Here is a 221,657-nt window from a genome sequence, read left to right as displayed (position 1 = left end):
TCCTCCTCCTCCTCCTCCTCCTCCTCCTCCTCCTCCTTCTCCTTCTTGTTTTTCAAGGAGATGCCCTTGAAGTGGACACTGGAACTCAGCCCTTCCCACTCTCATTTCTTGGCCCCAAGGTGAACAATTTTGATCCAACTTGTCCTCCGGCTCATGATAAACTGCCTGCCACAGTCCCCACAAATGGTGTGGACAGCCAATCTCAGACTGAAACCTCTAAGGACGGGAGCTAGACCAGCTTTCTCTTTACAGATGACAGAAGGGACTGCTGCTTTCTTCTTTATGGCAGTGGGAAGTTGAGTGACACACCGTGTCTCCGCTGACAGACATTTTGGGTTGTTTGCACTGTGAAAGTTTCTATGAATATGTTGGCAGGAACTTCATTGTACCAGTTTTTATGTGAAGATGTGTTTTCATTCTCTTGGCTAAATACCTAGGTGTGGCCTTCTTGGAGCTATTTCACAGGAAGAAAACCATGCCTGACTGTGCTGTGGGATGTCCCTGTCTTTGGCTATCCAGAAATGAGCTAATTGCCCTACATAAAACCATAACATGGGTCCTGCTCCTCATCGGCTGGAAGGTACCCAAACTGCAAGCACAGGGACTTCATTCAGTACTATGGACAAAGGAATAGTATTCAGCCATTAGAAAAGAAAGAAGCCCATTTTCGGACAAGGATATAATGTGGAGGATGTGACGCTAAGCAATCAGAGTACTTACAAATTCATGTATATGTCTGAAGGAGCTAGGAAAGGAAGGAGCCACAGGTCAAAGGTTAGGGGTGATTGCCAGAGATGGCAAGGTTATAAGGATATGCTGAATACAAACTTTGGTTGTAAAGTCAGTTCAGGAACTCTAACGAACAGCAAGAACTGTGACGGGCACACTGCACTGCGCTGGCTTTTGTTCTGGTTGTGATGAAGTCTCACCAGCTTATGGCCAGGCTGGCCTTAAACTCTCAATTCTCTTGTCTCAGTCTCCAGAGGCATGGAGATTACAGGAGTGTTGTCAGCTATCTTGTTGATTAATTTGATTGAGGTGACCACTACATAAAGCATATACACACAAAATCACCACACTGGACACAGTGAATGCTTTCAGTTTTCATTTGACAAATTCTTTTTGGAGCCACAGTCCCCTTCCAGAACCATTTCTGAGGTTGTCACACTCACTACTGGGACTATTTACAAAGATATCAGGAGGTAGGGAAGCCAGAAACTATTGCTTTCCAAAGTGGGGGTGGGCAGAGTATGTGCCTCACTTTAGGGAAGCACTAGAGTAAAAATATGATGGTTTGGATAGTGTTTAGCACTATGTAATGATACACAATCTTTAGCACTAACTTGTGTGCTAACTAACTGGGGGAAATGGGGGCAAAAAGACAGCAAGGAGTGTAACGTCTAGACTACAAGCTCTTCCCATTAACCATGCAGGACAGTTCATGTAATCAGCAAGTTTAAAGAACTGAGACTCTATTTGCCTGTTTGTGGGTTCTCCTTCTATTTGTCCTTGTGCTGATCTCAAACTTGGGATCTGTGCCTCCACCTCTAAAATCTCTGGGTCTACAGACATGTACCACTCTACCCAGAGTGTCAAAAAATATTTAACGGGCTGGCAAGACGGTTCGTTGGATTAAGATGCTTGCTGCCAGGCCTGAAGACCTGAGTTTGATCCCCAGGAGTCACGGGGTAGAAGGAGGGAGCTACTCCTGAAAGTTGCCATCTGACCTTCAAGGATGGGTTGAGTGTGTGCATGCACACGTGCACCCACACAGCCACATGAATAAATAAATAAAATTTGATTTCAATATTTGATGCTGTGAAATAATCTTGTACACTGTGAAAATGTGTTGCTCTTATTGTTAATAGAAAGCTGATTGGCTGGTAGCCAGGCAGGAATTATAGGTGGGACAACCAGACTAGGAGAATGATGGGAGGAAGAAGGGGAGGAGTCAGAGGGACACCGGAGTGTCCATGACAGTCAGAGGAGCGCCGAGGAAGCAGGGTGTGTAGGAAACAAGGTAACATGTTATGAACCACGTGACAAAACATAGATAAGAAATATGGGTTAATTGAAATGTAAGAGTTGGGTAGTAACAAGCCTGAGCTCTCTGTCAAGCACTTATAATCAATGTTAAGCCACTGTATCAGTTATTTGGGAAGCAGCTGCTGGAACACAGAAAAACTCTGCCAATAATTTGATCCTTTCCCTATCACATGATAAGTGAATAGCATTTAAATTATTCCTTTAAAAACACGTACTAGGGTCAGGCAGTGGTGGCACATGCGTGACACCCACACTCAGGAGGCAGAGGTGGATCTCTATGAGTTCAAGGCCAGCCTGGTCTACTGAGAGAGTTTTAGAACAGCCAAGGCTACCCAAAGAAACTCTGTGTCAAACCAAACCAAAACAAACAAAACCCTCCCAAAACCAATCCACCAATCAATCAAATAAACAAACAAAAAAATTACCAATACTAGGTGGTGGCACATGCCTTTAATCTCGGCCCTCAGGTGGCAGAGGAAGGTGGATCTCTATGAGTCTGAAGCCAGCCTGGTGTTCCAGGACAACCAGGGCTACCCAGGGAAACCCTATCTCACAAAAAGAGGAAAACAGAAAAGACAATCTGGCCTCTATGGGCTCCTGCGCTCATATGGTGCACACACTTATGCTGTCTCACACACATCCAAGTAAATAAACAGTAAGATTTTAAGGTAAGTACTGGATTGTGCATCTCCGTACATACTGTTATCCATGCCCTTTGAGATTTAATGACCAAAATCAAGCAGAGCATTTTAGGACTAGACTTTAAGCAGAGAGTAAGAATGGAGGACCTTGGTCTGCTCTGAACACCAGGAAGTTGTGATGGGTACTCTTGCTATCCCTTCTCTTTTGCTCTTCTGGAAGGTTCTATTGAAGCCCTCCCACCCCACGACACATGCACAGGCACACACATCACACGCACACATAACTGGAGCTACTTTGAGCTTTGCTGACTCCCGAGAAAAAAACACATTTACCAAGAGATCTCTGCAGATGGCAGCCAGAATTGGATTGCTGTGGGTAAGGTCTATGTCACATCAGGATGCCACAGCACCGAAAACACATCAGGAAGTTGCTTCTTTTAAGAATGCAAGCATGGGACTGGGGATATAGCGACTGTCCTGAATGCCTGAAGTCCTGGGTTCTGTGCGCAGTGTCAGAGAAATAATAAGACTGTGGTGGCCGAAGTGTTCAAATGTGTGGTTCAAAAGAGAGACTGAGGCTGCTGTTCTAATGGTCAATGAGGAAGAGCTAAAGAGAAAATGTACCTGAGGAGGAGAGCCAAGATGTTTTTTGTTTTTTGCTTTTTTTTCTCCCTGAGGACATTTGCGAGCAGACTAGGTTTTCCACTGCCTGGACAGCAGGCCAGGTGGGCTGTGATAGCGATCACTTGAGCCCCAAGGGAAGCCAGCCAGGGCTGGGGCCCACAGAGACCCAGGGCTCATCATCTTTGTCTACACAGGCCTGGGAGACAAACCCCTCCACATCATAAAAGAAAGTCGGTTTTCATGAGCTACACGATGTGAAAAAGATTGGAAAGCTCGTATTTACATCGGGCTTGACAGAGACGGCACCTAGGTGCGGTTTCGTTCAATGAGGACGGAGAACTCGAAAAATTCACAAAGACTGACATTGCAAGACATTCCTTTTTTTTTTTTAATTTAGCTTCAGCATCTAGGTTAGTTTTCAGATTAATTGGGACATCCCCAATAGCTTAAGGGAATGATCGCAGGAGGCGGTCAGCCCAGTACTAGGGCGCTGCATCAAGCAGCTCTGCCTCTCATTTCAATGTGTTTCTTGGATTTTCCTAAGAGGGGCTCTTCCCAGGCCATCTTCCTGAGTTCTGCTTTGAATGATGTCCCAGCTCCCTAGATTGGAGGCCCTGTCTTGTTCTTAGGACCCTTTCCTCTGAAGAAATGAACCGCTCTGCTCCTAATACAGACTCTAGGACTTTCGGGGAAAACAAATCAAAATACGTGACTTGTGGAGAGATGCTGCTACAAGAACAAACACGTCATGTCTGGGACTTCAGGGGACTGAAAGGAAACGGGAAAACTCCCAGAAGAGCAAATGATACAACTCAAAAGCTAAACGAGAAATACATCACAAATGGCCTGCGTGTCACCAGAAGGGTGTAGGGTGTGCTTTTGCCTGGCTAAGGAAACAAACAATACAAACAGTATAAAAATAAACAAGCTGGGAGTGGTGGTGGACACCTTTATCCTTTATTCCCAGCACTCCAGAGGCAGAGGCATCAGATTTCTGTGAGTTTGATGCCTGGTCTACACACAGGGAGAATCCTAGGCCAGCCAGAGCCACACAATGAAATCCTGTCTATAAGTAAACAAGCAAACAGATGGTGCATGCTTAATATGTAATAATTTAAGCAGGAAAAGAAATTTATCTATTTATTTTCTAATTGGTCTGGTGGCAGGGGGAGGTCCCAGGACCTCAGACATACTAGGCAAGCCAACTACCACAGAGCCATGTCACACCAGTCCCAGAGGTTGTTCAGTGCCTGGCAGATCATTAGTTAACATGAGGATCTGCTCTGACCACTGAGCTTTCCCATCACACATTCTTCTCATGCTCAGACAATTCTTCCAGAACAGCGTTAACACTGCAGAGCATCCAGGCCCCAGTTGCACAATGTCTGTAAGTAATTCCTTTGGTACAGTGACGTTAGGTTCTTTGAAGTTTTCACATTCTAGAAGAACGATGCATGTTCTCATATCTCTTACCTACATTCTGCTCTGAGTGTCCCTTACGGATAGTTTCCTGACAGTAGACTGTAAGCTCGAGAGGTGAAGCACTCTATCTTCTCACGTTCCCTTCTGGAGAGGCGCTTCGGCCTTACATGGGAGTCGAGCACTGTGTCTTCTTCAGCGTTTAGAATCCATCTCCCTTTACCTCTGCCACTCTGTCAAACATTTTTTTTTGTTTTATTTTATTTAACTTTTCACTGAAAAATAATTGTTTTTAGAGTACAATACAAACTTTTAGTTGGTTATGGAGTATAGGAAGAACAAATCAAGCCAATTAACATGTACTCCACCTCAAAACTTCCTTTTTTATTTTATCCTTTTTTTAAATTATTTTATGACTTTTTTTCTTTTTTTATTGAGAAAAGGAGAAAAAAAAACAAGTTTCCACCTCCTTCCAGCCTCCCATTTCCCTCCCCCTCCTCCCCTCCTACGCCCCCTCCTCCCCCCTTCTCCCCCTCCCCCCATTCCTTTCCCCCTCCCTCTCCAGTCCAAAGAGCAGTCAGGGTTTTCTGCCCTGTGGTAAGACCTAGGACCTCCCACCTCCGTCCATATCTAGGAAGGTGAACATCCAAACTGGCTAGGCTCCCACAAAGCCATCACAATACGTAGGATCAAACCCCCGTGCCATTGTCCTTGGCGTCTCATCAGCCCTCATTGTTCGCCATGTTCAGAGAGTCCAGTTTTATCCCATGCTTTTTCAGTCACAGTCCAGCTGGTCTTGGTGAGCTCTCAATAGATCAGCTCCACTGTCTCAGTGGGTGGGTGCAACTCTCGTGGTCCCGACTTCTTTGCTCAATCTCACTGTGTAGCTTGGGCTGCTCCCGGAGCTCACTATGTAGGCCAGGCTGCTCCTGGAACTTATTATGTAGACCAGGCTGCTCCCAGAGCTCACTGTGTAGACCAGGCTGCTCCTGGAATTCACAGACATCTATCTGCCTCTGGCCCCAAGTGTTGGGATTAAAGGTGTGTGCCACCACACCGTGTGTGTGTGTGTGTGTGTGTGTGTGTGTGTGTGTGTGTGAAGAGGACTAAAGACAATTACCAATTTCAAAGCTCACAACACACCAACCACAGTCACCATGCAGTGCAGCAGGACACTAACTTAAGCCCTTTCATCTGGAATCCTTCACCAGCATCTACTCCCTCAAACTCTCCCGCAGCCCATGGAAACCGCTACTCTGCATTTTCATGTCTGCTAGTTGACTATTTTAGGTTCTATGCACAAGTGAGATCATGCTGAATGGTTTGTCTGGTTCCTCACTCCCTAGCTCCCAGGGTATTTCTCAGTATACTAGATTCATCATCAAAACGGTAGGATTCCTTCTTTGTAAGGAATGTATAGTAGTCCAAGGTATACATATGCCACATTTCCTTCACCCATGCGTGCACATCAGCCTGCTTCTTACCTCGCCATTGCAGACATGCGCATGCACATGTGTCTTAGACATACTGATTTCAAATCCTTTGAACACAGACTGGAAGCTGGATCATATGGAGCTCAACTGTTAGTTCCCTGGGAATCTGTATATCTTCCATAAACTGCACAATCTCACGTGGTGTGTGGATGTCCCTATTTCTCCACGTTTGTCCTTTTTTGTCGTAGCAGCTACTCCAACTGGGATGAGGGGATGTGATGATCTTGACTTGCATTTCTCTGGTGATTTGTGACACTGAGCATTTTTCTCATGAACCTGATGGTTGTTTGCACATCTTCGTTGGGTCTTTTACTTGCTTTTCAGTCAGATGATATTTGTTTGTGTTTTGCTAAGGAGTGGTACTAGTTTCCTAGCATGTTCTGGATAGTAGGCCCTCCTCAGAGCTATAATTTTCAAATATTGCCTCCTGTTTCATAGGCTGTCTCTTCTGTCTATTGAGTATTTCTGCCTCTGCTGGGTGGAGCTTTCTGACTCCACATAAATTTTGTCGAATGCTTCTATCACTATTGATAAATGAGCTGTTAGCTTTCATTTTGCTAATCTGGCTTGTCACATTCAATGATTAGCATCTGTTGAAACATCCTTGAATTCCAGCAACACACTTTCAAAGTTGTGTTTGCTTTTATTTTAGTGTTTGACTATTTGCCTACATGTGTGGCATACAGTGTACCACAGGAGGTCAGAAAGGACATCAGATTCTCCTGAACTGGAATCATTGATGGTTGTAAGCTACCCCTGTGGGTGCTGGGAACTGAACCTGGGTTCTCTACTAGAGCGATATGTACTCTTAGCCACAGAGCCATCTCTCTAGCTCCTGAGGGTAAGTATTAATTGATCATGGATGGAAGCTATCAGGCACGTTTCCTATCGCAGAACTGTGATTTCCAGTAGAGCTGAATTTCTCTGCTGGTATTTTCTGAGCGATTTGTACATCTCTTTCCTCCTCTCTGTTTATGCTCTGTTTATTGCTGTGTAAGTCAATTGCAAATGGGCAGATCTCCTTTAATACAGTGCTTCTCACGAACCTAAGCAGCAACTCCTTGCCTTGGGAGTTGAATATTACACCAAGGCCCATAAACCCTGGGAAGGAATTGTCATAGGCACCATCATTTCTACCTTGGTGGATGTATGCACTCAGATTTAGTTAAGCTTTCCTGGAGTACCAGGTGATAAATGGCTTCTCCCTGCGGCCATTTGGTGAGTCATGCAATGGACCTGCCCTTTGTTGCTTGGCTTCATCCACTAGAAAAATCAAACACAACTAAGTCCTTGGCTGTGATTTCATACAAATCAGTCAACGTTTACAAATCTGCCATTATTTCTGTCAAATTGTGGAGTTTCTAGTAAGTGATGGAATCATAAAGCAGGCTCCTAGGTTATATTTTATGACCTAACTCTCATGTCCTGCGAGGCAAGTCGCAGGGAGTTTACTCTTCTTAATTGCTCCACAACCTAGGGCCACACAGGGACTTGGGTTTGTCTGGCTCCTGTCAAGCACTAGTTTCCTCTTGCTGCAGATGTTAATGGTAACCTAAGCAAGACCAGCCCAGGAAATGAGCTGCTAGCTCCCATCAAATAGAAAAGGCACCCAGTGCACGGTCAATAGCTGCTTTTCTGGTGGAATTTCCTACCAGGCCTCTCCCTATGTTCCAGTTTTGCATTATTTGGGGGTGTTATATGTATGTCTGCTTATACATGTACCCAATGAAGGTCAGAGGTTGGGGTTGATACTTCCCTCTGTGGTATTCTACCTTATTATTTTTTTTTAAAAAAAAACTTTGAACATTTACTTATTTAGCCTGTACCATGGAACCCGTGTGAAGTTCAGAAAACAAATTTGTGGGAGTTGGTTCTCTCCTTCTACCATGTGGGTTCTGGGGATCAAACTCCGGTTGTCAGACTTGGCAACAAACTTCCCTACCTGTTGAGCCATCTATCTGCCCCCTACCTTATTTTTTTTGAGACAGATCCTGAATACTTGGGTACTCATGTGTGTTCAGCAAAGCAGCCCCTGATTTTTGTTGTAAAGGGTGACATGTTAATCATCTGTCTAACACTGACATGAGGCCCTCATGTCCTGGGTCTTCTAAAGTTGCTCTGTTTTTCTCTTTCTGTCTTGCAAAGCTGTATGGAGCGGTATAGATGAGAAATGTGTGTGTACTTGTGCATGCGCACACGTGCACAAGCTGGTGCAACAGGGGAATAGAATATACCTTACATCCTTCCCTGAGCAGCTGCATCACACCACACCCCAAATGGGACTTTTAGGGCCGTGTCTTTCCTTAAGACCACAACACAAACTTAACAACACTGAAGCTCAGGTGCTGTTCTGAGAGGAGTGTACGAGGCCGCCATCCCTGACAGTAACTTTATACTTTGCTTCCTTTGTCTGGAGGCAGGTGTGCATCCATGTTCCAGAGAAACACAGTGGGTCAAACACATTCCTTTCCCTCTGTTCCCCCTTGAAACACCATCAGGGTGACCGAATAAGAGTATCAGGTGGCCTTGGGAAGGCGAGCGTGCTGGTTGGCTATAGCTTAGGGTTACCTGGGAAGAGAGTTTTGATGGGGAATTATTTAGGTCAGGTTGGCCTGCAGGCATGTCTTTATGTGTGGGGGCAGGGCAGTCTTGGTTGCCAAGTGATATAGGGAGACTCAGGCAAGGAGCAACACCATTCCCTACCCAGGGGTACTGAGCAGCATAAGAGCGGAGAGGTCAAGCCGAGAGCAAGGCAGTAGGGACGTGTTTGCTCCCTCTTTGCTCTGGCTTGTGGATGTCATATGACTAACTTCTTGAGTTCCTGCCTTGACTTCACCAAAACGATGGACTATGACTCGGAATTGTAAGCCAAACAAATCTTTCCTCCTCTATGTTGCTGTTTTGTCAGAGTGGGGTTTTTTTTATGATTTTTTTTTCCCCTCACGGCAACAGAAGTGAAACCAGAGCAGGAGAATTTAAGACTGGTTAAACTCTGTTTCCAGAACACTTAATTTCTCTGACTCTTCCAGTAGTCTGCCCAGCTCAACAGTGTTTTTCTCTGCCCTATAGAAGAAAGGAGACTTATTCTTGGGAAGGACAGGAAGAGACAGAGGTTTGGGGTACATGACTGTAGGCATGATGGAGGGTGTACTTGAGCAGGAGAGAAAAGCCCTGCCTTTGGGTCCAGCATCCCAGTTCATTTCCCTTAACTATTTGTCCAACCCTTTTTCTTCCCCTCCCCCACTCTTCCCAAGTATAGGATCAGATGATTCTCCCCAGAGAACCACCATGTGACAAACATCTAAACATCCTGTTCTCCAAAGAAGCCTACAGATCCTGCCCATCCCTCTTCTGAGACATACTCTGCCAAAGACCACTGGCCCCCTGTGAGAAACATTGCCAATGTGAAGGTCACACAAAGGAGACAAACAGAAGACTGAGAGAGACAGAGAGAGACAGAGAGAGAGAGAGAGAGAGAGAGAGAGAGAGAGAGAGATTGGAAGACTGAAAAAATAGAGGGCCAATAATATCTGAGAGAGAAAAAACTCACTGCATCCACAAAGCAATATGGATAAAAACAAGAGCTCTTAAAATTTACAACGATCATAGCTAAAGATGAAATGGTTGACACAAGGATTAGAACTTACAGAAAGAACTAGAAGACCCAGGTGCAAAAAGAGGAAGAAAAGATAAGAAGATAAAAGACTTGTTTAAGTGTTTGGAAAACAAGAATTCTAAAGGTAAAGAAGGTTTTCAAATTAATTAGAAACCACTGAAGAAAAAAAAAATCTAAGAATCCATACCAAGGATGCACGCTATGTAGAGGGTGGTGACAACATGGACGAATGAGAGGAAGGAAAGGGAGGTGCCAGCTTTCTGGCCCTGTAACAAAATGCCCCAGACAATCCTTTTATATAGATAAATGGTTCGTTAGGGCTCCTACTTTAGACATTTGAGTCCACAGTTGGCTAGAGTTCCTGCCTTTAGGGTTTTGATGTGGGCTAATTTCACCATGACAGGGGAGGATAGCTGAGCAACACTGTTCATTTGGTGGTAGCAAAGGGAAAGAGAACAAAAGCCCAGGGCCCACCGTCCCTCTAATGACTTAAAACACCTAGGAGGCCCTACTGTGATGTGTTAGGAGTGGCGAGGCTCCACTCTGTTGAAGGAGCTGCGGAGGGCTGTGTTCCCGCCCAGCTCTGCATGGCGCTAGCTTTACCCAAAATAATTACACGGAATCTGTATTCTTTTAAACACTGCCTGGCCCATTGGCTAGCTCTTACATATCCATCTAACCCATTTCTAATAATCTGTGTAGCTCCACGAGCTGGCTTACCAGGAAAGATCTTAACCTGCGTCTGTCTGGAGTGGGAGAATCATGGCGACTGCCTGACTCAGCTTCTTTCTCCCAGCATTCTGTTCTGTTTACTCCGCCTACCTAATTTTCTGTTCTATTAAAGCGCTAAGGCAGTCTCTTTATTTAACCAATAAAATCAACACAAAACAGAAGACTCCCACATCACCACTGCTTAAAGGTTGGGGTACCAGGCTGGGTGCTAATGTAGCACATTGGCCTTTGGAGATGCCTTTGAGGCAGGCTGCAGGGTGCTTGCTTTGACAGCATGTGGAGGATTTGCTGACCAGGTGAAAGGAGGGCAACCATAAATCACTTACTGTATCAGTAAATATTGATTCTGGCAGGAATCATTACTGGATGCAAAGGCAGGAGAAACTTTAATGGTTAAGAGGATATCAGCATGGTTTTGAAGGGCCTTCCCATACCACTTGGTACAGGAAGAAACAAATAACTACACAAAACAAAAATAAACAGCATCTTAACCAGGTTACCAAACTCAACATCACTAATGCAGGGCAGATGGGTCTTGAGAGACACTCAAATCTGATGTCCTGAGGAGAACACAGGATCACTGATATGGTGTTTTGAGCAGGAATGTATTACCTGGATCTAACTACTAGAAAGTGTGAAGACATCAAAAGGAGGAGAATTCTAATAAGTATAAGGACAGGGTTGTTTTGGTTATTTTAAGTTCATAAAAGACTAAGTTAGGCTGTGGCAATATTTCAAATAAAAGGAGATGAAGATTCAGGATAGCTAAATGCAACATGGAAACCTAGACTGGATTCTAAGAAATATACATAAAACATTTCTGTTGTGGGATATTTATACACCATGTGAAGATGTACTTGATGTGATTGATGTAATAAAAAAGCTAAATGGCCAATAGATAGGCAGAGGGTATAGGTGGAATTTCCAGGGAAAGGGAAAAAAGGAAAATGTAGGCATACAGAAGAAGCCAGGAGAAAATCAGAGAGAAAATAAGAGGTGCAAGATGGAAGAGAGGTAACACCATGTGATAGAACATAGAGTAATATAAATGGGTTAATTTCAGGTATAAGAGCTACTTAGGAATAAACCTTTACTATAGGTCATGCTTTCCTAATTACTAATAAGTCTCTGTGTCATTTTTTGTAAACTGGTGTCCCAAAGAAAAATCTGTCTACATATGGTGTCCAATGTAGAGGCCCAAATATCCAAACATAGGGTCTGAGACAGCTAAGAAACATTCTGGGCAAGGAGCTGATGTGGGATTTCCCTCTGTATGCTGTAAATACCATTGATTAATAAAGAAGCTGCTTTGGGCATATTGCAGCACAGAGTAGGCCAAGGTGGGAGTTCTGAGCAGAGAGAGGATGAGAGAGTAGGTGGAGTCCATGAGAAGCCATGTAGCTGACATGGGAGACAGATGCCAGACACCAGACAGAACCTTACCGGTAGGCCACAACTACATGGCAATACACAGATTAATAGAAATGGGTTAATTTAAGATATAAGAGCTAGCTAAGAAGAAGCATGAGCTAATGGGCCAAGCATGGTTGTAATAATACAATTTCTGTGTGATTATTTCAGGCCTGGGTGCCTGGGAAATGAATGAGCAGCCCCTGACTACAAGGAGCCAACGTCCTATAGTCTCTCAAGTGGGCCCATGTTCATTGGCATACAGAGACAAGGCTCTTGGCCACTGTGGACATGCAAAAAAGAAGTCAAGAAAAGCTACAGGACAGGTGAAATATATGCTGATACTTCTACTATGGGAGCAGCTCTGAGACTAGATGAAACATGATAAATCTTGTTGGTTACAGAGTCCTCATGAATTATTACATGCCATCCTTTCATATGGCATGGATAGTGGTTTGGTTATACAGTCAAAACAAACTTTAGCAGATGCCTTTTACCTGCTAAAACATAAAGCAAAAAATCATCTTTAACTGACTTGTGCACACTGCATATTCCATACTTCTGTTAATACAGATATATGTTACCTTTAAAAGTTTGCGTTTTCAGAAAATAAAGACCAGACACAAATAAAGACAAGTCACCTAGGTGATCCAGCCTCTCAAAATGTTTCTGTTACAATTTCTTCAAAATTTCAAAACTTCTGGCGGAGATGGCTCAGCCTCACAGACTACTCCAGCCACAACTTCAGATAAGCCCTGTACTTTTCTATTTCATAGAGACTGGATAACAAATAATAACAGCAATCTCTTCTAGGACTTGACTATTATATCAATTTTCTCAGGGTCCTCTAAAAATGCCATCACCCTCAGACAACAAAAAAACAGTTTGGAGAACATGAAACCCATATTCCCAATAAGTAAAATGGGTAGTTTTTGGTTATTCCGTGGGTTTTAGATGTTTTTCATCATTGTGGGGTGGTTACAAATTGTTATTGGTAACAGTCAGGAAAAATATGAATGAAGGAAACTAGATTCAGTGATTTCTTTCTGAAGGGGGAAGGGGATACAGTATAGAAATGATGGGATAAAAGGGTAGATTGTTGAATCTACTTTTGAATAACCAACCACTAGTTTCAAATATATTACATTAGTATTGAATTTCATATGTTGATGCAAATTTAAGGTTATTTTGTTATACTGTATATGTTTCCATTCTTGTGTAAGGTAATGTACTTTTGTAGCTCATTTAAAAATGTAATATAAAGTTCTAGTCCTTGAAATGATTTATAATAATTAAGAAATACAGGTTAGTAGCTATTTGTTTATAATAATCAAACTTGAAGTCATGTTAGATATGTTTTCAAGGTTAAACAGAGATAGATAGGTGGTCTTCAAACACTTCAGAGACCTGTAGAATATGGCATTTAAATATTCTAATAACAAAGTTTTTCATGACAATGAGACATCTGTTGCTGGCAGCAACAATTTACTTAAAAAAATGGTGGACATTGAAGAACCTCCATATGGAGTTTGCTTTCAATGTGGCACAATTAACCACTGCGCAAGAAACGTCTCTTGCCTCAACTGCTGACAGTGCTGTCCAAACTTGCCAAGCAGGGCACAAAAGAAGGCAACTGCTGAAGATAAGACATGACAGTTCTTCAAAGTTCCTACATCACAGAAAAGTCTATCAGTTATTCTAGGCCAAAGATGGATGCCATACCATTGCAGAAGAACCTTATGTGATTGTCTAGGCAGTCAGCTGTTCCTGTCATTTCTGTAGTGTTGGAAGTTGCTTGCTCTGCACTTCTTGTTTACTCAGGTAATATTATCTCCTCAGGTCTTTTATGTGATTGAAGACTAGATAGCAAAAGTTACAGTCTTTGTTATTACCATTTTTTTAAAAAATACATAAGAGATATAAAGTGTTTAAGATTAAGAGATATAAAATCTTAAATTGTTTATCTAAGAAAATATTTTGAGGTCTGAAAAGATAGTTTTGAGTTGGTTAATACAAGTTAGGGTAGAAAGTGAATTAGACACAAAACTTTGGACTCACTAAGATAAGATAGATAATACAGTATTTTCTCTGAATTTGCCAAATATGAATACAATGGACATTGTGAAAGCAATTCTATTCTTACCTGATAAATTATTCTTATTGTATATAGTAAGACTATATAATTTATATAATAATAATTTCCCTTTTATTTAGACAAAAAGGGGGAAATGTTGTGGGATATTTGTACATTGATTGAAGATGTATTGCTGTGATTGGTGTAATAAAAAGTTGAATGGCCAATAGCTAGGCATGAGTACAAGCAGAATTTCCAGGGAGAGAAAGGAAGAGGAGGAGAATCTAGGTGCAGAGGAGACACCAGGAGACATGGAGAGGAAACAGAAGGTACAAGATGGAAGAGAGGTAATGCCATGTGATTGAACATAGACTAATGCAAATGTGTTATTTAAGTTATAAGAGCTAGTTAGAAACAAGCCTAAGCTATAGGCCAATCTTTATAATTAATAAGAAGTCTCTGTCATTATTTATGAGGTGAATGGGGGGACAGAGAGAGACTCATTGCACAATTCTGATCAGTTTAGGTTAGAATGAGGAGGAGAAAATATGATAAAATTATTACATCAATATTATATTTACCAAAGTTGCTGATATATAAAATGATACTTTTAGTCATGTGGACGATGTTGACAATTAGGGATAAAGAGCCATCTGCACAGATGCTAGCTCCATAAAGTTCAGAATTTTTTTACTTAATACAAATGTACTTTCTCCCCCTACTCTCTCAACCTCTCTCCTTCCCCCTTCCCTCTCCTTCTCTTCTGATTGTATGTACAAAAACAAATGACAACAAAGTGGGAAAAGTGTTTGGAACAGAAGGGAGATGAATATTTGATGTACTATTCTTGTAGGTTTTCTGCAAAATTAAAGGTATTTACAAAGAGTTTTTTAAATTGCCTTCCACTCACCTTTTCTGAAGATGCTACTGGAGGATGTGCTCTAACAAAAGAATGGAGTACAAGAATCCGGGAAACAGAAGAATCAACCCTGGAGAAAGGAAGAGACATTCTCAGGATGACTAAAGGACAGGCTGACACTGTACAGCCAGCCAGCAAGAACGGTTAATCCTGCCTGGGGTGGTGTTGGAGGAACTGCCAGAGAGATGTCTCTCCAACATTCTGAAAGATACCTTCAGATCAATTGCCTGATGTGTTTGTGCTGGAAGGAGTTTCTTTTGGAGAAGGTGGGAAGTACAATTAGTACCCAAGACAAACTAAAGGAGGAGGCGGTGATCAACCCTAGGGAAAGGCAAACCTGTAAGAAAGGGGTGGGCCATACTCATGGTTGACTCACTTGGCTCAACTGTGACGTATTTACACAGCAATAATAATGCAAATAAATGTTCACACACACCCCCAAATTATGATAACATTACATTTAGAGAATGAAAGAAAGGAGAGGGCTGTGCAGGGAGGGAAAAAGAACAAGGGAGTAAGAGTGTTGATTCACTCCTTCCACAATTTCAACCTGGACCACGCCCAAGTTGATAGTTAAAGAAAAAGCTTCCTGAGCAGATAGGCTAGAAATATCAAGGGAAAATCAGGAAAGAAGGTGGGTGAAGCAAGAAAGGGCGAAGGTCTAGAACAAGTGACTGAAACACAGAATTTTGGGTTAGGGGTGTAGGGAAGTGAATTATGGTTTCTTTTAAAAACTTTATTAATTCCTTGAGAATTTTCTATATTTTGATTGTACTCAACCCTAATTCCCCCAGATCCACCCCCACCTCCCCATCTCAATTTGTGCTGTCCATATATCCCTGGAGCATGTTTGATTTACCAGGGGTTACACCCTTAACAAAAATTGGCTTCCCTCTCCAGAAGCCATCAACTGTCTACAGCTATTCCTAAGGGTGGGAGCTCGTGAGCCTCTCCTCCCTCCATGTTGGAATATTGACTGGCTAGATCTTATTTGAGCCTTGTGTAGGCAGCTACAATGCTGTGAGCTCATGGGTGTCTTGGTCCTGTTATGCTTAGGAGACAGTTTTGCCCAGGTCTTCACTGGATCCCTGGATCTTTACAACCCCTCTGTGTCCTCTTGAATCATGATTCCTTAAGGGTTATTTTGTTTACTTTGTAGACATGTGTACAGTGTTTGGATAAACATTTTAAAACTCCCAAATCTGCTTGCTATGATTACTACCAACACAATATTTTGTATTTCAGTTATTTTTAGTGGTATATTAGGGTGCAGAGAATAGAACCTGGGGCCTCATGCATGCTGGACAAACACCTACCTCTGAGCTCTGTATACCTCTTTGCTGTGTTTCCATTCTTTTAGATGCTACCAAAATACAACCTAAGCAAAGATGAGAGCTCCATAGAAAATATTTAAGATAAAGCTTAGTTTATTGTGGTTTTCACATGACCCAAGAAATCCCTGTGTTGAAAAACTTACTCCCCAGTGCAAAATGGGGCCTTTACAAAGTGATTAGGTCTTGAGGATTACACTACACCCTGCTAAGTCTTTATTCTGCAATTATCTAGCCTCAGTATTCTACAGAAGTAGAACCAAACAGACTAATTACCCTAAATTTCCAAAAGGTCTATGTGCCTGCAAATGGTGAGTATATGTAAATTGGTTTTGAGAGTGTGGGGGGGGGGGTTGAGGGAGGCTTTGGGGTTGGATACGGCTGTTGCTTACAGAGCTAAAGTATAAAATCTATATCCAGAAAAGCTCCAAAGTCAACTCATGTGCAAGAATGCCAAGGCTCCTGCATAGTGGGGTGTCTGAAAAGAAGAAGATGTATGGGGGAAGAACAAAGACAAGTGTTCAAATTAAAACAAAAAGTTGGTCTTTGAACAAAGGGTGTAAAGGGGGAAACACAGCAGCAGGGCAGGTACCACCAAGCAAGATACACTCTTTCCGTTCTCTTTTGGACTGAAATTTCCTGGAGAGTTGAGTAGAGTGTGGGTGATATACAGTCATCCCGTTACCCCAACCCCCTCCCAGCCCCCATTGGTCGAAATATGAAAGCCAAGAAGAAATGTGCTGACTTTTCTTGGTCAAGAAAACAGAACAAAAACAGCCACCTGTAAGGGAACCAGTGATGTCTCAGCCCAGCTGTGCAAGTACAGGGACTGAGCGGGATCAACACAGGCTGTCCAGCTTCAGCCTTCTTCATCTTTCCAATAAGTCGAAGAACAAGTTTTAATGTTTAAAAAGTGGGGGGGGGGGGAGAAAAGACAGAAAACAGGCAACGAGGAAGAATATTCTAAAAACAACAAACAAAGCTTCAGGCTTTTCATGCCTGCAAATGGAAAATGAACACCCAACTCCACACAACTGGGCCATCCTTTCCTCTCTCATGTCCACTTGAAGAAAACTGAGGCGGGTGCTTTCTTGAAGATTATTAGTGTCAATTATCAATTGGGAATATTTCTTTGTTATATTGGGAAATGTCACATCAAACAAAACCCCTCAAGTCTGTCATCTGGGTGTTCTGTGGCATGTAGACAAAACATGCACACAGCAGCCCTCAACACGGAGCCTTGCAGCTATTTCTGCATGCTCAAGATGGTTTGGCAGGACGCTCACACAACTTATCTCAGGTCTCGAGAAATGGGCCGTGTGGAGCTCGGGGCTTTGTTTTAATCTGTCTCAAGTTGTTAGGTTGGGCTCTTTGCTGACGGCAGTTATGACCGGGACTCTTTATTTTATGGTCATATGCACATATCAGTTTGTTGTGTTTTGCACAGTCAAAAACCAGAAAGATTTGCAGACCAGGACTTCCCAGCCAGACCAGGGACTTGTCCAGTTCAGTAGTCAGCTTTGACTCGAGTGGACAGCTAGAGGAAGTTTTTGTTTGCTTTTAGTGTGGTAGAAAGCAGCCAGTCAGGGTGCCCTAATTGTCATTAAAAATGAAAATAGAAACCCAAGGCCAATACAAAATTGAATATTTTGGGAGCTTCAGCACTGTTCTGAAAAGGCAACAGCCAAAGGCAACTTTGTTAAGATGGGAGAGCCATTCTCCTAACTCACCTATTTGCCCATGTGTAAGAATCAGGAGGGGAGAGGGGGAGGAAGGAAAGGAAGAATGGAGGGTAAAGGAAAGGGAAGAACAAGGAAGGGAAAGGAAAAGGGGAGAGGAGAAGGGGGAGAGGGAAGGAGGAGGGGGAAGGGAGATAGGAAAGATGAGGGAAGGGGTAGGAAGGAAGGAGGAGGAAGTGAGTCTCTACAGCTTTATTAACATGTATGTTTACATACCTATGAGTGCCCTAGAGTCCAACAGCAAAGGCTTTACCTCTCACAGTTCTAACACATGTGACCAGAGTCAAGAAGTTGCCAGGACTGAAACAGTCCTTCCTGTTCTCAGGCTGCTGAGGCTCCCTCGGGAAGCTTGTTCATTCTCCCATTCTTCCTGGTTCTCTTTCAGGAACTGCCGGGCTTTTCTGTGCTGGAGGAATAGACAGAGAGCAAAGTAGATCAGGGTAGGAGACTGCAGCAGGATCTGCAGAGGAAGCCGTCATGGAGGGCTGATGTGACCAGCCTGTGGTCCGACAGCCAGAGCCATTCTGCAGGCCTGCTGGCCCCTGTGCCCAGTTCCCTGATCTCTGCAGATGTGGTGACTTCTCCCTGGAGGAGGGCAGCCTGCCCTCACTCCCTCATCTTCGGCTTATCTTTCTCTCAGTCTTATTTTTCCCTTGTCTCTTGTTTTTAACCTTTGTCTTCTTAAATAACATTTTTTGTTTGTTTTTGTTTTTATTTTTCAAGACAGGGTTTCTGTATGTGGCCTTGGCTGTGCTGGAACTCACTCTGTAGACCAGGTTGGCCCTCTAACTCAGAGATCTACCTGCCTCTGCCTGGAATTAAAGGCATGTGCCTGCCACCCCTGCCACCACCACCACCCACTTTAAACAAATCTTTCAATTGCTAACTTTAAGAAAAGTTTGGATCTTGGCTGAGAGAGCATCTATATACAACTCTGACTGTGTTTAGAAAGCACGAAGGCAAAACAGAGTGGTGGGTGGAACATTCTGTTCAGAACTAGGAGAGCCAGTCTGTACCCCGGGGATGTCCAGTTTTCTGTAGCTGCTGTAATCTTTATCTGCCCATTGTCACTCTTCTGAACTATAAAATCAGAGGGTTAGCCTGGGCCTACTCTGCTTTATAGTTCCACGGTTGCTTTTCTTGTTTTTAGGTTTTTGTTATTGTTTTAGGCAGGGCTTCACTGTGTAGCACTGGCTAGCCAGGAATTCCCTATGTAGACCAGGCTGGGGGCTGAACTCACAGAGATCTTTTTGCTTCTGCCTCCTGAATGCTGGGAATAAAGGCGCGGCCACCTGGCCCACCCGATTCTTCTCTTTGTAAAGAAATTCATTTATGAAAACAAACAAGAAACACCCCAATTTCTTTTCTCTTTGGTGCTAGTAACTGAGCCCTCGCTAGGCTAAGTGCCCACTGTACCACTGAAGGACTCTCCCGCACCCCTCCCCCCTTCTTCTTCAACTCCTAATGCCCTCTCCCTGGAGCACGCCTGCATCTCTCGGGTTGCCTCTGCATCAGCTTCCTCTCGTGCCCACCAAAATGGGAATTGCCTCCGTGTACTTCTCCCTTCACACTGCTTACCACAGCACCGCGGAGGCACACTGGCTTAATAAGGACTTTTCAGGGCGATGATGGCAACAGTAATCAAATGTGCTGCAGACGCAAACACCCTGGCACCTGACCTGCAGAGATGCTTCTTCCTTCTTCTCTGGGCATCGTGCTTAAAAACGACAGATCTGGCCAAAGCAGAAGTATTAATTGAGGTTTAAGGGAATCCTAGAAAAACCTCCTTCCCCTCGCCGCCTCTAATGTTTAGGTTATGCTCAGTCTCCCCAACTGCACCGAAATTCAAGTTAAGGGGGACTTGAAATAGAGGCTAAGGTTTTAGCCCCCAGGAAAAATGAATATATTACTTATTTTAGTATGTTTAAAAGAAACAACAACAAAACCCAATAAAACAATGGGCCAGCAAGATGGCTCCCTGGGCAAAAGTACTTGCTTCGACAGCCTGATGACCCAAGTTTGATCCCCAGAACCCACATAAAGTAGGAGAGAACCAGTTTTATAAAGCTGTCCTCTGACTTCTTCATGGACACCACAGCAAGTGTATCTCTCCCCCCCCACACACACACACAAATAAAAAGTTTTAAAGGAATAGAAGGACATTTGTTTATAAATTTCCCTAAGGTTGAAGTTGGCATGGTGATGCATGGTTGTAATCCCAACAATTTGGGAGGCAGAGGCAGGAGAATTGCTTTCATTCCAGACCAGCCTGAACAATAGCAAGACCTTGTTTCAGAAACCCAAAAATGAATCTTATTTAGGTGTATGGCTCTGGGACTTGCCATGACGAGTTCACTAGTATTCAAGATGTGCAGTGCACTTTATGTTTTAAAACGAAAGTTGCAAGGCTCAAGGTGACTTACTCAGCCAACGTGAATCACTAGTACAATGACAAAGGACAAAAAGGATGCCTAAGAATAGAGAAGAAAACAGAACAGCTGGACATTGCTGGACTCCTTGGGAGTGCTGGTTCGGCTCTGCCTGCTATAAGGTTGGGTTTGTGGTTTGCAGGAGCTCCGGTGTCTATCACCCAGAGAGCTGGTGCGGCCGGATAGGCCATTGTTTTATTAGTTGTTTGCATTGCTCTTACTTGCTGATTGTAGTCTGCGATTTCTCTGTGTTGTTTTTCCTAGGACAACACATTCACATTTTCAACTTTCTCCTGCTACATGTCAGCGCTTCAGCTGGGGCGGCTTTAAGTACGCGAGAGGAAAGAGTCTTGCTTTCCTTGGCTTGACACTTCAAGAAAAGAGCAATAAGGAGAAAGATGGGGGTTGGCAGATCCCTTAGGCCAAGTGCAATTAAAAACAACGTATTAAAGAGATCTGATCTTTTCTTCACATAATTCAAGGTGCGGGAGAACAGAAAGCCATTCATTCGGCTGAAGACTGACACTGGGCTCTGAGTGTCTCACTCCAAAACAATAGCTGAGCTATCATTAAAAAGGCTTATGTGGAGATGGCATGTTTATATTCCCGTATCCAGAGCGGCTACTAAATCTCCTCAGCTCTAATGCCAGCCGGGAGCTAACCCCAGGGCTTGAACTCTGGCAATATTGAAAGATCTATGCGCCATTGATGGAAATGCTTTTTGGTGGAGAACTGACTTCCAAAGGTTCCCCTCCAGGATTTCATATTAGCAATGCAAGGGGTTGTTTTAAAAGGAAGGTTTTGCTAATTCACTTTCAGTAAAATAGTCATTTAGCACTCCCAGTAAAATAGGTGTGTGTGTGTGTGTGTGTGTGTGTGTGTGTAAATGGTTTCAGAGTTGGCACATGGAGGAACAGCCATTTTGAGCTCAGCATATCTGTAAATAGGGACTATAAACTATAAAAGTATGGACTTTGTCACTTGAACTCTGACATGAAGCCAAACATCAGAACATCTCAAGAGTTCTCTCCTGCTCCTGCTATTCTACCACAGAGACTGAGGCCACCACCATCAGGGAGGTTCGGTCAGGGATGCTCAGACTACAGACTCATCTGTGGACCTGGCTTGGAAGTGGAGAAATAAGGAAGAGGCAGAATTGTGTCTTTAGGGCAGGGACTTTGCAGCCCTGTATTATTCTGGAGTCACTCACTTTCTCCAGGCCTGCCCTCCCCTCCGCCCCACCCTGCGGCTAAGATTTCAAAGATTCTCCAAGTGGGGGGGGGCACAACATTCCCACCCCTAGAGTAGGACTTCTGTCTGCTGGTTCTATGTTTTAGCATGGCAGTTGCCTGAGAGCAAATTTGAACAGCACGTGTGAGAGACAGTGACACACGTAGGAAAGGAGGGATGGCACACGGATGGTGGGCAACAGATGCCGGTGCAGAGACCAAGCAGAGGATGTTCTGCAAGCGAAGGCTGAGGCCCGGACAGATGGAGTCTCTGCTTCCAATCCAGTGAGTGTCTTTGGCCTATCAGAGCTCTGCCAGGATGCCTACAGCAAGCAAGGGGAAGAAACCTCCTGCAAGAAACTTCATCTTCCTATTATTCTGCACTTCTGGTTAACGCGTTACAAAACCGAAACTCCGTCCCGATGAAATCGTAACTTCCTCTCTTTCCTAGCCCCGGTCCTCAGCCCAGTGTGCCTCTAGAAACCCGACTTGACGATTCTAGGAGCCTCATGTGAGCGGAGCCGGCCAGGACCTGCCCTCTGGTGACATTACCACCTGTTCTCCAGGTTCACCCGCGGTGCATCATGCGTCAGAAGCGCACTCCTTTTTATGGCCGGTGTTTAATGAACACAGAATCTCAGCTGGAGCAGTAAGGAGGCTCTAGAGCTGGCTGGTGAGGACAATTACTGCCACAGAGATGCACATCTGAGAAGGATTAAAATGGTGGCTTTTATATAAATTTTATACAACAAAGAGGAAAGAAAAAGAAACGGGCTTGCTTACGGAGTCCTTGGGAGATGACACAGTGTGTGAGGGTTAAGTGGGTGTGAGATTAAAAAAAAAAAGCCACTGAGCTAGAAACAAAGGAGGCAAGGCGCTCCTTCCCATGTGCCTGAGCAGCTATGTGTCATGTGACCGCCCCTGGAGGAACAAGCAAATTCGTGAGCTGCTGTCCTAACCCACGGTACTCAGAATGTGATGGGTTTGACAGTTTTTATGAAAATGATTCGATTAAATTGGCTTAAATGGCTGCATGCGTGTGAGCACACACACACACACACACACGCATACACAGGGCATATACTCACAGACCTCTATATGTAGAGAGAGACGGAAATAAACCTTAAAAAAATAAAAAGAGGCCATTAGGGCCAACTCGAATCCAGTATTTCTGGTGTCCTTACATAAAGAGGAACTTTGGACACGGACACAGATGGAAAAGCCTTGTGGTGGATAGAGAAGGGGCCATCTGCGGGCATTGAAAGGAATCTTTAGGTGGACCGCATCTTGCCCTTATCTCCCTCTCACACTGCTGCTGTTTGAGCCTGTAGCGTTTTTGTTACAGCAACTGTCACACACTGATACATCGCATTGCATAACTTCCGCTTACTCAACAATGGTTGTGGGGTGGGGGTGCCTGTATCCACACAGACACTGTGGAAGCCAGAGGTCAGCACAGAGTGTTTTCCTCCATCGTGTCTCTACCGTATTTCTTGAGACAGGGTCTTTCACTGAGCCTGGAGCTCAGGTTAGATGGTCTGGGTAGCAAGCTCCCAGGATCTGCCTGTCTCTGCTTCTCAGTATTGGGCTCACAGAAAACCACGCCATGCCTGGCTTTTCACAAGAGTGCTGGGGATCTGAACTCAAGCCCTGGAGCTCACACAGCCAGCGCTCTACCCACTGACCTCTCTCCCCAGCCCCTCAACACACACTTTATGATGTACTTTTCTTGAAACATTTTACAAATATTTAATCCTTACAATGGCCCTGCAAAGCAGGGGTTGTGGTCATTCCCATTGAATAGGAGTGGGGTCTGCTCAAGAGGAGCTCAAGTAGCTTGCCCGTGGGCTCATACTTAATCATTGACCGAGTTGGGATTTGTACCGGGGCAGGCCTGCTTAGCACTTTCTCTCTGTCCCCTGGGATGTAATAGGGGTTCTTAGATGCAGAAACAGGCTGAGACCTGTCCCCCACAGTGTGGTGTGTGTGTGCTTTTACAACCAAATACCATGCTGTCCCCTATGCCAGGAAGATAGAAATCAGATTTCATAATGTTTCTCTGGATATTTAAGCTTCACATTGAGGGTGACAATCCAAGATTCTTGCAAAGTATCTCCTGGTCCATGAGGGGACACGGGAGACTCGAGGTCTGGGATGGAGTCTTCATCTCTAACCTAGCAGCATTCCGTGAGGTGTGAGAAGGCTAACATAGTCTTGGGCAGATATAGACAGCTTCTAGTCGCACAGAACTTGAATGGCACTGAAGGCTGGAACTTCAAGGCCACAAACACACCTTTGACATGGGTCAGAGAAACTTGGTGTATCCTTGGCTGTAAGGGAGACTCCACTGTGCTAGTTCAGCTGCTTCCGCTCAAAAACTACCTCCGGCGAAACCAACCGGAGCAGGCAAACGTAAAGGATCCATGTTCAAGACCACAAGTGACTAAGGACCAAAAATGAGACTTTGCTGCAGGGAAGAAAGAGATCCGACCTCTGGCTAGGACCAGCGTTTTGACGCCTGGCATTGCCTCGGTGGCATTTTCCACAAGAACCATCAGAAGCTGGCCCGCACTTCAGTGGGGACTTAATTCCTTCCTAATTATTAAACGGAAAGCAAGCACACATGCCCGACCTGCTGAACACGCCGCTTCAATCTTGCTTGCTCCTCACTGTAAAACTTCCCACACCCTTGGGTTTCAGCTCGAAGCCTTTGTTTGTAGCCCTCGCTCGCTCAGAGTCATGTGTGCGAGAGCCAGAAACACACCTCTTTCCTTTTCTCTCAGACTGCTGACTCACCCAGAGCTTTTATGGAGGTGACCATGAGAGACCAAGGCAGGGCATGGGAGGCCCAGATGGTGCCAGCAAAAGTTTGGACTTTAATGAATCAACATTCTTAGCGATTGAAAAGATAGAGTGGAGGGAGGGGCTTCTCATGCTGCAGGCATTCGAGGGCCTTTCCACGTGCCTCTGGTGGCTGGACCCCAGCTATGTAGTGGATATCCTAAGAAGGTCAGAGATAACCTGCTTCAGCCAGGACAACAGACACAGAACAAAATACCCTCACCAAGAAGGGGCACCTGCCACCCCCTTACGCCTGGCATCTTTATAAGGATCGATGTGGTTTTCTGGCTTGTTCGGATAGGAGGCGTTGGCATTTCTTTTCCCACATTATCTCTGGTATTTCTAAACAGGCCCCAGTCCCAAGATTGCTCCTGCAGGGACATCCTAGGCAAGTTTGCTGGCAAGTCTCTTCCCTTGTTCTGGGAGCCAGCTCTGGCCCAGGTGTGCTAACAGGGACACGAGCTGCAAGGAGCCATCCGAGAACAAAAGGAGAGAGACATTATGAAACGTGATTTCTGCCTGGGATGTGCCAGATAGGAAGGAAACACCTTTGTCAGGAAGCAGGTCTCAGCCTGAGTGCTGGTGCCCAAGAGGAGGATGCCAGGGGGTTAGCATCTGTGGTGGCGATGCTGGGGTGGGTGGGAGGTTGGCATACGAAGATGCTCAAGGATTTCTCAATGAGACTGCCTGATTTCAGGGAAGCAGTATGATACTGACATGTCTGAGTGACAGCTGTCAGCACCTGGCAAGTCCAGGATGGGGACATGGTCATTCCTGGAGTAGGCTACCCACTTCAGGTAGACAAAAGAAGCAGAGTGGGGTTTGCCTACTTAAAGCATAAGAGCATTCGTTAAGAAGCCAGCCGAAGAGATTTCATAAGAAGCCAGGGAGACATTGCTGCAATTCAGATCTTTGTGGTCTAAGGTATCTTTGGCGATGTGGCTAGAGACTGAAGCTAGAAGTCAGGTCAAGGCAAGATTTGGGTTTCTCTGAATAGGTTAACCCAAATGGTGAGCTGTGGAGAATTCTAGCCTTCGGTGTCATGCTAGAATTCAAAGGAAACATTGCCCCCCCTCACCCCTCCCCCTCTCCAGGACACCAGGGTTCTTTATCGCCTTCCTGGGAAGATATCAAGACCACACAGCAGGTAACTTTGCGTTCCCTCAGGTCCCATGGAACTTGTATAACAACATTGCTAGATTATCACTTGCAGCAAAGTCAAGCCATACCCGTCCTGCCGGATTTCTAGGCAAAAATGATTTGCTCAGAGAAGCTGTCCATTTCTTGTCAGCCTGGTGACTCCAGAGAGATTGACAAAGAGTAGAGATAGGAAAGGAAAATATTTGCAAAAGCAAATCAGGGCCCCTGCTCCCTCTCCTCGGCACCACCCTGGTCTTCCTTGAGAAATTCTAAGATTCGTTTAAGTTGAGAGCTCACCCCATGCCTTCCCATGGTCACTCTCTATATTTCTCTCTTTCTCCATTAATGAATCGATTTATTCAGATGGAGCCTATTTCATGGGAAGTGTATCCGATTGCACTTACTTTTGATCAGAAGGCGTTTCAGCCCACCACAGGCCACAGGCCATCACAGAAGAAATGTGTTACAAAGTTCCTTCTGAAAGGAACATGCACACGTTCTGATCATCAGTCTAGCACACGCCATTGGAGCTCATAAAAACGCCTTAGCAGGCTATTAGAAAAAAGCTGATATTGATGAAAGTGTCTACATAGTTTCTCACCCCCGCTAACTCGTGTTGGTTAAATTATGCTGAGGGCTTGCATAACTGAATTAGGAACTAAGAATGCCAGAAACCCACTTGAGGTTGAAAAGGCAACAAAGTTAGAATAACTGTGGTCACCAAAGAATGGAGTCAAGAAAACACTCCGGGTTCACAGAGAGACTTGAAGAGAAAGGAGAAGGAATTCCGCGCTTCCGTGGTAAAAGAGTCTATTGAGATCCGATGGTGCATTCCAGCTCTCGTGACTATCGTACCCACCCCATGTGTGTGATCTCCTAGGGAGCTCACTATCTGGGCTCTGCACCGTAGAATGATCTGTTGGGTTGGCTGGTGTCCAAGCCCCCTTCCGTGGCTGCTAATCTGGGAAACAGGTCATAGTAGTCTATGGCGGGTTGATTAGGGGCAGTGATACACTTTTTTTTGTTTATAAATGATTTAACTAAATTAAATTTTGCACTGCATTAGAATGCTTGGGATTTTTCTTCAGTGGCTTTTCTAATCCCTATATTCAACATGGTTAACCAGACTACTTAAATAGTTTTGAACTAGAAACCTCTAGTTGAAATCAATGCCAGAGGGAGGTTATCAGAGCCAACTGTCAAAATAGTGGGGGCAGATATTGGAATAAAAAAAATAGTGAACATATAAGGCTCAACCTAGCTAGAGAATTCCAAGACCAAGAAAGGAGATAATATAGATTCATAATTTAAAAGCAAATCTTTGGTTTAAAAGAATAAAAAAAAACCAGGATAATGAAAAGGAACATTTCTAATACTGTAGCAACAAGGCTATATAACATAAAAATACCCTTGATACTTCATGGTCATAAGCAGGCAGAACCCAGTCAGGGATGGTGCCTCTTTGTACAAACCTTAGCTGACACAGTGATCTGATTTATCCATGGTTTGATTTCCAGACACCTGTCGTGCCAACTGTGGCTCCCAAATATTAAATGTGGCCAGGTGTGGAGGTGACACCTGTAATCTTAGCACACGGGAACTTAGGAAGAAGAATATGGAGTCCAAGGGGCCAATGTGAGTTACATAGGAAGTCATTTTCTGGAAACAGAAAGTTCCAGAGGTTAAGTAATTATTCAGTTTTAAGTTGTACTTTTAAATCTCCCTGTTCCACCCTGTCCCACCCCAGACGTGAGTCACCTCTTTGTCTATCATATCCATGCTGCGAACGCTACCTGCCCATGTGCCACTTGGTAGTCATCTCAGTTATTAGCCTGAATGTTGTACACGATCGCAGGAAAGCTGTCAAGTGTGTCCACTGAGGGCTGGAGAGTTGGCTCAACAGTTAAGAGCACTGGGGTTCAATTCCCAGCACCTACATGGCAGCTAGTAACTGTCTGTAACTGCAAGATCTGACGCCTTCACACAGACAGACATGCAGACAAAACACCAATGCACATAAAATAAAAGTAAATTATTTTAAAAAGAGGTGCTTCCATTGAGTAAAATGGTACAAGTGTTATAAGGGCCATGTATGGTGATGCTCCCCCTTAAACCCAGCATTTGGGAGGCTGATGCAGGAGGATTGAAAGTTTGAGATTGTTGTCAGCTACAAATTAGTTTGAGGTTAGCCTGTGTTACATGAGGCCCTATGTCAAAGAAAGAATAGAAAGACAGAAAGGGAGGGACTAAGGAAGGAGGAAGAGAGATACTCCATTCATGTAACTTTTGTCACCGTATATAATTTTCTATTTTATTATTCATCATTGTTAGTCTCTTTTTGTGTTAATATCTTTATATTAATTTATAAACTAGGCTTTGCTGGGAGAGGGTAGAAGGGGAGGGAAGAGGAAAGGAGGGAGGTGGGTATATAGCTCAATAAAAACAATTTTAAAAAAGAAAAACAGAGTTAAGCAGACAATGGGTGTCTTGAAGTCTGTGCTCCCAACCTAATGAACTTTATTTTTATAAAAGCCGTACATAAAATCTGATAATAATAGTTTCTATGCCACATTCAGTTGAAGTTAGATTTTTTATTTAAAGTTAGTTCAATTTGATATCTTCTTCCTAACAAGAAGATGTGACCACTCCCAGTGTATCTGCGAGAAAAGGACCAGAGAGAATGGCACTCGGGAGGAAAACATAAGTACGGGGAATAGAAGTCTAGAACTGTTCAGGGCTGGGAAAGACGTCTAAGTGCCTTGCTCTGCTTAAGGGTCCTGCTGCACTGTGGTTCATTGCAACCGATAATTTAGAGTATGTCTTCAAGAAAATGGTGCTTTTTATTTTATTTATAAGGGAGAAAAAAAACAATGTCAGGAGGATTTCCTTCCTGGAATGTTTATGTTATGGTGCTGGGGATGGAACTCTGGGCCTCCAGAAGGCTAAACACACGCTCTCCCATGAGCCACACCCCAGCCAAGGATCCTATTTTATAAGTTTGGCTGCTTCTTCATGACCAGGAAACCAGGCTACCTAGACTGCACTCCTCCTCTGAGGGTTGTGAGGGGCCAGTTTTTCTCTGTGTGTGGACAGAAGGCAGAGGTTAATGGGCACAGCTTCAGCAAAGTCTGGGACTGTTGGCAGGGTGTCCTGGTACCATGCCTCTGTATCCTATTTCCTTCCTTCCTAATCAGGCCCCCTACGGAGCATGACAGATAAGCATAGGACCAGGTACACAATCTCCCGGGTGAAGTAGACGTTTTTAAAAACATTTATTTATTTACTTACTTATTTCATGTGAGAGAGTATGTACATGTCTACGCATACCACATATGCATATAGAGGTCAGAGGAACTTCGGGGAGTCAGTGCTCTCCTTCCACCATGTGGGTTCTGGGAAATGAACTCAGGTTGTCAAAGCTTGGCAGCAAGTAAGTGCCTTAGTTTAATGACAAGGAGTTTGAGGCAGCTCTTTGCCTCTACAGCCATCCTGTCTCCTCTCCCTAGGTGAGCTCGGAACTTAACTGCCAGAAGAGAGAATTCTGTCTTGGCCAAGTCATCATCTCTGGTCAAAAGTGAATAGCCAAAAAAAAGTGGATAAAGGGAACCCTGGTAGAGGCGGATCTCTGGGCAGCCTTGGCTACTGCGGCTGTGTGCATCTGTGCCTCCCCAGTGACTCACCTACATGTGAGGAGAAATGATTCCTCAGAATGTATGGAGCTGGACCGCCAATGGAGTTGAGCTTTTCGTGAAACGCTGACTCATTGTGATGCATGGAGCCAGAAGTTTATGCAATTGCTCTTTTATCTCCGGAAGATCTTTAGTAATTGTGGACACTCCCCTTACTTCAATAACTTCAGAGAGGGATTGTTGACACCTTAGATTAAGCCAGTGGATACATGCCACCTTTTCCATTCATAAAGTCAAAGCAGTAGGAGGCACTGAAGTTAAAGGACTGGACTTAAATTTTTAAAGCCTAAAATGTTTTTAGTCTTCTTTAAGAAAAATCCATTTTCTAACGTTTTGTGTGTGTGTGTGTGTGTGTGTGTGTGTGTGTGTTGTATGGCATGTGGGTGTGTGAGACATCCCACCCCCCTGATGCTGCAGTTATAGGCAGTGAGTTGCTTGATCCCATACCTGGACAACCTCCGCTAACTAAATCCTTCTAAGAGCTGCAGCAACAATGATTCCTCCGAGGCTGAGGAACGCTGAGGGCAGATGAACGTGAAAATACAGGGTCTCCCTCACCTGCTTCAGCCTCTTCCTGGGTACTCAGCAGACATAGTATAGGCGAATCCAAAAAAGTCAGTTGCATGGTTAATTTTTTTCCCTCAGATATAGCATAAAATGCATGACAGACCCCAGAGAGAAAGCCATCTACCAGAAAACATGGAGACACAAAACAATAACCACATCTCTACGTGTGCTGATTGTAAGTCAAGAGAGGCAGGTGGCCGTAATCCCCAAAGCAGAATCTTAGATTTTTGTGAAGAAATTGTGTAATTTCTCCCCTCTATAAAATGATAATAAAAAAAAAACCGAACGTGCCTGTCCTGGACAGCACAGACTGATTCCTGTTATTACCGAGCAAACTTGGAACTCTGTGTTTGTTCTGTAGTAGAGCAGGCAGTATTGGAACTTACTCCACACCTGTCACCTTTTAAGAGCTGGAGCGAATATGACAGTGCCATTGGAGGCAGCATTCTGGTGGTGCTAATGATTAATTAAAAGCCCATCATGAAAGGACAATTTCTGAAGTGTGCCTGGCCTCGGGGATGAAGGGATCTTACCCTGGCTGTCAGGAACTGCTGCCTGGGAAGCGGGGCGGGTAGAACATGTGTGGAGAGTGTGCACGTCTTATTGAACAAGGAGACGGAGGTTAGAGTTCCAGGAGACTGGTGAGGTAGAGCTTTTCATGAGGAAGGAAAGTTTCAGAACTATTGTCTGAGTCCTTTAGTTTGTGGCTGAATAGTAAATCAAACGTCCATAGGATGACCCTACCACAGGCAAACCCCCTGGAAAGAGCACAGCTCTCAGACGTTCTAAGACAGTTCAAGGAGCTAAAATACGATAGGAGACGTCTCTGTTTTTTGAAATGGGTTGAATGGGTAGCTAAGGCTGGTCTTGAGCTCAGTATGTAGCTGAAGCTGGCTCTGAATCCTGATCCCTTCTGCCTCTGCTTCCCAGAATTTTAGAATTACAGGCATGTATCACCAAGCCTGACTAAATATAGTCCTCTTCAAATATCCAGGGTATTCAGTCAGAGACTTCAGAAAAGCTAAGCCTTAAAACCAGGGCTAACTTGGAGCTGGCCAGATGGCTCTGTGGGTAATGGTGCTTGCTGGTAAGAATGACCCCCTGGGTTTGAGGCCCAGCATGCACAAACTGAAGGAGAAGAACCAATTCCCAAAAGTTGTGTTCTGGCCTCCATACCTGGCAGTGGCATGACTGAGCATGCACACACACACACACACACACACACACATACACACATACACACACACACATACACACACACACACACATACACACACACACATACACACACACATACATACACACACACATACACACACACACATACACACACATACACACACACACACATACACACACACACACATACACACACACACACACATACACACACACACACACACATACACACACACACACATACACACACACACACACATACACACACACACACACACACACACATACACACACACATACACACACACACACATACACACACACACATACACACACACACACACACAGAGAGAGAGAGAGAGAGAGAGAGAGAGAGAGAGAATTAAATTATCCATAAATTAAGATTGTTCTATGGTAAAGCCTGGTGTTGGTGGTGCATGCCTTTAATCCCAGCACTTGGGAGGCAGAGGCAGGTAGATCTCTGTGAGTTTGAGGCCATTTTGGTCTACAAAGAGAGTTCTAGGACAGCCAGGACTGTCTGAAAAACAAACAAACAAAAAAGATTGTTCTGTGGCTACATAAGAAAAAAAATCTTAACGTCCTAGAAAGGATCAAGCTGATCATAAAATATTTTAATAGCTCCTGCTAACCTTCACAACACTCTTTGAAGGAAGATACACAATCTATATACACTTAGGACAAACGTCATGATATCCACTATCCCATAAAACATTACTAGACTCGAAGAATCAGGAAGTATGACCTAAAAGTACAATAAAAGTCAACAGAGACAGCCCTACAAGTGGCGGAGGTGATGGAATCGCCAGACAAGAACTTGAAGTTTCTGTAAACATACGCAAGGCTTTCAGATGAAGCGGAAGATGTGTTAAAGAGCTAAAAGAGCATCTTCGAGTTGAAAAACACAACACATGATATGGAAAATCCACTGGATAGGTCTAATAACACTTTAGATGATACAATATCAGACCAGGAAAATCAAAGCTGTAACTGTAGAAGTTATGGACAGCAAAGAGGGCTAGAGATACCTGTCTAGCACGCACGAGCCCCTCTCTTCCAAATCACACATAAACAAACGAATAAAGGGAAACACGCATGAAAAACATGAGAAAATAGGGAAAGTCTTTGGGGCTTGTGTGACAATATGAAGTGGCCTCACATGGATATTAAGTACTCTTAACACAAATATGAAGTATTCTAACATGAATGTTAAGTAACCAAACATTAATATTAAGTAGTCTAATGTAAATATTAGCATCTCTAATGTCATAGAAAAAAAGGACAGAAACACTATGAATAAAGGATCCCAGGTACAGGTGTAAACCTGCAAAATCGTAGCACTGAGGAGGTAGAGGCAGGAGGATCTCAAACACAAAACAAAAAATAACCAAACAAAAATAAATAAAAAAAGGAAAGACAAGCCAATTTACTGCAAAAGTTGGAGGAAGGGGGGAAACAACCCAAGCTCTTGCACTGGTTAGTTTTATTATTGTCAGTGATACAAATAGAGTCACCTGAGAAGAGGGGACATCAACTGAGGAACCGCCTCCATCAGATTGGCCTATGGGAATGCCTGTGGGGAACTGTCTTGATTGGTGATTGATGTGGAGTGGCTCTGTCCACTTTGGGAGGCACTAGCCCTAGGCAGGAAGACGTAGGACTACTTAAGAAAGCAGGCTGAGCTTGCCAGAGAAAGCAAGGCTGGGCAGCAGCATTTCTCTGTGACTTTCTTCAGCGATGCCCCGGGACCTGGAAGCATAAGATGAAATAAACCCTTTCTCTTCCTAAGTTGTTTTCGTTTAGTGTATTTCATTGTAGCATCACAGAGCAAATTAAAAAAACACCTTTACAACCTGAAAACCCAGAAGGCTCCCTGAATCCCCACTAAGAGAAACATCAAGGAAGCGACATCAAGATATAATGTAATCATTTAGCCAAAATGTATAAAGAGAATATTTCAAAGCAGCCAGGGAAGAGAGACACAGTGACTTCTGACTTGTCTTCAGAAACCACACAAGCCGGATGAGTTTTAATGCTGAAAGAAAAAGATACGTAGCAAAAATATCTCTGAAATATAAAGATACAATAGTGACCAGGAGAAAGACAAGGGGACATCCATCCCCAACAGATCAGTGTGTTTACAGGAACATGAGCTGGGGTTAGTTACTGGAGCATGGGAAATTTGCCAGCGGCTAAACTGCTCAAGAAAATGGTTCCTGCTCCTCTAGCAGCCCTTAGCTGACAACAGCCATCCATGCAGGCGTGAGCCCCTCCCTCCCTCATGCAGGGAACCGTAGCCACTGTGAATCAGGCCCTTTCTTTGTCTAGGAGTTTTTTTTAATTAGTGATTCAACCCTGCGTATTATATGTCTGTTTAGATTGTTGATCTCTTCTTGAATCACTTTTGGTAGTTTACCTAGGTTACTACTCGGTTTGTGTGAAAATATTTCTCATATTCTCTTACAATCCCCCCCCGCCACACACACACACACACACACACACACACACACACACACACACACACTTTTTCCCCATAAAGTCATCAATAATGGCTTCGGATTAACCTATTTCATGTTTTTCATGTCACCTTACTAATGGTCTTGCCAACCTTTTTCCAGCGCTGTCTTTAGGTTTTGCTAATGTTTCCTATGGTTTTTATCACTCCTCATTCTGTTTCTATTTATTTTGACGTTTAGCATTCTCTTCCTCCTGTTAGCTCGGGTTCTCTTTGTTCTTCTTGTCCTAAACCCTTAGGTTATTCGGTTAGGTTACTGACTGAAGGCTTTCCTCTTTTTCGGGGTGGGTTTTACCTATAATTTCCCATCTCGGTACAGCTTCTATCACATCCATAAACTTCAATGTCCCCGCTTTGGCCCTCTGGCTATGGAGTTCCACCTATTTCCCTGCTTCCCTTTTAGATTTATTGAGACTTGTTTTCTAGTGTTGGACATGTTCTACCCTTGAGAGTGTTTCTTATTTCACAGTCATTAGATGGAGTGCTATATGCCTGTCTGTTAGGGTTAATTGGTTTATTAGGGCTGTTCAAGTCCCCCATTTCCTTATTGGTTCTATCTTGTTTTACTGTTATTGAAAGTGTGTTGCTCACGTTTCCAAGGGCTACCACAGTTGTCCGTTTGTCGCCTTTCATTCTGTCCATTTTTGCTTTATATATTTTGGGTCTCCATACATACATACATACACACACACACACACACACACACACACACACACAATTGTTATTTCTTCTTGGGTTGAGCCTTTATCAAAATGCACTGGCATGTGCTCTGTAAACTTTGATTTAAGCAAAATCTACATTATCTGGTAATAACGAAGCCATCCAGTTCTCCCTAGCTACTCTCCGCACGGCACAAGCTTTTTCGGTCCATTTACCCTGAAAGCCTCGGTGTTTTCAATTATGATTTCCTGCACACACTGTGGAGATGATCATGTTTTAAAGTCACTCTGCCAATCTCTGCCTTTTGACGTTGAGTTTCCCTTACTTACTCAATTCAATCACAGACAAGGGAAGACTTCTCTTTCTTCCTGTGCTCTGTCTTGTGCCTTCTGTCCCTCACAGCACTGTCTGAATCCCTCGTCTTTCATTTCTGTGCATTTTCCAGCTACTCTCTCCTGTGACTGATCTGGAGTTTGCTATTAACATCGAATGCTTGCGACAACCTTGCTCACACACGGCCAGCTTGGTTTTCCAACTAGACACACACCTGGCCCCTAGACATTTTCATTTCCCATCCCGTCTGATAGTGATTGCCACACATTATGTCTTTAGAGCTGGTGCGTCCGTCCACAGATCTAAACAGTGGCTTCACGTATTTGCTTGATGAACTACGTAGAAGAAAAGATTACACAACAAAAGTACGATCACCCAGGATGTTATCTTCGTCTGTGAAGTTACCTTTATCCCATTTTCCATGTTGCTTTGGGTTGTGTCTGGTGTCATTTCCTCCCTACCTGAAGGAGGCTCTTGGACATAGTTTAGGGACCCACCAACTTCTAGTTATTCAAGAGGGTGCTATTTTCTCTTCTAAAAGGATGGTTTTATAGAAATGGGACTTGGGGTTGGGTTTTTTTCTTTTAATTTTTTTTCTTTCAGGACTTTACATCTGTCTGTCTTCACCATGCCTCCTGGGCTCTGGAGTTTCTGAGGAGAGACCAGGTGACCTACTGGAGGTTTCTGGACATCAACTGCTCCTTTCTCATGGCCTTCCTGTGGCTTTGAGTTTGTTCTGCCTAGGGTTTGCTAATCAGGTTTGGTTCATGTCTTTCATCAAACTGAGGAGTTTGGGCCACTCTTGGTTAATATTTTTCCCTTTTCTCTTTTCCTATGTGTTGACACATTTGATGTTATTCCCACTGTGCCTCTGCTTCTCTAATTTTTTTCCTCCTCCTTGTTTTTATTTCCATTCTACACACGGGGCTATTGGAGTTTCTCATCTTCTTGGCCATTGGCTGCTTGCAAATGGTTGGTAGTTTGTGTCTTCTCTCTGTGTGTGGTTTTTGTTGTTGTTATTGTTGCTGTTTTGGGTATTGGACTTAGTTCTAGAATTTTATTATTTTTACAAATTTTGTGCCATTATTCATTTTTATTCACTTATTATATGCCATCAAATGTCTGCTAGTGTTTGGTTGATGAAGTGTATTTACACAGATGACTTCATGTGTTCCAGTACGCAGTGTCTAGTGTTTTTATTTAGATCAAGTTGTTTTGAATATCATAATGTGGTTACTTGGAAGCTAGACCCACCCTCTCCTTAGGGACTGATGGCTGCAGATGACTGTCATTTCTCTTCTGATATCTACGAGCTGAGCCTGGGACCTAATGTAGAGGCGCCCAACCTTTTGACAGTGCAACATGACATTGAGATCTACAAACTGTTCCTAGCTATCCTGGCACACATATAGTCCCTGCACCATAGGTTGAGAGGGAGGAAGGTTCTGTCTCCTTAAACTTTCTGATAGACATCAGGAATACAATATAGCCTAAGGGAGCTGAAACAGAGTGTCTATATCCAGTCCTTCAGAGAACTACCATGTCAGCCAAAATGTACCACCAGATACTTGGGGACATAAAGTCCTTACCATTTACACTGTCTCCAAGAAGGTGTCCTAGAGGTATGGATGCCAACCCTACAGCAGTGTGGAGTAGAAGCATAGGAGAGGGTAGCTGAATCTACACCAATTCTCTTCCTAAGATCCATTAACCTCCTTCCTTACTGAGTTTCTTGTGGCTAATATGAAGGTCAGATCAGGTTCCAGAGTTCTGAAAGGGTCCATTCTGATCACTGTGGTTTGCAGTTTAATCTATGTGGCCGGCTGAGTCCTGGGGCTACCTACCCCACTTCTATTACCAGAACACACATCTTGTTCAGACACCACACTGTGCATGGAAGGTAGACTATCACTGGGCTGTGCTAACAAAAAGATGCATACTGCAGACTCAGAAAGCAACACACAGAGCGGCAGGCCAGATGCCAATCAGGTTGTGATAAAAGCTAGCGTTCTAAAAATGTTAGGTTAACTCAAAGAGAGGCAGGAAAAGAACCAAAAAAGGAACAGAGAGCAGTTGGGAGAAATGAAAACAAGAAGCTGGGTACAGCGATGTATGACTAATTCAGCTACTCAGGAACCCGAGGCAGGGGGATTAAGAGTTCAAGCTCCCTAGGCAGCGTAGTAAAACCCCCATTTCTAACTCATTCATTCATTCATTCATTACAACAGCAATTCATTGCAACAGCAACGAAGAAACAGGTAGCAAGACAACAGTCTAAATTTGACCATACCCAATTACAAAAAATGTAAATATAAATATAATGTAAATGGTTTGAACATTCTAATCAAAGGGCGATGTTCCTTTTAAAATCCAGGAAGCAGACAGAGGCGGAGCAGCGGCGGCCAGACGCGGCGGAGCGGCGGCGGCCAGACGCGGCGGAGCAACACCGCATACAGGAAGAGGCTTTCGGGGACCGGCGCAGAGGCAGACCCAAGTGGCGGGAACAGGCGTGCAATAAGGAGAGCAGATCGCCCTACTACAATCGAATCAAAGAGGTAGGCCTTTGGTTGGCCAGGTCACTGGCACAAGGGGAGCCTGGTCCTGTCCTGAAGATCCTTCAGAGGGGTGAGAGGGTTCTTGGCCTGCAGCAGGAACCACGAAAGAGAGTGAGGGCATTTTGTAAGCGGAGCCCTTGGCCAGCAGGGAAACCTGATTCGGTTTTTAAAGGACCCATTGGATAGGATCAATAGGAGGAGATGGGCAGGCGCCAAGGCAAGAATTCTCCCAATAATCCGAAAAACAACATGAAAACATCAGAACCCAATGATCTTACAACAGAAGTATTTGAACAACCTAACACAGAAGAAATGGAAAAAATCGACTTTATGAAGATAATAGAGTCCCTTAAACAACATGTAAAAAATGCCCTTATAGAAATGGATGAGAAGTATAACAAAAAGTTTGAAGAAATGAGTAAATACGTACATGATACCCTGGGAAACCAAGAAAAAACCATCAAACAGGTAATGGAAACAGTTCAAGAATTGAAAACTGAAATGAAGGCAAAGAAGAAAATACAAACTGAGGACCAGCTGGATATGGAAAATCTAGGCCAACGAGCAGAGTCTACAGAAACAAGCATAATCAATAGAATACAAGAGCTAGAAGAAAGACTCTCAGATGCTGAGGACACCATAGAGAAAATAAACGAACAGATCAAAGAAAACAGCAAAGCCAACAAATTCTCAACACAAAACATTCAGGAACTATGGGACACAATAAAAAAACCAAACCTAAGAATAATAGGAATAGAAGAAGGAGAAGAGTCACAGCTCAAAGGCCCAGAAAATATTTTCAACAAAATTATGGAAGAAAACTTTCCCAACTTAAAGAAAGATATTCACTTAAATATTCAAGAAGCATACAGAACACCAAACAGACTGGATCAAAGAAAAACATCTCCTCGCCATATAATAATCAAAACACAAAATATACAGGTTAAAGAAAAAATATTAAGAGCTGCAAAAGAAAAAGGGCAAGTAACTTATAAAGGTAAACCGATCAGACTTACACCTGACTTCTCGATGGAAACTATGAAAGCCAGAAGGTCCTGGATAGAGGTTCTGCAGAAGCTAAGAGACCATGGATGCAAACCCAAACTACTATACCCAGCCAAGCTATCATTCATTATCAATGGAGAAAACAAAACATTCCAGGATAAGAACAAATTTAAACAATACGTAGCCACAAATCCAGCCCTACAGAAAGTAATAGAAGGAAAATCGCAACCCAAGAAATCCAACACTGCCAACACTGCCTACAATAACCCAGGCATCTAATGACCCTTCACGAGCACATCTCAAAGAAGGGAGACAATCTCTACTACCAAAAGCAATAAGAATAACCGGAGTAAACAACCACTGGTCATTAATATCACTTAATATTAATGGGCTCAATTCACCTATAAAAAGGCACAGGCTAAAAGATTGGATACGAAAACAGGATCCAACATTCTGCTGTTTGCAAGAAACACATCTCAACCACAAAGACAGGCACCTACTCAGAGTAAAGGGTTGGGAAAAGGTGTTTCAAGCAAATGGTCCTAAGAAAAAAGCAGGTGTGGCCATACTAATTTCTAACAAAACTGACTTCAAACTAAAATCAATCAGAAGAGACCGAGACGGTCACTTTATACTCATAACAGGAACAATTCATCAGGAGGAGGTCTCAATCCTGAATATATACGCCCCCAATATAAAAGCACCTACTTATGTAAAAGAAATATTACTAGAACTCAAGGCAGACATCAAACCACACACACTAGTAGTAGGAGACTTCAACACACCTCTCTCTCCAAGGGACAGGTCAATCAGACAGAAACCTAATAGAGAATTAAGAGAATTATTGGAGGTAATGAAGCAAATGGACTTAACAGACATCTATAGAACATTCCACCCAAATAGGAAAGAATATACCTTCTTCTCTGCAGCTCATGGAACCTTCTCAAAAATTGACCACATACTCGGAAACAAAGGAAACCTCCACAGATACAAAAAAATATCAGTGTCCACCTGTGTCTTATCAGATCATCACGGATTAAAATTAGAAGGCAACAACCACGCTGCCCCCAAAAAACCGACAAACTCATGGAAACTGAACAGTCAACTACTGAACCACACCTGGGTCAAGGAAGAAATCAAGAAAGAAATTAAAGTCTTCCTTGAATTTAATGAAAATAAAGGGACAACATACTCAAACCTATGGGACACAATGAAAGCAGTGCTAAGAGGAAAGTTCATAGCACTAAGTGCCCACTTAAAGAAAACGGAGAATGCATACATTGGGGACTTAACAACACACCTGAAAGCTCTAGAAAAAAAAGAAGCAGACGCGCCTAGGAGAAGTAGAAGACTGGAAATAATAAAACTGAGGGCTGAAATCAACAAAATAGAAACACAGAAAACAGTCCAAAGAATCAATGAAACAAAAAGCTGGTTCTTGGAGAAAATCAACAAGATCGACAAACCCCTATCCAAACTAATTAAACGACAGAGAGAGAACACGCAAATAAATAAGATCAGAAATGAAAAGGGGGACATAACCACAGACACAGAGGAAATTCAGAGAATCATTAGATCTTACTACAAAAGCCTGTATGCCACAAAACTGGAAAATACAAAAGAAATGGACATTTTTTTAAATAAGTACCACATACCAAAGCTAAACCAAGACCAGGTGAATGATCTAAATAGACCGGTTTCTCGCGAAGAATTAGAAATGGTTATCAAAAATCTCCCTTCGAAAAAAAGCCCAGGACCAGATGGTTTCAATGCAGAATTCTACCAGAACTTCCAAGAAGAACTAATACCTATACTCCTTAATGTATTTCACAATATAGAATCAGAAGAGTCATTGCCAAATTCCTTTTATGAAGCTACAGTTACCCTGATACCAAAACCACAAAAAGACCCAACCAAGAAAGAGAATTACAGACCGATCTCACTCATGAACATCGACGCAAAAATTTTCAATAAAATACTGGCAAACCGAATCCAAGAACACATAAGAAAAATTATCCATTATGATCAAGTAGGCTTCATCCCAGAGATGCAGGGCTGGTTCAACATACGCAAATCTATCAATGTAATCCACCATATAAATAAACTGAAAGAAAAAAACCATATGATCATTTCACTAGATGCTGAAAAAGCATTCGACAAAATTCAACACCCCTTTATGATAAAGGTCTTGGAGAGAATAGGGATACAAGGGTCCTACCTAAATATAATAAAAGCTATTTACAGCAAGCCAACAGCTAACATTAAATTAAACGGAGAAAAACTCAAAGCCATCCCACTTAAATCAGGAACACGACAAGGATGTCCACTCTCTCCATACCTCTTCAATATAGTGCTTGAAATTCTAGCAATAGCAATAAGACAACATAAGGAGATCAAGGGGATTCGTATTGGAAAGGAAGAAGTTAAGCTTTCGTTATTTGCAGATGATATGATAGTGTACATAAGCGACCCCAAAAATTCTACCAAAGAACTCCTACAGCTGATAGACAGCTTTAGTAATGTGGCAGGATACAAGATCAACTCCAAAAAATCAGTTGCCTTCCTATACACTAAGGATAAGGAAGCAGAGAGGGAAATCAGAGAAGCATCACCTTTCACGATAGCCACAAATAGCATAAAATACCTTGGGGTAACCCTGACCAAGGAAGTGAAAGATCTACTTGACAAGAACTATAAGTCTTTGAAGAAAGAAATTGAAGAAGACACCAGAAAATGGAAAGACCTCCCTTGCTCTTGGATTGGGAGGATCAACATAGTAAAAATGGCAATTCTACCAAAAGCAATCTATAGATTCAATGCAATCCCCATCAAAATCCCATCAAAATTCTTCACAGATCTGGAGAAGACAATAATCAACTTTATATGGAAAAACAAAAAACCCAGGATAGCCAAAACAATCTTATACAATAAAGGATTGTCTGGAGGCATTACCATCCCTGACTTCAAACTCTATTACAGAGCTACAGTATTGAAAACAGCTTGGTATTGGCATAAAAACAGAGAAGTCGACCAATGGAATCGAATAGAAGACCCTGACATTAACCCACAAACCTATGAACACCTGATCTTCGATAAAGGAGCTAAAAGTATACAATGGAAAAAAGAGAGCATCTTCAACAAATGGTGCTGGCAAAACTGGATGTCAATCTGTAGAAGAATGAAAATAGATCCATATCTATCACCATGCACAAAACTCAAATCCAAATGGATTAAAGACCTCAATATCAGTCCGAACACACTGAACCTGATAGAAGAGAAAGTGGGAAGTACTCTACAGCACATGGGCACAGGAGACCACTTCCTATGTATAACCCCAGCAGCACAGACACTAAGGGCATCATTGAATAAATGGGACTCCCTGAGGCTGAGAAGCTTCTGTAAAGCAAAGGACACTGTCACTAAGACAAAAAGACAACCCACTGACTGGGAGAAGATCTTCACCAACCCTGCTACTGACAAAGGTTTGATCTCCAAAATATATAAAGAACTCAAGAAACTAGACCGTAAAAGGCTAATCAACCCAATTATAAAGTGGGGCACTGATCTGAACAGAGAATTCTCAACAGAAGAACTTCAAATGGCCAAAAGACACTTAAGGTCATGCTCAACTTCCTTAGCGATCAGGGAAATGCAAATCAAGACAACTTTAAGATACCACCTTACACCTGTCAGAATGGCGAAAATAAAAAACACCAATGATAGCCTTTGCTGGAGAGGTTGTGGAGAAAGGGGTACACTCACCCATTGCTGGTGGGAATGCAAACTTGTGCAACCACTCTGGAAAGCAGTGTTTCGGTTTCTCAGGAAATTCGGGATCAACCTACCCCTGGATCCAGCAATACCACTCTTGGGAATATACCCAAGAGAGGCCCTATCATACAACAAAAGTATATGCTCAACTATGTTCATGGCAGCATTGTTTGTAATAGCCAGAACCTGGAAACAACCTAGATGCCCTTCAACGGAAGAATGGATGAAGAAAGTATGGAATATATACATATTAGAGTATTACTCAGCAGTAAAAAACAAGGACTTCTTGAATTTTGCATACAAATGGATGGAAATAGAAAACACTATCCTGAGTGAGGTAAGCCAGACCCAAAAAGAGGAACATGGGATGTACTCACTCATATTTGGTTTCTAGCCATAAACAAAGGACATTGAGCTTATAATTCATGTTCCTAGAGAAGCTAAATAAGAAGGTGAATCCAAAGACAAACACATAGGCATCCTCAGGAATATTAACCTTCATCAGGCGATGAAAGGAGACAGAGACAGAGACCCACACGGGAGCACCGGACAGAAATCTCAAGGTCCAAATCAGGAGCAGAAGGAGACGGAGCACGAGCAAGGAACTCAGGACCACGAGGGGTGCACCCACACACTAAGACAATGGGGATGTTCTATTGGGATCTCACCAAGGCCAGCTGGCCTAGGTCTGAAAAAACATGGGATAAATCCGGACTAGCTGAACATAGCGGACAATGAGGAATACTGAGAATTCAAGAACAATTGCAGTGGGTTTTTGATCCTACTGCACGTACTGGCTTTGTGGGAGCCTAGGCAGTTTGGATGCTCACCTTACGAGACCTGGATAGAGGTGGGCAGTCCTTGGGCTTCCCACAGGTCAGGGAACCCTGATTGCTCTTCGAGCAGATGAGGGAGGGGGAATTGATCGGGGGAGGGGGAGGGAAATGGGAAGCGGTTGTGGGGACGAGGCAGAAATCCTTAATAAATAAATAAATTTAAAAAAAAAAAATAAAATCCAGGAAGCAGGGAGGAGGGATAAAAAGGTATTGAAACATCTATCGACTGGAACAGTGGTGGGGAAAGGGGTTCTAGGGGGGGCATCAGGGTAGGGGAATGAAGGAGAAAGAGTGACTGGCTGATGGATATATGTGTGGAAACATTACACCAAATCCCACTAATCTGTGAAATCAACTGCAGTGCCCAGTTGGAGGAGGAAGTACATCCATGAAGTGTGCCCTGTGAAGTGAGGATATATTGGGACTCAAGCCTCTTCCTCTTTGCTTCTCAGTAGCCCCACTGTGTGCCCCTCACTGTGTGTCTCCCACCGTGATGCAGAAGCCCAAAGGGATGGGCCAATTGACCATAAACGGATAGCTCTCAAACCAAACCAAAGCTTTCCTCCTCTTGTGTGTCTTGGTTATTTTGCTTCAGTCACAGACAACTGATTGACATTGTCAGGAAGGACGTAAAGAGATGCTTAGCATCTCCAGCCACCTGTGAAGTGTGTAGTCACTGGGATGGCAATAAACAAGACGGAGAATACCAAGTGACGGCGAGAACGGGGTAGCAGCGAGCCCCTCAGACACCCCAAAGTGACATAAGCAAGTTAAGACAGTATTCAAGTAGTAAGTGTATCAGAGCAACGAGGCAGTCAGACAAATGCCAGCCTGAGACCGCTGGTTGCAAACGTACAGCAAAAAGCAGAGCACATGTGGGAACTCCTGTCCCGAGAGGGTGCTGAGTAATTCCGGCCTTCAGCATTAACGACAACCCATGGTGAAGACCCAGTGGTCTTCTGCATTCTTCACCTCCGTACATCCCATTTTGGAGAGGAACTGACAAGATGGAACAAACGTGCAGCTAAACCTAATAATTCTAATAATAACAGCAACCACTGGTGCTTATGAGGGCCAATGCAGGCTCCTGGCAGCAGACACTAACCACTCTTCTCCCTTACGTCGCTGACCCTTCCCATGGGAGTCAGTGAAACGGGACCAGCTTCTCTTATCACCCGCGACAGAGTGGGCAATGGAAGACTTGGAAGGGTGAGCATCTTCGACCATGCTTATACAGGAACTTAAAAAAAAAAATACAGGAATTCAGCTTGAGTACTGATGCTGGAGCCCTGCTTCTAAACTGTTTTCCTGCTTCAAATTACAGTTCAGAATTTTTCAGCTGCATGTCCCTGGGCAAGTAGCAAGATCTCAGAGCCTCTATCAAGACTCAGAGGCAAGACTAATTTAAAGAGGGCTGTAATAAAGATGAAATGAGATAATTCAAGCAAAAACAACTTAGCATGGCATTTGGAAATAATAAGATAAATACTAGGTTTCTTTCTCCTTTTTATTTTAGACTTACCTAATAACATATACATACTATAGAACTTTGTGGAGATCAAATGAGGGAATTACATCCAAGTTCCTCCAAACAAGAAAGCTTAATTCTGATGACCATGATAAATGTATGCAAACATGAGGTAGAAGCTAGGGTTGGGTTTATATAAAATTGCTTGGAGCTGGGGATGTAGCTAAGAGGGTACCATGTCTCCCTAGCACACAGGCAGCCTGGCTTCAATCCTCAGTACAGCAGTAAATAAAGAAATTAATTGATTAATGAAAAAACAAACAAACAAACGGTTAGGAACGTTTAAAATACTAGTGTGGTGGTATACGCCTTTAATACCAATATTTAGGAGACAGAGGCAGGCACATCTCTGAGTTTGAGGCCAACCTGGTTTATAAAGTGAGTTCCAGGTCAGCCAAGGTTACATAGTAGGAGCCTCTATCAAACAAAAAAAGAAAGAAAGAAAAAAAGAAAGAAAAAAAGAAAGAAAGAAAGAAAGAAGAAAAGAAAGGAAGAAAGAAAGAAAAAGGAAAAGAAAGAAAGGGGGGAAAAGCCCTAGTTTCCAGACACATGTCTGCTCAGTAGAGTTACCTGTGTAACACAAATAAAGGTTTCTGGGTCAGACAGACTTTTCCGTTTCTAATATCTCTAGCTACATAGCCCTGGGATTTAGATCATTCTAGAGCGCCACAAAGTCTGGGGATGACTTCCTTGTAGACACGTCTTTGCTTTTATCAATCCTTCAGCAGCCATTTAAGGTATTTCACTTAGGTCCAAGCACCAGGTCCTAAGATGGATGCTTTGCTGTCAGAAATATCAATTATTTATAGCTAGAGATTAACCTATATGATGGCATTCCCTGTAGTACTTTAAATCATTTCTTGCTGATACCCTTTCTTAATAAATGTCCATTTTCTGATTTTAAGTAAAGAAAATCATGTTTCTTTATTCACTGGGCTCCTCTCCAGAAATCAGGACACACACCACCACCCTCAACACTTACAGATATGCATCCTTATATTTAGCTGTTGGTGGACCAAAAAGCATTTCAAACAATTCTCAGTATTGGACCCACAGACGTTTTTCCTTGCCATTGTTCCCTAAACAATATAGCATAATCAAGTCTTTATATAAGACTTATGGTGAGTTGGGTAATGGATCTCGCAAGAATTTAATACACAGAAGGATGTGTGTAGGGTATGTTCCATTGCTATACCATTTTGTGTAAGGGAATGGAGCTCTGCCGGTTTGGGTATCTGTACAGATTCCTGGAACCCAGTCCCCCCAAGAATAACTGAGTGCATCAGACAAGAAGGGAAGGAAGGAAAGATCAATGTGTGTGTCATTGGGGGAAGATAGGAAGAGAGTCCTAAACTAGATTAGGCCAAAGAGAATAAAGTCAAGTCTACAACATAGATGGATTTTGAAAAATATGATGAATCAAAGAATTGAATGACAAAAGAAGACCTATTTTGGTGCCTGGTACGGTGACACACACTTGTGATCTCAGCACCTAAGAGGTGACGGCGGGAGGATCAGGAGTTCAAGACTGGCTTAGGCTACAAAGCAAGAGCCTGTCTTCAACAAAACAAAACAGCAAAGCAAAACCTAACAAATTTTTGAAAAGAAAGAAAAGCAACATACCGTGGTTGAAGAGGTAGAACGGTTGGTGAGGTGCTTGCTCTGTAAGCATTGAGACCTGAGTTCAAATCCTTAGCACCCAGACATAAAGCCAGGGAAGAGTGAACCCCAAAGAGTGCACCCCAAAAAGAGTGCAGTTACAATCCCAGCTCCAGAAGGCAGAGACAAGAGGTTTGTCCACCCAGCCAATCTAGGCAGCAAGGGTCCTCCAAGTCCAATAAAAGCCCCTGGCTTCAAAGAATGAAGAGGGGCCAGGCTTGGTGGAACATGCCTATAATTCCAGCACTTGGAAGGCAGAGGCAGGTGGATCTCTGTGACTTTGAAGCCAGCCTGGTCTACAGAGTGAGTTCCAGGATAGCCAGAGTTACACGGAGAAACCCTATTTTTTGGGGGGGGGGGGTGTGGGGGGAAAGAATGAAGAGGATAACAATTGGGGAAGACACCCAACGTCACCTCCTGATCTCCACACTCACATACACTCACATGCGCACACACATGCACACACATGTCCAAGCACACCCACAAAGAAAATGCCTCTTGTCTGACTCCGCTATGGAGAATGCCCAGCACGGGCAAGTCTATAAAGACATATGGTAGATTACGGCCCTCTGAAGCTGAGGAGGAGCAGGGAGCAATTGCCAGCAGCTACACGCTTTCCTTCTAAGTGACGGGAATGTGATAAGCTTCGATTTCAATTGTGCATAAACCTGTGAACATACTGAAAAGTACTGAATCAGACACCTAAAGCAAAAGCAGGTGACTTGTACAGAACTTGTATATGTCAATAAAGCTGGTTATGAACACATCCTTAAGTAGTACATGAGAATACAAATTAAAAATACAAGATAGAGAAAACAAGAGGACAATAAGCAATTTCTGAGTGGCTCAAAAGAAAACATGAAGAGGGGGGAATGGCCTATTTGACAAATAAGAAAAAGGTGATCGATGGAGCCCAAATACTGTGCGATTAGTTCAATCACAAGGAGCATCTCTGTTTGAAGGGAGGCTGCTGTCCAGCTGGTGGCTCAGTGGGAGAAAGGCACTGCTGACTAAGAGGATGGGTGGCTTCCATTATGGGGGTTCACACAGTGGAAGGAAAGCATGGACCCCTCAAGTTGTCCTATGATATTCACATTGCGTCATAGCACAAAGGCCCTCTCCCAGAAGGGAAAAGAGAGATTACCAAAGTAAATGAATATTATATCCAACTATTAGAGGCTTCTAAGATACCTTTCTAGGGTCACAGAAAAGTAGAGATGAGATCTCAGAAATTCTAATAGAAGGGAACTGTTGTAGCTATCAACAACACCATAGAGAGTAACATCACCAATGACAAAGACTGACACAGATGGTATCTGAGGCCAGCCATTGTGGAAAATCTCTATCCTAAAAAACAATTGAAGTCTTAAAAAAATGGAAAATTTTCTTCTAAAACACATCCTTCCAGTATCAACATAAGAAAGCATAGAAAAATGAATTTTGTTATATTGACTAAAAACTGATTGTGATGAACTACCTTTCCGTAAAGAAGATTCCAGGCTCAGACTGCTTCAGCAGTCAACTTCCCAGATATTTAAGGGAAAAACTTACACTCCTGAAAATCTTTCTCAGAGAAAAGAAATGAAGAGATCCTGTCCCAGCTGGTTTCATCCACCCAGTGCAGTGATGATACTAAAAGTCAGTAAGGAAGCCACGCTTCACATAGGAAGCAAACAGAACATTGGCCAACAAAATCCAGTGTGAAATTAAAAGAATAACACATTATAACCAACTCTTGGTTTTTTATTTGTTTGTTTTTGGTTTTGAGGGTTTTGTTGTTGTAGCTGCTGTTGCTGTTTTTTGTTTTGCATTGTTTTTTTGAGACAGGGTTTCGCGGTATAGCTTTGGAGCCTGTCCTGGAACTCACTCTGTAGACCAGATTGGCCTCAGACTCAGAGATCCACCTGCCTCTGCTTCCTGAGTGCTGGGATTAAAGGGGTACACCACCACTGGCCGGCTCAAGTCTTTTTTAAAAAAAGATTTATATATTTTTATTTTATGTGGGTGAGTGTTTTAACCGCATGTGTGTGTGGGCACCACATACATGCAGGCCAGAAGAGGGCATCTGATATACATAACCGGAGTCACAGACAGTTGTGAGCCACCATATGGGTGCTGGGAACTGAACCTGGACCTCTGCAAGCACAATGTTCTTAATCACTAAGCCATCTTTCCAGCTCCCGCCACCCCCAATTCCTGTCTTGTTAATCCCAGGAATTAGAAGTCGATTTACAACTTGAAAACCAAATAATCTAATTTACAAATGAACAGTGTGAAGATGAAAACCCTGGTGACGGCCTGCCAAAGGGGCAAACATCACTGGATAAAATCCATTCACAGTTTAAAATACAGGGACACTTCCTTAATCTGATAAAGGTGTGTTGAAGAAAAGAAAAAAATCACCAGGTTGTCTTTGATGGGGAAATACGAAAAAATTTCAACTTACACAGTAACTGCTATATCAACATCAGGCATACAAGAAGTTCAAGACCAGAGAGAAAAAAAAAAATAAGCATACAGACAAGAAAAAAAGGAAATGGAAAAGTCATGGTCCACAAATATTAAGACTGCAATATGTAGAATCCAAGATAATCCAACTGCTAAAGTATATGAGTTGGGATTACTGGGTACCAGGTTAAGCTACAAAAACATCTGTTGTATTCTATACGCTAGACATAAGTAAGTGAACATGATTCATTGCTATCAGCACTAGAGACCGACCTAAGGTGTCATGTGTGTTAGACAAGTCTCCGAGCCCTGAGCTGTACCCTAGGCCTCTTCTTCCTTTCAGGTTTCAGACAAGACTCTCACTAAGTTGCCCAGACTGGCCTTCAAATCTCTATAGCCAGAAAGGCCATAAAGTTGCAATCCTCCTGTTTCAGCCTCCCAAACAGCTGAGATTACAGGCCTGCAACACCAGGCTCTGCTAAGAGAATACAAATTTTAGAATTGTACCTGCACAATAGGAAAAAGATGAAACTCAAAGAAGAGATCCGCCAGAGGTATGAGAGAGCTGCACAGAGAAAACCACAGGCAGTCACTTAGGAAATTAAACACCTGGATAGATGGGACATAGCATACTCGTGGACTACTGTGCTAGCATTGTAAAGGTACCAGTTCTTTCCAAACTGATATCAAGAGTTAACTAACTTCCTAATCAATATGATAAATTATTTTTTGAATTGTTTTTATAGAGCTATATTTTTTTCCTGCTCCCCTCCCTTCCTCTCCCCTTCTCTTCTACCCCCTCCTATGGTCCCCACACTCCCAATTTACTCAGGAGATCTTGTCTTTTTCCATGTCTCATGTACATTAGATTCATATATGTCTCTCTTAGGGTCCTCTTTGTTGTCTAGCTTCTCTGGGATTGTGAATTGTAGGCTGTTGTTCTTTTGTTGTTGCTGTTGTTGTTGTTTGCTTTATGTTTAAAATCCAGTTATGAGTGAGTACATATGGTATTTGTCTGTCTGGGTCTGGGTTACCTCACTCAATATGATGTTTTCTAGATCCATCCATTTGCCTGCAAATTTCAAGATGTCATTATATTTTTCTGCTGTATAGTATTCCATTGTGAAAATGTACCACATTTTCCTTATCTATTATTCTTCAGTCGAGAGGCATTTAGGTTGTTTCCAGGTTCTGGCTATGACAAATAATGCTGCTATGAACATAGTTGAGCACATGTTTTTGTGGTACCATTGAATATCCTTTGGGTATATACCCAACAGTGGTATTGCTGGGTCTTGAGTTAGGTTGTTTTCTAACTTTCTGAGAAATCACCATATTGATGTCCAAAGGGGCTGTACCAGTTTACACTCACACCAGCAATGGAGAAGTGTTCCCTTTACCCCACATCCTCTCCAGCATAGTTGTCATCAGTGTTTTTGATCTTGGCCATTCTTACAGGTGTAAGATGGAATCTCGGAGTTGTTTTGATTTGCATTTCTGTGACTGCTAAGGATGTCCAGCATTTCCTTAAGTGTCTTTCAACCATTTTAGATTCCTCTGTTGAGAGTTCTCTGTTTAGGTCTGTACCTAATAAATGACTTTTAATTTTTCAGTTTATTATTGTTCATGGTAAATACTCATGAATACAACTGACACAACGAATTAAAAAAAATAAGTTAGCTAATTCTTTCAACTGAACCAGTTTTTTAAATTTCATTTCAGTTTTAATTTTATCTTCTGCCTTTATCCTTACTGATTTTCCCTTTATTTCTTTCCCACTGATGATTCTACCTCTTCGTTACATACTTAATTTATTTCAATATTCATTAACACCGGTATTTACTTTATCAATTTCTTTTTGGCACTGCTTAACCATACTGCTGAGATTCTAAAATACCTGTTTTCTAGAAAATTTAAGGAATCATTTCATGTTTCTCCTTTGATCCCAGAGCTCTTTGATAATATATTTTCAAGAATAGAAGCTTTCCCATTTCTTTTATCTTTTTCCATGCCTTTTGCAATATTGCAAAATTGGAAATAACAGGATTTGAAAGCATGAAGTTTTGCTGCTGATCTGTGGCTACTTGCAAACCTGATTTGCACAGCTCCGTGCCAAGTTTGCGATGGGTACGTTGGGGCTTGATGGCCTCTGACATCCCTTCCAGTTCTCAGAGTCTATTATCTTCATGCACATGCAGATCAGGGGAAAAATCTGATTTTAATGACTGCTTCTCTCTTTAGAAAAATTTTCTGCTTGCTGAGGAAACCAGTGTCTTCATACCCTGACTCACGCCTAGCCTGACTGCGGGGCGGAGTGGAGTGACTTCAACTGGGTATAAAACTTCTTCAAGGAGGTGAGCTTAGGACAAAGCATGGGTGGTAAACATGGGAGATTCCAAGCCCAATCTGGCCACCACCAAGCAGAGATCTCGGGTTGCAGGGCTCCTAACTTGTGGCACTTCATCCCACCACAGGCTGGTCATGCTGTGGTCTCTTCGGAGTGACTCTCGCACACTATTTCTACCTGACCTATGCAGCCAAGACGGTCTGTCAGTCCCAATCCACGCTGGTGCTGTGCTGGTACCTTGGCCTGTGCCTCGTTGGTCTGTAGCCCAATGCTGCTACTGTTTTCAGTAGGAACCATGAAGTTCATTTGATGTAGAAAGGTGTACTTCCTGCTGCCACATGACCACTTGAACTCTATGTTCGGAAGATTTGCAAACTTTTTTCCTCTCGGAAACGTTTTTTGTGCATGGTTTTTTGATATCGGTGTTCCCATCTGGCGCTTAGAGGTGTTTGACCCATGGACTAGAACGTACGTACAGAAATCTAACCTTGGCCATCTTGCTTTTTCCTAATTTGGCTTCAGTGGCCATGACCTTACTTACCAGGCTTTCAGGCTGTCTTTAAAACACAGTATTATCTAAAGATTGGCTCCAGGATTCCTGTGTTGCTGAAACCCCACAGACTCTCAAGTCCCCTCTACAACATGGTGCGATGTTTGCATACATCTGGCCCATCCTCCTAACTTCCCATCAGGCCCAGCGCCATGGGAACACCACAGGAATAGGTGTTTTGTATTTTCTAGGAAATAATGACATACAAGTGGTCTGTGTGTCTTCAGTACTGTTGCCACCATCCCAGGCTAACAGTGTATGCCAGCCTGAGCCATTGATGTGGAACCCAGAATAAGGATAAGGAGAGCCATTTAGATTTTTTTGAACAAGTCACTTCCTTCATAATAAAGTTACGCCTTTTCTTTCCCTCTGTCTCTGAGCCCTCAGGTCTTTGAGAGCCCAGGGCTCCTCCGAAGGCAATAACACCTACGTCAGGGCTGACGGGGTTCTGGTTTTGCCCTGCCTGGGGTTACACTGAAAGGTTCTGGAAAACCACTAGTAGGGAGCTTAGTTCCCCACGTTGCTCCTACACATATGTCAAAGCATACTTGTACCCAGTTCCGGCACAGGGAACTCGGTACAAAGATGCTCTCTTCCCATAATGCCTTTCACATGACATCTCTGTTCCATCCCTTCTTTTCTTTCTTCTTATTTTTCTTTTCTTTCTTTCTTTTATTCTTTTTTTTTTTTTTTTTGAGATAGTGTTTCTTTGCATAGCCCTGGCTATCCTGGAACTTACTCTGTAGTTCATGCTGGCCTCAGATTCAGTGAGATCTGTCTGCCTCTGCCTCCTGAGTATTGGGAACCATGCCCAGCTGTCTAAACCCCATCTTCTTAGCAATTAATGTATATTCGGATCATAGCTAGCTAATCTGTTTTTTATCTTTTTAGATTAATGTGTATTGGTGTTTATGTATGTGTGTTCATATATGTGCACCACATGCATTCAGGTGCCCATGGAGGCCAGACAGGGTGTCAGATCCCCTAGAACTGAAGTTACAGGCAGTTGTGACCTGTCTTGTGGGTTCTGGGAATCAAACCTGGGTCCTTTGCAAGAGCAACCAGTGTTGCTAACCACTGGCCCCCCTCCTCATCTACTGAGATCTTGGCTTTCCTCACGGAAGGGAGGCTCGTGAGTGCTGTTGTGACAGAATTGCAGGGTACGGACACAGTTTTAATCCTGGGCTTAGTCTTGGTAATCTCTCATTAAACTGCTCCTGTCACTTCAGGTAAATGTTTTAATTAAAATGATACTTCAATCAGCCAGCAGCCCCAGGCTCGAAGCGGTGGTAAAGATAAAATACTGCCAGAGAACCCAATCCTATTTTCCAAGGTGCTTGCTGTCTGCGGAGCACCTCCTGCTGATGGCCCTCCTCCTCTGAATTGGAGGCTGTGGGCACCAATCCAGATGCAATTCGGGCTCTCCCACCACTGCAGATGCTGCATTGGGTACACACACACACACACGCATGCACGCACGCACACACACACACACACATGCACACATAGGCACATGCACACATGCATGCATGAGCGCGCGCACACACACCTTTTATTCTCTGTTGAAGCATCAAGCCCTTTGCATCCAGGAGGAGTTTGAATTGAGCCACATCTGCCTCTTTCTGTTGGTAACGATACTCTGCTTAGCTGCAGCTGAGCTGGGATGCCTACCTGGGATTTGGAGATGGGCTGGGAACAACCACCTGTCACATACACTGGGTAGCAGCGCTGGCTCTAGTGGGGACTACAGCAGTAATAAACTGTGTTTGAAGATCCAGAGAACAAGGATCACCTTAGGACATAGTATGGGAACTACGGAGAGACTAACGCCACCAGGGGTGTGTCTGACTCCCATCCCTGAATAATCAGAAGAAATTCATTACAGTTCTGCACATTTAAATTCTGCATCAAAACCTTTTTAAGAAATAGTATTCAAAGCCAGGCAGTGGTGGTTCACACCTTTAATCCCAGCACTCTGGGGGCGGAGGCAGGTGGATCTCTGAGTTCAAGGCCAGTCTGGTGTAGAGAGTGAGTTCCAGGATTGCCAGTGCTACACAGAGAAATCCTGCTTCAAACAATCAAATAAATAAAACAAAACAAACAAACAAAAAGAAGTAGTATTCAAGAACCAAAGAAAGAAAGCTTAAAAGTGACTGGATTAAAAATGGCATTATGGTTTATGGATTTCCTAGCATACACCCTGTCTTACAGGGCTGTCTCTCCATGTGTCCTGAGGACCCAGAACTTTGAATGGGTCTCCAGATTCTCAAAGGATTTTGAGCAGATGTTCAATGCTTTAAAGAGGTGCTTTGGGTGTTTGGATTTATCTCTAATTCTAAATAAATGAATAGCTTCTTAGTGAGCACTTAGGGGCTGAATCCGGACCTACAGAAGAGGCTGGAAAGCTATGAGCAGTCTTTACATTTAGCTCAAGCTCCAGCCCCTAAGGGAACAAAACCCACAAATTATAGGGTGTTTTTTCTTTTTCTTTATTTTTTAACTTCCTTTTTGGTTGTGAGTCTAGCCCTTAGCAGCTGGACCATCTCTCCAGCTCCTCTTTGACTTCTTTCAGGCAGACAATGGGTTCTCAGCAGCCTCATGTCAGGTACAGCAGAGATAGGCCGGGACCCCTGCTCACTGGGTCATCAGAGATAGTTTCATGGCGAACTGTGAGAGGGGGCTCTAACGGTGGGGAGTATGTGGACAAGGAACCCCGAGGAGCAGATGTGAGCCGGCAGGAGAGCTCAGGTTGTAGCGAGGGACAGTTTGGAGGGCACTAATGTGGAGCACGGGACTTTGGGGGCAGCAGTTCAGGGTGGATTTGGCTTCTGTTTGCTGGGGGCCTTGATGATAAGCGGTAGAGTGGTGTTTGTGCCCTAGGCTGTGGGGAATTATTCTGGGTATGAGTCAGGGATGCGCGATGACGAAAGCGCTGCTCCGGGCTCTTTATCTGGGCTAACATTTGAGAAAGGATGGGGGAAGCCGATTCTCGGAGTCGCAAGCGCACTATGGGGCTAGAGTGTGGGGTCTTGAACAAAGGCAGTGTTTGCTTTTGAAAACTGCAACATCAAAGTCCAAAATGGTGGCCTAATTAATGAGTAGCTGGAGATGCAGGTTGGCTGGTTTGGCAAGAAAATACTCATTCCATCCCTTGTGCCGGTCCATCCCCTCAAGGTTCGGGAGATGGTGCAGAAGGCCTGGTTAAGTTGGACTGCCCTTCCAGATGCGAAGTTTCTCTAGATTTGCTCCGTGACCAATTTTATCACAAGAAGATCTAGTATTGTGTTTTCAGAAACAAACCAAGAAAGCCTGGGTTGGGGTGTAGCTCGGTGGTAGAGCATGCCCTGAGCATGTCAGAGCTCTGGGTTGGACCAGAGCACGAACCAATCAAAACGAACCCAACAAGAAAGCCTGTTGGCGTCTGTGGCACCGGGCAGCTCTTTGAGGGGGTTTATTTGGGGGGGTAGAGTGCTTGAAAGAGCATCAAATACTAAAAACAATCCCCTCTCAGTAATTCTGTTATTTCAAAGGGCCACCATTCTTCTGGGAGAATGAGCTCCAAGGGTAAGATGAAGACAAAAACTAACACAAATATGTGAAATTTCCATAAATGCGTTGCCCTGGGTGTCTGCCTCACACCTTGAATGCTACCCACTTACTCAAGCCCATCTCCTTTCATGTCCAAGCCACCTGCTTGCAACGTCATGTTGCAATGACCAGCTCAAAAAGTAGCTTTTTGAGAAATCTCACCCACCTGAGGCAAAACTCCAGGGGAGGCCTATTCTTAATACATTCTTGTTGATATTTATCACTCAGCTGTGGTATGAAATGCTGATTTCTTACAACATAGGCATGCATTTATCAGCCAGATGCCGGCAGCTGCAAGCTGGCTGTGGCTGGGTTGCACCTGCCCATCCATTCTGAGGCCCAGTGGGCTGTTTCTGTGGTCCTGGAAGAACGCAGTGAGTTGCTCCAAGTGTAGAGTAATTGCGCTGTCTCCCAAGGCCCTGGCGGAGAAGGTCCTAGCACACAGTCTCATGCCAGGGAGAGGAAGGCAGAATCACTTGGCAGTGGTGGGACCATATCAACAACTTAACAGGAAAGGACAGTGAAGAATCCAAGACACTGCTCACATCTAATCGCTAGGCAAAATCTGAGGACTGTCTATTACTAGTGTATTTAGTAAATGTGAAATAAATAAAAAAAGAAGGAACCCAGGAAATCTTGTCTGTCTGGATATGCAGGCACCTTTGGAAATGATCCCACTGAGGATGTGTTTGGCCAGCCCTTTCGTTGTGTTTCCTGGTTAAACGGTGACATCAGAAGTATAAAGACTGTCTTTATTGATGGGACACTTCTCTAGCTTCCTCTCGCCTTTCTGGTGCCGAGGGGAGGGGTCGAACCCAGGGCCTCACACACGCCAGACAAGTGCTCTGCCACTGAGCTACAGCCCTGGCTCTGATTTCCTTCACATCAGATATGCATCCATTTCTTTACCTTCCAGGCGTCAGAGAGAACCCAGTCACACACACTTGAAGGAAACACCCCAAAGTGCCAAACAATTCAGCAGGAGTGAAACCCGTGACCGTTCTAAGGAAGAGCCACGTTTCCTTCATATGTTCTCAGTAATGTTGGGAAAGTAAGGCCTAGCTCTGGGACCCCTCATAGTTAAATCGTTTCCTCCGTGATCCTTTGCTCTTACCCTAGCCATACTCCCAGAATCTAAATTCTTTTGCCTGAGAGTTCCTAGCCCTCCTGGGATCTCCTCTCGGCCTCCCCTTCCTAGCTCCCCACAGGCTCATGGTCTCTGCTTTAGCTGCGGAGCCAGGAGGACAGCCCCACGGCTTCCTGCCCAGGCTGCACCTTGCTGTCTGCCTCTGAGCACGTGCTCTCCTCTGCAGGGTCGTGGGAGGCATGTGCTGCCATTACAACAATTTCGCGGTCTCGCCACCAGGTCTCACGGGAGATAAAGAGATGATTGACACATGAAAGCATTTGGAGATCAGCGTTAAAGGCCTGGCACTTACCTTTTGGGATGTCTTTGCATTCTTGAACAACTCATTGCTAGAGTTCCTCTCTAACCCCAAACCCGGCTGGATCCGTCACTACTACTTTCCTCTTTATAGTGTCCAGCCAACACCAGTCTTCCTCGCTAAACTGCACAGTCCACAAGCGCAGAGCCTTTGTTTGTTTTGTTTCTGGGACCTGGCAGAAGAGTTGACGATCAGTTTGTAGTCTTTGGTTAAACAACGTTAAACTAATCGCTTGATATCTTAGGATGTTAGTTTTTTTTTAAATGTGTATAGGTGGATGAATCGGGTCCTCTTCAAAGTTTTTAGCAGATAGATCTGCTTTGTATGAGTGATTCCTGAGGCTGACTGATAACCGCAACTGGCTACAGAGCGTACACGAATAAACAGCCTCTCCGAGGCCATGCGAAGCATGCACGTGGGAGAATCAGAACAGGGACATTTTAGTTGTACATAGAGGTGGTGGGTACAAGATGTTTGTTGTTTGGTGAGACTCTCTGAAAATCTTTGTAATAAAAATCTGTGGAAAACAAGGGGTTCAGATACAAACGAGGCCTTTAAAGAAAAGCTGAAGAAACAATTAATGTTAAAAATTACCAAGAGAGTTGGGGCTCAGGGGGTAAAGTGTCTATGTGGGGCAAGCATAAGGACCTGAACTTGATTCCCAGTATTTTTTTCTCAAAAACAAGGTGGACAATACCTGAGGAACAATGCCCAAGGCTGACCTCTGGTCTGTAGGCTCACTGGCACAAACACACACATGTACCCTCACTCAAATAAACACACACACACACACACACTTGCACGTGTGCATACATAACACTAAAAATGAATAATAATGGGCTGGGGAGTGGATCAGTGAGTGAAGTGCTTGCTACACATGGTGGTTTGAAAAGAATATCCCCCCCAGGCCCATAGGGTGTGGCCTTGTGGGAGTAGGTGTGGCTTTGTTGGAGGTGTGTCACTGTGGGGTGGACTTTGATGTTTTAGAAACACAAGCCTGGCCAGTGTGTCACTGTTGCTCCCTGCTGCCTGTGGATCCAGATAAAGAACTCTCAGCTACCTCTCCAGCACCATGTCTGTCTGCATGCCACCATGCTTCCTGCCAAGACGAGAATGCACTAAACTACTGACCTGTAGGCCAGTGCAAATTAAATGTTTTCCTTTGTAAGTGTTTCCATGGTCATGGTGTCTCTTCATAGCAATAGAAACCCGCAGGCTCTACACCAGCACGAGGACCCAAACTCAGATCCTTGAGAAATCCGGGCACCGGGGTGTGCATTAGCAACTGTGCAGGAGGAGATGGGTGGATCCCTCGCTGAAAGGGTAAACTCGAGACTCAGTGAAGGACACCCCCCCCCCAAAAAAAAGCAAAAGCATAAGGTCATTTTGATCAGTTCAGCAGGTAAAGGTGCTTGCCACCGAGTCTGACAACTTCAGTTCAATCCTCCAGACCCACATGGTACACGGCGAGAACTGACTCCCAAAAGTTGTCCTCTGACCCTAACAGGTGCACACACAAGTGAGCACACTTGTCACAAAGCATGTACACACTAAAAAAATCAGCAAGCGTGGTTAAAATAATGAAAGATGAGCTAAAATAGATGGTACATTTTTAACAAAATGGTATGAGCATTCAAATAGATCATTATATAACTATCAGAGGTGATGGGTATATCTGAAAAGATCAGAGGAAGGGGAACCTTCGTGGGAGACTAGTTAATGGGGCAGAAAGTATTTCATGAGATAGGTGTTATTACAGCTGGGCCTTGAAGGATGTATATAGTTTTGAGGCAATGAACACAAGAAAAGCAATTTGGGGTTTGGCAAAGACAGCTCCATGGATCAAGGCACTTGCCACCAGGCCTTCCCAGTCTGATCCCCAGAACTACCATGGCGGAAGGAGAGAAAGGACTTCTGTAAATTACCCTCTGGCCTGCACATGCATTCTGTGATGCATGCACATACATGCATGCACACGCACAAACACACACACACACACACACACACACACACACACACACACACACACGCGCACTCAGCTTCAAGGAGCTGACAAGAGGGCAGAGTGGTGGCCTGAGCCTGTGGGTGGAGCACGAAGGCAGGAACAAGGATCTTGAAGTTTCTATCAATGTAGTTGCGACTTAAGTGGGAGATAAAGTTGGAAAGCCGCACTGAGGAGAGTCAGACAGCTCGAAGCTCTTCCTCTTTTGCGGCAGGGGCCAGCCGGGAAGCTTGGAATATGCTATCACATTGAATCTTTACAACAACCACAGGAGGTAGGTGCTATTCCTACCACAGTCGTGGCTAATGAGGAAAGTTTCCCAGGAGGTGAGTGGGAGACCACGTACCAACACCACCCCACGGCCTGTAGATGTGTGTGCTATCTCCCTGGGAAATAAAGATTACTCTCCCTCCACAGGGCCTTCAACGCCAAGTTCAGGAGTTTGAACTCTGCTTCCTAAGCCTGGGGATTCACTGAGAAGATTCTGATCAGGAAGTGACAAGGTCAGATATTTTAGACAGAGTGTGTCTGGTAGAAATGGGTAGGAGAGTACAGCAGGAAGCCCCGTGAAGAAGCTATAATAGTGGGGGTGTGGACTGAAGCCCTAATACAGAAGACCAGCCGAGCAAAAGAATGGTCTCAAGAAGAAATAACCGACTGTCTTTCTCACAATATGTGGACTATATTGAACAGTTATTTGCTGTGATATTGATTCATTTGTTTTAGAGACAGGGCCTCATGGAACCCAGGATGCTCTCAATCTATGCAGCCAAAGATGGCCTGGAGCTTTGACTCAGCCCACCTTCACCTACCAGATGCTGAGGATTTGAGCTTGCACCACCATTTCTTTTCTTTTTTTTTTCTTTTTTTTTTCTTTTGCTGATACAAAGCAATTTCTTAACAGAAAATAACTTGAGAAGTCCTGTTCACAGACGGCGACCACGACGACCCCCTTCCTTCGGGTGCCGTCAGAGGGAATGGGGGTGACATCCACAATCCGCCCAATCTTCATCCCTGAGCAAGCAAGAGCTCTGAGGGCTGATTGGGCTCCAGGTCCAGGGGTCTTGGTCCTGTTTCCTCCTGTGGCACGGAGTTTGATATGCAGGGCAGTGATGCCCAGCTCCTTGCACCTCTGGCCCACATCCTGGGCAGAAAATAGGGCTGCATACGGAGAGGAATCGTCTCTGTCAGCCTTGACCTTCATTCCACCCATCACCCAGCAGATGGTTTCCTTGCCAGAAAGATCGGTGACATGGACAAAGGTGTTATTGAAGGACACAAAAATGTTGCAGATACCAAATACATTCTCTCCTTCAGCCACGTGAGGCCCAAGGCTGATGACTTGTTCTTCCTTCTTTTCCTTCCCCTTGCGAGGTGCCATCTCTGAACGTCGTCTCCGCACCGCCATTTCTATATACAGTGCTGGGAATTGAATCCAGGGCCGTGTTCACACTAGGTAAGCACCCTACCAGCTGAGCCCTTGGTATTAATGCTAAGTACTCAAACCCAAAAAGACTCTCTAGATTAGGGTTATGGAATGTCAGCCCTAGTGAAACTTCCAAGGCAAAAGGAGCAGCCTAAATTTATTCCAGTCCTCTGCCCCAGCTAATCAGGGGCCAGGGTGGTTGAGATCTCCTCTTTGGTAGTTCATCCTTTTTGGACTTGTCGATGGACATAATCTTGTGACTTCCTGTCATTACAGTGGATCTCCAGGAGTCAAGAACCCAAACCATGGCTGTCCCAGGATTGATCCAACAGAGCCAACCTTCCCCTGAAAAGTAGATTTAGAACTAGAAGTTTCTTTCTTGCCTTTTTTTAAAAAACAAACAAACAAACAAACAAAAAAAAAAAAAAAACCAGGGTCACAGAACTTAACCTGATCTGCCAGAGGAGCTTTCTGCCTGGAGGATTTAGCTGACGGGTGGAAACTCTTATCACAAGAGATGGGTGTGGATATAGAAGTGGCTGGAAAGGACCAGAGGAGTGTTCCTTGGGGAGCATTCATCTACAAATGGGGTGAAGCCCTGTACCAGGTCTCCGATGGCCCCTCCCACTGTCCATCAGGTTATCACCCCGACAAAAGCAGAGGGGGAATAGGGTCCACAAAGTCAGAGTAGAAGAGGCCTGAAAACATAGCCCAGTGGACTAGTGGATAAAGTGTGTGCGACTGTGAGAGAAACAGCAAATTCTCAAACTGCTGGCGTGTTGAGTAAGAGGCTAAACCAGAAGGGATGATTAAGTGAATTGTTTTTCTACATATTCACAGTCGACAGGCTGAGTGGAAACAGAGCATTCAATTATGAGACCCTGTCTTTAAAAAAAAAGTTCTCACCCGTTTATAGTCCCATCATGCTTTGGACTTCACAACCTTTCGATTTGATTCCCAGAGGGAGTGTTTCCTTTAAGTCCCAATTTATTCCTAAAACAACAATTCTCAATTATTCTCTGGGTGTCAAAACTCTGCTAAAACACACAGAGAACGCACAGAGCAGTTTATGAAGGAAATCTCTGGATTCCTAGGTTTCAAATTCCCGATCTTCTGAAAAGTCACAGAAATTCAAATAATGTACTTACAACAGGTTTGAAGGCAATTATCCTTTGCGTCTAAGCAGCAGTCTGGCTAGAATACATGTTTTTGTCTCCCAGAGGGGTTGCTTTGGAGGAATCCAAACCATGGCGGGAGTGACGGTGTAGGAGGTGTGTTTAGACCACCGTAGGATGGAGAGACGGCTTGGATGCAAAGCACCTGCATCGCTCTCCCAGCGAACCTGAGTACAATTCCCATTTCAGCTAGGAGTTTGGCTCACAACTGCCTGGAACTCCAGTTCCAGGGCCATCTCAGGTTTCTGTCTTCTTTGGGCACCAGTATTCACATATGGCACACCCCTCACACACATACACACACGTTAAAAAAATAAAAATAAAATATAAATATAAAAAATATATACTGAAAAACTATAAGCCAGGCATAGTGTTACCTGCTCTTTCCTCCCAGGTATTGGGAGGCAGAGGCAGATCAATTTCTGTGAGTTAAGACTAACCTGGTAGTAGTGAGTTCTAGGTCAAACAAGGCTACATAATGAGACCTTCTCTTTTAAAAAATAAAATCTAATTTAATATCCCACGAACATTTAATGGGATTTTCATTTTTATACCTGCAAAGGTTACTGGTGTGTGTGTATGTGTGTGTTTGTGTGTCTGTGTGTGTTTGTGTGTCTGTGTGTGTTTGTGTGTGTGTGTCTGCATCTGTGCACTCACGATATATCATTGCCAGTGGGAAACCTGGCAGCTGCATCTGTTTCTCCAGGTGTCCACCCTCAACTCTAATTCTTCAACAGCTACAGCCTCGGGGCACTTCAGCTGGGCTTAAATTGCCCTAGAAGCCCACCAATCTGGGAGCTGGAGAAAAGTACTTGGCTGCCTTGGGAGGAGTCATAGGAAAGGGGACGGGGTGCTGACAAGGGTGTTCTTTGAGATAGACAGAGGTGGAATTTATTACGATAGTCTCAGAAACAGCCACTGTTAGGAGCAGCTATTTAGCTAATTTAATCCTTAAACTCACCCAGGAAAGGGAAACTTGAGACAGAAAAGCTAATCACTTGTAAGGTCAAATCAATTAACCAATAATTACCAGAGCCTGGGTACAGACTCAGATTGACTCAGGCTCTTCCCACCAGCTAAAATTGCCTTCCCACTTCCTCCTGGCCTGTCACCTGCCTTGCTACACCTCTCCTTGGGAATGAAACCCATTCCATTTGTCTCAGGAAGGACCCGTTCTGAACGACCCTGGTGACAGTACTAAAACTCATTTACTTGTCTGTCACTACTCCCTTCAGGACTGTAGTAAATGTCCTCATCCGTAAAGAGGCGATAAGACAAGCGGCTGCTTTCGACTATAAAACCCAGTGAATTTTTTTACATCCATTCCCCTCCCAGCAGACAGGCCTCCTGATCTTGTGGCCTCTTCCCAGCTCTCCCCTACCTTCCGCGTAGTCTTTTCTGACCTGGAGCTAGACATATGCTCCGCTGAGACACGTACTGCTTGCTGTCCATCTTCCGCTGGCGTAGCTCATCTTACTCATTCTCTTTCTATATTTTATCAGAACCTATCTGAATTCCTCACATATTTTAAGCCATAAAGTATTCTTGTTTATGAAGGAGTACAATATATGATTTAATTCTTCCGTGGGGGACAGCTGTTTGTTCCCATGTTTGGCTTTTGTTTTTGTTTTTTTCATGTTGCAACAAACACTCTTTTGTTTGCTTCCTTGTGTATATGAAGTCTTTAGAAGAGTTCAGAAGTGAGACTCCTGAAGCATAGTTGGGCACTGACTGGATGTAGGAAATGATCCCCCACAGTGGTAGTGCCCCACATGCTCCCACCAGCAGTGTGTAAGGGTAGGGTTTCCCACATTCTCATCGATAACCAGCAAGTTTTAGCATTTTCCAAGCTGACACCATGACTGCATTCCTTGAAGACAGCACACTTTCCGTTCCTTCTACATCATCTCCCCTGACAGTTGTGGAGTTCATGAATGCAGAAACCTTGTGTAGCTCAGTTTTATATTCTTCCCATGAAATTTGTTGAGCCCAGTAAGTACACAACAAAGAAATACCAACAAATACATAACAAACAGAATTTATTCACCTTGATCGGGGAGCTGGGGTGCCCCACGAGGGTAGGGATGAAGATTGCTGTTTCCTCATCTGGGCAGAGGACGTCAGAAGGAATTCCAATAAGCTACAGAGAGGCAATCTAATCTACAGGGCAGCAGTTGGCCTATGGACCAAACGCCTACAAATCTACAGCAGACTAGGGGCAACCATTTGACCCAACTTTTGACCGTTTTGCCTGCACTTCTCACGGGCTGTTTGATTATTAGGAGGCACTGTTTCCCAAGGCTCTGGAACCATCTTTTGTAAATACCAAGAGGTCTGTCTCTCAATGGAACACTCCCACCCCTGGTTCAGATCTACTAGTAGGCTCTGGGTAGAACCCCTGTGTCCCTTAGACTAGGGTGCTGCATGACTCTGGTATATAACACCCCCTTCTGTTGCCCCAACAGTCCCTCCAGGGTGACTCATTTTCTAAATAAGCTCCTTGTGGTTTTGGTTTTGACATCACATGTGGAAGAATGAGTAATTTTTAAAGAACAAGAATTATATTTGATCAGAATAAGACACACAGTGCATATTACTCATGGTTTTAGGTCAATGGGTCAACTCTGGTGACAAGCCCACCAACCTCTCACCCTCTTTCCCCTTGGCTAGGTTGTGTATACCTTATTATGTGGTTACCCTATGAAAATTTGATAAAATTCTTTCTTCTTCTTCTTTTTTTTTTGGCAGGGTTTCTCTGTGTAACAGTCCTGGCTGTCCTGGAACTCATTTTATAGATCAGGCTGCCCTTGAACTCACTGAGATCCACCTGCCTCTGCCTCCCAAGTGCTGTAACTAAAGGTGTGCGACACCGCCACCCAGAAAAACTATTTCTTATCGACCCTACAAGATTAAATAAAATACAGTTAAGTGATTAAGGCCATATGCCCTACTGTGCTATTGCTTGGCTTTCTCTTTGTAGTGTGCATGTGTGTATGCTTCTGCATGTGTGAACACATATATGCAGGTGTGCATACATATGTGTGAACACATGTGGATGCCTGAGGTTGACTCTGGATGTCTTTCTTCTTTGTTCTCCATGTTATATATTGAGAGAAGGTCTCTGGCTGAATCTAGAACTGTCTGAGCTAGTCAGGATAGTCAGTTTGCTCTGGGGACTTCCTGTCTCTGACTCCCACACTTTGGGATTATAGGCAGGCTACCATGCCTACCTGGATTTTCTTTCCCCTCATGAAATCTGAGGATCCAAACATTGGTCTTCATACTCGTGTAGCAGGTGCTGTACCCGAGGAGCCACATTCAGAGCCCCCATTGTTTGGGTTTAGATCTTAGTTCCACCGCACGGCCAACTGGACAACCTTCAACAAGTTATTGGATTTTGGAGCACTGTCATTTCTTCAAACAAAGCCTAAGATGTGTGGCCCTTCCCCTTCACTATCTCCCTGTATGTATCCAAATTCCTTTCCCATAGCTCATGGCTTTATACCAGACCCCTTTGTATGTTTACATCCTCAAGTTATCATTTCCATTGGTATATATGTATGTTTTGGATCTAATAACTTCTTTGGATCTTCATTTGTCTTATGAAGACACACAAGTAGGTATAAAAACAGAATGCATATGCTGACCTAGGATGCAGGCAGAGAGACAGTGCTTGCCTAGCGTGAGGCAGGCCCTGAGGCCCTAGGTTCCATCGGGGGGGGGGGGTGTAGGGAGAGAGATTGATTCCGATTCTCCTTGTCATTTGTTTGGCTGTCTGTACCCTAAGTGTCTAAGTATTTGTACTGTGCAAGGAGGGATGCCATTTTTGTCTTACCTGCTTCAGTCCTTAGACTCTACAACACAGGATAGATGTGGCGCAGAAAGGGGACCTGGTACCACTGAAATTCATTCTCCAACCTCCTGGAACCCCTGCTTGTGAGCAGGGGTTCGACAGTGGCATTTTAAGGAACGTTAACATGTTGAATTCATATCACATACAGGGAATTGTATAGCTAAAATGCTAACACATTGATTCTTCTTAAACATGTGTACATGTGAAATTTATCTCCAGAGCATTGTCTTTGGAAACTTCCTCAGGGAATTGTGAGGACGTCGGATAAAATCCCCCAGAGCCCATCCCAGCAGCAGCCTTCAGGCCCCCTGAGCTACAGCTGGGGGACCACATCCACCAGAGTCAGTTGCTTCTGTCTTGTTGGCCCTGCCCTGGGGACTGTAGCTGAGGATACTGATGAAAGACAGGGAGTGGGCCCGACTTGGCCTGTGTGATGCACAGCAGAGTCTGAGCTGACTCAAATGGGTGGAAATGCCAAGCTGTTGGTGGAAAGCCGGTGGTTCTAGGATAGACAGATCCACTGGGGAGCTGTCAGGAGTGCCAGTATGTGATTTAAGGTACAGACAGTCTCAGCACAGACATAGACACCTGCCATCTCACACACACACACGCACACACGCATGCACACACACACACACACACACACACACACACACGCACACAGTTTCACCCTCCTACACTTTTTCACTCCCTACTCACAAACGCACCATCATGCTCCACGTATGTGCTTAACCTAGACGGGGCAGGGTTGGGGGACCTCAGGGCTGAATCAGATGCCGGTTAACGCTTTTATTACACCACAGTCTTGACATCACAAGGTGAGGAACACAGAGGTGGGTGTACTGCTGTTACAGCGGCATGCATTCTCTTCCACAGCAAAGTTTTGGGAGGTCACACAACAAAACTGCTCTCTGGAGGGGAGAAAGGCGATACTGCAGTCCTCATCCTCTTGTTTCAACAGACAGAAGGACCCTCACCACCACAGCATTCTAGAGAGGGTGGGGTCAGGCGAGTGTGCTTTCAAAAGGTGCTGCAGGACACCCGGCTCTGGGGGGAACTCCTAAAACTCAGAGCCAATAGTACTTCTAAGTATATACTTCCCACAGGTAGCACTGACTACATGGACATGCTGAGTTCTGTGTCTGAGCTGGGTTCAGCTGCCAGGTGTCCTCCATTATGGAGATCCTGGCTTCACAGGGAAGGGTAAGACACAATGGCTCTGTCACAATAAGGCCACTAAATTCACAGCAACGATGACTTCAGAATAAAGCTCTTAAGACTACAGGGGAACAGCCCTTCCCTCTCCTGTCAGTACCTTTCAGGGTAGGCACCTGCCCTGAGACTGTCACCTGGTCATCTCTGGGCTGCACAAATTTACTGAGCACAAGGGACAGAGGAAGGGGCCACACATGTCAAGTCATGGGACATCGCCACCAAACATGGCAGACTGTTGTTGTTGGTGAATGTCTTAGATGCCTCTCCTGGTTGGGCCGGGTGCCCTCGTGTACCTGAAGAGCTAATCTGAAAAGAGGCTGGCAAAGGACTTCCTCAAGCTCCGGATGGTCTCCGCTTTGGCTTCATCCTCATTGGCTGAAGACCGGAAGAAGGAGGACTCAGAGAAGCTGAACGCATTTGTCAGGGACTGCGACTTGCTTGAAGATAAAAACCAGAGAGAACATGAGGAGGGTGTTCCTGGTGAGACTGCGAAGGGCTGTCACAGGAAGGTGGACAACAAGAACTCCCCACTCCCGCCCCAGGGAGGATTGGGTAGCTAGAGACGGGCCGGGAGAGCTGCGCAAGGTGCTAGGAAGCCCTTCGCTACTTCCTCACCTTCAGAGCGACTGAAACAGGAAGAGGTGGGAGCAGTGTGGGACCAGAGAGGAGGGCAAAAGTGAGAGGGGAAACAGGAAGAATGGGTGACTCAAAGGCTGGGTCTTTTATTTGAGGCTAAAAGTTCTCAGCTTCTAAGTATGGATCTAGGCATCTCACACCCCTTTCCTCTGATAAAAGCACACACCAGCACTTTTGGGCATCTGGCCTCTATTTTTCATCAACTGTCAAGATGGACTCAACTTCAGAGACTTGATTCTGCCACCAAGTGACCTCAGGCAAGCCATGTGTCACTCTGACCCTGGGCTTTTTGTGTGTGGCATGAAGATTCTGGTAGAATGAGGACCTCTGAGTTCTCTTGGTTTCTCCTATTTCTCTCTTATTTCAAAGGAACCTTCAGCCTGATCCACAAAGTCTAATGGCTCCATTTCCCTGGTCTTGCATTTATTATTTTTTTTAGAGACAGGCTCTCCTGTAGCTCAGGCTAACCTAGAACTCCCTGTGCAGTGAGTATACCCTTGGGCCTCTATCTCCTAAGTGCTGGATGACAGGCATGTCCCACCACCCCATGTTTTATGCAGGGATGGGAGGTGTCAACCCCAGGGCTCTGTGCATGCTAGGCAAGCATTGTACATCCTGCTAAATCTCTAGCCCATGTCCTTGTCCTTTCTGTGATCACAGTCACCCCCGTAGCCTTCCTCAGAGGAACCTTGATATGAGCTTTGTTGGATTCAGGGTATAAAGGAGCAAAAGAGGCACCTTAATGGGCCATGATTATTAAGCAATACTATAATGAAAACAAAACCCAACCACCCCTACACACACACACACACACACACACACACACACACACACTTTAGGAACTTATCCTTTCATAACAAGTGATTCAGAAAGAAAAACTGTGAAGGCTTGCATCTGGGGGGAAGCCAACACCACAATACAGGAGGAAACATGAGGTTTGGCTTCCCTGGCGGCCTGGCTTGTCTCTTGACTCCCACTGGGTCTTTCTGGCTCTAGGACCTGCTTTGGGCCCTCCGTCCTTCTCTAAATGCTGGGTGCATCCAGGAAAGTCCCACCTGTGTGTCATTCTCTCCTCCCACAGGGACTGCGGACAGGTGTCCTGCCTTTCACTGAAGCTGGTGACAAGCCCTAGCATGTGGGCCTCTGGGGAAGGAGCCTTCTGCCTGCACAAGCAGAGGGCACCGGGTACGAGCCTCTAGCTCATCAGAGGCTGCCTCTGCTCGTCAGCTTCAGCCCAGAGGCGATGACAACCCAAAGGCTCGCTTTTATACTGCGGCCAGGGCAGCTGGGATGATCCCAATCAGCAAGGACAAACTGCTGAACTGAGGAGGTGATGCAGAGTCGGCTATAAGAAGGACTACTGGTTTGAGCTGGAGAACAAGAGTAGCCATGCCACTTAGAGAAGTGCCCATCTGGACACTCAGGCACCAATCCTGACATTGCCACTGATGTCGATGGGGGCTCTGAGCAAAGTTTTCTTCTGTGTGTGAAATCCACAGGCTCTCCCTGGACTCTGAAAGTTCACAGCCTCTCTCTAGTGTCCAGCACTTGGAGCAAGGTTCTCAACCTTCCTAATGCTGCGACTCTTTAATACAGTTCCTCATGTTGTAGTGACCACAAACATAAAATTATCTTCATTGCTACTTCCTAACTGTAATGATTTTGCTACTATTATGAATCATAACGTAAATATCTTAGGCGGTGCCTGTGAAAGGGTCATTTAACCCCCCAAAGGGTCATGTCCCACAGGTTGAGAACCGCTTTTGACCTACAAGCAGGTCACTCCGATGTCCCCAGAGCTGTTGCTATCTCTGCCAGGAGTGGTGACGTAGTTTGCAGAGAGATATTAAGACTAGCGTGTGTGGCTCTGGGGAGTGGGTGGGGCAGACTGTACTGGGGCTGCCCTCCCAAGGACAGAGCTACTGCTTCCTAAGGGCTCTCGACGGCTCTCTGTGCAGCAGCAGAACAGCGCGGAGGGGCCTCCGGGTTGACTGTTGAGAATGAGGGCACCAGAGAGGATGGACCTCTTTTGAACTTCTACTGGTGCCGTCTTCGGTACCTTACCTACACTTTCTCCAGACAGCGGAAGGCCAGCGTTGGGAGGGCGTTACCCTTTCCTTTGGGTAGCCTTTCTGATTGTGTACCCTTGGGTCAGGAGTAGGAAAGACTTGAAGGTTTTTGTTTGTTTGTTTTTAAGTTTAGGAGGCAGGCATGTGGGGGGAAAAGAGTGGGAGCCCCACGTTCGTGGTTGGCTAGACAGATGGATCAGCACTGCCACATTCCCTTGTGAAGAAAGCGGTGGGTGTCAGCAGCTACTCACCCTGAGGCAAAACTGAATTTCCTTCTTTTCTCCCCTCCCAAGTCAATCTAGGCATCCTTCTCACACACAGCAAAGAGCAAACAAACACAACACCCACAACCATCACCACCAACAATCTCTCCCCCAAATCATCAACTATCTGTGGCAACCTGAAGGTGATTCTATAGCAGGTCAGAGGCCCGCAGCCCATAAGGAGGGACAGGAAGGGGGTGAGGAACTGCTGGGTTATCTTACTTGAGCTGTGGGTGAGGCTGGGGCTTCTGTGGTGGAGCAGCCTGGGGTGGCTGGGCCTCTGCCAGGGAGCTGCTGCTGGAGGATGCCTCTCCGTGGGTGGCGGTGGGGCCGCCCGGCCTCTGAGGAGCCAAGGAAGAGGAAGAGGAGGAGGAGGAGGAAGAGGAAGATGGCAGTGATGGTCCCGAAGGGAGCCGACGTGGAGGCAGCACCTTGCCTGGGGGCTGCATTCCTTGGGGTTGCCCAGGGCCCCCTAGGTTCAGTACAAGAAAAACTTCATAATTTAACCATATCAAAGGGTTTCCTTAGTAGAATCTATATCTCAAACTGTGTGGTTAGATCATTGCTAAAGGATAAGCAATATTATAAGTAGCTACCCAAGGCTCTGAGGGCAGGGAAGGGAATTTTTAGACAAAACAGCATCACTGTTTGCTCCTTCTCAGAGACTGGCCATTTAAGTCACAGCAGAAGGCAGAAGGGCAGGGACAAAGGCAAAGGGAGAAGGCCCCAGACCAGAAGGACTCTGCTCTGCTTCACAAAGTCCTCAGGAAGAAGCCACCCTGCACTGAGGACTTCTAAGGAACCCCCAAATCTACACAGAAGATGCAGGAGAGAGCAGGGCACAAACACTAGAATAAGAACCGGAACACTTAAGAGATTCTCTGCCAGTGACACTCCCCCAACAAGATGCCAAGCCTCTCTGGGCCTCAGTCTCTCCAAACATAACCCATTTAAAAGTCCTACAATTATCTTTTAAAGCTAGTAGTTGTTCCAAAGATGATAACGGATGAGAAAGTTGTTCAGAAAAGGCTCTGTGCTCTAAGATCATGACTGACTGACATTGTTTCCATGGGGCTACCTTCATCCTGCTCCAAGCCTGCAGGTGTCTGATTGCCACACCCACCCCACCTGGGCTTCACTGGTGCATTAACTCCCACGACCAGGATCAATCCTTTCTTCCCAGGCCCTCTTTACCTGAGTGCCATCCTGGGGGCCCTGACATGACAAACCGCTCAGGTGTGGGGGGAAATTCTCCAGACATTCAAGCCCTAGGCTCCCCCAGGGATGTTGTGGGCACTATCTGGCAAACAGCCCCCTTAATAACAGCATGCCTTTTACCCAACATGAGACACAGAACCATCAGATAGATGGCCTGTTGACAAAAAAGCCCTCCTTTGTCTAAGAGGTGAAGGACGGAAGGTGTGGAATCAATTCAAACTCCTCAGAAGGGGATCTGCACATCTTTGAAGTCAAAAGATGACTTCATGGACACACTCTGCCTAGTGGAAATGACTCCCAATTATCCTGGAAAATCCAGTTTCTCGCCTCATCCGAGTTTACACTCGTGGGCTTGCCACAGCTAAGGCTGGCCCTGTTAGTTTCCTAGAATCCAGAACACTCCTATGTCCTCTGCAGAGGCTGAAGCGTGTCTATGCTACTGTGAACCGGGGATGGCCAGCTCATCTTCCTTCTAGGTACGGGCTCCCCTGTTATCATCAGTTACCAATTAATAGGAGGGGATGTTACACATAAAAAGACGTATGTAAGATATGTGGAATTCTAGACGTTTAAGGAGTTCAAAGCCACATCAGGTAACTACACGCCCTGCCAATTGTTTCATGTTAACCAGCTTCTGTCCCCTGAAGTCTGACACCAAGACTATTCCTGCATGAGCATCGTTACTGCATCAGCGTGTCTTCCAGGGTGAGAGCTCAGCCTCTTGTATCACAAACCTGAGTGCTTCCCCACTTGTACAGAGGTAATCGAGTAGCCAGAAACTTTACAACTTAACACTGCAGACAGATAGAACTTTTCCTTTATTGCACATTGAGCTGTACAAGAGAATCACAAAAGAGAGGGGCTTCATCACACTTCCGGCATCGGCTGAGGATGTCCCAGCCAGATCAGTACAAAACAGGGGGACGACATTGGAAAAGAAATGGGAACAGAACACCTGAACAGAAACCCTACAATGTGACAAAAGTGCCCCCCAGGCCACAGAGTTGTCCTTTAGCATGCTGCCTGAGGGAACGTGATAGTCAGGTGATGCTGTCTGCTTGCGTGTGGCAGTGGGAACTGTAATCAGCGGCTAACCCCCACCTGGGAGAGGCCTTGGCTGACACCATCCTGTAGCCTGACTGAATTCAAATGGCAACTTTGTTTTTGTGGCTCACAAATGTCACATGAAAAGCACCTGGATGTAACACAATGATAACATGCAGAAAAGCAACATCACCATCAGCGCACCGCTTAGACATAAAAAAGAAGTTTAAAAACAAAAAATGTATTCCTCCATTCTGTGAAATGTTCCTTTCCTCTCTTTGAGCAGTTCTTTAGACTAGGAGGTGTTTAAGGACCTGATTCTTAACCCATCTGGAAGTGCATATATGCATATATATATATGCTTAATATATATACACACACACACACAACTGATTGACCACCATCCGCATTATACACATTTTTCTAGAGCCTCAGAATTTTCCAGAAGCCAGAAGAGAAACCAGGGCATGTGCCCCCTGACAACCAATACTACTCCCTCCTCAGACCTGGCAGTCCAGAACCTGGCCATGTCGCCAGAAAGGTGGGGAATGTAAAAGTAGAGCCAGAAGCTGACCTGAGCTCCTGGATGGGCTCTGGGGCTGAAGAAGGCCTCTCGTTCCATTCCCGGCTCTGCCTGCAGATGGCAAGATGATGCACTGAACCTCAAGTTCTGGCTTAATTAACAACTACATCATTTGCCCAAGGTTCTTGGTCAGATGGAAGGACAGACACACTGGCAAGGGTTCTCCAAAGTATGGGGCCTCTGTCCAACACACATACCAACACCTGGGCCAGAGTTTTCCAGAAAGTTCCCTGGTTTGGGTTCTCCAAAGAGGCCAGGCTAAGAACTAAAGTGGTCAAGACCAGAGCTAGGTAGCTAGAGAACCCACTCAGGTGACAGGAGACGTAGCTGACTCGGTCTCCTATTAGGAAGCCTGGGGAATGATTAACTCCCTCTCAGGTCAGTTGTTCCCTGGGGTCTCTCTTCAGCACTGCTGGAAAGCCAGCTCTCTTCATAGGTCAAGCTTTGAGGAATACACAGCAGCCCCAGTTCCACAGAAGCACACGTGGCCAGTTTAGAAACAGCAACAACAAAGAAACAACTGCAGGCACTGAGAATCGACACACAGAGAATAGGAGATCACTTGGATATTGCACATTGGCGGCCCCTTAGTTTTTTAACCTTATAGCTAGTTAATAATCAAAATGAAGGGAACACGGGCATTAAAATACAGAACACATTCCTGGAAGCAGCCGCTTCTTTGTATTTCGTCACTAAAAACACAAGAGCTCTACAGGCACGGCCAGCTTATTCACACAAACTCACACTGCACCAAATCCTAGCGAACAGAGAAAAAGATGGATGCCTTCAGATCCCGTGGATGGAACTATGAAAGGTAGACCTTGAAAAAATCTCCTAGAAGTGCTATCTATTTACCCTAGTCATGCAGGGAGGAAGTAAAACACAGGTCACTGAAGATCCCAAGCACTCGTGGAGGTAAGTGGGAGGAGGTGAGTGGGAGCCTGGGGGAGGAGGAGAGAAGCCTGGCTGTCTTTTTGTGGGTGGCTGTTTCTCCCCGTCCACTGCAGGGCTCAGATCTCAGCCCTCACTGTGTGATGCTTAAGAAACACTATCAAACCACCCAGAAGATAGGATAGTCACACTGGACTCAAGAGGCACGATTCTTTTGTACACTGTTGACAAACAGCCCTGGAACCACGAGTTATACAGAAAACGTAGAAGCGTTACAAGCACAGACAGCGACAGGTAAACAACCGGACAAGGAGCTGACCCTGCATAGGAGGAACAGTCCAGTCAGCACTGAAAGGACATGGCGGCGGCACTGGCCGGAGGGTCCGCCGCTCCCCTCCCTGCCTTCCTTTCTTTTCTCTTCTTTTTGTTTTTGGCTTAAATTTTCTGCTTTGAAAAATTAACTACCGATCTCTTTAAGAAGCTTGGACTTGTTTTGGACCTACTGCAATGCCATTACAGTCGAGAATATACTGTAAACAACCTTGGGGCGGTGGCCGCTGAGGTGGGGTCTTGCTGGAGTCGGGTTCCTTCAGAGCTCCACTCTGGAAGACAAAAACAAAACAAACAAAAAAGAAAGCCACAAGAGATTAAAACAAACAAGGTTCCAAGCAAACACCAAAGAGAAGCGCAGTGTCAAGGCTGCACTGGGGTCCCCGGATCTGCTCAGGACATCCAGATTTTAGACCTTGAGGACCCTCAGCCTCTGGACTGCTGCTGGTTAAGGAGTAGGCCGTGTGGGGCTTGGAATTACTGATGGGAGCCTAAGCCCTCCTCAAGCCTCTTTCATTTTACTCACTGCAGCCTTGCTTGAGTTTTTGTGCTTCGTTCTCCCACCGCACATCCAGTTCACTTTGTACTCACAGGCCTGGCTTCTGATAGGAGGGGGTGGTGATGGGGACTGGGGTAGGGCGGGGTCGATGCGTGAGTTCTGATGTGGTTCCTTTCTCATCGGGATGAACTGGAGGGTGGGTTCAGTTTGGGGACTCACTAGGGGTCTGAACCACTCTTTGGGCTAGGCTGTACCCTTGAGGGAGAAGGAGCTGAAGGAGGGGGCCGCTGCTTGTTTCTCAGAACCTTCTTACCCAGAAGGAAGGGTAAGACGCAAACACGGGTAATGTGCTCAAGGCCACGTTGTTTTGCTGTCTCGAACTGCAGAATTACAGTCCTGCCTGACGACATGGCTCCACTCCCACGCTTCCTCTCCGCCCAGCTGTGATTCTGATTATGTCCTGACAGGATCAAAGATGCCTGTGACTGGTTTGTCTCACACTTGGGTTTCAGGCACGTGTGGAGCTTGTCTTCAGTGCGCGGAAACACTCTCTAAAGGCAAGGTGTGCCAAGTGGGCCGATGGTGATGTCAGAGTGGACCTCCCCACCCAGGGCTGTGAAGTGGGCTAAATGTGCCTTCGAACTGACTCTCACTTCCCTCTCGGTGCCCTTCACCCCTGGAGATAAGCCCTATTCCCACCTCAGTGCCCTTTCACCTCCTGCTTCCCACTTCCCCGGGGTTTGAGTCTGGCCATTTCTCCCTAGCTTCCTATGGCCAGTTCCCAGCTCCTACCTGGAAGTAGAAGCGTTCGCCTTCTCAGTACCTCAGTCTTTCGATGATGGCATCATCTCCCACGGTACGGGATTTTGTTCACTAACAGGCATGACCTTTGTGGTGCCCTTAGTACCCCTCGTCAGGGAAGCCCATCTTACCTATCAGCCACCTCCACCACCACCACCACAGACACCAGCCTTTCAGCCCTCTCGTCCAAGCACTCTAACTGGTTGAGGGAGACCTGCTTTGAGTCCTGACACTGAGCCCCCCCCCCCCCATTAAGCCAGCTGGTGGACACCCAACCCATTCATCCCCAGGGCTCCTCCATCCTTCCCCCGGCATCATCTTCCATTTGCCATTTTTGGTTAAGCATTGTCAGGTTTGGCTTACACGAGAGTTCCCTAATCCTTTCAGTCACCTCTGCTCTTCCTTCTTCACCGCCACTGTTACCCTCCTAAAACCTCTCCCTAGTTGTGCCTCTTAGTTTCTCTCAGTTTGTAACTGAAGTTCCCTGGGTGTTTACCATGTGCCCTTTATGTGGTCTCTCCCTTACACCTAACAATGGCTGTATGGGGTAGATATTGCTTTACTAACATTCCCAATCGCTTCAGCACTGCTGGAATCAACCTTTCTAGCCTCCATTCCCTACATATCCGAAAACTACCTGTGCCTTCTGGGCCGAACCTTATTATTTGGTTTCTTTTCTAGGCCATATGTTCAGTGTCATGGCCTCTCATTTTCTAAGACAGCTACTCAGGCATAGGGCAGGGCAAGCCAAACCTGTGGAGCATCTAGACTCATTCTTGCCTGTTGTCTCCCTCAGGCCTCCCAGAAGGCACTCACCAGGCAGGCTGATCCTGGTTCTCCTCAGCCACAGAAATATACATGTGAGACCTTCAAGGAGAAAATGAAAGTCAAAGTGCCCTCCCCAAAGCTTTGGGAGAATAGGTCCCAGAGGCAGTCCTCAGGGCAAAAGCCTGGGAATGAGCCTCAGCTACTCTTGATGGCGCCTAAAGAGCTTCTCCTGCCCCTGCTTCCACTGAGCTTGTGGACTGGACTTCTCAGGGGCTGAGGGAGGCCAGGAGGAGAGTCCCTTAGGACTGTCCCTTGCCAGGCAGAGACACCCTGGCTCCTCCCACAAGCCTGCTGTCTGCTAGAGGCTGAGGGCTTATTCCCTGTGGGGTTTGGCTACCACGAGATCTGTCTCCAGTCACCGAGAGCCTCCTGGGATGCTGAATTCCACAGAAGTCTGGCCACTCTGGCGTCACTGCCAAAATTTGGCCTATAGCCAGTCCAAGGCAGGAACTCATGGTCAGCCTGAGCGGCCGGGTTGCTCTCGGGAAGCTGGTTGACTCAAACAGGTAAGAATGTTTCGTCCAGCTCCTGTGATCATATACACAAAGAAAGGGAGGGAATGAAGCCTCGCGAAGCTCTGGGCTTAGGGAATGGCGGCTAGAGGGTGTCAGTCTAATGCCGCTGCCAAAACTGATGCAGCTGAAGGTGCATTTGTGTCTCAATAAGGAGAGACAGATCCATTGCCTTCCTGTTTGGTCAGTCCTCACCAGAAAGCACTGTCACCACATCCGGGCACCTCTTTGAAGGGGTGCATCGGCATTGGCAAGGTGAGGTTGAGAGACTGGAAACATCTTTCCTTATGTGACTTTTTGCAAGTTACTTCATCTCTGAATCTCAATTTCCCCAAATGGTCAGACTGCAAGGATTAAATGATATGGCCATGGCAGCACCAGGGTGGCGTGTGAACCATGTCAAGGGTAGCCTAGGTAACGGTGGCCTTCCCTCCATGAGCTCTTCAACCAGCCAGAGATTCTGTGCAGGGGACACAAGTCGTCACAGGCAGATGACTTCTGCTGGCTCTTCTGACTCCAGGCTTCCATTAATTTTTTTTTTTTGTGCAAAGATAAGCCCTTCTTAGCAGTACAGTCTTGAGGCAAGCAGAACCCCAGGGCTGCTGGGCCTGACCAGAGATATACTGCAGGCACAGGCTTGGAGGGACTCGGTGAGGAGAGTGTGCTGCTGCCCACTAAGGCTAACGAGGCTAATGTCCTACTCTGCTGGGTTAGAGGGCTTTAGCAATCAAGAGAGCCAGTGGGCAGGACAGATGAAGGTCCCATGAAGCAGCTGGTGAAATACACTCTCAAGGTGACCCGGTGAGCATTTCGCTATCAAGGGAGAAGAGCAGCATTCCTCATAAAGGACCACAGATGCCCGGTTTTCTCTTTCTTTCCTTCCCCCATGCCCTCATAGGCACATCAGAAAGCCATGGTACATGGTATTGCACAGAGCCTCCCGTGGGGTGAGACCCAGCTCTCCTTAGCAGCCAGCTGACTCAGGATAACCATCTTCATTGTCTTTTCCTGACACGTGAACACACTCAGAGTAACTAGCCCAATATCTCACCTAAGGGTTGTGCGGCTTAGAAACAACAGATGAGCTTTACATACTGTGAAGTCCTAGCCAGCAAATAATAAGTCAACAGAATTGTTTTTATTTACGGAAGAATAAATCTATGTCATGCATCAGTGGAGAAGACATAGCTGGATAGTTTCCCGCCATCTTGTGCGTAGTAGTTCTTACATGGAGGCTTCTAACACAATTAGGTTAGACTAGGCCTTCTCCCTGTGTATCAATGTCTTAGTTTTAGAAAGATACACTCAGTTGAAAAGAAAAAAAAAAAACACCATCAGATTAGGAAGAGTAAATGGCTCCTGAGGTGACTGGAGAGGAAATCACTGGCCTAGGAGAGAAACCAAGCCCATGACTGAAGATCTGTGGGGTTTCGCTAACGGCACCTCTAATTTTCCACCCGTGGCTTTCAGTAGACAGACTGGCAGAGGAGCCCCTATCTGAGTGAGGCCCCAACAGGACGGAAAGCTGAGGAAGGAAAGACATCGAGTGACTCAACTTTTGAGAATTGTTGGCTTAACACCAGCTGCCCCCACCAGGAGGAAGGCCTGTGCTTGCTCAGCAGATCTGAGACAGGAAATTGGGAAAGGGTCCCAGGGTCTGGCCCCAGGAAAGGGGCCAGGCCAAGCTCCTTGCTGGCCACGCCACAGAACTATTCTGATCAGCTCCCCCAGGCCTCGCTTCCCCGGTCCAGGACTCCAGGGAGAATGAAGCAGCAGGAAGGAATGTGGTCAGGAGGTTGTAGAGCAAAGGGGACGGTATGTTTTCAGCACCTTGAGACCTTTCCGGACTCACCCCCTTCCTTCCTCCGCAAGGGTATAAAAGGTATCCAGGGATGAGCTGATGCTCCTTCCTTCCCGGGGGAACCACTCTTCGGGCAAAGACCATCGCCTGGCTTGTGGTCCTCCCATAACCTGAGGACACCAGAAATGGTCCACAGGGGCCACAAGTCCTATGGGGGCTCTGAGGATCAGGCCACCCTAGGTCAGAATGTCAGTTTCGAGTGATTAAAGATGTCCCTGAAAGTAAAGACAGACCCAAAATAGCCGGTTTCTCTTAATAGTTCGTTAAGGGATCTAGTCACTGGTGGCTTTATCTGAACCTGCCCCCAGTCTCCCTGAGTTCTCAGCTTCTAGTCACTGGGGAACACGTTCTCTGAAGGCAGCCCTGCTGTGGGAAGCAGGAAGGCTTTGGCTTGTCCTAACTTTACCTCGTAGGGCAAGTGGGATCCAAGGGACAGTTGTGCCCCTCCCTAAGGGGCTGCGCTTCTCAGAGTGAAGAGAGTCCCTGTCAGTCTTAGTGTCCTAGTACTTACAAGCTCATGGGAAAATTTATTTATTATATTTTATGTGTAGGAATGTTTGCCGCCATGCATATATGGGTACCACGTGTGTACTTAGTGCCCACAGTGGTCAGAGAAAAGTGTCACTATCTCCTGGTACACAGCTGTGAGTTAGTAACTGAGCCTAGGTCCTCTACAAGAGCAGCCAGTGCTCTTAGCCACCGAGCCATCTCCCCAACTCCTCAGACCTTTTATTCTGAACTCTTCCTGCTACTTCTCCCAGGTCTGGTGGTTGCACGCATCCTGGAGCACAACACTCTAGCTCTGGAAGATTCTGAGTCTTACTTGCTCCATTCGCTCCCACCTGCCCTTTCTCCACCTCCCTAATAAGCGGCTTACTCCGCTGAAGCCTGAACATTAATGTGACAGTCACACGGTCCAGAGCAACAGTTTCGGCTCTCAGTATCGGTGAGTTGATTCCTTATACAAGGTCAAAGCCTGTCTCCCAGCAAATTTGCCTCTAGGACCATTTCTAATCCGTGACGGCATCAGAAAGCTAGAGACATTGAGTCATAGGCTTCTGGAAACATCTGCCAGCCAAGTGCAGTTCCTTTAACTTATTTTGTTTTGTTGGAGGCAGGGTCCCATGTATCCCAAGCTAGCATCAAACTTGCTGTGTAGCCAAGGATACCTTGAGCTTTTGATTCTTCTGTCTCCACCATGAATGCTGGGATTGCAGGTGTGCCACCACACCTGGCTTATGCCTGTGCTGGAGCTCGATCCCAGGACTTCATGCATGCTACGCAAGTATTCTACCAACTGAACTACATCCTCTACCTCAATCCTTCTACTTTTTTCCATAGCATAGATGAACCACCAACATCCTGGTCTCTCCTCTGATCACACTAGTTCGAATCCATCCTGTTATACTACTACCCTCAGACTAGAAGTCACATCCAATATGTGATGTAATCAGTTCAGGGAGAAGAAAGCTTCACCCTATCCCAGGTACCAAATGCACATCCATGCTTCCAGAGGCCTAGTCTTAAACCAGTTCTCTATGGGTCTTACCCACAAGCCAAATAAGAAGCTGGCTAAATGCATAAGCAAGGGGCACTGAAGAAGGCACTGACAAAAACCAGGCCCAGCTTCACTAGTTAGCATCTGAAATCCCTACATTATTGTTCGGCCTTTTATCTCTGGAAGATTTTACAGGAATATAAAAAAGTGTGAGATCAGTGTAAAGAGACATGAAAACAAACAAGCGGGACCCAGCCACATGAAAACAAGGAAACCATCTCGCTTGACAAGATCTGAAAGTTCTGGCCACCTGACTGTCTCTCCCTTGTTTCTGGGGTCTGGAAAGCAGCTCTCTCTAGACCCCAGCTTCAGGCTGCGCTCAGGTCCCGCTGGCACACCCCACATGTCTCAGGGATTTCCCAGCTGTCAAGCTGTTCGTGACACACTCAGCATCCCTGGGTACTCCATTTCTCCCAAGACCTAGAGATGAAGCGGTGAGCAATTTCCCACTCTCAGAGACTGAGTTTGTTTGGGGGATGGGAGAGCCTGGGTGACAAGGAAAGAGGCTCAGTTAAGTGTAGACAACAGAGGCTCTGCAACTGTTGGCCACCAGGTGTCACCCTGAGAACAGTATTCCCTATGTAGAGGTTCAGTTGCCTGGGGCAGCCCAGAAGCTAAAAGTCCAAGCAAGCCGAGGCTAAGGCATTGACATTCAAAGCTTTGTAATTCACCTCTCTGCCTTTGGTGATGTGATCAATACCTCCCTGATTCTTGGAAGGCTGCACAGCAGTTAGCTAGCTTGTGTTCTCCACGTTGTATCCACTTCAGGTAAGGAGCGGGCTTACAGCCAGGCAAGCATACTCTCTACTCACTGTCCTCCCTCCCTCCCTTAGCCTTCTTCAGGTAATCTCTAATCATAGGAAGGAATGCTCTAGTGACAGATAGGACAGGGGTGGACAGAGAAAGGGGGGGCGGGGACAAACAAGCTCGTCACAAGTCTGTCCTGGTCCTCTTCTATATTATCAATATTACTGAGCAGAGTAGATCATAGACCTATGTAATGCAAGCAAGAAGTTCTTTCTCTTTCAGCCTGTGGTTCCACGGCCACAAAAGAAGCTAACACGAGTGGCTTGACTGAGGAATGGCATACATGACACTCGAAGGGGCCTGGCAGGAAACATGACATGTAGGCTGGGATCCAGGCAACGTTTCTTGGTTTTTATCTCTCCTGCTTGCACTACCAAGGCTTCCTTAGGACCTAGATACAGGATGATAGGGCTATCAAAGGCATTGATTTCAAATGGGGATACATGATCAATTATGTTCTGTGAAGCCTACCACAGAGACAAAAGTGGTGGAAGCGATTTGCCTGGAGAAGAAGAACACTGTACCCTTGTCATTTGTAAAGAGCTGTTACTAAATGCAGAGATACTAAAAATAGATTTACATTTGTTACTTGGCTTTACATTTTCCCAAAACAAGCGACTACAACCTGGGGAAACTGCTCTCAACCGCCCTTTTGGAACACCTGCGATATTTAGTTATATGCTGCATAACAATATTTAGCTCAGTGATTGCCTAGTGATGTCATGGCCTCTTAGTTTGTATAGGCCTGAGCTACACTGATGAAGTCACTTGAGATTGAAACTCTCCAGGAGCATCCCAGCTGTAGAGCCCCACGTGAGTATCTTCAATGTATAGCAGAGTTCAGAGGCTTTGCTAAGCCCTTGAGTTGAAATGGTGAACAAGTTCCAACTTTCAAAGAGTTTGCATTCTAGGAGAAGTGACAAACAAACAAACTAATGAAAGAATCAGCTGACAGGAAGTGGGAAAACAGAACTCAAGAAGAGAAAGGTAGCAGCAGCGAAGCAATAGCAACTTTGGGTGGTTGAAGAAATGTCACACTGTCGTGAAAGTTTCTGTACCCAACAGTGAGCTGGGCGAAAATAGGCCTTTGGGACCCACCTAGCTAAGGTATAGAGGGTAGGATGGCACATGGGTGAGAGGTGGGTGAGAGGCTATGTAACAGCCTGGGGAAATTTAGGCAAAGGGAAGGATAAGGCGTTGGTGGAAATGCAAGATCCGTGCTCTGGCTGTGCTGTAGTCAGACAGGCAAGCAAAGGTGTTAAGCCTTAGACGTGTGACTTGGAATTGCAAGGCGTGGTCAAGGCAGGAATCAGACAGGGGCTGGCCAAGCTCCCCAGGGAATTCACAAGTTCAGAGTATGTCTAGAGATTTATCAGAAGTGGGAAGGTCAGAAAAGAAAGCTGGGAAGGAAATGTTAAGATCATGCTGCCATGGTTTAAGTTACTCCACACTGCATAAAACAGCCGTGCCTTTCCCTGGGGGACTCCATTGCATGGGTAGCTTTTGGCTGAAGATGGAGGACGCCTGTGCCCTTGGATGCATATACACATAGCACCATCTGTCCATGTCCAGTACCATCTCTTCAGCAGCGCCTGACAAAGGACTTGTTACGGGAGTGAAAAGGGTACCTACCACCTTAGAAATTTATCAGGGTGTATTAAATCACACCAGGGAACCTGGGCCTAAGACTTTAACAGACACACTGACAAGAAAGGGTTTAACTCTCTCACTGGGCCCAGAGGTAGACACCCAGACTGTCAATGGTGATGTCCCACTAACCTGTCATCTGGCCAGCATGTGTGTGCACTGAGGACTGGCAGACAGAACTCCCGACTATCCCTGATCTTCAGCTCAGTCCCCACTGTTGACATGGCTAGTCAACTTCCTTCTGCTGGACCTGCCATTCATTCCATGTTTATTCCTTCCTCTCAGCCTGTCCTGCCCTTCAGCCCCTGCAGTCAGACTCAGCTCCACCCTCCACTCTCAGACCTGCAGCTGACACCTGTGGCTGACATGACAGCTGCTCTCCCTGCAGCGAGGCTTGGGTTCCTCCTCTCGTCAATTTAGATTTTCTTTACATTGCTGTCAGCCTCCTTCTGAGAAGCTCTTGGGCTTAAACTGCTGCAGTCACTCTTTAATCTCCGCACACCTAGAAAGATGCTGTGTGGCGTGTGATGCGCCATCATAGAGTTAATGTTTGCAATTAAGGTTGTAAGGAAAGAGCGTGTGTTGCCTTAGCTAAGTTACCGTGGAAAGGTGGGACTATCTGGCACACTGTCTCCGTTAAAAGCACTGCACCTTATGAATTTATGGCCTACTCAATCAATTGTGACATTGTGGAAATGCACAAACGTGTTTGTCTGTTCTGATGTAGCGTTCTCATGACAAGGAGCCACGGAAGCAGAGGACAAAGGAGTAAGAGGGCACTCCCGGAGGCCCAGCAAGGACTGTCTTGAAGGAGTCAGCTGTATCGAAGGCCATTGTGAAACCAAGGCAAGAAGAGACGTGGCGATCAGAATGGGTAATCTGGAGATGAGTCTGCTAAGAACAGTTTCTGTGGGATGGTAGGGGAGAATGCTGGTTGGAGTGGACTGAGGAGAAAATGTGGTATGACAAAGAGGTGTCAGTGGGAAAACAATGCAGGGGAGATTGATTGGTAGCTAGAGGGAGCGGGGCTTGAAGGGTATTTTCTTGTTCTTTGTTTTCCAATGGGAGATGTTCATAGATGGATGTGAGCATTTGGGAAAGGATAAACTAACGAAGGAAAGAGAGGGACCACTTTAAAGGCAAAAGTGGGACCCTCACAGGCAGAGACCGAGCCTTAAACACATGTGGGAAAGGTACAGGGGGCAGGGAGGTATGACAACAGGGTTAAGAAGGCAGCTGGTCTGCAGGTGTGACTGGCCCGTGAGCCTGGGCTTAGATGACGAAAGTCTTCCCAGTCATCAGGTGAGTGTCCTTATCAAAACAAAACAGGGTCTGGAAATGTGACCAGTACAGTTGTGGCTTAAGGGCCATCACCGCATCTTGCCAGGTGTTAGACTGTTACTGGGTGTCCACTGGCTTCTGGTCAGTATGAGGTCAGAGCACAGACTAGGAGGAAGTTAACAGAAGGCACAGAAAAAGCTGCTCAGGCAGGAATCCAGTCACCGTCACGTCTTCAAGTCAGGACACAAACAGATTTTGGGCAAAACCGCATCTCACCCACTACATACGTCCTAAGGTTATTAGGCCTCCGTTAATAAAGGAAAAACACAGAGCCAACCTCGCCACTGCTCACAAGGAGCAGGAAGCGTTTGGGAAATTTATATTAACTTAATCGCGTGTGCAGGAAAGAATTCAGCCCTGCCTTAAGTGAGGCTTGGTGGTACTGGCACAGGTCTTTAATCCCAGCACTTTGGAGGCAGAGGCAGGTGGATCTCTGTGAGTTCGAGGCCAGCCTGGTCTACAGGGCAAGTTCCAGGACAGCTAGGGCTGTTACACAGGGAAACCCTGTCTTGGGAAGGGTGAGTGGAAAGTGTGTGTGTGTGTGTGGGGGGGTGCTTAGCTTTTACATCAGGCTTACAGGAAGAAGCTTCTAAACTCCCATGGTTTTCAGATATAAAGGGTCTTTGTTATTTATGGTGGACCCCTTAGACCACATGCATTAGTTTGACATCTAGAAAAGGCGGGATGTGTAGACAGTCCAATTAGATCAATCAATCAGGGTTCACTAATGAAGTCCCAGTCATAACTGAACAGTGAAGCTCGGGCGGTCGCTCTGGTTGCCAATACTCCCGTGTGCTATGGTATACAGATGAAAGGAGAGAGGCGTGCCCTGCAGTGATCTCTCAGATTCTTCGCTGTGCAACTTCATGTGACTTGGTTTTAATCTGAGTCGTTTTCTATGACAACAGTGCCTGTGAACACAATTCCAGTGAGTTCCCTGATTCCTGCAAAGCTCTAGTCAGTCCCGGGGGTTGTTGAAATTCCAGAACTTTCAGCTGATGTCAGGAGAGAAGGCAGTCTTGTGAAGGATTATGGCCTCAGACTTTGTGGTCTGGCTAACTTCAGGTAGCCTTGGTATCAGACAAGATCTAAAAATCACCCACTTTAACTCCATTTCACAAGTGAGGAAACAGTCTGGAGATAAGGGGATGTTATAATAGAGCAGGGAATCGCCCCAAGTATCCAGGTTTCCAGCGTGGTGTGATAAGATGCTTAAGCTTAAGTATTCAGTGTTTGTAAAAGAAGGGATAGTATGGTTTAGATATGATTTGGGTGTGTCCCGTTAGGCTTCCTGTGTGGAAATTAAATCTGCAATGTGATTGCAGGCCATCATTAATGATCTACCAAGGCTATCTTCCAACCTATACACCGGAAGGTAACACTGGGACCCACAGAGATCCTCTTGCCTGTCTCTCCAGTGCTGTGATTAAAGGCGTGTGCCACCAGGGCTGGCTCTAAAGGACATTTTAGAAAACAAAAGATATTAGATTGGATCGACAGGACAAACAGATCCAGAGAGGGACAACTTACCAACTGGCACATTGTTTCAATTTAGTCACTTTGGGGGAAAATATTTATTATACATCATGTTTCTGCCTACCTCAAGTGGCATATATACTACTGCCTAAAATATCCAATTTCTTCTCTTGGCAATTCAGGCTCATTATCCTGAATATCAACATTTCTTTCTACTGATTCTACAAAGATCGAGTGTCTAGGGTAATTAGCATCTACCCTAAATAACCCACTCTGATTCTCCCTGCCCAACTCTCAGCCCTTTATTCTTCCCCACTGAAGGATTTCTGAAAGGCTGATGTTTGCTACTGAGTGCAGTGTAATCTTAGAGGGCATTCGCTCATCTCTAGATAAGGTGCTGATGTTTCTCCAGGCCTCAGACTGTAGGATCGAAACCCAGAATGTGCTGACCACATACATTAGCCATCACTGGGTGCCTCATATCGTTCGTTCCGCCTTAGTTTAGGGTTTTTTTTTCTTTTTCTTTTAATTCTCATAACACTCTAGGGATGTGGACTATGGTTACTTTTATTTATCTACTGCTATGGACCTTGTCCAAGGCCATAAAGCTAACAGAAGCAGGTCTAGAATTCCTAACTTGGGAGATGTTCATTTCAAAGCTAACACTCTATTCTATTCTATTCTATTCTATTCTATTCTATTCCCCCAAACTATTTCAGGTTGAATTTTGAAGGAAAGGTTTCTAAGAGAATTCTAACAAAAATGTCAAAACCTGACCTTCATTAAAGGGAAATGATTCCTTGCATAGTTACACCAATGCTTAGGGGAAAGTTCGCTAAGACTCATGGATTCACTGTGCAAGTTCTTACCGCTCTATTATATAAAAGTTCAGAGGTGAGAGTCCTGGATATATTTTTGACCTTCAGGCCCAAGGAGATATCCATTCTTTGGCCTATTGTAGAGCTCCTGGGCCTAAGGCTCTACAGAAGTTTGTGTGGATTTTCCAGGAGCCCTGTACCTGAGACACTGTCACTGTGATGAGAGTCGTGTACCACATCAACTGGAGAAGGCCACCTCTCTCTCAGAGGAACAAAAGCACATTTCTAATTTGAATTTCACCATGTCAGTCTCCCCCAGAACTGGGGTCTACTTTCCCTTCCTTCCAAACCAACAGCCTTCTCAGAAAGATGATCTTATACACATAGCAATAAAGAGCCAGTGAACTATCTGGTTCAGACTTCCCTCACCTAATTCAAACCAAGACATCTCAAGTCACAGGAAAGTGGGATGCAATTCTCTGGAGTCTTCAAGTTCAGGACAGAGATCCAGGACTCTACCTCTGCACAGTTCCATAGCTGATACTGTGAACTGCTGAGGAGGAGGCCAGAGAGGAAGGAATGGAAGAGAAGGAAGAGGGGGAAGCCCTTGGATCTCAGCTAGCTCTATAGGTATTGACCTCTGCTTCTTCTTGAGCCACAGTGTCTGAAGCAGTGGTTCACGACTGCGCTGGGTGTCTTTGCGGTTTCTTACCTGTGGCTGCTGGGTGGTTAAGGGTCTCTGAGGAGACAGGGCAGGAGTCCTGGACAACATCTGGTTCATTCTGCTGATGACTAGATCGGTGATGAGTTGTCTGTCCTCCACTTGGTGGTCCCCAATCAGTGGCATGCTGCAGTCCATGACCTGGTGGAAGATGTGGCCCAGGTAAGGAAAAGGTCTGGAAATATAAAGGCCCGCTGGGCTTTGTGGGAATGGATACAGTTTAAGGCAGCAAAGTGGGTTGGTTGTCTGGAACTGCGTTCCTCAGCAGAGACAGGGATCGCTTGCTCCTGCTGCAAACATTTGCCATGACCCCTTTCCTGTTCGTTCACCCAGAGCAGAGCTCTGGGACGCAGAGTGCTGGGAGTGGGAAGAGGCAAAAGAGCAGGAGAGGGTATGGCCCAGGGCTGGAAGTTTACAGGAGCAGGAAGACACGGAAGGGAATGCCTTAGAGCAGGCAGCTTGCATCCTTTGACTTTTCAGTCTGTCCTCAAACATTCTGCTCATTGAACGGCCTGATTCCTGCCTTGCTCCTGACCAGGACAGCTTCTCTGCTTGTCACTGATCTTGATTCTGTATCTACAGCAACACTTCCTCTCTTTAAGAAATGTCTGTTTTAGGGGGATCCTATGATCCCCCTATCTCTGTGATTCAACTCTCATGTGCAGATGATGAACAGGCTTACTCAGAGAGGGTGGCATGGTTATCTAGAAAGTTCCATGCTAATCAGGCTATGGAGTATATTTTCAATCTGAAACCCACTCGGGCCTCCTGACACTACTATTCAGGAAACACCAACTCCTGTACTTCCAGAAAGACTGAGTCCAGTGAGGGGGTAGTGTGGGGCTCTCACTGCCACAGCTTTGCCTTTAACAGGGGAAGGAGAGTTAGCGAAGCTGGGTTAGGGGACCAGGCAGAGCGCAATATCACTAAGGCTAAGAGATGTTAGAAAAAATCATCTGCATTCAGGTGCCAAGTTGAAACCAATTCACCCTGCGGCCATAAGCACACATCCATGGTAGAGAGGACCCAATGCCTCATGTAATAGTGATTTACGTTTGACTGAATGATTCTCAAAGGTGGCTTTCTCAGAGGAAAAATGATACAATCACTACGATGCCTTCATAACAAAGTAGGCTAGGAACCAGGCACCTAGACGTGCCATCTAGTACTATTGTGTGACGTGGCCAACAGCCCTCCACTTGGAAAGGAAGCTGGCTATGCAGATCTGCCATCTTGGACATTCATAATAGAAGACTCTAAATGTGGTGTGAGAATTCTCGCACAACTTTTAAGCCAAAAGTCTGGTCCCAGTCTGGATGTCACTGCATACTGACCTGTTCCTTGGACCAGACTCACCTCAAAAATGTAGTCTTTCCCATCTTTGCCATGCACAGCTTTGACTGCACAGATATCCAGGCCACCAAACATCTCAGAGCAGGCATCCACCCAGAGCTTGTACCTGGAGGGGACAGGAAGATGTCCTGAGGCTAGGACAGTAAGCTCGCACCGAGCCTACATTCTGATAAGGTCTTCCTGAGCTCACCTTTCCCATCCCTCACCTCCATTCTTCTTTCCTATCCTCTCCACCACCGAGCACGGTGCCTATTTATGGTGCCTCACCTTTCTGACCCCCTGAACTCACCCATATTCCCAAGCCCAGAGTTGGGCCTCATCTCACGCTATTATTTCTTTATTAGAGCTTCTATGGTACATTGTCGTTAGCTCTGCAACAGCATTTGACTTGGCTCTGCCTGACCTCGTTCCCTGGCTGCCAGCGCCTCTGGGTTGTATTAGTCCTATCTCCACAGAGCCTCCCTTACTTCAGGTGTTGTCTATTTATAACACCTCTTGACTGACAGCCGCCTTCCTCTACATGCGGATGGGAGGTCGCTCACTCACCGGTCTGACATGGCGATCTGCTCCAGCATTGCAGAGCCAGTGTTTGTCTTCCAGTTCCCTGAGATGGATGTCCTCCTGAAACAAGGTCCCACCAGGAAAGGACAGGCTATGAGTCATACCAGCATAGAAGGTGCAGGAATTCCAGAACTGTCCATCACCAGTTTATTGCTGTGTTCCCCACCAGAATTCTCCTGAGCAACTAAAGGGTCTCTGTTGGGCCTAGAGTCACCTGTCACCTTCATGGCCTGTTTTCTCAACAAAGGTCTATCTCAGAATAATCCATCCAATAGATAAGAAATACATCTTTCAAAGACTCACAAAACCTCTAAAATCAAGTATATAGAGGCTACAAAGCAAACTTGAACAAATACAAAATATTGAAATATTGAAATTCCTTATATCTTATCAGTGGAGTAAAACTAGAAATAAACAGCAAAAGAAATCATTGAGACTACACAACTACATGGCAAATGAACAACGCACTTTTGAGTGAATACTGGGTCATTGAAACAGTCACAGGGCAACTAAAAACTTCCTAGAATCAAATGAAAATGAGAGCATCACTCATTAAAGCTCTGAAATACAGCAAAGCAGCTCTAAGAGGAAAGCGTATAGCGAAAGTCCTAATGTGGAAAAAAATCAGAGAGGTCTCAAGTAAACAACCCAATGATGCACCTCAAAATCCCAGAAAGGCAAAAAAAAACAAACCAAAGTGTAGTAACTGGCAAGAAATAGAGATGAGGGTAGAACTTAAGGAAGTAGAGACTAAGAGAAGCATGATACATAGAAGCACACATTTAAAAGTTGGTTGTTTTAAATGAATTAAGCAGAAGAAATAGGAGACTCAAAACAACCAAAGTAGAGACAAAAAGGGTCATTGATCCAAGAAACTCAACTGATAGTCAGGGATCATTAGAGAGTATTTTGAAAACTTACATCACAAAAAGTTAAAAAGCTAGAAAAATGAATGAATTTCTAAAAACCTATGGCCAAATAAAATTAAATCAAATGATAGAAATATATTAAACCCATAACAAGCAACATGAATGAAACAGTAATTAAATCTAGTCAGAAAGAAAAGCGAGGACCAGATGGAGTCACTGCCGAGTTCCATAAAGATTTTAAGACTTGACATCAATACTCATCAAAGTCACAAAAAATGGAAAGGAAAGGGAAGCCACCAAATTTACTCTATTATACAAAGCCAAACAGACAAACCAGGTAAGAGCACAACACAAAAAAGGAAAACTTTAGACCAATTCCACTGGTGAATAGAGATGCAAGAACTCTCAACAAAATACTTACAGACCAAATTCAAGAATACATGAAGGGGCCGGGTGGTGGTGGCGCACGCCTTTAATCCCAGCACTTGGGAGGCAGAGGCAGGCGGATCTCTGTGAGTTCAAGACAAGCCTGGTCTACAAGAGCTAGTTCCAGGACAGGCTCCAAAACCACAGAGAAACCCTGTCTCAAAAAAAAAAAAAAAAAAAAAGAATACATGAAGAAGGGCTGGCAAAGAGCTTAGTTGATGTGCCTGTCACAAAGACTAGTGCCCTGAGTTTCTTAGGACTCAGATGGAGAGAACCAACTCCCACAAGTCGTCCTCTGACCTCCATGCTTTCACTGTGGTACACACACACACACACACACACACACACACACACACACACACACACGTATGCTCATGAGGACACATGCTCATACACACACACAAATAAATGCAATGCAAATCTTTGAAGATACATCAAGGTCAAGCTGGTTTCAATCCAGAGAAGCAACATTGGTTCATCACACAAAAGTTTAAAAAAAAATTTAAAAATTAGCACTGTATAAATACATTGAATGACAGAAGTTACATGAGTATTTTAATAGACACAGAGACGGCATTCGATAAAGTTCAACATGATAAAATTCTAAAGAAACAGACAGCCACAGCTACACAGAGAAACCATGTCTCAAAGAAAGAGGGGAAGAGAAACTAAACAGAAGGAGAAAAAAGGAGAGAAAGAAAGAGGGACAGAGGGAAGCAGCGAGGGAAGGAGGGAAAGAGGAAAAAAGAGAGGGAGGAAGGAAGGGGATGGAGGGACGGAGGGAAAGAGAAAGGAAGGAAGGGAGGGAGGGGCAGGGAGGGACAGAGGAACAGAGGGAAAAGAAAGTAAAATTAAAAAAGAAAACAAACTTGCAAAACTTGAAGAAAATGATAAAAATCATAATAAAAATAAACTTTCCTTCCATTGTTTCAAATATGTCCCTGGGGCTAGACTCCTCAAAGCAGGGATACTTGCTCATTTCTGTGTCCTCAGCACCTAGCCATGATTCGAAGGGCCTCAGAAATTGTGAGTAAATAATAATAGTAAATCCATTTCATTTGTACAGTGCTTCAAAATTTGCAAAATTCCCCAAGACTTCATGCCTTCCCCTAACAATGGGACCCAGGGCACAGACCCATACAGGCCCTTGGAGCACATGGGCAAGTGGGCACTGAAAGGCCCCAGGGACAGCTTCACTGCCTCTGTTGATAGCGGGCAGGATGGGTATCTTTCCACCAAATGGTGCTGTTCGGGATGCCACACCTCACCTTAGCTATCACTAGGCCCATTCCTGCTCAGAGCAGGGGTGTAGTCAACAGCCTGAGAGGAAATGTGATGGAAAGACAATGAGGGACATAAATATTCCTCCAAAACATTAATATTCTCTCTCTCTCTCTCTCTCTCTCTCTCTCTCTCTCTCTCTCTCTCTCTCATTATGTAGACCAGGCTGGCCTCACACATCATGCTTCAGCTTTCCTCCAGGGTTTCCCCTGAAGTCTGCTGGTGCCTACTGTTATACAAGGTGAGAAACACAGTGATTTTGTATTCTCCCAAGAAATTCACCCTAGAGAAGAGCAGTCTATGTGGGAAGGACTAAGACTGAAAGCAGGTCTGGAAAGGACTATCTCCCAACCTCCTGAGGTTCCAACAATGAGAAGAGGGGAAAGGGGACAGTGGGGACAGGTGCGTATGGCTGAGGGACAGAAAGGCATTCAGCTTCATGTGCTGAGTGGCAGAAAGCAAATTCATGTGTTAATAATCTTATTTGTTCGTGATAAAAACTTTATATCTTAACCAAGTTCTTAAAAGACCATAGATGAATAGTCTCAAAATTGGAGCTGTAAACTCTCTGCATGTGTAGGACAGAGGCCAGGCCGGTCTGGAAGTCTTTTGTCTGCCTGACGTCTACGCTCTTCCTGGCGGGTGTGGCTGTGTGGAACAGCCATCCACTCTTGGGAAAGTAGTGTTTCCAAGGCTGGGCGTTTACACTCGGGCTCAGCTGCTTGTGGATTTGCAGTCTGGTGGACCATGCAGATCCCTCTGAAGTAGGAAAAGTGCAGTGTGTGTAATACAGTTTTAAAAAGTGCATAGGGTCATAATGAGTACAATCCATTTTTCAAAATATTAAACCAAGCATTTATGTGAACATGATGTAGTGGCAGGTTTAACCTCTGCCATGGTTTTTAGAGGAAGAAAAAAAGAGAAGAGTTGGTTCTAGCAACATCGGTCATAACCTGGGTGACAGTGTAAGTCAAGAAAACCTGTGAGCACCGTTAGTGAAAAGGCCCAGTACCGCCACTACTGTAGTCTCTATATAGCCTTTGTTCCTGTCTGAAGAAAAGCAAGCTCCACTTAGAGACTAGTGGAATGGCTACAGTTTCATTTCTCAGACCTCTCCTCTGATGTACAAAGAATTCAGGCTAAGAAGCCTGACTTAGGGGCATCCTTTCCCTGGTCCTGCCTTATAGCTCTGATGAGGTACGGTGGCTGCGGAGGGAAAGTGGATAGTTAGTATCGGCTGAACACTCCACGTATACTCACATGTACGCCTTGTAGTTGTTGCCAATCTTCTGAACCCGGATGTCATACTTGGCGTCAATGAAGGGTTCAGCTGTGGCATAGGTTTGGGTGAGGGCCACCACGCTAGCAATGTCCTGGAAGTCGTAGTGATTTTCCACTTTGACCTAATGTTGATGTGAGACAGACAGGAAGGCAGACACGTGGATACGCACACTGAGATGCCACAAGGGCTTACTCCAAGCCAATCACGCAGTTTCTGACACTGGTAAACATGAACATCCCATCTCTCTAGCAGCTCCTCTGTCTCTAGTCCCTTCCAGGAGCCAGGGTCACACTTGTGGCAAAAGATCTAAGGAGCCAGCTGGGTTGGTTGTATTCTTCACTGTATGACTGGGCAAAACCCATGGCTTCCAAGGGACCTTGTGGTCCTATGGAGAAAGCCATTGACGCAGGAAGAATAGTCTACTAATGGGCTTGCTGAATAAAAGCCCCCTTGGGCACAACCCAGACTGCCACCAGGCAGCGTGCCTTACCTTGCCCATGCCTGAGTGAGCATGGCCAATCTTCACCACCACAGGAAATGTAGGCAGTGTAAGCTGCGAGAAGAAAAGGAAGAAATGGACTGGTCAGTAGGTCTTTTCTCTTTGACATCCTAAAATATTTTTCTTGGGATGACCCTTGGGAACATCCTTTAAAGAATCAGTGTAGGGGCTGGAGAGAGCTCAGCAGTTAAGATGGTTTGCTGCTTTTGCAGAGGACCTGGATTTAGTTCTCAGCAGCCACACCAGATGTCTCAGAACCTTCTGTAATTCCAGCGCCAGGGCTTCTGACCCCTGTTGTTCTCTGCAGACTCCTGCATGCACATGGCGCACATAAACTCATGCAGGCACACGGATATCCACGTAAACAAATAATAAAAAAAACTTCAGTGAATAGTGTCAAAATACATTGCATGAACTTCTTGGATAACATTAATAAAATATTAAAATAAAATAAGAAATAGTGTACACTACGTGCTTTATACATGAGACCCATAGAATGACATCAACATTCCCAAGGTCACACAGTGGGCTATGTGTGCCCTGTTCTCCTATCTGATTCCTTCTGCATCTCACTGCTTCAGTTTCCCCTGCCTTAGACAACCATGGCAGGACCTCCTCTCAGCTAAGGAGAATTTTTCTTTAATTCACGAAAGAGCGCATTTTGCTGGCTGCAGATTTCACTGTAAGAAACCAAAAACATTTGGAATGCATTTTGAGCATCTTAACGCCAACTGAAACATGCACCTCTGACCACCTCTCCCCGTCATGTGCCTGCCATCTTTCCCGTGCTGGTCCTAACTGTCCTCTTCCTCTGTCACACTCTTTCTTCCCCGCTTACCAACACCACAGACTCAGTACCAAACACAAACTTGGTATCCTAAGGCCTATGTCTGTCTAGCTCAGGATTCGGAAGAGAGAAGACATAAGAATTCGGTATGTTTGTCCTTGGAAGTCATCCTCAGCAAGATAAACTCTCCCTCAAAGTAGCCTTGTTTAAACAGAGGAGGAATAGTTAAGACTTAAAGGAGGAAGGACCCTCTGAAGGTAGGGTTTTGAGCTGCAGCAAAATGAAGGCAGAAGCAGTAACACGGTGGAGCAGGGGAGCAGCAGCCAGGGCACTGGCAGCTAGAGAGGGGGAGCAGCAGACAGCACACTGGCAGGTGAAGATTCTAGTTCTCTCCACCACTCACCTGTCAGCAACCTCATAGCACTGATCCTCTGTCAAGTGACAGGATTGGGATGATGCTTTTAAGACCCCTCCAAGTGACAACTCTGTCTTGGTCTGAGCATTGTGTGAAGAACCACGCTAGACACCAGTCTGGTCCTACCACCTGCATCTATCTGACTTGTTCTCTCCCAATTCCCCTTTTCAAACATCACCACTGCCATCTAACTGGACTCTTCTAAAGGAGACAGCTATCGGTAGCAGGGAAAAGTCAAGTCTATAATGAAAACTCGAGTCTCATGGAGTGGAGCGTGATCATGAATGTGAGTTTGGTGCTGTGGACTGCAAAACAAGGAGAGGGAGGAATCGTGTAGTCCAGTCCTGTTTCGTGGAGAAAACAGTTGGGGCCCAGAGAGGCAAAGATCACAAAACGATCCAGTGGCAGTCGGAATCAGGACTTGGCCCCCAGCTCCCGCTGAGGCAGTCATTCCACGAGTTTCTTTTCATTCAGATTCTTGGAGCACTTTGCTGACAAACAGTGGACAAGGCTTGGGTCACAATGACCGGAGTGCCTGTCTTGTTTGCTAAGCGGCTCCGCCTTCTGCAACATGGCGGTCTCTAGGGGACAATGATGTGCAGTAGGGGCTTTGAGGTCCAGAGTTTGCCCTGACCTGCTGGGCAGGACACCCTGCGTTTTAAGCTCCATGGAAAGAACTGCACTCAACTCTGAACTCTGCAGTCTAAGACTCTGATGTGAAAAGAGTTTTAAAGCACTGGCTACTTTCTCTGACACCCTTCCCCACCCCCCAGCTGACAGCGCCAAGACACACACACACACCCCAACTTTCTCTGTCCTGTTCCCTGACTGTTTGCTGTTGCTTTGGAGCCTCATAAATAGGGCATTGAAAACACTTCCTGCAGCTGAAAGAAGCCCTGAGTAGCTTGTCTCATTCCCAGTATGCCGCTCAGCAAGGGGTCCGTCCTCCTCTGTCACTGTCTCTTTTGCCTGTTGTAATTCTGTCTGCCTCTGACTTGGCCTGTGTCTCTGTGTCTCTGCCTCCCCTCACTTGCTCCTATTGCCGGAGCCTCTGTCCCTCATCTTTCCACCTTCCTGTCTCTGCGCTAGTCTTTGCTTTTCTTGCTTTGCCCCCAACGCCCTGTCTTCCCTCTACATCCAGGTTGCTGCCTCTTTTGGAATCTGCGGGCTTTCCTCTGCATTACTGGGTCTGTTGGTCTAGTCAGGAGGGCTTTGGGTCCGGTGGCTGTGGGTGGCCTGCTGCCAAAGGAGGGAGGAGCCCATGGGGGGCGGGATTGGCCCTAAAGCCACCTCATAAAGACTGGGACTGCAAGAGGCTTTCTGGAGGAGTCCTGGAGGGGCTGTTTGTTGCGGCAGGCAGACCCCAGGAGCTCAGCTGGGGCTCTACAGTGTCATGCCCTGGAGCCCCCTGGCTGCGCTGAGCTGGGCGCTGGTGCTGCGGCTGCTGGCATTGCTGTGGCCCCCGGGGCTGGGTGAGGCGTGCAGCTGCGCGCCTGCGCACCCCCAGCAGCACGTCTGCCACTCGGCTCTAGGTGAGTCCATGGCCTTTGAGGACCATACCAGGGGATGCCTGTGGGAAAACTGATGTTGGGCAGAGCTGTAGACTTGGAATCTGAAGGAAGGGGTGGAGCTAAGATCCTGTATGGGTGCCTCCTGCTGCAGCTGATAAATCAGAAATGGCTGTTGCTTTATAGACCTTGGAAGTACAAAGCCTGATTTGTAGGGGAATAAATAAATATTCGATCACAGGTCTCCAGAGAAGTTCCCATCAGCTCAGCTTGATGGGACCCAGCTGTCACTGGAGCTATCCCGTAATTTTCAGAACTCCTGAGGGGAGGGGCGTTTGCAATGGAACACCTGCCTTCTTGCCTGCAGCTGAAGTTGCCACAGTGCCACTACAGGACATCCACATGCCTTTTGTCCTTTCTCTCCCACTACCTGGATACCCTACTTCCACACCTTTAACTACTGGCAAACTACTATTCACCCTTTGTTTTCTGAAGGCTTTTTGATTCCTTGCTGCGCACTTTGTGGTGGGTGCTGCTGTTTTGTCTAAGGTGTTCTCCGCTAGATCTAGACTTCTGCAGGATGAGAACTCTGTCGATGAGCCTTGTGCCTAGTGCAAAGTCAGGCAGAGAGGAAGGATTCTTTTAAATAAATTTTCTAGGACTGGGGCTGTAGTTCAGTGACAAAGAATTTTGTCTCTCACACGTGAGGCTTATAGGGTCAGTCTTCAATACCGGAAAAAACAAAAACAAAAACAAACAAACACCCAAAATCAAAAAGCAAACCAGGTTTTGATTAGATAGTAAGAAATGAGCTACTTCAATGGAGAATGGGTACATTTACAAATCTGATAAACATTTTTACTCTCACTTGAAGGTGAGTTAAGAATGTATCAATAGATGAGCCCCATTCCAATTGCCTTGAAGGGGTTCCTACCCCCCACTCACCATCCCCAGGGCTATGGAGAATTCAAGCTCTAGACACCAACAGGTTAAAGGCAGAAAAAACACAGTTGAAGGACCTAACAGCCCTGAAGGATTTGAAGCTGGCAACCACTACAGAGTAAACTCCAAGTTCCTTCTCTCCTATGTAGTGTACTGCTGAGATCCCAAAAACACTTGAACCAATTGCTGGATACTCAGAGGACCCCAGGCCATCCCGATCTCATACTGCATACTCCCACAGTGCTGAAGTTTCCCTTTCTTTCTGTGCAGTAATCCGGGCAAAAATCTCTAGTGAGAAGGTAGTACCTGCCAGTGAAGACCCTGCCGACACTCAAAAAATGATCCGGTATGAAATCAAACAGATAAAGGTACATGGAGCAGGACAAGGGCTGAGCCATAATGGGCTGATGGAGGGATGGGGTTTTGTGCTATGGAGGATGAACCTAGTGGACTCAGGCAGAGGACTCAGGACTCCTTAGGCCCATGCTGAAGTGGAACCATATGAGCTGGTACGGGCAAGACCCATGGGAACCGTGACTTTCAGGGTGGGGACTCGCTGTCTATCCTGTCCTACAACTCTTTGTCTGTGGGACCTACCTCCCCATCTCCCTGGAAGAAGTCAAGGTTTAGATTTATTTAAAAATAAACAAATAAAAACCAGCAAAGTTCTCTGTGCACCAAACCTGAATTAGACTTTGGCTTGACGTTTGAAAAGAGATGAGCATCTTTTAGCCTGTGGCCCTGTCCTGACGCAGTTCTGCTCTTCTGTAACTGCCTTCCAGATGTTTAAAGGGTTCGAAAAGGCCAAGGACGTTCAGTATGTCTACACACCATTTGACTCCTCTCTCTGTGGCGTGAAACTAGAAACCAACAGCCAGAAGCAGTATCTTCTGACTGGTAAGTTAAGGGGCTAAACAGAGGTGTGATAGTGGCCACAGCCACTTAGCTGGGGAGAGCAATGAGACTCCCTTTCAATGCAGGAGTCCCTGCTATAGTGATCTTTTCAGGAGAGTCTGCTCTACCAATCTAGGTAGCTAGTTCCATTTTGAAACTTTTCATTGGTACAAGGCTTTTGGCATCTTGAGCCCAAATACGTCTCCTGAAGGTGTTTCCCTTGTGTTTATCACCTCCCTGTGCACAAGCTCAACTCTATGGTTCATCTCCATGAACCCCAGGCGGGGCCAGCCTCCATACCAAACTGGTTGGGACAGAACAGTAAATGAGCCATCTATCCAATACACCCAAGAATATTTTGGGGGAATAAATAAATACGGTACTAAAGAATTCTGGAATTTTGGAAACGAGGTGTTGGTCTGGTTGTGGACAAGGGAGGGGGGAGACCCATCACTTTTTGGTGGCTCTAGGTTGGCCTATAAGATGGAAAATATCTATAAGGAAATCAAGGGAAACAAAACCACCAGCCCACAGGGAGAACAGGGAGGAGCTCCACTCTACCCGTGGAGCCCACAGACAATCATCTACTCCCTACTGCCAGGCCTGGGCAGGAAAGTGGGGATTCATAGTCCTCAAAGACTTCCTAGTCCAGACACGGCTCCTGAAGAGGACACAATGAAAAGGGCTTCTCAGCTCTGAGGATGCAGGATTGTGCTGCCCTGGGCAGCCTCTGTAGAGACGGGACATGCCACTGTACCTTCCAGGTCCCTCATAAGCCGACCGGTCTCTTCACATCTCTTGATACCCCTCCCCTTTCTCGAGCACCCACTTTGTGGGTCTCACCCTCACTGAGGCACTGATGTGTATCTGGGAAAAGGAAACATGGGGGCTTTTTCCTTGAGGAGGTCAAGAGTAACCGAGGCTGGAGAAAACATAACTCTACAAAAAGGTGTCAGTGGTGCCACGCCTTCAGGAGAAGCCAATGGTCCTTTCATTGATAGGGAAAAGTCTTTTGTGACTAGAACACTGTGACCATTGTAGCTCTTTCTGTGTCACTTGTCAATGATGTAGTGCCCTGCACCTTTCTTCCTGAGAGCTGAAATGAACTACCTGTAGTTGCAGGGTGTGTGGCTGTCCTCCTGCCTTTGTACAAGACAATCCCAGTGTCCAGAGGCCCTTGTAGTTGTTGACAGTGAATTCCCAGTCATCCCTTCAAGACAACATGAGCATCAGCTCCTCTAGGGCAGTTTCCTTCATCCACCCTCTTCTACACTTGGAGATAAGCATACGTTCCTTTGTTCTTATATCTGGGCAACTGAAGTCCAGTAAACTATGCCTACTTTCTGTCTACCCTTCTAAGGGGTAGAGAACCTGCCATATTGATTTCTACATCTGGTACTAGGTTATAGCAGCTGTTTAGTGAATAAATGGTTGAGTAACCAAATCCTAGCAGAGGTGAGGGTTTGCCTTGTCAGGGATGGCTTAGATGAGAAGACGTATTGAAAGGGATCTATGGTGCTTGTGAGATGGCTCAGTAGTTAAGAGCACTGGCTGTTCTTTTAGCAGATCCAGTTCAATTTCCAGCACCCACATAGGGGGCTCACAACTTCCAGGCTCTTTAAGAAAAAGATCCATGAAATATTGGAAGGAACTTGATAAACAAATGTTTAAAAAGACATTTTCCTATGGGGAAATAGTCACGAGACAAATATCAATTGGGCAGGAGAGGCCAGAGTGGATATTGGAAAGGAGCAGACGTCTTCTGAGGGCCATCAACTATACCAACCACTCTGCACATTCCCCCACTTAGTCTCAGCAACAGCTTTAGTATTCCCACCCGCCACCGGAAAGCTCCTGGGACCTGCTTTATGGCTACAGCAGTTGGTATATAAAGGGAGTATGCAAAAAAAAAAAAAAGCCTTCTCACAGCCCTTTTTCTCCCTGCCTCTGCTGAGGATCTAGCCAGACCCTCACACAAGCTAAGTGTGTGCTCTGTTACTGAGCCACATTCCTACTCCTGCAGTCAGCCATTTTCTTGTTTGGTATTTACTTGTACCTTTTGTTTGCTTGTCTGTTTCTCTAAGAAAGGGTCTTGCTATGTAGCCCAAGCTGACCTCAAGCTTTTGATCCTCTTGCTCAGTCTCCAAAGGGATAACGTTACAGGCATGTGTCACTAGATCTGACAAGTTCCAGGCTGACTTAAATCCCACCTTTTTTTCGGTTTCATGCTTAAGGAACAGACCTCCACCAGATCCCCTCTATCTTGCACAGACACTGTGTATTAGTCTCTGCTTTAAAGGTTATAGGGATTTGTTGGTCCTTTCTTTGAGTCCTAAGTTTTCACTGATGTCATAAATTCATCTGAGACTGGAGTTTTCTGTGTTGTATAGTATGTGTTTAGCATAAATAAGGCATAATTTCAGCACAGAAAGGGAGGAAGGGAGGGAGGGAAGGAGAGAGGGAGGGAGGAGGGATCAAGGAAGAAAAGAAAAGGAGAGACCATTACTTTCTGGGCTGTTTAATGATGGGGACCCCTGGGAGCCCTAAGCAGTCTTCTGACTAGATCTGACTAGATTCCTTTCTCTCCACAAAGGCCAGATTCTCAGTGATGGAAAAGTCTTCATCCATCTGTGCAACTACATTGAGCCCTGGGAGGACCTGTCCTTGGTGCAGAGGGAGAGTCTGAATCATCACTACCACCAGAACTGTGGCTGCCAAGTAAGGGAATGTCCATTTCCAAGGTCTTTTGTGGGTGAGGGACAAGCTTAGAGCCTTGGGGTCTCATCCTTCACGTGTTCCTCCACAGACATGTACTTCTTCACTTCCTACACTCATACTGTGCCGTGGAAGTGGGGGTGGGAAGGTGGAGACTGCAGTACCTTTTCTCAAAGTCTTTACTTTGGTGGGACACCGCAATCACACAGGGCAGACTGAAATGACACTAAATCGCCATTTAAGGAAAATCTAAGCCAGATGTGGTGGCTCAGTAGTACTTGAGAGGCTGAAGCAAGAAGGAAGATTCCAAGTTTGAGGCCAGCTTGAGCAACATAGTGAGACACTATCTTAAAAAAAAAAAAATGAGAAAAGGGAGCAGGGAAAGACAGAGTACTTTTTCCAGGCCCTGTAAGAGTTAATTTATTTTCAAATTTTAATTTCCTCTTAAACAAGTTTGTGAAGATGGAGATTTAATTTTAAGGTAAAGGAATCAAAGATCTGAAGAGCATTTACAGTCATGGCAGCGTGGGACCCATCAAGGCTAAGTCTAGTGACACCAGGATAACTCTGTTCACAAGGAGATGGGGGAGCAGAGCTCAGGAGGGACCTTGGGATGGGAGAAGACCAAGGCAGGTGAGATGGCAGTGAGGGGACACAGGATGTGCAAGGCAGCACAGAGAAAGGACACTCTATTCACCCTGATATTGTGTGATCACCAGATCACCACTTGCTACGCAGTGCCCTGTACCATCTCAGCCCCCAGTGAGTGTCTCTGGACAGACTGGCTGCTGGAACGGAAGCTCTATGGGTACCAGGCCCAGCACTATGTCTGCATGAAGCACGTTGATGGCATCTGCAGCTGGTACCGGGGCCACCTACACCTCCGGAAGGAGTATGTTGACATCATCCAGCCGTAGCTGGGACCAGTGAACACCACATCCTTGAAGAGTCCCGAAGACCAAGCCAGTTCTCTGTGGTACTCTGACCATCGCCACCTGCCGTGTTGCAGCTAGATGATGGGAAGTGCCAAGTGGGTGGCCTGGCCAGCATCATGGCAGTTGTGGAGCATGTGACAGCTTATGCCCACATCTCCAGCTCCCAACTTGTCGAGGGCTGGGGAAGGTAGTTTGACTTAGCTGCCTTGCCCTCAGGTTCTCTCCCTTCTCTCTCAAACTTTGTTAGTCTAGTTGATACCTGTTACTGAAAGTTTTTATTCTGGCTTTGTGTTCTCCAGTCAGGAAAATGTATGTTCCTTTTCTTAGCTCATACGGTAAAGGAGAAGCCACGAGTGTCGTAAGATGGCACAGCCTTGTGGTGCACGCTATGGAAGGGGTGACTGAATCCTGAGTGGGCTGGTTGGCTGGAATGAAAAGAATACACTAAAGCCCCATATCCTCTACTCCCACTGGCTCAACTTAGCCTAATCCTCTGACACATTTTCGTCTGCTTAAAGGGCACAGTGAGAGCTGAAGAGCCTACTCTTCCCGGTGCCCTGCAAGGGCCCTGATACTGTTGTTGGCAGAAGGACTGGCCCAGCTAGAGTTCATCTCTGGACAAGGAAAGACTTACTATACAAGGGCAAGCATTCTCCCTCCAGGTTAAATATCTCTACCGCCTTCAGTTGGTGGCCAGGGACTTTTCCGCAGCCTCCTTCAGATTGCTTATGTCTTTGTTCCTATCTTAGAACTTTGATTTTAAGCAAAAACAAAAAGATGAAACAACAAAAGTGACCCCAGAGCATGGTCTTCTCCTAAGGCCAAATTCTAGCAGAGGGTGAGAGGGAGATAATAAAAGAACCCTCTGGGAACCACACACTAGTGGGGAAACACAGCTTGCACTTGCTTCAAGCTTTTTCAGTGGCTATCCTGCTAGATGCTATAGCAGCAGACAGACAGCTAGCTGTGATTCTGAGAGTATCTCTACCCTTCAGCTACGCTCCATTACCTGTGTGTCTAGATGTTATAGCAGCAGACAGCTAGCTGTGGTTCTGAGGGTATCTCTACCCTTCAGCTATGTCCCAGTACCTCTGTATCTCAGACTCTAGTTACCAGCCCCTGAAGGCCCCTCAGCCTCTGTAAGCCTTCCTTACTTGTCAGAATGGGGAAACACTGGCAATAGCCTCTATGATTTGCTAAACCATAGAGCTCAACATCCCAGAACCTTTTCCTGGGAAAAGCGCTGGATAAGATGGCAGAGATCATCAGTTCTTCTGACAACTCAGGACTGTTTCTCATTTTGATATATGGTCAGCTGGTAAGCAGGGCCATGTGTGCGGTGCTGGAGGAAGGCTCTGGATTTAAATGCAATGATGGAGATCCCTTTGGGAGGAGGGAGTGGGAGAGGACCAAACAAGATCTCTGTCCCAGAACACAGCACTTGGAGGGCTCTGGCAGAGTCTCCAAGTGGGATCATCCAGTGATAATCCACACCATCCTTGGGCAGAGGGTCTGGGGATGGGGAGGAAGATGAAAAGTGACCTCCAGGTTGCTCCGTGTGCAACATCTTCATAGCTTTCATCCAACCATTTTTCCTTCCCTTCTAACCTCCGGGGGCGGACTCAGAGAAGACATAGGATTAACTCTGCTTTGTCACAGTTTGGAGGTAGCAAAGGAAATGGAAGTCTAGTGGAGAATAACAGAAGCAACAGCTTCTGACTTCGGAGGCTTCATACCCACCAGGAGGCTTTTACTTGAGGAATCTCTTTGAAGTCATATGCATGCTGTATGAAGTATCCTGGTCAAAGGCAGCTATGCCCACTTGGCGTGGTTAAGGAACTGACATGCAGTGAGGAACTGTAACACTGCCAGAGACACATGGCAAAGCTGGAGCTATACTCAGAATTGTGAAACCTCCTGACTGCCGATTTATAGATTTGGTGCCGTCTCTCATTAAAACGCCCTTTGTTTCTGCCTTCCTCTACTCGGTACCCAGAAGTGGAAAACAAAGCTGTTGGCTAGAATCTAGCTACTTTTGCTCCTCTAAGCAGCTACCTGAGGGGTTGGGCTGAGAGGCTGAGCCCTTGACAGGCCTCCAGAGTCACCATGTGGCTGTGAGTAGGAACAGCACTGAGTCAAAGCCCCAGTCCGCCACCTACCATCTCTCGGTGGTTGGGATAGTATGTCTGCTCGATGAGTGGGAACTTCTCCCCTCCCAGTGTCTTGAAGATGTTTACCATCTGGGCAAACTGCAAAAGACAAGAAATAATTTCACTGCATTTTCAATTTCTGAACCAGACAAAACATCAATTCATCAAATAAATGTAGAGCATTTTCTCTGTAGAAGACATTGTGTTCAATAAACTGGCAATACCAAGAAAGGTACATGCAATTTCAAAGACATATGCTTTAGTAGAAGAAGGCAAAGAGAAAGCTAGTATTCACAGAGGACCTACTTAATTTTAATGGTTTTCCCCCAATCTTTTCAAATTAACAAGGCTGAGAAGAGGCGGGGAACTTCACCTGAATCCCAGAGGTGAGGCCAGGGGAGCGGTGTACATCTATAAACTCAGCACTCAGTGAGGCAGGAGGATGATGAGCCTGAGGCCAGCCTGGGCTACAGAGTGAGCGCCAGGCCATTGTGCCAGGCTACATGGTAGAATATTGTCTTTAGGAAAGGAAATCAATAACAGCTGAAAAGAAGCGAAGCTGGGACCGAAACGTGAACTCTTTAACTCCAAACACATGCTCTCCTGAGCAACGGAGCAAGACAGAGCTGAAGTGGTAACATGCCGCGTCTCAGAAGTTCTAGCACCAGGCAAAGAAATAAAGGACAACCTTCCCGTGCGCTATACAGAGCCACCAGAGTCTGCACAAGAGGTGACATGCATGAGTCTGTTCCTCAGGAAGACTGGAGGAAGGGTCCCAGTGATCAAACACACTGATCTATCTTCATGGCTCTGCTTTGCTGAAATTACAGGAGCTAAACTTGGTAGACCCTTTATATGTGGCAAAAGGAGAGAAGGCAAGGTTCAGGTACGCACAGCGCTGGGACCGGAAGGAGAGAAGGCAAGGTTCAGGTACGCACAGCGCTGGGACCGGAAGGAGAGAAGGCAAGGTTCAGGTACGCACAGCGCTGGGACCGGAAGGAGAGAAGGCAAGGTTCAGGTACGCACAGCGCTGGGACCGGAAGGAGAGAAGGCAAGGTTCAGATACGCACAGCGCTGGGACCGGAAGGAGAGAAGGCAAGGTTCAGATACGCACAGCACTAGGACCGGAAGGCCTCTGGTGCACATCCAGCACCCCTTGACCTTTCAAAACCAGAGAGGCGCACAGCCCAAGGTCACGCTCTTGAGCACAGTTCTCTGCCAGAGCCTTCAATCCCTGTCTGTTTTTCTCCTGAGTCCTGTGAGTACCTACCTACTTTTCAGATTCCACAGAGGCCGTGCACTTCTCGCAGGGAACACAGATCTTTCCCACCTGGGCCACATTAACCCACAACGCCCACCCCAGCGCATGGGCAGTAGCATCTTCTCTCTAGTGGGGATCGGTTCAGGTTTCTAACCGCCAATAGCTTGGTCAGCTACAAGAGGAAGTTGTTGGACTAAGCCTACCCTCCACTTGTCAGAGACAGGAAAGCTAGAGCCTTTCCCCCAAAGCTCAAGTTCCATTCTCTGCAAGGGATCTTAGTGTGTGAGCTACTCCGGAAGGGTTATCAGCAAAGTGGAGTACCCTCGTGTCTTCCTTTTAACTCAGTAGTTGCCTTTGGACAAAAGGCCGCTTCCTCCCAGGCTCCCTCTTCAGATGTGAGCAGAGAACTGTCGGTTCCTTCAGCGTCTCACACCGTGCATCAGGAAGAACATCTTTTACTGCATTTCCCCACACCCTCCATCAGACTCTGGTCCTTTCGTGGGGGAGATTTTATTAAAATGCGGGGAAATGTGGGCCTTTCTGGGCCATGTCTTCAGGGTGTGGAACTGGCAGCTTCGGAAGTCTAAGACTTTCTTTAGGATTCAGGATCTCACACTTGGAATGGTCTCCACACGGGGTCTGAGGAGACGAGGCTAGGGCATACCTGGTACTAAAGCCACACTGGCAGAGTGCCCGGGTCTCTTCATCCCTTGCCCACTGCACCCTCTTTGTTCTCTGTTTACTTCTAACCCCTGGATCCTTCAGTTTGCTCTGACTGACCCCCAGTCCCTTCTTGCCTTCATTCCCCAACCCTTCCTCACCTGACCTTTCGGATCTCTCTGCCCACCTGGACCTGGCTGGATGCCGCTTCTGTCTGGGCTTCTGAGGCTCTCCAGCATCCCCAGGGAGTTGATGCCAGCTCTGCCTAAAGACCTCTGTCCTGCTGCAGCCCACACTCTGGCACAGCACCAGACATGTGGGGCCCTATCTTCCCTGTGTGTGGGTGAGTTACACAGACAACCACACCGATGCCAGGAAGGCCTCCGGCAGACTCCCAGGGCCCTGGGACAGCCAAGACTAAAATGACAGCCAGTTCCCAGGCTCTAGTTGGGTCCCTGAGAGCCCACTCTACCCTCCCTACCCTATTCCCTGTCTGATTAATGGACTGGACTTGGCATCAAACCTCTGCCTCCCTGGAAACTCAGATTAAGTCGCAAGTACACAGTTAGCAATTAAACAAAGGTAACATCTGATAAGGGCTATTTCCTCTATGCAGAGCAAAAACCGAATCTGCGAGCCGGTGTGGGGCTGGTGGCGAACAGAAAGAGGCTCATTTAAACCAGCCGTCTAAATGACTCGAGAAGGAATTCACTAAAGAAATGGGTTCTTTTTGAATATTGTGTTAATCCTGTCTCTCCTAGCTATGAAATCCTTTAGTTTAACCCAGGTCTGTCAATTTCCAAATGCTCTAGAATTCGGCTATGCTGGAGCAATCAGGGATGGTGGCATTCCTGCTTTCTCTGGACTGCTGTTTTCATCCATTTCTCCTGAAACCCCAGTGGCTGCCCTGGCCTGTTCTGGGGACAGCAGCCTTGCTCAGAGTCATTCTGGTGCAAGGCATAGCCTTCCCTAGCCCACTGGATGCCTCTCCCTACATTAAGAACAAAGAAATTTAGGGAACACGAGCCAAAGTTGTCCGTGTCAGAGGGACACTCCCCTCGCCGTCACCAAATGCGTCCACTTCTACTGACAAGCTGAGAACAACATGTAAAATGTCATTTGTGTGGCAGCTGCTTAGTGAGACGCAGGGAGAACTTGGTGTGTGGCCAGCAAGCCCTGTTGTTCCCATGCAATGCCAAAGGCGATGTGCTGGGGTTGTGAATGGGTGAGAATGTGACCCCTCACCAGATCCCAGATCCTGTGAGGGATCTTTCTGTTCCTCCCTTCTCTAGCCTCTGCCACAGTTTAGGAAAAGAAAGCATGGGACCATGTCCTTTAGGAGGGCTCAAATATCAGGGAACTATAATAACTACACTGGCAAAGTAATGGCATTTACTGTTAGTCACAGTTTGTAGACACAGAAGATGGTTGGTCACGGAGCTATGTCACTCGGTCACTCAGTAAAAACTGGTACCAGTGGCATCACATTGTGTTGCCACGAGAAAACCAAATTCTGACAGGAAGTGGGGACAGGGTGGGTTAGGGCACATTTCAGGAGGAAGGTCATGTGACTGAGGAGAAATGGGAGGTTCCTAGAAAAGATATTTGAATAGATGCCTCATCTGCGCTTTCTGAGACAGGCAGCACACTCAGCTCACGCCACCCTTTCAGCCCATTTCTGCAGAACAGTAGGATTCCAGATGTCACAGGCCACACACACGGAAAAGCTGCAAGCGGGGCTTAGGAACCCAGCCTCTCCTCGACCACAGCAGCTCGCTAACCTCCTCCTCCTCGTCCACGCCTCTTCCTCCTGCACTGGAAGGTCTCCCCATCCAGAGAATAGGAAAGCTGTCCATTTGAGTGTGGACAAAACAAGAAAGTCAAGAGCAGAGTTAATGGGCCCACGTGATTATACAATACCCCTCCAGCTCCCAGAGCCAAGAGGTTTACGGTTCAGAAATGTCACAATAAGCCTGGTAAGCCTTGGCAATCTAGCGTGTGTGAAGCTTGATTTTTGAAAAACAAGATGAAGAGGATATGATTAGAGGCAAGCATTTCCTTCCACAAGGCCAGCCAGGGGCAGTGGAGCTATCAGAGGAGAGTCCCCAGTCGTCCTAGGCCCCCATGTTTCACTCAATGCTTTCCACAGCCCTCCACTGGCCGTGGAAGAGGAAACCAAGCCAATTCTTCTCCACTTGTGTGAGAGACAGCGTGACGTACAGAAATCCTGGCTCTGTAAGCTTGGCAAGTGACTTAATCCTTCCTGGGTCTTATTGCTCTGTACAAAAGTGAAAATAATAATACCTCCCTGGTAAGTTTATCGTGGAGATTAAATAAAACTACACAGAATAATATCAGAGGGAGGCACCACACCAGCAAGAGGTTTTATGCTCCTCGTTTTCTTTCTCTTCCCACGAAGAGGTAAGACTTAAGTGTCTCAAAGGAAACTTCCAGCTCACACTAACTGTTGGGTTCACGCGTGTGTGAATGAGCCTGACCTGCCTCCAAGGCTGCTGGAAGGCTGTGGAGCTCTGCCTGTGGTAGCCTGCTGAGTTGGGTTTCTCTGTCAGCTTCTTTCCAATAGTTTACCCATTTTAAGAGGCAAGAGGCAGGCACTTTTCTCACTGCAGCTCCCAGTCAAGAAAAGACCCACAGACCTGTAAGGATTTTGTCATAGGATCTTTGGGCAGCATGGGTCTGGCAGCTCAGGACGTCTGGTAAGATGCTACGGTGATGGCCTACTCCACCCAGCCCCAGCTCCCAAGCCTCAGGTCTTAGCTGATGCTAGGATGGAGTTCTGGAAGGAAGAGCTCTGGGGAAGTGGGGGAAGGCGCCTTACCACCCATGGCTTGTCGCAGAAGTTGTAAATGGACTCCAGTGAGTTGACGCTGGGGAGCCCTGCGTACTGCATGCCAATGACAAGGTGGCGGAAGTCCTCATTCTCTGCCATGCCGAATGCGTGTTGTCGGATGAGTACAAAGTCTGGTCTGAAGGACCTGGTGAGAGGGCAGAGGCAGGTTTCCATTAACTAGCACCTTGTGACAGATTTCCAAAGCCTAAGGCAGAAGAGATGTCAAAGACCACCCAGTCCACGACCCACGTGTTATTATTACTCCTTTCTGGATGGGGTAATAAGGTCTCATGACACTTTCCAGAGAAGATCTGAGAACTGTGTTTCTGAATCTGTCCCCTTCCTTTGGACTAAATGCTGTCTTTTTCTAGCACACAAATATTTGAAGAAGGGAAGAGACACTTTTAGAGCAGTATACATTAAGTGAGAGAGATTTTTCTCTTTCCTCATGGGGGGTATGAACGCTTGAAGCTCCTGTGCTCCAGAGTTGGTCCCGGAAGACCACACTACTACCAGGTCTCTGATCTTAACGTACTGTTCAGTTCATTACAGCTGCTCCTTAAAATAGGCAATGCCCTCATCAGGCCCCAGGAGAGCAAGACGCTAGGCTGGCTGAGGGCAGAAGCCAAACTTCCCAACGCTGTTCTTCCAAAACGGACGCTAGGGAGCGGTGCAAATATTTTTCGCAGAACTGAGGTTGAGCAACGGGGCTGCAGGAAGCACTGAGAGTACGGAATGTTCCCATGCATGGGAAAGCTTCCCTGGTTTCACCTCTAGCCAGCAAAGCTTCTAGCCATAGCTGCTTTAGAGGACTAGGTGGCCTGTCTTCATGCCCTAGCTTCAGAGACCTTCCCAGAGAGGCAGATGCGGCAGCATCTGCCCCCAAGGCTCTGCGGCTCAGCATTTGACACCATGTACAATGACCTACCTGGTTCTCTGCCCAGGCACCCATCCAACCCCCACCTACAGGTCCAGCCCAACCCAGCTCAGAGATCAGCTCTAGCGAGGCTAAAGGAGCTCCTCTCGGTCGTTCAAACACTTCTTACCAAGATGGTACAACATCTGCTGAGAGTACTCTGACCTTTCCCCAAGTTCTGGGGCCTGATGTGAAGTCCAGACACCGCCCCCCCCCCCCCCCCCCCCCGTTAAGCCTTTCCTGGTGGACACTAAAGCCCAGCTGTATCCCTGACATCAAACCCCAATCTTATATCCCAGTTTCAGGAGCACTTGCCCTGGAGCCCTGCTCCTGGACCTTCTGTCACTACCTGCCTATGTGAGCATCTCCACGACACATCTGACCCACGGATGGAGAAGCCCATCTATCCTGCCGTAGGACCTACCTACGCTCATGTCAAACCTGAATGGGCGTCTGCTTCTCCTACATTCTTCTTCGGATTCTAGAAAGGGCAAGCCCACCTTCCTGTTGTTAGGTCCCGCACATATCCAGTCTGGCCTTTTCTGTCACTGACCCAGATCCCGTTGGACATTAGACTCACAGGGGTCAGGGTCCTGTGACTGAGGTGATGAAGAGAGTGGTGTGGGTCAGATCCCTCCTGAAACAAGACTTATTTCTGAAAACCTAAAGCAACATTAAGTTCCTGGGGAGAACAGAAACTGTTTCGCTCATCTGGAATTCTCATTCTGCCCCTGAAGGAACTGTTGTGCACACGTCAGCAGCCCAGCATCTAAGTCAGGTGTTTTAAATAGTTTAAAAAGCAATGGAACCTGGTTTTCCTGGGGAACTGTTTGGGGATATAAAAGCACAAGCCCATGCTGACTTGAGGGTAGACAGCAGAAGTTTAACAGAATCCAGTTACCTCTAAGTGAAACTTCAGTTGCTTTTCTAATGCTGGACTGAGTTGCCTTCTCTAGTGCTCCCACGTAACACACGGTGGGACTATCTAAAGCTGACCTTGTAATCACCCCCATCAAGTCAGAGGTGACAGAAAGGCCCTTACCGGACAACCTTTGTGCCATTCCGGAGCACCTGCATGTCCACGGCATAGGTTCCATCTGCATGGGCCACCAGGTTTAGCTCGGAAAACTCCGCCTGGAGAATAACAGTACAACGGTGAGTCTCAGTCCTCTGCACAGCAGCCGCCACAACACCAAGCTTTTATTTAGTTTCTGTGTATTTTCACACCCATTAGATTTCACCCAATACTCTAGGAAACCCTTTGAGTCAGGTGGAAGAGATCACTGCCCCGTCTACCCAGGCAGAAACCGTCTGGGTTATGTGACTTTTCTGGACAAACGAAGCTTAACGCTGCATCTCCTTACTTCTGGCTCGGCATCCTTTGAGCCTCTCTACAGAGACAGACTGTGTCCAGGGCAAGCATCTCCTTTCTCAGTCTCTGCATGAAAGCACTGGGTTCTGGATTTCCTTCTCCCCTGTCCCTGACAAGCAGGTACCTGTTCTGCCTGGGTTTCCATTTCCCATCTCCAACATAGGGGTAGATTTTGTTTATTTTGTTTTGAATTAATCCAGAATATCTAACAAGTTGTTTTAAAAAGGAAATATACTTTAATCCCAGCACTCTGGAGGCAGAGGCAGGCAGATCTCTGAGTTTGAGGCCAGCCTGGTCTACAAGAGCTAGTTCCAGGACAGGCTACAAAGCTACAAAGAAACCCTGCCTCGAAAAACAAAAAAACAAAAAACAAAAAAAAAAAAAAGAAGGAAATATAAACTGGGCACTGTGGTGTACCCTTTTAATCCTTGCAGACCGGAGGCAGAGGTAGGCTGATCTCTATAAGTCTACATATCAAGTTCCAGGCCAGCCAGGGACAATTAGTGAGATCATTTTGCAAACATCAATCAATCAATCAATAAAAGTACATATAGGTAGAAAAATACATAGTATTCTGTAAATCCTAACACATGAATACGGAATAACTTCTGTTATTACATAAAAAACATGTTTAACATGTTTTTTAAACAGGACATCTCCTCCTCGCAAAGGACCTAATTTTTTATTACCGTGGAGCAAGAGGCGGAGGAAGGTAAAACAAACAAACAAATAAACAAAACAGCCTTTCAAGTTCCCTATAAAAACAAGGGCATGTTATCTTCTAGGTGTTCTCTAGAGTACAGCCTCAGGGTCAGAGGAGGCAGATAATAAACAGAAGATGTGTGCCCACCAGAGTTACGCTACCACTGACGGCATGGAGGTGTGGCCAGCATCCTAGGCATCCTAGCCTTCCTCTAAGGCTCCCTCAGTTTGGGAACCCTGCACAGCAAGAGCCCCTGGAGAACACATTGTTTCTGAACTGTTGGATTGAGGAAATGGAAAACCCCCGGGGACAGGAGCTGCACAGTCGAGAGCCCAGTGAGGACACGGCACTCCACTAGTCATGACTAGATGGTTCTCTCTGGGATGACAGAGGGCATGCGAGGCTCCATGCTGATTACCTGTTCCACCTTGATGTCATAATCTCCAAGGAGTTTTTTGCCCCGAAAGCACTTGGCCCTAGAGAAAGAGAGGATGGTACACAATTAGTTTTGTGCAAGTGTTTGAACTCAGACATGTACTCTCCCCAATAAGAGGTCTAGAGCAGATGAACCCCAGACTGAGAGTCAGGAGACCTGGATTTGGCTCTTCATTTGCTATTGGACTGTCATAGTCTCAAGCAAGTCCTTTCTTTTGGCCTCAATTTACCAACCTGCAAAATAGTACACAGTACCCTTTTACTTTCAACTTTTTATGATTTAATCCCCTATATTATACACACACAATCCCACACACACATACCACCATCATCACACACACCACACACCACATACACACACACAACCCCACACATATATATACCACACACACACCCCACACCACACACACACCACAGACGTACAAACACACATACACACAATCACACACACACTACACACACACACCATCTAAAAACGCAAATTTTCTGTGTTGTTCTTGGTAAAGCCTAGGTCAATCTTACACACCTCTGAGGTGTCCTTAACTTTTAAGCTCGTGTTTCACTCCAGGAATAATGTCATCCACCTGTGGACTTTTAGGATTTAAAGAAATCATTGTTGGGCTGGGTTGCACTTGGTTGAGTTGTTGGCTGAAGGGGTCCCGTGGAGATCCCATACAGTGCAGACTGATGCTAGGACAGAGGACAGCTGTCTGCAAACTGCAGGGGTGGAGGCCATATGCATAGGACAACATCCACACAGCTCACTAAATATGGAGAGGTCCAAGCGGTGCCTTCAAGGAGCCTTCCGCCCTATGTTCTCGTCTCTTCAGTGTAGGAAGGGACTCTGCGGGCTACTGAGAGACACCAATCCAGCCACAAAGCCTTCAACCTACAATCTGCCCGGCCCGCAAGATGTGCTGGGGAAATGGTGGCAGAACCAATCTGATTTTACTTGAAACCACAAGAGGGAGCCCATCCCTGCCGCTGTCTGAATGGCCAGGAACTGGAGACTGGATAGCCCACAGATCTAGGGTAGAATCAAACATGATAGGTCTAAAAACAACAACAACAACAAAAGAAATGATTACTAATAGTATTCTGCTATATTCATAAATCAGTGCCCTGTCCAGTTGTCATCAAAGAGGCTTCCTCCGGCAGTAGATGGGAGTGGATGCAGAGACCCACAGTCAGATTTGTGGAGAGTCTAAAGCGGAGGTCTCCGTTGGGTCCCTCCCCTTGGAGTACGGGAAGAAGTGGATGGAGGACACCAGGACAACATAGCCCACGGAACCAACAAAGCAAGGCATTTATGTGCCCACAGAGACTAAAGTGGCAAGCACAGAGCCTGCAGGGGTCTGCACCAGGTCCTCTGCATACATGTAACTGCTAGCTTAGTATTTTTGTGGAACTCCTAACTGTGGGAGTGTGTCTTGACCCTTGGCCCACTCCTGGGACTCTTCCTCTTGGTGGGTTGTCTTGTCCAGCTTCAGTAGGAGGGCTTTTGCCTTGTCTTACTGTATCTTGCTTGGTTGTTGTCTCTTGGAGGCCTGATCTTTTCTAATGGGAGACAGAAAGGGAGTTACCCGGGGGGGGGGGGGGGGGGGGGGGGGGGACACGGACAGTAGATAGAAAGAGTGGAGGGAGGGGAAAGTGTCGTCAGGATATATTGTATGAGAGAAGAACTTTTTCAATAATAATTAGAAAAAGCTGGAATCAAAACTAAAATGAAAAAGAAATCACTATTAACCCGTGATTTCTTCGCACACACCAGGAGAGCCGATGACAAAGGCAAGCAGCTGTAACTGAGCATAAAGCTTGTGTCGCAGACACTCGGGAAAATGAGTCAAGCTGAGTCATGCAGCTCAGCGTCTTCCTGTCTACCAGGGTTGGGAGGAGCTTCACCGGGTGCATTAACAGCATCAGGCCTGTGCGAAAAGACCACCTTCTTACACACATTTGCATTCTTTCCTGGCCTCTGACTTTTCTTCATCTTTAGGATTTTTCTTCTCTGCTCATTTAGGCTTTGCTCTCTGCTTGAAAAAGAAGGGGGAGGGGGGTAGTCACCTGTGCCTACGAGGCTAAATCATGCTGTTTTCAGTGAGCTACCTTTTCAACTGGCTTGTTTCATTGGAGGTTTTCTAAATTTCTCCTCAAAACAAAGGAATAAACCAGTATTTTATTTGTCATTGTGTTCTAGGAGCTGGTATGCTAGTTTGCTCCTAAGAATATTTTGTTTAATTCTCATAATGACTGACCAGACAGGGAGAAAATTCTTTGAAACAAAGGAACTCAACATTCACAGGAAGAAAATGACATTTCCAAGGTCACTTGGCAAGTTAGTGACGGGTGCAGCCACAAAGGACGTTGAGTGCGTCACCCCCGTGCCACACAGCACCGTCTCCCGCAGCTGACCCGTTCTCCCCACTCTCCCACACCACGGAAACGGACTGAGCACATGTGCCGCATGATCTTTTTCCCATTTTTTTTCTACTTCCACTCAGAAGAGACTTAATGATGCTATGGGTACTTGTCCCCCTACAAGTACTTCCTATTCTGGTTCCTGTCAACTTACTCAGGATGAGGCCAGGCCATTTCCTTTTGCTCTATGGATTCTGGAACAGACCGTTCTAGGAAGTTGTCATTTGTGCTCTCCAAGTCCCTGGCCACCCTGAAATTGCTCCTCTGAGGCACTGGGCCATCCTGGAGCTGGATCGCTGAAGTTCAACCCCCCACCTCTGCCCTAATTTCTTCCGAAGTTTCACATCAGCCTGCTCCCGATCAACATTCACAGCCCAGCAAGCCCCTCGGCCAGGGTCCCTGCAGCACATGCTACTCTCCTGACATCTGTCTGTGCATGGCGCTGCCGCTGCTCTGCAGATGCTGGACTCTCAGTCTTTGCTCATGATTATAGTAAGGGAGAACTAGAGTAAATGACCCACGAGGCGGCTTTCCTTCGGTTGTATGCCTACGTTGCTATCAGAAGTGCTTCCTTGAGGCTTCTCTTCCCACCTTCAGGTCTCAGATAGCTTTTCTGTAAGATTAGCCTCAGAGACCTCAAGAGTAGCCTTTCATTCTGTATGAAGATTAGCGTTTTCAAAGTACATTCTTTGACATGCTAGTTTCTCACAACTCTGTGAAGGAGGAGAGAGAGAATGCTTGCTGTCCACTGGACCGCTGGGGAAACCAAAATGCCAAACAGTCAACGGCATGCCGACTCACAGAAAGCATCGTAAGGTACGCTGAGAACTCAGAGTCTGCATCTGTGTTCCCATGCTGCCAAGTTTTCTAGCTTGCTCGATGGTTCTGTAGGGTTTGAACAGTGACACTAGGGTATATTTTTAGATCTTGGCTGGGTTTATCTGCTACTTCCTGCACCTGCCCATTGACCAAATTGGCTAATGGAGCTGTTTTGATGCCTTTCCTCTACCCCACTGCTGCAAGCTTCCCTAATGCCTTTTCCTTAAGGTAATTGGTCCTGTTGGAAATCATAAGTTTGTGTTTCCTGGCCCAGGGTGACTTTTTTTGGCTAAGCCACAGTATTATCATCATAAAAGAGCCAAGATAGCAGCAGATGAGGCACAGGGACCTCTTTTAGAGGATAAACACATTCATGAAGCAACTGGCCCTTGGACATTCTAGGGGGAAAAAAACTTCACAGAATAAGTTCTTTAACTTGCTAGAAAATGACAGACACCCCCTAAGCTTAAGATGGCACTAGCAAGAAGCAGTGTGCTGGGATCCAGAGGAGGCTGGGGTGTGGGTCCTGGCTGTATCCTTTTCTGGCTGTGTGTCTTTTGGGAAGGATTTATTATTTAAATAAATAGTAACAAAGTTATTTATATGACTAACCCATTCAATCAATCTATACTTAAAAGAACATAAAAGGATAAAATGTAGGCCCAGCGGTGGCAGCGCACGCCTTTAATCCCAGCACTTGGGAGGCAGAGGCAGGCGAATCTCTGTGAGTTCGAGGCCAGCCTGGTCTAGAAGAGCTAGTTCCAGGACAGGAACCAAAAATGTACGGAAAAACACTGTCTAGAAAAATCCCCCCCCCAAAAAGGATAAAATGTAAATATTCCATTTTCCATTCATCTCTTATCATACGCAATCCCATTATCATTCCCAGCGGCCCTCCCAGTGTGGTGGGGGTACAGACATGAGTGTATGTTCTAAACACACACATATAGCATCTTGCTACAAAAACGTTTTTGAGCCTTAATTTTCTCTGACTCAAGAGTGTGTCTCAGCTGGGCAGTGGTGGCGCACGCCTTTAATACCAGCACTTGGGAGGCAGAGACAGGCAGATCTCTGTGAGTTTGATGTCAGCCTGGTCTACAGAGCGAGTTCCAGGAAGCTACAGAGAAACCCTGTCTCAAAACACACACACACACACAAACAAACAAAAAAGTGTGTCTCAGTGATGGGCTTTGAAACACACAGCAGTGCACTTGTCTTTGCTTCGTTGGTGCCACACACTTTACATTTTAATATACAGACATGGGATTCATTATTTTTCGTAGAACTCCTGATGCAAGAAATAGACACAGCTACAGTGCTTACAGAATTATCAGACTGCTTCCCACACAAGGAAAAGATTATATCACGCGTGTTCCTGTTTGGAAGTTTGGGAAATGTACTTTGTCTGCCTTGGTTTTCCCAAACTGCCCCTTGCATAAGATGACAACAGAGCAGGTACTTAGCAAAGACTTTCTGATTGGCAATCTTATAAAATAATCCAGATTTGTCCCCTTGTGCTCAATCCTAAACAGAACCCAAGATGTACTACATCCTTGCGGCGTGGTCTAAAAATATCCGCAGTGCCTGCGTTGTCAATTTCCCCCCATTGTAACGCTGTCTTAATAAGCCTAGCAGCTGAGGAACCACGTGAGTCTAACGGCTTGCAGCTTCCTTAACGGACCAGGTAATGAACCATCTCCCCTTACCGCTAAAATGAGCAGAGGCTTCTAGATATAACTCTTGTTATTCAAGGAAAGGAATCTCTTTGGTGGCGCACGATGGGTGGGAAGATGGCTTGAGCCCAGAAGCCTGAGACCGACCTGGGCAACATATTAAGACTTTATCTCCAAACAAAAGAAGGCAAAACAAATGTGGGTGGAGGAGCTAATGACCAATTTAATAATCGGCAGTAAAGACTTGCTGAGAACCAGACGCTAAACGTTTTAGGTATTTTATCATATTTAATAATACCTGACCTGCAGATGCTAGGAAGAGAACTACAGGTAGGAAAGTGAAATATGAGAAGCTAATGGGTGAGTGCCTGAGTATTGTCAGAACACATACAACGTGTGAGAGTTTCATAACAAGGCCATTATAACATATAGTTAATATATAAGCATTAAAAAAAATTTAAAAAGCGAATGAAATCAGATGGAAGTGTTTTAGAAGCTCTGAAATACTGTGGAAATGTGAATTCCTATTAGAAACACAGCAAATATTTTTTCTATTAATGTAACCAGTGGGATTTCCTTATTTTACAGACTTTCACCATATATATTGTCTGCTCATGACACTTGGCTCATAACAACAGCATCTAATACCACCTTTCAAACTCACCCATCTATTAATTGGCTACCCCCTCGTCACTTTAGACCCCTGTAAATCCTGGAATCTCCAGAATCTTTGGGATTTAAAATATTTACTATGTTCTGCAGTGTGATTGCACGCTCTGAACACAGGCCTGTACAATTATAATCACCAGGCCTTAAATGTCCAAATCCTTCATCAATCTCTGTACTTAGCAGGCTCATAATCAGGAGTTGCTCCCTGGCTGGAGTGATGGTTTGTGGAGGGCCAGCAGAGAAAACCAGAAGCCATTCTCAGGGCTGAGAGGACCCCATCTGACTCTCCAGGCCTCACATGTGAGTTCCAGACTACCGTGTTATTTTGTCCCTTCCCTCCCACACAAGAAAATTTGCCTTCAAACTCCATTTACAGTGGCAGATAGGGGCTGGGAAGCAGCCTAATGGAAATCCTCCCCAGATGACTGAAATTTTCACAAGGACCAAACGTCAATCTGAAACTAGCTGCTAATGTGGCATCTGTAGGCTCCGGAGGCACAGAAGACTTTTCTAGAGCTTAGGAAATCTAGTGGATGCCTAGCACTGCGCTAGGAATTTTAAAAATTTACCTCTAACAAAGTGACTGTTTCTGCTCTCAGTGACTTTAACCCAAGCCTTGGACTTTTAAACAAGCACCTCAAGCCCTTGAAGAGTTTAAAAAATGGGAAACATACATGCGCGCGCGTGCGCGCGCGCACACACACACACACACACACACACACAAAAGTAAAGCCAAGTCGGCCTGTCCTGCTGAGTTTGTGGGCTCCTGCTGCCACCTACTGGACAGATGTGTCTTGCAATTTTAGCTTACAGTTTGGTAAACACTACAAGGACTACCCCCTCCCTCCCTCCCTCCCTCCCTCCCTCCCTCCCTCCCTTCCTCCTCTCTCTCTCTCTCTCTCTCTCTCTCTCTCTCTCTCTCTCACACACACACACACACACACACACACACACACACACACACACACATCCCTCCCAGGTGGGGTGAGCCAGAACTTGGGAGTAGAGCGCTTGTCAGGCATGTCCAAGTCCCTGGATTCTATCTCTAGCACAAAACCAAAACAACAGTATTGGGCTTTTGCTGTTTTAAATATCTTTTTTATTATTTTATTTATTGTGAGACTGGGGTTGTCTACAGCCTGCATAAGTAGGTCAGAGATGAACCTGCAGTTAGTTCTGTCCTTCCACTTTGTGGGTTCTAGGGATTCAACTTGTGTTGTCAAGTTTGATAGCAAGCACCTTTATCCACTGAGCCATCTCAAAGTTTGTTTCTTCTAAAACACACACATCTGCAGAGATCCCACACTAGAGAAATAACACTTTGCAACAGATGTGTGTGTGCGTGCACACACATACACACAGACAGAGATAGGCTGTAGTATGTCAGTACATTCAGCAAGGATTTGCTCAGTAGCTAGCTGTAAGTGAGGGAGGGAGTGGTGGGATATTAGCAGCTGCCAGGCTGATAAAAATGTCTAAGAAAACCAATAACCGACGATTACATCTCTACAAATATTTAACAGTTAAAACTCACAATCACAATTACACAAAAACAAAAGGGTTCTTCTATGGCTCAGAAAGTTTTCTCAACCTCCAAGGCAGATAAAGACGTTCCTCTCACAGGTTAGTGAGAGGACAGAGACAAATATGCAAAATGGTGGCACAGGAAGTGAGCCTCAGAAGCACACAGACACCATGGGGACTCAGGTCAAAAAGCAATCCAGTCCCTACATTAGACATTAGGGGAAGGCGCCACAGAGACTTACCACATGAGGAAGACTCAAACTGAAAAGCAAAGGCAAAGGCCTGGAGGCTCAAGAAAGGCTCTGGGTACTGCAGGAGTGCAGCTCACTTTGGCTTAGCAGAAAATTGGGCCCTCATATGTCAGTCTGAGTATGTGAGATTTTAGGACTAGCCAAGACTTGTGTGCGTGTGTGTGTGTGTGTGTGTATACACGCAAGAGCACACGCATGGCACTGAAGGAGGTCAGAACAGGAGCTGGATTCCCCTGGAGCTGGAGTTGCAGGCAGTTGTGAACAGTCTGCTGTGGGTGGCGAGGAACCAAGTGCCACCTTCTGCAAGAGCAACAAGGACTCTTAATCACTGAGCCGTATGGCCAACCCCTTATATAGCATTAATTTTTTTCACTATGGAAAATTTTAGCCTCAGAACTCAACAACTATTTCCAGACCTTCACATTTTTGTTGCTAGTGCTGTGGTTTAAGGCTATTTGTTTATTTGCTTGTTTGTAGCTAGTGTCTTAGGTCGCTAGGGCTGGCCTTGATCCTCTTGACTCCACCTATTGGGTACTGGAATTAACAGTATGCACCCCACTGGGCTTTGGTTGAATATTTCAAAGAAAATCCCAAAATTAATTTCTCCTGCTCATTTTTCAGTTTTACGTTTAACTGGCAAATAATTTAATTTTATTATAGAATGATGTACATGAGCTTGCCATGCTAACCATACAATTTTTTAGTATTACTTATACTCACTGTGCTGTGTAAATGCCCACTATATGTTTTCACAACTTTTCACCATCCCATACAAAAACCATCCCTCCTTTCCTTCTGTCCTGGGCACCTCGAATCGACTCCTCCTTTCATGGATTTGCTAGTCTAGGATAACGGCAATGACTCTTCAGGTGAGGTAGACATGGTCAGGTGAGTCCAAGACCTGAGAAAGCACTCTGAGACTGAAGGAGCTGACTCAGAGCTCAGGGCATCTGGGGGCTTGTGCTACACTAGACCTCAGGATTGCCATCTGGCGACAGTCGGCAAACCAGTCATTGCATTGTGTTCAACTCACAGCTTAGTCACTTGTTAGAGGCCTAGGAACTTAAGAGACTACCTGAGGTATGCCGTTGGCACTGAGGAACAGGACCCAGTGACATTAAAGAAAGTGACACAGAACTCCCCTGTAGATGCCCTGGCACAGAGACCACAAACGAGTCTTAAAATAGTCAGGCAGGGCCTTATGTAGGTGAAGAGATTATTAACTCAAATTTGGATTTGAATCTAACGAATTTCTTTCCATACTTGGGGAAATTCCCGTAGTGGACATTTGGTTTAGGATTAAGAAATGAAGAGCGTGAAGACACAGGCAATGCTCAGGAGTTAGTTTTGTATCATTAGTTCTGTGATTGAGTCATTGGATCAAACACTCTGCAAAGAAGGAGATGTTTAGATAGAGCAAGTGGCTCGGCAGCTTAGTCAACACTCACATCAACGCCTTGGAAGAGAGTGCACGGGGAGACTGCCAAGTTTGCAGATGGCATTCAGCATTTCCAGGGATTAAAATGCCAAGCTGATTAGGGGGTAAACTGAACGAGGATGTGCACGTGGGCAGAAAAGTGGCAGCGGAGTTTTAATGTGACTAAGTGTAAGAAAACACATTTGGGGGAAATAAATCTCAGAATATGGTTAACCATTGTTCAACCACAACCTGGTAAAGAGGCCCAAATGGCAGAAAATTATTCCCTCAAGAGAGACCTGAGAGGTGCCACAGCAATAGCACAAAGACTGGGAGAGAAATGAGAAGAAAAATGCTACCAACAGCAAGGGCATTGGGAATCCAGCAGAGGGCTTCTCTCTGCCCACTCCACCCTGTACAGTGTGCTGCAGGACTTAGCGATAGTGTTGTGTCTTGTATTCCACACCAACAACACTTGAAGATGGAAATGGTAAAGAGAAAAACAGAACCCATTGCAATAGCTCTGGCTTTAGGAACTACAGTAGTAATCTTTCCTCACACTGAAGGGATGAGTGAGAAGGAGGGAGAACAAACACTGGATGGCTAGACGTCACTCACCCCAACCTAAATTCATCCTCATGCTATCCAGTGCCTCCTTTGGCAAAGTCACCCCAATGTTACTGACTTTATGGGAAAATTAGTCTCAAATGAATTCACTGTCTTGCTTAAAACTAGAAGTTAGTGGGTGTCACAAGCTATCAACATCACATGCTCTTTTGATGATCATGTTTAGCGGATAGACAGGCAGTCTGACAGGCTGTGCAACACTCGTTTTTGTATCCCTAATGCCTGTCCTACTATTGGCATAAAGCATCCACTCAGGGAATGTTTACAAGGCTATGGAACTGGCTACAGCTCAACATCTGGATTTTAATACCAGAGAGGGCAACTAGGCTCAACCTGACAGAGTCCTGAGTTTAAAGACCACCGAGGGTACACGCTTAGTCCTTTTTTCCTGAGTTTATTAAATCCCTTCAAGAGCTCTTCAGGAGGGCTTCAAGCCTGAGCTGGCAGATGAGACCCTTTAGAAAAACAGCAATCTCAAAGCTCTGAAAATGATGAATTTCCAAGTAAGCACCCAGTTGTGACTTCAGCTGGGAACAAATCAGTTTTCCTGAGCAGATTTTCTGAAGACATCTATTTTGGGGAATAATTAAATGATGCAGTATGACAAGATAACAAGATTATCAAAATTAGGGGAAAAAATTCTATAACTCGGGAGAACACATGACGGAAGATTGGATGCATTTGTTTATAATTACAGCGGGCTACAGAACAGAATGCTCTGGAGTCATTGGACAGATTCTCTTTCCATGACCGGCTTATATAATTAAATCAGGCTGCTTTGATACTGAAGCAAAGTAGGCCCGTTATCAAGTTTGTTTGGGGAAAAGAGCAGGCAAATATAATTTTCAAAAGATAGGGACATATTTCATGTAAGATAAACAGGCCTGTTGGCATTGAGAAGGCTCCAGGTTTATCTACTCTGGAAGGTCACAAATCATACCGATAGTCAGCGTCACTGTCAGTCACATGTCTACCCCTCCACAGCAATCTCTCCACTATGGCACATACCCACTCCATTTCAAACTTGGGCCTGCCTAAGTGAATGAGGCAAAGGCACCCTTTTCTTTGAGTTCTTGTACAGGACAGACCTCTATGCTGGGGCAGTTGGGTTGGAAAGTGGAGTGGGAGGCTATATTCCAGCTACCACTTATACAGTGAAAAGCCTGCATCAGCCTCTGCCTACCACACTCACCTACCACTTCCCAGTTACCACCATGGTGCCCCTGTCCTCGGCAAAGCCATCATCCTTTAAGGTCCCTGTCTCTTCTTCCTACAGTCATTTCTTTTTACTTTGCAAGCCTAATATGAGAAGCAAGAGAGATGGCCCTGTGGCGGAGAACAGGATGAGGTTACAGAAAACCGTGGTTCAGTTCCCAACACCCACATGACACCTCACAACCGTCTGTAATTCCAGTTCCAGGTGATCCAACACCTTCTTCTGTCCTCTTCTGGCATTGCATGAACATACAATGTATGTATGGTGCACAAACATACATTCAGGCCACACACCCATGCACAAGAAATAAAAATAAAAAGAAACCTTTTTATTTAAAGAAAGCCCACTATGAAACCCATCAACTTGTCGTGTTAAGTGACTAGTGTCACCAGCTATCTTTCCTCCTTCTCATTGTATCCTAGACCTCATTAGGGTATAAGCTCCTTGACGATCTCACACTTCCCACTGTTCAACAACTCACCCTCGCTCACTTCTACTTTACGTGAAGCACGCCTACGACAGATGATTTCATGTGTTAACTTGAGCAGGGTACTAGGTGTCCTGACATTTGTTTAAACCGCATTTCTTAGCATGGGAAAGTGGTTTTGGGTCAGATTATCATTTAAATCAGTAGACTAAGTAAAGTACATTGCCTTCCCCAATGTGATTGGCTTCATCTAAAGCATGAAACATCTCACTCTGCTAGAATGTCACCATGCTGCTTCTAAACTCAGGCAGAAATGTCTACGAGTGGCTCACCTGGGTATAGCTGGAGACTGGTTATTCATCCTGGCTGCCCAGATCCAAACAATCACACAGAAACTACATTAATTACAACAGTGCTTGGCCAATGACTCAGGCGTATTTCTAACTAGCTCTTACATCTTGAATGAACATATTTCTATTCATCTGTGTATTGTTATGGGGCTGTGGCCTACTGGTAAATGTTCTGGGCATCTTTCTCCTCCAGCAGCTACATGGCATCTCTTTGACTCTGCCTACTCTCTATCTCTGTTCTGATTTCCTGCCTGGCTTTGCACTACTAAGCCATTGTCCAAAACAGCTTCTTTATTAACCAATGGTAATAAAACATATTCACAGCATACAGAGGGGAATCCCACACCACCTGGGTCTCCAGTTTGCTAACTGCAAATCTGAGAACTTCTTAGTCTTCACACCTGTGTAAGTCAATTGTTTCCCACCCTGAGAGAGAAAGAAAGAGAAAGGAAAAAAAACAGAGACAGAGATATACAGAAAGACAGAGACAGAGACAGACAGACTGAGAGACAGAGAGAGACACAGAGACAGACTAAAGAACATTAGAGCAAGGACCTTGCTGTGTGGGAACTGCTGTAGTATCTCATACCCAGCTCAAACATATGTAAAAAAATAAAGATTTAAAAAGAACATTTACTTCAACATATGACAGGGCCAAACTCCATCTTAATTGTTTTTTGCTTTGTTTTGTTTTTTCGGTGGGGTGGGGGTTGGCTCTTTGGAACAAACTAGGGCCTTGTGTATGCTAAATTAGCACTCCACCATGACGTACATCCCCAGTCTTCAATGTGCTATTTCCAGTACAAATCAACATACCGGCTTTTGAAGGGCTCACATGCATTACTCTCCTTATACCAAGAACACAGTCTCCACTCATCTTTCAAGAGAAAATTCTGCATAGGGGCATTTTACTGATTATCTATGAGGAGCAGGCCCAGAGAGAGGAAATGTTTGCCTAGTTCAAGAGCTAACAATAGGTCTAAGTCTAATAGCACACCTCTGTCATCCCAGTACTAGGAGACAAAGGCTTGAAGGTCACAGATCTGAAGGCAGTGGGAGATAAACACCAAGACTCTGTCTCAAGATGTTGCTCATCTTGCCCTGTGTTAGATCCCCACCCTAGAGGGGAAATGTCTAACAGAGGCTGGCCATGTTCCCCTTTGATTCCTAAATGCTACCTCTTTACAGCAAGAACGGTAATTCTCCCCAAAACCCTCCACCAAAGTTGAACAGAAATGCTAAATGAAATAATAGGATGGGTAAACTGAGTCTTGACTCCTGTTTCCAGTGCTCGTGAGGCAAGGACCAGACAAGGCTGAGCAGTGCCCTGAAGCTGGCTCCTGGGCTGCTGAATCCCCGGGGCGTGAGTCACAGAGCAAACGACAGGAACCAGGACATGCTCCCCATGCTCTACTCTCACAAGCAGAGGAGACTCGAGCCTCCTTCCCCCGTCCAAGTGTAAGCTGCAGTGGCTGGCACTGCCAGCCCACTCACTAGCTCAGTGCAAACATCTTCCTATCTCAAGGCAAAAACGTTCTGAATTTCCAAATCCCAACGCAGGTGGCACATTCCATTCCACAATTTTCCAGCTGGCACCACTTCACGGGGAGATGCTTCACCAGAATAAGTCCTCACAACTGGTTCTGGCAGACTGGAATGAGACCTGGCACTGCCCTAGAAGACGCATGCCATAGCTTCCCAGATGCACCTGAGTATAACAACAGGAAAAGGAGAATGTGCTTGAGGTGCCCTCTTCTCCTTTCTATGAGCAGAGAAACTGAAGCTCGAGGCGGGGAAGTGGCCTAGATCACACCATGTAGATCCTGTGGGAGTGCTAGAGTAAGGGAAGCTCATGCCAGGTACTGTTCTGCTCTCCTCTTTGTCAGTGTATCCTTCCTTCTAGCCACTACTAATGATCTGAAACAATTCTCACACTCAACAAGCCCTGAAGACTAGTTTTAGAGACCAACTCAATCCTGAAAACATAGTCCCCTGTAGGATCTGAATACATTCTTGTGAAGAGGATTATTTAGTACTGCTATAATGAAATATATTCCATAAACCCTTTAAATATGATAATTCTCTTCATTTACTCATTCAACCAAGATCTATTAGATTAGGTACCTATTATTGACTCAACTCTATGTCAGGCACTGGGTAAGGAAAAGGAAAGGTCTCACCTAGCTCTAACATAAAGAATAAAAATGAACCAATGTTAACAGAAACACAGTAGATTAGCTACCTAGAACATATGCACTAGGGTATATTAAGCACAATAAATTTAATAATGGATCGTGTTTATTATGTAGTTGGCGCTGGTTTCGATGTTCAACACTTTATTCACCTTAATCAGTTTTTTTGTGCGAACTGATAGGGAGAGAGCACCTCCCAACTTACTGCTTCACAATTCTTCTGAACTATGGCATTTCTTAAAAAGAAATACTTTTAGCCAGCTGAAGGGGCACACACCATCTCTGTTAGTTCCAGGCTAGCCTGGTCTATGTAGTGAGACTATGTCAATAAATAAATAAATAAAGCCAACAATAACATCAACAATAGAACTTTTAAAGGGTATCCATTAAAAAGTCTCAGAATTTAATACTGATTTTCTAAAATATTCATGTTTATGCATGTTTTTCATTTATTCGGTATTTTGAAGAACTGAGCATAACAATTCCCATTAATATTTGAACACATGTTTCCAAGGAAGCATGACTTATGAAATAGCCCATAGCTGTAAAAGGGTTACTTAAGCTTGCTAGTAGAGACAGTCAACAGTTTAGGTATGATCTGATGCCTTTCTGACTAACAGGCAACTTCTAAAACTATTAATCCTCTTTTTGTTTTCTCTTATAGTGGCTTTGAATAGAAAAAAATATCCCAGACTTTAAATTTTCATTAGCGTATATTAACTGAACAAAGCAGTGGGTTCACTATTGTATTTTCACACTTGTACATACGACTATATATACACGACATTTTTTTAATCCATTGATGGGCATCTGGGCTGATCTGATTATTGTGAAGAGTACCGCCACTGTGGTGGTTTGAATGAAAATGGCCCTCATAGGCACACAGGGAGTGGCATTATTAGGAGGTGTGGCCTTGTTGGAGCAGTAAGTATGTCACTGGGGGTGGGCTTTGAGATTTTAAGTGCTCAAGCCAGGCCCAGTGTCGCTTTCTCTCTTCCTGCTATGATGGAGGAAGGTCATTGGTTAATTAAATAAAAAACTGCTTGCCCTGATAGGTTAGAACATAGGTGGGTGGAGTAAACAGAACAGAATGCTGGGAGGAAGAGGAAGTGAGCTCAGAGACGCCATGCTCCCCTCTCCTGGGCAGACGCGATAGCTCTGCTCTCTGAGGCACACGTGATGAAGCTCCAACCCAGGATGGACGTAGGTTAAGATATTCCCTGGTAAGCCACCTCGTGGGCTACACGGATTATTAGAAATGGGCTAGTCCAGGTGTGAGAGTTAGCCAAGAAGAGGCTAGATATAATGGGCCAAGCAGTATTTAAGTGAATACAATTTGTGTGTTGTTGTTTTGGGGCATAAGCTAGCCAGATGGCCGAGGTGCTGGGGACGCAGCCCTGCAGCTATTACAACACTGCTACCTGTTTATCTGTATGTAGAATCCTCACCTACCTCTTCAGCACCATATCTGCCTGGGTGTCCCCATGCTCCTACCATGATGTTGATGGACAATCTTCTGAACCTGTAAGCCAGCCTCAGTTAAATGCTTCCCTTTATAAAAGTTGCCATGGTCATGGTGTCTCTTCACAGCAACAGAAAACCCAAGACAGCCATCAACCTGGACATACAGATGTCTCTACTATATGACATAGATCCCTTCAAGTACACTCGGGAATGCTGTAGCTGGATCGTACAGTAGTTCTATTTTCTATGTTCTGAAGAACCTACCTATTGACTCTCACAGGGATGACTACTTCACATTACCACTAGAGTGTACAGAGAGTTCCGCCCTCTCCTTCCTTGACCCTCACCACTTTCTTGCCAGAATTTGTTGTTCATTAAAACTTTTTCTCTTTTTTTTAAGGCAGGGTCTCGCTTTGTATCCCAGGCTGGTCTCAAGCCCTCAGTCCTCCCACCTTGGCCACTGGAGTTCAGAGATGATAGGTGTGTGCGACCACACCTCGTTTAAGATCTCTCCTTTATCAGCCTTATGCGCAGCTCTCAAACTCTCGAAATTAGAAAAAGAAGCTTTCCAGTTTCTTTATAGCTCAGACATATATATACTTGTATATTTTTCCTTTCTAAAATGAAAGAGTCTCACTAATAGCCCTGAATGGACTGGGGCTCACTATATATACTAGGTTAGCCTAGAATTTATGATCCATTTGCCTCTGCCTTGAGTACTAGGATTGCAAGTATATGTCACAATGTCCAGCTGTACAAATACTTTAATTTTTTATTTTACCAATCTTATCAGGTAACTATCTCACACTCCTTATGTTCATTGGGAAGCCATTGCTTGACAGATTGTTTTCCAAAATGAGAACAGTTCCATATGTGATATGGGAAAGACATCTTAGTGACATGACAGAGCATTGCTGCAATATGAAAATGTAATTCTCAAGGCCCTGCTAGGCAGATGTGGTTATGGTCGCGTGCAGGATGTGCCTGTGGCACAGAAATAGCAGGGCAATGGGACAAGACTGAGGAGAGGGGATGGAGTCAGTTCTTCACGTCTTGGTTTGCCAATGATCAAGAGACGTATTTCTGCAGACTAGACCTGTAAGGGGAATTAGTTGGAATTTGGGGGTAGTGAAGTAGAAATCTTGACAGTACTCTCATGAAGGGAGATATTTTCTTGAATATTATTTATTCCTTAGGTTCCAGATTCTGTTTTTGGAAAGTTTTCCTAAAACATACATGAGGTCAAAAGTAGGTTTGTTCTTTGTATAATCAACACTGCATGTAGCTAATTTCACTTGACAGTTTTAGGGACTCAATAAATTATCGCTAACATTCCCCTGTGAGAAATTTAAAACCAGGTCATCAAACCTACTGTACAACAGTCATAAGAAATAGCCGTCAACAGGAGTTATGGGGCTGGGGGTTGTTTTTTGTTTCACTTTCAGACTAGGCAAAAATTTCTCATCATGAAACTTGCTATTTGGTTCTGAACCTATCTACATAAGACTAGTCTACTTTTTTCTTATCCATGCCCACCAATGGGAACAGCAAACAGACTTCTTTGAGACTTCATTCTTTAGGCTATGCTATTGTTTTCCTCTCAAACATGCCTCTTATGGGAAGGTTCTTCAGTCCAAGCCTGAAGTCTTGTCTTCAGAAATGCTAGGCCAAGTTGTTAGATCATAACTAGAATTCAATGAACCTTTACTGGATGGTCAGAACAGACCTGAATAGGGCACAAAGTATTAGAAGTTGGATAAACCTGAGTTCTTATTTGGTGTAGCTTTCTCTGAGAAAATTATCACTCAGAGAAATATGGCCTTCGAGAAATGCAAGTCTGTTTATTTCTTTGAAGTCCTGAATTGTAACTAGACTCAGAAGAAGGTGTTTAAATTCATAAGACCATTTTACAGCATGCCTTAAGGTGTGGGGAGCAAAAGTTAACTAATTAGTACAGAATTTTCAAGCAGGTACACAGTTTCCTTCAAACTTAAGTCCATTACTTGCCAAAATCAAGTAAGTGTTCAAGCATACAGAAATAATTAAAGAACGGTGGAACATACACTTGTTTATTCACCACCCAGCTTTATCAATCTTACGATTTTTCTTAATATTCTTTACAAATTCTTATAAAAGAAACACAGCATTAACACGTACTGTTGAAATTTCTCACACAGGAGATAACAATTCCAAGTTAGTGCTGGTAATTTCTCTATATGTATTTATATAATTTTACTGCATGTATCTGTACCCACAAACCGTATATGCTGTACTGATTTGCTTCTTAGGGAACTTTGTGTAAGTGGCATTTATTATTTTGCATCCACCTTTCCCACCCAGTGCTACATTTTCTGACATGTAAGCATGGTATTACATAATGCCCCGATTCATTTCTTTTTAATGTTTTAAAATATTCTAATCTATCCTTCCAATGACAGATGTTGAGGCCCCTCAGCTTGTTTTGATAAGTAGTGCTGAGTTCATCTTTCTCAGAATGGTTTAGTAATTACACCTTTCTATTTCTATACCTTGTGGTTATCCTTTAGTTCTGATACAAGCATGCCTTGCTTACCGAGGTGTCTTTGACAGCAATTCTCCTTTTCTCTCTAGTCTTAGAAACTTTAAGATTTCTCACCCTTCTTCTCTCCTCTCTCTTCTCTGTCACATACTATTATCACTTGACATTTCAATCTTATCTTGTTTTTATACTCTCCAAATTACTGGTTTTTTGCTGCTTTATACAGACAAGATTTTCCTGAGTTTTATTGTTTGTTTAGATCTATGCATATAGCCAATTTCTTCATTAACTATTCTTTTTTCATGTTATTTTTACTTCCTGATAATTATTTTTATATATTAATTTCAGACATTATCTGTGAAGTGTCAGCATGACAACCTTAACTGTCACTGTTATCTTCTCATTCTTGAATGGAGTTAAGTAAACTAGAGTGAAAGCTCTATACTAATTTTCTCTCTCGATATTTTGGCCTTGCCCCACAGTCTAATTGTGATTCTTCATTGGGGCTTCTTCTGTCTTTGGATGCTCTTAAAACCTATTTTTGTCTTTGATATTATGTGGTTTCAGTGTGACAGGGGTAAAAAATGTGGCCTTTCTGAATTCTTGAAACCAGATGTACATCCTAATGCCTATTTTTAGCTTTGGAAAAACTTCAGCTATTACTTCTGAATACTGTCTCCTTCCTTCTAGAATTATGATTGGACATTTCTTCCTTCCAGAATTATGATTGGGCATGTCTTCCTTCCAGAATTATGATTGGGCATGTCTTCCTTCTAGAATTATGACTTGGCATGCCTTCCTTCTAGAATTATGACTTGGCATGCCTTCCTTCTAGAATTATGATTGGGCATGCCTTTCTTCTAGAATTATGACTTGGCATGCCTTTCTTCTAGAATTATGACTTGGCATGCCTTCCTTCTAGAATTATGATTGGGCATGCCTTTCTTCTAGAATTATGACTTGGCATGCCTTCCTTCTAGAATTATGATTGGACATACATTGAGAGTCCTCATTACATCTTCCATGTCTTAATCTTGATTTCCTATTTTTCTCTTCATTTCATCATCATTTCAGTTTTACCTTCTTGTTTACCAATTCTATCTTCACTAGACTTCACTCTTTTAAGATATCGGGGATATAGTTTAGTGATAGGTACTGGCCTAGCATTCATTCACAAGATCCGGCACTCAGTCCCCAAAGCAGCAAAATCACAACAAAAGGAAAAAATAAGCAGAAAAGGGTAAGGCCTTGGTTAAGTAGCCATCATAGTTTTGTTTTTCTTTTCATGTGTATATGTATGGCGTTTGTGTGTGTAAATGGAGATTGTACTTTCATTTCCCAGCCACCCAGACCTGAACAATCACACAAAAACTATATTAATTACAACACTGGTTGGTCAATGGCTCAGGCATAATTCTAGGTAGCTCTTTTATCTTAAATTAACCCATTTCTATTAATCTGTATATAGCCACAAGGTTATGTCTCACCAGTACTGTTCTGACATCTTTCTCCTTTGGCAACTACATGGCGTCTCTCTGACTCTGCCTTCTTTCTCCTTGCATTCAGTTTAGTTTTCCTACCTACCTATATTCTGCTCTGCCATAGGTCAGAGCAGCTTCTTTATTAACAAATGGTAATAAAACATATTCACAGCATACAGAAGGGAATCCTACATCATGTGCATGTGTGTGTGTAAATATATGGTAGCTTACACATGAAGCATAGAGGTGCATGTGAAGGCCCCAGTTGACTTTGAAAGTCTTCCTTGACTGCTTTTCTATCTTATTCACTGAGGCATGGTCTCTCAGTCATCCCCAGAGCTTGCCTATATGGCTTTTCTTGATAGCCAAGCTTGTTCTGGGGATTCCATCTCTACCTTCTGAGACTAGAATTACAAGTAAGCTACCATGCCCACTCCACATTTATATGTGTTCTGGGGATCCAAACTTTGTGCTAAGCTATCACTGACTGGGCATACTTTCTAAATTAAAAAGTATTAAACTTGTGGGACCTCAAATCACCCAGGCTGTATAAACACAAGTAAAAACAGACTTGGGCTTATGAATTCTTAAAAGGAGAATTTTTCTATTAAGAGGATGAGCTGATACAGAAAAGTTTCTTTTGTACATGTATAAATGTGAGTATACTTTTCTAGCCACCATTTTATTAAAAATCTCAGTTTCTAAGAATTCTGTCTTGTGATAATTCAAGTCATCATCTCCTGTGTCCTGTATAAGCATTAAAAGCTAAGCCCTGGGGTCACTGAAGTAGAATACTCTCTTCTAATCTTATTGCTCAGTCTATCCCAGGAAATGCTCTCACCTTCTTGCAAACTCATTCATGGATTTCAAAGAACATTATTTTTTATTCGGCGTTGTTAAAATTCAATGATGGAGAATTTTCAGGTTACTGAGTTTAAATGATTGCCAGCAATAGAGAAATTTCTGAACTGCAGATAAGAAGATTAATTCAAGAAGCATTTATTGGTTGGTCACTTGCTGTGATGATAAAATTTTATGTGTCAATTTGTCTAGGCTATGGTTCCCAATTACTTTGTTATACCTTAGACGGTGCTGCGAAGGTATCTTGTAGATATGATTAGCCTCTACAGTCAGCTGACAGGAAGCAGAGGAGTTAACTGCAGAACATGGATGAAGGTCATCTAATTAGTTGAAGGTATTACTGGGAAAAAACTCAGGTTTCCCAAAGAAAGGGAGATTTCTACAGTATGTCTACAACAGAAACCCCACCTGAGTTCCCAGACTGCTGGTCTACCCAACAGATTTCAGACTTTTCTGCAATACAAGTTTGAGTTCCTAGTCTGCAGCCTTCTTCATGGGATTTGGATCTGCCAGTCCCTACAGCAAAAGAGTCTGCCTGCCTGTCTGTCTGTCCATCTGTCTGTCTGTCCGTCCATCCATCCATCCATCCATCCATCCATCCTATTGTGTCTATCTGTCTGGGGAACCCTAATGCACTTACTATGAACAATTCCTTAAGGGGAGCAAAATAGATTATTATCTTTCACATCTCTATGCTCACATAGGTTTTAATCTACTAGTAGACAAATAACTATTCAAATGTAAAAGATAACTCAAAATGTAGTAGTACAAATTATTCATTCATCACTTATATATTTACTAAGCACTAGCCATGAGTGAGATGTTTCTGGATGGTAGGAATAGAAAGACAAAGCACGGGTTATCTTTCTGGGAGCACAGAATAGTTTGGTGCACAGATAAAACACGGGGTGTGCACTGGATTATGAGAGGAATCTAACCAAGCATGGTAAGGGTCCTAGGGCAATTTGAGACACGATGCTTAGCCCATCCTAAATTTAAATAGGACTGAGGTAGACAAAAGTAAAGGAAAAGAGTAGAGCGAGACATTCTGGGCTAACAGCCTAGAAATATGAAACAAGGGGACATGAGCAAAGATTCTGTGCATAAAATACAAGGAGGGAAAGAATGGAAAACAAAGGCTACAGAGTTAACCAAACAACAGATGGAGATTGCATAAGATTGGAAATGGAGATTTTCTGAAAGAAGTGGAATATAAGCACAATCTGGAAAGATGCACATGATTTTAATAGGCAAGAACAAGGAGGAAAGGGCAGAGAGCAGAGTGCCTGGGAGAAGCACGGGTGCAGGACTTGAGACCCCAGGGATAAAAACAATGAGAACACAGAGAGCTCTGGATGATGGACGACTCTCAGAGTAGAGGTTGGAATCTAGTTCCCTCAGGGAGTGGCTAGGGGCCTACGAAAAACAGAAGGCAATGAGGAAATTGCGGTTATAAACACCTACCACCTCCAAGCGCTTGGAAGGTCCCAAAAACACACCTGGCCATGGTATTCAGCTTGTTCTGAAAGACACAGCCAGACTGGCCAAGGGACAGGAAACATCTGTGCCACCTTGACCTGCCTGAATCCGCTCTCACCCTATTCTTCTTGGCACCTCAAAAACTGGGAGCAGAACAAAGGCTGAGGCAAGCCCCGGCCTGGGTCCCAGAGAAAAACAATAACAAGAGGGGGCCAACCTGATCTTCTACTAGGGAAGGAGAGGTAGACCCTGTCAGACTTCATCAAGGGGAATAAAATAAAAGGCTCATTGTTCCTGCTTCCTCCCCTTGGGAAATGAAGCTCCCAGCAGTACATTGTGGTTAGGAGAGCACTGACCTGGAAAGGAAACCTGGGTTCTGATCCAGATCCTGCTGCTAGCATCGTGTTTGCACTGGGCACACCGTCCCACTCACTATGCCTGTTTCCCCATTTGCGCTGAGGAGTTAACAAGACTTGTGGCTCCTAAGCCACGCTCTGGGGTGCCCTGGATACCTCTAATCTGTTTCCACCGTCACTGTCCCATTTTTATACACAGGGCTGTACCTTTGAGGGAACAACAACAGACGCATTGCTCTAAAGTGTGAAACCTCCTGGACTTGCAGCGTTGGTCACTGGTGACTGCGGTGAGGTCAGCAGACCTGACTACACAGGCGCTCACGCAGGGCAGAGCAGGCAGGAGGTAAGGACAGAAGCAAACCTGGACACCTGGGCAAAACACCAGACAGCACAATTAGGCAGCAGAGTTACCACACCTCCAAAGGATCCCACAGGCTTTCCGGACTCTAGTCAATGAAGTCGGATGACCTGAAAGGCGACCGCAGAAAGCAAGTGTTGCTGGAAAAAAAGAAAAACTGGAGAATCGGTTTAAAATTCTGCCCATACTTTTATTTCCACTGAAAATAATGAAAAGAAAACAAACAATAATGAAAGTTGCCCGATTGCACCAGCAGAGAGAAAATAGAGGTGGGCAGACGGAGCCAGTGAGGTCTTCAAAAACAACTTATTCATTTGTTCAATAGTTAAAAGCTTACTAAGTTTCTGCAAGAGGTCAGATCCCAGGCTAAGTGGGTGAGGTTGCAGAAAAGAGAAGACATGATCCCTGTCCTTACAGAACACACACCATCCCTGTCCTTACGGAACATGTGTCGGGAACAGACTGATCCCGAAGTAAGGTGCATTGAGAGCTCAGAAGACCTCAGTGCTTACAGAGAAGGAAAGGCACCCAGGGAACAGCATCTGGTTTCAAACAGCTGGAAGAGAAGATGAACAAATCACATAGGCATAGACCGAACCAAAGAGAAGAAAAGACTGTTCCTAGGGCAGAAAGACAGGAAACAAACAAAGAAAACAATGAGGACAGGAACAAAAGTTAGAAAGACAGAACTGGAGAAGGATAAATGGAGACTGGACGGCTCTGCTTTCTAAGCAAACAGTCCTCAGCCATGGCGGCTGTGCATCTACAGTGGCTAGTGAAGATGATGGGCTATGAGGCATACACATCCTAATTCTGGAGAATTCGCATGAAAAGGGAATGTAAAACATTTCATTAGAAGCCTGTACAGCCCGATGTGTGGCTGTGCTCTTGTCTTGCTGTGACAAAATACCCGAAGGAAGCAATGTCAGTAAGGATGGGCTTATTTTGGTCACAGGTCAAGGTAGTCCAGCATGGCAGGAGGAGCTTAAAGCAGCCACACAGATGAATGCTTTGCTCCCTCTCCTTTTATTCAATCCTGGACCTCCAGTCCATGAAACAGCACCGCCCACATTTAGGGTGGGTCTTCCCACCTCAATCAACCCCATCTAGAAATCCTTCACAGACTTGCCTAGAAGTTTGTTTTCATGGTGCTTCTAAAACCTGCCAAGCTGATAACCATCACAAAAACAGAAGACTGCATCTCAAGAGACAGAAGCAGGATAATTGTGAATCTGAGCCCAGTTTGGGGTACCAAAAGTTTTTTACTAATTAAATGTTAAGAAATACTTTGCAGAGGCAACCACAGAGTCTGCGTGGGTCTGCACGAGGCCCTCTGCATGGGTCTGCACGAGGCCCTCTGCATACATGCTGTGGTCCTTTAACTTGGGTCTTTTGTTGGACTCCTAACAATAGGAGTGGGGGTATCTATGTTTCTTGGCCTGCTCATGGGACCTATTTACTCTTACTAGGTTGCTTCATCCAGCCTTGATATAAGGATTTGTGCCTAGTCTTATTGCGTCTTTTTATACAGAGTTCAGTTGATATCACTGGGAGGCCTGCTCTTTTCTGAAGAGAAACAGAGGAGCAGGGGATCGGAAGGAGAAGAAAGGGGGAAGGGACAGGAGGAGGAGAGGGAGGGGAGGCTGCAGTTGGGATGTATTATATGAAAGAAGAGTAAATAAAAAAACTTTGAACATAATGGGTTAAATACAGCGTATTACTAATTTTGCCTGATTTTCTTTTTCTTTTACTGTGGTTACAAGAACATTTTAAATTTTATACTGGAAATTGGTATTATATTTTTATCGGAGGAAGCCTCACTAAATCTTTGTCAACCCCAACACATGAGACAGTATATGAAATATGAATTCACAAACTGTATGTGGTAGCATATGCCTGTAATTCTAGCACTTGAGAGGTCAATGCAAAAGGGTTGTGAATGTGTGGCCAACTTGGGCTATTTTGCAAACCCTGCCAATAAATAAACAAATAAAAAGCCCTGATCTTCCTCACACTCTGCAAAAATACAATTATGTGGAGCCAATAATCCATCCATTATATTGTTAACAGCCTATGGGAAGCAAGGCAGGTGAAAGAGGGATCAAAGACAAGAGGAATCGTTATCCTGCGGCTGAACAACCAACAGCTGTTGATCACAGCGTGGGAACATTCCACAGGTGGTTCTTCTTGCTCTATCTGCTTCCCCACACTAAAATGGGACAATGTCACTTCCCATCTCTTTGCATTTTAATTTGTGTTTTTCAAAGCTCCTCATAGTCTCTTCTTTTCTTCTTTCTTTCTTTCTTTCTTTCTTTTTCTTCTTCTTCTTCTTCTTCTTCTTCTTCTTCTTCTTCTTTTTGTAAGTGAACTAAAGAAAATTAGATTCGCTCACAAACGAGCCTTTGAATCTGATTCTCTAAGTGCAGGTCCGCTGCTCTGACCACACTGCATGCTACCTCTCCTGCACTTGCTAGAAGCCTAGCCTTGCTGTTTATTTTGCTCCTGCTGCACGATCCATCTCCCTAACCACACTAAATTCTGTGAATGCACTACACATCATGTTCACCTCTGCAGCCACCATATCAGCTAACATTCTTCATACTGTCAAAGCTCAGAATCAAGAATGTAGCGCAGGAGGATGCAATAAGAAGATACGGAAAAAAAAAAAAAAGAAGAAGAAGATACGGGAATTGCAATTTCCAACTCATTCCAGACAATCTAACGTCTGTTTCTAGAAATGCTGCCACAAACCTCAAGGTAGGATGGGCAAAGACAGAAAATACAGTCCCTTGAAGGCTGACAATCTGCAATGCAGCCTCTAGGCAGATGTTTTAACGGGTTACATAACAAACTCTGGCACTGAACTCCTGTCTTCCAGACTCTTCTTGGATCCATTTCCAGAAGCTTTTGCGGATGGTGGGCTGGTACTGCGCAAGTACTCTGCCTCTCTGAGTCTTTCTAAAGAATGAGTGACAGGATCTTCTATGGGCTCAAATCCAGAGTGATGTGAAAAGCCATTCCCATGAAGATTTTAGGAACAGATATAAACAAGAAACTTCTTTTCTTAATGATTGTTTCTGGGGCAAACTTAGGGGACAAATCTACCTTGATCAGAGTCTAACACAAGGTGCCTGGCAAAACTGTCGCTCTGTAAACACAAGCTAAATAACTCTGTAGCCCTCACGAGGAGGAACTGACAAGTTTTCCCTAGGAAGAACTGGGCCCAATGGCCTTACATTTAAGCTGCTGTGAGTAGGGAGAAATCACAGCGATGATGCCACTTACATGAGTCTCTTACATATCTACAACAGTGGAGAAAGACTGGCTTTCTGTACGCTCCTCCCAGTGTGTCTACAGAAAATTCTTGGGTATCATCGACACTAAAATGCCCTTTGCTTAGCCCTAAGATTAAATTCCAGTCAAGAATGCTCTAGAACCTAGCCTACAGCAACATTTGGAATCAATAAACGGGAACCCTTTCATGACTGTGGAGGAAAATAACTTCTAAATGCCTCTTCCCTTCTTTCTCAACCAAACATGTAGAGCTCACTTTGGCTCCAAGGTCCTGTGAGACTAGAAAAGTAATGGAAGAATGGTAGCTATGGACACCACATCTGAGACAGTGACTCTTCCACTTCCAAAGAAATGGATCTTCGCGAAAAAAGGCCATTTGCCACCAGATACCTGCCATTCACGAAACCCAGGGAGGCCACAGCACTGTTCTTTCTGATGTTCTTCTCTCCCTCCCTCTTTCTCCCTCCCTCCCCTTTCCCTCCCTCTCTCTCTCTCTCTCTTGTGTATGTATCTCTCGTCCTTCTATCTCTCTTCTCTCTTTCCCTCTCTCCCTTCATCCCTCCTTTTGTTATGAATTTGACTATGGGTTCGTTGAGGGTGGAAGTGGAGAAACACAGAATGTGAAGGCCCGAGGACAACCTTTTGTTTGAGACGGGGTCTCTAAATGTCCAGGAACTCTGCACGTAGGGCAGGCTTGGTGGCTGGCAAACTTCCAGGGTTCCGCCTGTTTGTTTATATCTTCCGTTTTCCCACTGCTGGAATTACAAGTGTGGGCCACCACACCTCTTCCATGGGTTGGTTCTTGGGATCCGAATTCAGGCCTTCATGCTTGCAAGGCAAGTGCTGACAAGCTGAGCCAGCTTCCTATCCACTTGTTACCTTTCTCCTTCCCTCTCCCAACTCTTCCTTCCTCTCCCAACCTTGCTCTGATCACGCTCTCCTTTTCTATGAGCAGTCTGAAACTCAGCAACCTCACAAAAAAATCACTAGTTTTAAGTCCAGAGATTTGATTAAGAAAGGGTTTTCATTGCTTTTTCTTAGGAGTTCAACAATATCCACAGTTTTTACTGTTTGGAGGCTGTGAGTTCATTATTGCCAGTCTTTGATTTATCTAGGTCGTTTCTCTCAGAAGAGCTGATAGATAGCCCTATGAATCAGCTAACAGGCTCCGTCTCTTTTGTGGCTATCATTAACCCTCTGATCCTGATTCAGTGACTCATCCGGGGGCCTAACTCTCTCTGCTGAGAAATACCTTGTTAAATAAGCAGTCATCTAAAAGTAAAGTGAAAACCTAAACTCAAAGAATTCTTTTAAGCTGTTATTGAATGTCTATCATACAGTTACTGATACCATACCCAGGAGATGGGTATATATACTGAGCAAAGCGCTGCTCTTCGGAAGACAGCAATGACCTAACACCCATAATGCCTACTATGTGCTACTGACTATGTTGAGGGCTAGGGGAAGGCAATACTCCTAAAGTATAATCTCTTAGCCTGATTTAAAATTAGAGAGGGAAAAACAAAAACAAAACAAAGGCTTCCAGTGAGGACCCTAGGGACTAAGGCAGCTATATACACTGTAATACAATGTCCTTTATACATATTTTCCCAAGAACTGTTTTTTTAACAAAGATGATAGCATAGGTCACAAGAAATAAATAAATAGGTAAATGTGCAAATAAATAAATAAATATACAGGATAAATAAAAGATCAAGGAGATATCCAAAACCTGGAATGTTTCATCTTCTATGTGGCTCAAATATTCATATTATTAACATGCCATTTTTTTTGGTGTTTGTTGTAGACAAAGCAGAAAACAGTCCACAGCTGTGAAAGTTGAAACAGTCCTCATGTTCCCACTGAGAACAGGCCATGAACTTTTGTCTAAGAAAGGTCAATTGTGCTTCCGGGCTTAGGTTCAGAAGCATGTCACTGTCCGTGCAGCAGAGCTGGAATGGGGATATATAGTTAGGATTCTCCCCTCCCCCAATCATTCTAAAGAATTGGTCTTGAGGGGACTAAAGAGATGGCTTAGAAGTTAAGAGCACTGACTGTTCTTCCAGATGACCCAGGTTTGATTCCCAGCATCCAGATGGTGCCTCCCAACTGTCTGTGACTCATGCATGTGGTGTACTAATATATCTGCAGACAAAAGCATCAATACACATACAATAAATGAGTAAAAACAAAACATTATGTTTTTAAAAACTGAATTGGTCTTGAAAGGTCAATTTTCTGATAAATTGGATTAAAGTATTCTAGGTTCAAATTCTACCACTGAGCATCAGTTTGACCTTGTTCAAATCTCTGTGACGTTTCTTCTAGAACGTAGAGCTCCTGTTTCTTAATTGAGTTTTCTTTCTGTAAAAACGCCTTTATTCAGATGAAAATTAGATCATTCTTTGGAATGAAAAACAAAAAATCATTTCAGAGCAATAAGACATTTATCCAACAACAGCGGTAATCAACAATAAAAAATAGGGCTGAGAGGCAAGTTTCCTTGTTGCATGCTGTAGAAGAAACATCTTGAGTTACACCGTAGACTCTCAGGCTAATAAAGGCTATCTGGGGTAGGAAGTCACCACGTTCATCTTGCCTTCACTAGCCCTACACCCACATTGGGAAACTGTGAAAATGGTGGCTCGGAGACAGTACCCAAAGAAGAACTATCAGGTTTCTAAATTTAGGTCTCTTTTTCCTTAGACATTTTGTTATGGAAATTTTTTAACATCTGTCAAGTTGAGTTGAAGGAATTTTTGGAGTACTTACCAACTAACTGTAACTTAACTTGGCTGTACCATTACCATATTAACACTATCCAAAAATTAACTAAAGATGGACCTGACACAGATAAAACTATAAAACAGAAAAGAAACTTTAAATAGGCCATATGTGCTTAGGCATACACAGAGAGTACAAAGGGGAAAAAAACAGGACTTCATCAAGAGGAAAACTTTGACAGGTCAAAGAAAAGAACAAGTTATTTGAGAATGGAGAAAAGATTTGCAAACCACTCATCTGGTAATCAGCATCCAGAATATAAAAAACCCTTCTTAAATAACAACAAAAGGCAATTTAAAAGTGGGCAAGAAGCTTGAATCAACTAATGGATTAATAGGGCTGGAGAGATGGCTCGGTGGTTCGGAACACTTGCTGCTCTACCAGAGAACCCGAGTTTAGTTCCTAGCACCCGCCCATGTCATGGCAGCTCACAGCCACCTGTAACTCCAGCCCTTTTCTGGCCTATAAAGACCCTCATACAAGTGGCATTCACACACTTGCACACACACTAAAAATAAACCTTTAAAGAAACAAAGAGATAAACAGTCATGTACCTGTGCTATAAACATTTCGAAAGCACAGAATGTTTGCTACAAGGACAAACATTATCAACAGAATTAAAACAAATATTAGTAGCCCATGTCACAGTTTAGTCGACAGGGTCAATTAAACAATGCTGAAAAAGGGAATGAATTAATCCTATCTGACTACAGAGTTTCTGGGAGTGTCTTCAGAGACAAAGCAGAGTTGATCTGGGAAGTGAGCTGGGAGTGGCAGATACACAATTTGCTGTGTTTTCGGATTTCAAGGAGGGCTGGGTACCACCCTAGGCCCAGAGCACACCCTGGAAAGCCTCTCCTTAACTTTGACCAACCTTGTCCTTTCCAACATTAGCCACTGCTGCTACACGTCCTGGAGGTGTGAGCGCAACTCTGGCAGCAGCCACCCGGGGCTCTTCTCCAGCAGTCTCCCCCAGTGTCCGAGTCATTTCTGAGCATTTCCTTCCCAGAAGCTTGCCTGACAACATGATGCTATGGCCCAGGCTCCAATTCACTTTGCCTGTCACCATGTTCCTTCTCCAGCCATGTAATACAAGAGGATCCGTAAATTAGAAGTCACAGTACACCAACTCCTCTGATGTCCTGACATAGAGCAGGAGCCAGTGTCCTCAGAGATGACTGAGTGCAGTGATTCCAGAATTCGCAGCCAGTAGCCAGATCCAGGAGGTAGGATGACAGGATGAACAGAATATTGATACCAAAAGTAAGTGTTAAGGGCTGAATACATGGCCAGTGGTTAAGAGCGCTTGTGCTTGCAAGGACCTGGGTTTGATTCTCAGCACCCACATGGCAGTTCACAACCATCCATAACTCCAGTTACAGAGGATCTGACCTTCAAGGGTACAAGGTAAACAGACATACATGAAAACACACCAATACACATAACATAAATAAATGCTTTTTTGAGAGCTGGGATCTCTCTATTATGTAGATCTGGTTGTAATGGAACTCTCTATGTAGACCAGGCTGGCCCTGAACTCACAGAAATCCACCTGCCTCAATCTCTAGAACACTGGGATTAAAAGACTTTACCACCACACCTAGCTAATGTTTAAAAAAAAAATAGGCATAAAGCTTTGGGGTCAAAAGTCTCATTTAATTTAAAGAAGAGCAAGATATTTGAGAAGGGAGGAAGGGAGAGACCTGAAGTATAAAATAATATGAAAAATATGAAAAAAATAATGAAGATTTTTCCTCCCAATTATCCTATCTATGGGACTGATAAGAAATAAACAATTCTTTAAGTTCACTTAGGATTACCTAAGGACTAGGAGGGGCTCTGGATGAGACGGTGACAATGATAATGACAACTAGCACTCATCAGGTGTACAGACACCAAGCTAAGAATACTCAATACTATAATTCTATTCTGTGATAAAACACCATAACCAAGGCAACTAAAAGAGTTTAATTTAGGGGCTTATGGTTTCAGAAGATTAGAGTCCATGATCACATGGACAGTAAGCATGGCAGTAAGCAGGCAGACATGGCTGCCACTAGAGCAATAGCTGAGAGTGTGCATCTCAACCACAAGTACAAGGCAGAGGAAGCAAACTGGAAATGGCATGGGCATTTGAAATATCAAAGCCCACTCCCAGTGACACACCTCCGCCAACAAGGCCACACCTCCTAATCCTTCCCAAACAGTTCCACCAGCTGGGACCAAGCATTCAAATATATGAGCCTATGAAGCCATTCTCATTCAATCTACCACGAGCATTATCTTTAAAAGGAAAACAGCATTTAAGTCTTATGAAAAACTTAAACTTATATTATGTAAACTGGCCAATAAATAGTAGGAATCATGATACAAATTTGGAGTCTTTATGCCTGTTATAAAGAGTCTAGACAGGCAGCGTTCTTTCCTCTTGTGCCTTACTCCAAATTCACAAGAGCTTTCTGTATAGACAGCCTTTTTTATTTCCTTACAGAGGCAATAGCTAGGAGAAGAGAGAAGCAAGTTTTGAGATGGCGTGTGTTGGAGAAGGAAGGGAAAACAACGAATGAGAATCAAAATTTTAAAGAGCACTTAGTAAGTATCAGGAATTTCAGTTTTCCTTTTTTATATTATAGCAAAAAATGTTTATTGGCTTCCTCCAAAGCAAACTCTAATTGGTCTGACAAATATACCATAGCAATATAAAAATCTGTTGTAGGATTTCAGAGTCACTGTATCTGGGTAGACATTAGAATGAATAACCATTTTTTAGAAGTTCTTTGACCTTGAAGAATCCTTGTGAAAAAGAGTGATTGCTTCCCTGATCTGTAGAATTGTTTTGCTGAAGGGTTGTTGCAGCCATCCCATGACATTGGCCACAAGAGCCTCAGACACACCTGAGGTTCTTGAATTATTGTGCATTGCAAACAATACATAATAAAAGACTAAAGTCCTGAGAGCATGTGATGCTCTCCTTTAGTAAGACATGTAAATTAGATTAAGGACTTTGGTATGAGGAAATACTTTGTGTAACAATCAACAAATATGCCTTTGTACGGCCTGTGTGGATTCAGTCCATCAGAAGAGACTGGATCTTCCTGTTGCCACATAGGCCTTAAAATTTAATCTTGGAGAGCCTTCATTCTTCAACTATCCTATGCTACATGGTGTACCCCAACAAAAATCAGCCATATTTTGATTTATGCAATCTTCATAATCTTGGAGAAAGTGATTATTATATTTTTTCTTTTAGAGATCAGTTACAAGCCTGGAGACATTAAAGATTTTGTCTGTGATAACAAATTTCAAAACCATCAGACACTAGCAGAATGAAAACGCAGCTTTTCTCAACCTATGCTTTTGGTTGCTGTGCTTTCTGCCTATCTCTTGCCTCACACCTCTCTGCACCCCCCACTCCTGATCACGCTCCTTTCCCGAGTCCAGCCACTTACATTTCCTGTAAGATACGTCCATAGGAAGACTTCTGATATTTCCCAGTTGGATGAAGCAAGAATGAAAGATTTCAATATATAATGAAACAAGCGTTTAGAAATAGAGTACGGACTGTCAGTGACATTCTGAGCTTAATCTCTATGATCACATTTTTTTTTTTTACATTTCTCAAAGTTTCTTGAAGGGTCTAGAAATAAGAATTAGAATATAGAAATATAGGTACCAGAAATTAAAATGTAGAAAGAAAGACATATAAAGTTGTAAACTTAAACAAACTACCAACAGTTTTCTCAGCAGTTTAAGGATCAATTATCCAAGATGGGTTATTTTCTCAGCTGCTTTAGGATCTATTAACAGCAGTGGGTTATTTTGTTTAACAACTGGCTGCTCTGTTTACAAGACTGAAGTATCCCCCTCCAAACTGAGAGTTAGCCTAAGATAACATCCCGGCCACCACCGTGATTAACAACTGATATGAGCTGAGTTAACTTTTAAATGATGGGATGTACCTGACTTTTTGGTTGTGCATTTTCCCATACCCTTTCCTGCTATGCGAAACTTGCAGTATCAGGACAAGTGCAGAGCTTTGGTAAACACTACCAGGGAGTGCCAGGGGGGGAAATGGACTAAATACAAACACTAGTTTAACTGGAAAACTCTGTAAATGGAAATTAAAGCAATTTGTATTTGAGTTTTACCTCAAGATTGTAAAAAATCCTTTGTTTATGCCTAATGTTTATTGTTTCTTGCTATATAAAAAGGGGAGTTCAGAAACTGTCCTTTGCCGCAGCCTTACAACTCCATCTCTGGCTGTGGTCTCAGCTAGCTGATAAGTTTTTTTGTGCCCCATGGAGATTTATTTTTTTTAATTTAAAAAAAATTATTTTTCCTGGAATAAAGTTTGCTTCTGGTTTACTAGACTTCAGTAGTCTATCCCTATCTTTGTGCCCCCGTGGACCCCAACATTTCTATTTCCTCCATCTCTGTCTTTTAAGTAAACAAGTGAGAAATTCTGAGAAAACTGGCTCTTAAATTGATTGTATCTTAAACAAACAAGCCAACAAGAAAGTCTCAATCCCTAAATATTCAGAACCTCACTTATAATACTCATTCCTATAAGTATAAATATTAGAAAGATGGATGAATTAGTATCAGATGCCTTTTTAAATAAATACATTATTTTTTCTTAATTTTATGTGTATGAGTGATGTCCCTGTCTGCATATCTACAAACCGCATCTGTGCAGTACCTGCAATTGCCAGAAGCAGCACTGGATCCCCTAGAATAGGAGATCCTTCTATTCCCACTTCCAAACTGTAACTCAGCCAGAACTAAAGACATGGCCGTCTTTGAGTGGAGTAGGGGCTCAGAGCTAGGTTCTTTTCTCAGTTATGTTAACTGAACTATAGTAACAAAAATCTCAAAATTGAAAGACTATTATATCTTGATAATTCTTAAGCAAACTCTGCCACTAACAATATCTTGGGCAAACCTCTTCAGACCTGCGGGGTCTCAGAGTCTCCAGGTGCACAGGGAATTTAGCCAGATGACGAGAGATGACTGCACTACTTACGATAAAAACACAGGATGCTCCCTGAGTTGGTCTGACTTCCTTACATCTGAAGTCCTTCCCAAACTGTGTTCAATGGTTTGTTGAGTATCCACGGTAAGGATTCTAGAGTCAGATTGCTTTCAGCTCACACTGTACTGAAAGGACAGAGATGATGAGCAAAAGACATTACTTCCCCTCCACGGCTTCCTTTCACTGTGCCACAGTCCAGAAACCCCACATGAGTCATCTCAAATGGGAATAGCCTCTCTGGATGACCACTCACAACTGAACTAAGTAGAGAATTACATTAGCTGGCCTGATTACAGTGACATCATTATCCTGACAAGCTCTCTGTTAGATATCTGCTAATCTACTTTTTCAGCAGATTGTCAGTGAGGGTGGAGTAAATGTCATTATACCACAATAACATCCATTACAGAAAACTGCAGGTTTAATAAACTGTAGGAAGGAAAACATTCAAGCAGGAAGAAAAATATTTAGCATCAGATACTCCCAGGATAATGGCATTTCAATCCCAAAGATAAATTTATTTTAGAAGCTAATGTCCATATCTCTTTGGAAGGGGGCACTAAGAAATAGTTAATACTTCTGATGTCTAACTTCAAGTATTTTTTTTTCCTTTAAATAAGAGGCTTCTATGAGATACATGGAATCAAAACGTGAAAAGCCTGTGTTTATGACATAGGACGCTTGACTGGCTGACTTGTATTTGAAATAGTTACACAGGATATTAAAATGTAAATCTAAATGATTATCTTATCTAATTATCTTCTCTAATCTAACACACACTTCACTAGATAACGGTAGGGCCAAGAACTGAATCCAATATTCATCATCTATTAAAGTTCACCATTTTTTTATGCCAGAAAAAGGACGCTTATGTGAATAAACAGCAGAATTTTGCTTTTAAGCAGCACTAAAAACACTAGAAGATCTTATCATCTGAACTGTGCTATTTTATTAAAATTAGAAATTGTAAATGGAATTGTGAGGTTTTTAAACATGTCATTCTTTTTTTTTGTTTTTGTTTTTGTTTTTGTTTTTCGAGACAGGGTTTCTCTGTGGTTTTGGAGCCTGTCCTGGAACTAGCTCTTGTAGACCAGGCTGGTCTCGAACTCATAGAGATCCGCCTGCCTCTGCCTCCCGAGTGCTGGGATTAAAGGCGTGCGCCACCACCGCCCAGCTAAACATGTCATTCTATAGAAGTATTAGAATGCTGGCACAACCCTGAATTACATAATGAATAATTATTCATTTTTTAATTGGCTTCCTTAAACATTTATAAAAATCAAACACAAAGACCATCATTCTCATATGTAACTCCCAACATTAATTTTAGTTGCTGAAAATGTAGTTATTTACTTACTAACTGAAATATTGTGCCAGCCATTAGGCTGCCTCAAAACCCATAGGTCTAAAAAAAAAAAAAAACCCAAAAACAAACAAACAAAAAAAAGAGTTGAAACAGAATAAAGATGCGGCAGAAAGAATTCTAAAACAGTTCCAGGCGTCCTGTTCTTACCCTAGGTTATCAAATGTGATGGATTTTATACCCATGAACCGGCTATTACATGACAAAGTCAGTGGTAACACAGTAAACTGAGCCAGGAAGGTCTACCATAATCAACACGCTCTTTAAAAGAGAAGCTTTTACTCAGAAAATTAGGAAACAATCTTCTCCAAGACCCAGTAATACCACTTTTGGGTATATATCCAAAGAATGCTCAATTGTACCATAAGGACATGTGCTCAACTATGTTCATAGCAGCATTGTTTGTCATAGCCAGAATCTGGAAACAACCTAAATGCCCCTCAACCAAAGAATGGATAAGGAAAATGTGGTACATTTACACAACGGAGCACTACACAGCAGAAAAAAATAATGACATCTTGAATTTTTCAGGAAAATGGATAGAGCTAGAAAACATCATTTTGAATGAGGTAACCCAGACACAGAAAGACAATTATCACATGTACTCACTCTTGGGTGGTTTTTAAACATAAAGCAAAGAAAACCAACCTACAAACCACAATCCCTGAGAATTTAGACAACAATGAGGACATTAAGAGAGACTTACATAGGTCTAATCTACATGGGAAGTAGAAAGTAGAAAAAGACAAGATCTCCTGAGTAAACTGGGAGCATGGGGACCTTGAGGGAAGGTGGAAGAGAGGAGGGGAGAGGCAGGGAGGGGAGCAGAGAAAAATGTAGAGCTCAATAAAAATCAATTTAAAAAGAGAAGCTTTTATTTTCTGGGGAGAAGAGAGACTCGGAGATCTGAAGCATAAGGCAATATAAGATGGAAATGATCACATGCGAAGAAATGTAGGTGGCCTCCAGATGCCGACGTTGTTGCTGGCTATTCTCAGTCAACAACCACAAGAAATGAATTCTGCCAATAAGAATGTGCTTAGAAAACAGATTTTCCAAGCCTGGGATAAAACCGGACTCTCTGAACATAGCGGACAATGAGGACTACTGAGAACTCAAGAACAATGGCAATGGGTTTTTGATCCTACTGCACGCACTGGCTTTGTGGGAGTCTAGGCAGTTTGGATGCTCAACTTACTAGACCTGGATGGAGGTGAGGGTTCCTTGGACTTCCCACAGGGCAGGAAACCCTGATTGCTCTTCGGGCTGAGGGGGGGGGGACTTAATTGGGGGAGGGAGAGGGAAATGAGAGGCGGTGACGGGGAAGAGACAGAAATCTTTAATAAATAAATAAATTAAAAAATAAAAAAAAAAGAAAACAGATTTTCCTAGCACCTCCAGGAAAAACACCTCACCCAGATGATATCTCAGTTTTGACTTTGTGTGACTCTATACACAAAACCTACATGCATTATGTCTGACTACAGACCTGCAGAGCTGTGAACCAGCAAATGGGTGTCATGCAGCGAAAGGCCTGCACGAACCATGCCCGCATTGGAAACCTCAGGAACTGTCTGACTACAGACCTGCAGAGCTGTGAACCAGCAAATGGGTGTCATGCAGCGAAAGGCCTGCACGAACCATGCCCGCATTGGAAACCTCAGGAACTGCGACACTTTATCACACACACCAAGGTGGCTAGGTTGGTCTGGGATAGGTCAGGGGCTCCTTTCAAGTCGTGCCAAAAGTTTTCTAGGAGTACAAGAGAACTCTAATGTTCTCCCAAAAATCTTTCTAATGCAGCTATATAGATTATGCAGCGAAGGACTTCTACATTACAGTTCGTGTTTGCTTTTGTTTTTCCTAGATAACAGGAAATTATATTCCTGTTCTCGGGTTATATTCCCCCCCCCTTCATTTTCCTAGACTTCCAGAGACAAACACCTCTGGAAGGCAGATCTTCACGGTTGCTCATAAGCCTTCTTATCTATCACTGAAATAATTGCTAGTTGTCCTCCATTCCAAACACTGTTATATAAATAAAAGGTTGTAGCGATTCAGGAAGTAGCAGCTACTCAGGCGACATAGGGTGAAGCATATTAGGAAAAAAAAATTTGGAAAATTTTTCTTCAGCTTTTTGGACAATTTAGGGTCAGTACCAATGAATGGATTCTGCTTCACAATGCCAAAACCCTTATTCCTCTTGCCAACAGAAGGCAAACGCCTAGTCTAATGCAGCAGCCACTGCTTGAGCTGCCCTTTTCAGGTTAAACTAAATAGCCGAAAGCAGATTGCTCAGACAATTCAATTATGTTGTCAGAGGCTCAAGCAGTTCCTTCTCAACTTGTGGCAGTGTCTGGAAATGGGGCAAAACAGAAGCATTTCAAAGCGATGATCACGGCTCAGAAACAGCTATCGCCTGCACTGTGCTCACCACTGCCTAGTAAGACTCAGAATTAAGAAACACTTTCATAGGAGAATCAGGTTCATGCTTAGCTACAGCATCACCATCTTTCTCATTTGAGTTTGGTTATTCTGCTTTTGAAAGGTGTTTCACGTGTCCTTAAAAAGAATTGTGTTCTCCAGGAGTTATGAGAAGGGGATTCATTTTTGTCCTTCTTCAGTTTGGTATCAGAGTAATGGTGACTTTAAAAATGAATTTTGAGATTCCTTTAAGATTTTTTTTGAGTCACTGAAGAAGAATCGCTAATTCTTTAAATGTTTAGTAGATCTCAGCAGTGGAGCCATCTGGCCCTGGGCTTTTTTTTTTTTTTTTAACAGAAGGCTATTGCTGACAAATTCAGTCTTATTATAGCTTATCAACCTGTTGAGGTTTTCTATTTCTTCAGGACTCAGTTTTAACAGGGCATATGTGTCCAGTAATTTATCCATTTCTTCCAGGTTATCAAATTTGTTGGTGTAGCGTTTCTCATAATTTCTAACAATCCTTTGTATTTCTGTAGTGTCACAATGTCTCCTCATTTGTTTATTTCACTTATTTGTAGTAAGTTTCTCTTGATCTAAGCCAAGACTTGCATTTTTTTCCCTTTGAGGAGCTGATTCTTTTTGTTTGTCTTTTTTAGTCTGCATTTCATTTATATCGCTCTGTTATTTACTGTTTCTTTCCTTTTGCTGTTTTCATGTTTTTAACTTCTTAAGATGCATTGGTTAGTTGAAATCTTTCTATTTTTTTAATGTAGTATTGGCTACTATAATGTACTCTTTGTACTGCTTTAGAATTGCATAAGTTAAGAATTAAAATTGCATTTTAACTTTCATCATCATTGTTGGTAGTGGTTGTTGTTGATTTCCAGTTTTACAGCACTGTGATTAGAAACGATGCTTGGTATGAATTCTGTCTTAAAAACATTTAGACTTGGGACTGCAGAGATGGTTCAGTGGTTAAGAGAATTTACTGTTTGTCCAGAGAACCTGAGTTGGCTCCCAGCACTCTTGCCAGGTAGCTCACAACCACCTGTGACTACAGCTTTAGGGAATCCAAAGCCTCTGGTCTCCAAAGGTACCTTCACTAATAGGCACATACCCATTTATTGACACATACACATAACTAAAAAATAATAAAAATACATTTTTTTAAAAGTTAGATGTTTGTGGCCTCCCACATGAGCTATCCTCTTCTTTTTGCATGTGTATGTATTTGGTGTGCATGCATGTACATATGTTCACACATATGGGTGCAAACATGTATGTGTGTATGCAAATGTGTGTGAGAGAGAAATCATGTGTGCATGTGGAGGCCAGAAGTTGACACCAGGTTTCTTCCTCAGTTACTCTTCCTTTTATTTATTGAGGCAGGGTTGGTTTCTGGCTGAACACAAAGCTCACCACTTCCATGTAGTCTAGCCAGCCAGCTTGCCCTATAGACTCTCTCTCTCTCTCCCTTCCTCCTCTTCCTCCTCCCTCAAATGCAGAAGGCCAACACACCTGCCCAACTTTTATGTGGGTTCTGTGTTTATGTGAGAGCTCCAGTCCTGACATTTGATTGGCATTTATCTAGTAAGCCATCCCTCCAGTCCCCATCCTCTCCTTTTGAAGGATTATATATATGTTTTCTTGGCATAGTCTTTTTTTCCCCAATATTTCGAATGTGTCAGCTCATTGACTTGTGCTGCTATGGTTTCTGATGAGAAGTAGGCTGTTAATCTCTCTGAGGCTCTCTTGTATATGGTGAGTCACTCTTTTTCTTTTCTGCTCTTTAAGCTTGACATTCAATGAGTTGATTATGTGTCTAAACTCTTTTAGGCTATACTACATTAGTGGTTCTCAACCTGTGGGTGGCAACCCCTTTGGGGTTTAACAATCCCTTCACAGGGGTCATCTAAGATCATCAGAAAACACAAATATTCACATTACAATTCATAAAAATGCAAAATTAGAGTCATTAAGTAGTGATGAAGACAATTTTAAGGAACTATATTAAAGGGTTGCAGCATTTGGAAGGTTGAGAAACACTGTCCTACACGAGCCTTGTGAAGTTTCATGGCTGTGTAAGTTCATATATTTTATTAACTTGGGAAGTATTATCATTTATTCAAACATCCTTTCATCCCTTTTCTTTCTCAGTGTCTCCTACTGGGACACTTGTTTGTGTTTACCGGTACGTGAGGTTCCATGTAGTTCTGTTTTTATTTACTTTGACCCCACATTATATAATCTCAATTAACCAATCTTAAGGTCTACTGAATTATTTTCCTTGCTTAAATCTGTTTCAGTTATTCTACCTTAAGATTGTAGATTTTATACTTTACATATACACATGTATTATAGGTATTTATAATTAATAACTATATAGTTTTATATATAGCATGCGTGTGCATACACACATATATATACTTTCTATATTTTCATTGATATTCTTTATTTAAGGGGAAAAATTCTTATATTTTGCTTCAATCGTTCAGTTACTAGAACATATTTTAAATAATTGGTTTAAGTCGCAAACAGCAGAAGCTGATGATCACAAACCTTACGGTACCATCTAGGAGCAGAAGTCTTGTAACTAACAGAATAAATGGGAATCCATGTGCTTTCAACTTTGAGAAAATGTCACTTGGAATCAGACTACTGAAAATGTTCTTCTGCAGCTCTGGACTGGACTCAGACACCTGGGTGCTCTTCTGAGCCACCCCCTGGCCTGCTGTGGGATTATGAAAACAGCCAACAAGAGCCACATAAATGCAATTTTAACTCATGCATGCCTGTTTGAATCCATTGGTTTGATTTCCTCTCTTTTGGAGAAAGAGTTATAGAACAGTATGTATGAAAATAGAAGAATAGAGAGGAACCTATTTTTGAGTCTAGCTGAAAATTGATGGTGACCTGGGGTAGAGAGAATAGAAGGACAAAAATAGCAGTATAAAAGATTTGGTTCTTGTTAAACTAGATGAAAGGAACCAGACAGGGTAAAAAGTGACCTCAAAGTTCTATCATGGCTGAATGGATGGTGACAGTGTACATTAAGATGGGAAAAGGAGTCACTGTCTCAGTTTCCTTCAGTTGCTGTAAATTCCTGGCAAAAGTGACTTGGGGAAGAAAAAGTGTATTTGACTTAAAATTCCAGGTTACAATCTCTTCCTGCAAGGAAGTAAGGTGGCAGGAATTTGAAACAGCCTGTCATATTGCATCCACAGTCAAGAGCAGGGCCATGAGAGTGTGATGGCTCGGCTGGTAAAGGCACTTGCCACCAAGTCTGATGATCTGAGTTTAATCCCTGGGACTCACATAGCGGAAGGAAAGAATCAAGTCCCACTAGCTGTCCTCTGACCTGCGCACACACACACACACACTGTAGCCCATGTGTGTGTATACTAGATAGAGGGAGGGAGGGAGGGAGGGAGGAACATAGATAGGTGATAGATAGATGATAGATAGATATGATAGATAGATATGATAGATAGATAGATAGATAGATAGATAGATAGATAGATAGATAGATATTTCTAAAAGTAGAAAGCAACGAATCAATACAGGCATGTTAGCACTCAGCTTGTCCTAGGGAATTGTGTCATCCACAGTGGGCAGGTCTTCTATCAATCAATGCCATCAAAGCAAACAATGTCTCACTGAAATCCTCAGAGCCCTTTTCAGGTGACTCTAGATTGTGTCAAGCTGACAACTAAGGCCAACTAGCACAATTTCTGTGTTCATTTCTTTTCTGTTGTCATCATAAAATATTCTGACGAAAGCACCTTAGTGGGGGAAGGGTAACAGTTTATCATTGTGGGTCAGTTAAGATGGCAGGAACATGAAACAGTTAGCCATAGTCAAAATCTGAGAGCAACAAATTCATGCATAAGCAATAGTGCTCAGCTTGCTTCTCCACCCTTACACAATCCAGGACCCTCTGCCCAGAGAATGATGCATAGGAAGCAAGTCTTCCCACCTCAATGGCCATATTCCAGACAACCTCCCACAGACATATCCACGGGCCAGTTTGCACTAGACATTCTTAACTGAGACTCCCTTCCTAGGTGAGTCCAGATTGTGTTAGGCTGATAATTCAAACTAAACATCACAGGTAGGGATGGGATGAATCTGAAGGAAGGAAAGGTTAGCAGACGCTAAATGAGAAATGTAAGTGAAGCCTCTACTTGTGGGGAGAGGGCTGAAACAGGAGGAGAATCACAAGTCCTAGCCCTGTCTGAGCTACCATGTAAATTCAAGGCCAGCCTGGGCAACTTAGAATGTCTCTATAAAACAGATTATAAAAAGGGGGATTAGACATGTAGCTCAAAGATCTAGTGTTTGTCTTGCATGGACGAGGCCCTGGGCTCCATTCCTAGAACTACATCAGAAAAAGATGAGGAGATAGACAGAGGGGGAAAAGGAGAAAAAGGAATATAAGAAGAAAAGGTCATGCAGATAACAAATTCAAAAGATAAGTCCCTAATGGAAAGAAACTTAGAAATAAATAAAATCAAAATGGTAAGAAATCTGTGGCAATCATAGAAATTACTTGAGAAAAGCCTTTATGAAGAAGAAGAAACAATGCTCATATCTGAACCCAGAGGAATTTCAAATTTTAGAGATTAGGTAGAGAGGGATTAACTAGGGAAGGGTATTAAAAGTGAGCCGCCACCAAGGCAGTGAAAAGGAAGGATGATGGGATGCTTAGTTGTGCTGAATGCCGCTGAAAGAACAAGTTTGGTGATGGAGAAATGGGCACCAAACTCATACAAATGGAGGCGATGGTCCTTTGCAAAACTGCAGTAGTGCTATAGGAATAAGAAAAGATTGTTCTGGCCTTTCAGAGGCAAAACAAGTCTACTTAACAAAACAAACCTGGGACTAGAGGGATGGTTCAGTGGTTAAAACCACTGGCTGCTCTTGTAGAAGTCTTGAGTTCAATTCCCAGCAACCACATGGTGGCTCACAACCATCTGTAATAGGATCTGATATCCTCTTCTGGTATGCAGGTGTACATGCAGAACACTCATACATAAAAAAAATAAATAAATAAATACATACATACATATATACATACATAAATGAGTTTTAAAGGAAGAAACTAAACAGACAGCTGGATATTCAACGCTTGAAAGTTTGTGGCCAATCTGGGTTCCATAAGAAACTACGGTCAGTGTGGGATAATAGCAAGACCCTGCTCTAAAACAACAAATAAGGTACACACACAAAAATGAGATAATCATGCCAAGGCTGAGAAGTAAGAATTAAATTTCATGGAAGGTTCCTCTTTGAATTTTAGAGAAAGGGAAAAAAGTGATTTTGGACAGACATGGTAAAGGACTTTTGAAAACGACTAGTTAGAACAGTTAGGATCATCAGAAAAAGAGACCGTGTAGAAAACAAAACTGTGTTCAGAGTCAATGATGAAAGCAAGCCGATTCCAATAGAAAGTGTTTAGTTTTCTCACATCCAAGCACCCTTATTGCTTAGTTCCCTTGTTATCGCTGAAGGTCCTATCAGAACAAAGGAAAATTCAGCCCATTACCAAGACCAAATGTTCTTTAATGATGCTCTACCTTCCCAGGAAAGGGAACTAAGCACACTCTGACCCACAGGTATCAAAAATAACTCAGATGCCATGGTGTGCTTTGAAACTATCCAGTTGTCAAAATGGGTCTGGTGACATCAAATCATCTTTTCCTATCTCACATTCTCAGCTGAAGCTGTTAAGGCTTAAAGTGAAACCATTCCCATGTCCAGAGTTTCCTTTGATTAAAATCCCACAGGAAACACCAATACCAATAGGCCACCGAGTCTAGAGCTTAAGAGAAAGTGTTAGTCTCCAGAAGTTGGCTTTCATGGCAAAGAGTCCTGCTATACCATTGCCCCCAAAGGTCGGTGGAGTCTGAACAACAGCACAGCAGAATACCTGAGCTGAAAAATATATTTTCCGGATCAATTTGGTGTTAATTGACTACCGAAGACACAGAGACCAAAAGAAAGGAAGTGATCATTTCAAAGCCAAAGAGATCCTGAAAGACCAGGAAGGTCATAAGGATGGCTAACACACCTTGGAAAGGGAGAATCTCATCATACCTGAGAATCTCATCATACTCATCATTTCCTGATGGTCAGGAAAATGAGAAAAAGTTTATAGAGCTACTTTCAGGTCACTAACATTCTTTGGTACCGTGATCTTTAGGGAAACTTAAAGAATTATTCCAATTGGGGTGTAGTGGCACGTGCCTTTAATTCTAACACTGGGGAGGCAGAGGCCAGTGTAAGCAAAGACTGCTCGTTTGTTTCTTGGCTGCCCAGACCCGAATAATCACACAGAAACTATATTAATTATAATACTGTTTGGCTGATGACTCATGTGTATTTCTACCTAGCTCCTAACATCTTAAATTTCTGTTAACCTGTATATCACCATGAGTCTGTGCCCTACCAGTAAGTTCCAGCATCTTTCTCCTTTGGCAGCTACATGGTATCTCCCTGACTCTGCCTTCTTTCTCCCTGCATTCAGTTTAGTTTTTCTGCACTGCCATGGACCAGAATAGCTTCTTTATTAACCAATGGTAATAAAACATATTCACAGCATACAGAGAGGAATCCCACATCAGGTCTACAAAATGAATTCCAGAGAGAGAGAGAGAGAGAGAGAGAGAGAGAGAGAGAGAGAGAGAGAGAGGGAGGGAAGGAGGGAGGACACGGAAACTTAATTAGTTACGAATGCTCGGCCTTATGCTTATCCCACTAGCTCTTATAACTTAATTGAACCTATTTCTCTTCATCTACATTTTGCCTTGGGGTCTTTTGCCCTTCTTTCATTCTGTATGCCCTACTTTCCTGCTTCCATTCTGCCTATCTGTCTGCTGCCTGGCTGGCCCTGGTCATCTCCCTCTCTCTCATTCTCTCTAGAGCCTAGAGTCCTCCTCCTACTTATTCTCTCTGACTACCAGCCCTGCCTATCCCTCTACTGCTTAGTTATTGTCCATTTAGCTTTCTTTTGGACCAATCAGGTGCCTTAGGCAAGCAAGGTAAAACAAATGCAAGACATCTTTAAAAGAAAAATCAGGCTCAACAAAGATGTGAGCTAGAAACTGGAAATCCTTACTGTAAAAAACACTGGATTTATGCACAAGTAGATGTGATAACTGGTGGACTGGATAACAGTTAGCATCCCTTTTGACCCCAAAAAGTTCTTGTCTCAGCAAACAAGAGCTCTGAATGTCTCAAGTATTATATTTAAAATACAGGGACTCAAAACTCAGAGAGTTTAGGAATAGTCATATTACTTAATCTTCTAAAATCTCTTGGTCATGCTACTCTTTTGATAAAACAACAAAAATAAAAATGAAACCTCTTATGGTATGACTGGCTTTCAAGGACAATTTCCCCTTTGAGCCTGCCTAACTCTCTCAATTCATCCTTTGCTGGCTCCTCTCCACACAGCACATAATCACATCATCACACCGTCACGTCACCTTTATGTACATGCTTTTTCAGTTTTTTATGTTATTCTCTCAGCCTGGAATGATTAATCTCTTATGTGTACCACTATAGACAATTGTCAGTCTGAGGAAAAGTTACATATCCTTCAAAGCTACTAAGATTCTCACATCGTCCAGCTCAACATCAAAGAATAGTCACTTATGCTTTATTCTAGAAGTTTTAGTTTCAGGTCTTACCCTTAGGTCTTTAATACAATCTGAGTGTACAAAACTGGATAGTAGGATAGCCAGTTTTCCTATAACCTGTTTGCTAAAGAGACGGTTCTGTCTTCACATGTGTTCTTGGTGCCTCGAAGGAAAACCAATGAACTATGACTGTATGCTTTATTTCTGGATTGTCTGTCTCATTCCATTGGTTTATACATGCTTTATGGCAGTGTTATACTATTTTGAGCACAATAGCTTTATATTTTGAAGTTAGGAAGTATAATGTCTCCAGATTTGTTATTTTATCCTCAAAACTGAATGTTCATGGGCTTTTTGTAGCTCTGTAAGTATTTTAGAACTCCCTATTTCTGTGAACAGTGACAATGAGAGTTTAAAAGAGAGTCCATTGGATCTATAAATTGCTATGGGTAGTGTAAAATGTAACAGCATCCTTTTAATCCATAAAATACATGAATACAACATACATTGAAATATATTTTTATCATTGAGAACTTCCTTTTTTTTTTTTCGGTTTTTCGAGACAGGGTTTCTCTGTGTAGCTTTGGAGCCCGTCCTGACACTCACAGAGATCCGCCTGCCTCCTTTCCAAGAGCTGGGATTAAAGGCGTGCGCCACCGCCACCCGACATGAACTTCTTTTTTTTAATTTTATTTATTTTACATCCCGACTGCAGTTTCCCCTCCTTCCTCTCCTTTCATTCCCTCCCCCACCTCCCCTCAGATCCCACCCTCAAAATACTCCTCCTCTGCTTCTATTCAGAAAGGGGCAGACTTCCCATGGATATCAGCAAAGCATGGCATATCAAGCACCTCCCTTGTATTTAGGCTGGACAAGGTAATCCCGTATGAGGGACAGAATCCTAAGAGCTAGCCAAAGCATTAGGGACAGCCCCTGCTCCCCTTGTTAGGAGTTCCACAGACAGACAAATCTACACAACTGTCACAAATATGTAGAGGGCTTAGTTTGGTCCATGTAGGCTTCCTGGTTGTTGGTTCAGTCTCTGTGAGTTCCTATGAGCCAGTTTTGTTGTTTCTGTGGGTTTTCTTGTGGTGTTCTTGATCCCTCTAGCACCTACAATCCTTCTTCTCTTCAGCAGGATTCCCAGAGGTTGACCTAATGTTTGGCTGTGGGTCTCTGCATCCGTTTTCATTGGTTACTGGATGAAGGTTCTCTGATGAAAATTGGGATAGTCTTAGCCAGAGTCATCCTGTGGACTCCTGGGAGTTTCCCTGACCCTGAAAAGCCCCCTTTCCAGTCATCTCTTCTCAAATGTTTTCAAGTTTTTGGTACACCAGTCTTTTGCCTCTTTGTCATACTTTGTCAATTTACGATAGGCTTTTTGAAATATTGGTGTATATTTACTGAAAGTTCTTTTTTTGTATAGTTTGTTGAGAGGGTATAGAAACTTTATTGGATTTGCAGCCTACACTTAACTGAATTTGTTCACCAATTCTATTTTTTTTCATTTTGGTAGAATTACTAGGGATTTTTTATATAAAAGCAGGTATCATGAGCAGAGACAATTTCACTTTTCCCTCTCCTACTTAGATATGTTTTATTTCTTATTTCTGCCTATATTGCTCCCAGCAGGACTTATAGTACTATTCTGAACAGAAGTTTTAAGAGCAGCCATCCTTGTCTTATTCCTGATCTTAGATGAAAATTTTTCAACTTTTTACCATTGACTTTACAATATTATTAGGTGTGAATTTGTTCTATATAAGCTTATTGTGTTGAGATATTTTCATGCTAAATAATTGTTGACAGTTTGTATCATGGAAAAATGTGGAATTTTGTAAAAAGCTTTCTCTGTGTCTACTGAGATGATCCCAGAGCTTTTGGCTATATCACACTCATTGTTTTACATATGTTAAAGCTTCCTTGCATCCAAGGAATAAATCTACTTATTATAACGATTTTTCTGATATACTGTTGACTTTGGTATGCTAGGGTTCTTAAGGGTTTTTTTTTTATCTACGCTCAGTAGAGATATTGCCCAATGATATTCTTTTCTTGTAACTGCTCTTGCTTCAGCAATATTAGATTACAACTATCTTCATAAAATAAGTTTGATTATATTATTTTCTCTCGAAAGTTTTAAAAAGACATCCTTACCAGAAAACACAAGATGGACAGAATGAGGAAGGGATATCCAGTGAAAGCAGGGGCCTTTATTCAGGCTTTCTATGTTAGAACCATGACAGTGCACAAAAACGGTCATCACAATAGTACAAGACTCAGAGTAATCCTAGAAGGCATCGCCTCCAAGACCGAGGACTGTCCAAAAGCTATAACTAAGCCGAGTAAGAATCATTAAACATTGTAGTGAAATTTTAAACAAAGTAACCCAACAGACCCCCTCAAGAGGCAGAAATACCAGCAATAAGAACCTCTGAGGTACACAAATCTAAATCCTCATAAACACATGAGAAATATTAAGGAAAGTAGAGAAGAGTGGCAGCACCCAGTCAAAACTCAGATTCTGACTTCTAACCCAGTTACTGTCTCCTGTATAATAAAGGAGAAAAGTGGATATAAAGTGGTACACAGTATATAAATAATATATCAGGAGACAATGAGGGTCACAAGGTCCGACAGCAGCAATGCATGTTCAGAGTTATTTTAAACTTCTCATATGGATTTCTATCTAACACTTTTTAAATACCTCTTAGAATCAAGGCAATATTTACTTCCTAAGTCAATCAATTTCAGCTTCTGACAGCATTTTAGAAAGATCTTCATAACACCACACTTGCAGAAAAGAGTTAGCGAGCATGAGAATGCTAACCTTAGCAAGGCTGGCTTACAAGGCTGGCCTTGACTGGCAAGTGCTAACAGATTTCAGGAGGGTTGAGGCCATTCTCAAAATTCACAAGGGTGCTTTACTATGACTGTGTTCATACAACATAGCTTATGCTGAACATGTGCTTTACTTTCTGAGGGTCTGAAATGTTGGTGTACATGAGACAGAAGACATCCACATGACCAGTCACAGCGAAAACTGTCACACTGGGTCTCTAATGGGCTTCCCTGGCATACGACATTTCAAGCTCATATTTTGGGGAATAAGTGACTCCTAGAAGCTTGCACATGGTTTTCTCTATGCCTTGTCCATGTGCCTCTTTTTTTTGTCTCTGTTTTTTATCCCTTCACTGTCATGAATTCAGTTCTGGTGTCCATATGCGGAGGCCTGATGTCCCCCCGAGTTATCAAACCTGGGGTGGTTGTAAGGATGCACAGCGTGTCAAACTCAGTCTTCAGTAGTCTCTGCCCTCAGGCCTTTAACTCTAGCCTTTTGAAACTCAGACACAGTGTTGCTAACTACAAAACTTGGGCTCAGGAACTGTGTAATAATTTTTTTAATCATACACACACACAGCTCATAATGTTCTAAGTAAGTTAATGACTTTTGTGTTGGACAGCGTTCACAGCTATCACTGACCACGTAGCCCAGAGACCACCAGTTGAACATGCTACAGATTTAGAGCGGATGCTGGAGCCAATGAAAACCCAATAAGCACAGGTAGGAAGAACAGTGCATACAATACAGGAAAGCTCTCGAAGAAAAGTAATACTTGAGTTGGACCTTGAGGAAGGAATGGCACAGACAAGTAGGAAAGAAATTGTAAGTATATCCACTTAGAGACTCGAGGATGAAGTTGGAACACAGACAAAAACTAGGCCTAGTGGGGAGGAGACGAACATGGTAGAGGAAGGATGGACTGATAGATAGCTACTGAGAAAAATACTTTTGGGATTCTAATTGTCTGATTTTCAAGCACAGTTAGAAAAACATCAGCTGAACAACTGAACCATAGCAGAGAGGCAGAGAACATCACCTCTGAGTCTGATACGAGACTGATCCATTGAACAGCCTGTTGAGCACTCTTTTAGAAGATGCACAATTAGCATTAACACAGAAAATACGAGAAAGGACTAAAAGCTCAACCGTCTAAAATTAACAACCTAATAATAATATGCACTAAAATAAGGAATGCTAAACAGCAAATCCTTTCAACCACCTTTTATCGGAGAGATGCAAGATATCTGAAAACAATGGTTCATCCCTCCTGAAACCAACAAAAGGAGCTATTACATATGCTGTGTTTCGGAGTAGCTCCTCCCGCGACTTCACATTATAGACCCACTTGCATTGTATCTGAGAAGACAATTGTATTTGCATACAAAAGGGAAGACTTCTTCTTTTTCCCATTTAGCTATTTATTTATTTGCGGAAGGGGCACACAGTGGCACACAGGAGATCAGAGAACAGTCTGTGGGCCTCCACTCTCTCCTTCCTTTGTTTTAGATAGCTGGCCTGGAACTTAATATGTAGACCAGGCTGGTTAACTCAAAGAGATCTACCTACTTCTGCCTCCTAAATTGGAATAAAGGTGTGTGTCATTGTGCCTGAACCTTCTCACCTCTTTCTGTGTCTACTGGGAAGCCTTGTCTCCTCAGAAAGCTCATTAGTCTATTTCTTGCTGTCTTATCAGGTGGACATGGTGCCTGTCATGCCTTCCTGGGACCCTGTTCTTCAGCCTTCCAATCCCCACCGTCCAGCCAGATGCAGGGAACCAAACCTACATGGTAAGCTGGTATCTCACCACTGAGGTACATTCTCAGGCCTCAGATTCTTAAAATCTTCCACCACCCCTGGAACCATGAGTCACTTGAAAGATCTTATGCAAGGCTGAGATGAAATCTACTGCCTGGCTTAAATTACTCTTACACGAATTTTCCTAGCAATGTATCTACCTTAATTGGGTTACTGGTATGAAGTTCAGTGGTAATTATATCTACTAACCTAACTAGCTCTGGAGACTACATTAGGAGGAGACACCATGGCCACTGTCTCCTGTTTGCAAACTGCACTGAACAGTAAAACAGTGTAGAAAAACTCAGGAAGGGAGCTGCAGTAATTCCTCCAAACACTTCTCTCTCTGCCACGTTCTATCCCATCAACTGGCAGCTGGCTCAGAATTCCTTCATCATTCTTTCCTCCTCCATCTCACCATCTACAACGATACAATTTCCCAGGGAGGGGTTAACTTGGAAAAACCACTGTCTCATTTTACCCATCACTACAGGGGCATTTGACGTGCAGTCTTAGCATGCCTGGGCTGTAAGAGGCACACTCATGTCCAGAAGCTGTGTAATGGGAGCTCAAGAGCTTTGTAAAGACATAGGCTTGTGTTCAAAACATACGGTCATGTGAGACTGGACAAATTACTTAATCTTCCTTAACTTTGATGAGTAATGATACTTACCTAAGGGGTTGTTATAAGGATTATAAAAGTATATGGAATAGTGTTAGCACCTAGTAGCATTGGTTTTAAAAAACTGATTTTTCACTTCCAATAGTCATTATATTATCTTAATCGAAAACTAGTACATGTGGTCTGATAACTAGCAATGCTTGCTCTAAAGTAGCTACAGTAGAACTTGGTAAGTACTAAGTACTCAGTGAAGGTTGGATGATCACACTACCATTATTTGCCCTTTAAAATCATTGGCTAACTCAGTGTTTTCAAAATCTCACTGTGACACAGCATTATGAATGGCATATTGTCTTCTCTGAATAGTTTTAAAGCTTGTATTTAGTTTTAATGAAATATAAGAAATGAAAAAAAAATGGCCAAAGTTTAAATCACTGGCCAAACACAAAAGAAAATATTGTCTTGATAATGGACAGCATATAAAAATATTAAACCAAGAAAAGAGAAAGAGTAGAACATCTTTTCAAATAATGACCTAGAAGATTTAATTTTTATAATTTTAAGATAAGTGCAAAGCTAATAAAAAAAAAAACAAGAGATAAGCGGATAAAGGGGACTTGTGGCTATTTCACGATTCTACCACAATGGCAGGGCATCCTTCTCAATCCTGTGTTAGGTACTAAAACACACACACATCATATCAGTTGATATAACAATTATACCCAAGGTAATTTTCCTACAAATAAAACAAGAGATTTCCCATTATATCATCTAAGTATTTAGTGTAAAAGCCTTCTCCTTTGGTATCAATTTTATTTCTCTAGAGAAGAAGAAACTCCATATTGTAAAAAACCACCTTTGTCTCCATCTCCTTAGTGACATGATGAGGCTAACTCATCTCTAATGCTGTAGAGAAAGCAATCATACTAAATAGATCTACGTTTTCATCTGAGCTCATCAACTGTGGTGTTTAAATAGATGCCTCTATAAGATGAGGCATCTGAACACCTCGTCCTCAATGAACAGTTCTCTCTCTCTCTCTCTCTCTCTCTCTCTCTCTCTCTCCCTCTCTCTGTCTCTCTCACACACATACACACATGCCTAAATGTAAAAATTAATCTATAAAATTCTTTTAAAAAAAGATAGCCATAAATTCCTGTGACTTTGGATTAGAAAACATATTTGACTTCAAAACTGCAATCAATACTGGAAAAGGGTAAGTTAGACTTCATCAAAATGGGAAAATTTTGTATTTCAGGAGACACTGACCTTCAAGAGTAGCTCAGTAGTACAGCATTTCTCTGAAATATGCAAGCCCCTAGATCTGATCTCAACATCACAAAAATAACACACAAAATAAAGAAACTCCCAATAAAGGAAAAAACTTATTGAATGGCAGAAAATAGTCACAAATCTAGAATAACAAATTTAGCCAGGTGGTGGTGACACATGTCGTTAGTCCCATCACTTGGGAATCAGAGGCAGGCAAATCTCTGAGTTTGAGGCCAGACTGGAGTTCCAGGTTCCAGTACAGCCAGTGCTACACAGAAAAATCTTGTCTCAAAAAGCTAAAAACCAAACCAACCAAACAAAACAAAAAATGAAATTCAAAAGAAGAAATAATCCAGAATTTTAAAAATAGTTACAGGGTAAAATAAATTTCTTCAAAGAGCCCAGGAAAGATATTCAACATCATTAAACATCAGAAAAAGGCAAACCAAAACTGAAGTACCCAAAAACACACAAAAATAATGAAAGTGTCAAGTTTTAGTAAGAAGTGGAGAAATTAGACTTCTGGTAGAAATGTAAAATGATGCATTATGGGAAAATTTGGCAGTTCCTCAAAAAATGAAGCACAGGGTTCATATAAAAGCCAGCGATTCCATTCTTAGGCACCCACGAGAATTTAAAACTCATGTTCACCAAACTTACACACGAATGTCCACAGCTACATTATCCACAGTACCCTCAAATCAGAAACCCAAATGTTTATCAGCTGGTGAACAAATAAAGCACAATCTAGACATATAATGAAATGCCACTTGCAAGAGCATGGATGCCTGCCAAAAATGTGTGAACCCTGGGAACATTATGCTAAGTGAAAGAAACAGTGCACAAGGAAGCACATACAGAATACATTTCTCTAAATGAAGTGTCCAGAAAGCAGTTCTGTAAAGATAGAAAGCATTTCATTAGTGCTTACCTCGGAACTACAAAGGAGGGGATAGCAGGCATGAACACTGATGGCGTTGTGTTGAGGTGATGAATATATTCTAAGGTGGTGGTGGTGGTCGTTTCACAAGTCTCAAATTTCTACTTTAAGTAGAAAAATTCTTAAAGGAATTTCAACAGGAAGATCAGGGGGAAAATGCTGAAAAAGTATTGTCAAAATACAGGGGGAGAGGAGTCATCATCATAAATTTAAGAAGAGCAAGCCAGAGAGAAAAGTCTAACTACTTTTAGGTAAACGAATGGGAAGAGTTCACATTTAAAAGATCAGGTACCAAGTGGTCTCCAATTTCCAGGACCAATGCTGGATGCCGAAAGGACGCTGTCAATGTTCCAAGAGAAAATGACTTCCAGCCTAAAGTTGTGCTGCCAGAAACCTGATAGAAAAATTCAAGAGTGGCACAAGGATGTTTTCAGGCAGGAAAGGTAGATCTTCCAACGTTTCTATAAACACAAGAACATGAAGCTGGGAGGATGGCTCAGAGAATAAGAGAGGTTGCTCGGCACACATGAGGGCTGCAGTTCAAATTCCTAGCACAGGTGGAAAACCAGGCATTGGGAACCCAAAACAGGCCAATCCCAAGGCCTTGCAAAGGAGCCAACACAGCCTAGCCAAAACAGTGCAACAAGAGATGATGCCTCAAGACCTCCGCGTGTACACCATACAGTCAAGGGCATGCACCACACATAAACCACACACATATACCAGGGGTATCAAGTGTTAAGTACAACCAAATATATTTAGTACACTTGAGTTTAATTTTTAATTTAAACATTTAAAGACAACTTGAGAGTTGCAGGGATAATAAAGAGATGGAGTTTGGCACAGATGTAGAGGAGTCAAGAAATCATTCATTCATGTTTTCCCCTCCCTCCTCTCCTTCTCTCTCTCAAGGGAGTCTGGAACTTACAAATATAAATGCTGTGGAGAAGCATCCCTTCTGTCAGCTTTGTGAACTTTTGTGTATAACACCATGAAGGAGCCAAGCAGATACTCACTGGATTTCTAACAACTTTCACAGCACCACCAGCACCAAATGCAACTGATCTTCATGTTGTATCTCTGTGCCTTCTTATCAGCTTTGATATTCTAAAGCTACAAAGACCATAACTTGAATCTATCTAGGAGATTAAGAATCTATCTGGCTGTGTGTGAAGAGCTAAGAGACGAGGCAATCACTAAAGAAGCGTTGCCTAGGAGAAAATATTAATTTTTCTGGGCTCTAGGATCAGGTTATGAATTTGGTTGTAATTCTTGATACTTCTATTACATATCTAGAACTCTACATAAAGTTTATCAGCCTCAACTTACTACACCACATAATGTTAATATTAACTGTGGAAGGACTGAAGTGATCACTTAGGCCAACATTCTCACTGTAAAACTGGGGAATCTAAGGACCTGAGATGCAGTGATTTTCCTAAAGTTAAATGATTAAAAATAATGTCAAGCCAATAATATGGTAATATGGTTAAAAACAACAACAAACAATTCTCTGGCTTTTTTAAAAAGAAAACGGACTGAGGATGTAGCTAGTACGTATGAGGCCCTGGATTCAATCCTCCATACGGGTTGGTGAAGAATGGGGATAAATGATTTCGAGGCAGAATCAGAACTGGAACTTAGCAGTCCAAGTCAGTGCTTTCCACATTCCCTCTACCTTGCCTCTCAGCAGTTAGAGCACATGTACACTTGCCTCCCTGACGATAGGAGGCCAGAAGACATAGATGTGGCTGGATTTTCCTAGCAATGCCTCCAAAACATTTTAGTAAACATTAAATTCATTCTTTGTAATCTGATTAGATAGTTTTCATTCTTACTTTTTATTTTCTAGAACAAATCACTCTGTTTTTGTTTTCCCCATCAACATTTTGTTTGTTTATTTGTTTGTTTTTTATTTCTGGTGTTGAAACAATTATGTCCATTTTGAAAGATTAAACTTTATTATTTGAGACAATTTTAAATTTATAGAAAAAATGTAAACATAGCACACAGCTTTCATTAGTCTCAAATCCAGATTCCTGTTAATATTTTTAGTAAATTTGTCACAAATCAGTGATTAAACTGATTCATTATGAATTAAAGTGCATGGTTTATTCAGGCTTAGTTTTGTTATTTTTACTGAGATATCATTCACATACCATAGTACATGAACATAATACAGAGGTTTTTGCTATATTCATCATTATATAATTTTAGACCATTTTTGGTGCCTAAAACAGAAACCATGTATCCACTGGTGGTCACTCCAGGTCCCCCAAAACCACAGAGTTGCCTTTTGGACATTTAATTGTGTGTAAACAGAATTATATAATAGGAGGTTTTTAGTTACTAGCTTCTTTCCCTTAATGTAATGATTTCAAAGTTTATCCATCTTGTAGCCTGTATCAGCACTTCAATCCCTTTCATTGATAACTGACACACGTACAGCTACACCAAATTCTGTGTATCCATTCATCAGCAGACAGACATTTGGATTGTTTCTACTCTTTGACTAAATGAAGAATGCTGCCTTGAACATTTTGAGTTGTGTGTGAACAAGTGTTCTATATTTTCTAGCTACTAGAATTGTCGGCTAATAGTAATCTCGTGTATAACCAATCTTTCAAGGGACTGTCACTTTCCCCAGGTACATATATTCTCAACAGCAGAATAAAAGGCCTTAAGTACACTATTCTACATTCCCCACAGTGGTGTAACGAGTCCCACATATACCAGTCTGTATTTCCCACAGAAGTATAAAGGTTCCAAATCCCCCACATCCCTGCCAGCACTTTTAATGGTCTTTGTGTGTTTGCCTGTGTCTTCACAAGTACAGATGCATGTAGAAGCCAGAGATGAGGCTCCGGCTGTTATTCAGAGTCCCTCACTAGGACCTGGGCTTGCTTTTCACCAGCTTCTCTAGAGCACCAGAGATCCTCCTGTCTTTACCTACCAGTGCTGGGATTACAAGAGCATGCCACAGTGCTCTGTTTGGGGGATGGTATTTGTTTTGCTATTGCTGCTGCTTTTCTTTAACACAGTCTTGAGGACCAAACTAAGGTCTCTGTGCAACAAGAACATAACCAACTGAGCTATCTGCAATTGCCTATTTGATCACACTTGTCTTAGTGACCATCAAGTTGTATCTCACAGCTTTGGTTCCTTATGACTTAACACTGGTTATCAGCTTGTCACATATAGCTAACCACTTCTATGTGTTCTTGGGAGAGATGGTTATTCAGTTCCTCTGTAGTTTTAAAGACTCGGTTGCTGTTTACGGTTGAGTTCTAAAAGTTTCTTGCATGCTATGGACACTAGAACTGTCTCAGTCATATTTGCTTTATTAACACCTGAAGCACACATTTCTAATTTTGATTGGGTTTCTAGGGGTCATACCTATGAAACCTGAAGCTCTTCTGAAGACAGTAACCACAAGAATTTCTCACCCTGGCCCTACACTGAGACTCCAGCAGTTAGTTCACCAAAATGCACATTCAAGCGTTCCTGACAGTTTACAACTGGGATATCCTGCTCTGAGAAGCAGCTCTCAGTCGTGACTTCTTAGATCTATCTTTCCATACTGCAGAGTACTAGAATTAGTTTGCTTTCTGTTGTTACAATAAACACTATAACTGAAAACAAGCTGGGAGGAAAGGGTTTATTTCAGCTTGCAAGTTAAAACCCATCATCAAGGGAAGCCAGGGCAAGAGCCTGAGGTAGGACCCTGGAGGGAGGAACTGAAGCAGAGACCAGAGAGGAATGTTGCTAGCTGGCTTGCTTACAAGGCTCATATTCGGCTACCTTTCTTATATAGCTCAGGCCTATCTGCCTAGGGGTGGCAGTGCCCACAGTGGGCTGGGCCCTCTTAGCAATCAAGACAGTGCCCCACAGACATAGCTACAGGCCAATCTGATGAAGGCAATTCTTCAGCTGAGGTTTCCTCCTTCTGGGTTTGACAAACAGACAACCAAGATCAGCCTTCCCGAGTCGTCTGTTCTGGCATCTCAATTCTTAGATGAGTACAGGAAAAATGAATGATTTTCACATTCAACTGTGTACAGTACAGGGCTAGAAGTAACAGCTTCTAACTACTTCGTTGACATTATAGTTGTTACCTGTATTTCCACTCTCAGGTTTAACCACACTTCTGAGGAATTACTTAGGCAACACTCTTTTGTGTTGCATGTAACCAGAGAGATAGATTTTGGTCCGTCTCGGTGGTGGGATCTAATTTGGGGCCAATTACCAATGCCCTTAGAGCCGCTCTGAAATGTGAGAAGTAGCCAGACTACTGCGGGACTGAACAAGAACCTCTCAGAGCGCTGAGTGGGTGCAGGTAAAGACGAGTTCTCCTCCTCCGTGGTGCTCAGCACTGACTGCACCCAACAGAACCTCTACATGAGTCAGGAGAAGCCAAATCAAATGGGTCTCCAGCACTCACATCCACTTTGGGGTCTTAAGCTGCCTTTCCCCATCCAACACTGTCTTCACCTCCACCCTGACCCTGGTGCTTTTATCTGATGTATTCACTGGGGTGCTGGCAGGGTAACGCTCAGTGTGGTCAGAGGGCTGAGAGTGGAGTAAGTGGGACTAGATGAGGCGAATTATCCAGTATCGGAAGGAACCGTTTTCTCGAGATGGACCAATCACTGTCAGGAAAAGAAGCAAATTACTATCCTCCTAAACCAGAGATACATTAAGGTTAATAACTGGAAGAGCTGACATTCACTCTGGGGAATCTGAGTTCTGGTTCCCTTTTTAGCCATCTGTTCGTAAGATGTAAATAAGAAAGAAGGCTTGATCAGAACCCAGCTCCCAGCTTTAATGTAATCAACGTCTAACCACGTACGGTTGTTTTCCCTTGTCTCGTCATCTGTCTACTGGGCATGATAGGTGGCAATGGAAACCATGAATGTGGGGTGTGCAGAAAGCAGAAGCCGGCTTCAGACGAGCAGATGTTACAGGAAAAGGAGCAGCCTGGCTGTCGATTCCTGAGAGGCGCTGCCACATAATTGCCCTTCAGAAATTAGCTGTATTAGGAGAAGGCACTTCAAGACCACGATCCAGCCTTGCAGTGGGAAAGCATTAGAAGGAAAAGAACACTGCATTAAAAATAGCATACAAGGGCCTTAAAGGAAAGGAGGCTCCCTTTAAGCCCCGGAGAGGTGCTTTAGAAAAGGCTTAAAGTAAGAGAGTGAAAGGAAGAACTGTCATGGACAAGCTGACACTGGCGCGGGAGGCAGAGAAGACAGCTCTCAGGGAAACCCCAGGAATAAAGGGGGTATGTGACTTCGGTATGTTTTTGGAGACTTGTGGGAAGTTTTATACCACATGACTCAGTCTGGAATAGCTTGAGTAACAGAGGAGAATGAAGGAGCCATGTACTGTGGGGAACCATAAACTGAGAACTATAAAACTCACAAGAACGGCACCTCTTTTTGGTCCATCTCAGTGGTGGGGTCTAGTTTGGGGCCTGTTGGCAGAGGCTGCTGATTCATTCCCAGCTGCCCAGACCCAAAATAATCACACAGAAACTATAGTATATGCAATACTGCCAATAGCTAAGAGTATTTCTAACTAGCTCTTACATCTTAAATTAACCCATTTCTATTAATCTGTGCATTGTCACGTGATTGTGGCCTATTGGCAGAGTTCCTTCAGGTATCCAGCGTCTATCTCCTGTGGCAGCATTCAATTTAGTACCCTCCCCCGCCACTTCTTTATTCACTAACCAATAAAAGCAACACGAGGACAACAGAAGGACTTCCCACACCAGGGTCCAACTCTTAAGACCCCAAACTATCTCAGAGAGAACTGCACAGGTTAGGAGTGAGGAGGGGAGCTATTGTCTCATTTCTTGAGGATATGAGATTCTGGTCTTTGGAATGACCAGCATCTTAAAGGGATAGGCCCATATTCTAACAGCAACAAATTCCAAGGTGCCCTTTGGGGTCAAAGGAAAGTAAGTGTACTGGCTGTCTGTTCAAATCCTCTAACCTACCACTTATTGGAAGGCTGAACTTCAGGTTCAATACTAATAATTGTGGTTATGCTACGACTCTTAGGAATAAAATTAATCCTTTCCCCCTCTTTTTCCAAAGAAGGAAGACATGACCAGACCTGGCAGCTACAGGTAATCTTGATTAGAACAGCCTTAAACTTGTTTTCCTGCCACTATTCTGCCCTCCCACTGATCAGCTACTGGCCAGGCCCATTTAACCCAACTCTGTTATGCTAGCCATAGGACCAGGGGCTAGAGCAGCTCCAGGTCCCTCTGTTCTGGCTCTGCCCCATTACAATTTTGCGTCTTTTTGCTCTCTTTCAACTTATAACTCTTGCCCTTAGAAGATAACCGAGAACGAAAGCTTTAACGGTTACTTAAATTCTATTCCATCTTCTAAAAGTGTGCCTCCCTCGGGTGCTACATGAACTGTGGTGTGCATTTAACATTCCTGCTATGCTCGGCACAGTTCTAATCAGGTGGTAAGTACCGAAACCAGGAATAAACGTGACACACGCTATTTAACCTCTTTAAATTTCTAGTTTCTTTTCTATAAAATGTGGGTAATAACCTTTCACAAAAACTGAATCTTTAAAAAATTATGTGTGTATACATGCACATGTGTGTCTGCATGTATAAATAGGGGATTCTAGCACCATGCTTAGCATATAACCAACATTCGATAAATGTTTGCTGACTATCCAAGCCAAGCTGTGAATACGACTCAGCCCATATGACTGGCAGGAGGATTAAATAAGAATGTGCCAGCATATTAGTGACTGAAGCATTTGACAGGTGCATAATTGTCATTCAAAATACAAAACAAAGGAACAAAATGAAGAAGAAACAAGCCGGAAGCCAATTCTGAAAAGCTCCTTTCTTAGAGAAGCTGAATGAATGCCGGAGGAAATCCTGCCTGAAGGGGTGGGATCCTGACACCTCCAGAACACACAAAGCCTCGTGCAGATGCAAGTCCAGAGTGTGTGCCAAAAGATGGTCTTTGTAAATGAACTACTTAAAGACTATTCCCTCTGGTCCAGAAAAGATGCTTGGTAATCCATCTCCAAGGGAACTGATGCAGGGACAAGCCTGGGCATTCTGTTTCAGAGACTGCAGAGCCACTGGGTAGAAGCAGAGTAGCTCAGAGCACACAGCACAAAAAACAAAGCAGGAAGTCCATAGAACCCCAAGGCCTTTAGTCCTGACGTTTAGGAATCTATCTATACTGTAAAATCTACTAGAGTAGCAGAAATTTGAAAAGTGCTACCATGCCTGTGCTCATGACAGTACTCTCTGAGCCCATGCAAGAAGTACAGAATGTGGCAACTTGTCTCTGGGAACAATCACTTCTGTTTCAGTAACAAAGAAGAACCTCCACCAAAAGCCACCATGGGAATCTGAAGAAAAGACACCATCCTGTTGCTGCAGTTATTTTAAAATCCATTAATCTAGAACACAATGGATGGAGCTCAGTGGTAGAGTGCCTACCTCATGTAGGAAAGGCCCTGCGTCCAATTCTCAGCCCCACAAAAGAATATCAATTATTTTTAGCATTAAAAAGTTATAAAGAATCTTTTACTCTCAAAACACTGCATTGTCTGAACTGCCTTTATTGAGACAATTACAAAATCAAAAATAGTTCTATTGTCATAATCTCATACTGAACTGTGCATAAAGACTTAGATCCTGTTCTGACTTTTCACATAGCTTATCATGTTCTTTTTGCCAAGACATTTATCTTTTGTTATTCTTTTTTTGATGTTTTTATTCTCTCTATGTAAAATAAAGAAGTTAGGCCAACCTTGGTGTGCACACCTTTAATCCCAGCACTGGAGAGGCAGAGGCAGGCAGACTTCTGTGAGTTAGAGGCAAGAATGGTCTACATAGTGAGTCCCAGTCAGTCAGGGCTACATACTGAGATCCTTCCTTTAAAAAGAATTGCTGGGCAGTGGTGGCACACACCTTTAATCACAGAATTTACAAGGCAGAGGAAGACAGATCTCTGAGTTTGAGGCCAGCCTGGTCTACAGAGTGAGTTTCAGGACAGCCAGGGCTACACAAAGAAACACTGCCTTGAAAAACAATAAAATAAAATAAAAAGAAGAATCTATTCTAATAAAGCTTAGCATCATAGGATTGTAATATCATTGCAAAGATGTGCACTGAAAGCCTAAGAACTGCTGGGTTCACGTGTGCTGCAGCAGCGTGGAGCTTGGAGCTCTCCAGGGTACTGATTCCAGCTATAGCTGGTTTCTGCCCTTTGATACTCTGGACACAGGCATGCTTCCAAACATATCGGCCACCTAGGAAAGATGTGACACAAAACATGATGTATTTCCCAGTGGGTATATGAAGGAATAAAAGAGAAGACCGCTAAACAAGTTCCAAGCCGGAGTTTACAGATCGCTTTCTACACATACTCTCCAAGCAGCAAATTCACAAGCCACAACTATCTTATGTCATTCTGAACCCAAAAGACTGGAATGCATTCTCAGGGTTTAGATATGCATGTGACTTCAGAATTGCTACACCAGCTGACATAATGATACAATGACCAAAGAATGCGCTACTCTGTTGACTGCTGCAATGCCAGCAGAGAACTGGGATGCATCATTTACTGAGTGCACAGCCTGAGCATACTTCTTACCTTCCAAAACTTCACTCCACCTGTCTTTTTTTAAGTAAGGGAGGCATAGTACATAACTCCAAAGACTGATGAGAGGGTGGAATAACACACACAGTAAAATCACTCACGGCTGAGGAACTCCTTAGATTGTCTTCAGTACCGCATCCATAGCATGGTGCCAAGACACAGAAAGTGACAGAGTAAGTGTTAGTAACTACCATGGTCTGTGTTTTTTAAACTCACAGGGTCCTTCAACTGAAGTGAAGACTTTATAGGTGGCAAGTACCCTTTTAAGAATGCCGTACTTTCAGAAAACAGGTAAAAATCTCAAAAAGTCTCGGCAAAGTAAAATGTAGCAGACAAGACTGGTTTATTTCAAAAAGGCATGGCTTCCTTGGTTGTTGGATTCTTGTAATTTACTGAAATACTTTAATTCTGAATGACGTAGAGTGAGAAGTATGTGTTTCCTTCCAACTGAACAACAGTCATACCCAGTCCCATAATCCTGACAGCAACCAAATGAGAAAGATATAAATTTTCTAACTTTAAAAATTAAAGCAAACATCAAAGAAACCTGATGTGTCTGGATATTTGATGATCACTGTCTCAGTCCCTCACCTGCCTCTATATTCTGCTTAGAACTCTGTGATCTAGGATTTCAGTAATCTAATTTTCCTATCATTATGTTTCTTCATCTATGAGAAGCCTACAATAAATGTTGCTCAGCTCACATGTTTATCCACCTGCATCTCCAAGTTGCTAAAATGCCAGAAAAAAAAAAAGGTAGCACACCAGAGCAGACTGTCACATCACGAAGGCTCCCAACACACAAGTCATGTTTGTCTGGTCAAAAGACAGTCATTTCAAATCTTTCCTTTCCCACAAATAGTTCCCTTCCATCATCCTTCTTCTGACCTACCCGCCTACTAAACAGAGAAAATAGAAGTCACCAGATGGATGCAGCCTTAACTTCCCACCATCCAAGCTACACAACTTTCTGTGGCTTTACCCAGTTTTTCTACCACTTCTGTTAAAATAATAAACCAGGTGTCCTCCTCTTACACAAGATCAAACCCACCTGTGAGTTGGGCCTCATTCATTTCTCATCTAAAGGAAGTGCACAGTATCACAAGGTTCTTTTTCCATGACAAGTTTACTGTGGTACATGATTGGTGCCTTAGTGTATTAAATAAAAGACCACTCCATCATGAGAAAAAGAATGAAGTCATTTTTTTTCTGTCCTGATATTGACCAATTGTGAAATACAGTATGTTCACCTGATCTTCAAACTTACATGCCTAACCCACTCCTCATTGCCCCCTAAAATCTGCTTTTTCAGAGTCCTCCCAGAAAAGGATCACCTCTATACACACAGCTGTGCAGTCAGAACCTCAGTTGACATCCTTTGGTGTCGTCATTCCCTTCACTCGCATCCAATCAGTCAAGCCCTGGCAGACTTACCTATTAACTATTTCTTACACTGAGCCACTTCTCTCTCACTCTACTTTCACCTGAGCTTCTGCAGTCTATCTGTAATCACTCCCAGCATCTAGCCTCTTCCTCCGAGTCCATTCTCCAGCAGATCGGACCAGGGTGGCAAAGGTTCTCCTCTATCCGAACTCTTGAACCACTTCCAATTCCTGTTAGAACATGTGGAATCCTCAGCAAAGTCACTTAGGCTGATTTTAATTCACCCATCTAACTTACCAGGTTTTCTTTTATCTATCCAAAAAATCATGTTGCTGTGCTAGGTGCAGAGACTGTAACTATCAATAGTACAATGGGGCGTGTACATGTATGTAGGTGCATTTGTGCACATATGTGGCGATCGAGGGATAACCTCAGTGTTACTTTTCAGGCACTGTAAACCTTGAGCTTTTAATTTTTTTTAATTTGCTCTTCCCTCATATACTACATCCCAACTACAGTTTGCCTTCCCTCCTCCCCTCCCAGTTCCCATGTCTCCTCAAAAAGGGCAGGCCTCCATGGAAATCAACCAAGCATATCAAGTTGCAGTAATATTAGACACCGCCCCTCATCTTAAGGCTGGACAAGGCAGCCAGTAGGAAGAAAAGGGCCCCAAAAGTAGTCAAAAAGACTCAGACAGCCCCCACTTTCACTGTGAGGAGTCCTAAAAGAAGATCAAGGTGTACACAACTATAACATCCATGCAGAGGGCTGGGGGCAGACCCATGCATGCTTCCTGATTGTTGGTTCAGTCTCTGGGAGCCCCTATGAGCCTAGCTTTTCTGATTCTGTGGGTTTTCTTGTGGCAAACCTCGCTTTAAAACAAGATCTCCACTGGGTTGAAGCTCACCAAATGGCAAGGCTAGCTGGCCTGAAAGCCCCAGTGATATGCCCGTTTCTGCCTCTTGGCACAGGGATTGCACACACATGCCACCACACACATTTAAAGAAAGAATCTAACAGGGGTTCTGGGGATCTTCTTTGTGCTTGGAAGACAAGCACTTTAGTAACTGAGCCAGCTTCCGGTTTTGAAAAATACATTATTTGTATTGATTATATCCCAGTAGAAAATTATACCACAGAATAATCACTGAAGAAATAGTTAATTTTAGTTGTAATGAACAGTCTAAAGTGCTCTGAGAATAAATGATTGTCTGGTTTTTTTTTTAAAAAAAAAAAGGAACTAATTAAAACCTGTGTCTGTTCTGCCACTCCAAATCCCAAGACTTTTCCTTAGTGGAATATGGTACTAATTGAGGCTTTGCTTTTTCTTTAAGCACAACTGAATTTAGCTTCTTTTCTTCCTAAGTTCTGCACAGTGCATGGCCATATCATTCTCCCTGTGCTTCTGGGAGTCGGTCTAGAGTGCTATCCACAGGAACATGATAAACTTCAACTCCATGAGGCCCATAAATCAGTTTCTTATAACCACTGTCCTAGAAGACCATAGTGAGGCAAGGACTCGACATATTGGGAGCACACATGCTGAGGACTATGTAAGCACGAGAGGCAAGAGGTTACTTTTTTGTCTGGTGTATGACACAGTCCTAGGACTGTGAAAAAAGTAAAACACTCCATGAATGTTGATTATCAGCGATGGTAATCACATTGGTGGTCTCTTTAAGCAACAGAATCATCCAAGGACAGAAATAATCATTCAGATTGAAGCAAACTAGCCATTTATTTGACACATAAAAACCTGAAGTACATTCATTGTTACTGATTTTTTTTTTCGTTTTAGATACCAAATTTCTACCTGCAGCAAAAGATCAATGAATCTGTGTCTTACTTTTATCCACTCCCTTTATTGCACCGGATATCTGTCTAGAGTCCTCCCTTATTATAAATTACAATCACATCTCAGTCATTAAGCAGTTGCTGCCACTTAAAAATAAAAATACTAAAAACTCCGTGTAACTAGGGTTGTTTTCATGATAAAGCACTTGTACAGCCCCCTGGCGGTAAGACAGTGAAATGACGCTGGGTGGACAGTTCAGATTCCTGGACAGTTCAGAACCTGCAACGTTCCTGAACTCTGGCTCTAAGGACAATGAGATCAAGAACACCCAGACTACCAATCTGGATTATTCTAATGGAAAAAATCCCATTGTTTCAAAAATTATTAAGAAAAGGATATATCTATTGCTTAAGAACTCGGTGTGCTCATTGTAAAGATGAGGAAGCAGAGGTTCACGGCAGCTTGTCTAAATTACACACACCCGTGTAAGTGAGGAAAAACAACTCACTAATGCACATATTTGAAGAGGATAGGTTTTGAAATGAATAGCTTTTAGAAATTCAAAACAGTTTGTTTCTTACCGCGTTTGCTTTGACTTCTCTTATTGACCCAGCCTTATCCCCTCCGAGAATCATATCCAATGCCAAAAAAGGACAAATCTTTGCTCTAAAAATTTGGATCAAAAATTAGAATGGCAGATTCAAACTAGGATTGGGAGTTCATATGTTGAAAAGGATTTCTTCCCACCAGGTCCCACAGTCGTTTAGTTCCAAATAAACACACAGAAGTCTACATTAAATATAAGCTGACTGGCCTACTAGCTCAGACTTCTTACTAACTCTTATAAATTATATTAGCCCATAACTCTTGTCTGTGTTAGCCACATGGCTTGGTACCTTTTATGGCAAGGCAGCCACATCTTGCTTCCTCTGCGACTGGGTCACGACTCCAGACTGAGCTTTCCTCTCCCAGAGTTCTCATTGTCCTGCATCTACTTCCTGCCTGGCTACTGGCCAATCAGCATTTTGTTAAAGTACAATTGACAGGGTACAAACCACTGACCCACAGCACTCATACCTAAACCTATCTCTGTGGTCAGAGAGTTTGGTGCTCTTATTAGCAAGTTATGAGTTGGCTGCTCATCCTTGGAGTCAGGGATAAAATGGGCTCTGTCCAAAGCCTGAGTGTCAGGGAGGAGCCCAGAGCCCAGTACTGAAAGGAAAAATGACCCCCGGACACACAAACAACAAATGATCTCTACAGGTATAACTTCACATCAGATTCAGGACAGAGCTCACATCTGGACTCCCAGTTTAGGGACAGTTCTATAACCCCTTCTTCCCTTGGAGGGCATACTATTAAAGACAACTTCAAATCAACTTTCACTATAAATTGCCAAAGCAAAATGCTTTGTCTAGGGTATATCTCATAGGAAGATATATCTATATAGGTAGAATTACTCATAATTCACTGGGACCTAGATTTAATCCTTACCACTGAAAAGAAAATGTACAAGGTATAGGGATGCCTGCTGGAGGCTAAGGCAAAAAATGTCAAGATCAAAACTGATTTTAGTTACAGAACACACTCAGGAGCGGCCTAGACAATTTAACAAGATCCTGTCTCAAAAAAAAGAAAGAAAGAAAAGGATTTTGAGCACTGCTTAGTGAGAGGCTAGAAAAAAAACTGTAGGCGTGGGATTGGGAAAACAGAGACTCGACAAATAGCAGGTGTGATAAACGAGAATTCTTGGTAGGTAATATGAAGATACAAAACTGGCAAGAAAGCCCCAGCCCCAAGACAACTGCAGCATGCCTGTGCAAACAAAACAAGGCAGGGTTCGCACTGTAACAGACGACAAGAGAAGTGAAGCCGGTCAACTGCTAGATGAGAAAAAAGTTTCTCTCTTTCATACGAGAGAAACAACAACCAAGAGGTAAGAAGAACAGGGAAGAGGGACCTAGGAAAGAGGTGTCACTGCGTGGGAGGTGGAGTTAGGAAGGTCAAGACTAGAGCAACGTCAAGGAGAATGAAGGAGTGTGGAAGACCTCTGGACCATCTTGGCTAATTCACCGTTTACAATTTTTGCCAGTCCAGCGTGGATAGACCATTTCAATTCAGTAAATGACAAAATATGTGATGCAGAAAATGTGTCCTCCTTACAGTCTCAGAGACTGGAAACATGAGATCAGGGTTCTGCTCATGTCACTTTACTTTTGAAGACTATAAGGGACCAACTACACCTTGTTCCTTCAAGATCCTGGCAACTGCCAGCAATCCTGGCTGGTCCCTGGCTTGTAACTACCTATATGAAGCTCCATCCTTGCCTGGCTAACAGGAGCAAGTAAAATCCTTAGTGAATGTGTGCTGCTGACATGGGGATGGCCATGTCAAGAACCGCAATCCCTTAGAACCATAGGAGACAGGTTTTCTCAGGGGTAAGCTCAGAGACTGTTGACAGAGTACACAGAAGATGTCTTGCGGTAGCTCCCCCCACACACAACATGTCTACTGACTGAAACTGTTCCCCTTCAGAGAGCTAACCTGTCTCCTTGTCCACCTGCATGCAATAATCCTGCACTTTGCTCAGCTATGTGCAATAACTGCCCCCCCCCCCGCCAGCGCTGTCAGGTCTACAAGACTATCTCCAAAGCATGAGATGATTTCTATAAATCCCTTAAGGAAAACTAAGCAAGCTACCATTTCCGATAGACTCAAACCTTGGATTTCGGTCCTGTCTATACCAAAGACCAACTGTGAGTCATTGGGCAAATTATTTCACATCTGCAAGATTCCACGTCTTTCATCTTTGAGTCAGAGTGTCGCACAATTTGTAAGACAATTAAGAAAGATGATAAATGCAAGGGCATTTTTGAACTCTAGAACAATATGTAGATACTGGGTATTATTTATAGAACCTGTAATTTACTTAACATTTAAAAGTACTGGTGCTGTCAGGTACCATCTTTATAAAAAGATTTTGTGTACCGTGTGTGTGTGTGTGTGTGTGTGTGTGTGTGTGTGTGTGTGTGTAGAGCTATGTGTATATGTCTACAAGTGTCTGAGGAGTCCAGAGGTATTGGATCACCTGGAGCTAGAGTTATGATTAGTTGTGAGTTGCCAGATATATCTGGAAACCAAACTCAGATCCTCTGCAAAAGTAGTACACATTCATTTTTGTTTGTTTTTGTGTTTTCTTTTATTGAACGTTTTTCTTTTATTGAAAATAGGTTTTTTTTCCTTATAATGTATCCTGATTCCAGTTTCTCCTCTCTATATTCTTCCCATTTCCCCGTCTTCCTTCCCATCTTACTGTCTCTCATTAGAAAACAAACAGGCTTCTAAGGGATAATAATAAAACAAGATAAAACCAAACCACATCAGAATAGGACAAAACAAAAAGAAAGAAAAGAGCCCAAGAAAAAGTGCAAGAAACATCTATTGAGACAGAGATCACACTCAGGAATCCCATAAAAACATTAACCCAGAAACTTAATAAATATGCAAAGATTCAATAGGGTTAAGAAAAAAGAGCTGGGGGATTTAAAAATCAAAAAAAAAAAAGAAAGAAAGAAAAGGCCCTCACCCAACATTATGAGCCAAAGACCCTTCACAGATATTAAGTTCAACTTTCTGTTGGCCATCTACTACTGTGTAAGAAAGAAGGCCTTCTAAATACAACAGAACTGATGTACATATGAACTCACAGAGACTGAGGCAGCATTGCAGGGTCTGCACAGGTCTGCACCAGATGGCATCCTAGGGCTGAAAGAGAAGTGGACACATGCCCCATCCCTAACCCAGAAGCTATCTCCAATAATAACCACTTGCAAATGAAAATTTTGTTTTCCCCAGGGGAGGGAGTCTCACTGAGGAACAAACTACTCTGGAGAGTAGCACCCGTTCCTACCCACTGAGCCCTCTCCAGTCCTTGCCATCTTTTTAAAGGACTTTCATTTTTCTGAATGTGGGTTGGAGCACATGAGTGCAATACCCATGGAGGCCAGAAGAGAGTGCCTGGCCCCCTGGAATGTGGATGCTGGGAACTCAGATATCTGCAAGAGCAGCACACAGCCTTAAATGCTGAGCCATCTCTCCAGCCACGGCACATCTTTAATATCAGCAGAGGAAAGAAAAAGAAGCACATTCTGTGACTTCAAAGGCTCATAGTCAACACTAATACACTTAAAATATGATACCATTTGCCATTAAATTATTTGGAGATTACTGTATATGTCTGATAAGTAGAGAAGATATTAACGTATAATAGCTTGAAGGAGGACAAAGTTAATCTAAATCTTATAGGACAGACGGGATTTAGCTAAAGCAGAAAGGAATGTTTTGAGGAAGAGGTACAAGAAGAGATTAATACACCATCTTGGGGGACAGAGAGGAGATAAGCTTGCCAGGAGCAAATGACAAATGCTGGGAAGGAAGACAAGAAACATGACTAGACATAAATTTCAAAGCTAGGCAATATGACGAACTTGGTGCAGATCAGTGTGCACTGGAGCAGCTGAATAGAGTTTGCCACGACGAAAGCAGGGATCTGTTGGGAAGAGCCTGGCAGCGTCTCCAGCCTAGATTAGCAAGGGAGAAGCTAAGGCAAGGACACAAACTAATCCAAAGCATGCGTGTCTTCACAAGTTTCTAAAATCGTGACTGGTGGAAAACTCTGTAATTTCTGAAAAGCTGCTTACTTCTTAGACAATAATTCTAAGTCTTTCCTAGTCCCCCACCACCCACTCACAGCATGTCCTACACTGACTCCACTAAGCCAATCACTAGACCGTTCAACAGCCTCCATTTCCTGTTTCTCATCAATCCAGGGCAGAGAAGGAGCTGGGAGAACACATATGCAAGCTCCAATGTGATTTAAAAGTCCCCTCTAAAGCACTATGGACCACAGGAGCCACGTTAGCCTGTTTACACGTTAGACTAAGAAATGCCCATTCCTGAGGACCTAGGACGCACACAGAACACTGGGGCAGCTCTTCTCTGGAGAATTTGCATTCTCCACTACTAGAGCAGGAGGAGTAATGGCATGATTCTATAGCTCCTGCCAGAGATGCAAGCCATTCCCAGTGGCAGCTGGTTGCAGGGAGGCAAGTCTGAGTCAGTCGGGCAATGAAATCCTCACGCCATCTGCTCTTAGTAAGCTCTCTGCCTAGTTTTGATGCCTGGACACATGAGCTCCCACACCCACACCCATCCCTAGCTCTTCTGAGCAGAAACAAAATCTGTTTCAGATCCTCATCTTTTTTTCTCTTCCCCAAGTTCCAGTTCTAAGGAATTACCTCCCAGTTACAGGATATAGAAGAGACAGAGAAGCACGCACTACCCTAGTATCTCTAGGTGGATAAATGATGCCTGGTTGTTCTATCGATAACACCCTTTTCCTTTATCTATCTTTCATTCCCCATCCCTTCTTTGAGTGAAATATAAAAGATCCAGGAAACATACACACACACACACACACACACACACACACACATACACTTTTACATCTTACATAACGAAGCTGAACTCCTAATTCACACTATAAACAAAAATTCAGGTAAGATGATTCAAAGACCCAAATGGAAGAGCTAAAGCTATAAAAAGCATTGAAAGCCAGTGTAGTTGTTAGGTCTAGGGGTGTAGCCCAGCAATCAAGTATTTGCCTAACTTGTGCAAGATCTTGGGTTGAATCCCTCAGGGTATAAAAAGCATACAGGTATAAATCTTTGTGAATTTTCACTTGATAATAGTTTCTTTTTCAAATATTTCGTTTTTTACTTTTAACTGTGGTGTGTGTGTGCATGTGTGTGCACAGGTGTGAGTGTAGTGCCATAGAAGGAGAAAAGGGCACTAGATCCTGGAGCTGGAATCCAGGATTGTGCTGTAACCCACCCTTTGTCCTCTTTCAGAGCTGTATTCACTCCTAACCATGCAGCCATCTCTCCAGCCTCAGCAATAGTTTCTTATACATACACAAAACAAGCAACAAAATAATTTTTTTAAAAAAACCAATAAGCCAGGCGATGGTGGCGCATGCCTTTAATCCCAGCACTCGGGAGGCAGAGGCAGGCGGATCTCTGTGAGTTCGAGACCAGCCTGGTCTACAGAGCTAGTTCCAGGACAGGCTCCAAAGCCACAGAGAAACCCTGTCTCGAAAAACAAAAAACAAACAAAAAAAAAACCAATAAATTGAACTATAAATTTAAATTTAAAACTTGCACTTCAGGCTTACCTAAAGTGCCAGGACAGTTCAAAAACAGGTAGAAAATATCAGCAAAAATCATGCATCTAGTAAGGAATTTGTACCTACAATATATAAAGAGCTCTTACAAGGCAATAAAAAATCCCATCTAATTAAACTAAACACGTAGCCTAGTAAAATGAGAGAATAGGAACTGCACAGATGAAAATAAAATACATGAACATCCAGTAAACATATCAAACGATGGTTAACAACACTCATAATTCAGAAAAGAGACATCAATTCATACACACTAGTATGGCTATAATAGTATTTGTTTTTAAAAAACAGTAACTAGTGTCAAGGATTAATAAATTGATGGTAGGGACCCATATAAAATGTAAAATGATGCAGTCTGGGAAACAGTCCAGCAGTTCCTCAAAATGTTATACACAGACCCAGCACCTCTACTCCTTTAGACGTACTCAAGAGTACATCGAGGTGGGTGGGTGAAGAAGAAAGGAGGCAGGAGATGGAGAGAGAGAGAAGAAAAAAGAAAAGAAGCTAAAACGGAAGAGGGGAGGAGGGGAAGGAAGACAAGAGGGAGAGCGGAAGAGGATGTCCACTGTGAACAAATGCTCACAGCAGCATCGTTCACTGCATACGAAATGGGAACAAGTCACATCACATTATGTGAGGTCTGGGTTTTACAAATATGGTAAAATTGGTACATGTTGTACACAAGGGACAGTGTGTAAAAAGAAATAAAATTCCAGCCAGACATGGTGGCAATGCCACCAAGCACTCAGGACACAGAGGCAGGAAGATCTCTGTGAGTTCAAGGTCAGGCTGGTCTACATAGGGAGTTCCAGAACAGCCAAGACAACACAGAGAGATCCTGTCTCATTCGAACAAAACAAAAAAACCAAAAAGCTCAAAAAAATGGGGAAAAAGGTTGAAATAGTAAAATGTAGAAGAACCTTAAAATGTTTGGCTAAAATGAAAGAAGCCAGACAAAAAGAGCCACACGCTGTATTATTCCATTTTTGTGAAATGTCTAGGAGAGAGAAAGAAAACAGACTTACTGTTTGCCTAGGACTGGGTAAGGAAAACTGAGGGGTGATGGCCACAGGTATGTGGTTTGTGTTGAGGGTGAGGAATGGAGTGTGGAATTAGATAGTGTTGACAGTTACATAACCTTATGAATATCCTACAACCAATTAATTCTATGTTTAAGTAGTGAATTTTATAACATGTAAATAATGTCTCGATTTTAAAATGCCCAAGCTTCGGATCACTGTTTCATGTGCCCTGCTCTGCCTCACATATGGAACTTAACTAACTTACCCGCAGTCCTGGCATAAAGCTTCATCCCCAAGGTAAGGACGTACTGGACCTGCTTCCCACTCTACTCTGTATAACTCCATGAAGGCTGCAATTCTTAGCAAATGCTCATTCTCAAAAACCTTCTTCTGACGCTAACGTTCCCCTCCTATACGTTCTCCCCTGAGCTACAAAAGTTTTCTTTAACAGCATAACTATTCTGCTGTCATAGTAATGAAGTTCAAAGACATAAGTTAGGAGCTCACACCTAAATGCAGGTCCTCATTCACCACTTTGTAGCCAGACTTCGGGAAGCTAGACCGTCCACTGCTCGTGTGTAAAACAGAGACGACCCCTCTGAAAGTGCAAGCATTCAGAGGGATAACGCGCAGCACCTAGTAGCAGTAACATGATCACGAGTGAGAGAAATGGCATTTTCTCCCATCTAGCAAGGCACTGCACCCCAATTTGAAGTTCTTCTTAACCAGGACAGAAATTGCACAGGATCCAGAGACACCTGGAAACCACAAATAATTAAAAAATAAGAAGGTTAATGAGTGAAATATTCTTCATGTGTGTTTAATTAGAAATCTGATTTCCAACCTAATGTAATTCATAGGCTCATTACATGAGGCTCGGAAGATCAACAGACAGGGGACATGGGTATTCGACAGGAAAATGGAAAGGCATGCTCCAATTACCATAAATGGAGTACATTACAGTACACATGTTTCTGGGGACAAAATGAAGAGGTCCCTCATGGAAAGGAGCTGGAAAGTGAGCCAGGCGGCCTACTCTAATTTTTACATAGGAAGTTAAACTATAATTCTCTACCTCTAATGAGTTTAAAAAGTCAGGGCACTGCTAATTTATCGGTGTGAGACTTGCTTCTCTTCAGCACAGCCTCCAACTCCTTACCCCTCTGTTTGATACATGTGATAAACATATATCCAATATGCTTGAGCTAAGAAGAAATTAGTGTAGACTTTGTATCATAAAGTCTTTCTCTAGTCAGCATCACTTCCGAGTCTAACACAGCCCCTGTCTGAGTTAACATCCAAATGCTGGTGTGTGTGTGTGTGTGTGTGTGTGTGTGTGTGTGTGTGTGTGGTGTGGTGTGTCCTGTGTCTCTTAGCTCCTAAATGAGGCAGGTACCTTCAGAGGCAAATTCTAGCCCTTACAGTGAGAAAGCTGCTGACCCTTTAAACATACCTTTTAAATGTACCTTCAAAATTCTTCATTTTATTCAGCTAATGCTCTTTGGTGAGACAAAAGGAATCAGCAAGGATCACCAAGTTACTGTGACCTCATTCTTCACATGATCTAGAGTACACTTTGCTCATTCCAATATTACATTCTCTGTCTAGCATTGGTACGGGCTCTGTGACCTTAAGCTGAGCATGCTCAGAAGTGTCCATTATCTTTCTTTTGTAAACATGTGTTCTATGACTTTGAACTAATTATGCTTAGAAATGTTTGTTTTTGTTGGTTTGTTTGAGAGATGTAGGCCTGGATGTTCTGGAACTCTCTATGCAGGCTATGCTGGCCTTGGACTCACAAATATCCACCTGCAAGTGATGGGATTAAAGCATGCACCATTATGCCTGCCTCCCAAGTATCTTAAATGAGCATGCTCAGAAATGTGCTCACCCCTACCTTTGCTTTCCTATATGAATGAGTACAGATTCCTCAATAAAAGTCTATTTCTTTCTTTGTTAAGAGATGATGTGGGAAGTCCTTCTGTATATGTGTTGCTTTTATTGGTTAATGAATAAAGAAGCTGCTTTGGTCTGTGATAGGGCAGAGTAGAGCTTGGCAGGAAAGCTAAACCAAATTCTGGGAGAAAGAAGGCAGAGTCAGTGGGATGACAAGTAGTTACCGCAGGAGACAGATGAGCCAGAAACTTGCCGGTAAACCAAGAGCCTCGTGGTAAAATATAAAATAATGGAAATGGGTTAATTTAAGATGTAAGAGCTAGCCAATAATAGGCCAAGCAGTAGTTTTATTAATACAGTTTCTGTGTGGTTATGTTGAATCTGGGCAGCCATGAACGAACAAGAAGCCTCTACCTACACAGAGAGATTACTTCGCAAACACCCTGGTGCACTCCTCACCTGCTACAAGCAGAACCTTCTTCACATTTATTCTTCATTGAACCTTTTGACTGTGCACTCACCAAGATATTTAACTAAGTTGGTTTCATCTAGTAGAGCTCAATATTCATCCAGGATACTTACAATTCTTTATTAGCTATAACCACTATAATATTAAAAACCTTTTATAAAGGAGCCCAGGGACACTCCCAATCTTATTGCCTACTGTTCCTCAGTCATGTCCTTCCCATAATAAACAGTACCCACATTAAACACAGTATTCCAAAATAACAATGTCTTTCCATGCTTTCCTGCTTCATTCCTCTCCCTGAAATACATTTTCCTTCAGTCTCCCAATCCACTCAGTCAACTTCTCTTCCTTTAAATCCAGCCCAAATGTTTCCTTCTGTTAATCCTTTTCTAATCATTGATTCCTGGCAAACTAATTAATTTTCTCCCTATTCCCCAATGATGGTCAAATGACAATATAAGACCTTGTGTATGTGTAAAGAAAAATTAAAAGCAAATATTTTATTTATTTCAATTTTTCATTCATAATCTTTCACGCAGGTGATGAGACCCTTAGTGGAGAGCTTCTACCTTCTAATAGAGAGAATCAAACACATTATTTGGCATACAATATTTAGCTTTAACTGAAATCTCAGGAAGAAGCTCAGCAACACATATAACAACTGAACCAAAGTTGTTTTGGCTAAAATAATATGCAAAGGACACTACATATTCTCCATGTGGGTCTTCTCACCATAGACTCTAAAAAGAACCCAGGAATGACCTAATCAACATATTATATTTACATATTAGGAAACCTGAAGACAAGGTGACCAACAATTTAGTAGTAAGGTCTCTTGGGCAATTTAAATATACAACAACAACAGGATAGATAGATAAATTGTGGTATAGTCACATAAAAATACAAATCAGCAATGAAAGAGACTAAACTAATGCTGTGTAAAAGAAAACAGATGAATCTCATGAAGATATGGTCAAACTAACAAGACCAGTGTCTTAGTTAGATTTTCTATTGTGACAAAAAGACATGACCATGACCACAGAAACTCTCATAAAGGAAAACATTTAACTGGGGCTGATCAACAGTTTCAGAGGTTTAGTCCATTATCATCAAGGTGGGATGTGGTGTCGTGCAGGCAAACATAGTGCTGGAGAAGCAGCTGAGAGTTCCACATCTTGAGCCACAGGCAACAAGAAGTGAACTGTCACATTAGGCATGCTTAAACATATATGAGACCTCAAAGCCCACCTCTACAATGACATACTTCCTCCAGCAAGACCACACCTACTCCAACAAGACCACACCTCCTAACAGTACCACTCCGTATGACCCAAGCATTCAAACACATGAGTCTATGGGGGCCATTCCTATTTAAGCCACCACAACCAGATAAAAAGGAGGTTATATTGCATGATTCTGATTTTATAAAACAGGCAAAATTAATATGCATTGAAGGAAGTAAAACAAGTGGCCATCTAGTAAAGAAGAAATGATAAGAGTGGGTATTGTAGAGGTTGTGAAGGACCTAGTAATATATCTTGACCTGCACAACACATACTTCATAAAAGTTATGGAGCTATATAATCATTACTTGTGTATTTTATGAATGTCATTTTATAACACGATCTTTTTAAAGCTCATAAAAGAACCTCTTGGAAGAAACAGCAGAATGAGGAGCATGAAGTCTATGAGCTCCTCTAACCTAGGACTGCATCCTAAAACCACAAATCCATCCCTACTTCTCCACTGCTCAGATTCTATTTATTTCAAGATTCCAATGCATCAGAGCTGTACACATTCTTCCTCTCCATACTTGCTATACTTTAATGAGCACTGCACTGATCAAGTCAAACTCTAACCAAAGCCATCACTGCTTTACACTAACTATAGGATAAAGCACAAATAGTAATCCCTACCAAGTCACAACCTCATTCTAGGATCAATTCATTTTGACCATGGCTTCAATAAAAATGAAATAAATAACTCAAACAAAATACATCCTGCACTGTCTTCTTTCCATTGACCTCTATGAAGAGTAATTAGGCAGTAACAGCTGTGTGCTAATATGACACAGCTGTAACAAAGTCTACAGTCTTCCCAAAGCCAACTCTTGACCTTCCGTCCTTCCTCAATATCTTCTGAAGGTAGGGGAAAGATAATACGTTCAGAAACTTCAATTTCATCTTCCAATGATAAAAACTAGTTGCAAGTCATAAAGAATAACTCAAGCTCCTGGGGAAAATTTTACTCTTCTATTCTTGGGTTTCCTACAGCATAGTGATAGTGAAAGTAAGTTTTTATTGATGCAGACTTTAAAGTATATAAAACACTTTCATAACCTTCTTAAGTCTTAAGAGAATCCTAGAATATGGTATGCTCATGCACATTTACGGACAAAGACACTAAGATCAATAACCAAGGGTATCTTCCCATCTCATATTCCTGGAACTCATTGCAATAGAGGAAGTTTATTTTTGGCACGTTCTTTGTAGGTGTGGGATGTTATTTGAGTATGTATATATTCATGTGTGTGCATGCGCATATAGAGGCTGAAGATCAACATCAAGTGTCTTCTTCTACTGATATCTATTTTATTTTTTTTCAGGCAGGAACCTGAAGTTCAAAGACTGGCAAGCCAGTGAGTGCTGAGAATCTTCCTGCCTCCACCTTGTCTAGTGCTGGGGATACAGATGTACACTATGTCACCCAGCACTTACATGTGTGTTGATCTAATTCTTACGTAGCATGCACTTTACCTACTGAGCTATCTCTCCAGGCCCTGGCAGTCTTGTACAACTCTTATAAGCATGTTTCCACCAATTCCACCTTATTACTATTATGTGTCTATCTACACCTGAAGGGTATTGCTATGGTTATAATCTCCAATAAGCTTTGAGAACGTGCCATACTTCTTCTATACATATTAATTTCCAAGAGACTTCCAATATCAGAATATAGTATTTTGTATGTAATATAAGAAGAGATACAAGTGATATTAGAAAATAACTATTCAGTGTTCTGAGAGCTTCATATTTCTTCAGTAGTTACTTAAAGTTTACTATTAAAGACTTTGTCACACCCACAAGAAAACCCACAGCATCAACTAACCTGGGCTCACAGGGAGCCTGCATGAGACTGACCTCGGCACTCTGCATATATGTTATAATTGTGTAGCTTGGTCCTCTTGTGGGGCTCCTAACAGTGAGAGAAGGGACTGTCTCAGACTCTTTTCCTGGTTTTTCCCTACTCTCATACTGGGTTACCTTGCCCAGCCTTAATATATGGGGAGGTGCTTAGTTTTACTGTAACTCAATATGCCATGTTTTGTTGATACTCATGGGGGACCTGCCCTTTCCTAAACAGAAACTGAGAGGTGGATTAGGGAGGTGGGAACAAAGGAGGGTGTAGGGGAGACTGGGAAGAGAGAAGGGAGTGGAAACTGCAGCCAAGATATAAAATAAATAAATTTATTAATACAATAAAATAAACATAAAAATCAAGACCCCTGGGAGAAGAAGTGTGAGCAGCAGCACAGTGGGCCACAATGACAGCAGTGGCCTCCAGAAATTATCTGACCACTGGAGCCTCGGCCCAGACCTGCAAACACCAGGAGGAATGACCAGGTGCCTTGGGCCCGTAGGCACCTGGAGGAATGATCACTGAAAGCTCTCCTCTGCCTACACCTGAAGGAGTGATCAATGGAGCCACAGTCCCCAACTACACCAATTGGAAGAAAAGGTATGCTCCTGAAACACAGACTCCACCTGTTCTGATTGGAGGAAGAGATGGGTAGAAAACAGGGTAAGAATATACTCAACAACATAAAGATCAATATGGCATCACCAGAAACTAGTGGTTCTACAACAGCAAGAGCTAAACACCACAATGCAGATAAAGCAGAAGAAAACTACCTTAAAGTTAATTTCATGAAGATGATTGAGGCCCTTAGAGAGAAAATGAAAAATTCTCTTAAAGAAATAAAAGACAACCAAAAATGAAAGAAAGCAACAAATACCTTAAAGAAAACCAAGAAAAAGCAATCAAACAGATGAAAGAAATGGTTCAAGACTTGAAAACTGAAATAAAGGCAACAAACACACACACACAAACCAAGAGAAATCTAGAAAAGGAAAATCTGAATAAATGATCAGGAACTAATGATGTAACATATGAAAATCTGTCAATGTAATCCACAATTTAAACAAACTGAAAGAAAAACAGATGATCACTTTAACAGATACTGCAAAAGCTTTCAACAAAATTCAACACCCCTTCATTATAACGGCCTTGGAAAAAGCAGGGATACGAGGAATATACGTAACATAATAAAGGCAATATACAGCAAACCACAGCCAACATCTAACTGAATGAAGAGAAATTCAAAGGGATCCCACTGAAATCAGGAACAATACAAGGCTGTCCCCTCTCTCTATATCTATTCAGTATAGTATTTGAAGTTCTAGCTAGAGCAATAAAACAAAAAAGGGAGATAAAGAAGATACAAACTGGAAAAGAAGAAATCAAACTGTCACTATTTGCTGATAATATATTATACATAAGTGACCACAAAAATTCCACAAGGGAACCCCTACACCTGATAAATACCTTCAGTAATGTAGCAGGATACAAGATTTACTAAAAATAAATAAATAAATAAATAAATAAATAAATAAATAAAAAATCAGTAGCTCTCCTACACACAGATGTCAAACAGGCTGAAAAAGAAATCAGAGAATTATCACCCTTTACAATAGGCACAAATAACATAATATCTTGTGGTAACTCTAACAAAACAAGTAAAAGACCTGTATGACAAGAACTTTAAATCTTTGAAGAAATAAATCAAAGAAAACATCAGAAAATTGAAAGCTCTCCCATGATCTTGAATAGGTAAGATTAACATAGTAAAAACTGTGATTTTACCAAAAGCAATCTACAGAGTCAATGCAATACCCATCAAAATCCCAGAAAAATTCTTCACAGACCTCAAAAGAACAACACTCAAATTCATAAGGGGAAACAAAATCCTAGAATAGCCAAAACAAACCTGAACGATAAAGGAACTTCTGGAGGCATCACCATCCCTGACTTCAAACTCTACTATAGAGTTAGAGTTACAGATCTGAAAACAGCTTTGTATTGGCATAAAAACAAACAGGAGGACCAATTGAATCTATGAACACCTGATTTTTTTGACAAAGAAGCTAACTATAAAATGGGGAAAAAGAAAGCTTCTTCAACAAATGGTGCTAGCATAACTGGATATTGACATGTATAAGAATACAAATAGATCCATATCTATCACTATGCACAAAACTCAAGTCCAAATGGATCAAAGACCTAAATATAAAACCAACCTCACTGAGACTCACAGAAGAGAAAGTGAGAAGTAGCCTTGAACGCATTGGCACAGGATATCAGTTCCTAAATATAACCCCAGTAGCACAGCCACTGAGAACAACAATTAATAAATAGGGCCTCCTGAAACTGAGAAGCTTCTGTAAAGCAAAGGACACAGCCAACAAGACAAAACGGCAGCCTACAGAATGGGAAAAGATCTTCACCAACCCGACATCAGACAAAGGACTGATTTCCAAAATACACAAAGTACTCAAGAAATTGGTCATCAAGAGGACAAATAATCCAATAAAAAATGGGGTACAGCCACCATGCTTCCTACAATGATGATAATGAACTAGAACTCTGAAATTGTGAACCGCCAATTAAAAGTTTTATTTGAAAGAGCAAAAAAAAATGGGGTACAGACCTAAACAGAGAACTCTCAACAGAGGAATCTAAAATGGCTGAAAGACACTTAAGGAAATGCTCAACATCCTTAGCCATCAGAGAAATGCAAATCAAAACAACTTTGAGATACCGTCTTATATCTGTCAGAATGACCAAGATCAAAAACACTGATGACAACTTATGTTAAAGAGAATGTGGAGTAAGGGGAACACTCCCCCATTGCTGGTGGGACTGTGAACTTGTACAGCCACTGTAGAAATCAGTATGGTGATTTCTCAGAAAACTAGGAATCAATCTACCTCAAGACTCAGCAATACCACTCTTGGTCATACCCAAGGATGCTCACTCACACCACAAGGACATTTGCTCAACTATATTCATAGCAACATTATTTGTAATAGCCAGAACCTGGAAACAACCTAGATGCCCCTCAACTGAAGAATGGATAAAGAAAATGTGGTACATTTACACAGTGAAGTACTACTCGGTAAAAGATAATGACATTTTGAAATTTGCAGGCAAATGGAAGGATCTAGAAAAAAAACATAATGAGTGAGGTAACCAGACCCAGAAATACAAATATTTTATGTACTCACTCATAAGTGGCTTTTAGACATAAAGCAAAGAATAACCAACCTATAGTCCACAACCCCAGTGAACCTCAACAATAAAGACCCTAAGAAATATATACATGGATTCATCAAGGAAGAGAAAAAAGACAAGATCTCCTGAGGAAATTGGGAGCATGGCAGCAGAGGGGAGATTGGAAAGAGAGCGGGGAGGAAGGAAGAAGAGTGGGGGAAAATGTATAGCTAAATTAAAAACAATTTAAAATTTTTTTAAAGCCTGCTCTCTGCCCCAGTGAAACTCAAAGCATACTCCATTGGTCTCAGTCCTACCTGAAGCACTAACTTTAGTTTAAAGAATTCCTTTCTAGGGCTAGACACGATGGTGCACTTTTAATGCCAGTACTTGGGAGGTAGAGGCAGGTGGAACTCTATGAGTTTGAGGGAAGCCTGGTCTGCATAGCAAGTTTCAGGCCAGTCGTGGTTACACAGTGAGACCCTGTCTCAAAACAGCTCCTCCCAAATCCCTTTCTTAACTTCAAAATCAGTTTATTATACCAAGCTAAAACAAATACCCCCAAAGTCATATCACCATCCATTCCTCATTGACAACGGGCATACCATTTAAAATTGCACAGTTCATGTATTTTAAGCAAATATAAACAAATATTAGAATGTTTAAAATTTCAAGTTAAAAGTAAATAACAGCCTAACTCCAGGAGAGCTATGTGAAGTAATTTATATTTGGATAAATATTGGCAAAGATCATGGAAAGATGCAACAGCCAGTGCTCTCTGTTCTATTACTGTGGTAAAAACATAAATACTTTTTATTTAAAATTCCTCTGATCATGTTGACATAGCAATAAAAACACTTCATTACACTGCTTGTTTAATTCTGTCTCCTCTGCTAAACTATAAGCTTCGTGGAGACAAGCCAATGTCTCCCACGCTCAGCCATACAGTGCCAGTTCCTATGGACTAGCCCATGGGAGAATGAATGAAATACACTGGAAACCTCAGATAAATAATCCCAAGAAGAGGTGAGGAGTTGGACCAGTTAAACAAAAGGCTCTTTATGTCTGTTTCTAATATTTAACCACAAGAAAAACTAAACAACTCACACACAAGAGTCTCTGGAGGCTCTTCCTTCTCTCAAAGCTCCTGGCCAGCTCTTTGTTCCTAAGGTCTAAAGTAAAACATGATGTCTAGGAGATGTCTAGATCAGCAGGGAGTCCCCGAGGTTTTCAAGGAAAACTTTGAAGTAGAAGCAGGAGTATTATAAATCTTTTCTCTTCCTCCAAAACTTATCGTTGACCACCATAACTTGCCATATAACTATAGCTGGAATTAACTGGAGAGAGGGACTTATGTGGGCTAAAAAGAGGGCAGAAAAAAATATGTCAACAGAAAATAATCTTATTAGTGGAAACTTAAGTCCGACACCACCCTGGGCTCTAAGATATAAATGTATGGTATAAGAAAAATAGAAGACTTTAAAGGAACTAGTTCTCGAGTGAAAATGTCCTTTCCTGACAACTGAAAATAAGTCTGAAATATACCAGAGGCAACAGAAGGAGATCTAAGTTTAAAAGGTATTACAAGAAGTAACAAAAACACAAGGAAAAGAGATGGTCCTTACGTTATTTTTCGATCAGCCTACACAACACCTGTCACAAACCATACAGGCTCTTTCCAACCTGAGCAATTTTTATCTAAACTCGGTGCTTCCATGCAAGAGCATCATCAGTTGACTAATGTAGGCAGGATGGAGGTGAGCTGCAGAGAAGAAGAGAGCTGAAGGAAAAAGGGGTGCAAGGCAGGGTCAAAATTTCAAATTACCTGTTTGATTATAGCAACTTCAAGAAAATCACAAACTTCTTGAGCCTTGGTTTCCTAAAAAGGAAGCTACACTCATTTTTCTCAAGGTTAGGTGACAAACAAAACAATATGCAAAGTCAATGTACCCAGGCAATTGTAAAATTGTACTCACAGGTGTAACACAGATCACAAAGTCCTCTCAGGGTCAGCTGAGCGCATTTTTTTTTCAACCACAAACTGCATAGTGTAGATGCTGCAAGAAATCAGTCACATTGTACTTTTCCATATCAAATAATAATTTATGCTTTCAGAAAGTTGACTTTCCATCTATGAAGTTAGCAAGGAAGAATGAGCCCCATTTTCCCATAATTTCAGAGTTAAAAATCCCCTATTTGAACTTAAAAGAACTTTTTCTGTTTTATAGAAATGCAAAAAAAATATTGCCAATAACTATTACAACTCATAGTTGAGCCCAGCTTCATTCCACCTGCTGGAAAGTGAGCGCTGATAGGAAATGCGGATGCCAGCAGCATTGGCCTCCATTTCCCAAGAAGCTGGTAGTTCAAGTTTTCAATCTCATCATTTCCAATCACCAAAATTTCTTCAAATTTTAGCACCTAAAAATCTTCCAGAGCTGGTTCTTGACTTGCTGGCTCCAGTGGCAGTAACCCTTAGCCTCGTGGTGAGCTGGAGATCTTTCCGGGTGAGCTGGAGAATGTGTTTGAGTGAGGGGCAGACAGTAATGTGAAACAATGCTGGTAAAGTTGGTGCTCAGTGAAAACGAGTTTGACCTTGAAGCTTAGACTTCCCTTACAGGAAGATATCCACTTCCAGAATCTTTCCTCCTGGTCACTCTCAGTATTGTTAGATTTGGGGTTATACACCAGTGGGGGCATGTCTGCCCTGGACAGAGGTTCTGCAGTCAAACATGGGAAGATCAGGGGCAAAAAACTACAACCTGTCTTTTGTTCCCTGGGAATCTGATCATAGATCCTAGCTTCAAGACCCCTCTCAGGAGCTCAGCAGTCTATGGCAAATGAGCTCCAAGATGATGACTTAAATTTTTATCCTCACACAACAATGCTACCCACTCATTTTGAAGGCAAAATGATGGGCTTCACCTATGAGTCTGGGGTGCCTAACAACACTGAGGATGTTGTCTCAGCTGTTGTAAACATGATAATCTCAGTTGTATTGAGAAAGTGTGCTGGCTACAAGATGCCTTCAGTAGTAATGTGATCCTCACATTACCTGAGGAATAGCATGGTAACTGACAGCGAAGGAGGAAGTCCTCCACGATCCTGTGAAGTAAGAACCCAACTTCTTAAACATCCCCTAATGACACCGAGCAGTGAGCCATGTTCCTACTGTCACGCACTGGGGACACTCTACCTGTAGCTTTTTTGTTGTTGTTTTTGTTTTTCAAGACAGGATTTCTATGTAGCTTTGGTGCCTGTACTGGAACTAGCTCTTGTAGACCAGGCTGGCCTCGAACTCACAGAGACCCGCCTGCCTCTGCCTCCTGAGTGCTGGGATTAAAGGCGTGCGCCACCACCACCTGGCTCTACCTGTATCTTGCCTCCATAAATCCATGCAACCTTTTCAAATCTTTGCATATACCCAGGAAAGTCATCCCTAGTTATACCATAAATGCCCTTAACTTTGAAAAAAGTCATCACGAAACTCTAGCATCCAAACTACCAAAAACTACAATGACTAGCAGACAATTTGCTAAATCAAGGTTTGAGGAACCAGCACCAAATTCACCAGTGACTGAAATATCAGATGCTTTTCACAGCCCATATTACAAGGGGTAAGTGAACAGACTATGCTTAACATTGACAGACATTTTTTGATGCTAGTGTAAGGTCATTAATATGTCTGACTGATTATGAGCTGTGCCTGTTTCCATATGTTTCAACATCTGAGGCTTAATGTGTGTATGTATGTATGTATATATATATATATAATAAATGAGGCATGTAAGATAGATGATATCCTAGAATAGCAAAACTGTTGTTACTTGTTACAATAATTAGTAAAGTGTCTGTGTATTCACTAATATATACCCTGTATTTAGTAAATCTAAAATTTCTGCTTCTCCTAATGAACTGAGCTCTGTATATGGATTGGTGTAACCTATAGTGTTAAAGTTCTTAACACCACAGAAAATGAGACCTGGAAATACTGTGCAATAAGCAAAGTAAATTCCTTTCTTTATAGTTAAAACCCAAATCCAAAGTCATAGAATGCAATTACCCTTATGAAATATTTTCTATAAAGAATTTTTATATTAATAAGTCTAAATATTAGAAGGTTCATTTATGAATTGCCCCTATATAATCATTTCAAGAAATCTCACAAAAATTTACTTGTTCTTGGTCATTCTCTCATTCCTACAAAGGACCTATTTCTACTCTTTCCGGTGACAACAGGAAAATACTTGACGTTTATATTTTCCGTGTTACTGATAATCAGTTTTATTGTCCTAGAGAGGCACTGCTTTTTATTCACAATGCTGAGGGATAAGTAAGACTATAGCCATGGGTTTGCACAGATCTAAGCAATGGAGGGTGCAGATGTATGGCTCACATTCTTAGATCTGTGTGTCTTGTTTTACACATTTAATGTGGGAGAAAATATCTGGAGAGAAAAAAATATTGCACACTATTCATTAGACTAGAAAGTAAGACTTCATATATCAATTTTGTCTCAGAAAATATATTCATCTTGGGAATAGGATCCAGGTCTTATGGCATATGCCCATGGACAAAGAATGAGAGGGACATTGGGGAAAGGAGGCATTACCAAGAAAACAAAACTCACTATTTCCTCCAGCACTCGCTAGAATCAGTCCTAATATTGTGGGAAAACTACTTTCCTGAATTCTTACTCTACATCCCCAGTTGCTACAGTCTCCACCCATATAATAAACTGAAATCTGGTAAGTATGCTATAGCATACAAAGGTCTCTGAGACAGCCTATGAAGAAAGTACTTCGGGTAGCATAGCTGGAAGTTTAAGTACAAGGAAATGGATGTTTAGAGTAGCAACCTTGTAATTGCCTGAATTAAACTGCTTTGAATTTTGCAATCATCACCTTCCAAAAGAAGAAAATAAAACAGCTCCTCACTAATTTTGTATATCAGAATATAGCAATCCAACAAGAAAATTCTCAGTTAACACCAAACCATTCAACGAAATGATTTGGGAGACAAAGAAGTCCATGAAAAGGCTTAAAGAGTTGAATTTTTGCCTAGATAACATATGTTTCCAACTGGAGTAGCCAATCCCCTAGATCTGGGACTCAGTCTAGGAAACCTGTAGAAATATACAAAGAATCAAAATTAAATGCCTACCAAACTAGTCCCTCTTAATATGGGTAACAGTTGTATGGCTGGAGCAGACTGCAGGGCCACTGATAGTGGCTCCAGGATTTATCCCTACTGCTTGTACTGGCTTTTGGGGAATCTTTTCTCTTTGGATGGATACCTTGCTCAGCCTAGATATAGTAGAGAGTGCCTTGGATCTTTCCCAAAGCAAAATGCATTACCCTCTCTGAGGAGTCGATGGGGGGAGGGGGGCGGCAGAAGAGGTAGAGGGAATGGGAGGAGGGGAAGGAGTGGGAACTGGGATTGGTATGTAAAATGAAAAAACATGCCAGGCGGTGGTGGCGCACGCTTTTAATCCCAGCACTTGGGAGGCAGAGGCAGGCGGATCTCTGTGAGTTCAAGTCCAGCCTGGTCTACAAAGGGAGTTCCAGGACAGGCTCCAAAGCTACAGAGAAACCCTGTCTCGAAAAACCAAAAGAAAAAAAAAGAAAAAAAATGAAAAAACATTGTTTTTTTTTTAAAAAAAATTAAATTAAAAACAAAAAATAACAAACAACAAAGACCTAGATTTTAGTCCTGATGCCATAATGTCCCAGCTGTGTGGTATCAGGTAATGATCATAACCTCCTTAGAGAAAAGTAAAGGATTAAACAAATGGATGTGGCAGCATTCAAACATAAGTATAAAGATTCTAAACATTAGCCAATTTAAAAGCATCTTCCTTGGACACTGTTTTAAAACATCCATAGTGGGTATTTTCCGAACTACATGCAACAAACTGTATCAACCAAAATGATTCTCCTATTTATAAAGATGGAGGATCCAAAGGAAGAATAAATTATTCACCTGGGTTTGTTCCAGTTTTGAAAACTGTTTTTGGTGTCACACAAGCCTGTCTACAAACAATATGACTTGAGTTGAAGACTCCCATACACACTGCGGCAGTGAGCTATTATCTTAACAGTGATATAAAAATCTGCCTGTCATGGTGGAATAGTTATTGAAATCTTTCATGTATCAGTAATGAAGGCAGGCATTTTCAAAGTTTATTTTAACTGATTCTCCTAAGAACTCTCTGGGATAGATTCTATCTCATCTTTAAAAAGATGAATAATAAAGAAAAGGAATAAAATATCATCCAGTATTAGGGCAGCTGGTAGAGACACCTAACATTTGCAAGGTCCAGAACCATAAAAAATAATAATAATAATAAAATAAAGAAAAGAAATAGAAAGGGAAATTGTCCGACCCCAGTCATGTTTCTGCATCACAGACATGGAAATGTCTGCATGAGGAGAAATAAGGAACAGTGTTATCTAGTGACTGGAGTATGATGGCTAGGAGCACAGCAGAGGAGCCAGACTCCTAGTTCTACACCTATGAGCTTCAGTTTCTCCATTCGTAAAATTAGGTTAATAAGCATAATCTACTTCAAACATAATAATGCTTCTACATAAAGCAGTTTCTGCCTGAAACACTGCGCGCGGCTGACACATGATGATTGTTGTCATGTACATCCCTTGTATTCTCTGCACAGAACCCTCTAAACTAGCCTAAATCTCTCACAGCAGGCGCACCATTATCATGCTTTTGTTGTGTTCTTGTTCCTCTTTTAACTGCAATACTTCTCACCAATCTAAATTCCACTCATCCCTCAAATTTCCCGTCACATCTGTCCCTTCTGTGCAACATCTGACCTCCAGTCCACAATCATCTTCTCTGAACAACTCTTTATATTGCCAAGGAACTCAAATTTTAGAAATTACTCAATTTCTAGAAATTAATTTACAAGGGCCTTAGAAGACAGAAGAGCTCACATTTTTGATTTTTAAATAGAAATGAAGGCCCCAAAAATTGCCTATGGTGGTGACACAAATACTTGGCAGCACAGAGGTATAAATGTTTGAACACTGTTTCCTCTGTACTACGTGAGTTTTGTTTTTCTTGAGATTTCACAGAACTTCTCAGAAGTGAAAGTATTCATACACACACACACACACACACACACACACACACACATGCACGCATGCACGCACACAAATACATGTTTTACCAAGTACTTTACTTGGTAAAGTTTTGTTTCTTTCTAGCAGCTAACACCCTTGACTTAAAAGCTGTTTCTTCATTCTCTTTCATGAGAACCCCTTTTTTCTCTAACAGTAAAAATGACAGAGAATACAGCATATTAGAAATTAAATTCTCAACAACAGTTATTCATTGTGAGAGTACAGGACTAAAAATCATAGTATACTGATGGGTGTCTCTAAAGTCACATCACAAAATCTGAATGAAAAGGGGCTCATTCTACATCACTGGAACCTAAAAAAAGTGTGAAACAAAAACAGATTGAGGCTACATTATCATTTTAATATTGGGGTTCTCCAAAGACTCAAGTCCATGATAAAGAAATGGACCTCTATTTCCTCCAAAAAAGACCAAGCCTCTTTATACAAAGTTAAATCAAACTGGAGTTATTGAAGAAAAAGTCCCTTAAAGAGAGAAGAAGGAAAGAGGCTTATATCCTAAATGAATTTCAGTAGCTGTTGGAAGATTTGGAATGGGAGAATTCTTTCTTTCTTTCTTTCTTTTTCTAGAAGAAGAAGAAGAAGAAGAAGAAGAAGAAGAAGAAGAAGAAGAAGAAGAAGAAGAATCAAAGATAAGACCCATAGTAAGAAAGGCTCAAGTAAACAAAGTCATCTCTGGGTCCCAGAGAAGCAGAGAGCATGAAGTCATTCTCTGGGAGGTGCAAGCAAGCAGGAGAATATTTCATCTCACCAGAGGTGGCTTAGAACAGGCTTATCAACAGACACACTAAGCATATGGGGTGTCTATATAAAGCAGTAACAATTAATGCTTTTTATAGCACTTTACAGTTAATAAACATGTTTATAAATATATCCAGGTATGGTAGCACAGACCTGTAATTGTAGATACACGGAAAGCTGAGGCAGGATAGCAAATTCAAGGCCTTCATTGACTACAGAGTGAGCTCAACCTCAGCCTAGAGCTACTTAGAGAAACCCTATCTCAAACAGAAAGAGCTGAAGATTACAATTCAAGCACTTACCTGAGCTTCTAGGTTCCATAGTACCGCAAAAATAAATAATTCACTAATCATTGATTAGTCATCTTGATTGGTGCAGCTGATGCTTGTTTTTTATTTATAAGAACCTAAAGAGGTGTTTTTGCTCATCATTGATAACTTCATAAGTTTTTAAATGAATCATTGATCAATCCTATAGCTAATTATTAAAAGCGTTCTTTGTTCTACCTACACTTAACTAAAAGCAACAGTCAGTTAGATGAAGGTAGCAGCAGATATCCTCCAGAGAGGATGACGAGGTCTTGTTCTAGAGTCAATACCATGAACCAGATCCTAAGCCTTCTTGACCAGCAACACTGGATTCCCCTCAAGCTATGAGTAAAAAGAGGAAGACACAGTGACTGAGTTTGGGGACCCTCATGGCTCAGCTGTTGTCAGAATCAGCTTGATCAACGTGCCCAAAGAGTTCACTATGCCCGATGTATGTGGTCTGGTCTGTGCTCGACACACTCCTCATGAACTCCTTCTGCCTGGGTTTCATTGTGAATGCCTACTCTGTGAAGTCAGTCTACTAACAGGAAGATAGTGAGGAATATGATTGGACTCAGGCCTACGGCTCCACTACAAAGAGCTTGAACATCACTTTCCTGGTTATTTTAGCATCCTTATGATCGTTATCTCATTATTATTATTATTGTCTCCACCACCTCTGTGGCAATCTTTGAAGCTACTTCACAAAGGACACCACATTCTAAATTTTAGTCTTACCATGTTCCACTGTTCACAGCTGCCCCCCATCTGAGGCCTAACCTTTACTCCACACATATGAAAATATTATCCTCCCACATCTGTCTACAGTAGATTCAATAAAGTGCACATGGTGACAACTGGGTTATTATTTATTTATTTCCTTGAAGGAAATCCCAGAACTGCTGAAGGTGGGGAGATGAGGAAGACAGGTAAATATGGTATTTGACCCTTAAAAGCATATATGTAGGATACGCAAGCCCCCTAAAATACACTATTACAACATGAGGGCTACAGTTACTAGAGCATTCTATACAAGATTCTTGTTAAGTGAGGGGATTACAACTGTTCTTACTATGCTGGGGAAAATGGTCAACTGTGTGAAATGACGAATATATTAATATGTTCCTCTAGCATAACCATTTTACTATATGAGTATCTCATAACAGCAACTCTGCAACCTGGGCAAGGCTTGAAACTGAAGTTCTCTCCCTCAGCCTCCTACTAGCTGAGATGACAGGGCTGCAGCACGAGGCCAGGTGGTCTCCCTCCCCAACTCGCTCCACAGATAGATAGATAGATAGATAGATAGATAGATAGATAGATAGACAAATAGACATAGATATATAGATAGAGATATAATCTTCTTAGAAATTGTGATGTGCTAGAAGTGTTAAAGCATTAGAGTTAAATAAGCCGGGGAAAGGGGGAGTGGCATACACCTTTATTCCCAGCACTCGGGAGGCAGAGGCAGGCATATCTCTAAGTTTGAGGCCAGCCTGGTCTACAGAGTAAGTTCCAAGACAGCCAGGGTTACACAGAGAAACCCTATCAAGGGGGTGGGGGGAAGCATTATTGTTAAATAAAACATTATAATACGGTGAGTCAACTACTATAAAAGATAAACAAGCACATTGTTTTGTTGGGGAGATTTGCTTGTGTTGATTACTCCATCACCAATAGAGTCCAACCTCAGTTCGGAGGGTGAGGTCCATATTCAGTTGGCCATAGTGGATCGTAGAGTTCCCAGCTCAGAGGGGGAGAGATATGGGCACATGGAGGAGGAACAGAAGGAGCTGAGGAGCAGCACAGTCATTTTGACCCAGGAAGTGGAGAGAAGAGGGTGTCTCTGCACCGCTCTGTGGATCTGTCAGGTTTATTCCCTAATATTTACTCCCAAGTTTTTATTCTTTTAATAAAATGATAAAAGAAATTATAATATTGGGCCCTCAATATTGATTGTTTAACATAAATTGAAAAACATTTAAGGGAGGATTAGCTACAGTCCTGTGTCTAGAGAAATCAATAATTGAATTTTTATTATTACATATACTTCAAAAATAAGTTTTATTATGTATATTTAAGATATACAGTGTGTTATGCGATACTTATACAGTAAAATAATTATGGTAAAAAATAAATGAATATATTTATCATCTTAGTTACTAATTTTCTTAGCTACCAAAAGCAGATATATTATTAGTTTATCAAAAAATCTTAAATAAAACACACTAGTAACCAGGGTCCTCTGTTTTGCAGTATATTTTCTTGACTTGCTCATCCTACATATTTGCTACTTTGTGTCCTTTTTATTTTGAAGGTCAAACATATATAGAGAGAGAATAAAACAGCTGGTGGCAGGCCAAAGAATATAAAGCAACCATTGACAGACATAATTGAGTTCCACTTATTCAGAACTACTTAGGCAATGGCACAGGGAAGAAAAGCCTTTCTAGCAGGGCAGGGGTAGTATAAATTAGCACAAATGATGACACAGGGCCACAGCACATTTGGTTAACCTAAATAGTCTAACATAGCTACATCAAACAGGTAGGAAATAAAAGACAGACTGAAGAAACAAGCAAAGTCAGATCAGATCATGAAGGCTTGCTGTGTCATCTTTTTTATTATTATTATTATTCTTTGTCCAATACAATATTATTTTGGTTATCCAAAATGCTATTCTATCTGTATAAATTTTATAACTAAGTTGTTTCTTTTGAGTAAAATAAACATATTGTCTTGGTAGTTTTGAAGAATCCTCATAGATCAGCAAACTGAACCATTCCTGTTGTGGGATATCCCTACACTGTGTGAATGTGCTTTGCTGTGATTGGTGTAATAAAATGCTGAATGGTCAATAGCTAGGCAGGAGGTATAGGCAGGACTTCTGGGCAGAGAGAGAACTTTGGGAAGAAGAAAGGCAGAGTTGCCAGTCAGACATGGAGAGCAAACAGATGGAAAGAGGTAACACCTCACAGCAGAATGTAAATTAATATAAATGGGTTAATTTCAGTAATAAGAGCTAGATAGACAAGCCTAAGCTTGAGGCCAGGCTTTCCTAATTAATAGCTGTTCCCGTGACATTATCTGTAAGCTGGCGGCCAACTTAAAACCTGCTACACATTTCCACACTCCCAGTGAGCAGGATGCTCGTAAGAGCTATTTGGAGAAAGCACACAATGCTTTGGTAAGAATAGTGGCAAAATAATAACACATGGGAACTACTTCTCTGGAAAATAAAGCAGCTTAGTTGACTCAAGACTGGAGTTTTAAACTCGGAAAGTTTTCTGAATAAAGCAAAAAGGAAGGATTCTTTTTTAAAAAAAAAATCGGCCAAGCGACAACATAATTAAATGAGTTAGAGAAAATTAATCCTATTTTTTATTCCATTTGCCTTCACTCAATTAGAATTGCTGTGGACCAAATAATGTGTTCTTCTGGTGTGGGATGCCATAGTTTTCACAATCAGAGTTGAACTTCTAAAGAAGGTTCATTTCTGGAGTTTGAAAACTAGTAATTCATTCATCTTTCATACAAGCAATCTAAAGCTTATATTGGAAGAGAAAAAATAGTTGACTTTCAATATAATAACATATATGTCTCCAGTGGTTTGAATGAGAATGGCCCCCATGGGTTCATAGATTTAAATGGTACTATTCAACAGGGAGTGGCACTATTCGAAAGAATTAGGAGGCATGGCTTTGTGGGAGGAAGTATGTTACTGAGGATAGGTTTTGAGGTTTCAAAAATCCCGTTCCAAACCCGAGAGTCTCTCTCTCTTCCTGCTGTCTGCAATCTGGACGTAGAACTCTCAGCTACTTCTCCATACAACATCTGCCTTCAAGCCACAGTGCTCCCTGTCATGATGACAGTGGACTAAACCTCTGAAACTGTAAGAAAGCCCCAATTAAATTATTTCCTTTGTAACAGTTGGCATGGTCATGTGATGGAGGAAGGTCATTGGCTAATAAAGGAACTGCCCTGGCCCATTTTATTGGTTAGAGGATAGGTGGGAGGAGTAAACAGAACAAAATGCTGGAAGGAAGAGGAAGTGAGGTCAGAGACTTGACAGCTCTCCTCTAGGGAGCAGACGCCTGAGAGAGACGCCATGCCCCGCTCCCGGCATGAAGCTCTGACCCAGGATGGACTAGGCTAGAATCTTCCCGGTAAGACCGGTTCTCACAGATTATTAGAGATGGGTTGATCGGGATGTGAGAATTAGCCTGTAAGTGCTAGAGCTAAAGGGCCAAGCAGTGCTTAAAAGAATACAGTGTCTGTGTAATTATTTTGGGGCATAAGCTAGCGGAGCAGGCGGCCGGGGTGCTGGTAACGCAGCGCCGCCGCCCTTATTGCTTCAGTCATGGTATCTCTTCATAGCACTAGAACACTGACTAACACAATGTCTAATCCTGGAATAATTCTCTATTGATGATATTCCCTTCTATCCCTTTTCCCAATCTCTCAATATTTTTCTGCTTAACTCAATATGGCAATAATTTATTTACTTGAAACTATGTGCAGTCATTATGTTGTATGGTAAGGTTATAAAAAACTAATAAAATGCTAAGCCTATGCTCAAAAGAACTCAATCTATCCTTAGTGATCAGGGAAATGCAAATCAAAACAACTTTGAGATACCATCTTACACCTGTCAGAATGGCTAAAATCAAAAACACCAATGATAGTCTATGCTGGAGAGGATGTAGAGTAAAGGGAACACTCATCCATTGCTGGTGGGAATGCAAACTTGTGCAACCACTTCGGAAATCAGGAAGTTGGGAATCAACCTACCTCAGGATCCAGCAATACCACTCTTGGGAATATGCCCAATCATACTACAAAAGCATTTGTTCAACTATGTTCATAGCAGCATTATTTGTAATAGCCAGAAACTGGAAAAACCTAGATGCCCCTCTATGGAAGAATGGACAAAGAAAGTGTGGAATATATACACATTAGAGTACTACTAAGCAGTAAAAAACAATGACATCTTGAATGCATGCAAATGGATGGAAATAGAAAACACTATCCTGAGTGAGATAACCCAGACCCAAAAAGATGAATATGGTATGTACTCACTCATTAGTGGACTCTAGCCACAAACAAAGGACACTGAGCCTATAGTTCACAAGTCTAGAGAAGCCAATTAACAAGGTGAACCCAAAGGAAAACATATATAGATTCTCCTGGAAATTGGAAGCAAACAAGATTGCCGGGCAAAAGTTGGGAGCATGTGAGTGGAGGTGGGGGTGGGGATGTGGAAGGGGAGAGGGGGAGAGAGAAGGAAGAAGGGAAAGACTGGGGAGAGTTTGTGGGAGTGGGAGGGTAGAGATGGAGAAAGGGCGGATATAGAAGCAAGGAAGAAGGTATCTACATTTAAGGGAGCCATTCTAGAGAAGAGACTTGGCTCTAGAGGGGATCCCAGGCATCCATGGGTATGTCCCCAGCTAGGTCTTTGGGCAGCAGAGGAGAGGGCGCCTGAACTGGCCTTGCCCCACTATCACACTGATGATTATCTCGAATATCACCATAGAATCTTTGTCCGGCGATGGATGGAGATAGAGACAGAGACCCTCATCAGAGCAACGGACTGAGCTCCCAAGGTCCAGTTAAAGAGCAGAAGGAGGGAGATGAGCAAGGAAGTCAAGACCATGAAGGGTTGGTCCACCCACTGAGACAGCACGCCTGATCTAATGGGAGCTCACCAAATCCAGCTGGACTGGGACTGAACAAGCATGTGATCAAACCGTACTCTCTGAATATGGCTGTCAATGGGGGCAGACTGAGAAGCCATCGATAATAGCACTGGGACCTGTTTCTACTGCATGTGCTGGCTTTTGGGGACCCTAGTCCATTTGGATGCACACCTTCCTAGGCCTGGATGGAGGGGGGAGGGCCTTAGATTTCCCACAGGGCAGGGTACCATGACCTCTCTTAAGGAGGGAGGGGGAGGGAGGAGGGGGAGTGGAGGAGTGGGAGGGGAATGGGAGGAGGGGAGGAAGTATAAATTTTTGAATGGAAAAAAAAAGAACTCAATCTATAAGTTGAGGCAAACAAACAGATCATTATGTTGTATCTAGAGATAAAGATACGCACAGACTTGGGTCAGCCAGATAACTCAGCATGTTGCACAATAGATTATTTGTTTAACTATGTAAAGATATGCTGCATTTGTTTGTGCTATAGAATAATCGCTTAACTGTGTAAAGATTGCTGCATGTGTTTGTGTTGCAGAATGACTGTTTGACTGGGTAAAGGTGTGTTGCATTTGTCAAGCTGTATTTGTTTAACTATGTAAAGATGTGTTGCTGTTTTACCTTGCCTACCTGATTGCTTTAATAAAAATGTGAATGGCCAATAGCTAGGCAGAGGAGGGATAGATGAGGCTGGTGGGCAGGGGAGCCAGACAATCATCTGGAGGCCACATAGTCAGGGACAAGACAGACCGATGTGGAGGAAGCAGGAAAGCAGGATGAACAGTATGTAGATGAAGTACAAGCTTTGGGGCAATACATAAATTAATAGAAATAACTTAAGTTTTTTTTTAAAAGGCTATCTAGAAATAAGCCTAAGCTAAGGTCAACATTCATAATTAATAATAAGTCTCCATGTCATGATTTGGGGGCTGGGGATTCAAGAAAGTCTGCTACATTTGGCACCCAACATAGGACTGAATTTCCACATAGGATCTGAAAAAGCTGAAAAGCAAAAAGCAACAAAACAACAAAAATAAACATGGCTCCTTCAAGATGCACTGCTGTGCAGGAGAACACTTGAGCAGCTGGTACACAGCTAAGTAAAAGTGCCTGTCACGGCATGGGCACCAGATTCCTAAAGCTGGGACAGTTAAATGAAGCTTCTGATTAAAGACAGTTCTTGGCCAGGCCTGAGAGGCATACAGCTCTGTTCTCATGGACCTGAGCAGGGCAAAGTCACCTGCCAGCACAAAGCTGCACAGTTAGTTGAAGGTTTGGCTCAGGCAGGTAGAGAACTCTACAGGTTCATAGTAAAGCAGGTTCAGACTGAGAAGCCCTCTAAACAGGCTACAGTGTGTTTACAAATGTGCATAAGTGATTAAGAAAGAAAAAATGGGTATAGACAATCATAGGGGAAAATTGTTTAAAAATAATTAAGTAAAGACAGAGTAAAGTAATATAAAAAGAATAAGCCACATAATGCTGGGAAATACACAGGAAGTCTGGATTTGTATAATGCTTTGTTGACTTTGAGTTTTTTGAATACTGACTAGTGAATGACAGCTGCTGAGAGACACAGGATTATAAAAGGAACTGTTGAATTAAACCAGCCTAGATACTTTAGGGATCGTAACTTGAGGAAGAGGTTATGCTTTGGATTTGGTTATACTTTGGCTGTAGATTCCTTCAAGGTTAACAGAGATCAGATTTGATCAGGGGAGATCCCTTGACAATCTCAACTACAGACATAAAGAAATAAACCTAAGAGAAAAAATAAAAGACAGGCAATGTATAACAACAAATATTACCACTAGTTTCCCAGGACTTGATCATTATTTCAATTTTTTTCAGGTCCCCTAAAAATGCTGTTACTCCTAGACTACAGAAAGCAGTATAGAGAACACTATGCCCACATTCCCAAGAGGTTGGGGTGGGTGGGGGTTTTTTTTGGTCATTTGGTGGGTTATGGATGTTTGTCATCATTTAAGGGGGATATAGGAATATACGTTAAAAGGTAACTATTAACCTCAAATATTTTACATTGGAATGGATTTTGGTATACTGATACAAATTTAAAGTTATTTTTGTTATACTGTATGTATATTTCAACACTTTGGGGGTATTGTGCAGCTCATTTAAAATGTGATGTATAATTAAGAAACGCAGGTTGGTAGTAAATCATTTATAATAATCAAACTTGTAGTCTTATTAGATATGTTTTCAAGGTTAAACAGATATATTTTAGATAGGTAAGTGATCTTCAAGTGCTTCAGGGATCTACAGAATATGGCATTTAAGATATTTAACAACCTAAGGCCTTTCATGACAGTGAGACATGTCTGCTCCTGACAGTACAATACTTCATAAAAAGATAAGGAGATCAAAGAACCTCCATAGGAAGTTTGCTTTCATTGGGGTAAAGCTGGACATTTGGTGAAGAAACTATCCTTGCCTCAACTGTTGACAGTATACCATCCAAACTGGACATGCAGGACACCAAGGAAAATGACTGCCAAACTTTACCAAGATAAGGTGAGACAGCCCATCAAAAATCCTGCTTCATAGAAAATCCTGCCAGATATTCCATGCCTATTACCAAAAGATGGATGTCCCAATGTTGAAGAGAAATCTTGGGTGGCTTCCCAGGCATCCCGATGTCTGTTATTTCTATAGTTTGGAAGTGACTTGCACTGCACTTCCTGTTTACTTAGGTAATATTATATCATTCTGGGATCTTTGGTGGAGTTGAAGATTATTATAGTTATAGTTTTAATTAATTATGATAGAAGGTAAATTGGATACAAAACTTTAGACTCACCAAGGTATGACAAAAAATGGTATATTTTTTCTGAATTTGCCAAATACAAATGGACTGGAGATTATAAATGTAATTCTTACTTGATAATTATTCTAATTGTATTAGTTTTACCAGGTTAAAGTTAAAAACCTTTCCTTTTTATTTAGATAAAATGGGGAAACGTTGTTGAATAGAATATTTAATATGTAAAGATGTGTTGCATTTGTTTGTGTTGCATAATAATTGTTTAACTATGTAAACAACTATGTTATGTTGAATTTTATGCTTCACTTATTTAACTATGTAAAGATTGGTTGCTTTTATTTATGTTGCATTTGTTTAACTATGTGAAGATGTATTACTTTTATTTATGCTGCATTTGTATAACTATGTAAAGATGTGTTACTGTTTTAAATTGCCTGTCTAAGGCACCTGATTGATTTAATAAAAAGCTGAACGGCCAATAACTAGGCAGAAAAGAGAGGTGTGGTTGGTGGGCACAGAGAAAAGGGAAGCCAGCCGGCCAGCTGGAGGCTAAGCAGCTGGGGACAAGATAGACAGACATGGAGGAAGCAGGAAAGCAGAATGGACAGTACACAGATAAGGTAAATGAGCCTTGGGGCAGCACATAGATTAATAGAAATGAGTTAAGTTTTAACAAACTAGCTATAAACAAGCCTAAATTAAAGCCAAGAATTCATAATTAATAAGTCTCTATTCATGATTTGGGGGCTGGTGGTCCAAGAAAGCCCACTCAAGAGGTATTTGCCGCCAGGCGGTGGTGGCGCACGCCTTTAATCCCAGCACACGGGAGGCAGAGACAGGCGGATCTCTGTGAGTTCGAGGCGAGTCTGGTCTACAAGAGCTAGTTCCAGGACAGGAACCAAAAGCTATAGAGAAACCCTGTCTCGAAAATTTAAAAAAAAAAAAAAGTATTTGCAATAAATTCTGGCAACCTGAATTTGATTCTTAGAAGGGGAGAACCAACTCTAGCAGTTGTCCTCTTGTGGGAACTTCTTCAGCCAATAGACAGTAAGATACTGGCCCACTTTGGGCATGGTCTCATGTACTATAAATGCAGACAAAAAAGTGTGTGCTAGTCTCTTGGCTGCTGGATTCAGTTTCAGTTCCCAGTACATGCAGAGAACTGAGGATTGCTACTATTTCTGTGAGTTTATCCCCTAATAAATAAACCTTTGTTACACTCCTTCTGGGCTATCTTAGAACTCTTTTCTATGTCAACAAATTGGTGCCCATCATCTGAGGCATGGATCCACACAAGACCTAAAAAAAAAAACAAACAAACAAAAAAAAAAAAACCTTAAGAAAAAAAAGAGGGCTTCTAGACCCACAACAATGGGAGCCAAGTTCAGCTTCTTGATAGTCACATTTTTTTTCAGATTGGCTCTGTTTGCTAGCTGAAAGGAGCAGCGTAGCATCTTAAAAAGTCAGCATCATGGTTCATGCTGGATGGCTCTTTCATGAGGTCTTGTTATGGAGCATTTAAATGTGGTTTGTAAGAAGAGTCCTACAAGTTACTTAATGGTGACATGGACCCACTGCATCCCTGGAGCTGGGGTGGTGAGCATGGCTCGCAGAGCTAGTGATGAACATACCTCTGCCATGTTGGCCTGGGTAGAACCAAAAGGCAAAGCAGCCTTAGTCCCAGCCATGCTGCTTAGCATTTTAAGAGGCGCTCCTGGTCAGAAAATGATTGCAGATAGTCAATAAAGACAGATTCAGACACAAAAGACATTTAAATCACAGTGTGTTTTTAAAATGTACATAGGCTTGGGAAAGAGAAGAAGACTATATACGGTTATAAAAAGAAATAAATAGCTTTAAAAAATAAAACAAAGTCTTTAAAGAGACAGAAAAAGTAAAAAGAGTACAGACAATCATAGATTAAAGGAGTAAAGTAAAATAAACCACATAAAGATAGAATATACACAGAGAGTCTGGATTATGTATATTATTCTGTTTTCTTTGAATTTTTTTTTTGACAGCAGAGAGACAATTGATTCTGGGGGCTGCTAAGTTAAACCAACACATATATTTTAAAGGTATCTTTACTTCAAAAGTTGGGTCTAATGATATGTTGCTTTGGAAAAGAGGTTCTGCTTTTATTTCCACAGAAGATAAAAACATGTGGATTCCTTCCAGGCTAATGTGGTTTAATGGAACAAAAACCCCTGAAAGACCTCCATGAACCCTTAAAAATACTTCACGCAACAAACAGCAGGAAGCAGTTTGGAAAAAACTACGCCAAAATTCCCAAAATGATTGTTTATAAAGATTTGTTTTCACTTTAAAAGGGGTTGATTATAAGTAATTAATGGTCATAGTCAATTTCTAAATAAATAAATAAGGGGGTATATGATATACAGAGATGAATACTTTACATTGGTGTAAACTTTGGTCTATTAATACAACTTTAAGGTCAATTTGCTACACTGTGTATATATATTTCTGCTCTTGTTTAAGGTATTGTGTTTGTGCCACTCCTTTAAAAATGTAATGTATAGTTAAAAATACAGACTAATAGATAGTCATCTGTAATAATCAAACATTGTATTATGGCCATGTTAGTTAGGTTTTCTAGATGTACAGATATATATATTTCATAAAAATAGGTAATCTTCGGACACTTCAAAGAACATAGAATATGGCATTTAAATAACTTAGGATTCTATTGACATGAGACACGATGATTGCTCCTGGCAGCAATGATCTATTCCTAAGAGAATGTGAGAATGTTGAGCACCAAAAACACTCCACTTGGAGCTTGTTTTCTTTTTGACAAAACTGGCCTTTGGACAAAGAACTGTCCCTTCCTCAACCACTAACAAAATGCATAGTGTCCAGACTGGACAAGTAAGATACAAGCAAGACTGCCAAACCTTGCCAAGACAGGGTAAGATGGTCTTTCAAATTTTCCTGCCTCTGAAAATGGCCTGTCAGTTACTCTAGGCCTCAGCCAAAGTTGGTTGCCCCAACATTGCAAATGAGACCTTGGGTGATTGCCCAGGTATCCAGTTGTCTCTGTCATTTCTTGTACCTTTTGGAAGTTTCTTGATTGTACTTCCTGTTTATCCAAGTAATATCACTTCCCTTTTCAGGTCTTTGATGGAGTTAAAGACTAAATAGTCATAGTTACTTTCCTCTCATGACTTAGCCAAGGCATTTTTAATATAAGACACAGACTCTTTAGGATAGGATAACTATGTTTTTTGTTTGATGTTGTTCATGCTGCTTTTAATTCTAATCTTTATGTATTTTTGCCACTACTTTTCCCTGGACAATACTTGATATTTGTTCTTATTGTATATAGTTTCATATTAGGCTTAGAACTCTCTTATTTAGACAAAAGGGAAAGGTGCCATGGGAACTCCTTCAATCAATAGCTAGTAAGATACTGGCCCACTTTGGGTGTGGTCTCATGTACTATAAATGCAGATGAAAAAGTGTGTGCAGATCTCTTGGCTGCTGGATTCGGCTCCAGGTCTATAACACGAGGGGCTGCTTGTTGGGATTTCTGTCCTGCCCAGTTCCCACAGCCATTTAGCCCTAAAGAAAATCACACAGAAGTCTCCAGAAGATTATAAACTGATTGTCCCATTAGCTCAGGCTTCTTATTAGTTCTTGTAGCTTATATTAACCCATTATTCTTATCTATGTTAGCAACGTGGCTCAGTACCTTTTTCAGTGGGGTAGGACACATCCTGTTTCTTCAGTGATCTGGGCAGGACTGCGAGGAAATAGGCTTCCTCCTTCCCAGCATTCTCCTGTTCTCCTCGCCCCACCTCTACTTCCTGTCTGGTTGACCTGCCTATACTTCCTGCCTGGCCAATCAGTGTTTATTTAAAACCTGATTGACAGAATACAGACAATTCTCCCGCACCACAGGTCCTAGCACATGCAGAGGACTGCAGATCACTACTATTTTTGTGAGTTTATCCCCAGATAAATAAACTTTGTTATACTCCATTCTGGGCTATTTTGGAACTCTTCTGTATGCCAACATCCTCTGACCTCTACAAGTAAACTATGGCATACATACACTCTACATAAATAAAATGTGAAAGGAGAAAGAGATCCATAGGCTTGGGAAATGATATGAAGATGTCCAACACCCAACAGTCTAAGTAATCGGAAAAGAGTGTTTAGAAAAGCAGATATTGTCTCAATCTCAGAAGAGAAATGTGAATTTGGTCAAGAGACAAAATGAAAAAAGAACAAAGGCCATTACAACAGGAGTTAGCAGATAAGAAAAAATAAGAAGCAATGCCACAATCTCTGTACTGATGTGCAAACATTTTAGAATTACTAGAAAATGAAGTTTGGAAATGGTTAGGAGGAGGATGGGGAACAAAGAGGTCAAATCACAGGAAGACTATGAACTTTACCTACAGGATATAAGAAGCTACTGAAAGCTTTAAGCAAAAGACTAAAAATGTCAAGTTTACATTCAAATAGTTCTTCAAGTTATTAAGTAGAAATTCTGAAGGGACTTGCTGAAGTTCTAGATGAAATTTAAGGAGGCCTTGAAATAAGTAATCATTGTTGTAATGGTTTGAATAACAAAGGTTCTCATAAGCTCACATATTTGAATATTTGGCCCCTGTTGGTGGAACTCTTTGAGAAGGATTAAGAGATGTAGCCTTGCTGAAGGAAGCAGGCTTTGAGGCTTCAAAAGACCTGCACCATTCTAGTATGTCTTTCTGCCTCCTGCTTGTGGATCAAGATATAAGTGGATGTAGTGGTGCACAACTTTAATGCCAGCACTTAGGAGGCAGAAGCAGGAAGATCTCTGTAAGTTGAAGCTTAACTTTGTCAACATAGTGAGTTCTGAGACAGTCAGGACTATATAGGGAGACCCTGTCTCAAAACAAACAACAACAATAAAGATATGAGCTCTCAGCTGTTCCTGCCATCATGTCTTTGCTCCACCATCATAGACTTTAACACTCTGAAACAATCTCTTTTATAAGTTGCCCTTATCATGGTGTTTAAAACAGCAATAGAAAAGAAACTAAGACATTGTGCATCTCTAAGTGAAACAGAATATAAGAACTGAGATAGGAAAAAAGAGAAATGCAATATTGGATCAAATGACCTTGAGCTGCCTTTAGCCACCTAGATGAAAATGTTCAGCAGCCCACAGAACCAACGAGGATTAGGACAAATTTCTGGTAAAAGGTTAAGGGTGGGGGGGAGTAGGAGGGACAGATTACATTTAGGAAGTGACATCTTGAGAATAGATGGACCAGTGGCAAAAACGCCAGTGGAAAAACAAAGTGACCAGAAAATAGTCCCCCAAGGAACAACTCCATGTAATGAAAAAAGCAAAGAAACTTCAGGAAGACAACAAAGAATGCAGTGTTTGGGGGCTAAGGGACTGCTGAAAGGAAGATAAACACTGTCAAACATCAATGAATGACACTCTCAGGTTTTAGCAGTTCTGTACCTGAGCAAGAACAAATGTCAGTATTACAGAGAAAGCAGACACCTAGGCTCTGTGAAGAATGACTAAGGAATTAAAAGCAAGAGAGTCTTGCTTCCGAAAGAGTGATTAAGCGGGCAAACAGTGCTTTTTTTTTTTTTCTTGCTTCTTTACAACAAATAAAAGAAGCAATCAATAGAAAATGAGAGTATGAACAGGGTAGGGGGAAAAAGAGAAAGAGATCTACAGCAAGGGAATAGTACCTTTTAAATAAGAAGTACTTTCATGGGGGCTGGAGAGATGGCTCAGAGGTTAAGAGCACTGCCTGCTCTTCCAAAGGTCCTGAGTTCAATTCCCAGCAACCACATGGTGGCTCACAACCATCTGTATGGGGTCTGGTGCCCTCTTCTGCCTGCAGGCATACACACAGACAGAATATTGTATACATAATAAATAAATATTAAAAAAAAGAAGAAGAAGTACTTTCATTCCCTGAGAACAGAATGAGGAAAATAAATATTAAGAAAGACACAAACCAAGAACATTCCAAACAAAGGTAAATGAGTAATAATATCATAGAACCCTTCAAGTCCTGCACAAGTGCAAGGAGAAGGTGATCCACAGAACCATAGAAGTGACCAAGAGAGCACCAAAAGGGGTCTGAAAAGATGCTGCAGCCGGGTTATAAAACAAGAGAGTAAGCAGGATAAGCAGTGTGCTAGAGAAGAACATTGAGAAGGGGTAAATCAAAAGATCTGAGGATGCTTTTATTTGTTCTGCTCATAAATACTTGAAAGGCAATACAAACAATGGACTAGTTAAGGGAAAGAATTAAGCAACTACGTGGGAAGAACAAAGGAATACAATGCAACCCACTGTGCACATGGAGAAGACCTCACTTACAGTATTTATAGAGATTCACACATGGTGGGAGGCTGTGAACAGATGGGGATAGAGACAGAGAATCCTCCACCCTGAGACCACTCTGTTTAAACATGTCCTCACTCCACACAGTAGGTATGATCCGAAAAGTCCGGTGTATACCACCTTTTGTAAATACAGTAATATCAAAACCAGTGAAATGAATTTTTTATTACTAAAATGTGTTAATAAAAAAAAATCTTTATATATGAAAAATATTTAAATTGGGTGTGATAGTTCTTATCTGTTATTCTAGAACTCAGGAGCCTGAGGCAAGAGGATTGCTGTAAGCTCCAGGCCAGCCCAAGAAACAGGGTGGAAGCTCTATCTCAAACACAAAACAAACTTGCAATGAAAATTTTGGTAATTGTGCATCACATCTAGTTCAGATCTGAACTCTTCAGTGTAAGCTAGCTCATCTTGGGCAAACAGCTATTCTTCTGAGTCTGTTGACCTGTTAAACAGATATTCTACCTACTGCTCAGGATCTGTAAAGATACAATGGGAAAGGAAAATGGATGTGTTGAGAAAACAGTGAAGCACAGAACACATGACAGGAATCAAGAAATAAATTCTGTTCCACAACAATTTAACATGTATACAAAAAGTCTGTGGTCTATTGGGGGAGGGAGTAAGAATTTAGCCAGAAAGTCTGATCCTTAAGGAGGAAGCACACCTCCTTAAGAGGTGTTAACCCTTTAGAGGGTTAGCTCTTTTTCTCCTAGGAAACCATGTGATCGGGAAACTGTAAGAAGATGCTAAATATAGAGTACTCAAAAGTGTGCTTTTTCATTCAAAGAAATGCTTAACCATTTATTGACAAAGATTTACAGGTATTACCAACACAGAAAAGTTATAAAGCTAAAGTCTGAGAAAAAATAAATAAAAACTATACCATAGGTATGCTATAGCAATGGAAAGGATCTTATATAATGTGTGTTACAATTCTCATAGTTGACAGATTTTAAAAAATCAAAGTCCAAAGATGCAAAGTGTTACCTAAGAATGCATGGTGTACATTTTATGTAGTACTTCCTCACAGTATCTTCATCCCAATAACCTAGCCCTGGGCTGCCACAGCACCTCACGCATACTAATTATCATATTAACTTGTTTTGATGCTGTCCTTCCTCATGGGCTGAAAGATCCCAATAGACATGTGTACCAAATTCATCCTATATTCCCAGCACTTGGTTTGTGTTACATACTCAACTGCAATGAACCATATTCCAGTTAAAACTGTTTTGTGCATTTGAGAGAAAAGTATACACTTCTGGAAATCTTCCTGTTTAGCAAGGTATTTTAGCAAAATATTTTAAAAGGCTAATGCTGCTACAGAATTAAATTTGAGTACAGAAAGTTAGCAACTAATCTTGGATAGACAAAAAATAGGAAGCTAGGAAAGGGTTCCTAAAAAGAGGGACATCATTATAGTACAGATCCTAAGAATATTAACAGAGTTTTGGATTTTTATGACTAGGTCTTCAAGGGTATCTTTCAGTAACTTTAGAATGACCTATGCTGAAATATCAATAACTCGCTAACAGTATGATTTCTGCCCTGGCTATTATGTTATTTGTTCAAGTGCTCGTAACAACTCCTCAATGACTTTTGAATAGAACGAGATAAAGGATGCTGGAGAGATGGTTCAGCTGTTAAGAGCACTTCCTGTTGTTGCAGGGAGGGGACCCAAGGTCAGTTCCCTGCACCAACATCAGGTAGCTCATAAAAGCCTTAACTCCAGGTTCAAAAAATCTGATGCCCTCTTCTGTCCTCCTTGGGGATATGCATATATACATACATGTATAAATGAATATAAAAATTAAACTCAAAAAATTGAAGTAGATACAAAAATATTTCTCAGGGAAGGTGAGATAGCTCAACAGGTTAAGACACTTGCCACCAAGCCTGACAACCTCAGTCTAATCCCCAGGGTACGTACACATGGTAGAAGGTGAGAACTGACTCCCACAATTTGTTCTCTGGCCTTTCAATGTGTGACATAGCACGTACACAATCTCCCTCTCTTCCTCCCTCCCCCTCTCTCTCACACACACACAATAAATAGATGCAAAAAATAAGTATTTTTAAGAAAAGAGTCTAAATTGGAAGATCTTCTTAAAAGAAAAGGGGTCTGCAAGATGACTTCTATTCCCCATTTCGTTGCTGACTTCTTTTTTAAGGAGGCCAGGAGAAGGGGGCTGGATCCCCTGAAGTTGGGGTGAGAGCTGGTTGTGAACCACCTGATGTACGTGCTGGGATCAGCACTCTAGTCTTCTGTAAGAGCAGCAGGTGCTCTTAACTGCTGAGCCGTCTCTCCAGCCCTTTCTCTGACCTTCAACAGATTGTTTCATTTCTCTAGGATAAATGATTAGTTTCCTCAAGTTTAAGTGCTATAATTATAAGATCAAAAGCCTCTACCAATAGTTGAGAGAACTGACAAGAAAAATGAAGGAATAAGAAAGGTCAGAGGCTGAAATTCCCGAGGCCCTGGTTAGGTCAGTTACTAGCCTAATAACCTTCAGGAAGTCACTTACCTTCTGCAAACCAGAATTTCCGCATTCACAGTTATCCCAGGTGACCATAGTTTAGCCATAATATCCCAGAAGTTTAAAGTGTAAAGTATTGTCGCTATAAACAATGACATTTATGGAAACTTTATGCTCCTACTAATTAGGAATAGGAAACATACTATCTGTCAGAAATAAACCCTAAGCCTCCTTTGACTTCCTCCCCTCCCAAGTTCCAGTTCAATATTTCCCTAGAGCCACCCACAAACACGGATCCAAACAGACTTCACACCTTTCATTCCCCTATTCTCACTAAAATGCTCAAAGCCAGCTCGTAAAAATTGAGCGTCCTTATTGCACACTAGTCCAGGCTCTCCATGGCCTCTTTTTTTGGCACTGTTTTTACTTTGTTAATGAACTAAGCCAAACCTGCTTCTCTCAAGCCCCGTTGCTTTGACGCCCAGTTCAAGTCCTTCCATTCTTCCTTCCATTCCCACTATCGTCTGTGTGTCCCTTCTTCCTTTCTGCCTTTACATGGTGTCTCACTGGCTGGAACTCAATACAATCATCTCACCTCAGCCTCTTGCGTGCTGAGACGACAGGTGTGAGCCACGGCCCAGCTCCACCTTCCATTCTTTGAACTCACAGTGATCACAACGAGCAGATGAGAGTCACAGATCTCAGTGTAACAGCTCGTATGTAGTAATTGTCCAGTAAGTGACAGCAGTTGTCATGTGCCACACAGAAAGTACTAATCACGTATCACCTCGGTTCAGTGTGGCTCAAATTTGATTATGAGGATCTTTCCAAATGCAAAATACATTTCTGTGGGTGGAAAGCAGGACCTGAGATTCTGTTATTCAAAATGTTTCTCATTGGTACTAATGCTGTTGACCCAAGGACCATACTTTGAACACAAGATGCAGATTTCGGCAAACTTTTTTTTTTTAATGTATGTCTATCTAATCTGTTTTGCTTGATAGTAAGCTCTCAGAGGACGGAGATTATCATTTCTCTTAGTACCATATAAAGATGCTTACTAAACATCTGTTAGCATCATATCCGTGGTGATCATCATATTCTAGAAGATCAAGAACGCCTGTGTAATGCTGATTTTCACGTTAAATGCTGAAGTGTGCCAGTATGAAAGCTTACTTGGCGACTGGAGTCACAGTTGCGTGCTTGTGCAGAGACAAGGGGAAATCTGGTAGAAAACTTAACCTCCTCACCTGTGAGAATGTAATAGAAGAGGCAATGCTGTAGCAAACGGTCACCTGCTCTATGACAAAGCATAAAGATCATTAAGGTGCAATCTTAATTGCATTCCAAATTTAGCTACGAATCTTAAAAAAAATAAAAGACATATTAGCGACAATACAAAAACCAGTAATTTAAATAGCATATCATTAGATCGAATTCATTTTTCAGAGGCACACTCATATTTTTCAACAAACTTTTAGCATGCAATTGATCTAAAGCTCTCAGGCTGTGTTGGAATTTCAAAGAAAAGAAAGAAACACCCTCCCAGTCAGAAGTCAGGGCTCAAAATTACACCGCCCACGATTACACTGACAAGAAATTCAAAGGAATCATCTGTATATTAATGATGATCTGAGAAGCTGCCTATTAAAGCCTTTCTTGTAAAGCTAAAATTATTTAGCTGCTTGCTAAAAACCTCTTTCTTAGTTCAGATGGGACCAATATTCTTAAGTTCTACTGGGATACTACATTCTTCCTACTCAAGCACCATATATGTATATGTATATATATACATACATGCACATTTTGTATATATAATACCTGCTTACCCAAGTCTGTCTAGGTAGCCTAAACTGTGAGATGAATTATTTAAATTCGCCACTTGGGCTAAAAGCACCCCTGTAAGCTACTGTGTTTGTCATAAGCAGCCACCTGCTCCTGAATTCACGGAGACCTTTTACTAAAACCACTAGTCAATATTTAACTGATATTAACACAATATTTGTGTTTTAAACAAATTTAGACAAGTCAGAGGATGACAAAATTCTAGGAATTGTTATTAACTACAGAAAACACAGATGCACAGAACTACCATCAAGTCCCAGACTCAAACTGGGCTCAAGAGTTCTAATAAATCAATGTTACTACTTCGGAGAAAAACACAAAGCAGTTGAGAGTCAGCCCACAGGAAAATGAATCCTATTACTTCCATCAGAAGTCTAGTCCCTAGGGCAAAGCGGAGTCTCTGGTTTATACCAGGCACTCTTCCTAGAAAATAATCCTATCTAAGGAGAATTTCACATCTCAAACCTCTCATTTCTAACCAAACAGACTCGCAGTGAGCCTTGGCATACACTTACAAATATTGATCTACCTGTGTGTGGGTATCTAACTAGCAATTAGAACCAAGCAAATAGCTTCAGTGGGGTAAGGGACCAGTTCACAAGGATCAGATTCTTGCACAGAAAAATGAAACATCATGTCAGTCTCGTTCCTTCCTGTTTCCTAACGTTTGTTTATGATTCTTTTTTATGTGTTTGCCAATAACTACGATAATAGTAATTAGACCTCACCAATTCCTGAAATAGTCTTCACCAATAACTCTAGTTCCTTTGTTAATTGTTTCGTGTATCTGTGTCGCCCAAATGAGTGAGTTTTCCAAATGGCCCCCAACACTGTCTAAGCCCTAAAAGGAAGTGTACTGTTACTATTGATCATAGTAACATTCTAATAATGAGGAGATACAGTGGGGTGGCAGCAGTGAAGCCGAACAGTCCTGAAGTCAGTATGTCACTGATGCACTGCACCATCTGCAAGCTGCATAGCTGCAAGCTCACCACTTCTCTTCCCTAAGCCTCAGTTTTGCGCTGACAACCCAAGGCAATGTCACATTAAGAGTCCTTACTCGAGCGTCTGACACACAGTGGGCGCTTAAATAGAGCTTAGTTACCTTCCCTTCCTCCTGAATAAACACTTGTTGATTTGAACTGAGAGTAATTCTTCTCGGCGACTGCCAGTGGCACTATTGTCACACTTTCCCCCATTACCCTCTTGGTGGTACCTTTGTCATTTCCTGAGAAGGGTGTTTTTGACTCTGCTATCTTGAAAAATAACAGCCAACCACAGAAATCACTCAAAGGAAAGGATTCCCGCATGATAACTGCCGCCAGCAGGACATACACCTCCAGGTACACACCCTGCTTCCACCCGCTCACACCAGCACTCCCCCCTCCCACCCCCTACAGGTCCTTCAATGAAGGAATGGCAGACAGGAAAACAGTGAAGCAGCTAAAAGAGAAATAAACAGCTCTGGGGTCCCTGCGTTTTCTTCTTGGCAAGAGCCCTCAGGTTCAGGCACCAATCAATTTCAACCCCTTAGGAAAAACAAAACAAATAAAAACCCTTCTTCATATCCTAAAGAGAAAACACCTCAGATTTCTAGCCTTTTCGCGTCTCCAGACCCCACAGGTCAGCCCACCATCAGCTTCCCGCTGCATCAAAGGAACCTCTCCTAAGCTCTTAATTAATTAGTCTTCAGTGGACCTCATCCATGTGTTTCTCAACTGAACCTAGCACCTGCCCCAATCTTCCACACTCTAAGTTATAAAAACACCCTATATCTCTAGAAGGGAAGAGAAAAGCATTCTTCAAGTTTCCCCTTTGCTGCATTAAAGCTGATCATTTTATTTGTGCCCTTAACAATCTGTAATATTTTACTTAGGTCTTCATCAGTCAGCTGGGAAAAGCCACCATCATTTACACATACACACACACATACACACACACACGCACACGCACACGCACATGCGCACGCACGCACACACACGCGCACGCACGGGCACACACACACGGGGGGGGGGAGAAAACAACATTTTAAAAAAACATACATCCCTTCCCTCTGCCGCACACAGACAATAATCTCATTATTTTTAAACAGATGTCAGTAGCACTCTGAGTTAGCACATCTGTGATCTAAACCACCATGATATGATGTCAATACAGGACACCAGCTTTCAAAGGTACAGGTTTAAAAAAAAAAATCACCATCACTCTATCACCGTAAACACTAATATCCACTCTCAAATCACTCCAGGACTTGCAGACTAGAATCTTTTTTGGTGGCCTTTATTTTAGTGGCCATATGGGGCCATTTTCACCTTAGCTTATATGTGTCTGAACTGTGAAGTCTGCCCCCCCCCATATAAGTATTTTTTTTTTTGCTTTTTATGTTTTGTTTTTGTTTTTTATTAGTTCTTTGGGGATGTTATACACCTCATCCTCCCTCCCCCAACTCTTCACTGATCCATTCCCCTTTCCCTCCCAACTTTGTGGTGTCCCCATTACCACCACCAAGGCCAATTTGTGCTGCCCAAATGTTCTTGGCTGTGTGGCCTTCCCCCAGAGCGTGGTCGACTTATCACTATTTCTTAAGCCTCATAGGTGCTTAATGAAGTAGCTCGCTCTGCCACCAGCCCAGAGGCCACCGAGTCCTTCATCTCAGGTCCCCGGTCTCTGGGAGGTTAGTGCCTGTCTTCGCCCCTCCCACACATGGACACCTGCTCGTCCCGGGTGTTTTCCCGGGTGACCTCGAGCATCCATCTTCACACCCTGCCCCCGGAGGACCCCGCAGGGGCCTACCAGTCAGTGTGCGGCTCGTCGACCACCAGCAGCACCTTGGCCTTCCTGGCAGCGGCGGGCGCGGGCGCGTCCACCAGGCCGGCGGAGGCGGCAGTCTGCTTCACGGCTTGCGACAGCGAGCTGAAGAAGCTGCTGCCCACCGACGGCGACGGTGCGGGCTGCGGCGCGGGCTGCGGTGCGGGCTGCGGTGCAGGCGCCTGGGCGGGCGGTGGCCTGCGCTCGGGGCCGGGCGAGGCGGCAGAAGAGGCCGCGGCTGCCGAAGCAGCACCGGGGCCAGGGGCGGGCGGGGGCTGCTGCGGCTCCGGGCGCTGAAGGTCAGTCATGTAGCCATTGGGCAGGTTGGCAATGAAGCTGCTGTCCGACAGCCGGCGCCTCAGGAAGTTCATCATTTGGCTTGAAGGGCTGAGGACGCTCGAGGTGGCGAGCCAGGCGGCGCGGGGAGGACGGTGCGGGGCGACCGGAGCTGGTCCGCGGCTCGCGAGCCCAGCAGACAGCCGGGGTGCCAGGCTGCAAACAAGCGGGCAGTGGGCGGTGCTGAGGGCGTGGCGACTTCTGTCCCCGCCTCTCGCCGCAGAGTCTGCTCCGCCCCCGCCTGCGCGCGCGCGCAGCCTTCAAGCTCTAGCATAGGGAGAGGGGAGAGCCTGGCCTTCCGCCACCAGAGCGTGACTGTGTGGGAACCAGACGCCCACGCCAAGTGGAGGGGAGGGAAGCCGAGAGTTCCTACCACCACCATCACCACCTTCGTGGTTTGGAGAGGAGAGTCGTGTCCCAGTTGGAGGCGAAGACACCATCCTCA

At 43.3% G+C, this 221,657-nt stretch overlaps 2 protein-coding genes and 1 pseudogene across 4 annotated transcripts; 1 reads left to right on the top strand and 2 right to left on the bottom strand.

The window, feature by feature from the left end:
* Window positions 1-59,304: 59,304 nt before the first annotated feature.
* Window positions 59,305-59,771, bottom strand: LOC121442968 (annotated as a pseudogene).
* Window positions 59,772-65,606: 5,835 nt separating this feature from the next.
* Syn2 (synapsin II) lies at window positions 65,607-221,436 on the bottom strand. Its single transcript, XM_041641057.1, has 13 exons — window positions 220,862-221,436; window positions 110,749-110,806; window positions 109,298-109,389; window positions 107,328-107,484; window positions 102,577-102,666; window positions 92,213-92,275; window positions 91,701-91,843; window positions 87,850-87,924; window positions 87,307-87,409; window positions 85,942-86,091; window positions 73,293-73,353; window positions 69,238-69,487; window positions 65,607-66,484 (listed from the first exon to the last, which is right to left on the bottom strand). Exons 1-13 carry the CDS (start codon window positions 221,248-221,250, stop codon window positions 66,349-66,351), a joined length of 1,767 nt encoding a protein of 588 aa, XP_041496991.1. The 5' UTR covers window positions 221,251-221,436; the 3' UTR covers window positions 65,607-66,348.
* On the top strand, window positions 94,351-105,864 carry Timp4 (TIMP metallopeptidase inhibitor 4). 3 transcript variants are annotated; one of them, XR_005973346.1, is made up of 6 exons: window positions 94,351-94,955; window positions 96,144-96,241; window positions 96,656-96,770; window positions 99,361-99,485; window positions 100,202-103,447; window positions 103,492-105,864. XR_005973346.1 is itself a non-coding variant. In XM_041641078.1 (5 exons), exons 1-5 carry the CDS (start codon window positions 94,817-94,819, stop codon window positions 100,317-100,319), a joined length of 576 nt encoding a protein of 191 aa, XP_041497012.1. In that variant the 5' UTR covers window positions 94,351-94,816; the 3' UTR covers window positions 100,320-105,864. The 3 variants fall into 3 exon arrangements, 2 of the variants coding, with proteins under 2 accessions (XP_041497012.1, XP_041496999.1); XM_041641078.1 differs by having other exon boundaries at window positions 100,221-105,864; XM_041641065.1 differs by having other exon boundaries at window positions 100,202-105,864.
* Window positions 221,437-221,657: the final 221 nt, after the last annotated feature.

This window comes from Microtus oregoni, unplaced genomic scaffold (genome assembly GCF_018167655.1).
Source record: "Microtus oregoni isolate MIOR12 unplaced genomic scaffold, Mior012 000002F_ref0000024, whole genome shotgun sequence".
Lineage (NCBI taxonomy): Eukaryota > Metazoa > Chordata > Mammalia > Rodentia > Cricetidae > Microtus > Microtus oregoni.
This window is presented reverse-complemented; position numbering and strand designations above follow the sequence as displayed.

Bases quoted from the DNA above. Each gene is read 5' to 3' on its own strand.
- Syn2 (XM_041641057.1), bottom strand. From the start codon at position 221,250: ATGATGAACTTCCTGAGGCGCCGGCTGTCGGACAGCAGCTTCATTGCC. The intron at 91,844-92,212 runs GTAAGGCACGCT...CATCAACATTAG, and splicing joins CTCACTCAGGCATGGGCAAG to GTCAAAGTGGAAAATCACTA. The intron at 87,410-87,849 runs GTGAGTGAGCGA...TGTCCCCTCCAG, and splicing joins CAGATCGCCATGTCAGACCG to GTACAAGCTCTGGGTGGATG.
- Timp4 (XM_041641065.1), top strand. From the start codon at position 94,817: ATGCCCTGGAGCCCCCTGGCTGCGCTGAGCTGGGCGCTGGTGCTGCGG. The intron at 96,242-96,655 runs GTACATGGAGCA...ACTGCCTTCCAG, and splicing joins ATGAAATCAAACAGATAAAG to ATGTTTAAAGGGTTCGAAAA. The intron at 99,486-100,201 runs GTAAGGGAATGT...TGTGATCACCAG, and splicing joins ACCAGAACTGTGGCTGCCAA to ATCACCACTTGCTACGCAGT.